Here is a 223955-nt window from a genome sequence, read left to right as displayed (position 1 = left end):
TCCTCTTCAGGTTGTAATCCATTATAGTTGCATGTTGTTAATTAAAATTAAATGTCTTAATACATTTCAGGGGAAATAGCTGCAAAACTGTTTATAGTAGTCTGGTTTTTATTTGAGATTTAGAACAAAGGAAGGGGCTGAGATTAGATCAGCACAACCCAGAAAATTTTAATGGAAATGAGACTCTGGTTTCTTTGCCTTTGCTACCTGCACATGAAAATATTTGAGATTCCTCAGTTGTGTTGGAGAGAAAAAAAACTGAAAGTGGGGTATCATGTTCTAAAACACAACTTCAAGAAAGAATGTAAGATTCCAGAATTCAGCACTTAGCTTGTGGAGGAAGATAATCAAAACCAGCCTGATCGTTAGTTATTCAAGATTCTGTTTTGCTGCTGCCATCTTAAAGAAATTGTGCCTGAATCTAAAATCTTTTCATTTGTAAGTCTTTAACATTTGAGTGAAAGTAAAGTACAAACTTCAAGATGTTACCCATTTATGCCTGTTTTTGAACTGACAGGCATTTTTATCTTGTCAGGAGTTCATAAGCAACCTGACTCCATAATTTATGTTACCTGCGACTCTCTTGGAATGATGGTCACAGTAGCAGTTGCACTACACAGCTCTGACTCCTCATTACTGCGCAGTTGAACACAGAAACTGCTGGAGCTGTGACTGTCGTCTTATGATCATCTCAGAATCTGTTTGAACTTGATGTAGAAGACCCTCCCGAAACGTCCACATAGCTCTCCAGTGTTCAGGTCAACAAGGTTTGCAAATTAACAGCTTAGAAATTCAACACAATTTGTAAGCCATTGACAAAAGTGATAGAGGAGAAATTGTTATACCAAGAACCTTTAGGTTTCTGTGCCAGTCAGCAGCAGGATTCATTTCTGTGCACAGTATAGCGATCTTGCTCTGGCAATTTAAATTTTATTGTATTTCCTTTCAAGCTTTATGTTGCCTTTTGAAGAACTTCATTAAACAATTTAAGAAAGACAAGTGAGCGATTTTAAATGAGTTTTAATACAACTACCCAGTGATGCAATGACAGTATTTCTGTGCACATATGTGCATTATTTTTAATATCCACATTTGCCTGTTAATAAATATACACCAAGTTAGTAGCCACACCGAATTCTATGAACAGTTTACACAATTCTCTTACTATTGTTGGATCTTCAGAAGTTTTTTCTAATTTTTCACTCTTAGAAATAAAGTTGTGATGAATGTCGCTATGCTTAAATGTTTGCATACACCTTCAGTGATTTCTTAGTGGAATTGCCATGTCAAAAGGAGATGGGGTTATAGTCAATTTCCTTTTGGATAACGTACTAATTTCCACACCCAGCAGCAACTTCAATGAGTGTTACCATGTGTGCTGTAAATTGTGACTTCATAGGCTGATTGTCTTACTTAGGAATTTTATATACAAAATCCATGTTTTCATGTTACATGTTCAGTAATTATCTGAGTCTTATGTCACCAGTACAGTACCCTGGTCTCATGGTGCTTATATTCTGTTGTCCATGCAAAATAACAACCATTCTATAGATAGGAGAGAGAAGGTGAGTTTTACTCGAGCCTGGCTGAAGACTAATCCGGGAAGGCAGTTTCCACAAAGGAAGAAAGCATTCCAGAGAATTGTTCATGGTTTTGAGTACAGTCTTAGACCTTTTTAGAACAAAGGATGTACATTAAACACCCAGGATACACGTTCATCAAAGTTTCAAAGAGCTGTTCAGTTCCAAATTAGCAGGTCAATTTATTTTCAGGAGTAACTGATGTGATGTTACCCTGGTGGGTGTAGGAGGGGAAGTATGCATTCTTATCCTAAATGAGTGCATCCTTTTACTTTGAGATATTGTTTAACGTCCTCTTTGATGGTTAAGCAGATGGACAATGTATGTTTGATAGGCCATAAGTCAGGCTTCTTTAGTTGAAGCCGAATCAGTTTCAGTTTTGAACGAGAATAGCTACCCCATACCTCAATATGTGAAAATCTCTTGCCACTATTGTGGGAAGCTGATAGGTAACGGTGTTATATAGCAACAAGTACCAAGGAGAAAAAGGCAGCTGGAAGGTGATGACGGGAGTGGAGGCTTGCTATTTTAAATGGCGTCAGGGAGAGGAGTGTCTGAGAGGGTGTTATTTGAACAAAACCTTGAAGGAGTGAGTCTGTGCATATCTGGGGGTGAGTGTTTCTGGTAAAGGAACAATAAAAATAAACGCTCTGAGACAGTAATGTGTTTGGTTGTATTGTATGCAAGTGAGAAGAGTGTAACTGGAGCCCTGGGAGCAGGGGAGGAGGGTAGTAGATGAGGTCCGGGAGGACGCCGAAGCCAGATGGCAGAGGTCAGTTTTGCACGTAAGTGAAGTAAGGGATCAGTGTAGGGTTATCTGGATGTGTTTCAAGGGAGGAATCAAGATTGGCCACCGTACTGGAATGCGTGGTAGGGGAAGAAATCGAGGATGGCTGAGCAGCTGGAAGGATGGAAATGTTACCTGAAATAGGGGAAATCTGGCATTTGGTTTGAGATGTCCGTGTGGAGAAGTGGAGGAGGCAGTTGGAGTTCAGGGGAGATAACCTGGCTGCAGATGGAAAACTGGGAAGGTAGAAACGGCGCCTCAAGCATGGAGCTCAGTAACATCACCCGAGGCCTAGGAGAAGGGGAGGCGCGAGCTGAAGCTGAAACCTCGACACTGAAGCCTGCAGAAGCAGCAAGTGAGAAGACTGGAAATTGACTTCGCGCTTAACAACAAGGGAGGCCCTGATTTGGGCAGACCTTCTTATGGCTATTGAAGAATCAGAATGAGAGCTATCTGCTCCCTCCCTCCGAGCTGTGAGAGGCCATAGGCTTCCCTTTTCCTCAAGGCTGAGTTAGTAGCTTTGTTTCCTAAGAACTGAATCGTTCAAGAAACGTGGAAGCTTGTGTAGGGGCAACGGGCCAAAGTGGGCTGAGATAAGTGACCCCCTAAATGATTAGCAGCTTGTAGTGTCTACATTTAAAGTTAAAAACCTACGCAGAAAGATTAGCAACAGGTTTTCGTTTGTTACTAGGCAAGGTTCTAGAGTTCATATGAAAAAAGCCAGAGAAATCGTGGGAAGAGGTAGGAATGAGGATGGGACAATCCCAATCTGATACTTTCTTGAGTTTTGGCTGCAGGAATTAAAACTACTGATTCACAAATAGCTCAAAAGAACTAAATCTGGAAACATCTGAATATACATGAAACTAGTAGATGGCGCTTAAATGAGAAAAGACGGATTGCTTAAGTGTTGGGAAAACTGAGTAGATATTTGCAAAAAAGGGCTGGGTTTCTACCTCATTACTGTGTACCAAAATTCTAGATGGCTCTAAAGTAAAAGTACTAACATGAAAACTTAGTTTCTTTTTTTATGTATAATCTTAGTATGGGGAAGGCATTTCTAGGTGTGACACAAACCCCAAAAGTCTTGAAAGAAAAGACTGGTTTAAAAAGCCTAAAAATTCTGCATGACAAAGTAAAAACCTTTCACAGAAAATGGCTAATTTCCTTAGATTTTAAAGAACTCCTTGAAGTCAGTAAGACAATCCAATAGAAAAATAGGCAAAGGATATTAAACGGTTCACAGAAGACTAAATTTTGTTTAGTTTTTAATCAATGTAAACTAAAATAGTTTACCTATGATGGATATGTTTTTAAAGACTTTCAGTCAGTTGAAATTTAACTACACTTTGATTGCCTTCACATTGACAAAGGTCAGACAGGCCTGGTGACAAACGCTTACCTGGGGCATAGGAAGCAGGAATACACACGTTGCTAGCAAGAGTGTAAATAAGTAAAATTGAAGGGCAGTTTAGAAATATCAAAATTATAAGTCTTTTGACCTATAAATCACCCCCTAAGTAATTAACCTATATTGTAGCCCGTAAACAAATGAAAAGATGCTACTTATCTTTTCCTGTTCACTAAATTCACACAAATAGAAAATACCAGTCGCTGCTAAGGATGCACCATAGAGGAGGAGGCTCAGCGACAATGCAGACAGAGGACTGCTGCTTTGGAAACCAGCTACCATTACCCAGTAAAGCTGAACACTTGTATATGCTAAGACTCAGCAGTTCTCCTCGGTATATACCTCAGAATGGCTCCAGATGTGTGCCAGGAAACGTGCAAGAATCTCCACATCAGCATTGTAACCAATAGCAAAACAGAAAAAGGAGCAGCCCTGAGGTCACACAGGATGGATAATTTTTGAAACAGTGCTGAGCAAAAGCAGCCAGTTTCAGTAGAATACCTACAGAGAAACCATTTATATAAAATTCAAAAACAGACTAAAAAGTGCATAAATAGGGATGCGTACATAGTGTGTAATACAAAATTAAGATGGTTACATCTTTGAAGGAGAGCGGAAGGTGCAAGCATGAAGAGTCTGGGTAGTGAGTACATTTTATTGCTCTTCAAGTGGGACATAAATGCCCGCTCATGGAGATTTTGCACGACTTCGTAGCACCAGACGAGACCGATCTGGTAACCATACACTGGCATACCGACCTCCCTTTATTATTTTTTCAGCAAGTTCATCTTTTATAATAAAATAAGAGCTGAATAAAAAAGCAGGCAGGTTTCCAGTAATACTTCAGATGTGCTGGCTCAAGGTCATTTCAGTCCAATATGCTGAGGAACTAAAGATCCCTGAGAGCTTTCATTGTTACACTTCTGAGGTATTCCATAATTTCTACAAGGCAGGTAATACGCACCTATGTGCACATCTCTGGCATCTTTACTGAGAAACTTCTCTAGGCACTTTATCTTTACATTTTCACTTCGAAGGCACATTTTTCCCAGATAGGAAGGTATATTTAAGATGTTGTCATCTTCACACTTGTTTCCTTATCAGAACTGACTTTTCAAAAACTTAACTGGTGTTCCGAGGGCCCCCTTCACATGAGAAGAGGAAGAAATTGATGGTTACTAAGCCTTTCTTCCAGGTACACTAGGATTTTACAAGCATTTCTGTTTGTGTTAAGCCTCATCCTTTCTGTCAATTGTAGGCATGCACGTTTTCTTTAAAGTTCTTAAAACGAACTTTAATTTTCATAAGATCCATCTAGGATTAGCTTAAGCTATACCCAACAATGTAAAAATCAAACTGTTTCCACTAGATGGAGCCATTTACCGAGATTAACCCTGGAATATGAGCATTAGGACAGGATTTCCTAGGGACCCAGGGCACGTACAAACGCCTAGCAGGCAGATTTCCACCTCTGAAGCTCACCTCAATTAACATGACATTTTTACATGAAAATAATCTTGAAAATTCTTTTATTTACAGCAATTTTTAAGTTTCAATGTCATTCTCCCTTAGAACCCAGGGAATCTTCATGATGTTTCCTTGGGTCCAAGTCCATGGTTTACAATCTAGGCAGGACATCTCAGACGTTAACATGCGGATGGGTCACCTGCCAGTGGGATCCTGACTCAGGAGCTCTAGGCGGGGCCTGAGGTGGTGCATCTCACAGTTCCCGGTGAGGCCTTGCTGCTGCTTGGTGGACCTTGCTTTGAGTTCCCCTGTGACATCAAGGATGACAGAGTTAACACGTAAGCTTCACAAGAGGGCAGGGGCTTTGTGTGTTTTGTTTGCTGGAGTGTGTGCAGTGCCCTGAGCATTCCTGCAGCAAAAGCAGATGCTCAGTAAGTCTTTGTTGAATGAGCGAATGAGGTCAGTGTCTAAGTGCCTCGTGTGTATTAACTCACTCAATCTTCCTGACAGCCTCTGAAGTCAGCTCTTATTCTTCCTGTTAATAGAGAAGGAACCTGAAGTCACCTGTAGTGGAACCAAGATTTGAATTCAACAGTTGAACTTAGGCAGGCTCCAGAGCCCAGGCTTTTCACAAAAATACTATACTGCCTTCATTTTTAGGTAACCTGTCACCGGCAAAGAGCGACAGTCCAGACTGACACAGGCGCTTGCCATCCAAAGGCCTGTTGTAAAGTATCTGATACGGTCACGTGTTCCTGACGGATTGTGGGGTTGGCTCTGCCACAACATCGAGTCCCAACGCTGGAGGCATGACTGCACGCTGTCAGCACGCAGGGCATCTCCCCGCTCTCTGAGCTGCCTACAGATTGGGGTGGGAGAGGAACGAGAGTCATTTCAGCTAAGACCCACTCAGCGTTCATGAGGGGACTTTCCCCGTTATTTAATTCAGTTACGTCTTATAGTTTCATCCACCAAAGGAATGAATTGTCATGATCCCAAATTACAGATGATCAATAAAGACAGGCACTCTGCAAGGGCCCCCTGGCGTCCCGCCAAAAGGGTTACTTCGCATCTTGAGTCCTGCAGCCAGGGCTCTGCTGGGCTGGCTCTGGCTTCCTGCTGGGAATGGCTATTCCAGCTATATCATCGTATTAGCAGAAGAAAGTCTTGCCTTACCTTGGTTATTTTTTCTGATCTTCTAGATCACCGTATTCAAATCATCTCCTTCCTCTAGTTCTTTTGGGCCAGATCAAATCTTGACAAGTTTCTGTGTCATCTGCCCCTTCCAGCATCTCACAGCTCACCTTCAACCTTTCTCCTGAGGCTCCTGCCACACTGACCTCGTCATTCCCCCAACACACGAGGTGAGGAAAGCCGCAGGGCTCTGTGCCATCTGTTTCCACGTCTGAGCTGCTCTTCCCTTTCATTCCCGGAGCTGGTTCCTTCTGGTTGTCCGTATCTTCGTTTGACTACCACCTCCCCACAGGGCCCTTTCCTCACCACCCAATGTGACCCACAAGGGGCCTTCTGTCATCGCTCTGTTTTCTTTTTCTGCATCCCACTTGTTTGGTTGTCGTCTCCTGAGCCTCCGCTAATCGTTGCCAGTTTCTCAGTCTTGCCTTGTTTTTCACGACCTCGACAGTTTGGAAGAGCAGTGGTCAGGCGCTGTGTAGGACGCTCCTCAATCTCCAAGCGTCTGGCCTTTTCTCATTTTTAAACTGGCTTATGGGCTTTTTGAAGACTGCTGCGGAGGCGAGGTGTCCTCACGGCCTCGGATCAGGGGATGGGTACGTGAATCCACATGACTTACCCCTCGGAATGGAAACTGGGATCACTCTGTGAAGGTGACATCTGCCAGGTTTCTCTGGAGTAAAGTTACTATTTCCCCTCTCCATGCTCCCTTGTTTGGGAGTGAGTCACTAAGTACAGCCCACACTCAAGAGGAAGGGAATTAAACCTCACCTGCTGGCAGGCGTACACCGACACGCATTATTTGGAGATCCTCTCTACGGAGCTCTAGAAAGTGTCCCTTCTCCCTTATTTATTTGTTTGATCACGTATGTCAGAATTAACTCATGGGTGTCTGTTTTATCCTTTGGGTTATAATCTAACACTACTGCTGTTTTGTTGCTTAGGTGGTTCTGGCTTTGACCATCAGGAGCAGTTTGGGTTGGTTTCTGCATTTGCTTTCATATTTCTATCTTGAGCCCTTCCTTACTTTCTGGCACTGAGTGATGCTCCAGGCTCATCTTGTCCATTCCCTGCCCCAGCCCTAGAATCAGCTGTTTCTCCTAGGAGCCCTGGTTCCTTTGATTGGAGAGTGGCATTTAAAAACCCAGATCTGGGTGCTGCATGCTAACTGCTACTGGGATGTCACTGTTCCTACATCCTCGCAGTGGACAGAACAAGGAAATAAATGTATGTGTGCTAACCTATGTACACCCACATATCCATGCCACCTTCTGTGTGAGTATAAAAAAATACCAGACGAATGTCTCCACCTCTAACCCGTCCCAGCCCTGCCCTGCGTATTTATAACTTCTTTCTCTGGAAGTAATAAACCTGGCTCCAATTATCCTCAGTGTATTTACTTATCTGTTCAACCCTAGCAAACATGTGAAGTAGTTTCAGAATTGCTAACCGTACCACTGAGAAACAAAATTACTAGCGGACAGTGTTTACCTGCAGCCCTTTGTGTCTTTCGCCTCCAGGATCCAGTCAAAACGCCATTTTCCAAAGTTACTTAGGTCAGCTCCTCTCCCCTCACCCCCTTCAGTGGGGTTGTGTCACACGCTCATAACACACACAGGTCACCTGTCTCACCCTGCATTTCACACTTGGCTTCCCACCTCCCCCCACTTCCTCGTTTGTTTTTTAAATCTGCCTACAGTGAAAGTCCTGTGGGTTTTGACCAAGGTGCCAGATCACTTCTCTGCCACCCCAGCACCACACAGAACAATCCAGCACCTGAACCCGCCCCCAGGCAGCCCCTTGGGAGTTGACTGCTCTCTCCCTCTGGCCTTGGCAATCACTCATCTGTTTTCCATCCCTGGGGTTTCTCTTTTTCAATAGCAGCATATAAATGGAATCAGAGCGTATATAGCCTTTGAGTCTGGCTTCTTTCACTGAGCAGAATGCTTTTAAGATTCATCCATGTTGCATGAGTCAACGGCTCATTCCCTTTCGTTGCCAAGCAGCATTCCACCGTATGGATTCGCGTATACCACGGTTTATTTATTCTTTCACTTGTTGAAGAACATCTTGGCTTTTTCCAATTTGGGGAAATTATGAAAAAAGCTGCTGTAAACTTTCACATTCAGGTTTTTGTGTGAACATAAGATATTCACTTGGACAAATATTAACAGGTCAATGTTGTTTTAAAAGTTTTAAGGTGATTTGTTACAGAGAAATAGATACTCTTTTTTCCCCCTGAACCATTTGAGAATAAGTTGTAGGTGCCTCTTTATCCAAAAATACTTCAGCATGTGTGTCCTAAAATATTCTCTTATGTGACCACAGAAAAATGATCAAAATCAGGACTAATTTGCATCCTTATTCAAATTTTACTAGTTGTCCCAATAAGGTCATAACAAAAAAAATTTCCCCTATTACCCTCAGGTGGCATAGCTCTCCTTTTTCTTTAATCTGGTAAGATTCCTCAGTCATTGTCTTTCATGACATTGACTTTTTTGAAGATGATAAACTAGTTATTTTATAGAATGTCCCGCAATTTTGGTTCACCCACTGTTTTCATACTACTAGATTCAGAAATATCAATTTTTGGCAGAAATACTATTATTTCATGAGACACATTATGCCAATTTGTACTGTTATTAGTGATGTCAGCTTTGATCTCTTAGTTAAGGTGATGACTACCACATTTCTCAAATGTAAAGTTACTATTTTCCCCTTTGGAATTAATGAGTATCTTGTGGGCTTATACTTTGAAATTACGCAAATATCCTGTTTCTCATTAAACTTTCACCCATTAGTTTTAGCACTTATTAATTATTCTTGCCTGAGTCAATTGTTACTGTATGGATTGCCAAATTGTGTTTTTCTACATTTTTTAGTTGGCATTCTTTTATAAGGAAAGGCTTTCTTTTTCCACTATTTATTCATTTGAATTAATGTGAATAAATGCATTCAAAAGAATTTTCGCTTTATATATGTGCCAGAATAAAATCTGGTCATATTGAGCATAGGTTTTTCTTTCCTCCTCTCTTCTGCCTCCTTCCTCCCCACCTTCCCGCCTCCACCTGTGGGCTTCAGAACCTCAGCTGGCATTTGCTCACTTCTGAGATGGGTTCAGAGAACTAGAGCAAATAAAAAATCCAATTGGATTTCCGAATAGACTTTGTTTTGACTCCTGGCATCAACTGTGCCTTGGTATCTTGTACCCTGAGGACTAACTCTTATAAGCGTCTACCACTGATTTATCTTGTGCTGATTAGCAGCAGAAAGGGAGAGGGGAAGAACCTTGGTTACTACATATGACATACAAATAACAAGGTGAGGAGGAGACCAGGGGGCTGTGAGAATCCTTTCTTCTTTTCTGCACCCAGTCAGGGCGCTGGTTGACCCGTGTAACATCCTTCTTCCTCTGCTGATTTCAAGCTCTCTTAGTCTCAGCCAGGACCTCAGCCTGTTGGAGTTCTTTACCTGGGAGGTGAACCAAACCTTTTCTAAAGCTATTCTCGGGGTCAGTCAGGATAGTAGACACTGTTGGTGCCCATCCGGATCCTCTTTACCAAGCCAGTCAGCTACCCCTCCCCGAGCTGCGGAAAGGTAGGCTCATGACAGCCCACAGCAGCATTCTTCTCCCAGCCTTGCCCTTGGCCGATGGGTGCTGCCTCCCCTGGCCACCCCTAAGACGTCTGCTCCGACAGAGAATCCACGGGACCAGCCCCACACACCACCACTCCCAGGACCCATGGGGAGTGGGTGTTTCCTCCTCCCACAGCTTTAAGCTCTGTGGATCTAGAGATCTCGTTTCCCAGCGGGGAGATACTTCCGTGGGGACCACAGGAAGACTCTCGCCAAACTTAAAAGCTACTACTCACTTTGGGCTTTTCACGCCAGTAGACCAGTAGGCAAAAAAGCGACTTATCTTCCTGGTAGGCATGATTGGCCCTGATAATCTCAGGTGGTGGTTCAGACCATCCACTGGGGCTTCTTTTGCTACTCTGAGGTGTGTTCATTCCAACGCGGAAGCTGGGAAGAAAATTCCCGGTGGGTTCATGGACCCACGGGGCCTGCCACTTGGTCCATCAATTACTGAGAGAAGTGGATGAAAATCTCACTACTATAGTGGGTTTCCTATTCCCCTTTGTAGTTCCGTCAGTATTTGCTTCAAATACGTTACAGGTAGGTTGTTACGTACGTATAAATGATGAGTCATTATTTCCACGAAATTGATTTTTTATCATTATAATGAAGTAATACATTTAAATTAGTAAGTAAATTAAAATAAATTTGTTTATTGATTATACTAGCTTTCTTTTAGTTTGTCTTCCCTGATGTATAGTTTCCATCTTTCTACCTTTTTCCATGTGTTACTTAAAAAATGGCAATGAAAAGCATAGTTGGATTTACTTTTTAAACCCAGTCTGACAGTTTTTGTCGTTTAACTGGAAGAGTTTAATCCATTTACATGTATTATGAATACAATGCTGTATGGATTTATCTCTACTTTCTATCTGTCTCACAGTGTTCTCTTTCTTTTCTCTTCTCTCTCTCTGACTTTTTCTGGATTGATTAAACTTTTTTCTTCTTCCTTTAATCCCTTTTTTTCTATTAGTTTGAAAGTTATATCCTTTAATTTTATTATTTTATGGTGACCTCAGCTTTTTACCATGCATACCTAGCTTGGTCACCCAATGATGTCTAAAATTCATCAATATCTTTTCCTTTTTCGGAACAATCCCTAGACTCTAGAATATTTTAACTCTGATCACCATTTTCGCTGACTTAAGTGCAATTATTGAAGAATATTTTAGTTCTATGTCTTTTTTTAACTCCATAAAGTATACACTATATTTATTTTATATAGTTGACTTTTGTTTAGATGTATCTGTATACTTACTGTTATCTTTTCGTATCTTGAATCTTCTGTCTAAAGTCGTTCTTTTATATACCTGAAGCACAGACTTCAGAATTTCCTTTAGTAAGAGTGTGTTTGTAATAAACCATATTTCTGCTTGCCTGAAAAAAATCTCTTAATTTTGCTTCCTTGAAAGATATTTTGGCGGGGCAGATAATTCTAGGTTGCTGTTTATTTTCTCTCAGCACACTGAAGATGTTATTCTGCTCTCTTGCTGCTGTGGAAAAGTCTCGTTGCTTGTATTTGGGGGGTGGGTGGTGGGTAGGTGATCTGCCTTTCTCTTTGTTTTCAAGATCTTTTTTTGTCTTCGGTGCATATTTCACCATGATGAATCTGAGTGTGGAAATATTTTAAATTTATCTTACTTGGGATACATTGGACTTGCTAGGTCTGAAGATTAATGTCCATTAATAATTTTTATCCATTTTCCTTTAAAATAGTGAGTCTTTTTTTTTTAATCTCTCATCTACTTCTGGAACTACCATTAAATGTTTGTTAGAATTCAGTCTGTTACGGTGCCGGCTCCATGGCGAGTGGTTAAGTTCTCGAGTTCTGCTTCAGTGGCCCAGGGTTTCACTGGTTCGGATCCTGGGCGTGGACACGGCACCACTCATCAGGCCACGCTGAGGTGGCATCCCACATGCCACAACTAGAATGACCCACAACTAAAGTATACAACTATGTACTGGGGGGATTTGGGGAGAAGAAGAAAAAAAACCCAAGATTTTAGCTCAGGTGCCAATGTTTAAAAAGAAAAGAATTCACTCTGTTATCTATGTCTTTGAATATCCTTTTACTATTTGTATCTCTTTCTCACTGTCTTCAGAGACACTTTCCTTTCTCACTATCTTCCAATCACTAATTCTGTCTTTAGTTATGATTAATCTGCCATTTAATCCTCCCATTGACTTTTAAGTTTCAATTATGAGATTGAACTAAAAGTTTTAATTGATTCTTTTTCAGATCTGGTCATTTTACATAGTATCTAATCCCTTGCTCATTATTTTCAGTCCTTTTTTTCTTTAAACATATGCAGCATAGTTGTTCGTACTCTGTGTCTGATCATTTCAGTGTCTGAATTTGTTGTGTGTCTGATTCCGGTGTCTCTGGTGTCTCTTTCACACATGGTGCCTGGTTTCCTCATGTTTTGTCATTTTTAACTTTGCTTTCATGTTCCTTGGAATTTGATTGTGCAAATTCTCGAGGCGTGGTTGAAATTATGTCCTCCAGAGGGGATGTGTGTTTGCCTCTGCTACTTATTTGGCTTGTAAGCAACCCAGGGCCGCTGAAACAAGTTGTCTTCTTGAGGGTTTTTTTAAGGCAGCAAGAACCCAGGCTACACACTCCCGTAAGTGCAGCTTGTGGCGGTGCGTTCTTCCAGAGCTGTGCCCCTCCCTCCCGTGCGAAGGGCGAGGTCGGCACAGGTCCCTGCTGCCTCGTCTTCGCAGCAGGTTTCGCTCTGACCCACCCTTACCTGGATAAGATTGCCTGTGGGGCCCAGTCATGGTAAAGGTGACATGTTTTAAATCGACAGCAAAATGATGGAAAATTTAATAAACGGCTGTGTGAAAACTTGAAGGAAAGTAAGTTAGATCTCTATATCATGCCTTCAACGAAAATAGATTCTCAAGAGAGGAAAGATTTAAAAGTAAAGATGAAGTCAGGGGGAGATTGTAAATACACTTTTGTATAGTCTTGCTCTCTGGAAGCAACTCAACGATTCGGCAGAGGTTGCGAGGGAGGTCAAATCTCCCCCTCTCCCCCTCACTTGCCCTCGGAGCAAGTCCCCCTGTGAGACTGAAGCTTGGGTTTTATGGAGACAAGTGGGCAACATCCAGGAACGTGTCTATGGCTGCACAACATACCACTCCAAAACCTGTGGCTTAAAACCACCACGACCCTTTGCTTTGCTGCTGAATCTGCAGTTTGCGCAGGGCTTAGGGGGAAGCACAGATCTGCTCCCCATCTCCTCGGCTGGGGTGGCGCGCCTGGGGATTGCAGGATCCACTTTCAAGATGTGCCATTCATATGACTGGCAAGTTGCTTCTGGCTGTTGGCTGGGAGCTCAGGGGAACTGTCCTCCGGCTCTTCGGACCTCTCCATGGGCTGTGGGCTTCTTCACAGCGTGGTGGGTGAGTCTCAACATTCAGCGTCCCAGGAGAACCAGATGGATGTCGCACTGCTTTTCATGGTCTAGCTGCAAAAGTCACATGACACTATGTTCACCTTAGTTACAATCCTGCCCAGACTGAAGGGTAGGAAACACAGACCCCACGTCTCACTGGGAAGACTGTCAAAGTCGCATTACAAGAAGAACATGTGGGTTGAGAGATACTGTTTTGCCCATTTTCAGAAAATACATTTTGTCACAAGGAGACAGGCCTGCTGCAAACCTGCCTCTTTACTGTGGCCTGGCACATAGTCTGCTGAGCCCGCGGATGACCCTGCACGCCTGGGAGGGACCTGGGAACTGCTGCTCTCTGATGGTCTCATGGTGCTTTGGGAGTTTGCCAGCAGGGAGGCAGCCACTAGACAGCTACCCACTCACCTGGCTGAAGCCACCACCACTACTGACCCATCACAACTGGCCCAAGACCTCTGAGGTTCCAGTCCTGCCTCAACCACGTGCTGACTGCTCGACCTTGCTGTGCCTCAGTTTCTTCATCTGTAAACTGAGGATAATAAAAATACCTACTTGAGGAGATAGTCATGAAGATTAGATGAGTTAACTCCCGTAAAGGCTTAGAAGGGTGCCCGCCACACAGTTCACCCAAAGAGGATTCCAGCCCAGGGGCAGACTCACTCTGCCCCGTGCCCACCTGCCCATGTTTCCAGGGTGAAGTAACAGTTGCTCCTGGCCAGAGAGGTCCAAGTAGCATTAACCGAAGAGTCACAGGGAGGAGATCGGAGCCGGCCACCTTCACCTTTCTTCTGAATAAATCTGGGCAGCCCTGTCATGTGGCCGGAGAGAGTGGAAAACGCTCCCCTGGATCCTTCTGCTTCTGGCCACCTCTACCCCATGTCACTAGCTGGTCTCCACCCGCGGGCAGGGCACCTGCTGGGCCGTTTCTTGCTGGCCAGTGTGAATGGCCTCTGTGAACAGGGCAGCATGCTCTCCAGGTGGAGCCCAGCGGGAGGGAGAAGTGACAGTGTCCATCAGCCACCCAGGTTTCCCCAGAACGTTGTCAGCAGCTAGTGGACCTGGGTAGTCAAAACATCATTCAGGACAAGGAGCTGACAAGAAACCACTGGTCTTAGGAAGAGAATTGGCCTCCGAGATGGAAGAGGCATGACTGCTGAGGAAAACACGGAATGAAATAAGAGGAAGACTTCTGCTTTGCCTGTCCTTCTCCAAATCCCACTCAAGTGGCAAAAAAAAGAAAAAGAAATTTAAAGCAGGACAGAAAAATCACAAAGGTGCTTCCAGGAGGCTAATCCTAGTAAGGAATTTTTGAAAAGAAATGGGAATCAACAGACAGAAAAATCTAGCCAAGCAGAAGAACCTAAAACCTTTACAGGGAACAGGGCACTGAGAGCCACACCCTTCAGACCCGACCCCAGTCCGACTCCTGGCGTCGCTCCTGCAGCCGCTGGCCCCGTGGTTCGGCTCCGAGGAGGCCATGGGTGCAGTTTTCTGAAGCGGTCATTCAGCACAGCAGCGCCAGAGCGGCAGTGTGCCCGAGCCAGGCTCTCAGGAGTCTCCGTGCACAGCAATTCCAAACCCGTGCTGGTGTGTGGTCGGCTTGATGGCCGGGGTAGAAGAACTTATGCCACGGAAATCAGCAAATGCTGCAGGTCAAGGCTTCCTTGCTCCACCCCAGCGCTGGCTGCTCCAAGGACGCGAGGATTAGAGCAGACGGACAACGCCCGCAGGGGCAGGGCAGCTCGCGAGAGGAGAAGTTACCTGCAGAGTCTGCCTCTCCCTCCACTATGCCACGAGGCAGATTCCGGCCACCAAAACCCACCTCCCTGCCAGGGAAGCAGGCGTCGTCATCAGCAGTGACGAAATGCATGCCAGCCTTGAATAAAGTTCATTCCAGACCTGCACCTGCAAACAGGAACAGGAAACTCAGAACTGACAAACGTTTTGGGAAAACCAAGAGCATGGAGAGAGCACCAGATTCAACAGGCAGGACCAGCCCATGCTAAAAATACAGTAACGGAAAAGGTTAAACATAGTTAATATCCTCAGAGTTCCTTGAAAGCATATCTCATCCCCCAAAAGACAGCTGCTATGAAACACAACCAGAATTGACGGAAATTTAAAAATATGATTGCTAAACCTAATAGTTGGGCTGAATATGCAATTGATGAGTTGGAAAATTAAGTTAAGAGATTCTTCCAAAATGGTATGCCAAAAAAAGGAAGAAAGAAAAGAAGAAAGGGAGGGACCGAGAGAGAGAGAAAGAAAGAAAGAAAAAGAAAAGAAAGAAAAGTAATGTTAAGATACAGGAAGATGGATATAACTAAAATTATAGGCATAGGACTATGAGAACGAAGGGGTGGAAATTATAAAAAAAAAAAAATAAGAGAAGAGCATTTCCCAGAACTAAAGAGGCACTTGGACTGAAGGGACCTGTTAAATGCCAGGCAGAATTAATGCAAAATTATCTTCTGCAGGGATCCGAGTATTAACATGATAAAAAAGTTAGATCTTTCCTGCCTCTTCTTTCAGAAATCAGCTATAAGTAACAAGAAAAATGAGAAACGGTAATGCCAAGTCCATATCTAATGAAACTGAAAAGCATCTGAAGCTAGAATAGAAAGGACCACCCAAAGTGGCCAAGGTCAAGCAGACTTGCAGGCAAGCATGGAGCCCAGTGCTGCATCTGAGAAAGAGCCCGCAGAACCCATAACTCCAGAGGAAAGTGTGTAGCTTAAGATGAAAATCTATAATCTGTCTTTGGCAACAATGGAATGTAGTTCTGGCGGTGGGAAATTTTCCGGACTCAGTCTGGTATGGAGAAAAAGCTGAGGAAGTAGATTTCAGCAAGAAATATCATAGACTAATCGTATTTTTCAGGAAGCAGCCTGATGTTAAGGAAGGAGGGAGAGAAGGCCTGCGTTGTGACATCGCTTTGGTCTTGACCCTGAGTAGGCTCCCAGAAGGAAACCCAGAGGAACTGACTCACAGCACCCCCTGCCCCCCACTCCCACCCCCCACCCCCTCCATGTGATGAGGAGAGTTTTTGCTGACCGTGCATACGGTCCTGGCAAATCCCACACAAAACTCCAGTAAATAGCTAGTTTGGTCAAGGGGGGAACTCACCTTAGTTAAACTTGAATAAGTAAACTGAAAAAAAAAAAAAAGGGCTCGCATAGGAACTTATTATAATGAGACAAGAAAGAATGTTGAGGGGCCGGCCCTATGGCTGAGTGGTTGGGTTTCCCGGCTCTGCTTCGGAGGCCCAGGGTTTTGCCAGTTTGGATCCTGGGCACTGACATGGCACTGCTCGTCAGGCCATGCTGAGGTGGCGTCCCACATGCCACAACTAGAAGGACCCGCAACTAAAAATATATACAACTATGTACCAGGGGGCTTTGGGGAGAAAAAGAAAAAATAAAAAAATCTTTGGAAAAAAAAAAAAAGGATGAGGAGTTAAAAACCAGGCAAAACAAATGGCAGATGGAGAAATCTTGCCATGGAGCAGACAAAAATTGAGACTAAACAAATTGTCATTAATTAAGTTTTAAAAATGTATCTCTATAAAATTCACCTGTCTAAAACAAGAGCGCAAAGCAGAAATATAAGTAAGTGTTCAGGGAAGATAAGATAAAAACATGAAGATGTGTTTTCCTTCATGTTGATGAAACCCGAGACAGCAGGGCCCAGGGAGAAGAGAAAAGAGAATAAAAAGTATAGATGTGACCGTGACGCTGGAAGCAGCACACAGGAAATAGGCATTGCTGCCAACAGTGAGGGCGTGCACGAGGCACGTTGAAAGAACACAGAAAACGATGAAAATCTTCAAAAGTTAAAAAGGATCAGAGAGGAAAATGATAACCTTGGGAAACAAGGAAAGGAAAATCTATGCTTGATTGGTATCTTTCAGTCTAAACACTGAAATAAGAATTTAAGGTATCGGTCAAGTGAACGTTTAAGAAATATTTAAGATATAATTCAAAAGAATATTCCAGAAATAAAAGACTTACACTGACTGATTGAAGAGACACAGCATATCATTGGCAAAGTCTGTTTGCCAGGTACCCCAGTCTGTCCTCTCCTTCTTCCAGAGTGCGGGGCAAGTGGCTCAAGTCCCTGGATGTCTGTGCGGAGAACAGGGGTCCTCAGACCTCTGTCTTCTTGGAACCCTTTCATTTGGGATCTATCCCAACGGTTTAGCCTATCCTAACAGGGTCACAGAAAAAAATGAATGTGGAACATCTGTAACAAGATATATTGTAATACATTTATTTGCCTTCAAAGAAAAACAAATAACTTTTGGACAAGCAGGTTGAAAAAATGATATAAAAAAGGAAAATCCATTCAGGCTAGCTTCAGACTTCTCCACGGGATATTTGCTGCTAGCAGACAGTAGAACAACCCTATAAAATCGTGGAAGGAAAGTGCGACACAATAACTGTATAAAACTGACACTGGTCAAACGGTTGCTGACATAGAAGAGGCAACAGGAAGACACTTTAGTTCAGTTTTGCTTTGAGCAGACACCTGTCGCCCCTTCGGTGCTGACACTGTGTCCCCGCCAAGCATCCCGTCCGTTTCAGCACCTCTGGTCGCCGCTGTGTCCCCCAACTCCACTTCCACCACCATTTTTTAATGTCTGGGTAAAATGATTCTGATTCATTTCTTTCCTTTTAAAGTTTGTTTACTTTCCAGTTGGTAAAGTTTTAAGTTCAACACACATGTATTTATAGTTTTCTTCTTTTTATGCAAATGGAAATGGACCAAACATTCCGTTGCACCTTGTATTTTCCTACTTATTAATGTGTTGACCGCTGTGCAGTGGTGTGCACTGCGGTGCCCCTCTGTCCTTTGTTCTCCACGCAGCAGCTAGGATGGTGGGCTTTCTAAACCTTAGGTCGTGAGCTTCTCCGCGCAAAGCCCTCTGCTGTCTTCTCAGCAGAGCGACACCTGAAGTTTGGCGGCCCCAGCTGACCCGAGCCTGGCAGTGACCTCATTTCCTGCCACTCCCACCCACTCATGCTGCTCACCCCGCACCAGCCCTGCTGCCGTGCTTTGGGCTCGCCTCTCCTGCCTGCTGCTTCTTCCTCCAGACGCCGCGGGTTCTCTCCATGACTTCATTTGCCAGCTCACACAGGCCTTCTTGGAACGTTCTGTCTGAAGTAGCACCCCTCCGTCACTCTCTGCTCCTCTTAACGATGTTCATAGCTTATGTTCATCGAATTTACTGTATGCCAGGCACTGTTCTAACAGCTCTCCATATTTTCAATCATTTAATCCTCACAACGGCCCTTTGAGGCAGGAGCTATTGTTATCCCCATTTTACAGAGGTGCAAACTGAGGCCCACAAAAGTTCAAGTAACTTCACCAAGGTCATGGAGCTCCTGAGTGTCAGAGCCAGGTCAACTCCAGAGCCATATTCGGTACCGTCTCTCATCTGCTACTTTTAAATACAATGTATATGCCCTTGCCCTGCTTTATTTATTTAATACAACACTTAGCACTGAATATACATCTACTGACATACATCAACTATAGATCTACCTGTTTATTTTATTTTTGCCTATTATTATTCCCACTAACCAGCACTGGGAGTCTAGCCCTGTCGTCAGCCCTGTCTGACAATTGTCATACTGCGGTGACTGCGTGTGGCTGTGATGCTGAAAGCTGAGCCACCAGTATTTCAAATACCAGCAGGGTCACCCGCAGTGGACAGGTCTCTGCGGAGCTTCCAGACTAAGACAGACCAGGAAGGAGGACCTGGCCACCCACTTCCGAAAAAATTGGCCATGAGAGCCCTGTGAATAGCAGCAGAGCGTTGTCTGGTACAGCGCCGGAAGGAGAGAGGATGGCAGAGAAAGACCGGGCAGGGGTCTGCTATGCTGTGCGCTGGAGCGCTAGGAGTCGGAATCCACTGCATGGCACCACCACCAACATCAAATGATTCCTACTGCGTTGTAAGACTTTGGAGGGCAGGATTTACCTGTTTTCTTCACTGCTGTATATCACACATCTAAAGCGGTGCCAACACTGTTGAAGGGTGAATGGGGATCTATACCCGTAGACAAATACATACTTTTTTTCCCATTATGGGAGCCCACAGATAAACTGAAAAGTAGGAGATGATGTGTTTTGAAGAGTGAAGAAAGAAGGACACGTAACACCTGCAAAAAAAAGAAACACAAGAAAGATGCTACAAAGAACAGTACATAACTTTTTATGACAAGATATAAACTAATCTCAAGGCTGGATCAGTGAATATGGAGGAAAAAAGAAATATTAGAGGGATTACTCAAAGGTAATGGTTTAGCAACTTTCTCTTTTTGGAGGAGATATATTTGAAGATAGCTTTAAATAAAGGAAAGAAATGGTTTTAGCTGCCGTGTGGGAAGAAAAAAATACACTTTTTTAGACCTAAATGGAAAAAATAACTAACTAGTGACAGTTTGTTCTTGAAACACTGTAAAAAAAATGTCAGGGCAGGTGTCATCCTGTGGAGTCATGAGGCAGGAACGAAAGTTTACTTCATCCACTTTGGATCCAGCCAGCTGTCTCCCCGCAAAGAGTTGTCAGAATTCTTAAGGATTCGGTAGAGAACACTGCAGTCACGTCTACAGGCTGATCTGGTTGTCTGTTTCTTCTGCCTGTAAAAAGGGACAGGTTTCTAAGACAATGACCAGATGTCCTGTTTAGGGTGGGACAGCCCTAGATTTTGATTAGAATCTGAGGGGTTTTGGGTGTTCTTTTTTTTTTTGGTGAGGAAGATTGGCCCTGAGCTAACATCTGTTGCCAATCCTCCTCTTTTTTTTTTTCCTCACCAAAGCCCCAGTACGTAGTTGTATGTCCTAGTTGTAAATCATTCCAGTTCTTCTACATGAGATGCTGCCACAGCATGGCTTGATGAGTGGTGTGTAGGTCTGTGCCCAGGATCCAAACTGGGGAACTTAACTACTCAGCCATTGTGCCAGCCCCAGAATCTGAGTTTTGGGGCAATTAGATTTCTTGCATGTTTCGGAACTGATGGTGAAGAGAGAAAAGATTTTTTTTAACAGTAACATGTAAATAAACATGCTTGAAATTTTTATGGGGTCCTTATTAGTTAGCATTCATATCCACTTAGAACACTTGACTTAGAGAGACAGTAACCATGGAAGGGACTTCACGGAAAGAACGTGGCAACCGATGGACACCAGACCTGAGTTAGAAAAACAAACCTCACTGTGAGCCCTGGAGGGTGAGTTTAATCTTCACCCGGGGCCCTCATCTTCTTCTGACTTGTTCCGTAGATGAGGCTTCACTTCTCTTCCTTCGTAACACAGTTCATGCCTCTCTTAGCAGTAGTTTACCGCAGGTTAACCACTTACTAGTTGTGTAAACTGGGCAACTTATTCTCCTGGAGCGCATCTTCCCCTCTGTACAAGTGGGATAACAGCAGTGGTGACCCCACAGGGTTGGTGAGAAGACTCAGTGAGATCATACGGAAGAGGTGCTTTTGCCATGCAGAATTAAAATTACACACGCAGTTCTGGTTATTTTTTCCAATGAATGGATTAAGATCCTATTCTACTTATCAGCTGGAAATCTAGAAACACTCTCCTAAAGCTCTGATTTTACTCTGGCCCCCATGTCCTTTCTTCTCCTCAAGCACTGCGTTTCTACAATGATCCCCCCTCCCTTCTCTTTGGCTCACTCGCTCCGGCAGCCAACGTGACCCATCGCTGCCCATCTGAATGCTGCTGCCCTTTCATCTTTCCTTCCCTTCGATGTCTGCCTATGTCCCTGCCCCTTTCACAGCAAGCTTGTTGAACCAGTTGTCTACTCTTGCCTATTGACTTCCCCTTCTCTTTTCAACCCTCTGCAATCAGCTTTATATCTCCACCACTTCAGAGAATCAACCATGCCAAGGCTCCCTCCAGCCTGCTAAATCCAGGGGTCATTTCTCAGTATTTGTCACCCATTGACCAGTTCTTAAAATACTCTCTTGGCTTCAGCGTCTCCCCTTTTCCAGGCCTTTCTTCTGCTTTGCTGCTTTTCATTAATCTCCATTGCTGGCTCATCCACTTCTGACCTCCCTGTGTAGACGTGCCCCAGAGCTCTTTGTTCAGCTCAATAGCCTCTCTCTCTCTCCACGTGGTCTCATCAAGTCTCATCTAAATGTGTTGGTGACCCTCAAATTTATGTCTTCAATCCAACCTCTGTCCTGAGCTCCAAAATCATATAGCCAACTGCCTGACAGACATTTCCACTTGGATTTCCAACAGGCACCTCTAACCTAACATGTGCAAAACGGAGCCCTTGCGTCCCCTTCTCCAAACCAGCTGCTCTCCCTATCTTTTCCATCTCTGTGGCACCATTATATACCTAGCCGCTCGCATGCAACTCCTAGGATCGTCCTTGATTTCTTTCTTCCCTTCACACCCCACAGCCAATCCATTAGCAAATTCTGTCAGCTTTACATTCAAAAATACATCTTGAGCCTGATCACTTCTTACCACTTCCACCACTGTTGCCTGGGTCCTGCCACCATCTTCTCTTGCCAGGACTATTACATCTGTCTTTTGAGTAATTTCCAACTTACTGCCCTCTCTCCAATCCCTTTGCACAGAGCAGTCAATTCGGTCATTTTAAACATAAATCAGATATCTCTGCTGCTTTTCAAACATGCCGTTGTCTTCCTTTGCCACTTAGACAGGGACCCAGCCTCCCTATCCTCGACTTGACTCTGCCTCCTTCTCAGACCTCTTCTCTGGTCTTTTATTTATCACCGCACTCCAGCTACACTGGCCTCCTTCTCATTTATTTAAAATATCAAGCTCACTGCTACCTCTGGACCTCTCTGCAGATGTTTTCATGGCTGTTTCTTTTGGTTCACTCAGGTCTCTGCTCAAATGTCACTTCCTCAGAGAGGCCTTTTTGACCACTCTAGGTAGAGAAGGAGCCCCTCTCCCCACCACGTCTATCTCGACTATACCTCATAGCATGTGTCACTGTCCAAAAGGCTCTCATTCATTTACATCCTTATGGCCTGTCTTCCCACACTGTGTCATGAGAGCAGCTAAATTATTTGTCTCGTTATTATATCCCGTGTTTACAAGAGGGCCCAGCTTAATATAGGTGTTTAATGAACGTCTGTTACATAGATGGATGACTGGGGCTCCCTCCTTCCCCTCAGGTGTTCAAGAAACTCAGGGACTTACTGAAACTATTCGTCTTACTGGTACACTGTGTTACTGCCGAAATCTGGTGCCACTCGGTATGCAGAGGATGCTGGTCCACTGCTGACTCAGATCCTGGGCCAGGCCTCAGTGAGCCTTCGAGGGAGACCAAGCCCACTCCCTCCATTCTGAGCTCAGCAAGGGTGCCTCTTCTCCTGGGCTCCTGCGGTTACGATCCCTAGTGCTCTGTTCTTCCAGTGCCCACACACGGCCACCTCCTGGGGGGTGAGCTGGCCTCAGAAGCACTGAGTTTCAGAAGCTGCTCTGGACTCCACTACCCCATGGACCCCCAAGCTCCTCAGTGAACCTAGGGCAATTTCCTGTCACTTTCCTTGCAAACAAAAAAAAAAAAAAAAAGAAAGAAATACAAATTGAATTTCTTTGAGGTTACCCTTCAGAATGAACACTGATTCATTTATTTTTTCATTTAATAAATTTTTATTGGTCACCAAGTATATGCCAGGTGCTCTTCCAGGCACATTATTTTGTAATGTCATCATCTCTGTTGTCTTCTTCGTCATGAGTCTACGTTACATTGTGAATTCCTTAAGGGCAGAGACAGTCTTTCCACTGTAGTCAAGTGCTCAATAACTGTCTATTGCCCGAATCACCGAAAGAAAGGAGAGAGAGAATGAAGGGCTGAAGGAAGCTTTGGCTCCCTTACATTTATATTCAAACAAAAACAAGGAAGAGTGATTACTCTTTAAATCATACAATGTTATTACCTTAAGTTTTAAATGTTTAATACTTGTCATAATCTCACCATGCTAACACATATACATTTTTCCATGTTTTCTTTTGATTTTGTCCATTGAAGTGCATATTTTTATGTATTTGTCATTTTAATGTATTTTCCATGTCATCTTCTGCCTTTCCACTTAACACCAATGACCAACATTTGGTATGTTTTCACATTATCATCACCTTCGTGCCTTCCTGTAATTTAGGAATTTCTCTTTTCTTATTTTTGAACCCCCGTTGGGCGCCCTTTGGTCACTAGCACTGTAAATCCCCGAACAACCTACCAGGTGTCTTTGTGCTTCTCTGACAGACAGCGAGGTCGGCAAGTCCTCGGGCAAGCATGCCTGGTTGTGGAGGAAGCAATGATGCCCCGTCAGGGAGGAGGCAGGCCCGGTTTCTCAGGAGAGAAGGAAGGAAGGGGCGCCTCGCCAGCAGCGCTGAACCTGGAGCGTGTGGACGGCGTGACTTAGCTCCCCTCTGGGGCTTGATGAGCCTGTTTCTACCTCCTGGCCCTCTGCCTGGGTACCATCTGCAAAGCTTTGGCTTCTCTTTCAGTTTTGCAGGAAGCTTATGCTTTTAATATGCTGCTATCGGGTAGGGGAAAACAGGAGAACAGCGGACTTCAGGGATCTGCCTGTTTCTCTTCTGCCTTTTAACCGAGCTTAGCTTCTTCACCCCTTGTTTTGGTCAAGTGCAAGATGAGCAGAGAGGAGTACTGCTCTGACACAGGACGCCGCCCCCTGAAGAAATCAGCAGGAAACTGGAGAGGTTTATAGGAGCTTCTTCTCTGCCTCTCACCCTGGAAACGTGGAAGTACATTTGCAAAACTATATTGAAAATAAACGAGAGAACGTGTTCCACTTTATGCCAACTCTTTTGGAACAGAACTAGTTTTAAACGAAGTAATGAGGAAATGGCCTTTGTAACTAAATGTTGACTAATGTGCTGTGAACCTAGGCTTGAAAACGGGAAATCAAACTAGGAATGAAAAGGGGGAAGTTCTCTGGGTGCCTTGCCTACAAAACTTGGAGATGAGCCATATTTTGTAAACCAGAGAATTTAGACTCAGTTTATTTTGTGTTAATTTCTCCTCTCTTATTTGCTACCACTTATCAAGTTATGTTTCTGCAGTTCAGGTTGGCTTTGGGCTATAAGGAGTGTGCGTGGGCCAGAGTTAACTGGGACCAACGGCGTTCCCTGGAAGCCAACATGTTGACGGCAGGTATAGAGAGAGATCCTAAAGAGGGAGACGAATCTGGTGGTGGAGGCACCCAAAAGTGAAGGCCAGATTATTTAGGGGCCCCTTCCCAAAAGGAGATCTCCTGTGAGAGCCAATCTTGAATCCTACTATTTCCATTTTATTTTTTTTTAAAGATTGGCACCTGAGCTAACAACTGTTGCCAATCTTCTTTTTCTTTTTTCCTGCTTTTTCCTCCCCAAATCTCCCCAGTACATAGTTGCATATTTTAGTTGTGGGTCCTTCTAGTTGTGGCATGTGGGACGCCACCTCAGCATGGCCTGACGAGCGGTGCCGTGTCCGCGCCCAGGGTCCAAACCGGTGAAACCCTGGGCCGCTGAAGTGGAGCGCACGAACTTAACCACTCGACCTCCGGGCCAGTCCCAATTTTATTTTATTTTTATTCCAAAAGGTAGCTTATCCTTTAGGGAATATACTCAAGCCCAAAAGAATTCTTTTGAAAATATTTAAAAAGTCGTGTGAGAAAATTAAATCAAGCAGAACTGAAATGACGACATTTTACAAGCTCTAAGATGTGGCACCAACGAAGAGCACGAGGAAAGGAGAGCGGCGTTGTCGCATACGCAGAGAGTCAACCCCCGTGGCACATCTGTGATGGGCCCAATCATGCATTCACTCTTTCGCTGGACGTTTCCTAAGTGACCATTAAGCGCCAGGTGTTACAGGCAGCGGTGGAACACGGTTGTCATCCATGTCAGTTTTTCATAATTTCAGAATGTGTCGGATAAGCAAGGGCTAAGCGTGTGGGGCACAAGTGCTCCAAGGCCTATGAGGGAGCGCCCGGCGTGGGGCGTTATCTGTGCTCTGCCAGAGCCCACGTGCCTCCCCGGAAACCGCCCCACGGAGGACAGGAGGCAGATCCCACCAATATTCTTGTTTCACTACACCACCTTGTCTGAAATTTAGTCACCTTAATCACTGTTTACTGTCAAGTCCCACAATTTAAATACCAGGCAATTACAGCATATGGTGTTTTGGCCCTAATGAACCTTGTAAATACCTGGAACACAGAGAATATTTATCTTCACGGCAGGCCTGCCTCTAATGCTTATGGGACCAGAGGTAACAGGAGTACAAAAGGAGGCCAGTGTACCATGGGCAACTATTTGAATACTGTGCTCAATGATCAGCAGCAAAGCCACAAACTGAAGCGCTAAGGGAAGGAAAATCTAGGCCCGACATCACTCTGCTGTACAAACCCCACTTTGTCATGCAAGAATCTATTGCTTTCAAGCTGAGAAGAAGGATGACAAGTTAACTTACGTGTTCCTCTTACCTATTTAAGCGCTTTGCTGCTCAAATCCCACCCGGACTCCAAAGCAGCCTCTGTCTGCCCAGGCCAGCTGTCCCACCCACAGATCCTCACTGCTTCCGGGTTCCACCTTTTGTTTTGAAGACAAAGCACAAGAGACATGAAGAAGTGTTTCCCAGCGGCCGGGACAGTGTTGGTCCAGGGAGAGGGCACTTATGGCTGTGGGTCAGGGTTCAGCATCAGACCAGGAGTGGCCGAGGCCCCCGTGTGTTTTTAATAAATCGATGTATTTGCGGTATGTAAGGTCCTTCAAAGCGTGGGGTCCAGGACAGGGTCCTCTCCTGCCCGGGTCTAAGCGGGTAGAGCTTAGTGATCCCGGGAATTTAATGCCAAGCTCATCTGCAGGGTGATCTAGATGACTGTGTTTTTTTAAGAACTTTTTCAGCATCAAGAAAGATAGGGCGAGACTAACGGCTCGGAGAACCGTAGCAAATTTCGAAGTCTTTCCCCAGAACTGGGTGTGAATGTTATGAAGACTTTTTAAAGGAAAGCGCAAATGCGTCCAAGAGGAGGACGGGGTAGCGCCGTGGGGCCATCACCAGCTCCAAGGACGAGCTGCGGGCCACGTGCGTCCCCTCGCTCAGCGCATCGTGTGACAGCCAATCCCAGGTGTCTCAGCACCGCGCCCGTGCATTTCTGAAAAGAGCCTCTCAGGGAGACACATTCGCAGGCCCAGCATCCGATTCTCCCCGAGTCAACAAACACGTGACAGCAGCATCCACGCGGAGGGCCCTGCGTGGTCCTCCCCCTCGAGGGCGAGAACAGTCTCCCGGGCGGTGCGCGTCAGGGGTCGCCACCCGCGAGCGTGTGACGCGCACGCGCAGGGGCGGCCACACGAAGCCTCCCCGGGGCCGTCGCAGGGCCCGCAGGTCCGGGGCTGCCGCCGGGGGGCACCCCGGCCTCCCCGCGAGGGCGCACGCGCTCCCCCGCCTCCGCTGGGACGAGGCGTGGGACACTTCTTTTTCCAAAATGCGCGAGTTGCTAAGCGAACCGCGGGCCTGTGTGAACGGCCCTGGGAGGCCTCTCCTGCTAAACTGCCGGGCGGGGAGGTTCGCGGTCCGGGGCGCCCGCCCTTCCGGCCCGGACGCCGTCGGGGTTTCGTCCCCGTCGGGGAAGGGCACCCTGCTGACCACGGTCCCAGCGTCGCCCCGGTGGCTCGAGGCGCGCTGGCCCGGGCGGGATGCCCCGGCCCCTCAAGGCGGCGGTGAGCAGGGCTCGGCGCCCCTCAGCCCCGGGCAGCGCCCGCGCCTCCTCACTCCCGACAGAGCGCTCCGCGCCGCCGCGCCCGCGCCGGGACGGAGGAAGCGACGGCGCCCGGGAGGGGCCCGCGGCGCATGCGCGGTCGGGCGCCGCTCGGGCGCCCCGCGGCCGCTAGGTGGCGCATGCGCGCTGGAGGGTGCGGGCCGGTCTCCGGGAGGAAGGCGGCGGCGGCGGCGCGGCGCGGCGCGGGGCGGGGGCGCGGGGGCCGGGCCCGTGTTTACACGGCGGCGGCGGGCGGCGCGGAACCAGGCCAGGCGGCGGCGGCGCGATGGTCATGGCGCATTTCGTGGAGAGTTTCTGGGTAAGACGAGGGCGGGGGAGCCGGCGCGGTCCCTGCGCTGCCCTCGGCCTGCCGCGGCGGCGGCTCGGGGGCGCGGGGGCGCGGGCGTCGGGGACCCGCCCGCCGGGAGCGGGCGCGGGCGCGGGAGCGGCGCGGAGCCGCAGGAAGCGGGCGGCGGGCTGGCGCCGGCCTCGCGGCCCTGTCAGCGCGGCCCCCGCGGGACAAAGCGCCGGGCGGCGGACGCGGGCCCGGGCTGCGGCTGCGGGCGCGCTTGGACGCCGGGCGGCCCGGCCCGGCCCCGGCCCCGCGGAGCCCCCGGCCTCCAGCCCGCGCCGCCCGGCCCGCCGCGGGGCCTGCTCACAAAGCGCGCGGGCGGGGGCCGTGGCGGCGCTCGCGCCGTGACCCCGGGCGGCCCGCCGGGAGGGGCCGGCGCGCTCAGGTGGCCCCGGTGGGGCGCGCGCGTCCGGACGGTCGCATGTACCCGCGGGGCCGCGTCGGCGACCCTTAGGAGGATGGAAGGGGCGGCTTCTCGGCGAACAGGACTGTGTCCTGAACTCTTATTTCTGGGCGTCTCGAGGGTGGACGTGCTTAGTGATCGATCAGTTCATCGTTGTTTGCCTTCAGTAGTCCTTGTTTTCCGCGAGCTGCATGTATCCTAGACCTTAGGGTTTTTTTTTTTTTAACAGCTTTATTGAGGCACCATTCACATACCATACAGTACATCCATTTAACTGGACACTTGAAGGGTTGTTCGTGTTCCTAGAGTTGTGCGGACATGACCACGATCAATTTCAGAACAGTTTCATCCGCTCAGAGAATGCCTGTCCCCATTAGCAGTCGCTCCTCCCTTCCCCTCCCTGAGCCCTGGCAGCTCCTGTCTAGATGTTTGCCTCGACAGATTTGCCTGTTCTGGACGTGTCCTGTAAATGGGGGCGTGTATGTGGTCCTTTGTGACTGGCTTCTTTCGCTTAGCATGTTTCCAGGGTTCATCCTTGATGTGGCTTAATCATCATTAAGCATCAGTGCTTAAATTCCATCTTATGGCCAGATAAGATTCCATTTTATGCATATACCACAGTTTACTCATCCATTCCTCAGCGATGGACATTTGCTTGTTTCTGCTTCTGGGCTATTAGGAATAATGCTGCCGTGAACATTTTTGTACAAGTTGTTGTGAGGACATACGTTTTCATTTCTTTTGGGAATGGAACTGCTGGGTCGAGTCATAACTCTGTTTAACGTTTTGAGGAGCTGCCAGACTGTCTTCCAAAGTGGCCGTGGCATTTTACAGTCTCACCAGCGGTGTCTGAGGGTTCCAGTTCCTCCACGTGTTCAACAGCGCTTGTTATCTGTCTTTTTTATTATAGTGGACGAGTGTGAAGTGTATCTCATTGTGGTTTTGATTTGCATCTCTCTGATGGCTAATGATGTCGAGCGTCTTTTCATGTGCTTGTTGCCCATTTAGATATTTTCCTTGGAAAAATATCTGTTTAAATACATTGCCCGTTTTTGAATTGGGCTATTTGTCTTTTTATTGAGTTGTAAGAGTTCTTCTTATATTCTGGGTACATGTCTCTTATCAGATATACAATTTTGTAAATATTTTCTTGCATTCTGTATGTTATCTTTTTCACTTTCTTGATGGTGTCCTTTGAAGCACAGAAGTTTTAAATTTTGATAAAGTCTTGATTAAGTCTAATATATCTAATTTTCCTATCACTTATGCTTTTGTTGTTGTATCTAAGAAATCTTTCCTAAGCCAAAATCACAAAGATTTCTTCCTGTATTTTCTTCTACGAGTTGGAGAGTTTAGCTCTTACATTTGGGCCTTCTGTGAGCCATTTGAAGTTGATTTTTGTGTATGGTGCAAGGAAGAGCTACACCTTCATTCCTTTGCACGTGGGTATCTAGTTGCCCCAGCACCCTTTGTTGAAAAGGCCTTTCTCTGTTGAATTGTCTTGGCACCCTTGTTGAAAGTCAGTTCACCATAGATACGTGGGTTTATTTCTGGATTTTCATTTGTATTCCACTATCTATCCTTGTGCTAGAACCACACTGTTTTGATTATAGTAGCTGTGTAGTAAGTTTGAAATAGAAAAGTGTGAGCTCTCCAACTTTGTTGTTCCTTTTCGATATGGTTTTGGCTGTTCTGAGTCCCTTGCGTTTCCATATGAATTTTAGGTTTAGCTTATCAATTTTAGACTTTAGTTTTTATGATGGCAATTTATGAAACTTTTATAAGGATCATTTAAAAGTTGACTTTCATAAATGTTTTGCATATTTTTTGATGCCATGAGTGTGTTTTTGAAGTTTGCTAACTTAATTCCAAATTGCACATTAACATTTTTTTTTTTTTTTTAAAGATTTTATTTTTTCCTTTTTCTCCCCAAAGCCCCCCGGTACATAGTTGTGTATTCTTCGTTGTGGGTTCTTCTAGTTGTGGCATGTGGGACGCTGCCTCAGCGTGGTCTGATGAGCAGTGCCATGTCCGCGCCCAGGATTCGAACTAACGAAACACTGGGCCGCTTGCAGCGGAGCGCGCGAACTTAACCACTCGGCCACGGGGCCAGCCCCATGCACATTAACATTTTAAAGTTATCATTTGTTTTCTGTTAATTGAGCTTTGAACATAGCCTTATTTGGTGTTTTTGGCTGTTATGAATAATGCTTATATGAACATTTTAAAAAATTTAATTATTTTATTGAGGTCATATTGGTTTATAACAGTGTGTACCTTTGAGTGTACATTATTATATATCACTTTCTGTATAGACTGCATCGTGCTCACCCCAGTAGTCTAGTTTTTATCTGTCACCATAGGGACATCCGTGATCATCTGTCGCTTTACCCCTTTGCCCTCCCCTGCCATCCCCTTTGCCTTGGGTAACCAGTAATCTGTTCTTATCCATGTGTTTGTTATACGAACATTTTGTATAAGTTTTTGTGCACCCCTTGTTTGTCCCTCTTAATAGAGGAATAGGAATAAATTTGGATATCTGAAATCTAGAGAATCTTAAGTCTTAATTTGTGTTTCAGTCTTGGCCTTCACTTCTGCTACTGAGTGCAAGCGGTTAAAGTAGGCTGCATTTTATTTTACTTCCAAGCCTGGAATTTAGGCTGAAATCTCTAAACTGGAGCTTAAAAATCTCCAAAGGAGGGCTAAATGAACTGGGAAAGTTTAAAAACTAAATACCTTTTGAGAATTTTATAGCTGTCTGTTTAAAACAACTTGGAATTTACATATTTCAGGATCATTTATAAAATAATTTTTTAAAATAGAGAGCTTACAATATTAGTTTCATTTTTCTCCCCTAATATTTAAAGTGGCACTGTCAAAACAAAATAAAACTTGTCAAAGTGAGGTAATGGGAACCTTTAAAGTTCTAGGTTTCTAACCAAACAACCTGTTAATTGTTTTTGTCCCGTACGTATAGAAAGACAAACCTTTTTGTTGTGGCATTTTGTTAGAGGAAAGTTTGAATCATTGAAACTGTCTTCAAGCTCTTTTGAAAGCAGCACATCCTGCCTTTTTCTTTAGAGTTTTTCTTAACTAAAGCTATATGCTACGTTATAAATTCCTTTACTTAATAACTACATTTTGAAGAGGAAAACTATTCAAAACTTCCTACACAACAGGTGTTTTGTTGTTGATAAGTCAGTTTTTGCCACAAAGTATAGTGCCATTGATAATCAAGTAGAAAATGTTTTTCTTTTCTATTAAAATTGGGCAGCAAAAATAATTTTGATAGCAGAAATCCACACCGCTGCTTTAATATATGAAAACAGCTGTTAGCCCTTCAAAAGATTATGTAACTTTAAAAAGCTATTGACAAACATTCCAATGAGGAAGTGTCTGTGTGCTGCTGCTTTCTCAGAGTTGAGCACTAGTTTATAATACTCTTGCCGTCATCTGTGTAAACATAACTTGGCTTTGTATTTTATATAAGTCCAGATTATTTAATTCAGGATTTAAAAAACAATTTTTTTTTAAGAAATAGATTTCATAGATGATAATTATTTAAGGGGACAATATACTTGATTTAAATACCTTATAAATCTCATTTTACGTAATAATCCCAATCTGTGTAAGATCTGAAGCATTCTCCCAAAGACACCAAGTATACTTTAGTGTACATCACGTCATGATGTATATTTGTGCATGATGTGCATTTTTAGTTAGGTGACTTTTTCTAAAGATTATCTCCAGCCAACACATCAGGAATGAATGAACAACAATTATCTTAGGTATTTTTATCCTGAAGTTTTTCCATATTTCTCTTACTGTTTAACCAGTACAGAAGTCTCATTTCATTTGTCTATTGCTTTCACTGGTATTGTCATACTTTACTTTTAAACAAAATTGGAACACTTGGTTGTATATCCAAAATTTGATCTGTCATTACATGGATCAACTGAGAGGATTAAAATGTTTTTTAAAAATCTGGAATTTTTTTTTTTTTGAGGAAGATTAGGCCTGAGCTAACATCTGCCGCCAATCCTCCTCTTTTGGTGAGGAAACTGGCCCTGAGCTAACATCTGTGCCCATCTTCCTCTACTTTATATGTGGGACGCCTACCACAGCATGGCTTGCCATATGGTGCCATGTCCGCACCCGGGATCTGAACCTGCTAACCCTGGGCCGCTGAAGTGGAATGTGCGCATTTAACTGCTGCGTCACCAGCCTGGCCCCTGGAATTGTTATTAATAGGACTTTGGAATGCAAAACATTATATTTTTGCTTGATTAATCTAAATTTGGTATCACAGATGAGAGACTAACAACCATGCCCCCCCCATATTCTTTGGGGTTATTTATCCATAGGAAAATTAAAAAATATGTAGCTTTAGAAAACTAGTTGAGGTGACCATATAAACCTAGAATATAAACTTTCTCTTTATTACTTGCAATTTCCAAATATTGTAGTTTGGGGTACCTGCTTAAAGTATGATCCCTTTGGATTTAAAAAACATGTATGTATGTATATTTTGCAAAATTTACATAGTTCATTATTCAAAAGGTACAAAAGAGAATACAGTAGAAAATCTCCCTCCCTCTCTCCAGCCATCAAGATCTCCCCAAAGGCAATCCCTGTTACCAATTAGTTATGTAACTTTCCAGAGATAATCTATGTATATACAAGCAAATAACATACAGTAAGTTAAAATGTAGAACTGTTAGCCAGTTAGCCACGCCCGGATTGCACGACCGCATTGTATTCAACTGCAGCAAGCTGTGAAAATGCAAACTACAGATTTATCTGTAGTTCAAGTAGACTTGACAGGTAGGTATTATAAAACTAGAGTATTTTCGATGGCACTAAATTTTATAGCGAGGCCCTTTGATTTTTGGAGGGGTGGATTGTTTTGTATTTTGCCTTAATGGTAGGTGAAATTTGAAAATGAGAAATTGACACTGATTTAGTCTGCATAAGTTCAATTCAGGGGAAGGATTTTAGAGCATTGACATGAAAAGGATAAAAATTTGCTGTCTGGGTTCTTTTCTGGCCCTAGACCCTAAATCTCAATGGTCTAATCCTTTCAGAACGACTTCAGTTATTTCGGCAAAAGCATGGGAGAACAGGTGTGCTTGTGTCATCCTGCACATTTGGTTAGCATAAGCCTTTTGGAAGTAGTTTTTTGAGTCATGGCGTATCTCCTGAGATTATCCTGTCTGATTTCATAATTCTAGAACAGTTAACAGAAGCACCCTAATAAATCTATATACAAATATGGTGCTTTGGAGACTTATAAAGGAAAGGGAATGAGGGCTTGGCTTTAAATTTACTTAGTGTGGAAAAATTAAAGAATATTAGAGTTCGAAGAATTTTAGGTGCAATCTGGTCCACAGAGATAATAAGTTGGTCAGATGTGGGGAGAAACAAAACAGCACAGCAGCAGCTGAGACCTGTAATTATTTCTATTGGTAAAGATGCTAGAGAATGTTGCTGGAACCACTGGAGTCAGAGAGGATCACATCAAGAAGTGACTAGTGAACTGTGATGAAGTTGAGGCACGCAGTTCCGTCAGTTCCATTGGGCACATGCTCCTTGATGGAACTGCAGGAGTCAGTTATGGGAGAGATGACAAGCCCATGTCCTTGACTTCAGGGAAGAGAGGAAGGTACGCTATAAGTAAAGTAAGTTGGTGCTGCTGGGGCCTTAAAACTAAGCAGTGTTAGTTTGTAGTTGATTCTAACAACAGCCAGTGAAGATGGTTTTCCTTTTTAATTATAAGCATTATTATGTGATAGGGGAAACACAGAAGAATGCAGAAAAAATAAAAACTATCTAAAGCCGTTTCCTCTGTCCTCTAACATTTTCTTTAGAAACACAAAATTCAAAGTGGTTCTACTATATTGTTTTGTGTCTTGTTATTTTCAGATGATATTACTAGCAAGCATTTTTCTCATACTATTAAGTATTCTTTGAAAATATTTTCCGTGACTCTGTAGGTTTCCATGGAATGGATGGGCCGTAATATTTTTGACCACTCCCCGCTTGGACATTTAGGTTACTTCCAATTTTTGTTTTGCTTTTTCCATTTATGAATTATGAGGACTGGATATTTACATATTAATGTGAACAAGATGCCAGTTTAAGAAGGTAGCCTTCTCTGTTTTTGCAAGCATAGATTGAAGAGTTTTTGAGAAAGCTGGAATTTTTTTTTGTTTTGAAAGTAATGCAAATTGCATTCACTTATAGAATATTACAGAAAATTTGAAAGATAAGAAAAAATGATCTTACAAGTGTTTGTGTCTGCTGTTTTTGTTGACTCCATGTAATACCTATTTAGATGGCTTTAGGGACTTAGCTAAGTGAAAGAGGTGAATCACAACTGAAAAGATGAAAGTTGTCGTTTAAGGGGGAGGAGCGTCTGAGAGGTGAGAGAGATTTTTTAATGTGATTAGATTTATTTCCTTCACTCCACCAACAGGTGTGTTTGAGCGACTTTTGTACCTGCGCCAGGTAGTTCTGACTGTTGAGCACTGCTCATTCAGCGTCCTTCATCACCGTTTTCTGCCTTGGCGATATCTTGCCGGTCGATAGCGCTGCAGAACAGTTTTAGTGATCCTGTGTGGAAATTTCAGTGTGTGAGTAGAACACTGACTGGAAGAGATTGTCACTTGTGGTCGAATGTCCTGTTTACTTGTAGAAAAATGGCTTGCATTTATTTCATCCTGTTCTTTCTAGCGGTTTTCAAGGCCAGAATGGCAGTGGAGGGCTGTGAGTGCGTATTTGTTGAATTGCCATCAAAAGTGTCTAGAATGTTCTCTACCAGAGGGGCCATTCTTCAAAGAAAAAAGATGTCTTCAGAATTAGTGAAATGTTTTAAGCTGTGTTTTTCAGAGAAGGCAGGATAGGGTGAGACTCTTATCAAACACAGGTCAGTGTTGTGTTTTGCAGTGACTCGTCTGAGGTGATCTGAGTGTCAGTAAGACGGAGAGTTAAGGGCCGGTGTGGGAGGTGGGAGTAGTGGTGCTGAGGGGTTTATTCTTGAGGTGGTCTGGAGTTGAGAAGATTAGACATGTTTCTGCTGTTCATGCGGCTGCACCTCCTGACCCTTCTCTTCCCCCTCCAAGTTTTTTTAAAAATTAAAAAGGGTACCAGGTAAAATCAACTTTTTAATTCATAGTGTGATTATCCAATATACACTCTATGTTCTGCCTATTTTCCAACTCTTGGACTCATCGAAAGTGCAGAATATCCAGGGTTTTAATTTTTAGTGTTTAATTTACTGTTGCCTTTCAAAGGTTCTTTGAAGGAGAAGTTTCAAACCATTAACTAAAATCTCTGGGGTTTATAGCTTTGTACTTTTCCATCATTACTTTTTGTGGCTGTTAAAAACCCAGGTATGTTAACAGTTCCATTTTCGTTAAAATAGGAATTTCAGTGCATTGTTAATAGAGACATACACTTTTTTTCTTCAAGTGGAAATATGTTAGATTGTATTTTATATCTATTAAAAAATTTTTTTAAGTATAAAGTTATGTTATAAAATCAACCAGAAAAAGTTGCCTTTGGGTTTGCAAAATAGGTGTGATGACTTATTTAACCTTTCTTTTTTTAACTTTTCTGAGAAAGATTTGCCCTGAGCTAAGATCTGTTGCCAATCTTCCTCTCTTTTTGCTTGAGGAAGATTTTCCCTGAGCTAACATCAGTGCCAGTCGTCCTCCATTATATATGTGGGTTGCTGCCACAGCATGGCTGATGAGTGGTACGTCTGCAACTGGGGTCTGAATATATGAACCTAGGCTGCTGAAGCAGAGTGCACTGAACTTGACCACTACGCCACAGGGCCAGCCCCCCCCCCCCCCAAACTTTTTAATTTGAAATTTCAAGGCTGTCTCTCTTGGAGACTCTACATTAGCTCAGGAGAAAATCTGAACATTTTCAGTGACTTGCTGACCTTACTTATAACTTAATTATCTTTTCAGCCAAATTTCAGTTTAATTGATAATTTAGGTACGAAACAATGTGCATAGTATGATCTCATTTTCATATTAAAAGGCAACATGCTGCTATATGTATGGGAAAAGGAATCTGGACTAAGTAAGACACATCAAACTGTTAACCTGAGTCCTCTTAAAGTCAAGTCCTAAGAGGAGCCAGGAAGTTTGTGTTCTCTTAGAGGACCTGTATGATCTTCCAAGGATGATAAAACTTCTTTTTTGCTACTTCATATTAGGAATTATTACAAAGATTCTTAATACTTGTTTATATTGGATTATAACGTGATTTTATTTTCCCCAGGTCACAGTCAGTGGATGTTCTGTGACAGTGCTACCTCTCTGTAAAGTGCATTGAAATCAGAGAAAGATCCATCTTAGTGCACACCTCCATTGTAGTTGTCCTTCTTGGACCAGTAATGGTGTTAAATAGCTGTTTTTGTCAGTTAATAATGAAAATTTCTCTGTAAGAATTTATTGATTAAAAAGGATAAAAATATTATTTAGTTAACTTTTTTTTTACTTTGAGATGTATTTTACATACCATACAATTCACTCATGTAAAGTGTACAGTTCAGTGGTTTTTGGTAATCTTCACAGATGTGTGCAACCATCATCACAGTCAATTTTATAACATTTTCATCACTTCCAAAAGAAACCCCATGCCTTTTTTCACCTTCCTCACCTCCTCACTCCCCCAAGCAGCCCACTAATCTACTTTCTGTGTGTTCTGGACTTTAATATGAATGGCGTCATATGGTAAGTGGTCTTTTGTGACTGGCTTCTTTCTCTTAGCTCGATGTTTTCAAAGTTCATGCATGTTGTAGCCTGTGTCACTGCTTCATTCCTTTTGTGGTGGAATGATATTCCAGTACATGACTATATCACATTTTGTTTATCAGTTTGTTAGTTGATTGACATTTGGTTGTTTCCACCTTTTGGCTATTTTGAATAATGCTACTATGAACACTTGTGTACAGATTTCTTTGTCTTAACTCTTAAGTGTTAATTAAGCTAATGAATAAATTAGCTGGAAATAAGCTTGTCACAGATGAGTAAATACCTTCTTTTAAAAAATCTAGCTATTTGGGTATGGGTTTCTTTTGTAGAGCAACAATAGTGTTCTAAAATTGATTGTTTTGATGGTTGTACTACTTTGTAAATGTCTTAAAAATTATTGCATTGTACACTTTAAATGAGCAAACTGTGTGGTGTGTGAATTGTATCTCAATAAAATTTTTGTAAAAAAGGAATAGTCTAAAAATTAGAGCAGAAGGAAAAAAAACCTAACCATTGATAATCAGAATTTTTATAAGAAGTTGTAGTATACTTGAGAGAAAATTGCATTTTAAAACTGCTTGTTATGATAGCTTTTAGCTCTATTACTTCTGTATTAAAAACTTGACTTATTATTAATTTTTTTATTAGAAAGTTACTCTATGCTCATTATTGCACTTCCCTAGATAATTTGCTGTGAACAGTTTGCTGTATATGCCTTCAGATTCCTTTTGGATAAGTAGGCAACCTTTTTTTTAGTGAAAATGAAATCTTACTATGTATACTGTTTTGCACCTTGCTTTTTTTTTAAAAAAAAAAAACCTTATAGAAATGTATTTTATATATCATAAAATCTGCCCATTTTAAGTGTACAATTTATTGATTTTTTAATTAACTTTACTGAGTGGTGCAACCATTATCATAAATGAGTTTTAGAACATTTTTGCTCTCCTGTAATTAGATCCCTCGTGTTCGCTGACAGCGCTCTGTTCCATCCTCAGCTCCAGGTAGCCGCTAAGCCACTGTCTTTCTCTGCGGCTTTGCATATTTTGGACATTGTGTGTAAATGGAATCATGCACTGTGAGGCTTGTTGTGTCTGGCTTCCTTCACTTAGCAAAACGTTTGTGAGGTTCATCCCGAAATAGCATGTGTCAGTGTTGGTGTTCCTTTTTATTGCTGAATTATGCCATTTTGTGGATAGACCTCATTTTGTCTGTCCATTCGCCAGTTGGTGGACATTTAGGTTGTCCCCAACATTAGGTTATTTTTGGCTATTATGAATAATTGCATCTTGCTTTTTTCCACTGATAGTATATTTGGGCAGATTTTTTAAATTAGTACTCAAAAATCTGCATTTTTTTTTTTACTGCAGTCTTTTAAAAAACAATGTATTTTGTTGTAGGATATACTGTCATTTACTTAACCAGTAATGTTAATGGATGTTTTTGAGTTGATTGTGGTTTTTCACTATTATCAACAGTACTACAGTGAATTCTCTCTGTGTGTGTTTTGTGGTACAGATTTCTAAAAGTAGAATTGCTGGATCAAAGGGCATGAACATTTACAGTTTTAGTAAAATATTGAAGACTGGAAGACATCTTCAGTTGTAATTCTGTTTGCTAATAAAGGTCTTTTTGTCAAGTTACTTGTATGTTCATGCATGCATTTTTAGCTAGCCAAGGAAGAGCAAGTTCTGCATGCTTGAGATACCAGAATATGTTAAGAAAAGAATTTTTTTTGGTTGAAAATAAAAAATTTGGGGAGGGGGTTGAAAAATAACAGGAACATATCCACTTCAAGGTTTAGGGTGATAAAATGAATATATGATTCAGAGGTATTTCTTGTTATTTTACCTTTCTTTGAGTTAGAAGTGTTTACTGAAAATGTTGGTGGCTACTATAAAAGTTATAGAACCTGCATGGAGTACTTTTAGTAAAAAAGAAGTCCTGGGTAATCTCAGTGATGGCGGAATTGTAATGAGTTATGATAGCCAGTTTCAAGAGTGGTCTCTCCCCATTTCCCCAGAATGTTCAGTGTTCGGTGCAGGTGAAGACGCTGAAGCCGAACGAGTCTAGACCTGAGCTCCAGTGCTCCGTCTCCTACTGTATTTTTTCCGTATGCACGAAATGTGTGTGTTTTGAATACCCTGCCAGCTCTTATCAAGGCTATATAGTAAGTTTTTGACAAGATGACAGTAAAACCTGGGTTCTTTTTTAGACATCTTGACTTTCAAGTCTTTTTAAAAAAATGGTATATGTGTATGTGGATATGTGTGTAGAGTGAGGAGTCATTTGAAGTGCTAAATGATCTGCTTGGTTTGTGTCAAAGTTCACGATCAATAAAGATTTGTGTTATAGGTTTGCAAATTGTTAAAGAATATGGTGCCTACAGTCAGACTTATACTTTTTGACCTCAGTAAGTAAATGAATCCCTAGAATAGGATGAAATGACAAAGGGATTTGTAATCGTGCAGTGTCTTGTTAAGTCATTAGTGTCGTTTGAGGCAGGCTGCTTCTGCACTACATCCTTAAATAGGACGGGCTTTCCTTGTTCTTCCAAGTGAAGACCTGAGGGATGGCGTAGCCAGTACTGTTTCCGAACGTATATTATGTTACTGTCACTATGTTGTATAGTAAACAAAGAAACCTCATTCCCTCCATTGGGAGTTTTAAGTAATATGCTGTTTGGATATCTGAGTTTCCCAAATAAGTCCTTCAAGGACTTCTTAATAAGAACCCAGACTTCTAGATGTAATTTAACCTTTTCTTGATTGCTTAATGTTTACAGTGCTATAACAGTGAAACAAAGTGCTCAGGACCTTGTTGCCGCAGTCACTATATGGTCTCCAAGTTCTAGTCTCCTTTTAAAAAGGTCTAGTCTCCTTTTAAAAAGGTCTAGCTCCTTTTAAAAAAAGACAGGTTTTTGTTCTTCCCCTTGTAAGCTTGATAAATACTATTTCTTCTGTGAGTCTGCGTGCCTGTTTGGCCCTTTACTGCCCACTCATCTGATTTGTCCTTTAAATATGCAGATGCACGTTGGGAACCCAGGTAGCCTGAGCTGTGAGAATTGTGTGCAGGTGAGAACTAGTAGGTGTCAGGTGAGAGCTGTGGGGCGTGAGGGCTTTGGGCTTTGGGTTTTATGGTTTGACGTTTCAGGTTTGGTTTTGTTTCAGTTCGCTTGTTCGAGGTTCCTGTCTGTAGTGGGAGTGGGTGGACAGTCTAATCGTGTGGTTTCTCTCTTATATTCAGATGGAATGGATCTCTCCGAGGGTTCTGGCCCTTCAGGGCTTTGTTTACTGATATGCATGATGATGTTACTCTTGCTTGCTGTAGACTAGTGATAACGGTTACCTCAGACAATATTCTTATGTTGGCTGGAATAAATTTGGGTGAAAAACTCATGGAAAGTAACAAATGAAAGTTAGATAATAAATTTTTTCTTTATCTTAAACGTGAAAAATTGTAGAAGCCAAATGGAAATGTTTGAATTCATAAGAGACTATGATTTTATGTTATATTCTTCTTGATAAGTGAAAATGGATGTTCAAAATACTAAGGATATTGTTTATATTATCTCATTACAAATAAGACATTTTAATTTAATTGTATGTATGGCAGACTAATTAGGTACTTGCTCTGTTTGCTGATGAGTTTTGTTAGGGATCACTTCAATATAACTGGAAGTTCCTATGATATGTTTCCTGTTTTTGGTGAACTGTGGAAAAATAAGGTTTCAGATTACATAACTCTTGCTTACGGTATTGCTTTCTATTTCCAACAGATATATTCAGTTCTTCATTATTTTATGATCACTGAGAAAAACTGCTAACTTTGAAGAGAGTTGTTAGCTTAGTTTAAGAGTCTTACTTCACCTGTGAAATTGATACTTTTAATGTTTCTTTGCTCTGACTTGCTCATTTAGCATTTCTTGGGTTAGACGGCAGGAAAGGTTTTCTAGGATTGGGTAGGGGTCTGGTTCTGTTCTTTCCCATCAGTTAAGGGCTAGTCAATAGACTGTACTGCTTCTCTGTTAAGATTTTACCTCCTTTCTCTCTCCTCAATTGGTTCAAGTTTACTGAAAGACTTATGTTAGTGATCATAAAGTATTTTGTGGTATTCAATGCTTATGTAATTAGTAACATGCTGTCCTGACTCAGAAATCAAGATTGAGTTATTTTACAGCACGGACTTGGAGCTCAGTGATCAGGCTCCCTCACTGCCTGTTAGAGGAATTGAGGTGGGATTTGGTGATGTGCTTAACAGGCCCATGTTTATCTTTTCAAATTAGGCTGTATATTATTCCTTAAAATTTCAGACTTGATTTCATTAATGTACCCTTATGAGTGATACAGTGTGTGTACACGTGTGTGTGAATTTGTGAATTTCATTAGTGTACCCTTATGAGTGATACAGTGTGTGTACATGTGTGTGTGAATTTGTGAATTTCATTAGTGTACCCTTATGAGTGATACAGTGTGTGTACACGTGTGTGTGAATTTGTGAATTTCATTAGTGTACCCTTATGAGTGATTACAGTGTGTGTACACGTGTGTGTGAATTTGTGTATACGTATATATAATGAATTGTAAACTTTGTCAAAGCTTATAGTATTCCTTTGATACAGTTCAAAGGCATACAGTGAGCAACAATGGTTATTCTTAAGTCATTTTGATCTTTTTTTTGTTAAACTAAAAATATTTTTAAATTTTAGGGGGAAAAAAATAGTGGCTTTGATGTCCTTTACCATAATATGAAACATGGACAGATATCAACAAAAGAACTGGCAGATTTTGTAAGAGAAAGGTATGTGTTTTCTTTTTTTATAAATTGATTTAACAATAAAATGATTGTTTATTAGTTGGATTTGGATTGAAGTAGTCAAGTATACTTTTTGAAAGTACACTAGAGGGGCTGGCCCTGTGGTGTAGTGGTTAAGTCTGGTGCACTCTGCTTTAGTGGCCTGGGTTCATGGGTTGGGATCCCGGGTATGGACCTACATCACTTGTCAGCCGTGCTGTGGTGGCAACCCACATACGAAATAGAGGAAGATTGGCACAGATATTAGCTCAGGGCTAATCTTCCTCAAGTGAGAAAAAAAAAAAGAGGAAGATTGGCAATAGATGTTAGCTCAGAGTGAATCTTCCTCACCAAAAAAAAAAAAGTATACTATAAAGTAGTGGTTATCTGTCATCTGCACACTGAGGGCTAAATAGTGGCTCCAGGTGGTGGTGTTGAACTCCTGGTTTGCAAATCACTACTTCAAAATATTATCTACGTATTTTTCATTGGATGTACTAGCAAGGTGATAGAATAGAAAAGTTGACTAATTTTGTAGGATAAAATATTACCATGTCTTTAAACATGTCATTAAGTAAACACAGTAAAATAATTTGGAAAGACTAAGTTTTCTGAACTTGGAGTTTAGTAATATATTATTATAACTTTTATTTTTAAAAAGTCCTAAATATGTATTTTTAAATTCTGCAAATTTATGAAATGTGATGGTTTTTAAGACTCTTAGAATATAATAGTCAATTGAAAAACTATTAAAAATCAGTGCAGTTTGATTTGATTAAAGCTGTTTTGTGGTAACCCCCACTTGGTAATTTTTGTATGACCACATTTAAAATCTTAACCTTGACAATATAGGGATGCTCTCCTTTTAGGGTAGAATATTCTGTTCATTTATTCTTTCTATATTCTGTATCCTGTATCTGCTATGCGCCAGGTACTTGTCTGGATTCTGGGAATATGGTGATAAAGATAAAGCTCCTGCCTTCATGGAGTTACAGGCTGCTAGGAAGTGGGGAACAAGCGGTTTCCTGTAAGACCCATCCTGTCCCGGCTGTCACCTCTCTAACGGAGTTAAGAGGGATCCAGAAGCGCCAGTGCTGCAGAGAAGGCTGTCCCTCACTGGCTTCTGCATCGTCACTGGCAGGAGGAAAGGAGAGGCCCCAGAACTCTGCATTTCCTGGCGTGTCCCCTTGCCTTCCTTCTCCCCTAGTGCTTACGTCACTGCTGTCACTGTCTACCTGAGGCCATCAGGGCAGCTGTCATTATGCTTGTTAGCCTGTTTAGGTCAGTCCCCAGAAGAAGTTCAGGACTCCTGGGTCTCCCTTCTTTGCGCGGAGTCTGAGCCCCTGGTGGCCGTGTGGGCGGTGAGACCACCTGCCTTCTCCTCCCCTCCCCACTTTATTTTCCTTCGTAGCGCTTACAGCTGTCTGATAGGAGTGATAGTTGACTTATTTATTCGAGTGATAGTTGACCTGTTTACTTGTCTCTCTGTCTTGCTGCACCAGAACAGAAACCCCACAGGGCAGGGATTTTTTGGTTTTTGCTTATTGGTCTTTCGCCTGCGCTTGAGATGGTGCTTGGCCCTTAGTAGGCCCTCAGTACAGATTGTTTGATAGAATGAATCTCTAACTTCACTACCCTGATCTGAGCTGTTGTTTGCCTGAACTACAGCAAAAGCTCCTAATTGGTCTGTCTACATTCATTCTTGTTCCCCTGCAGCTTACAGATCAGTTCGTTACCTCCTCTGTTTAAGCCATTTCAAAAGCCTTCCTGTTGCCCTTAAGATTGGTCTGCGTGGTCTGGCCCCACACCACCTTTCAAACTTTAGCTCACACCGGACTCCTCCTTATTCTTTCCTCTCTGGAGATGTTGGCCATTTTTTTTGACAGGCTTCTTCCAGTCCAGGCTTGGTCCGTACTTACTCCTGTCTTCTCCTAGATAAGGCTGCTTATCCTTTAGAGGTCAGCAACGTGGTCTCTTCTCCAGGGATGCATTTCCTAATCTCTGACTACGTCAGAAACACCTATTAGAATCTCTCTCAACATCATGCATCTCTTTGTTGTATTTATAACATTTTGTAATTATTCATTCTTGTTTCTGTTTCTATGTTCCCCTATAAGGGGAACAGTATACAGTATTTTCTTGTATCCTAGTGCCTAGCACAGAGCCTAGCACAATTAGATACTCATATTTCTGTTTTTTTTTTTATGCTTTATCTCCCCAAATCCCCCCTGGTACATAGTTGTATATCTTAGTTTCAGGTCCTTCTAGTTGGGGCATGGGATGCCGCCTCAACGTGACCTGACGAGCAGTGCCATGTCCGCGCCCAGGATCCGAACCAGTGAAATCCTGGGCCGCTGCAGCAGAGAGCGTGAACTTAACCACTTGGCCATGGGGCCAGCCCCGATACTCATATTTCTTGAAGGAATGAATGAGAAAGAAAGAAGAAAAGATAGACACATAAGCATATACTGTGCACTAAGGACTTTGCATACATTATCTCATTTAACTCTCAAAACTCTTAAGTCCCAGGTTATAGATGAGAAAATTGGGGCCCAGAAAGGTTAAACAACTTCCTAATTCAGTCATTCAGACTTTCTTTCTCTCCTCCCCTGCTCCTCACTTCTCTACTCCCCTCCTCCCTCCTCCCTCCCTTCCAACAGCCTTATTGAGGTATAATACATAGAGTATACTGCACATACTTAAAGTGTACAATTTGGTACATCTTGATGTATGCATGCACTCAGGAAACCATGACCACAATCACGATAGTGAACATGTTCATCATCCCCTTGGTAATTTCTCCCTCCTGGTCCTCCTCTGTGCCCCCATCCCTAAGCAACCACGCATGTGCTTCTGACTCTTGTTAGTTTGCATTTTGTAGAATTTTATATAAATGGAATCATACAGGATGTACTCTGTTGTCAGGTGCTTTCACTCATTATAATTATTTTGAGATTGATCCATGTTGTCTCATGTATCAACAATTCATTCCTTTTTACTGTCGAGTAGCATTCTATTTATGGCTATATCACAGTTTGTCCATCATCTGTCAAAGGAAGTTATCCCTATTTTTTGAACTTTGTATTGAGTATATCAGTTTAATCATATAGTAGGTATTCTTTTGTCTGACTCCCTTTACTCAGCACTGTTTGAGAGATTCATTTGTATTGAGTTTAGGATAGTTCATTTACGACACTAATATTAAATTGTATAAATATAGCAACATGTATTTGTCTACTGCTGTTGATGGACATTTGGATTGTTTCCAGTTTTTTACTGTTACAGATAATATTACTTTGAATATTCTTGCACATGTGTCTTGATACACATCTATACATGTTTATGTAAGGTGTATACCCTGGAGTAGAATTGCCAGGTCATAGAGTTTGTGTATGTTCAACTCTAGTGGGCAATGCCAAAGAATTTTCCAAGGTGGTTGCACCAATATACACCACCAGCAGCCTTGATTGAGAGCTCCAGTTGCTCCACGTCCTTATCAACACTTGGTGTTGTCAGGCTTTTAATTTGAGCCATTCTGATAGTAGTACATTGTGACTTTAATTTGCATTTCCCTGATGATTAATGAGGTTGAGCATCCTTTCATATGTTTATCGGTCATTTGCATCTTAATCTTTTATCTATTTTTTCTGACCTCCTCCCCTTTTAAAAACAATAGAAGGAATTCTTTGTGTATTCTGGGTAAAGTCCCTTTGTCAGTTATGTGTTGCAAATTTATAGAAATGCGCTTGATTTTTATATGTTGGCTTTGTGTTCAGAAACCTGGCAATTCTTGCTTATTCTGATAATTTATCTGTAGATTCTTTTGGGTTTTCTCTGTGTATAATAATCTTCTGTAAATGACAGTTTTATCTCTCCCTTTCCAATCCTTATACCTTTTATTTCTTTTTCTCGATGTATTGTACTGGCTAATACCCCCAGTGTAATGCTGAGTAGAAATGGTGATGGTAGGCATCCTTGTCTTGTTCCCAGTTCCACGTTTCATTCTTACAAGTGATATATTTATTCTAGGGTTTTTTCCTATTATTTATCAGATTATGAAAATTCCCTTTTATTTGCTACTTTCTTTTCAGTCATGAACAGATGTTGAATTTGGTCGAATACTTTTTCTGCATCTCTTGAGATATGGTTTTCTTTCCTTTTTTTTCCCCTCCTCTTATTCTGAATTACAGTGGATTTTGAATGTTAGACTAACTTCCTATTCCTGGTATAAACTCAACTCTGTGGAGATGTATTGTCCTTTTTATATATTGGTGGATGAGTTTGCTGCTGTTTTACTTAGGGTTTTTTGCATCTATATTTGTGAGTGAGATTGGTCTGAAATTTTCCTTTCTATAAATGTCCTTATTAGGTTTTGGGATCAAGGTTTGTTGGCCTCATAAAATTAGTTGAGGGGTACACTCTATTTTTGTATTTTCTGGAAAAATTTGTGGATAGTTTCTTCCTTATGTGTTTCATAGAATTTCCTGGTAAAGCCATCTGGGCTTAGAATTATCTGTGTAGGAAGGTTTTAAATTACATATTTAATTTCTTTAATAGTTAGAAGACTATTCATATATTTCATTTCTTCTGTGAGTTTGTTATATTTTTAAGGAATTTTTCCATTTTATCTAAATTTTCAAGTTTATTGGCAAAATTATTCTTAATATCCTTTTCTGAACTTATTTAATATCTGCAGGATCTGTACTCATGTCCCACTTTTCATCTGACATTGGTTATTTGTGCCTTCTCTCTTTTTTTCATGCTCAGTCTTATTTGGCGTTTGTTGGTTTTAATAGTTTTTGCAGAGAACTAACTGTTAGCTTTGTTGATCCTCTCTTTTTGTATATTTATTTTCTATTTTGCTAACTTCTGATCCTTATTTCCTTTGTCTTTGTGTTCACTTTGCTGTTCTTTTTCTAACTTTTTGAGACGGATGCTTAACCTAGTGACTTTCAGCTTTTTTTCTTTTCTGATATATTCGTCTGTAAATTTCTCTCACGTGTTGCTTTTGTTGCACCTCACTAATTTTGAGAAATGGAATTTTCATTAGATTTACTTTAAATATATTTTAAGTTTCATTGTGCTTTCTTCCTTGCCTCCCTGGGTTATTTAGAAGTGTATTTGTTAATTTCCAAATACACGTTGATTTTTAAGGTATGTTTTTGCTATTGATTTCAAGCTTAATTGCATTGTGGTTAGAGGACAGACTTTGTATGATTTCAGTGTTTTGAAATTTGTTGACGCTTGGTTTATGGACCAGGATAGAGTCAATTTTGGTAAATATCTGCGTGTGCCTAAAAAGACTGTATTTTGCATTTGTTGGATATACTGTTCTACATGTATCGGTCATGGTTAAGTTTGTGAATTCTGTTGTTCAACTCTAATATATCCTCACTGTTTTTTTTTTTATCTTGCTCTTTTTATCAGTTCCTGAGAGAGATGTATTGAAAATCTCTCAATGTGAGTTGATTTTTGTCTATTTATCTGTGTAGTTATGTCAGTTTTTGCTTTATACATTTGAGGCCATGTTAGTAGGTGGACGCAGATTTAGGACTGCTGCGTCTTCGGGCGAGTTGAGCTCTCCCTCGTCGTGAAGTGTCCGTCGACGTCTCCAGCAGTGTGTCGCCTTGCAGTCTACCTTGTTGCTGCTGTAGTGTCGTCAGTTTGCTTTTGGTTAGTGTTTGCATGGTCTATGTATTTTTTCTTTTTTGGTGTGTCCTTGTGGTTTAGATTTGCTTCTTTCTTATATTTTTAAGGCCATTTAGACAGTCTTTGTCTTTTAATTGAAGCATTTAGTCCATTGCATTCAGTGTAATTGAAGATATATTTGGGTTCAAATCTGTTGTCTCAGAGGTTGTCAAACTTTTTCTTTGAAAGTCTAGAAAGTAAGTATTTTAGGCTTTGTGTGCCATCTGATCGGTGTTGCAGCTGTTCATCTCTGCTGTTTTAGCACAAAAGTAGCCATGACCAACACGTAAATAAATGGGCCTGGCTGTGTTCTAATAAGATTTTATTTACAAAAACAAGCAACAGGCAAAATTTGTTAATGATGCTATAGTTTGCCAACCCCTTTACTATTTTTGTAATTGTTTATATTTTTTTCTTCCTCTTTCTTGCCTTTTGGCTTTTTTCTTTTTTTTAATCCATTTTCTTTTATTACGTTGGAAGTAATAATCTCCTTTACTATTCTTTTAGTGGTTATCCTGGAGATTATAACATGCTTCCTTGACCTCTTAACTTCTAATAATAATTGGTACTTTCACCTTCTTCCTGAGTTATATGCCTTATATGCCATTTGTGTGTGTGTTTAACTTATTACTATGGAAATTAAAAGTTTTCCGTTTTTAAAAACCTTTTCATTATGGAAATATACACTTATGTGCTATTTTTGTTGTGTATTTCTTTAACTTTTTGTGTGTATGTGTGAGGAAGGTAGGCCCTGAGGTAACATGTGTCGCCAATCTTCCTCTTTTTTTTGCTTGAGGAATATTGTCCCTGAGCTAACATCTGTGCCAGTCTTCCTCTGTTTTATATGTGGGATGCTGCCATAGCATGGCTGATGAACAGTGTGCTAGCTCCATGCCTGGGATCTGAACTCGTGACCCCCAGGCTGCTGAAGCAGAGTGCACAAACTTAACCACCACACCACTGGGTCAGCCGCCTCTCTTTAACTTTTTATTATGGAAAATTTCAAACTTAGTCAAAAAAATAAGGAAAATATTCAAGATTTTATTTTTTCCTTTTTCTCCTCAAAGCCCCCAGGTGCATAGTTGTATATTCTTTGTTGTGGGTCCTTCTAGTTGTGGCATGTGGGACGCTGCCTCAGCGTGGTTTGATGAGCAGTGCCATGTCCGCGCCCAGGATTCGAACCAACGAAACACTGGGCCACCTGCAGTGGAGCACTAACTTAACCGCTCGGCCATGGGGCCAGCCCCAATAAGGAAAATATTATAAACCACCAAGTAGTGAACTATAATAAAGTGTCAACAGTTTTTAATATTTTGCCAGTCTTGTTTAAAGCAGTGGCCTGGCATCAAAGTACTAAGTCCATAGATACTTATGTATGTGTGTATGTATCTCTAACAGCTAAGGACATGAAGAAGAAGAATACTGTTGTTCATCTAACAAAATTAATAATAATTTAAAAAATGTTTTCTAATGTCTAATGCAGCTCATTTGTTCATGTCAGGTTGTTATGTATTTTATTCTTCTATATTCTTGGTATTTTTGTGTAGTCATTATTTAGATTTATTAAATTTATATACTTTTTTTCTGATATTCTGCCCTGGATCATTTTTCTTCTGTGTTTTTTTTTTTTTAAAGATTTTATTTTTCCTTTTTCTCCCCAAAGCCCCCCAGTACATAGTTGTGTGTTCTTCGTTGTGGGTCCTAGTTGTGGCGTGTGGGACGCTGCCTCAGTGTCGTTTGATGAGCAGTGCCATGTCCGCGCCCAGGATTCGAACCAACGAAACACTGGGCCGCCTGCAGCGGAGTGTGCGAACTTAACCACTCGGCCACGGGGCCAGCCCCATTTTTCTTCTGTTTTAAGAACATCTTTTTAATATTTCTTTCGATGTGGATTTGCTGGTGATAAATTCTCAATTTTGTTAGTCTGATCACATTTTTAATTTATTTTTATTTTAAAAACTTTTTATTATGGACCATTTAAACATATATAAAAGTTATACAGAAGTTATGAGCTTAATATAAAGAACTTACATGTTGCAATCACTGAGCTTCAGCACTTTCCAAATCGTGGCTCGTCTTGTTCTGTCTATTCTGTACCACTACTACTGAATTGTTATGAAGCGTATCTCAGCTTCAGAGACATTGTTTCATCTGTTGGCCTTTCAGATGTATCTGTAGAAGATAAGGGCTTTTAAAAAACATAACCACAGTATGTTATCTAATCTAAAAATAGAGTATTAATTCCTTGATATTACCAAATATCCAGTCAGTGCTCAGTTTTCCTTGGTTGTCGCATTAACCCATGCACACACACAGTTGATTTCCTCTCATTAGGATCCCAGCAAGATTATACATTATGTTTGGTTGATATGATTGTTGAGTCTCTTAATCTGTGGATCTCCCTACCCTCTCCTTTTGTTTTTGTTAAAGAAACCAGATTGTTTGTTCTGTAGAGGGTCCCACATCCTGGAATATGCTAATTGCACAGCCATAGTTTTATTTAACGTTTTCCTTTACCCTTGTATTTCCTGTAAATGGACATTCACAGCTAGTAGCTTGATCACATTTAGTTCAGTGTTTTGACGAGAATACTTCATAGGTGGCGTACACTTCCCTCGGAGGCACGTACTGTCTGATTGTGTCTGTTGTGCCGTGCTGGCAGCACCTGATGATCGTCACCTAGATCCATTATTCCGTTGGACGTTCACTGTCAGTTATACTTTTGCTGGGTGTGGAATTCTAGTTGGTAAATTTTTTTTAAAGACTGTTCTTTTAGAGCAGTTTTAGGTTTACAGTGAAATTGAGAGGAAGGTACAGAGATTTCCCATATGCTCCCTGCTCCCACACATGCATAGCCTCCCCCATTGTCAATATCACTCACCAGAATGGTACATTTTTTTTTTTATCAAAGATGAACCTACGTTGACACATCATAATCACCCAAAGTCCATAATTTACCTTGGGGTTCACTCTTGGTGTTGTGTGTTCTTTGGGTTGGACAAACGTATAATGACGTATGTTCATCATAATATCACATTGAGTATTTTCACTGCCCTAAGAATCCTCTGTCCTCTGCCTGTTTATCCACCTGTCCCCCTTCCTTGGTTTTGCCTTTTCCAGAATGTCATATAGTTGGAATTATATAGTATGTGATAGCCTTTTCAGATTGACTTCTTTCACTTAGTAAAATGCATTTAAGGTTCCTCCATGTCTTTTCGTGGCTTGATAGCTCATTTATTTTTAGTGCTGGATAATATTGTCTGGATGTACCACAGTTTATTTATCCATTTACCTACTGAAGGACATCTTGGTTGCTTCCAAGTTTTGGCAGTTATGAATAAAGCTGCTGTAAACATCTGTGTGCAGGTTTTTGTGTGGAAAGTTTTCAGCTCCTTTGGGTAAATAACGAGGAATGCAATTGCTGGATCATACGGTAAGAGTATGCTTAGTTTTATAGGAAACTGCCAGCTGTCTTCCAGAGTGGCTGTATCATTTTTCATTCCCACCAGCAATAAATGAGAGTTCCTGTTGCTCCACATCCTCACCAGCATTTGGTGGTGTCAGTTTTCCAGACTCTAGCCATTCTAATAGGTATGTAGGGGTATCTCATTGTTATAATTTACATTTCCCTGGTGACACAAGAAGTGGAGCATGTTTTCATTTGCTTACTTCCCATCTGTGTATCTTCTTTGGTGGAGTGTCTATTAAGGTTTCTCCCAGTTTGTGGCTTGTCTTCTCATTCTCTTGACATTGTCTTTCACAGAGCAGAAATTTTTAATTTTAATGAAGTCCAGCTTATCAGTTATTTCTTTCATGGGTTTTAAAGGCATTATTATACCCAAGGTCATCTAGGTTTTCTCTTATGTTATCTTCTGGGGGTTTTATAGTTTTGCATTTTACTAGATTTTTAAAAAATTCTTTAAAGATCCTTCAGTTATCTGCTGTTGGAGGTAACATCTAATGGTGGGAAGGGTTTGACTGCGTTTAGGATTTTCTTTTGCCTTTGAATCTCAGCAGTTTTTCCTATGACTTTTCCTCCACTTTTTAAAAATTATTTCCAGCTCTCTACTGAAATTGTTGATTCAATCTGATATCTCCTTGATCATAATATATAAACTCATAAAGTCTAAGATTTGTGTGTTCCCACTGGTTTTGGTTCATCTTGTCTTGTTTCTTTATGTCCTGGTGGTTTTATGAATGTGTATAAGATGTCCATTCAGGATCCAATATCAGGTTTTGAAAAGATATATGGTTTGCACTCCCTTCGAGGGTTTCCCTACTTATGGTTCATCCTTACTCCTTCCATCCTTACTAAAAGGGCATGGATTGCCCATATCCCCACTTTTGGCAGGTCTAGACTCCAGTTTTGTCTCCCTTCCGCTGTGAGGCTGTGAAAAGCTCTTCTCTGCTGCTCAGTTTCAGCTGCCTCTTCTAGATGCCGCAAGGGACAGCCTGCCCTACGTATCTGACTTGCCTCTGGATATCTTTTAGATCTTGGCCTACTGATTCTTAACTGCCCCTGTAGTTCTCTGATGCCTTTATGTTACCCCCGGCCCTGACATTTTCCTAGTTTTCCTCATTGGGAGGTTTTTGTATCAATTTACTAATACTGGAAACTGACTGACTTTTTTCTTGCTATTAAACTTATCCACTGAGATATTAATATTTCTTTTCTGTATGAACTTTTTTTAGATTGTCAAATTAATACCCTTATAGTATGTTAAAAAGATACAGAAAAGGTTAAAGGAGCATAAAAATTCACAGTGCCATCAGTGAGAGGCAGTTACTGTTAATTGCTCCTTTTTGTTGGAGAGCTAATTTTTGTGGGATGGGGTTGCGGAAGGGTTTGGAGATAAGCTTAGTTTGGATATACTGAGTTTGAGGTGATTAAGATATCTGAGTATAGTTTTGCTTGAGGCAGTTATATATTAAACAGATGGTTTGATGCAATAACAGTGTGAGGATCTGAATTTGGACGTTAAAAGCAGAAAGCTAGTTGAACTTGTCCTGGTAAATAGAAGGGCAGTGCTGGTTGGAGACTGTTCCACTGTTAAGGGCAGCACCGATTGAGAAGGGACAGGGGAATGATGGGAGAGGTAGGGTAAAACTGAAGTTTCCTATCGTTAAGAAGGCCTAGACATCCTCATGTTTTGTATTTGTAGGTTATGTGTCTATGGGAAAAATTGTTTTTATTCTGTATTTAATGGCTTTGGTTGATTTTTTTTTAAAGCTTAAAATTCTATATGCTAAATAGTAGTTATATAAAACACAGTTTTTTAATGTGAACAACTTATTTGTTAGTATTTTAGATCTAATCACAAAATAAGCCCTGAAGTTTAGGATCTCAGACTTGGTAATAATTTATATTTAATTTTGTTCAAAAATCGTCTCTTATTCTATTAAATGTGCATAATAATGAAATCATAATGTTGAAGAATAATAAAACTATATTAAGTACACCAAGAAAGTCTTAAATACAGATGACTTTCATACTGAATCAGTTTACAGAGTGAGACAGAATCCCGAGGCCGGCTTCTGTGCTTCCTGTGCAGGTACCGTTCATACTGAAGATGAAGCTGCTTTAGTTCTCTACTAGTTCTTTAGGTAGATGTGCACAAAGGGCGTTTAAAGACGGTTCAGAAATTCGTGACTGCGTACCTGCTTATTTTTAGCATAAATTGAGGTATCTTTTTGTTTTCTACAGCTTTTCTTGTATTTCGATAACTTTGCTATGTGTTTGGTCATTAAACGAGATATTATAATATGGAAATTTGATTTAACAGAGCTACAATAGAAGAGGCGTACTCCAGATCAATGACAAAACTAGCAAAATCTGCAAGCAATTATTCACAACTTGGGTGAGTTAATTTCTTCAAAGAAGTCTTTTTTAATATTTATTTGGGCAGATTCTTGAGAATATTAGGTTCCCATTGAGGATATAATAGTTCATAAATATATATAACGTACTTATTTAAAATGTGTCTATATAGGAATATATTCTTGAGAGAAGATATAATTGAACTTGCTGAATCAGTTCACGCAGTCAAAGCAAGTGAGACTTTTTCCTTTGGATTAAACTCTATAGTCATGCAGTAGGTGTAATTTTGAGATTATAAATGTTACTTGTTATTCATGTTATTCTAGTTTTCTATAAGTTCATTTAACTTCTGTTGAAGAGTGATTTTTAAAAACTCACTTAAAAATGTTTCTTATGGTTTCATATACTATCATTAAATCTTCCTCCTGAAAATTTATGTTGGGGGCCCTCCTGGTGGCACAGCAGTTAAGTTCGCACACTCCGCTTCGGCGGCCTGGGGTTCACCGCTTCAGATCCTGGCTGTGGACCTATGTGCCGCTTATCAGGCCATGCTGTGGTAGGCGTCTCACATATAAACTAGAGGAAGATGGGCACAGATGTTAGCTCAGGGCCAGTCTTCCTCAGCAGAAAGAGGAGGATTGGTGAATGTTGGCTCAGGTCTCCTGTGCCTTGGGACAAAAAAAAAATTTGTGTTGAAGAAATATGTGCTTCAAAAAATGAAAATTATTAATAATATATTTAAAATGAGATGTGCTCATAGCCATAACAGCTCTGGAAAGAATAATTGTATAATTTGAACCATAACAACTCTGGAAGAAAGTACTTAATTTTATTTAATTATCTAAAATTTGGGGAAAGGTTATATTTTAGCTAAGATGTTAAAATAATGTCTAACATTTATAAAGATTTTTACAGTGATATTTAGTAAAAGATTTCTCTGTATCAAGGATTCTGATGAATCTGTGAATCCCCTGAAATACCTTGTAAAATTTTGTGTAGGTATTAATTCGCATTTCTGATAAAGAGAGTCTATACCAGTTACCAGATTCACATGTAGTTCTGTGATCCAAAAAACTGGTTCAGAATGAGTATCTTATGAATCAGTGTTCTCTAGTGTGGTTGAGTGAATTTGAACAGTCTCCCTGCTTTGTGGCCTGGGTGAGAGGAGTCGGAGTCTCAGTTCATCCTTGGGTAGCGATGCTGCCCCTGATGTGAGTGCTGAACCCCGCAGCTGAGAGGACCGTCTGCAGCCCTGTACCCTGGCTGGTGAGGATGGGAGCTGCCGCCTTTCACCCACAGGAGAGTGGGGACTGGCAGTCTATAGCCATTTCTGTGTTTTTCCTCCCAGTTGTCCTCTACTTCTTTCCCCTTCCATTCTGTTGCTCCAACTTCACTCTTTCTTTTTCCACCTCTCTCCTCACTTTTCTGGCAGCCTCCTGTTTCTAAAGCTTTCATGTAGACATGCATCTTCTAGAACATTTCTTCTTTATTTACCGTGGTGGAAGGGCCAGAATGTAGCTGGAATAACGGAAGCTAGCTTTAACCAATTGGCCGTGGTGTTACTGTAGGAAATTCTTCCCTATTCTTAGTTACTTGGTGGGAGATGGAAAAAACATGGATTGAACAGTCTCCCTGCTTTGTGGCCTGGGTGAGAGGAGTCGGAGTCTCAGTTCCTGAGACTGTTTTTCCTGAGAATATAGTTACTGACAGCATTTCTGTCTTTGGAATGTGTGTTTCTCGTAAATAATAGGTGATAGTTTATTTTTGTGTTAGGGTCATCTATTAAGATCATAAAGATTTTAAATATTAATGATTTTGTTTACTGATGCATATTTTAGCAAGAAATTGAATTTTATCTTTCTGTATTTAGTTACATTTAAACATATTTTGGATTTGTCAGTTTTCTTTCTTAGTGCTTATTATACATTAATGCATGTTACCTGACCAAAAAAAGTTGTGTATCAAACCTTAAAAAAATGGAATGCTATTTGAAGTTCCTTAGGGAAACTTACATTTAAGAAATCTATGTTGAATGCCTTTGCAACGTAAAGAATCCTTTGGTCAATAAAGTAAAGGGAGGCTTATCTTATCTGCCTCGTGAAGTGTCAACTGTCACGCATCAGGTTGTGTGAAGTGATGTGCATGTGTTTTGCTGCTGTAATGAGTAGATACTTTTCAGGTGTCTTTTTTTATCTTGAAAATTTCCATCTAACTACTTACCAGATTTAGTGCTGATTAAATTTAAAGTGTTAGGTGAGATCTAATCAGAACAGTCCTATTCCAAGTGTTTTAATGATCTTTCAACTTCTTTATTATTGTGTAAAATAGTGGTTGCCAGGTGGCTTTCCTCCTGGGCAGGAAAAGTAATAACTGGCAGAGAGTACACGTGAGAAGTAACTTCATTCTTTACTCCTGTCTTAGGGGTTGTGCTGCTGCTTGTTTTGTTTTCTAGTAGAAGTTTTATTGTAGAGCAAAACAAGTGGTGTTGAAAATACCTGAGGAGGTAACTAGGAGAGCAGAAAATCAGGTTATCCTTAGGTCATTTTCTACTGACCAAACTAGTTCAAACTAACCGTTGGCATCCTAGGGACTATCCAAAATAGAATAGTGTAGTAATCTTTGGAAGTGCTGGAGCCTGCTGAAAATACTAAATCCTCAATATTGAGAAAAAGTGGTAGAAAGTATCTCATACATCCTGTACCATGTAGTAGAAAGGGACTTTCTTAGTGTTTGTGCAAGTACACTGATAGATAAAATTGTAGTGTCTGAACGAAAGTTTCAGATGACAGCGCGAAAATGATTCTTATGTAATTATTAATGGTGAAGGTACTTAAAAAAATCACGTGCAAATTTGACTTTTGTATTTTTTTTTTAAAGATTGGTACTCTAGCTAACATCTGTTGCCAATCCTCTTCTTCTCCCCAAAGCCCCCCAGTACATAGTTGTATATTCTAGTCATAGGTCCTTCTGGTTGTGCTGTGTGGGACGCCACCTCAGCATGGCCTGATGAGTGGTGCCATGTCTGCATCCAGGATCCAAACCAGCAAAACCCTGGGCCGCCGAAGTGGAGCCCTCGAACTTAACCACTTGGCCACAGGGCCGGCCTCCTGACTTCTGTATATTTAAATTCAGAAGAACTTTTGTCTTTGATGAGGCATTTTAAATGGAGCACTAAATAGTCTCAAATTGGATAAGTTAATTTTTAACAACAAACAGTGATTAGAAAGGATTGTGATACAAGTCTAAATAACCAAATCAACTCAGAAAATAATAGGATATAATTAAGAGAGGGCCACGGCCAGACCCGTGATAAGTAGTTAACTTATTTCTCTGTACCCAAGGTCCAAAAATATTTTGAATAATTAACCAAGGATTAAAAAATCAAGGTCACTCTGTCAGTCATTTCATTTATGATTTATTTTAATTTAATCTTTTCCCTACTTAAAATTGCTGAGTATAACATTATTGTTTCCATTGGTTCTGTCTTGGAACCTTAAACCCTTTTTTCTTTAGTAAATTAGTCTCATGTTTCTTTCCCTTAGGACATTTGCACCAGTGTGGGATGTGTTCAAAACATCTACAGAGAAATTAGCAAATTGTCACTTGGATCTTGTTAGAAAATTACAAGAATTAATAAAAGAAGTTCAGAAATATGGAGAAGAACAAGTAAAATCTCATAAAAAGGTATCAGTTTTTTCTTTCTAAGGGATTGATTGATCAGATATCGAGTGCTTCACAGTTTGGTCATTTTGATGAATCATTTCATACCAAACAGACTAAAGAAGAAGTTGCGGGAACTCTGGAAGCTGTTCAAACCATTCAGACCATTACTCAGGCCCTCCAGAAATCCAAGGAAAGTTACAATGGCAAGTGTGTAGAACAGGAGCGTTTGAGGAAGGAAGGAGCTACGCAAAGAGAAATAGAAAAGGTAACTGCCAGAAAATAACACCCTGTGGCTTCACAGCATTTTCACACTCGAGATTGCACTTCGTCTTCAAGTGCGTGATCTCATTAGGAACGGTCTCATTGAGAATGAGGACACTGTGTCTCTGAGTGTTAGTGGTTTACCTGCGAGAAACAGAAGTTGTAAACTATGTTGTGTATGGCAGTTAGATTAGCAAGTACATCAAAAGGAATGATTTCTTTATGTCAGTGACACATTTGCAAGATATTTTTATAATAAGATAATTGATGAGATTATCTGCTTGATGTAAGATTTAAAAATGAGGTAAAAGGTTTTTTGAAGCAAGACTGTGGCATATTTAGAAAGTCATAGATACTTGAAGATAAGCTTCAAATATATGTTGTGGGTGATTTATTGCTGACTTTGAACACATTTGTGTAGTATTGTGGTAAACCACAACCCTTTCCCCCACTTGAATTTTAATTGAAAGTAGGTTTTTTCCCCCTTTCGAAACAGTTTAACCATTCGCTTGTTTGATGTGGTATATCTCGTTTAGGAATGAGCCATAGGGAGTGATGATTTTGAAAGCTTTGTAAAGTATTTGAAATATCCAGTAAAAAAAGAAAACCAAATTGTAACCATATTACAATTGTAATAATTGTAAAAGTGTACATACATGGGCAAAAACTAGAAGAGAGTATGGAAGAAACAAAACTTGACTGGGGGCCAGCCCCGTGGCTGAGTGGTTAGTTCGCACATTCTATTTCATCGGCCTAAGGTTTGCCAGTTTGGATCCTGGGCGCAGACCTACACACTGCTTGTCAAGCCATGCTGTGGCGGCATCCCACATGGAAGAACGAGAGGGACTTGCAACTAGCACGTACAGCTATGTACTAGAGCTTTGGGGGGAAAAAATAGAAAAAAACAGAGGAAGATTGTCGACAGATGTTAGCTTAGGGCCAATCTTCCTCACCAAAACAAATAAACAAACAGAACAAACATTTGATTGAATTTGAGTAATATATTTCCTTAAATATTTGTGCAATAAATAAAAATTGGGAGTGGAGTGAGAGATGAGGCCCAGTAAGCAACCTCTGTTACAGACACAGCAATTATAAATAAAATTAAAAAAGGGGAAACAAATAAAATAACAGGGTCTAAAAAGAAGAACATTATCTGTGTGAACCAGAAATGGAACAGAAACCCAAAATGGCAGGTAGAGATTGACCATGCAGGCTTGTTGGCTTGCACTCCTCCGTTAGGCAGTGGAACTTGTCTCTTGTGTGATAAAGGGGCCTAGATGTTCCCCACTTGAGATGAAGCACAAGGAGCCCCTCTCAGTCTGTGAAGCTCTAGGTAGGGATGAAAGAAAGCTCTTGGGCTGCTGACTAAGGCTAAAGCTTTATTGGAAGTTCAGGGCTTCGGGACACAATTCTGACCAGGAATCCAGCCAACCTTGGCCTGTAATAAAGAGCTTCTTACTAACATGAATGTAGATTTTTTTTTAACATAGATCTTTGAACCAGTTTTCTTTTGGTAAACTTGAAAACATAAATACTTATGGCTGATATGACATAGTATGCTTCTCATCTTCACTCACAAACCCTTATTTTTATAGAAGTCTCTCATATTTGTGGACTATAAATGTTTGTTATATTTGCTTCATAGGATTTTACTATAAAAATTATGGGGACTTAGAAATACTTCTGGTAGTATATCAGTAAGTTTAAAACTTAAAATTATAATGCTAAGGAAATGAGTAAAATATAGGATTTATTTTATTATCAATAGGTAATCTGTCAAAGCCAGTCTTTATTTATGAGAAGAAATGTATTTATTACTTTTACAGCTTAACTTCCTCATTCAAGAACAAATGCTCCAACTTCCCTTTTAATAATGACTTTACAAAAGTGGTCAAGTATGTTACTACTAGGATATCTAGTTTCTGTAATTGTACTCCAGGAATTTATAGTATTGCTAAGAATATATACTATTTAGAAAGTTGTTTTGACTTGAGTATTACTGTATAGTTGTTTCCTAGGAGAGAGGTTTCTTGCTGTCAAAAAATACAGATATTCTCAATACAATTACGTTCTAAAATTGTCTCTACGTACTTTTATATGATACCCTTAGTTTTCTTTAAATTTGTTTTTATCATTATTTAAAACACCAAATTTTTTTAAAAATTTTATTCGTTTATTACTGAGCACTTCTTTTGTCAGTTTTCCAAGATGCTTTAAGTTGCCGTGTAATTTCCTTAAGATTCTGGCATGTTATTTTTACCTTTGAAGAGTGAGTGAGAGCTGATGTAAAAAATTTAAGTTAGGACTTATAAAAGGTATCTTCTTTTTTCCTTCATGCTTCCAAATAAGAGAAATGAAATTTTACAGTTTCCTGATATTGGAAAGTTTACCCCAGAAGACTTATGTGTTCACAGTTCTGAGTTAGATCTTAAGCTCTGAGATGAAGACAGTAATTTTATAGTCAGAAATGGTGAGCAAGTAAGTTTATATGCCGGGTTGAATGGTTAGACTAAGATTTATTGTGAGAATATTGTGGGAGAAAAAAGAAAGTTGTCAAAATATACTGGTTTAAAAGTTTAAAATCAGCTTTCTACCCCACTTGACTCAGTCAATATTTGAGTACAAACTATTTAGAATTCTAGAGACTGAGCATGGGAGGAGGAAGTGATGCTTTGGAACTGCCCTCCGTCTCTTGAGGTCCTGTAGTTCAAGAGTAACGAGTAGTGTGGGGAAGTCGCTTGTTCGCGTTGCAGAGCTATGTCGTGGCCTCTGTAAGCGGTGGTCGCCCTGCAGGCAGTCTTCCTTTACTTCTGCTCGATTATAAGTTGCTTTTGAGTGAGAAGCCACCACCGGATTGTCCACAACACAGCACGTGTTTACTTAGAAAAATACTCATTATAACAAAATATTATTTGAATTTTTCCTGTTCATTAAAATAATAAAAGATTAAGAGTTTATATTATGTGTAGGCTATAGACTAGGTTCTTGCCTTTTTAAATGATTTATTCAAATTTTTCCTGGGCGACTGTTGGATCATGAAGTGATACTTTGTGGCAATAGTAAATAAATGTTTTAGTTCCCACCATGTGCCGCTCACCATGCCAGATGTGATGAAGGTTATTAAAGGCTAATACATACTATTCTCTTTTGTCTTCAAGAAGCGTCCTTGTTTTTGGGGAGCTAAGAAGTATTGAATAGTGCAGAACAAGAGGGTTAGAGAGAGGTTTTAGTGATGAGTTCATAAGTGGAGTTATCTTATTTTGTACAGAACCTGTAAAAAGAAACAGGAAAGATCCATGAAATAAAATAACTTTTCACAGTATGGACACAATCATTATAGTTATATTTGGGGGGAATTTTCCGTTTGTACGGATTTCCTTTCAAGTTGCAAATATCTCTAGGAGTGATCACAACCTCTGTCTTTATCAATAGCTGACACACAAATTATTAGGCAGCAGAGAAAAGAGTAGGTGTTAGGATGAGGAACAAGCAAAGGAGAAGGAGCTGCCAGTAGGGCTCCATCATTGTGCTAGGCTGTGCCTTTAAAAGTCACTCCGTGGACTGTAGGTTGCTGATTACTCTTGTACAGACAGAAGATTTAGGTAGTTGGAAGAAGACACTAGAGTCTCTCGGTATAAAAAAATCCAAAAGGAAGCCCGGATAACCATGCCATTAAAATTGTTTCTAAAATCAATTTTAGCAGACTTGGTTATCTGGGCTTCCTGTGAAGGTACTTAGCAAACTCTAAATATCCATCTCATCCAATTGTTATGTGTTTGAATAGGGCCATGATGTTAGAGGAAGTATTAGTAACAACAGTATAAAATACTGTCAAATGGCCACACAATGAGAAAAGAGTCAAAAGAAAAATTCATAGGAGCAAACGAGAACATGCTTCTAGGTTTAGCCACTTCCTCTAGGGATGCAGAGCTGGGTACAACTCTTAGACAGCAACATAGAGTGATGTGTGTTTGATGGTGCTCCTTTTAGACATCAGGATAATAGCAGACATCATTTATTTTGTAGGTTTAACTATATGCCAGAACCTGTCTCAAGCATTTTAGATAAATTACATTTAATCACTGCCAAAGCTCTGAAAAATAGGTGGCATTGTTCCCATTATAGGAATGAGAGAACTTGGTAAAACTCAAAGATCAGGTCAAATGGATGGTAAATGGAAGAGCCAGAGTTAAAGTCCAGTTTCTTCTGGCTCCAAAACCAGTTTTCTTTATACTACAGGATAAAGTGTCCTCCTATATTCTTCATTTAAGAAGGCAAGAAAGCACTGAGTGAATGTGTTTAATGTAATATATGCAGTTATATTTTAGAGAGAGTGCAGTGTTTCCTTTTTAGAGAGTAAGACTATGCATGTCTTGCCAATCCCAAACCTCCAGGTAAACCCACCTTTCTGTTTATAATTCTTATTCTTAGGCTCCTGAACGTGGCTGAAGATAATCACGTATTGGTTCTGATTGGCTCTGCGCAAATGCCGTGTTTTCCAGCTTTACTTAGCCCTCAGTGGCTCTTAGCAATGCTTGTGCTCATCTGCTCTTATTTGTTGCATCCTCCGCAAACATCGTATGAAACTTTTTCATTCTCCTGAAGCTCCCAGTCCTGCCCTCCTCTTCTTCACTCTTAGCAGACTCTCTCTTACCTCATCAGGAAGATGGAGCTCTTTGTATCTTGAAATCCTATAGCTTCTCTCTCTTTGATCTTCTTTAAACTCTTATTTATTTATTTATTTATTCTTAAAGATTGGCACCTGACCTAACAACTGCTGCCAATCTTCTTTTTTCATTTCCCTCTGCTTTTTCTCCCCAAATCCCCTCAGTACATAGTTGTATGTTTTAATTGTGTGTCCTTCTAGTTGTGGCATGTGGGACGCCGCCTCAGCATGGCCTGATGAGCGGTGCTATGTCCGTGCCCAGGATCCGAACCAGGGAAACCCTGGACAGCCAAAGCTGAGCGAATGAACATAACCATTCCGCCACGGGGCCGACCCCAAAACTCTTATTTACTTCAACACCCCTCCTTCCGACTTCCTATGTCCAAATTGATCAGTCCTTTGCAAATAGTCATGTTTCTTGATAGCCATGGGTCTGCCCCTACTTACAAGTTACACATAATCTTTCCTGTTCTTGGATGTCTATCTTTCATAGACTTTATCTTTCCTTTTTTGGCTTTGTTACTTTCTACCAGTTTCTAGCTGTGTGTCTATACATTACACTTCTTTTATGAAGTCCTTGAGGACAAGATCCCTATATAATATAATTTATCTTCATATTCATCACTACCTAATATTTAATATATTAAATTTTTATTGAATAACTAATTTTGATAAAACTAGAACTATAATAATGTAACAATTTTGTAAAAATAGAAATCTTGAAAAAATATGCAGTGATTGAAATCAAATTTATAGATTTGCTGGAGCGTAATGGAAACTAAGAAATATCAAGGAAAACTAATCTTCTTGACCGTTGAACCAGCTTTATAGTCATTAATCAGACTTGGAATCTGTATACCTTGTTGTGGGAGGAAGGAAGACAGAGGTGTAGAGAGGAGTGTCAAGCATATTCTGATGGTATTGTCACATTTTTGTTCATTGAATTCTTAGTAACACTGTACCATTATAATGTAATTATATGATCTTACTCTGGGTTATTAAATGAGAATATTTTAACTTTTCAAAGCACATTCCATCAGTTGGAAACACTCAGTGTTTAATTTCTGCATTATTATCTGATTGTAACAAAAAGTATTGCTAAGGAGGACTTGAAAAAAGCTATTAAAGTTTATGTCGTATTGAACTCAACATAGGCCCCATCCCTTAAAATGCATTTAAATTGTTATTTCATGTTAACTTATATTAGGGAAAAAAAAAAAAGATCATTGTGTAGTTCAAAATGTTTCTGTTTTGTTATAGGCAGCTGTTAAATCTAAGAAAGCCACAGATACCTATAAACTCTATGTGGAAAAATATGCATTAGCAAAAGCTGATTTTGAACAGAAAATGACAGAAACAGCTCAGGTTGGTATTTTTCTGGCTTTAAATCTGAAATAAGATATTTGTGTTTACTGATAAAAGTAATTTTTCAGTATTAGAAATGTTGAAATGTGCAGTCTCAGCGTTCTAATAATGCTGTTTTAAAAACTCTTCATCTTGTTTTGGAGATTGAGGACGAAGATGCGATGATTACAGTCTCACAGAGGGTTACTCAGATAGGTCAGCAGGGACTGTTTAAGGAGAACTGGGCAAGAGGAAGACAGTGCTGGCCGTTAGCCTTATGTATGGATTTTGGAATTGACTTCTGCTGAAGGAGAAATCTGGAAATGACTCTGTGCTGGGGGTACAGCAGTTAACAGAAAGTCAAGAATCCCTGCTCTCACAGAACTTCATTTTAGTGAGGGAAGTCAGACAATAAAGAGATGTCTGTCCCTGTAAGCTTGGGGTAAATTATATCCAATTTAATGCTCTTAGAGCCTTAATTAAAGGCCTAGGTTTAACATGGATGCCTTTTATGAATCATACCTAGAACCTCCACCGCCACCCTCTTGTCCTCTTTTCTGGTTTTGTTTTTCTCCTTAGCACCTGTCATCATGTAACATACATGCATTTTTTTTACTGCATCAGGATGGGTTAGGTATGCTGAGGTCACAGAGAACCCCCAGGTCTTAGTGGCTGACAGTAGCAGGCTTTATTGGTTATCCTGGTACTCGTTCCTCGTGGGTTGCCTGAGCTCTTCTACATTGTCGTTGCTCTGGTACTGAAGCTGGCAGAGGACACTCCTCTAGAGCATTGTTCTTAATCATCGTGTCTGAGGGCTGGAAACGTAGTAAAGCACACCAGCACTTCTACCCGTATTTTTTATTGTCTGTCTTCTCCCATTAAAATGTCAGTTCTATGAGAGCAAGAATTTATGCATTTGCTGCTATTTCTCAGCACTTCACAGAGTTCGCAGCTCCCGGAAGGTGCTCAGTCACTGAAGGAGGACTTTAGGAGTCTGACCTTTTGGACTCTAGCGAGTCTTCTCACTTGGAGTGGTGAATGAGTCACCTTTCAGAAACCAACAGGCTTGGGGCTGGCCCAGTTGCTGAGTGGTTAAGCTCGTGCGTTCAGTTTTGGTGGCCCAGGGTCACCAGTTTCAGATCCTGGGCGCGGACATGGCACCACTCATTAGGCCACGCTGAGGCAGCGTCGCACATACCACAACTAGAAGGACCCACAACTGAAATATACAACTATGTACTGGGGGGATTTAGGGAGAAAAAGCAGGGGGAAAAAAAAAGATTGGCAGCAGTTGTTAGCTCAGGTGCCAATCTTTAAAAAAAAAAGAAACTAAAAGGCTTGCATGCTTGCATGCTTGTGTGCAGGTACACATGCATTTGTCTTTACTTACCACGTTGTCAGCATTGTGCTAGATGCTGGATGTATACAATGTCTATATAAATAAGACAAATAGCTCTGTGCTCTAGGTGCACTGTACAGTATAGAGGAGGGAGGCAGACATTGTATATGCTTCAATACAGAGTTCAGTACAAAGTTCAATACAAAGAATTATTACAAGTGTTACAATGGAAAAGAACAGGCTTCCATGAGATAGAATAGTAGGGGTGACCTAATTTGGATTAAGGGGTTGGAAAAGGCCTTTTTGGAGAAGTGACATTTAAAATAGACTTGAAGAATAAGTAAGAGACTTATTCTGGAACAAGAGTGTTTTAGGCATTGGGGATCATGGATGTGAAGACCCAGACGTCTAAAAGAGTTGTCACATTCTAGAAAGTAAAAAATGCTGGCTACAACTGAGTAAGGAGAGATGGTGGTGAGAAGCGAGGTTAAACAGGTAGGCATGGACCAGCCTTTGGTATGGGTTTAGGTTTTCTTCTAAGAGCAGTTGGAAGATGCTGAAGGGTTGTGTGCAGGGATATGACATGATCTGATCTGCATTTTAAAGCATAATTCTGGCAGTTTTGTGAAGAATGGATTATCGTTTGGAAGGCACTACGGTAGGTGAGAAGGATGAGGGCCAGTGTGGTGGTCTTGGAGAAGGAGAAAAGTGAAAGCGTCTGGAGACGGCAGGGGAGTTCTAAGGGAGATGGCGAGCTCTTCCAGGTTTGGGCCTGTAAGTCTGTGGAGAGAGATGAATGGGAAAGACGAGGTGAAGAACTGTTAGTTTGAGGGGTTGGAAGGAGATCAGATGTGTAGTTTTGAACATGTTAATTTTGAGCTGCTTATGCCTAAGTGGAGACATCAGATGGGTGGTTTTGGAGGATCCAAGTAATCTGGGCTGGACATAATGTTCACAGTCCCTTGTCCACAGTTCTGAATTCTAAAAGCTCTGAAAGCCGAGTTTTTTCTATAACTTATTTGGTAGCAAAACTTGGCCTGAGTTGATGTGTGGCTATTTATAGTCTTTATTTATCCTACTTATACTGAATATACTGTTTTCCTTTAGAAATATTGATGTGTTTGATAAACAGATGCCACTGCAGGTCCTGCTGATAGTATTATGAAATATGTGGCAACAACACTATATTATCTTTATTTAAATAATCTAAAATATTTGAATTCCAAAGCAGCTGGTCCCAGAGGTTTTGAATAAAGAATTATGAGCCTGTATAAAATAGGGGCTTGTCAGCACACAGAGCCGTGATGGCATCATCTTTGGGTAGATTGTGGGGAAGAAAGGGCCAAGCTCTGAGAGACTCCTCATTGACAGTTGGTTGAAGAAGAGACACTGAAACCCAAGTAGGAGAAGCCAGAGAAGGAAGAAAACTGGGAAGAGCGATGTCCTGGCAGCTGGGAAGTGACCCTGTTTCAAGGAGGCTTTGGTTAGCCGTGTGCTGAGGCTCCGGCTCCAGCAAGAGGGGCAGCCGGAGCCACTGTAGACTCCACCAAGTGCCCTTCTCTTCTAAATCCTTAGACACACTCGTTTATAAGGCACTTATGGTTGGTTTGTTAATTCTGCATCAAGTAATTACTTTCTATCAATAAAAATGTTTGCCTTTCAATTATTTAATTAAAAAAGCAGGCATTAGAATTTGCTAGTGTCAGGGTTTTTTGTGTGTTTCTATCATGTTATAAAAATATTCTTAAAAAATTTTCAGCACTCATCTTCCCCCTCCTCTCTTTCTGCTTCCACATTACATTTTTTTTTCAAATTGGTCTTTTGTTTATCTTGCCATTTCTAAGATAGGAATGTTAACTTATTGGAGCAGATGTACAGCCATGCTGCTTTTAGTTAAAAGGGGTTGGTGTACCACGCCCGTGTGTGTGCGTTCTCTTCTGTGTTCCTTCTCTGTCTCTGTCACACACACGTGACTGCAGAACAGGTTACCTCTTGTTTCTTAATAGACACTAGACTTTAATTTGGGTTATTTAGAAATGAACAGAATTCTTTTACATCTCCGCTTTCCTTCTGTTCCGGGCCAAGCAGGTTGACCTAATCCCAGTGGGAAAAGGGGGCTGTCAGTCTAGTGAGAATCACATTTGGGTGGCAGGACCTATATTTACTAGTTGGAAAAGAAATTGAGTCTCTGGGGTGAAAGAGGTTAGAATTTACTTGGAGTGTGTGTGATTTAGGTTTTCATTTGGGTTGAGGGTAAGCGTGATTGACATTGTGACCCTCGCTCTGCTCATGCTCTTCGCCACTGTCCCTTAACGACGCTTGAAACCCTTGAAACAAATGGAGATTTTGGTTACTTTAAACGGTTAGATGGCCAGCTGAAGGAAACTGAGATTTGCTTAAGCAGTGCCCTCAGATTAAGGATTTTTAGAATTGGATTGCTTTTATATATCTCTGTTGGCTGACAAAATTGTTTTTTACTAATGTAACAATACATAGGAACACAATGAATTTGAAATTGGGAGGAGGAGAAGTCTTATTTGTTCAAGATAGTTCATTCCTTTATATTCACACACTTGAGGCTCTGTTTCTATTGCTGAACTGCTCTGAACTTAGTAGTCACTAATTTTGAGGAATTGTGATATTTAGCAGTGTTCTGTTGCCAAAAAAATCAACACAGTTTGAAAATTGTATCTGAATCGTACTTTGAGGTTCTATGTGGCTTCATGCTTCAAGATATTTCTTCATAATGAAGGATCTACTCTGTTCAGTGTAGCTGTTTACAAAGGGAATGAAAAGAAGGCATAGTTTTCTTGGAATTAGGGGTCACCCATATGAAATTAGTGGCTGTCTCACCAAGCTTTCCTGGATTTGGGTGTACCTGTCTATCAGAAAATATCTTGTTCATTAAATTGCAGAAATTTAAGCTGAGGATGACTTCTTATAATATGAACATAAAATAGAATTATGCTCCTGCTGAATATTCCTCCTTTCTTAAGAGTAAGTCAATATCTTACGGTATTGGTATTCTCATTGACTTGGCCAAAATTAGTCAAGACAAGCACTCTATTTTAACTCTGCCATTGCTCATGAGTAAAATTGATTTAAGTTTTTGGATTATTGTTGCATTACTGCCAAAACTGTAGTTTTGCCATTAGTGATTTTTTAAAAAAAAGTCCAGACCTTTAACACAAATGTGGATATGATCATTTGGCTTGGTGATTCCTGATCATGTAAGTCAGTGCTGAAGAAAGTTGTACATTAAATATGGGGTGAGGGAATTTAGTTTGATAAATTAACCAGAGGAAAATAACGAGGCGTTTAGGCCTCCGCCTTCGAACTGATTTAATTTGGCAACAAAATGGGTAATCAGGTTTGTGCAGTGGAGATGACAAACGTATTTTGTTTGAAAATGGCTAGTTCAGCATTTCCGAAATCCTGTTTTGAGGAATATTTTTGTTCTGTGGGATATTAATAGATAACTCAGAGAAGAAGAAAAACCAAAAGGGTTGTGCATTCACGGAAAGTTGGGAAACATTGGGTTGCATAGAGTGATACAAGTTATGTTATTTCAGTATTTCTGAGAGTTGTTAATATGTTTATTGTGAAGCCAAGTCTAGCATTGGTTTTCTTCCTCGGGAATAAATATCAACATAACCTGGAAATGTTTTCCAAACAGCGTTCTCTCCGCCCCCACCCCCGTTCCCCAGGTAGTAGTGGATCTGTATTCTCCAGCCCGAAAACCTCCCCAGGGGTCTGATGCAGCCTGCCTTTCCGCAGATTGTTGCTGCGAGCGTGGACAGGCTGTCCCAGCTCCTCTAACCGCAGACGACCTCTTTTGGAGACTGTGCATTAACAGTTCAAGAGTTGGAAAGACATTTTGAGAGTCCATGGGCTAGATTGTAAAGTCTTCGGAAGTAAATTCTAGTTTTTGCTCTACCAACTAATTGTTTTCCAGTTTTGGAAACGCTTCTCCCTTGGCTTTTGTGACACGATTCTCTTTTGGATCTCCTTCTGATTTTCTGATCATGATTATAGATTTTAATTTGTGTGTCTTCAGACTCTGAAAAAGTTCATATTTGCCTGGGAAATGGCATAACAAAAAGTTGTTTTCTCAATGAGTTCAGAATAGATGTTTGTATGTGTGTGTAGATATATTTTTACATATATATAACTTTTTGTATTTGCTACCCAGAAATTTCAAGATATTGAAGAAACTCATCTCATTCACATAAAGGAAATTATAGGATCCCTGTCAAATGCTATAAAGGAAATTCATTTACAAATAGGCCAGGTGAGTGTTTACTTTTGTTGAAACGATTCATGAAAATTTTATGTTCATTTATGACTCTTTAAAAATCCAAAACTAACGTGATACTGAATTATCTTAGATAAAGAGTGTGTATTTACATGTATTAAATATAAAATAAACTGGATTTTTTATTGTTTTGCACCAAAGATAATAATTCAAATTAACTATGCTCAGTCCTCTTTACATTAAAATTCTGAAGTTACCAATTTTTGAATGTTTTTTTTAAAGTTTTACTATTTTCAAATTTAGAATAGCTGCTTCAGTAAGTTATAGAACTTGTGCTTAGAAATTTTCCAAAACTATGAAAGAGGATTAATGGTGACAATTTGGGGTACATTGAAATACAGTAGAGGGCCAGCCCCTGTGGCCTAGTGGTTAAGTTTGGCACGCTCAGCTTCGGTGGCCTGGATTCAGTTCCCCTGGTATGGACCTACACTACTTATCCGTGGCTGTGCTGTGGTGGCAGGTCACATACAAAAAGAGGGAGATTGGCAGCGGATGTTAGCTTAGGGTGGGTCTTCCTTAGCAAAAAGAAAAAGAAATACAGTAAAGAAAGATGAAGTCTATTATTCTTTGTTATTAAAGATCTAAAACTATTGTGATTGTCCATATGAGTTTTATTTATCGTAAGAATTATGTCTCTAAAACACTCAAAGATGCGAACAGGAAACTGCCTGACTTCTAAGGCCATGAGGCCATGTCTTAAGGGGTTCATGTAAGCAGAGGTTGGTACCCACACATCTACTAACACTGTAAGTTAGGTAACAGAGCATATTAGGTAAGTGAAAGTTCTCAAAGGCTCTGGGTCAAAAAATACGTATTTTGGTGTAATGAATTTTAATTGCTTTGTGGAAGTGTTGTCCGAAATACGGATAAGAATATTTATGGGAAAAGCAAAAAATTTATCTTTATCTCATTTTAATAGGTCCATGAAGAATTTATAAATAACATGACTAACACTACAGTTGAAAGCTTGATACAAAAATTTGCTGAGTCAAAAGGCACTGGGAAGGAAAGACCTGGTAAGATGCTAAACTCTGCAAGGGGACATGTTCACATTTCCCTCCAGTAGCAAATGTGTTTGCCTTTAAATTCCAAACTGCATAGTGGAGCTCAGGAGATAGCTAAAAATCTGTGTAAAATCTCTTCGTGTCTCAGGATCAATTAAGATTTTTGTTTTGACATTTAGTGGTTAATAATTTAGTATTACTTAAAATGGTTATTGTAACTTTTACTAAATTCATATATTGCAGTTTCTTTATATTTTCAAAAGTAGAAGTAGCAAGAGAAGGCCTTTTTAATAAGAGAAAAAGTGGGAGAGAATGTTGAGTGCCCAGATCATTGAGGCCAATGGAGAACCTTTCTTAAAACTTAATGTTTTCCTTTTCTCGTTCAAATATGTATTCAACAGATCCGTTTATTGAGTGCTAGCAGTAGTCCAGGCACTGTTTTAGACACTGGGGATATACCAGTGGGAGGATGAACAGCGGGACCCTGGTTCCTGTTGCATGAACAAATGGTTACGGGCGTCCTAAATCTCACTTTCAATCAGCATGTCGTGATATGTCAAATGTCATAAGTAGCCATTCCCTTCTCCTGCTCAGCATTCTTAACAGTCTTCTGGATTTCTTGAATCTATTTATTACTATACCATGTTCTTGCAAGATATTTGTTTCATTCCATAGGTAAAAATAATTCAGTCTAATAAAGAAGTTAAAATATGGGTTTGTAATTCAGGAAAATGGACGAGTGATTTGTAGAGAAGTCTGGGAGCCATTTTTCTTCAGTGCAGTTCACAGAACTAAGGCTTGAAACCTAAATTATATTTACTTCCTTCTCTTCCCACACTTCATTGTTTCAAATCGTATTGATTCAGTTGTTAGTATTTTTCCCTTCAGACCTTTTTGCTGTGCCTTTTCTAACCTACCTGAGTAATTGCGGCAGCAGGTTCCTAGAGACTGGCACCGTGAGATTCCTTCTCTCAGCCGTTTCACGTGTTCCGGCATGTTCGTGCTTTGACTGTACAATTATAAACTTACAACTACTCTACTCGTAAATTCTTGACTTTTTATCATAGACAGAGTGAAGTTTAGACTCTGGACTTTGAGGATGTGGCCCTGACCAGTCTTCAGCCTTACTTTCCGTTATTCCTTTTCTCCTACCCTTCACTGCAGCCGACCTGAACTGCTTGCTCTTTCCCATACATGCCCCTTTTTCCCTTGGTACCTTAGTCGCCCTTATGTCCTTACTCTAGTAGATGCTATATGCCACTCCTTTCTGACCCCACAGCTTCCTATTTGTCGAATGAATAAACTCTGAAAGACCAGGCACGTGTTACTTCCTCCATCAAAAGTGCCGGAGAACTTTAACTATACTTTTTTTTGGAGCACTGTTGCTATTTACCTTAAATTTTAATAATTATACACTTGTGAAAAACAGTTCTGTTTTTGATTATCTGTTTATCCTCTTTATGTGTAAACATACATTTTTGTTGAATGAATGAGCAAATGGGTGTATAGTGGTGAGGTTAGGACGTTTAAGGAGGTTGGAATGGATGGATTTGCTGTTAGAAAAGTCTTGGTGAGGGAATAGTTAATAATTATGGTTAAAGTTTAGTGACCACTGGCTTTGTGTTGTGGACTGTGCCAACCACTTTGCAAGAACACTTTGATCTTCAGCAACTCTTTGAAGTAGTACTGTTATTCCCATTTTACAGATGAGGGAAATGTTGAGAGGTTAAGTGATTTGCCTAAGCTAGTACGTGGCAGAGCTGGGATTAGATTCCAGGAGTCTTGACCTCAAGACCCATGCTCTGGAGAAGTTAGAATAGAACTAAGTAAGTTTACACATATAGGGAGAATGAGATATGTAACTATGTATGAGCTACACATATTTGTGACTATGAGATATATGTGAACCATATGAGATAACTGTATATGGGATATGTAACTACAGAATAGTGTGAAACCCTAAAATTCCTTGTATAGAGATCAAGTTATGAGTGAAGACCAGTTAAGAGAGTAAAAACAATTGGGGAACAAATACAGTTTTTATGTAGAGCATTTAGAAATGTTGATAGAATAAAAGCGAAGATGTATTGGCTGGTTAAAAATGCCTGAGACGGAACTCTGAATAAGATTGGGAAATTATGTCATTAGCAGCATCCTGTTTGTGACATTATGTTGTAGTTTTGCAAAATGTTATCATTGTAGGAAACCGTGCAGAGTATACAAGGGATCTCCCTGTATTTTTTACAATTGTATGTGAATCTGTAATTTTCTCGCAGAATTTCCATTATTTTCTTCTCTGTGGTACAGCACAGTTCTTAGCCCTGCAGTTTTTGTCTGCTCGTCACCAGCACTGAGACCTTTAAGCCTCAGTGCCCTCATCTGTAAAGTGGGTAGAGTAATAGTACCTACCGCATGGGGTTGTTGTGAGGTTGACAAGAGATAATGATAAATGTTATTTTCAAAAATCAATACATTCCTGATTAATAGGTAGCTATTAATGGATATTGTTTCTTTATAAATGTAAGTTTATTGGCCTGAAGATGTACTAAGACATGTAGAAAATTCCTGTAGCTAAATGGTAAGAGGTAAGAGGGGCCAAGAATGGCGATGAATGGGCTTTCCTAGAATTAGGTGACTGTTTCAGGGTGACTGTTGACATTGTATATATAGGTGGCTGACTCTCAGAAAAAAGGGGTCCTGGAACTGACTTAAAAAAAAAAAAAAGTGGTGTGTGGTGGAGTGGAAGGGGTCAGTAGTATTTCTCTCATTGACTTGCTGTGGGTGACTAGTTACAGTTCTTTCATGTATATTTGTCCAGCTTATGGATACCTGAACAAATGAGTCTGGGGGCCCATTGCAGTGATGAAAATGTTGGGTTTCTCAGAAAAATAACGCAGTCATAATTTTGTGTGTGATCGTATGCAATTCGTGGACTTAAAACATTTTGTTTTGTAAGGTGTATTCTAACCCTCAATTGTATGTACTACTGATTGCTGGTAACATTTTATTTCTCCTGTTTTGTAAGGCCCCCTCTGGTGGATGAGTTGCTTCCTAAACTAGTTTTAGTCCTCTGAAATATACATTTCAAAAAGAAAACAGGAGATCCAGTTCTTTAAAAACTTTGTGTACCTGAAAGTTTATTTTTCTTGTGCTGAAAAATGACTCTTTTTTTCTTTAGTCAATTATCTGTTGAAAGATATAACCTCTAAATTTGTCTTTAATTCTTCTGTGTAAATCAAACACTTAGCATTAAAATTTTTTTTCCTATTCATTGAGACTGTTTTATACTACTTATTGTATGTACTGAAAGTTTTTGTCATTACTTTTCTTTATTGAGATATGATTGCTATATCATTGTGTTAGTTTCAGGTGTGCAACATAATAATTTGATATATGCACATACTGCAAAGTGACTACCAAAGGAAGTTTACTTAACCTTCATCCCCACATACAGTCACAATTTTTTTTTCTTGTGGTAAGAACTTTGAAGAACTACTCTCTTTGCAGCTTTCCAATATGTAGTACAGTGCATCTCCAGGACTGACTTACCTTATGATAAGAAGCTTGTAGATTTTGCCCACCTTTGCCTATTTCACTCACCCCACCCCCAGCCGCTCTGGAAACCACCATCTGCTCTTTGTGTCTATGAGTTTGATTTTTTTTGGAGTCAGCATATAAGTGAAGCCATCCAGTATTTGTCTTTCTCTACCTTCTCTCACTTATCATAATGCCTTCAAGCTCCATCCATGTTGTTTCAAATGACGGGATTTCCTTCTTTTTTATGCCGATAACATTTTGTTATATATACACACCACATTTTCGTTATCCGTTCATCTGTCAGTGGACACTAGGTTGTTTCCATGTCTTGACTGTTGGAAATAATGTAGTGAGCATGGGGGGCAGACATCTTTTCAGGATAGTGATTTTGTTTCCTTCAGATAAAGACCCAGAAGTGGAATAGCTGGATCATATGGTAGTTCTATTTTTATTTTTTTGAGGAACTTCCAAAAATTTTTGTCGTTACTTTTTAAGTGTAGTACTGCCTGGCTCTTCTGGAATTTGAGTCACTGTAAGTGGATGCTTTGAATATCAAAGCACCTGTGGTTTGAAAGGATCATGAATAAACAGGTGTTTTCCAATTTTGAATATCTTTTCATGTTCTAATGACATTATCCTATTATTCCTACCATTCTCATGTATTTTAGTTGCCAAAGGAGATTAAAATCCATATTTTTGGAGTTTTCTGTTTTACGGTCTTTCTGCTAATTTTACTGTATGCTATTTATAATTCATAAAAGTAAAGCAAGGTTCCATTTGTAAGAAGCAGGATAAATAACTTAAAATGAAAAGTTTGTAGGCTAGTGTGTAATATGTTTAAATAACAGGTTTTGTTGAAAAACTTATCTGTATTTTCATTATATGGTAATAGAGGTTTATAGCTTCCATTGGAGGACTTCCAGGCACTGTGTTTAAAGATACAAATAGGGGGTTGGCCCCGTGGCCGAGTGGTTAAGTTCGCGCGCTCTGCTGCAGGCGGCCCAGTGTTTCGTTGGTTCGAATCCTGGGCGCGGACATGGCACTGCTCATCAGACCACGCTGAGGCAGCATCCCACATGCCACAACTAGAAGGACCCACAACGAAATATACAACTATGTACCGGGGGGCTTTGGGGAGAAAAATAAAATCTTTAAAAAAAAAAAAAATACACTTAAAAAAAAAAAAATAAATAAAGATACAAATAGAAGAAGCCTGAGAAAGGTAGACATAAAAAACAATCAGCCACAAAGAAAAGGGGGAAAATGCGGTTCCTGTGGTCACACTGCCTGAATGAAATTAATTGATTAGTTTAGATATTTAGAGTATTTTAGCTTCTACATTAGGTATATTATTTTAAAGTATAGGGTAAAGCAAATAATTGAAAAATATAAAATCTTGTGATCTGGGGGCTGGCCCAGTGGCACAGCGGTTAAGTGCACACGTTCTGCTTGAGCGGCCTGGGTTTCGCTGGTTCGGATCCCCGGTGCGGATCCCCGGTGCGGACATGGCACCACTTGGCAAGCCACGCTGTGGTAGGCATCCCACATAGAAAGTAGAGGAAGATGGGCACGGATGTTAGCTCAGGGCTAATCTTCCTCAAAAAAAAAAAAAAAAAAAATCTTGTGATCATCTTTCTAGACCTCTTAAGGATTTAGAATAATGTCAAACCTATACATAGAGCCTCCTACCACTCCACAGTAAAGGTTTTTTAAATCAGAGAAACAAACTCTTGTGTAGAAAGCAAAATTTAAAATAGCTAAGAAGAGCCAAAGATCCACAAACCATACCAGATACACTGAGATTACCTGGTTTTTCTATTGGATACAAGGGAGAGTGACCAGAGGAAGAGGAAAGAACAATGGACGGGAGTAGGAAGAGGATAATGTGGATTAGCATGAATAAGGGAGTAAAAGAGGGGAGCCCTCAAAAAAACAAGAGACAGGCTTGGCCCTGTGATGGAGGCCACCTCACCTCTTGTCCTGGCCACCCAGGGCGGAGGTGCTGATCTCTGCCCTGAGCACATAGATTCCACCTGATAATGATCCTCTTATATCTTCTAGAGCAGGAGTTGGCAAACTGTGGCCAGTGAGCTAAATTTAGCTCTGCCTGTTATTGGGAGGCCTACAAGCAAAGAATGGGTTTATATTTTTAAATGATTGAGGGAAAAAAAATCAAAGGAAGAGTATCATTTTGTGATACATAAAATTATAAAATTCAGATTTCAGTGTCCATAAAAGTTTCTTTGAACACAGCACAGTTCCTTGTTTATGTATAGTCTGTGGCTGCTTTGCACCCGACGGCAGAGGTCAGTTGTTGTAACAGACCTTATGGTCCCTAGAGCCTAAAGTATTTCCTGTCTGACTCTGTAGGACACACTTGCCTACCCTGTGTTGGAGAATACATTTCTTGGGTGGTGTAGTAGTTGCATGTATTTCCCAATCCAGTAGAATTGTGTAACTCGTAACAATACGTAAGCTTTTATTCAAACGCTGATTCTGCTGTTCTTCCTGGGTTCAGAAATCGTTTAATGTGACTTCGTGTGCCAGCTGCATGTGCAGCTTGTCACAGCACAGTAACTGAGCCCCACATTAATAGTCCTAACTTGGGAAGTACACGTTAAACTGTTTTGAGCAGACTTGGTTTAAGGAAAGCTTAGCTCATTAATCTGAAGTAGCCATTAAAAATGTTAAGTGTATAAACACTGGCAACAAAATAGAAGTAAAAAAATAAAGTAAGCTGATTATGGTTTTTATATGTGCATAATAACAAGGACGGGGGTTTAGTTATTCTTGCAGGGTGTGAAAGAAGCTACCTCAAGCCAATTTGAACCTAAAAGGAAATTTATTGGAAAGAAACTGAGGTATCCCAAGGATCCAAAGTCAGGAATCTAGCCGGGCTGCAGTGGGAAACCCAAACCTGCAGGAACGCTGGGAGTCACTTTTCCTTCATTTGAGCTCTGCCTTTCTACGGCTTTACTTTTTTCTTTGCAGGATGGTTTTCTTTGCTTTTCGAGGCACCTGACATAAGGTGACCTCCAAGTAATTTCTCTATATTTTTGCTTCCTCCTTAATTGCAGCCATAGCTCAGAAGTAACCCAGGTTTTTGTCCCTTTCCAAATTTCTAGGAGAAAGAAGCTGGTCCTGGTAATAGGGTCAGGGAGACCAGGTCCTGCAGTGTAAACACAGCTTCTGCACCGTGTGCGAGAAGGGACGTTCCAGAGGAGAGAGGTTACCGTGAGCTGGGTATAGTTGCCCCAAGTTTTATCAGGATCTCGGGGGTGAAGACATGACCGAGTCTCAGGGGAGGGAGGCAGTGTCAGGTCCTGGATGTAGGAGGAGATTATGTTTCAGGGCTAAGCTTCCGTGTTTGGAGAACTGGGTGAAGATTTGGAAGGTTTTATAGTGACTGGAATTTCATGGTTAAAATCCCGTCCTTTGATTTAAGACCATGGTTCCTAAGTTTGCTTCATCACTAGTTCTCAAGCCTTGGGTACATGTGGGAATCATGCCTGGAAATTGTTATCACTGTCCTTTTCATTTCTCTTCTTTTCCTTTTTTTTTTTTTTAGGGTGTGGACAGTGTATTGTCTCAGAAATTCTGATTTCATTGGTCTAGGGTGGGTCCTTGGTACCAAAAAAATGCAGATTCCTGAGCACCAGTCTAGACCTTCCCAATAGGAGACTCTGGGGGTGGAGCCCAGCAGTTTGTGGTTTAATGGGCCCTCCAGGTGACTGATCGTGAGGCTCTGCACTAGGAGATTGAGCCCGGAGTTGGGATTTGGAACTACGGAAGCGAGGCAACTCTACAAGCCCTTTATCAAAATGAATACTCCTGAAGTGAAGTGGCATCCGTGTTGCAGCTTACTTTCAAATGATGTAGCAAGTGAGACAAGAAGACTGTGTGTGCCTATGGGTGTGTGTGGAGAGAGAAAACAAGTATGGCAGAGAAGGTGTTATTGTTACCCTCCATATCCTTCATAAAAATGATAGGACCTAGGTTCAGAAAGAGTGCCTAACTAGTCCAGGATAACCAGCCAGCCAGCACGTGGCAACACCAGAACTTGAGCCTCCATGCCCTTTGCACGTCACCACGAGCTGGAGTTCGTTGCTTTTTTTTGTGTAAGCTTGCCTGATTCATCATCCCAAGCGCCTAGGAATGTGGCTGTGTTGCGTTCCAGAAGCCCAGGAGCAAGCTCCAGAATGCGGTCATTGACTCCCATGGTCATGAGTCACACACACACCTCTCCCTCTCTCCCTCCCTCCTCCTCCTCCCCTCTGTCTGTGTCACACACACACCTCTCTCTCCCTCCTCCTCCTCCCCTGTGTCTGTGTCACACACACACCTCTCCCCCTCCCTCCTCCTCCTGTGTCTGTGTCACACACACACCTCTCTCCCTCCCTCCTCACTCCCTGTCTGTGTCACACACACACCTCTCTCTCCCTCCCTCCTCCTCCCCTGTGTCTGTGTCACACACACACCTCTCTCTCCCTCCCTCCTCCTCCCCTGTGTCTGTGTCACACACACACCTCTCTCTCCCTGCCTCCTCCTTCCCTGTGTCTGTGTCACACACACACCTCTCTCTCCCTGCCTCCTCCTTCCCTGTGTCTGTGTCACACACACACCTCTCTCCCTCCCTCCTCCTTCCCTGTGTCTGTGTCACACACACACCTCTCTCTCCCTCCTCCTCCCCTGTGTCTGTGTCACACACACACCTCTCTTTCCCTCCCTCCCCCTCCCCTGTGTCTGTGTCACACACACACTTCTCTCTCCCTCCCTCCTCCTCCCCTGTGTCTGTGTCACACACACACTTCTCTCTCCCTCCCTCCTCCTCCCCTGTGTCTGTGTCACACACACACTTCTCTCTCCCTCCCTCCTCCTCCCCTGTGTCTGTGTCACACACACACTTCTCTCTCCCTCCCTCCTCCTTCCCTGTGTCTGTGTCACACACACACTTCTCTCTCCCTGCCTCCTCCTTCCCTGTGTCTGTGTCACACACACACCTCTCTCTCCCTGCCTCCTCCTTCCCTGTGTCTGTGTCACACACACACCTCTCTCTCCCTCCCTCCTCCTTCCCTGTGTCTGTGTCACACACACACCTCTCTCTCCCTGCCTCCTCCTTCCCTGTGTCTGTGTCACACACACACCTCTCTCTCCCTCCTTCCTCCTTCCCTGTGTCTGTGTGGTGCTGTGGACCTCCCCATGTGCTGTCATTTTCCCCATTCTTTTTACTAGACTTTGGGGTCTGGGCATGTTTGTATGTTTTATTTTGGCTTCTAATTAGAACCAAGTGGTTTTAGTTGGGCGCATGCAGAAGTATGCTCAATTTGTGTAACCCAGACTTCTTGCTTGAGTTTTGAGGCCAGTCTTATCTTTTCTTTTTTTTGATGAGGAAGACTTGCCCTGAGCTAACATCCATTGCCAATCTTCCCTTTTTTTTTTTTTTTGCTTGAGCAAGATTAGCCCTGAGCTAACATCTGTGACAGTCTTCCTCTGTTTTATATGTGGGTCACTGCCTCAGCATGGCTGACAAGTGGTGTAGGTCTGTGCTCAGGATCCAAACCCATGAACCTGGGCCACCGAAGCAGAGTGTCCCAAACTTAACCACTATGCCACGGGGTCATTGAGGCCAGTTTTGAACTAGACAAGAGTTGCAAATTTGCCGTATTGGTGGCCTGAGATTTAGAATTGATTCCAAAATGATGGAAACCATTAATTAAATATTTTACGTTTTTTTAATGCTGTACCTCATCCCACAGAATACTTGTAGTGATTAAAGATTACTGTTAAATGAATTGTCTTTCTTTTTGTAACATTTGTTAAAACTTTTGATCCAAATTAAATTTGGATGAATTCTTTAGGTTGCTGATCTTGTTTTGGTGCAGTGATTTACTCCTACCTGATGGTTCAGGCATCGTGTATGAGGGTTGTTCTGCTTTGGGTCGTTGGCCTCCTGGAGGTCTGCCTCTGCTCTCTTCTGCCTTTAATTGAAGTCATGATGGCGTTTTTGGAGAATGTGTCAAAGAGCATCAGGAGACAGAGCCACAGTGGGCTTATTTGCTTTCATACAAACTAAATTGCCCTTGTGGCCCAGCATAAAATCTCAGCGCTAAGAGCAGTTATTTATTTTGACAACAGAATTAATTGAGCCTGAAACAGTTGAAATTCCAGTTGTAGCAGACTATTCTTTCTGACTCTCACTCTGGCTTTGGTACTGTCAGAAAAAGTAACTTGTCTTATGATTAAACAGCAGAATGATGGGCAGTGGACTGCATTGGAGGGAGATGCTGAATAAACTTTCTACTGGGGCAGCAGCTCAGAAGTGACATGTACGGAGGGGGTGGGAATGTGCGGCAATGTCTAGCTGAGCGGCCAGCTGGCACTGAGCCAGGCACGCAAGCCTTCCCGTGTGAAGCAGGCGTGGAGCGTCTGCCGTTTGAGAAAATCTTCTTCATGCATGATTTAATGTTTTTAAAGGGTATAATTAGTTTTATTACACCAGAAACTGTTAATATTTCTATCTTTAATAGCAAAGCTTATGTGCAGATGGTACTCAGTTTAAAATCTTTAATATATAGTTAACAATTTGAAAGAACTTGGCATCTTATATTTCAAAAATGTCATTTTGAATATTTTTATTGGACATTTTCCTATTTCAAATGGATTTTAAGAGGATGTTTAGAAAAGATAGAAAAGCAGTCAAGATATGTCTGGTATAAGAAAATGATTTAGTGAGAAAAATGTAGAATTTTGTTTGAGGGACTGATTCTTACAGAGTTAGGGATGGCTTTACTGTTTTCATATGCTATTTACTATTTCATTTACTATTTTCATATATTTACATAATGAAGGCGTCCAAAGATCTTAAAAGCATATGTATCCTATTTGCTAAGATGATGTTATAAAAGTCTTTTTAGATACTATATTTTTAAATATTTATAAATAATTCTTTTTTTTTGGGTATTGGTGTTTTTTTTCCTCTCTAGAATATGCCCACAGCCTGAGTATCGGAGATTCTGTAAATAGCTACTGGGCACAAAATATGTGCTTTGTAGCTGTAGGAGAATTTTTGATTAAGCACATTTCTGGTTGTCTTTTTTTTTGGTAGACCCTTTCTCATATTTATTTGACAGGCAGGTCTCGTCTTTCAAGCTTTATTAGTAAGTGACAAAGCTAATGATACATAATGAGCGCTTGGTAATTCAGGTAGAGAGTTTTCATTCTTCGTAATTTTTTCACCACGTACAAAGTTGCTAGTTATCAAGATGCACACACTAAAATTCTTTGCCTTTGTTGCTCTTTCACTTCTTGTCTCTTTGTAAACTGTTAACGTGGGCCTCTGAAGGCTTCTGAGAGCAAGTTCATTCCACTTTCGTTGAATGAATTCTCAGCTTCTGGATTTGCACAGTGGACTTGAAGTTCTTAAACTTGTAATTCGCCCTTTTTCTGACGTCTTAAGGCTTTTTGGGTGAAAGTGGTGAATATATGTATAATTTTTAGTCATATGTTATATATCATAAGAATGCCCTAGTAAGGGAGATGTTGTTAAATAATTGTGAAATAATCAAATAATTGATTAAATAAATAATTGAAACTTTTATGACTGTTTTATTCTGCTTATCATTAAACGTTAAGAAATTAGAACTGAAGAAGTAAATCTTAGATTTGGGATCCAGAAGAAGGACATTTTAGCCAAAATTTTTTGATGTTCCTACTTTTAAAGAAATCTTTCTTGTTAATCACTGGTTTTCTTTCGTAATGGAAGATGACGAATTTGTATATAGTTATAGTTAATTTTAATGTCTCAGAAGAACTAGTAATAAAATCCTGTCTTATCTACTCTTTACTTCAAGCTCTATTTTTAAATTTCTTGATATGGTAAGTTGTACCAATTACCATTAATACATTAAAAATTATTTCACAAAAATGCTGGACTTGCATAAATTTATATATTATAAAACAGGGCTAAAATGACAATTTAATGAAAGATAATTCTTTGGTCTGATATTTAGCTTTGCATATATTTTAATAGAAGAGTGATTCATGCTTTTGCTGCTTTCTTCACTACCTAAAGAATTTCGTATTTCACTTAAATGAAATATACTGTATTTTATGGCATTTAAGGCTAATATCAGCAGACATGTCATTTCAGGGCTATTTCAATTGTTTTCTAACTGATTTCCATTTTGTCACCTCGCTCTGTGCAGTCTGTCACTGATACCAGTGCTAAATTAATTTTCCTGTAAAACCCGTTGCAGGGGTGTGTGTGTGACCTCTTGGGAAAACTCTTCCCGTTGCCTGCACACTGCAGTTCAGGTTCCTTGACTTGCCATAGAGTTAGAGAGGGCTGGGTTGTCATCCCAGTGTCATCCCTTAGCTAGTATGTCATTAATTCGTTTATTTGTTTAGCGCATATTCATTAAGGACCGATTATTTGCCAGTTCACAGCGGTGAATGAGACAGACAAGGTCCCAAGCTTACGTTCTAGTAGTGTTTACTATATTGGTTCCCTGTCCTTTCCGTGAGACAGCCGAGGATTCAGCAGCTGTCACTAACTTTGCTTATTTTCCATCAACTGTACTGCAGGCCCTTGAAAGCAGAAGCTACGTGTTAGGTCTCTGTGTCTCCAGTTTTGTGGTATCAGATATAAAGGGTTTTCGGTAAATTGTGATCATCATAATAGGCTAGTCTTAATTTTTTTCCACTGTTAGGATTGTTTGATTTTTTAAATTAGTGCTGCTATTTTAATTAACACTATCAGGTAACACTGGAACACAGTTCAAAACAATTACAAAGATGTGTTGTAATCAGATCTGATCTGATTGTTTTCTACCAGCTTTTTCTTCCAATAGCACTTGTTCATACGTATGTATTTTTTAGGCCTCATTGAATTTGAAGAATGTGACCCTGCTAGTGCAGTTGAAGGTAAGTTGACTAGTTGTGATGTGTGGCAACTAGGTAATGTCTTGTGTTTATTGAACAAGTAAAGAGGGGCTGCTCTCCATTGGTGCCAGGATGTCTGTAGAGTGATGTAAAAAATCTGAATGTGGTTTGAAGGCTTGCAGGTACTGATCTTTACCTAACGAATAAATAGTAGGTGTGTCCAAAGGAATATGAGTGTGTTAGAATGTATATTTTAAAAAATTAAATATAACATATGTTTTCGAATATATATCGAGATTTTTCTCCATTGACATTCAGTTTTAAACATTTTAGTGTCATAAATATGAAACTAATCACTACGCATTAATGTGTACGCCTGTTCTACAGTGGATAACATTTCAGGAGCTAATGAGGCTCTCCTTTAATGTTCATATTGCCGTCATTCAGAATGGGTGAGGGTTTTACTTGGAGAAAGGGTCCATCACCCTTCCTGTTTAAATTGACCTTTCCGCAGTATGAAATCCATAGTAGGAAAAATAACTGCTGTTTTTGTCATGTTTTGTATATCTCCCTCTGCGAGCTATGAGAAATAATTTGAAAGCAATCTTCTGTTTTTTCCAAGAGCTGTGTAAAAATTTGGAGAAATGGTTTGCTGTTGTGTGTAAGGTTGTTATTGGAACAGTTAGGAGCTCTGGGGCCTAGACTTTCTATAGGTGCTAGCTGTTTGAGAACAATGGTTATTTGAGTTCTCTGTACTTCAGCTTGCTTTATTGTAAAATGTGAATAATAAATAATACCTACTTTGTGAGAATGAAAATATATTTGATTTAAAAAATATTATAACATGCTATACAAATGTATGGTTCAGGGAGCTAGTTTTGCATGAAAGCAAGTACATTCTCAGATACCTGGATTCGAATCCTGGCTGTAGTATTTACTGGTTCTGTAACACTGACTTAAAAAACCAAAAACAAAACTACCGTTGAGTCTCCTCATCTGTAAGATGAGAAGTTAGCTTAGATATTCTTGAATGCTCGAAGCATAAGCAGCTAAGCTTTAAGTGCTGGGTTCTATCAACAATTAATAGCATGACTGACCTTTAAAAAATAATTTGGGGCCAGCCTGGTGGCATAGTGGTTAAGTTTGTGAGCTCCAATTCCGCAGCCTGGGGTTCACAGGTTTGGATCATGGGTGCGGACCCAGCACTGCTTGTCAAGCCACACTGTGGCAGCATCCCACATAAAATAGACACAGATTGGCACAGATACTAGCTCAGTGACAATCTTCGTCAAGAACAAAGAGGAAGATTGGCAATAGATGTTAGCTCAGGGCCAGTCTTCCTCAACAAAAATACCTAAATAAAAGTTAAACAATTTAAAAAATTAAAAATAATTTGTCATGTAAGAAGAGGAGGAAGAACTGGCATATTAGCAAAACAGATGATATTTGTTCCTCATTTATGGTGGAATTGATTTATAACATTGTTTATGTCAGACATATGGACAAAAGAATACCATAGTATAGTGTTAATGGATCTGTTGTGTTATCTTTTTATTTGGAACAGCACGTTTATATTTTGTGACCCTCTAGACAGGGAAGGTGATTTGACTGACATTTATAACAAAATCTAATACAGTGAATAATGTGCTTTCTTTACGTTTTAAGATGCCTGCACATGCTTCTTGCTTGAGCGGATTTAGGGAAGACAGGAGAAGAAGAGAGAGCGTTGTGGAGCCTTTTGGTGAATAATAGGCTGTGTTACGCTAACATAAGAAACGTCTGAACAGACTGTGACTGTGATTTACGTATTAGAATTTAGCAGTTCATACTTTTATTTCTTTCATCCAGATTTGCTATCCACAGTTATGAGCAAATTATGTGTCAGATATAAGATTCATTCATAAGTTCAGTACGTTTATCAGGAACAGTTATGTTTCTATAACAATATGCATTTATTTTAAGGTATAAAACCAAGGAAAAGAAAGACTTTTGGTTTGCCAGGAATAATTAAAAAGGAAAAGGATGCAGAGTCCGTGTAAGTATATTAAATATTGTTAAAATCTTTTTGGTTGTTGTAAGCAATTAAGAATAAGACTATTGTTTTGAATTCAAAAAGAAAAAATTCTTTTGGAAATAACTCAAAGTGTTTTTATGTCTAAGGTGTGAAAAACACAAACTTTTCTAAATATGTTTGTCAGCTCCTCTGGTTTTAGTTAAAAATATTAACTTTTCAGGGCTGGCCTGGTGGCGTAGTGGTTGGGTTCACACTCTCTGCTTCGGGAGCTTGGTGTTTGCAGGTTTGGATCCTGGGCACAGACCTATACATCGCTCATTGGCCAATGCTGTGGTGGCATCCCACATAAAATAGAGGAAGCTTACCACAGATGTTAGCTCAGGGCCAATCTTCCTCACCAAAAAAAAAAAAATAAATTAACTTTTCATATTATTTTAAAATTTTAAGATGGAAACTTTAGTGTCTTGAAATTGAAACTTTGAAGATACTGTTATTTTATAAAATGATGCATGTGTTTTTTAAAAAATTAAAAATGGAGAGAGAACTAAAAATTCTTCTATGTCTTAATGTGTAAGAAAAATCCATGGTGAACAATTTTGTGAAAATCCTTCTAGACAGTTAAGCATATAGGCACATAGCATACATGTAAATATAAACGGAAAATGTTAAATGGGGGAGAAAATAAGCTGTAACATGTTTTAAACATACCAGGTTGTCATTTTTAGGTGGTGGATGGAGTATAAGTCCAATTTACCTTTTTTAAAAAATAAGGAATTAGTATGCAAAGAATATATAATTAGCACATAAGAAATTCAAGTAGTATTTGCTAAGTGAAGTTTTCTACCTTGGCTACACTTCAGGACTACCTGGGAAATTATAGTGAATACATCTGTGCCAGGCCCCACCTCAGAGCAATTAGACCAGATTCTTGGGGCACAAGGCCCCAGCATAGTTTTTGTTTGTTTTAAGCAGCCTGTGTGATTCCTGATAGCTGCCTGGGGTTGTGAATCATTGAGCTGTGATTAACCAGCGACAAACTGGAATTAAAGGAATCTTTCTTTCTGTAACTACCCAACCCATTTAGACCGAAAAGACGCTAATCAAAAGTCTTGAGTGATTTGTCGACCCAGTAACATTGGCTGAAAATTCATTTAAAGTGGCTACTTCTCTAGCATAATCAGCAGAACTCTCGCGAGATTTAATGTTTTGGTGCGAGCTTATATTTTCTTTTTTCATTGCGGTAACATTGGTTTATAACATTATGTAACCTTCAGGTGTACATCATTATATATTTCGAATTCTGTGTAGATTACATCATGTTCTCCACCCAAAGACTGATTACAGTCCATCACCTCACATGTGCCTAATCACCCTTTTCGCCCTCCCCCCTCCCCCCTCCCCCCTCCCCCCTCCCCCCTCCCCCTCTGGTAACCACCAATCCAATCTCAGTCTGTATGTGATTATTTTTTGTTGTTTTTATCTTCTACTTAGGAATGAGATCATAGGGTATTTGACTTTCTTTCTGTGACTTATTTAACTTAGCATAATACCCAAAGGTCCATCCATGTTGTCACAAATGGCCGGATTTCACCATTTCTTTTGGCTGAGTAGTGTTCCATTGTGTATATACACCACATCTTCTTTATCCATTCGTCTCTTGATGGGCACCTAGGTTGCTTCCAAGTCTTGACTACTGTGAATAATGTTGCAGTGAACATAGGGGTGCATGTATCTTTACGCATTCGTGTTTTCATGTTCTTTGGATAAATACCCAGGAGTGGAATAGCTGGACCATATGGTAGATCTATTCCTAATTTTTTGAGGAACCTCTGTGTTGTTTTCCGTAGTGGCTGCACCAGTTCGCACTCTGATAGGTGCTTATATTTTCAACATGGGAAGAGAACAGTGTGCACTGTGGGTGTGCTTGCCTCCTAGCTCATTATATTCTTATCATCTGAGTTTCTCAGAGTTTCTACCATTCTGAATGTCCCTTTCTTCCCCCTTCAAGTTTTATTTGATTAACAAATTAAGACCAATTGCAAAGCGATTTATATCTATAATTACTGTCTCTTCTGCAAGTGTCTTTTTTGAGCATTTATGAAGAGGATGGAACCTAATCTCTCTTTATAACATTGGAAATACATATTGAAGTCTAAACAATTGATTTGTGAGTAAAATTTTTAACTGTAGCCAATTCATGTGTCAGGAAAGATATTGTAAAGAATAATGGCCTAAAATTAAAATATTTTTATAATGTATGGTTTTCACAGCTGTTTATTCAAGGAGTTTATAATATTTTTTGTATATTCCATGTTTTTAAAATAGTTTTCCACGATCAATAATTTTCCAATGATCACTAGGCTGCTTGGATATTGGAATATTTTTTCCCAAAGAGAAGGCGGAAAACCGATGCTTAAACCTCTGCCCCACGATTGCCTTCTTCCAGCGCTTCCTGGCAGGAAGAATGCTAGGACTCACTTTGCTTGAACTGCCGAGGCTCTTGGCATGCTTCCTCTTCTGGCCTGAAGGCTTTGGGAATGCCAGCAGTCCTGGAAGAGCGGTCCCTCCCAGAGCCTGACCTTCCCCGCCCTTGTCTGCGGCCTCTGCAGCCCACTGTGAAGGCGCCCAGCTGGGTGCTGTGCACAGCCTGGAGAGGTCGGGCTGAAAGCCTTTACACAGCTGTTCGGAACTTGTGCACTTACTTTATATTTAAACTATCTTTTTAGAACAGAAGAAAGAACTGTTCTAACATGTCATTTGATTTGATTCTGTAGAGGGGTTGAGTTTGTTACTATAGTGCATTTTCTGGAACATTTCCTCAGAGTGTGCATAGATTTTTTTGATGTAATATTCCTCATCTACCAATAATGAGGAAGCTGTTTTTCAGAATTTGCGATTGAAAGTGACTCTTAAATGGCTGTAAAGACACACGGGGTTTGCACTTGCCCTTTCTGTCTGGTGCTTCCGTTTGGATTTCGAGTAGTCCTCTCCTCCTCTTTTCATTTTTTCAGTCTGTTGCATCTAATCTTTTAACAAAATTCTTCAATCTTAAGCTTCTTCTGATTTGTGCTCAGTCTTCAAGTAGGTAGAGATTACCTGTTTATCTTATATATTCTCAGTGCTTTTTATTATTGCTCATTTGGCTCTTCAGGTTTACCTCCTGCCTCTTTCCGGTTTATAGTTGGAGTGGCAGATTCTAATAGTATCTGCGTTAACTGTCTCAAGCCAAGGAATGTGTGCCTAATCCAAATGCCTTTACATATGCTCTATAATTTTTGTTTATTAATTTATTTTAGAATGTTTACATACAATTTCTTCTAAGCTTATTCCTCATGACTTCAGTGTCTTTAATTTTATATATTTAGATCTATATTTGGTTAATTGAGAAGGTTGGTTGGTCTTCTTTATATTTTAGTTTTACATTTAGAATAGTAGTTTCTGCTAGTTTATATCCAAATGCATATTTGTGTATCAGTTAAAAGATAAAATACCAGTTCTCAGCTGCGTGTTACATTAAACTAGAAAACTATTGCAGCTGGAAGCCTAACTACTCATTTAACATTTGGAGAAAAGTGGTTTTGACTTCTGTATATATTAGCTTAGGGGAAGTACTTCAGATGAAAGTGAAGTTTTAAAAAAATGTTATTTAAAAATGTTATTTACCAATAATATAAATATATTTTTTTAAGCCAAGCTTTCCTCTTTAGGGGAATTATTTTTTTTTTACTTTCTCTACCTAAAGAATTAAAAGCCACTAGAAATCCTTGCAGGACTGACAGCTTCCTTGATATGATGTGTGTATATTCCATGATATGTGTATATTCATGGAAAAAAAGCACTTTTGAAAGTAGTTTTTAAAATACTTGTGAGCTGTTTGTGTTTTATTTTGTTATGGATTATGGGTACAGGAATACCTTCTTTTGAATTTTAAAATCATTTGATATATTTTAATCTTCATAATTTGATATCTCTAAATATTTTTGTAGAGTTTAAAAGTTATGTTTAAATAAAGGTAAACACTTTCAATATAGTATAATTATGAGATAGTTCTAATAGTTCAAGTATTTGAATATTTCAAATAGTTGAATATTTCTAATACTTTGTTTATTTTCATAGGGAATGCCCTGATGCAGATTCACTTGTAAGTACATTTTACTTTGATATAAGTAATTTAAATAGGCTATTTTCATTAGGAAATGACCAGCATATTTGGGTTGGGTTGTTTACAAATCTTTCTGAGAGAAATACTAACTAGGTTATTGTAAGTTCACTATTAAAATTACTTTACAGATGAGTTTTTGGCTTTATATTGCCAGATACTTTCCTCTTAAATAGAGAGTGGTTCTAACTACCTTTGAAAAGTGGACACATTGCTTTTAAGATTGGAATGGTGCCATATCGTATTGCTTTTTCCTGGGAAATATGCCAGATCTCAGATCTTCATACTCTTAAAATGTGGTGCTCTTACTAACTTATTCTTAGATCTATTAAAATACTACTTTATTTGCCATGTGTTTGAGTTTTAAGAGATTACCATTTTACAAGAAATAGCAACAACCAATGGTTAGTACTTTTCTGTGTGTATTTTGTTTTAAAGAAAATTTGTTTATATTTCTTGTTTGAATCTATTTCTTTCTATATAATTAATGAAGACATAGAGTGGAGCTCCCTGTGGTTATAATGGGAAAGTAGATTTTCCAAATGGTGTGAGTAATGTGTAGACAGACGCCTTTTCAAATTGTCCATTGGACACTTGTCGTGTTGCTAAGTGTAGCAGCGTCGCGCTGTCTGCTTTGCTCATCGTTCTTGTCCGCACAGCTCTTGTTTCTTGCCCCAAAACACCTTGGTCTTTTACAGCATGAAGATGTACCGAAATAAAGAACCGGATATTTGGTGAAACATTGTGTTTTCTGTTACTTAAGTAAAATAAAACTAGTATTTTTGTTTCATATTTCAGCTTTAAAATAGAATATTATGATTTGTTAATAAATTTATAGTGAAAATAAAGTAGACTTCTGATGAACTCTAGGGTTCGAGTCGTCTGGAGCGATGGTGTGCCCCTTGCCGCTTGTCTGCCTGGGTGGCTGGGCTCCTACTGAATGAGAAGGTCACAGATGTGTGCCCTTGGCTTAGTACTCATTGTGCATTTTATTCCTAAATTAATTATTTGTAGTGCTTCTTTGATGGTAGTAACATGGAATAAAATCCTTAATACTTCATGTTTTATTACTTTATATATACTCTCAAGAAAAACATTTTCAATTCTCTCAGTTCATTGATACTGTTCTATAATGATCAGTATTAACCAATTTTTAGTCAGTACTTATCTGGAATTAGAAAAGGGCTTTTAAAGAGGACACAAAATTCTGATGCCATAAGAAATTATTGATAAATTTGTGTAGAAATGAAAAACTTATAAAATTAGAAAAAATATACTATAGAAGGATTTGAATCACTACAGGTAAATTGGCAGAGTGTATTAGCAAGACATGTAACACGGGGCTAATTGCTTTCCTTTGTAAAGTTTTCTATAAAGTAGTATAAAAGCTAAGCAAGCGCCCCAGTAGGAAAAGGAAAACAGGTAATTTTGATTAAAAGAAATAAAAGTAGTGATTAACCGTAAGAAATACTGTTCAAAATAGTAGTCTAATTCTGATACAATTACTATTACACCTATCATGTTGGCAAAAGTTTTGATATACTCATACTGTTGCTAGGAATGTAAATTGGTACCATCTGTCTTCTGGAGACTTGGCAGTGTCTCCTCGAATAAGAAATGTGTGTTCTTTTTGACCCTGCAGTCCTATCGCTAGGGGTTTCCTGTTATGGCTGTCTTTACAAACTTTGTGTATATATATATGTGCTTGATCAAGATCTATGCATATATAGAGGGAGGGGGTAGAGGCAGAGAGAACAAAAAACTGGAAACACTAAAGCATGCATGAAAATGAGGATTGGTTAAATACGTTATTAAACATTCACTTAACAAAGTAGTAATCAGATGTTATAGAATTAAGTTGCTCTGCGTCTGCTGATGTGGAAGGAGCTTGCTAAGTAAAAGCAAGTATCATTTCTTAAGTAATGGTGTTTTGAAAATGTGTGGGTATATGTGTTCCCTTTTTTAAAGAGAATGAGTTACAAGACACTTGACTGTGGTTTCTTGTGGTTTCAAAACAGAACCTGACTTGGACTTTGGGGGTCACAGAGGATTACACTGGTGGTCAGCAGGGATAGCGGGCTTTCATTTTTTTGTTGTTTTATTTATGGCCTGTTATTATTTATTTATGGCCTATTTATGGCCTTTCATTTATGGCTGGTCTTACTAATTACTTAAAATCAGTAGTCTACTTTGGTAGGGAAATTATTGTTCATTTTTTGTTCCTTTTTAAAGTCTATGTAATTTAAAAAAATTATTTTGAGGGACGACATCCTTTGAAGATTGACCAAGGAAGTATGAATTGGTCTTTTCTTTTGGTTTTGACCGATTTCCCCTTTCTGAACAGAGAGATTGAGAAACATTCCAATGACTTGTGAGCTCTATCTTAATATATTTTTTTAAATCACTACCACTACTATCCAGCAAAACTGCCTTTAAGATTGGTGAGTGAAGTTACTTCTCTTTCTTCTTCACACTGCTTTTGTCTTAACACTTTGCTCCAGCATTGTGGGGCCCTAATATAGAAACCATGGATTGAATGGACAAAGGGGTAAACAGGTAACATGTAAGTTTTTATTAGTATCAGGTTTCTGTGAATAGTTGTAGCATTGAAAACTTACTACACTGTTAAATGAAAGTTTTTATTTTCAAATAGTTATCAACGTACAGAAAGTTGTAAAGACGGTATAGAGCAGTCCCGTCTGCCTTTTACCCCACCCATTTCTCCTGTTGGTAACATCTTGCAAAACTACTGTTATACACTGACAGTTAAGATATTGACACTAAGACAGTCAAAACAGAACATGTCCATTACCACAAGGCTCTTTCCCGTTGATTGCCCTTTCATAGCCACTTGCCCTCCATCCTCACCCCTCCTTCACCTCTGGCAACCACTAATCTTGTCTCCATTTCTATAATTTTGACATTTCAAGAATGTTATTTAAGTGGAATCAGACTGTATGTAACCTTTTGAGATTGGCTTTTTTCACTCAGCACAATTCTCTGGAGATTCATCCAGGTGGTTGCGTGTATGAAGAGTTCATTTCTGTTTATTGCTGCGTGGAATTCCGTGGGGTAGATCCATCGGAGTTTGTTTAACCAGTCACCTGTTGTAGGACATCTAGTTGTTTCCAGTTTTGGGCTTTTAGAAATAAGTTGCCTTGCACAATCGTGCACAGATTTTTTGTGGACATAATGTCCATCTCTGAATCTGGCAGTTTTCTTTCTGAACTCTGTTTTTCTGAAGTCTCATAGTAAGACAGTCCACTCTTTTCTTTTAAATTAATGTTTGCATGGTATATTTTTTTCCATTCTTTTACTTTTAGTCTACCTATGTTGTTATATTTGAAGTGGATTTCTGGTAGGTAGCATATAGTTTGGTCATGTGTTGATTTTATTTTATTTACTTTTTATTAAGATTATGATAGTTTACAACCTTGTGAAATTTCAGTTGTACCTATTGTCAGTCGTGTTGTAGGTGCACCACTTCACCCTTTGTGCCCACCCCTCATCCCCCCTTTCCCCTGGTATCCACCAATCAGTTCTCTTTGTCTACATGTTTAACTTCCACCTATGAGTGGAGTCATACAGAGTTCGTCTTTCTCTATCTGGCTTATTTCACTTAACATAATACCCTCAAGGTCCATCCATGTTGTTGTGAATGGGACTATTTTATCCTTTTTTATGGCTGAGTAGTATTCCATTGTATATATATATACCGTTATCTTCTTTATCCAATCATCAGTTGATGGGCACTTAGGTTGCTTCCACGTCTTGGCTATTGTGAATAATGCTGCAACAAACATAGGGGTGCATGGGACTTTTGGAATTGCTGATTTCAAGTTCTTTGGATAGATACCCAGTAGTGGGATCGCTGGGTCATATGGTATTACTATTTTTAATTTTTTGAGAAATCTCCATACTGTTTTCCATAGTGGCTGCACCAGTTTGCATTCCCACCAACAGTGTATGAGGGTTCCTTTTTCTCCACAACCTTTCCAACATTTGTCACTTTTTGTTTTGGTTCCATTTGCCATTCTAACAGGTGTAAGGCGATATCTTAGTGTAGTTTTGATTTGCATTTCCCTGATGATTAGTGATGATGAGCATCTTTTCATGTGTCTATTGGCCATCTGTGTATCTTCTTTGGAGAAATGTCTGTTCATGTCCCCTGCCCATTTTTTGATCAGGTTGTTTGATTTTTTGTTGTTGAGATGTGTGAGTTCTTTATATATCATGGAAGTTAACCCTTCATCAGATATATAACTTGCAAATATTTTTTCCCAGTTAATGGGTTGTTTTATTGTTTCAATCCTGTTTTCCCTTGCCTTGAAGAAGCTCTTTAATCTGATGAAGTCCCATTTGTTTATTCTTTCTGTTGTTTCCCTTGTCTGAGAAGACATAGTGTCTGAAAAGATCCTTTTGATACTAATGTCAAAGAGTGTACTGCCTATATTTTCTTCTAGAAGGCTTATGATTTCAGTTCTAATCTTTAGGTCTTTGATCCATTTTGAGTTTATTTTGGTGAATGGTGAAAAAGAATGGTCAATTTTCATTCTTTTACATGTGGCTGTCCAGTTTTCCCAGCACTATTTGTTAAAGAGACTTTCTTTTCTCCATTATATGCCCTCAGCTCCTTTGTCAAAGATAAGCTGTGCATAGATGTGTGGTTTTATTTCTGGGCTTTCAATTCTGTTCCATTGATCTATGCACCTGTTTTTGTACCAGTACCATGCTGTTTTGATTACTGTAGCTTTGTGGTATGTTTTGAAGTGATGCCTCCAGCTTTGTTCTTTTTTCTCAGGATTGCTTTGGTCATTCGGGGTCTTTTGTTGCCCCATATGAATTTTAGGATTCTTTGTTCTGTTTCTGTAAAGAATGTCATTGGGATTCTGATTGGGATAGCATTGAATCTGTAGATTGCTAAAGGTGGTATGGACATGTTAACTATGTTTATTCTTCCAATCCATGTGCATGGAATGTCTTTCCATCTCTTTATGTCATCATCAGTTTCTTTCAGGAAAGTCTTGTAGTTTTTGTTGTATAGGTCTTTCACTTCCTTGGTTAAATTTATTTTATTCTTTTTGTTGTGATTGTGAATGGGATTGTGTTCTTGAGTTCTTTTTCTGTTAGTTCGTTGTTAGAGTATAGAAATGCTACTGAATTATGTATGTTGATTTTATACCCTACAACTTTGCTGTAGTTGTTGATTATTTCTAATAGTTTTCCAGTGGATTCTTTGGGGTTTTCTATATATATAAGATCATGTCATCTGCAAACAGCAAGAGTTTCGCTTCCTCATTGCCTATTTGGATTCCTTTTATTTTCTTTTTCCTGCCGAATTGCTCTGGCCAAACCCTCCAGCACTATGTTGAATAAGAGTGGTGAGAGTGGACACCCTTGTCTTGCTCCTGTTCTCAAAAGGATGGCTTTCAGTTTTTGCCCACTGAGTATGATGTTGGTTGTGGGTTTGTCATATATGACCTTTATCATGTTGAGGTGCTTTTCTTCTATACCCATTTTATTCAGAGTTTTTATCATAAATGGATACTGTATCTTGTCAAATGCTTTCTCTGCATCTATTGAGATGATCATGTGGTTTTTGTTTCTCCTTTTGCTAATGTAGTGTATCACGTTGATTGACTTGCGGATGTTGAACCATCCCTGTGTCCCTGGTATAAATCCCACTTGGTCATGGTGTATAATCTTTTTGATGTATTGCTGTATTCGGTTTGCCAAAATTTTGTTGAGGGTTTTTGCCTCTATGTTCATCAGTGATATTGGCCTGTAGTTTTCCTTCTTTGTGTTGTCCTTGTCAGGTTTGGGGATCAGGGTGATGTTGGCTTCATTATCATATAATGTGTTAGGGAGTGCTCCATCTTCCTCAATTTTCTGGAATAGTTTGAGAAGGATAGGTATTAAACCTTCTTTGAATGTTTGGTAGAATTCTCCAGAGAAGCTGTCTGGTCCTGGACTTTTATTTTTGGGGAGATTTTTGATTACTGTTTCAATGTCTTTACTTGTGATTTGTCTATTCAGATGCTCTATTTCTTCCTGCTTCAGTTTTGGGAGGTTGAAAGAGTCTAAGAATTTATCCATTTCTTCTAGGTTGTCCAATTTGGTGGCATATAGTTTTTCATAGTATTCTCTTATGATCTTTTGTATTTCTGTGGTATCCGTTGTGATTTCTCCTCTCTCATTTCTAATTTTATTTATTTGATTCTTCTCTCTTTTTTTCTTAGTGAGCCTGGCTAAGGGTTTGTCAATTTTGTTTATTTTTTCAAAGAACCAACTCTTTGTTTCACTGATCCTTTCTGCTGTCTTTTTTGTTTCAATTTCATTTATTTCTGCTCTAATTTTTATTATTTCCCTCCTTCTACTGACTTTGGGCTTTGTTTGTGGTTCTTTTTCTAATTCTGTTAGGTGTCGTTTGAGATTGCTTATGTGAGATTTTTCTTGTTTATTGAGGTGAGCCTGTATTGTAATGAATTTCCCTCTTAGGACCACTTTTCCTGTGTCCCAAATGAGTTGATATGGCGTGTTTTCATTTTCATTTGTCTCCAGATAATATTTGATTTCTTCTTTAATTTCTTCAGTGATCCATTGTTTGTTCAGTAGCATGTTGTTTAGTCTCCACATTTTTGCCCCTTTCCTGGCTTTATTCTTATAGTTGATTTATAGTTTCATAGCATTATGGTCAGAAAAGATGCTTGATATTATTTCAACCCTCTTGTTGAGGCTTGCTTTGTTTCCCAAGATATGGTCTGTCCTTGAGAATGTTCCATGTGCACTTGAGAAGAATGTGTAACCTGCTGTTTTTGGATAGAGTGTTCTATATATATCTCTTAAGTCCATCTGGTCCAGTTTTTCATTTAATTCTGTAATTTCCTTGTTGACTTTCTGTCGGTCATGTGTTTTTTAATCCTTTCTGCCAGTCTCTGTCTTTTGTTATATTTGTATCATTTTATTTAATGTAATTTTTGACGTGTCAGGGCTTGAGTCTGCCATTTTATTTTTTGTTTTCTGTTCATTCTGTTTTTTGTTTTCATTTTCCTGCCTTTAGATTATTTGAACCTTTTTTAGAATTCCATTTTGGTTTATTTATAGAGTTCTTGAGCGTATCACTTTATAGCTTTTCAAATGGTGGCTCTAGTTCACTCTCTAGTGCTTTCAGATAGTTGTTTATGTATTTTGAGCAGCGTTTATAGTTGTAATCTGCAGGAGGTTGATCCAAAAACAGCTTACTCAGTCCTATCTGAAACAGCTCCGTATTTTAAATTATTGCATCATACTGTATAGCATGTTGTAAACAAATTTAAAAGTAGTGTCAGTTGGCAAATCCCAGCTAGAACTTCTAGAAGATCAACCATCTTCTATGTTTGTTTCTGGTATATTCTGGAAATAAAAATAAAGTATTCTAAAAAACTTCTCATTCTGATTTCTAATGAATCCACATTTGACAAAGTTTCTTTGCAAATTAGCAGGCAGGATGTAGAACTCAAAGAAAGTGCTCTACTGCTAGGGTCATAACGACATCACTTGTCAACTTTTTATCTGTGGAATCTGCCCTTTACCCTGTGTTAGATTTTTTACCTCTAGACTCTAATCCAGTCTGTCAATTCACTGCTGACGACATTAGACTGTTCATTCAGCCTGGAAGCTGTGGCCGTGTAAATTCTGCTCTTAGTTCTTCACCTAGTGCTGTGCCTGTCAGATGAGCAATCCTTCATGTTCCTCTTGCTGAGCTTTAGCAAGTGATTGCAGAAGGAACGACACACTTTGCTAGTAGAAGGGTATTGGCTGTCCAATTACAACTGATTTCTTGGTAGTGTTTTTTTCTTTTTAAAACTTTCTATTTGGAAATAACTTCCAACATACAAAAAAATACAAGAATACAATTAGTGCAAAGAACACTTGTGTACCATTAACTCTTACTACATTTGCTTTAACAGTTACATTCTCCCTACATCTGTGCATGTGTTTGTGTGTGTGTGTAATATTTTTTCCTGATCCATTTGAGCATACATTCTATGTATTATGGCCCTTTATCTCTGAATACTTAAGTATGTGTTTCCTAAAAGTAGGAATGTTCCCTTACGTAACCACAAAGACACACAGAGAAGTGTCCTCCCTCCTGTGTCCCTTCTATTCCATTGTCCTCCCTTGTAGGCAGCCAACTTGGTTGTGTTCCGATTTATCCCTCCAGTGTTTTTTTTATATAAAGATAAGCAGATATCTATATGTTTTGAAATTTTCCCTTTTTCGCTTAAAAGATATACTGTAGGTGTTATTTTATACTTGGCTTTTTTCAGTTAGCAGTATCTCCTGGAAGTTACTTGATTATCATCAGTTCACAGAAGCCTTTCTCATCTGTTTTTTTAATAGCTGCATAGTACTCCATTTTGTGTATGTGCCATAATTTATTCAACTATGCTTTAACATGTAGGTACTTTCCACTAATTTTGAGTTATAAATAATCTTTGATGAATAATCTTCTTTCATATGTATTTTTAAATTGTTGGGGGTGTATTTTCGGGGCAAATTCCTAGAAATGGAATTTCTGGGTGGAAGAGATATTGCTAAACTGTCTGTAGGGATTATATTATTTTGTATCATACCAGCAAAGTGCATAAGAGTACATTTTCTCACAGCTTTGCCAACAAAGTGTATTTTCAAGCTTTTGAATTTTTGCCAGTCTCATGGGTAAGAGATGGTATTTTAGTAGAGTTTTAATTTTCTTGGTAGCCTTTTATTTCTCTTTTTCTATATTTTTGATATATACTTCCATTTACTTAAGCTGTCAGTCCTCTGATTTCACCACCTCTCTTCCCCAGACACACACAGTCTTGTGCTTTTATTTCTTCACTTTGAAGACTTGTGAAAATTTGGTTATGCGTGGAATTGCTGGCATTCCTACCCGAACACCTGTTCTCTCCCTCTGTTTCATTTTGCAAGGCTTTTCTCCTTCAGACATCTGAAGCGTGGACTGTGATTTGAAACTAACTAAAACTATGTGATTTTCCCACAGTGTTAGTAATTTTGTTAACCTGTTGATATTTGATAAATGATATAGCCCCTCGGTAATAGTTAAGGCTATTTTGTTAATCTTTAATATATTTGTAGTTGGAGCCATTGTTACAGTAAAGTTCTTTTTTCTTTTTCCCATAGAACATTCCTGATGTAGATGAAGAAGGCTATAGTATAAAACCAGAAGCAAATCAGAATGATATCCTTTTATCATGTGGATATTCTTATGGATTGTGTTGGCATACAGTAGACAGTTAGAACAACATAATTTATTATTTAATAAAGACTGTTCAAATTGTTAATTATAATAAAATGTGACTCCATGTTCTTAATTTGACATGTTTTTATTAATAAAAGTTAGTAGTTATATTTCTCTAAAGTCCCTCTTATCTCTTAAAGGTTTTTGTTCCTTTTTATAAATGTGCAAAAACTGGTTATGCATTAGGGTAATTTAAAAACAATTCTTTAACTGATACTCACATACCAAAGAGAACCATTTCTACTCATCTAGTGATTCTGATTCTGAAGATGAAGAGCCAAAGAAGTACCGGATAGAGATCAAGCCTGTGCACCCAAACAACTCGCATCACGCCGTGGCTTCCTTGGATGAGTTGAAAGTGTCCATAGGAAACATCACACTCTCCCCAGCAGTATCTGTAAGTAAGATGATGAGCATGTTTGTGCTTCTTAGAAGACTTTTTTTTTTAACCTTGTCTGCCTGCATCTGTTTAATTTTAGGAATAATAATAAATGAAACATCACTTAGCAGTAGTTAAGCAGGTTGGATGAGGCAATATTTAGTTTATAATTTTTTTCAGCTTTATTAAAGTATATAGTTTTATAATGTTTATGTAGGCAAGTGAACATGTGAGTTTGGCTTAGTTTTGCTTCCTTTTGAAAGTGTCTTACAAGGAATCGAAAATGTAGAGTATCCACTATTTCTGCCATTTGTTTTATTTTATGTCTCAGGCAGAATTTTGTGAACTGGCATTGTTAATCTTTTCCTCATCTAATGTTAAAGTTTTTCGTCCGTGTTTTTTGACCCTTATGTAAAAGGAAATTCCGTAAAATGATGAGTTTAAAGATTAAGTTATATCTTCGCATTTTTTTGTCTGTCACTACATGTTTGTTTTTCCATACTTTTCATACAAGGAACGGCACAGGTAAGAGTTCTTAGTGATAGTGGTTAATTCCTCAGTTCTAAGATACCGTACTTAATAACTTTTGAGGGAGGAAAAATATATCACCCTAATAGATCTTTTCATTGATGTCATATTCTAAACCCAGAAAAGTTAAACTATGGGAAGAAGCATGTCTTAGAATAACAATGTAGTATATCTGTATATGCTCATCATAATTGATATTAGACCTCTTCTTCTTGATAATGGAGAATAAAAGTTCTCACCATTCTGTACTGTTATTTAATTACATACTTTAAGTATCTATGTATATTTGTTTGGAAAAAAGTTTTTCTCTCAGTCATGTGCTTTTGCAATTTAATTTTGGAACTGTCTTTTCCACCAAAAAGATAGATTTTTGAAGTTAGATTTTATTCTTCCATTATATTTAACATTAAGATTAATGCCAAGATTAAATTATGGGTATATATATGAAATAGGAATTTGTGAAACCATTAAAAATGTTTGTTGTGTAAGAGCAAAGCCAACCTAAAAATATGTATGTAAATAAATAAAAGCCTAGAGGAGTATATACCGAATGTTAAGCATCTATTTCTGGGTAGTGAAATCCTCGATGGTTTTAAATTTTCTCCTTTGTGCTCTTCTCTCTTTTCTTTTTTCTTTTTTCTTTTTTTTAATGAGAAAGGTTGGTCCTGAGCTAACATTTGTTGCCAGTCTTCCTCTTTTTTGCTTGAGGAAGATTGTCCCTGAGCTAACATCTGTGCCAATCTTCCTCTATATTATGTGGGACACCTCCATAGTGTGGCTTGATGAGTGGTGCTAGGTCTGCGTCCGTGATCCGAACTGGCAAACCCTGGGTTGCCAAAGCGGAGTGTGCAAACTTAACCACTACGCCACTGGGCCAGCCCTTCTCTTTTCTATTTTTTAAAAAACAGTGAACATGTATTAATTTCATACTCAGAAAATAAATAATACTTTGCAAAAATTTAGTAGTTAATATTGAGTTTGGAAGGAGGATATTGTGAGTATATTTCATTGCCCAGTTTGCTTATCTAGCTTAAGTGTGTTTTCCCTCAACAATGTATGTGTTTTAAGATGTATAGATTTTAGGTATGATTCAGAAGAGAATAGACAAATTATTAGAGCAGGAAAATACGATATTTTTAAATTCTAAAATGAACACTGTGTCTTTCTTTTTCCTTCCATGTACTGCTAGAGACACAGCCCAGTAAGTGCAATATTTTATATTTTTACCTATTGACTTTATAAAATCATTGTAATATTTGAACATTCATTTTCAAAATATTTATGTTAAATTTTTAAAATAACAAGTTACAGTATTTTGCTGTAGATATCATTGAATGTTAAAGGTACATGCCTTATATTTTCACTATAAAACAAAAACTACTGAAAGTTTTTTCTATATATCTTTCTATGTAAATATAGTTTACAATTGAGCCGATATACTAAAAACAACTTAAAATTAGGTTCCCAGTATTAACGTTTTACCAAATATTTCATTAACAAATTAAATTATTTGTTTAATGGCACTGAGTTTTTGCATTTCTGTTTTAGGTGCAGATGAATCGGAATTCGTCTAGTAAGTTTGACATTTAAATTGGTTATTTTATGTCTATTAAAATCTATCAGGCAATTTGCTAAGCTTGTAGCCTTACATATGCAGTTACAAAAATAACTGTTTTTTTCTCATCATGAGCCTTGACAACAGACTAGAAAAGATACTTACTTTAAACAGGAGACAACTTATCTATATTATTTCTTTTAGTGTTGAGATATACCTTAAACTTAAATACATGGCTACAACATTTTTCAGAAGTCAACAAAGCCAAAGCGTAGCTTCTGATTAAGGATGTTCAACTGGCATAACTCTGCCTCATGAGCTGGAAGGCATTTATAAGATGAGTAAGCTTTAGCTTTACCTATGTGTAAGTCATATCATGATTGCAGTTTCTATTATATGGCTTTTAGTATAGTAACTTTACTAAAAACATTTTTGGAACGCTAACATCTTTTGTAGACTCGTGCAAATAACAAGGGTTGTGGGAAAAAGAGTTGAGGCAGTCAACTCAAAAGCTGTGCAGTTTTACAAACATGACGCTTGATAAAAACTGTAACATGCATCCTAATACAATTCTAACACAATTAAAAAGACTTATTAAATTTATAATAAATACCAAACTAAAAGTAGGACTTTATTTTTTGAGTTCCTTGATGATAAGGGATGTGTAGAAAATGAGGATAAAAGGGAGAAATTGAGTTATGGAGGTGAGGGCAAAATATGGAAAGATGGAGTGCAGTAAGCACTTTGAGGCAAAACAAATGGCCAAACTGAGCCCAATGGTAGAATGTGGCGTGAATGGGCATCGCGTACAGTGTGGTATTCCTCACGCTCTGCTGCAGTTACCCATGTTGATGTCTTTTGTGTTCGTCAGCTATTGCTTGGTGATGCAAAACCTTAAGGTCCAGGGAGAATTGCTCATGAAGCAACATGACTTTTGCATCGCCGATGCTATGCTCCTGTGTTAGTTGCTTATGAAATGATTCACATTGCAGTGCGAAAGGTAGCAATACAGCTGCCTTCTCAAGAAGGAGGCTGCTGCTTTAGGTTGTTGTCAAAATTCTACCTGTTCAGAATAGGACATTCTTCAAGAGTCCATGACTATTTCTGGTCAATATAACAGTCACTAATAATATTCTTAGAACTTGAAAAATGCTTTCATGATTCATCAGTTAAAATTCTTGAGTAATACTTTCAGAAGTATTTAAACATTTTTTCTAATTTTTACAGTTGCAGCCCATATTTTCTCTTCTGAACAGCAGTTTTATTTTAATGAATATTATAGTTTGGTTGACTTATGTCATTTCTTACCAAAGATTTACCAGAAATTCAGCTATTTTAATATTCTTAAGCTGATAGAAAGCTTGTTAAAGGCTTATTTTTTTCTTCATAATTGTTTAAATTATATTTATGTTATTCCAGGAGTTTTAAATTGTTCATAGTAATGAGCTGTGTGTGTCATGTTTCTCCTTACATTAAAAAGTTTCTCAGATTATGAATTTTTTAATAATGTTTCAATTTTTTAATCAGGTGAAGAGTTAACAAAATCAAAGCCGTCTGCTGCATCCAATGAGTAAGTTTCACATTAACATTTTTTTACAATAGATTTTATTTTTTTAGAGCCTTTTTAGGTTCGTAGCAAAATTGAGTGAAAGTGTTTGCATTTATTCTCTGCCTCTACATAATTCCCAGCCTCCCCCACCATCACAGCCTCCCACGTGTTGCAATTGATGAACCTCTGTTGACACATCAGTGTCACTCAGAGTCCGTGGTTTACATCAGGGCTCACTCTCGGTGTGATACTTAGATACTAGAAGTTTTGACAAATGGATGATGACAGGTGTTCACTAATACCATAGTTTCACTGCCCTAAAAATCCTCTGTCCTCCATCTGGTCATCCTTTTCTCCCCACTGCATTCAAATTTTAAGTATCCTTTTGGCCTTTTCTCTAGAGAGTTTTATCATCTCTGCAGTTTCAATTTCAATAGAGTGTTGTTAATCATCCTATTTTCTAAGCTGTGAAACACCATGTGGAATTTTTGGTTGTTTTAAATTATTTCTCATTTGACAATAATTCTTTTTATAATAAATTTTTAAAAATCCATTTAACTGTTTAGCCTTTCTTGCCTCACTGCTTCTAAATAAATGATAGCATCCCAAGTACGTATGTGTCTGTATTTCAGCCAGTTATTTTCATGGAAATTTGCTCACTTTTTCCTTCAGTTTTTGCTGGGACCTTGTAAAATAAACCGTATACTTCATGAGCTTCCTAATGAGGAAGTCTCTCAATTAAGTTGTGTCAACCTTAAAAATAAAACAGCCAGTTATTCTACCAGAAAAACGAGTTTATTTAGGAATAGCCAAGGAATTGCAGTTCAGGGTGTGCATGCTATGGTGGACCACAGACAAATCCAACAAACAAGGGAGACAACCATTAGTTTATAGAGAAAAAGGAGGCAACTGGGAGGGTTTGTTTTGAATGAAAGTACGTTGGAGAAAAGCAAGAGTTCAGGGTGGTGATGGTTTCTCACTGGCTGAGTTGCTGGGGTCGGCAGTTTCTGTTTGCGATACAATGCACATTTCTTCCTGTAACTGACAATTTTTTTCCTATTGACCACTTTTCTTGAGATCTGTAATTGACTATCTTCCCTTCAACTGACCTCCAGTAGTACTGCATGGAAGCACCCCCTTCTGGCCTCCTAACTCCATTTTAAATGAGGTTTCCCTTTACTAATTTTTCATATTTTCTCCTTTTGATCAAGATCTTTCTCCTAAAGCATCACTGGTCAAGAGTTAGGTTCTCTGTGCGTAGTGCTTTTGTCCCTTGGTGCCAGGAAGGACCTTTCCTGGTTGTCATGTACCATGTTGAAGGGAAAAATGCATAGTGGTTGGAAACCGTTTAGGCCACATTTGAGTAACAAGGAAGGCAAAGAAGGAGAGCTCTCAGGTGCCTCTTATTCAGAATCTGTAGTCGTCCGAGGTTGTAAGCATCAGAAATCATTTCAGATTGTTGTGTTAACATCCCCTTATTAGGTATGTTATGGTTGTAAAAGTTCAATCGGCAATAGGTACGGAGTTTAACAACGAGTACACAAAGCAGGAATGAAGAACAATACAACAAGCCCAATCTGTATGATAGTTCCACATGAGGAACCCAGACCTCAGGGTGGCCACCTGAATAAATCAGAAGACAGTGGGTTATTGGGGGGAATTGGTGTCGACCAACGTGCTTGCTCTCTAATTCCAGGTAGTTGGATCTCTCCTTGCCCAGAGGTGTTTACCCTGTGCAGTATGAGGTGGTCGTTACCGTAGGGATCTAGAACTGCCCTGGCCAACGAGTGAAGTGACCATTGTTGGGTCACAACTGCTTTGGCTATGGAATCGGCCATCTCTTTTAGTGTTAGGGAGAGATACTAATCGTTTGTTCACTGCACTTACTCTGATTGTGGAAAGAAAGCTCTCCCTGCAGAGGCAAACCCAGAATCGTGCATGCCTCCTGGAAGTTCTTGTCTGAGGCGAGGAGAAGAATTTAGTGAGACTGGCCAATGAGAGGCTTCTGACTGGTTATGCAGGGAGAACGGGGTGGTGAATATGACAAGGGCACCCTGTCCTCATACTCTCCAGCTGTCAAGGCAATGAGATACCCAAGCATAAAGGCTATTGTCAGATCCTCCATGTACGTCACCAGGACTGTACATAAGGCTCCTGCATAAGTAACGTACCTCTGACTCATTCACTGGCATAGAGGCATTAGCACCATTTAACCAAGGCTCAGACATTGTGGTGTTACGTATTGAGAGGTTGCCTAAATATATGGATATATATCAACAAGTGTACAAATGATCCAATTTACATTGGTCGCTCTACAGAATTCATCATATAAACATTCATAAGATGTCTTTCTCTCCCAAGGTTGGGTTGAATTAAAGCAAGGAGCTAAATTAGTCAGGTTTAGTACCCTGACTTTATAAAATGGGCCTGCAGAACAATTTAAACATACAATGGCATCTGGAATTCCAGTGACATTACTTAGAGAGTGACCAAGGGGTCTTTATTGTCCTGAACAGATCAAGGTTTCTGATGGCAAATGCAGCAAACAGAGAGGTTTACTCCTTTTGCTCGGGATTGGGAAATATGGACAAAGGCATTATCCTTCCACAGCAGGGAGGGAGGAAACAGTGAGATAGAGCAATGAAAGAAAAGTGTGCAGGCCTGGTCCAGACATCCTGGGAAAGCTGTCTGCCTCAGATGTCAGCTGCTTCTCTTCCTAGTCAATTTGATTTGGAGGTCTCCAGCATTTGTATAGGACTAGATGTCAGGTGGAGCCTTCTTGAGCTGTGAGATGTGTACCCAAGGCATGAGTCCTTATAGGTTGGCTGCCATCTGGGTAGTGAGGAGGGCCCAGTATAGGCCCTTCCAAGGAGATTTCAAGGGCAGTAAAAATGGGAATTATTAGTTTAGAGTATCATAGAAATTTAAGGAAAACTAGAAGAATTTGGGATCCAGTCCAGCTTATAGGTATGTAACAAAACCTTAAAGACAGTTAATAGGACTAGAATTTAATATCTACAAAGGTGCAAACATAATTTCTCTCTCCACAATTACCCCCATTTTTACTAAAGATAATCATAGTAAAACTAGTTTTTTTGTATTAAACTTGGCCTGATTATATAAATGCAGCAAAAATAGTGGGTGACCATATAAGCTCTTTTTTAAGATTGTTCTCCTGAAACCTTGTAAGCAAGCAGTTCCTTAGAGCTGTCTGATCATTTCTGAGACTGTGTTATCTTTTTTGAATATGACATCTAGTCAAAGCCTTGGTAACATAGCCAGCATTTCCTGTTATGTTCTGTTACAAGGAGAACAGACCTTCAGTGAACCCATGCAAATACGTATTTTGTCATGAAAAGAATACTTAAGAGTTTCTGAATTCTGGAGGGATCAGGTAGAGAGAAAAAGATAAATGTTCAACCCTTTTTGCAAAGATACAACTTACCAAATTGCTGTAAGTTATAGATAGCTTAGAGAAGAGAAAAAGGGGTTCTGTACATCTGGAAAAACAAAATATTAAAGCAATCAGTCTTTCATTTGAGTTCCAGAGACTCCCATCCATTTCAGTTATGTTCTTAAAGTTATTAAAACTTGTATTCCAGAGTACTTGTGAAAATCTTTTCCATGACTTTCTCTGAAAATGAAACATATTTTGTAAAAGCATTACAGTAAAACAGTAACTGTCTATAACTGGTGAAATACTTTTTTTTTAAAAAAAAGGCAATGCATAAATGCAACTGACAGGAAAATTTGGGTATTTTTGTGACATATATTTTAGATAGTAATTAGAATTACAGGTAATAACATTATATTGGGACATATTATTAGATATTTAGGAATTTTATACAATTTCCAGAACACTTTTTAGTCACATTCACCCATACAGTATAACCTAAAAAAGGCTTATTATTGCTTATTCAACCATGCTTCTCGTGTAATTTGACAAATAAGCCATTAGTATAACATCTCTCTTTTTATAAGAAGAGGGAACAAATCCTTTGAGATGTCCCAGTTGCTGTCTCGAAAATCCCAAAGTTATATCCAGGTCAAAAAGACTTCATTTAGAATTTGAATATTTTGGGAAGCCTGTGAAAAATATCAAAAGGTTTGGACAGTTGACCCAATAGGATCACAGATCATTATGAAATAATACTTAAGTATCTATTTGACCAAAGTAAAACGAAAAGGTTTCAAAGGCAAATACAAAAGATGACATGGTTGTAAGCAAAACTTACGTCTTTAATACTAAGAAGACTCAGTTCTCATACGTAATTAAAGACCTGATAGAAACAACCCAGGAAATTAAGAAAGAAAACCTTGTCCTTTCAATACAAAAGAAAGCCAAATTTTAATTTCGCATCAGCTTGTTTTGGTATTAAAACTCATTTTAATAAATTCATTTTAATCTTAGCCAACTTGACCACACGTTAAAATTTCTTTCCCAATATTCCTTTCCACACACCTTCTATACTTTCTTTTTACATTTAGATTTTGTCCTATGTTTTCCTCTTTCCCATTCCAAAATAAGCAGCCTCTCTTTAGGACAAAATTACTTTCTTTTCCCTCAACAAAATGCATTTCCGTTCCTCATACCTTCTTTTATCAAAACACACATCCTACTTTTTTTGCATATGCAGGTGTTTCCTGTATTAATACATATATTGATTAGCATTCTTAGCGCTGGGTCTGGCCCAGTGGTGCAGCAGTTAAGTTCACACATTCTACTTTGGTGGCCTGGGGTTCCTCGATTCAGATCCCAGGTGCAGACCTATGCACTGCTTGGCAAGCCATGCTGTGGCAGGCGTCCCATGTATAAAGTAGAGGAAGATGGGCCCAGATGTTAGCTTAGGGCCAATCTTCTGGGGTAAAAAGAGGAGGATTGGCAGCAGATGTTAGCTCAGGGCTAATCTTCCTCAAAAAAAAAAAAAAGGAATTCTTAACCCTTAGAATCTTTAATTCCTAATGAAAAACTAAGAAGTAAGACATTGTGAACTATATTAGCATATTGCAGCTTGGCAGACTTACCTTTTATAAATTTCTAGAAACGTACCCTTTTTCATAGAAAATTCCTGTGTGTGGCAGAAAACATGTTTACTAATAGAGCAGATATTTTTAGTTTCTCTGCAATAGGAAGCCAAAAGTAGATAAACATATGTTCAGTAATTAATCGTATTCGGAATAAATTAGATATTCATTGACCATCTATTATTTTAATTTAACAGTGTAAATTTTGATCTTATTTACATTTATTTAAATTATCATCAATTATAGGAAGAATCGTATACTGCATCCAAACAGAAATGGACGACCTGAGCAACTCAGCCAATGAGAAACCGTCACCACCCCGAACTCTTGCTTTTCTCCAATGGACTTTTGTTCAAAACAACCCCTCCCAATTTCCTCCTTTTTCTCTAAAAACTAACGTTCCTCTCCCTTGTTTACTGGATTTGCCTGTAGGAAGGTTTCCCTCAAAACGTTAGATGATTGGGATCCCGTTTCTGAAATTTCCTCTGAAAACTGAAGAAAGTTGCTAGAGTCCTAGCCCTGATTTCTGAAGGACTCTAAAAGCAAAAGAAAGTTGCTGGATTCCCAGCCCTGATGCCAAAAGGACTCTGGAAACCAAAGACAACTTCTGGATTTTCAGGAAACCTGAACCCCAAAAGAGACTGTGTTCCCTTCAGAAAATAGCTGAGTACTCACTAAGGACAGTGCCTTGAACCTAGAGGACGTAGTCCCTCCCCCGAGAGGACACAGCCTCTCCTGATCCCAAATAAAGTTTGAGAGCTCAGAAGGCAAAGGGAGGGAGAGCTCAAATTCCAAGAGGAGACTGACCAAACCGAAAGCAGGCGGCCATTCACAGAGTGGTGAGCACCAGGGGCTCCGTGCGAGTACCCTGCTGAGTTCTGGGAGCTGTCTCCTCTTGGGGGGTCTTCTCCTTCATATCCCACTTTCTGACATCATATATGTCAACCTTAAAAAATAAAACAGCCAGTATTTTACCAGCAAAACAAGTTTATTCGGGAATAGCCAAAGAATTGCAATTCAGGATATGCGTGACGGACCGTAGGCAAATCCAGCAAACAAGGGAGAGGAATGTTAGTTTTTAGAGAAAAAGGAGGAAATTGGGAGGGGTTGTTTTGAACAAAAGTCCACTGGAGAAAAGCAAGAGTTCAGGGTGGTGATGGTTTCTCATTGGCTGAGTTGCTCAGGTCGTCCATTTCTGTTTGGGATGCAGTATATGATTCTTCCTATAATTGATGATTCTTTCCTGTCGATGGCTTCTTTTGAGGTCTGTAATTGGCTGTCTTCCTGTTGATGTCTTCTTTCTGTTGGGGTCTGTAATTGATTATCTTTTCTTGTAATTGACCTTGAGTGGTACTGTGAGGGAGCTCCCCTTCTGGCCTCCTGACTCCACTTTTAATGTTTTTTTTATTTTCGCACTTGCAAAAGGAGAGGGCTAGAGGACACGTTGCCAGCTCTTCTTAAATAGAAAAAAAATATTTTAAGACAATGTTGCATGGGTCCTTCTTCACTTGTGTATCTATCAGTAAGAATACTTTCTTTTTATGTTTTTTTGCATAAGTAAAAGTAGGCTTAATTAAATGGATAGCTTAAAATGGTTTGATACTTTTGAAGCGAGGCACTAATTGAGCACAGTGGTGGTATTCATTTGATTTAGCATTTTTAAAGATACATTGTTTAGTGCTTTTAGGAATTATTTATGCAAATACAATTCTGGGCTTTATCATACAAGGTGTAGTGTGCTTCCATGTAGGTGCATGTTGAGATACTAGGTATGTGCTTATAGATAATTGTAACATTTTCATTATAGCGGGCCTGTTTCCTAAGATTTTTTAAAAATAATGGCAGCTTGATACATTAAAATATTTTAATGGGTATTTTCTTTTTTTTAATACCTTAAATATATACAATTTTTATTTGCCAACCATACCTCAATAAAGCTGAAAAAAAAGAGGTGATGACAAAGGTCAGATGCTTCAGGATCCTCGAGTTAGGCATCTTAAAAGGGGTGACTGGAATGAAAGAGAAAGTCAAAGAAAGAGCCAGGAATTGAATCCTGAGAGCGACCAGTCCAGTAGATTCCCAGGGGTCTGGGGGGGGAAACCTTTGGTTATGCAGCATGTTGAGTTTTTTGAAACTAGAATATTGATGCTCCTGATGATTTTGTCCATAGTCTTGGTTCTCTCCTATAAAAAGGCGTGTATGATCCAGACTTTCTTCAGACCACCTCAGAGGCCCAGGCAGTGGGTTGCCCAGAGAGGAATTCCACCCACGTGTGATAGACCACAGTGATCACGCCTTTAAAGTCTGTATCAGGTCATTGGGCTAGAGCCACCATTCTGTACTTGAGAAGTACTTTTTAAAAAATCCTTTACCCTTCTTCTTCATCTTTGAAAGGAAGTATGGCCTTATGAAATTTCTACCTGATTTCATATCAGAAAATTAAGACATTTTCTGTCCAAGACTGGGTGCCAAGTCAATCAGTAGACTTGACACTGTTGTAGAATTAAGTAGCTGTGTGTCCTTAGGCAGCTCATTTAGACTCTCCGTGTTGCTTTTCTTCATATGTAAAGCTGAAATCATTATTTGCATTCTGACAGCCCCTAAGCTTGCTAGAGTATGTCACAGTGCAGTCAGTGGGGGTAAATTTTCCCTACTCTCCCCTGCCAGCTTCAGATAATGTTATTGTAGGTTCTTATAGCAATTAATAAATACTTGTTTATTAAATGTTGTTTCTTAACATATTCCATTGATAGACTATCCAACTTTTTAATCATATATTGAGCTGTTATAATTCTGTGAAATAAAAATAAATGACTAGATTTTATACTAATAAAATATTCCTTTGTTAAAATCCTTATTTTTAAAATGTCATGGCAGGAAAGGGACCAGTGATTTACTGGCTTGGGACCCCCTGTTTGGACCATCTCTTGATGCCTCTTCAGCTTCACTGACTTCATCATCATCAGGTAAAATATATATGTGTATATTTTTAAATTTTTAAAGTGAGGAATATAGTAGTTACTTTTTTTCTAGTTGATTTATTCATCAGTTGTATGTAGTACTTAATGATCAAAATTTTTTTAACTTGTCCTCTTGATTATATTGCCAGATAAAAGTTTTATACTGGTTTTGTTAACTTACATTAACACTTTTTTTTCATTTATATATTTATTTCTTGGCATCTTTTTCATATCAATGTCTAAATAATTCTTATTGTTTACAGATAATTCAACCACATAGATGTGCATTAATGTTACCAGTCCTTTCTTGATGAACGTTCTGGTTGCGTGTAACTTTGTAGGATTATGAACATCCATGGATGCAATGAAGTTTGTGCACACCTCATAATCTCCTCATAAAGATTTATTAGTACAAGATTTATGAGTCACAAGATATGCCCATTGATACTTATTGCCAAACTGCTTTCCAGAAAGGCCTTAAGCGCTTCCCAAGGAATGTATGAAAGAACTTGAATGCTTTTTTAGTTATTGTTTTTGCAAGAATATGTTTCTCTTTTCTTTAAAATATAAAAATCCCATTAGCCAACCCTCAAAGCAGGAATCAAAAATGCGTATTTAATAAAACCACTGCTTTTTCAAAGCAAGAAGATAAAATCTCTGTAAGTTGGTCTTCACCCTCCTCTGGGGCTTCAGAAATGCCGTCGGTATTTGGAGCTGAGGGAGCGCTGGAATAGTGGGGCGAGAACTGGAATTGCTCGAGTTCCTGCCCTTGGGCTCTGCTGGGAGCTGCGCACATTCGTTCAGTTTCTCCTCACTGCCTGCTGCAGGAAGTCCTTGTTATTGCCCTGTTTTCTCGATGAAGAAAGGAAAGCTTGAGAGGATCAGAAACTTGTCGAAGATCGTACAACCAGGAAAGGAGTGCAGGTTCAAACCTAGATCTTACTAGTCCTAAAATCTTTGTTCCATTCACACCCTCTGTGGCACATTAACAAAACAATAAACGTGTTGAAACATTTTATTATTAGTAATAAAATAAACACTAGGATATAAAGTTAGACTGTGGAGAAAACTAGTATTTTAAACAATTATAAGTGACTTTTCAGCAGCCTTAGCCTGAAACAGCTTGGAATTCTGCAGGGAAGGTCATCTGTCCCTGATGCTCGTAAGACAGTGAGAAGCGCCAGCGGGTAGTTGAGTGTCTTCTGAAGGCATTCCAGCCTTTCTCAGTGGGCATTTGCTACTGTTTAGTTCAATAAAACTAAGCTTACCAATAGATAAAGAAAGTAGTTGTATAGGAAGAACCGAAGTTGTTGTTAAGGTCTCTTTTTTGTTTAGTAAAAAAGTCAGAATGGTGTTTTGTTTTTAGAATGAAGAGGGTCCTAAGTAGTGTTTTTTATTTTGTTAATATTCTTTTATGAATTATTTTCTTAAATCTTTAATAAAAATTTTCACATCATATCACAGAGGCTTTAAATTATATAGACGTTTCTTTATAACTCTGCCCTTTCTTTCCTGCTGTTTTCTTTAGCATAATCTCTCTCTTTTCAAAAAAGATTCTTCCTCTTGCTACCTGTCTAAGGAATGTTTTGCCCATATCGCTTCCAATTTCAGGTAGAAAATGTATTTTCTAATTCATTGGTCATTTGGTGTTTAATAGCTTGGAAATGATAAAACATTTATTAACGTTTTCCTATTTTTTAAAAAAATTGATTTTGCTATGCATTTTCAAACCTTTCTAGCTAGTCTGAAAAATGTCATAAATTATTTTGCCCTTTAAAGCATGTTAGTGATGTTGAAGAGAGATAATTATTCTGTTAGACAGTAATTTTTGTCTTTGCTTGAACAGAATATAATTATTGACCAAACTGATGGATACGTTATCGTGATCTCCTGTTTTGTAAGCCTCTCCCTAAGTGAAATTGTAAAATGGACATTTTCTCTTAAATTTTCTTCCATCTCTCTGTGTAATGCACTTCTCCCTCATCTTAACGGCTACTCAAGCACCCATTTTCACATTTTAGCAAGGCCCAGGTTGTCAGATGATTCCCTGTTCTCGTTTGTCCCTTTCACCATTTTCGTCCATTAGTGGCCTCCTTTCAGCTAAAGCAGTCTGAGAAAGTGGCTCCAGCCGTTCCGTTAACAACTGATATGTTAACCCTTCCAGTGTTGTTAGATGTTTAAAAAGGGTGCTCAGAACTTGGTACACAAGCAGTTTCAGTTGCCTCTTCTACCGTGTAGACTATAAACAGACGTTTCTATACAGATATTTAAATTTTAATATAAATAGCTCATCCCTCCCTCCTCTTTGGTAAGTGCTGGTCTGGACCGTTTCTTCTCTGCCTGTGGATTAGTTGAGCACTTGTGCTCTGCACAACAGTCCCTGGAGTTAACTTTTGAAAAATATTAGGCTGGTTTCTAATATTAACTCCAAAACTGATTTAGTCTCTCCTACTTCCCCTGACAGTTTTAAGTTTTATCACTAGCCACTCAGGCACTTTGTTGAGTAACACATGCACACAGCTCTGTCACTTTGACACCTTGTCAAATCTTTTTAGACTTTTACTAGCTGTTAGAGTTACTTTTTGCTCTTCTGGGAAACAGGAATAATGCTGACTTTATATATTTCTGGACCTTCACTTTTACTCATATGCATTGTAAGTTTCTTATGCTTATACTTGTTTTCCTCATTTAATATAAAGTTTGAGCTCATGCTCTTGTTCCATGTATTATTAAATTTTTCTAGTTTTGAGTAATTAAAATAACATTAAACTAAAGCAAGGTAACCATTTGGCTGCATAGATTTATATTTTAGTTCTAGACTTGTCCTCTTGCTTCTAGTTTTCAGTTGCTTTCCTGTCCTTCAGCTGACCTTCAAGAGCAGAATAGGGACTCTGCTTTCTCTCCTACTGATTTGCCTGGATGTATAATTGAATCTTTCCTTGAAACCAGGTCAGATTCTAGGTCTAGAAAGCCTGCCACCAGTCTCTTCCACCTGCCCTCTGTAACAGCACCACCAGAGAGCACACATTTCCTTGTGCTTCGTGGTTGCACAGTCAGTAGGTTTCCCCTGCTGATGAACTTGTTACCATTGCTCACTGGATAGAGCTCAGAAGGCATTCCAGAGATTTTATTGTAAAGCTCAAAATACCTTTGGGTTTCCTGATGCTTTGGATGAGAAATCTGCCAACGGCTGCTTCTCTGAGGATCGCAGTGACCTTTCCCATGTTACATGTCCTGAAAAATGATGACCGAAGAAGCTAACAGTGCTGCTGATTTCCTTCTGGGTCTTCCTCGTTACTTCTGGAGGCCAGAACAGGCTCTGCCTTGGTTCAGATAACGCATGGCGTGGGAAGCATGCGTTGTCTTCCTCTCAGGTAGTGTCAGAGGGCAGATCTAGATTAGCTCTCATCTTCTCTGCTTTTGTACTTTACAGGTCACTTCATATTTCTTGAAATACTATATCTAGCAGACATTTCTTAGAAGCGAGCTCTACCTCTACTATCACCACAAATGAAAACACAATTAAGACACTTAAGCATGTAAACAATCATAGTAATCTCCTTCAGAGGCTTCGAGAAGCAGTACCTAATTGGCATATACAATAGATTCATTTATAATTTATAAATGTGTTCATTTATACTTAGTACATTCATTTATAAGCAGTGGTGTTAAGTATTGTTGTTAGCTTTCCTCAAAAAGCAAATTTTGATTATTTAAAGGAGCTGAACTTAACAGGTCTGTCAGGCTTGGTCTGAGTCAGTCTTAAATACCGTTTGGACAAGCCACGTGATGGATAACGAAGCTTCAGGTGTAAATGTCTCTACTGTGTTAACTCTCTTGCCAGCTTAAAATGACTTGTCTTGGTTAGTGCTGGTTTCGTTGGTAGTGGACCTTTCTTTAAAGTACATGTGTCCTAGCCCAGGGAAGTGTGATGGCCCTCCAGCTGGTGCACATTTCTTCTGGTGGACAGCTTAAAGTAGGAGGGCAGCGTGAGAGGACTGGTGCTGACTGGAAGAAGGCAGCAGCCTTACGATCTACATTTGATTTATTATCAGCTTTTTATAGTTTTCTTGAAGCAATCTGAACTGTGCTTGCATCTTTTATCCCTTCATATGATACACTTTCTAAATGGTTCCAAGCCCCCACACATTTGTTTTCACGCCTGCCTTTTCCTTAGGTCTCTTCCTACCACCTCTGTGCTCTTTCCTCTCATGCCTCCGTTCCTCCATTGCAGACCAGCGGTCCTCAGCCTTCCTGTCCGTTTCCCCATGTATATACTTAGGCCCATTCATATGTTTTTAACTTTACCTGTCTGTGATGTAGAGAACTTACTGAAATATATTTCTTCCCATCCATATTATATTCTTCAGTCTGAATTGTAGCCCCATCTTTTAGAATGGACCAAAGGGATTTGAAAGTCATTTTAATTAGTTAATTTAAAGATGATTTAAACATATTTACTTCCATTCTTCACTCTTGCTTTGATTATGCTAACACATTTGTAACCTTTGATGATGTACACTTGAATTTCATTCATTAATTTCTACCACGAAGAGAGTTATTTTTATTAGGCATCCTGAGGTTAGTATTTCTGATTTTAAAAATTGTAAAATTTGCAAATGGCGTTGAAAAACAGTGAGCACTGAATTTTTACAGGATTTAGGAAAAGTTAAGATATTATTTTCTATACTCACCAAAAATTAATTATAGTGATTTGGGGAAATTATTTTAGTAAACTAATAAGATATTTTTAATACTTTAAATTATCACAAAAAAATGTTACAGTGTGGTTCAACTTAAAAGTTAAATTACAAGTTTAATTAAGGTGTTTTATTTCGAGTTCATGTTATTATTCTGAAGATGTTGCTGCAAATGTGTTGGTCTTGCATTACTGTCTGTAAAGTAGATGTATTGGCAATAAACTGAAGATCTTGGCCTTAAATTGGTTTATTCTCACTGGATAATTTGTCAGATTTAATTTTTTATACGTATAAATAATTAAAACAAGAATGCAATTTGTATTCTGTGTGTCAGTTTTATTGAAAAGTTAATGATTTTTTTCAGGAATGTTATTGGTAGCTTTGAAAAAAGCATACCTGATAGATTCTCAGTATTTCAACAAATATCTATAATCACATTTTAAAAAACCTCCTGAGAAATGAGCTTTGAATCGTAACAGTTCCTCCAATGTCTTTATGTAAGGATTGCTGCACACTAATGATTTTCTTCACGTTCTCTTTCTCGCCCAGCAGCCAGGCCCACAACTCCTCTTTCTGTAGGCACCATTGTCCCGCCTCCAAGGCCTGCGTCCAGACCAAAGCTTACTGCAGGCAAACTCAGCGGCATTAATGAAATAGTATGTACTCAGGTGGTGGTGTTTTTAAATTGTAACTGTTTTGATTTAAGATGCAAATGGTATTTTTCTGTATGCCCCTTTACAGTTAAATGTTGCCGTTTTCTGCGCGTGTCTTCAGAGTATAGAAAAGTTTCCCAACGACATGTCCGTCCCTCCCTGTATCATCTGAGGGTTCGGACCTGTGTAGCAAGACGTGGTGCAGGAGGAAAGAGGCTTGCTAAGAAAGTTGCCACGTTATAAAGATACCATTCAGTACCCATTGTTTAAAATTAAGAAGCAGTTTTCATATAATTCTGCTTAAAGTCAAACCTTAAGGGAGAGGTGATGGCCTGTCCTTCAGCCGTACAAGTATGCTGCCGGGAGAGTCCTGGAGGGCATCCGCTCCAGCCTTCTTTACGTTTACTTGAGGAAACTGGCATCCACATCACTTAGTTGACTTGTAAAAAGGACATGATTGCTTAAGAAAAAAAGAGAGAGGAAAGGCATTGGTGTTCACAAGTTGTCGAATAATAGAAGAAAATGCACGGGTCCTGTTGGAGTGAGGCTGTGCCACCCAGGCTCCTCGCCTCCGGTTCACTGGGCTGTGCTTCAGCGCCACACTGACTGCCAGCAGTAAGTTTCTAGCAGTCGAGTTGGATCTTCTCTTTCCCCTGATAAGACGTCTCCAGCGGTTCCCCGTAATCCATGTGGTTGAACTTTTAAGCTAAAGGTACAAGGCTCTTAATGAAGTTGCCTCAGCAGCCTGCATTACCAGACTGACTGTCCACCTTTCTCCTCTTTGCACCCTGGGTTCCAGCCACTCGAAACTGTCCACAGACACATCGTGCTCTTTCATCCATGTCTTCTTATTGTTCTCCCTCAGTTTTCTGTGTAGGAAACTGTGCTCTTTCTTTATGACCCAGCTAAATGCACTACTGTGGCAAAGCCCTCTGTGGTCATGACTGCCCCAGGGTTTAATCCTTCTCTTCCTTACACCCATAAACTCTGCTCAGATTTCTCTTAGTGCACAAGGCACATTGTACATAGTTTTTTTGTGTGTGTTCTCCCCAGACTATGCTTTAGCCTTTTTCATATCCATAATACTTTGTATACTGCCTGCCACATGGTACATAGTTATGGAGTGTTTCATCAATGAGTGAAGAGGCTTGAACACCAGGTGTTGAAATGGTGCCGTCTTTCTTTCACCCCCGTCCCAATGAGCAGGCTTAATAGAGGTGGAAGGACAGACTGACAAGCTGCCAAGGGGATGGTTATTACTTAAGCAATGTAAAAATTTCCGCATCTTAATAACATGAATTTTTTCCTGATTACAAAAGCAGTGCATGATCATGTTGTAAAATTTGGAAAATAGAAAAAGCTGAAAATAAAAATTCTTCTATATTTAACCACCCAGAGATAACCACTGTTAATATTTTTATACATATCCTTTCATTGCTTTTTGAACGCATACACATTTATCCAGAGGCAGTAAAATATGGTTCTTAAAAGCACGAGCTTAGCCACTAATCACCTGAGCAACATTAGGTGAGTTATTTATTCGGAGTTTCAGTTTTCTTCTGGGTAAAACGGGCTTATGATAATAGGTTGTGAGACTTAGATGAGCTAATATATGTGCAACACTTAGAGGAGTGTCAAGTGCAATTGCTCAGAAAGTTACTGTCAGCGGCATGTGTATGTTTTTACATACAAGGTCATACCTTACATATTTTTTATTGTTCACTTGAAAATATTTTGGGAATGTGTTTTTATATCATGAATTATTCCATAGTTTTCGAACTTCTTTAAAATGGTAGAATCCTTTCCCAAATAATTTTCAGTTGTAAGTCTACTAAGTACGTAAAAGTGGGACTTACATAGTTGAATGCTTCGCATCACCCTTCACTCCCCGCCCTAGCCTTGAGCCTTTCTAGAAACCGTCCTCTGAGGGCCTCAGGGAGCACCGCTTGACGTGGCTGCAGAGCGTAAATGCTCTGTCTTCTACATCACTGTCAGCATTACATTTCCAGAAGTTTTTAGAAATTTGACTGACATTTCGTTTATTTCCAAGTTTTCATCATAAACAATGTCTTAATGAGTATCCTTATGTTTACTTCTTTGCAGATGTTATTTCCTTAGTAAAATAAAAAAAGTTTTAAAAGTGAAATCCAAGAACTAAATGGTATGCACATTTTTAAGACTCTTGATGATTATTGCTATATTGCCCATCAGAAAGGGTATGCGGATTTGAATTCTCTCCATCTGTACATTGGAGTGTCCTTGTCCTTGCATGCTTGGATGTGCATTTTTCTAGAGAGCGTTCGCTTCTTAGGGTCTGTAATACATCCTCCCCAACTCCTACAGAGAGCCCCTCATTGTTCTAGCGCAGTGATTCTCAGTGTGGTCCCGAGACCAGCAGCATTAGCATCACCTGGAACCTTGGTAGAAAGGCCATTTCTCTGGCTCCAACCCAGACAAACCAGAAATTCTGGAGAGTGGCCCAGCAGTTGTGTTTTAACAGGGCTTCCAAGTGGTTCTGATGCATGCGAATATTTGAGAACCACTGTTTTTAAGCAGTGCTGCCCAATAGAAATACAATGCAAGCAACCTATATAATTTTAAATTTTCTAGTAGCCACGTTAAAAAAGTAAAAAGAGTGATATTAATATATTTTATTTGACTCAGTATATAAAAATATCATTTTAACATGTAGTCAATATAAAAATTATGGAGAGTTTACAATCTTTGTGTGTGTGTGTGTGCTAAGTCTTTAAAATCCACTGCATATTTTACACCAACAGCTCATCTCAGATTTGAACTAGCTACATTTCAAGTGCCAGTGGCTACTGTATTGGACAGTACCATTCTAAAATAAAAGAAAACCACTTGAGAAAAGAGCTTTTTGCCTTTTCCTAAAAAAAAATTCCTAAAAAAGTTTCCTAAAATTTACATTGTACATTGTAAAAATGGCCACATATTACTGGTCACGAGGCCATGTTGCCACAGGAGAAGTGTCCCCCACACTAGTTGATAAGACTTTTGCAAGCTTGTGAGTTCCTGATGAGCTGTTGCATGCAGTATTTGTTTGGCTCAGGTTCTGCACCACCTTGATCTGTATACATACACAGCTGCAGTTTTACCCCTTGCTGTATTTTTTCAACCTACTTTCCATAATAATGAGTTATCAAAAAAACGTTCTCTGGACCTGAATAGTTTAAAAATAGTTAATTGGGGTGAGGGGGCAGGGGTTTACTAATTGTAAAACACCCTGGGCAGTATAATCTTAACTTTTATAGAAGTATATATCTGTAAATTTATATTCCTGCTGTGAGGTTGACTGATTTTAGTGTACAGATGCTTATGGAGTTTTGTTTGCCGTTTGTTTTTCATGTCTCTGAAGTAACTGAGGACAGGAACAGTGTCATTCTTGTTCACTGCTTCGTATCTCATCCCTAACCCGTGGCCTGACACATAGTAGGCACTAAATAAATATTGCATTCACTTAATACTTTAATAAGCAGGGAAAGGTTATTTTTAATTAAACAAAATATGCCTTATTTTAAAAAGTGAAACACCTCAAGAAGTATTGCTAATGTATTATTGGAACAGTTAGGAGTTTGGAAGGGAAAAAAAAATCCATCCACCAGGGTAAAAGATGAATGAATTGGAATTATCTTTTTTTGTATTTATGTTTAACTAGAAGAGTGTGAAAAGAGTAGAATTAAGATTTTCTCAAATCTCTGTATGGGGCAGACTTTCTCAATGAGGAAACATTACAAGGGATTGTAAAGGAAAATGTGGACAGATTTCTAAACACCAAAAGTAGAGGGGTCACAGTACTTAGGGAGAAAATATTTTCAGCAAATAAAACAAGAAGTTAGTGAAAGCTCATGTGGTAGAGCCCTGCCAGGACTAGATCAGACACAGCTAATTCAGACAGCTCCTAAAAGGGAACGCCACTTTTGTTTTTGTCTGTCAAATTAGCTAAAAGGTTTTAAAAGTTATTGTTTTCGCTTCTTCTAAGACTCATCTGTTCCTTGCTGTCAAGGGTGCAGAGCAGTGTTCTCCACTGTAGGCCTAGGGGGAAAGGAGTAACCCTTGGGGGAAGCAGTCTGGCAGTATGCATGAAAAGCCTTCATACTGTTTAATGATTTAACTTCTGAGGATCTGTCTTAAGCATACTTTCTGAAGCACAGAAAACGTTTTATGAGTTTTCTCTTGACAGCATTATTTTAAAATATCCTTTTCAGTGCTTAATATATTCTTGAAAATGATTTGACCTATGGCATCTAGTTGTTATAAGAAACACAATAAGTAAGTTTGGTTTAGTATATTAAAATTAATCTTAGCTGATATCTAAAACTCTTTTCTGATAATGGAGTTGTTGCCCTAGCGTTTTGGTAAGTAACTTTTTGTTTCCAAGCCTAGGCCATTCAGCCCACCTGCAGCTTCCAGTACCAGCCCGCCTCCTGCCGCCCCGCTAGCCCGGGCAGAAAGCTCTTCCTCCATCTCCTCTGCGGCTTCCCTGAGTGCTGCCAACACTCCAACAGTGGGTGAGTGCTCGTCGTCCAGGACGCGTGAAAGTTCCAGCCAGGGTATCATCGGGCTGAATGTTGTGGTGTTGAGTTTTTTAATGGGCTGGTAAAGAATTTAACTGTAGAAATTTTGGTTTTCTGGAAACACACCTGGCATCAAACTAGCCACATTTTCCTTTATCTTTCAAAGTCTGTATTATCTGAATAAGGGGATTTTAACCATGGTTAGCATTGTTAAAAATGCAAATGTATAAACCGCTGACCAGTGTAAGTATTTGACCAAAGTATAATGCAGTTCTTTCTATTGTGAGCTGATAGTTGCATTCCTAAGAAAATTTGTTTTGAAAACAGTTGATTCAAAGAAAGAAAGGGGTTTTGTGCTTGCAACGTATTATTTTTTTCTACAAAAATTTAAAGCACAAAGACTTAAAAGTAGATATTAGGGCCTAGCTGTATAAACCTAAACCTCACCAAACTAATCCAGTATTTTATTACATCTAGATTTTGCTCAAGAGTTTTTTCTGTCATCGCCTTTATCCAGTTCTTCCTACACATTCTTATTACTTTTCTGACCCAACAATAATAAACAAAGCACAAAGCCACTTGAGCAAAACACCTGTGTTTTGGGAACAGCAATTTCTCATGGTTGTAACTGCCATCATTGCTGCCATTCCTAAGTAGTAATGAGTGTGTTGTTGATGATGCAAATCTCTGATGTGCGCTCACTGAGATCATTCCGCAGTGCTCAGTGTGTGCTCCTTGGCCCTGCAGCATCTGTCTGTATCACTTGGGGACTTAATAGAAATGCAAACCTTTTACATCAGAAGCTCTGGCAGTGGGGTTAGCAGTCTTAGAAGTTTGGATGCATGGTGAGTTTGAGAATCACAGCTTTCATTCAGCTGATTTAATTATGTCAAATTTGATTTGTTAAAACTCACACAGGAGAGTTGTGTGTGTGGCCATTTTAAAAATGGCATAAGTAATATAACCTAAAATGAGATAAAAAATGATTTGATTTCTAAATGTCTGAATGTGATGGTTCTGTGTCTTTTTTTTTTTTTTTTTTTTGCTGAGGAAGATTCACACTGAGCTAACATCTGTTCATCTGTTGCCAATCTTCCTCTTTTTGCTTGAGGAAGATTTGCCCTGAGCTAATATCTGTGCCATTCTTCCTCTATTTTGTATGTGGGATGCCACCACAGCACGGCTGCTGATGAGTGGTGTAGGTCTACGCCCAGGGTCTGAACTCAGGCCAGTGAAACAGAGCTTGCCAAACTTAACTCCTAGGCCATGGGGCCAGCCCCAGGCATCTTATTTTATATATCTTTGTGAACAAAGCATTTTTCCCATCTTTTAACTTTATGTAAACAGAATATATCAATAAGTTTGTCTTTTTGTTTGCTATAATGAGCACTTTATTCTTATATTTTGTTTGTAGTGTATATGTGGTTTTGTTAATTGTTGATTCTGCAGAATCCATATTTTAGTAATAAAAAATAGATGGGTCCTATCAGAAATCAGGCAGGTGGTCTGGGTAACCAAAATTAGCATCAGTTCTTTTCCATTATCTTGTGATGGAAACTAATTTTGATTGAGTTGGTACGTATTTGTTTTTGGTTTGAGCCAAGACTGGCAATAGGAGAGCCACAAGTAGATGAGAATGATGATGCAGACAGGATTTTGTTCAACAAAGGTTCTTTCAATTCACCTAGGGGGCCCTGCCCCATGGCTGAGTGGTTAAGTTCGTGCGCTCTGCTTTGGTGGTCCAGGGTTTCGCCCGTTTGGATCCTGGGCATGGACATGGCACAGCTCGTCAAGTCCTGCTGAGGTGGCGTCCCACGTAGCACAACTAGAACATACAACTACGTACCGGGGGACTTTGGGGGAAAAGAAGTTTGGAAACAGATGTTAGCTCAGGTGCCAATCTTTAAAAAAAAAAAATTCACCTAGAAAGTCCTTTCTTTACTATGATGCTTATTCAGCTGTTTAGATTTAAGTTTTTGATTCTTCTTGTTTCTTGAAAATATTTTCTTTTCCTGCAATATTTTGTTTTATTTAAATATGATAGAAGATGATAATTTGATTGGGACACTCTCTGACATTGAAAAGCACTGTGAGACTTCACAAGGTATCGTATCAAAAGGGAATGTATGTGTTGACTAATGATCCTAAAGCATATCTAAAATACTTGATCTATTTTTCCTTTTCCAGCAATGTATGGTGTCTCAGAAATCAAGAATAACTCTAAGGTTTAACTGTCTCAATTTTGTACTAATTATGTCCAGTTGCTGTATAGGATTCATTGATATCAAATCCTCAATTATAAAAACATACAATATTTGGATTATCTTTCATCTCCCTCTTCTTCTCTCCTCAACATTAAGAAATATCAATAAATCTTATCTCTAAAGCTATCAGAACCAGAAAAAAAGTGATTAGAGAAGTAGAAAGAATATGTCAGTTAAAAAAAATTGTAGTATCTAAACTACCAGAGCAAAGGTTGCTTTGTGAAAACCGTGCATCTTGTGAGCTGAGATGAGAGGCGCAGAGGCCGGGAAGGGCTGGGAGTGCACCTCTGCTTTCACTCCTGAGCCCTAAGGCATTCCAGAGAATAGCCATTGACTGGACAGGAGGGCGCCCCACCTTACTTCAACTTTGTAAGCTTTCTGCGTTTGCAGAACATACAGTTGTTTAAATATGGAACAATTAAACCAATATTGGAGTGCATGCTATCCTTATAAAGAACACAAGGAATTTTTTATTTTTAAAAACTGATTTATTTTGTATAGTTTAAACGTAGACTTCTGTAGAGATTTAAGTACATATTTCTTATGTCAGACATGTTTTTAAAGAGTGCATGTGCAATATGATCTTGAACAGAGAACAAAAATAGAAAATACAGAAGGGGATATGCCAAAATGTTAAGTGGATTTTGAGGTTTTCCCCTACTTTCCAGTACTTTTATTTGCCAATATTTCAATAATGGGCATAACAATTTACAAGGGAACTGTTTCAAGAATTCTCATTTTATATACCCAAATTGGATAATTGAAAAGAATAACTTTGTAGGTTTCTTTTGATTTTTAATGTCAAATCAGTAGCAGACACAGTACCTATCCATTTGTGTGCATTATATAAGGGAAAACATTAATTTCACATTCAAGAGACTCTAATTTCTTTTAATAAAAAATTATTACAGCCTCATCTTTCTCTGAAAATGTGCTTTCCTGAATTTCCTGAACTAGTGACCCTCTAGTTTAGAACAATATATTTTTTTAAAAGTTGATTAAACTAATTTAGATTTACAGTGAAGTTTTCCCAGTGCACAACATGTATTTGCACAATTGTAATGAGTGAATTTATTCTAAGTCTGCTTTTTTCACTTAACATTTTCTTACTCAAATCTCTAAAACTACTGTGTCTTGATCAGGCTCTTATCTTTCACTTCTCTCTCTCGCCTGATCCAAAGTTGAATCCCTGCCAGCAGTCTCGGGTCCACCCTGTGTTCAGAATGATCTTACTAAATGAAAAATGTAGTCATGTTTCTCTTGAACATTTTCAGCAGTTTTTAGTGACAAAAGGGTAAAATTAAAGGTCCTTCATGCCTGATTTGGGTTGTAAACACTTCTCCAGACACATCTTCATGTCCTTTCATCATTCCAGCCCATCCTTCACCCACAAAGTATGCTTTCACTTTGCAAAACTACTTGTGGTTCAAAAAGACACCATTTTTTTATGGCTCCTTAGCAAAGTGTGTGGCACATATTAGTATTTAGTAAGTAGTAGCTATTTTGATTTTGTGAATAAATTTTTATATTATTGAGTTCTTTATTTTCATGTAAAATTTTAAATTGTCTTATTGAGGGGATTGCTTTTCTCAGTGGCCTAAAAGCAGCAGTTCTTGTTTCCATGTATTTTTAATCACTGAGCTATTTCTCTAACTATGAAGAACCTTCGAGATCAAAATTCCTTCCAAATCTTCAATACCACAAAATCTTCTTGGTCTCTAAAGCTAACAAAAGATCTGTATCACTATTTGTAGGATCTCAGTGTAGTAGTGAGGCAGAGAAGGCCGGAATTGTCAGAATTAATACTCCAGGTACCTCAAAAGTAGCTCAGTCTTTCACTGTAGGTAATCCATCTGAAATAAAAATATTGATGGCTATGAACATAGTGTAGCACTTATATAACAAAAGCATACATTCAAATTTCAGAGATTTTTATATGTTGACCTACATTATTCATTTTTTTCCTTTAAAAACACTGACCTTTATATGATTTGACTCTAAAGGTGTCTTATCTAAGTGAACTTTATGTCAGGAATGTTATAAAAAAATAACGTTATTAGTCATTTATTGAGGCAAGGGAGTGTGGGAAAATGATACTAGCATCAGACAAGGGGAGGTAAGAGAGTTACCATAATAATAATGACACCTTCCACTGCTCCATTAGCAATAGCCAACAGATGGAGACAGCTTAAATACAAAAATCTACCTTGATGCCCCACAGTGTGCGATTGGTAGAGTCTGAAAGAATTTAGTATCTGGATGGTGTTGAAGCCGTGTTTTAGTAATTTTACCTCTTCAGGTGAAAGGCTTTTTCCTTCTGACATTTCTTAACCCAACCCTTTGTGGCGTTCCATTTTAAAGAAAAATCAGTGTGACGTGTTTTCCTGATGTTGAATCTGTCCTTTTTATTATGTTCCAATATGACTTATGCTCCATTTCTTAACCTCCAGACTTATACTTGGGGCATCATTGAAACCAGTAATAGAGTCATTTGTGACAAGCTAACATTGTGAATCCACCTGCCTTGGTATTAAATAAATGTCTTTCTGTAGGATTTAACAAATGAATTGTATGTATTCTAGGTGTGTCACGAGGTCCCAGCCCTGTCAGCCTTGGAAGTCAGGACACCTTACCCGTGGCAGTCGCCCTTACAGAGTCTGTGAATGCCTACTTCAAAGGAGCAGATCCCACCAAGTTAGTTTTAAAAAGATACACGTGTGTGTGGGTGTGTGTGTGGGTGTGTGTGAGTTATGTGGGGAGAGGGGGCTTAGTGGTAAATTTTAAGTTCTATTTTGATTCTGTGTAGATTAGAGTTTTCTCTTATTTGTTTACCTGCTTTTTGCTATCAAATATAGTCATTTTGGAATTGGCTTTCAGAGCAGTAGTGATGGGTGTTTCCCGGTTTATTTGCTTTCTTGTTTAGGCTTTATGACCATTATGCCACATCTGCTGTTCGATGTATCTGTGGAGCAGGATGATGGCAGCTGACCTAGATGAGGACAGGACTCTGAGTCTTGGCCTGCTGTATACTTGGCTGAAAGAGTGGTGTTTGCCAGGGAGACCTAGGATGCATGTTAAAATGCAAGACTTTGGAGGATTAGTTTAATCTCCTTCTTTTAAGAAAATGATATTTGGGTGAATGGCCACTCCTACTTTTCATGCGTAACATTATTCACTCAACATATGTTCATTCATCAAATATTGGAGCACTTACTGTATGTGAGACTGTTAGAAGCTTGCGTTATCATGAGAGAAACAGTTTATTAGTTTATTCCTTTTTCTCTGGAGAGAACTTTGTTTACTAAAGTATCCTCGGCACTTATAACAGAGTCTTACACATAGCAAGTGCTCAAATATTTGATGAATGAATGTATATTGAATGAATAATGTTATGCATGAAAAGTCGGGGTATTAATATAGCTGTGAAGGAAAATAAGCCAAGGTAAGTGGATAGAGAATTACAGTAGAGGGCTACTGTTTTAGATGGAATGATCAGAGAAAACCTCCTTGAGGTTAATTGGAGCAGATATTTGTGAGACGTTGAGGCGTAAGCCATGTACATAGCTGAGGGAAGAACATTCCAGCGAGAGTAAGGGACTGAGGCAGAGGCAAGCTTGGTATATTCAGAAAAAGGCCGAGAGTAGCATGTTGCTGAGTGGGAGTGAGCAAGGAGGAAATCAGCCAAAGGCAAATCCACAGAGGGGCCGGGTCAGGTTGCATGTTGGAGACCACGGTAAGGAGTTTCGAGTTTATTTTGAGGGAGGTGAGAAACCAGTGAGCAGAGGAGCAAAGAGGCTCCTTATGTTTTGAAGCAGCACTCTGGCTGCTGTATGGAGAAGAAATTGGAAGGGGCAAGAGTAGATGCAGAGAGAGAGGGTTAACCACAAGTCCAGGTGAGAGATGGTGGCTTGTGTAAGGGTGTCAGCAGAGAAGATGGTGAGCAGTCATGAGATGCTGAATGTATTCTGAAGCAGAGTTGTCAGGATTTGCTGGGGGAGTGGATTGCTGAGTTTGAAGTACTTATTAAGACAACTTAGTGGAGATGTTGAGTTGATACTTGAGTACGTGATTCTGGAGTTCAGAGCATAGGTCCAGGCTAGAGATAAAATATTTAGTAGCTGTTAATTTGTATATAATACTTAAAGCCAGGAGCCTTAGGGAGTAGAGAAGAGACCGGGTGCGAACTAAGTCCTCCCCCCACGTTTAGAAGCAGGAAGATGAGAATGATGCAGCGGAGGAGTTTGAGACCGCAGACAGCGGGCGGCGAGGAGAGAACCAGTAGAGCAGTGTCCCAGAGACGGAGCGAGACTGCTGACAGGTCAGGAAGGTCGGCCCTGGACAGATGCAGAGGCCATCGGTCCTCCTCCACAGTGCAGTGTCGGGAGGAAAGCCTGACTGGAGGGGTTCAGGCAGGAGATGCTGCAAGTGTAGACAAGTGTATCTGGAGAGGGCAGATGCAGACAACTCTTTCAGGATGTTTTGCTCTAAGTGGAAGCAGAGAAATGGAGTGGTAGCGGAGAGAGGTGGTAGAATCAGAGAAGGGCTTTATTAATTTTAGTTTTTGTGGTTTTAAAGATAAAACACATTTCAGCATGTCTGTATGCTAAGGGGAAAAGATGCAGTGTTTACGGAAAATATTGAACCGCAGGAAAGAGAGGGGACAGTTGCACGAGTGAAGTCCTTCCATGTGTGAGAGAAGATGAGCCTCAGTGCAGAAGTGATAGGCTGATCGTCTGTTCACACACAGCAGGGATGGCAGAGGGGTGGACGCAGCGTCGGGTAAATAGGAGTTCAGTAGTGAGAGTAGGAAGAAGTTCTTTTCTGATTTTAAAGTAAAGCCATGGGCTGTGAGTTGGGGGAGGGAATATTGCAGGTTAGAGGAGAAAGGAGAAGGTACGGAGAGAGCTAGGGAATGGAGTCGAATTGCCAGGTAACACTGAGGGCCCAGTGGAAGGTTTCAGCCGCGTGGCGATATAGTTCTCTAGTCACATTCAGCTGTATAGATATAGGTGGGGGGCTGGATTTAGCCAAGACCGTGTTTTGCCATCCAGGCACAGGCAAGTGAAAGAGGAGCACGGGAGGGTTCGTGTAGTAGACTGTATGTAATGATGGGCCAGGAAACCCCAAGAGGAGGAAAGGAGGATGCAAAGGAATGAGTGAAGGTTGGCGACAAAGTGGTAGGAACAATGAATTGTGCAGGTTTTTATGATGTTGGGGGATTGTCGGAGATGCAGTACTAGACAGAATGAGTTGGAAAAATAGGAAGGGGCAATTAGATGAGAGGAGTGGGGAGTCTGAAATTGAGGTTATGGAGGGGCTGCAGCATGGCCAGGGTGGGCTGAAAGACAGGATCGCTGGCAGTAAGGGGCTGCAGAACTGGGTGACCACAGTATTGAAAGGATTATCTGTGTGGATGTTGAAATCACTCAAAATTGTGATAGTAGTCGTGCCGAGACAGACTGACAGTGACTAAAACTTTCAGGAAATGAAAGGGAGTGTTAGAGGTGACTTGAAAGGGATTGATTGGGTAGTGAGTAGTAGTCTGATGGTACGCATTCCAAAAGAAGCAAGTGGCGTTTTAGGAAGGAAGAAAGTTTCAGGAAGGGAGAAGGATTGTAGAATTGGAAGAGGCAATGAGGGGCAAAGACAACATCTACCACTGCCACCATCAGGCCCAGGACTTTGTGGAGTTTGGAGGGAAGAAATACCTACAGCTGGGGACAGTGGTACTAGGGAAGCAGTGACCTTACAGCACAGCCAGGGGATGGGTTCAGCAAACAGATGGAGGACCATTATCAGTGTGCTTGCATTTGTGTTGGGAGTTTAATTCTAAGAAAAGATGATGCTAGATGAGGAGGCCCTTTCACATAGAATCATGTTTTATAATTAAATTGAAAAAATAAAGCATCCATAATTATGATAAAAGATTTTTATGTGTGTGTGTGTGCATGCATGTGTATATATAAAGTCCTTTTTAAACCAAATATGCTCTAAATGGAGATGAAAGCACCTTATTTAAACCATTTAAATTTTTCAAAATCCCCTCTTTCAGGTGTATTGTGAAGATCACTGGTGACATGACAATATCGTTTCCAAGTGGAGTTATCAAAGTCTTCACTGGCAATCCGTCTCCCGCCGTGCTGTGCTTCAGGATGAAAAACACCGGCAGACTGGAGCAAATTCTTCCAAACGCACAGCTTGTGTTCAGGTTTGTGTACTTCTGTTTTGAAGGTGAAATTTCTTAAGAAATTTTTCTTTCTTTGAAGCAATAATATTTCAATTTGAAGACAATACCAAAGCTAGCTATTGTGATTAAACAGCCTTGTGCTGTCTTGTTTTGTTTTGGGTCGTGGTCATAGTTTTTGTTGAGTCCTTCTCTGCTCTCCATCTTCTCATCTTTCAGACAAGTTCTGCTACGTTCCATTCTTTATCCCCTAACTTTTGTTTTCCCTCATCCCACCTTTTGGTTCATTTCTGCTAGTCTTTCTCAGGTCACCAAATTACTACCCAGTGGCAAATGATAAAGATAAGTTAATAAAATAACAAAAATATTTCTTATACATACAGTGATCCATCACAGTGTGATTCTAACACAAAAGATTTTTGGATGAACATGCAAGCTGTTACTATCTACCTCAAGAAGCTTTCAGAGCAAAATCCAGCTGCTTCTTATTATAATGTAGATGTGTTAAAGTATCAGGTGAGTGTCGCATCATTGTAAAACTCCTAAATTAAAATATTAACAAATAGAATCTCACAGATTATTAAATGAATGTCGTGGCCAAATGAGGTTCATTCCAGAAATGCAAGGATATTTCAAAATCAGAAAATCTGTTAAGCCTATGGAGACTGTGACCAATTTGATCAAATTAATCATCTATTCCTAATTAAAATACTATTTAAATATAAATACGTGAATGTGTCCTTAACCTGAAAAGACCAGCAGCAATTCCTAAATAATAATGCAATTCCTAAAGCAATCAATTAAAATAAGGAATGGTAGACACCCATTATTTCTGTTAATGTGTAAGATTTTTCTGTATGTGTTAGTACAGTTAGACTAGAGAATAAGAGGTAGTAAATATTGGGAAGGGACCAAGATTATCATTATTTACAGGGGATATTCATAGTCCTAGAAAACTCGAGAATTGATTGAAAAACTATTTGATATAGGAGAATTTAGTAAAGTGGTCAGTTTAAAAACTAATACAAAAATTAATAGCTTTCGAAACACCTAGTTAGGGTAACTAATGGACGAGAATTTCACAATAAAAAAACTAATTAGAATTGGAGAGGTGGTCTAAGATGGCGACGTAAGAAGACACTGACTTGCGGCCTCCCACGGATGTACCGAGTCTACAGCAACGTGCGGAACAGTTCCTTCTGAAAAAAACCCAAAGCTAGCTGAACAGCTCCTTCACGTCAATAAATGGGGACAGGGCCACATGAAGGTGGGGAGGAGAGGCTGAGACATGGTCTTGCTGTGAACCCCACCCCTAGTGTGTGACCCACAGTCGGGAGGAAACTCACAAACCCAGAGTTTCTCCCTGAGGAGCAAAGTGTGCATACCCCACATCAGGCACCTCAGCTTTTAAGACCTGCACCTGAGAGATGAGCCTCCAAAAGATGGGGCTTTGAAAACCAACAGGGCTCATGTTGATGAGATTCAAAGGGCTATAGTGATCTGAGATACAGCTCTTGAGGGCTTGCGCACAGATTCACCCCAGGGCTCTGCGCAGAAGCAGCCGTTTGGAAAGTGCCAGACTTCATGTGAAAGAGAGTCATTTGCTAACCTTAAAGCATCAACTTGAGTGGCCAGGCCTGTGGGATTCTCTCACGGATAGAGGGCTGGCAGGCACCACTTTATCACTCTCCCTCTACTTTGCTGAAGCCGGCAGATGCCATATATTTTCTTTTTCTTTTTTGCTCTATGCTTTTTTTTTTTTTTTAACCTCTAGACTTGTTATTTTCCTGGCGGATGCCATCTTTACCCTCCAACCCATGGGTGCCATCTTTGTGCGCTCCCTCTACCTTGCTAAAGCTGGCAGGTGCCATCCTTTTTTTTTTTTTTTTTTTTACTCTAGACCTTTTTGTTTTCTTCCTTAGTAGGTTCCATCCTCTAGCTCTCCCTCTGCCATGCCCGTGTCTCCTAGAGGGGAGCTTTTACACCCATCTGCTGCCCTGGGTTTTGCTGCTGTAGCCCAAGGGACACCCCTTGATCACCTGGCTCTGGAGGCCAGGGAGGTCTTGCATTCCTGGGTCCCATGGGACTGTGACGATGGGAGAGAGAGATCTTGGCAGGCAGCCACCCCCCGGGCATTGCACAGAGAGAATGAAACACCCCACATTCACTTGTCCTGGAGCTTCACCCTGAGGGCAGGCTCCAGGTCAGGCACACGTGTAGGGGCTATGGAGGTGCTCCCAGGGAACAGAAGCTGGGGACACCATCTTTGCGTTCTCCCTCTGCCTCACTCCAGCTTGCTGGTGTCTCCCAGAAAGGAGCTTATACACTCAGCTGGAGCCCCAATTTTTGTGACTGTCACCCAGGAGACACCTCCAGATCACCTGGTCTGGTGGCCCTCAGGGCTTACACTTGCAGTGCCACAGGACTGTATAGTTTGCATACTTCAAAAGCTACTGCCTGAGGGGGCCAGCCTGGTAGCACAGTGGTTAAGTTCACATGTTCTGCTTCGGTGGCCTGGGGTTGGCTGGGTCTGACCCCGGGTGCAGACATGGCACTGCTCGTCAAGCCATGCTGTGGCAGGCGTCCCACATATAAAGTAGAGGAAGGTGGGCACGGATGTGAGCTCAGGGCCAGTCTTCCTCAGCAAAAGAGGAGGACTAGTGACAGATGTTAGCTCAGGGCTGATCTTCCTTTAAAAAAAAAAACTGCTGCCTGAGGTTCTGGCTTCCAATCAGCCTGCATTGAGGTGCTCACTGAGATCCTCCCCCTTGGGACACTGACAGGTCTTTGCACACCCTCAACTACTGTGAGCCACTAAAAATAAAAGAGGCTGCTTGAACAATCACAAAGGTTTGAGAGATAGCCAAGAGCTAGGGCAGGGTTGAACAATAAGGTTCATCTCCTACGTGAGGCTACCCCTTCAAGACTAGGAGGGGTGGCTGTTTCACCGAATGCCTAGGCACCAACAGAGTCAAAGCAAAATGAGGAAACAGGAATATGTTCCAAACAAAAGGACAAGTGAAAACCTCAGAAAAAACTAATGATAACAGAGATAAGTGATTTACCTGATAAAAAGTTCAAAATAATAGTCATAAAGATGCTCACTGGACTTGGGAGAGGAATAAATGACACAGTGAGAATTTCAATGAAGAAATAAAGCATAAGAAAGTACCAAACGGGAATCACAGAGCTGAAGAATACAGTAACTGAATTGAAGATACACTATGCTGTGGGCTTCAACAGCAGACTAGATCAAGCAGAGGAAAGGATCAGGGAGCTCAGAGAGGGCAGAGGAACTCACCCACTCAGAGCAGCAAAAAGAGAAAATAATTTTAAAATGTGAAGACAGCTTTAGGGACTTATGGGACAAGACCAGGTAGACTAACATTCACATCAGGTCCCAGAAGAAGGAGAGAGAGAGTGGGGCAGAAAATTTATTTGAAGAAATAAAAGCTGAAAACATCCCTAACCTGGGGAAGGAAACAGGCATCCAGATCCAGGAAACACAGAGAGTTCCAAATAAGGTGAACCCAAGGAGACTCACACAAAGACTTATAATTAAAATTTTGAAAGTTAAAAAGACAGAATCTTAAAAGCAGCGAGAGAAAAACAACTTGTTACGTACAAGAGAACCCCATAAGACTATCAGCAGATTTTCCAAGAGAAATTTGCAGGCCTGGAGGGAGTGGCACAATACATTCAAAGTGCAGAAAGATAAAAACTTCCAACCGAGAATCCTCCATCCAGCAAAGTGAAGGAGAGAGAAAGGATTTTCCAGACAAGCAGAAGCTGAAGGAGTTCTTGAACATTAAAGCAGACTTACAAGAAATGTTAGAGTGACTTCTGTAAGCTGAAAAAAGGCACTAATTAGGAATAAGGAAGCAAATGAAAGTATAAATTCCACTAGTAAAGGTAAATATATAATAAAGGTAGTATGATGGTCAAAAGACAAAAATAGTAAAAATAACTACAACTACAATAATTAAGGGCTGCACGGATAAAAAGATGTGAAAAGTGACATCAAAAACATAAGACGTGATGGAGGAGAAAAAATGTAGAGCTTTAGAATGTGTACAAATTTAAGTTATTATCAACTTAAAATGACTGTTATATATATAGGTTGTTATAGGTAAGCCTCTTGATAACCACAAAGCAAAAACCTGTAGTAGATACATAAAAGATAGTGAGAAGGGAATCTAAGCATTCCACTAAAGAAAGTCATCAAACCACAAGAGGAGAGAGCAAGAGGAGAAGAAGGAAAAAGAGGACTACAAAACAGCCAGAAGACAGGCAACAAAATGGCAGGAAGTATGTACCTGTCAGTAATTACTTTAAATGTAAATGGACTAAATTCTCCAATCAAAAGACACAGAGCGGCTGAATGGATAAAAAATCCAAGACCCAAATAGATGGTGCCTACAAGAGACTCCCTTCAGGTGTAAGGACACACAGACTGAAAGTAAAGGGATGAAAAAAGATGTTCCATGCAAATGGAAGCCAAAAGAAAGCTGGGCTAGTGATAGTTCTATCAGACAAAAAAGACTAAAACAAAGACTGTAATAAGAGACAAGGGCATTACATAAGGATAAAGGGGTCCATCCAATGAAAGGAGTTAACATTTGTAAATATTTACACACCCAACATAGGAGCACCTAAATATTTAAGCATATATTAACGGGGAGAAGTAGACAACAATTCAGTAATAGAGGAGTTTAATAACCCACTTTCCTCAATGGATAGATCATCCAGACAGAAGTCAGTAAGGGTACATTGGCCCTAAACAACTCATTAGACCTGATGGACTTAACAGATAGATACAGAACATTCCATCCAAAAGCAGAAGAATACACATTTTTCTCAAGTGCACATGCAACATTATCCAGGATAGATCATATGTTAGGCTGCAAAACAAATCTTAATAAATTTAAGAAGACTGAAATCATATCAAGCATCTTTTCTGACCACAATGACTATGAAACTAGAAATCAATTGCAAGAAGAATTCCAAAGAATTCAAAAATATGTGGAGATTGAACATGTTACTGGACAACCAGTGGGTCAGGAAGGAAATCAAAAGAAATTTAAAAAATACCTTGAGACAAATGAAAATGGAAATACAACATGCCAAAATTTATGGAATGCAGCAGAAGCAGTTCTAACAGGGAAGTTTATAGTGATAATTGCCTAAGTCAAGAACCAGAAATCTCAGATAAACAACCTAACTTTATACCTCAGGGAACTAAAATGTGAAGAACAAACGAAGCCCAAAGTTAATGAAAGGAACTAAGGAAGATCAGAGCAGAAATAAATGAAATAGAGACAAACAGACTGGAAAAGATCCATCGAACTAGGAGCTGGTTCTTTGAAAAGATAAACAAAATTGACAAACCCTTAGCTAGACTGCCAAGAAAAAAAGGGCTCAAATAAGTAAAATCAGAAATGAAAAAGGACATTAGAACTGATAGCACAAAAATACAATGGATGATAAGAGACTAGTATGAACAATTATATGCTAACAAATTGGACAACCTCAAAGAAACGGATAAATTCTTAGAAACATACAACCTTCCATGACTGAATCATGAAGTTATAGAAAATCTGAAGAGACAGATTACTAGTAAGGAGATTGAATCACTAATCAAAAACCTCCCCACAAACAAAAGTCCCAGACTAGACGGCTTCACTGGTGAATTCTACCAAACATACAAAGAAGAGTTAGTATAATCCTTCTTGAACTCTTCCAGAAATAGAAGGGGAGGAAACACTCCAAACTCATTTTCCTAGGCCTGCATTACCTGATCCCAAACCAGACAGAGACACTGCAGGAAAATTACAGGCCAGTATCCCTGGGGAACATACATGCACAAATCCTCAACGAAATATTAGCAAACCAAATTCAACAATACATTGAAAAGACCGTATACAATGATCAAGTGGGATTTACTCCAGGCATACAAGGATGGTTCAGTATCTGCAAATCGATCAACATGATACATCACGTTAACAAAATGGATAAAAATTATATGTTCATCTCAATAGATGCAGAAAAAGCATTGGACAGAATTCAACATCTGTTTATGATAAAAAAAAAAAGGAGCATTCAAGGCAACATGGGAATGATGAATTTTTCAGTAAAGTGGTATTTGGGCAACAAGCTAGAGATTTGGGAAAAAATCAAGCTGAATCTCTAACTCATGCCTTTAACGAAAATAAAATCAGCATGTATCAAATGTTTAATAATAAGTGAAACCATAAAGATAATAAGATAAATCATGGGTGAATATATGTATATCTCTGGGTATAAATGCATGTGTGTGTATATATATAATATTTATTATATATTTTAATCCTGAAATGTGGAAGACCTAAGTGTGATACAAAACCCAGAAGCCATGCAATAAGTGACATATTTGATGCAAAAATAAAATTTATGTGTGTGTGTATAAAATATTTGGTTAAAATAAAGCCTTAAGCAGAAGCATTATCTCATCGGAGGGAAAAGTATTTGTAATGCAGTCGGCCCTCAGTATCCATGAGTTCCTCATCTTGAGATGCAGCCAAGCCTGGACTGAAAGACCTGATTTTTGCAACTGTACTGAACGTTTGCAGACTTTTTTGTCATTATTCCTTAGACAATACAGTATAACTATTTACATAACTTCTACATTGTATTAGGTATTATAAGTAATCTAGAGATGATTTAAGGTATACAGGAGGATGTGTGTAGGTCAGATGCAAATACTATGCCATTTTATATAAGAGACTGGAGAGTCTGCAGATTTTGGTATCTGTAGGGGTTTCTGGAACCTGGACCAAAAGGGTTACTCTGAAGAGCCCTTCTGAATTAGTAAGTAAAAGGTGAATAACTCCACAGAGAGATAACTTACAGAAAGATGCTGTAAGTTGGTAGTATTCAGAGCAATGACCATTAAGACGACAGAGAGCTGTCAGTTTTAGCCCATCAGATTGGCAAACATGAAAAAGATTGCTCTAAGAGAGGTGTGACCACTTGTTAATAGGAGTACAAATTAATAGAACCTCTTAGAAGGCAGTTCTATTAAATTGTTGAAAAGATAACCTTTAATTCAGCAGTTCCACTTCCAGAAATCTGTTCTTCAGAAATCACACAAATGGCCAAAAAAAAGTCAGGTACAGGGGTCGGCCCTGTTGCCGAGTGGTTAAGTTCGCACTCTGCTTCAGTGGCCCAGGGTTTCGCCAGTTCAGATCCTGGGTACGGACCTAGTGCTGCTCATCAGGCCATGCTGACGTGGCATCCCACATGCCACAACTAGAAGGACCCACAACTGAAACATATAACTGTACTGAAGGCTTTGGGGAGAAAGGAAGAAAAGAAAAACATTGGCAACAGATGTTAGCTCAGGTTCCAATCTTTAAAAAAAAAAATGCCAGGTACAAAGGGTATTTGCTGCAGCCTTGTTTGGAAACCACCTAAGTACACATGCACAGAGGTGGCGGCTGACTGAATGAATCATTGTAGCCTTTAAAAAGAAGGAGGAGGAGTCGTGTTTGCATGCCCAAGAAGTCTGGAAGGATGGGCACCATGATGTTAACAGTGGGGAGTAAGAAGGCCAAGGGATAAATTTTGTATTTCATATACTTCTGTATTTAAATTTTTAATAGGGTAATTGTATTAAAATGGCTTATGTTTCTAGGGAATAAATACTTTGAAAAGCAAAAAACTACTGCCGCTTTATTTAGCTTAAAGTTTATTCTAAGTATTTATTGTCATTCATTCAACAAAAGTTTATTATTCAGTCCTTGCTAATTGCTAGGAATAGCGTGGGGAGACAGACAGTAAATACAAGTAAACAATCCTGTTTGCTGTGGTGTGGAGAAGTGAAAAACGGTGTAGGGTAAGGTAAGGAACATTGAAAGTGCAGTTTTCAATGTACATTTAAACAGGGTGATCAGGGTAGGTCTCATTGGAAAGCAGTCACTTGAGCAAGGAACTAAAGAAGTGGAAGGAATTGCACCATTTATTGTGGGTCATGTGATTAAAAGTAAGCATTTGAGGTTGGAAGTATTCTAATTCCAGGCTTGCAGAGCTGCATGGTGGCCCATCTTTTTCTGATTTAAATCTAAATTCTCGTAACCCATAAAGAATCTTAGAATTCTGTGTTGAATGCTGAGAGGCGTTCAAACGTTCTGTGCATAAACGAGAATCACCTGATAGCATGCTGATTTCTGGGCCCTGTACCTAAGATGTTGAAACAGATTTTCTGCATTTGGAGCCAGGGCAATGCACATTTTAAGCAAACACCGCAGGAGTTTTGATGTAGGTAGTCCCAGGTCCACACTTTGAGAGTGACTCTTAACTCCTTTGAGATGAACCTGCTTTACTCTGCCTAGCAACAGACAACTCCCTCCGTTAGTTTTGATTCTGTGAGCTCTTGTGTTGAAGTGTGCATATAATTACCATGACTTGTTTACTTTTCAGGCCAAAGACAATTGTTTGGGTTTTTTTCTCTTTAAAGGTATCATCAAATGGTATTCAGTCCACTCCTCTAAATCTTGCAACGTATTGGAAATGTAGTGCTGGCACCACAGATCTGAGAGTGGATTATAAGTACAACCCAGAAGCCATGGTGGCCCCCAGCGTGCTCTCCAACATTCAGGTGGTGGTCCCAGTGGATGGAGGAGTCACGAACATGCAGTCCCTTCCCCCTGCAGTATGGTAAGTTAAGTAGATTTCTTCATTCCTGCTAAATTTCTGTTGCAACCTCCAACTTTTAGAACCTGAGTTCTGAGAGTTTTCTTCGAAGTTTGAAAAGCTTTAGTCCATTTTCCTGTAGAAACCGTTCTGAAAGATGCTGTTCATTTTACTAGTCAAGCCACAGTAGCCTCAGTGCAGCATAAAGAAAACTAGTTTTGTTGTCACCACCCAGACTTCAATGATTCAATACAACTTTACCCTTAAGCAAGTTGTGTAAGCTCTCTAAGCGTTATTTTTTTTCAATTTAAAAATAGATAATTGTTTTACAGGGTGAAATATAGCATCTAGCCTATCTATAGGAACACCTTTCTGGTTAGTATTTAGTGGTATTAATTACTCCCATCTCTTAACTACCTCTCTTGTTCCCTCCGTGAATATCAGTAGACAGTCTGACCACTGTGTGTTTGTGTCACTGTTTAATAATAGAAGTGTGTTCTCCTTGAGTAACAAAGGTACTGAGCCACCTGTACGTTGTTTTCCTTTCTCTGACCAGTAGAAACGAGAATTACGTAATTTGGTAAACTTCCGTTTATTGAGAAAGATAGAGCATTGTGGTTGTTTATATCACACGCACATTTTCACCAGATGATGCTGCTGAAAGTGAAGTTAGCACTGTAGTTGTTGTAGTGAAATACGTCAGATGCGTTTGTTTACTGAGCGCCCATCCACGGGTAAGGTGCTCCACTGGACTCTTCATCTGAAGATACCTGTTTTTTTATAGGAATGCAGAACAGATGAAAGCCTTTTGGAAGCTGTCTGGTATTTCCGAAAAATCAGACAATGGAGGTAAGCCTGTGTATGCTTTTTTGTTTATAATGTGATATCACTGAAAATGGATTTCTTAAGCATGATTTTGGAAAATTTTCTCCTGGAATTTCATGCCTTCAGTTCTAGAATTGACCACTAGGTGGAAGTTAATACCTTAAATGAGAGTGGACCAGTTGAGATTGAAACACATTTTTTCCCCTCTAGATTGAAGATGGTTTCTCTTAAGAAAAAAAATTTGTTTTGCTGTAACTTTACAAATATTATGTAAATGCTTCTTATGCTCACATGCTAACATTAAGAGAAAATACCTAATAAAGTAATTTAAAGAGGCAGAACCATCTATCCCAGCTAGGTAACCTGATAACTAATTGAAATTGATTTAACATACTCCAGCTCATTCTGTTAATGGGGTACTCCTGGCCTCCCAGACAACATGTAGAAGCTTCCAATATTTAAAAAGCCCTCTTGTCTACTCCGTCTTCCTAAGAAAACCTTTCCTGGTCATTTCCCCTTATTACAACTAACCATCTCCAGCCTTCAATTCTGGGATGATAATTTTCGGGAGAAGCAAGTTCATTGCCTCCTCCCACCAGATCTGCACCAGTTTGTGTTCACAGTGCAAAGTCTCTGCTAGCTTATCCCTCCTCCTCTCTCTCCTAACGTAGTTTAGAATGTAATTCCCAGGACAGACAAGTCTGCAGTTTTAATTATTTGCATTTTCTCTGACTCAAAGGAGAATTCTTCTGTCCTCTTTTGAATGCCTAAATTAACCTTCAGTAACTTTTCCTATTAAGTAGGTTTGTTGGCTTTTAAAGTTTCGCTCAGCTTTTTCTTTTTGGACATTTTAAACATAATGTGATCCAAACATAAAACACATCAGTAGGTTTTCTCGTGGGAGTTTCTGCGTACGGACCAGGAACAGGTCTGTACGATCTGTTCACCTAGGCCTGCCCTGCCGAGCCGCCCTTTCACAAGAGACCACGTGTCGGGTGAAACAGCCAGGCCAACTGGCAGCACTTGGTTGCTGTTTGGTATTTAGAAGTTGCCTGTTTTTAGGTGGCCAACTGTACTGACTGTTACTCCAGCTTTATGGTTTTTGGGGGTACAAAACTGAAATGCCTAGTTGAAACTAGAAGTTAACCAGAAATCCTACTTGGGTTGAGGGCTTACAGCAGTTAGCAAGGGAGAGAGGATGTATTTTTCTCCCTATTTAATGAAACATAACTGTTGTAAATACTTACCAAGAAGGGAATTTGTTCTCTCAAGAATAGGACTCAGATTTTCTAACCAGATGTTTTAATGGTTTCCCTCTGCTGTTCAGGTATCAGAGTGTCTGTGTGAGGAAATGGAAAAATCTTATAAACGTGCTTCTGATTTGGTTAGTCAGCCTTTAAAGAGAAATATCCAGATTAGAATACTGTAAAATAGAAATCTGTTTCTGTTCTGGCTTTATGCCCGGAAGAGGGATGGGAGTAATTCTAAGCTTAAGGATTGCGAAGGCGGCTGCTCTTGGCCTGCGTTGGAGCTTCCACAGAATTGTAGTGCGCGTCAAGACTTGGGAGTTTAAGGAGGGCCTGCACTGGTTAAGAATTGGCAGCTGTCCACCTTCCCAGCGGATCTCTGCCGCCAGGCACAGTAGTCTCGGATGGGTCAGTGTTACAGTGCCTTCTTCCAGATGTCTCTCTGTGGTGGTGACTTCTGTGCAGGGACTCATAGAATGCCACTCCTGCTGCTCAGCATTTCTGTCTGCTTTCCCCAGCCAGCAACCCGGGGCCTCCTAGATGCTGCCTCCTCTCTCACCTCTTGATTCCAAGGCCTATATGTCCTTCATACGCATCTCTGTCTTTCCTTTCCCTAAGCCTCATCCAGATCCCCATTTCCAGTCACTGGAGTCCTGACTGTGGTGTTGATGTTCAGTTGGTTTCCGTGCTTTGCATTCTACTCATCCCTCCCCTTCTGAGATGCTAGTCTGTAACGTTTCTGTCTTCTGTATCTTTGGTGGCTCCCTGTGTCTTACCATGGCAGGTGAAGAGATGCAGAGCTTCTTCCTTGCTGCCACTCTCCTCCGCTCGTGTCCCACGCTCCGCTCTTCTGCTATAGATGCCGTTCCCTTAATGCATCATTCTCTCAGGCTTCCCAGCCTGTCCCGCAGCTCCCCTGCCTGAAACACACCATCAGCCCCACCGCCATTTTACGTGCTGTCATGCCCATAGCTCCTGAGAGCCCTTGTACAGCATTTATCACATTCCTTGTAGTTATTGGGTTCCCTCTTTCTGCCATGCCCTTAGACTGAGGTTTATTGAATAAGTGGTTACATGAAAAGAAAGCACCTCAGAAATGTGTTTGGCATGATGTTAGACCAGTCAAACTGTAAAAAGAGAATAGAAAATAGTACTGTTGACACCGGTCTTCCTGACCTTCTCTGTCTCTCCGCCCTACCTCTGCCACCGTGATGTGGCACTAGCAGCATTTCCTTCTGACTTATTCTTACCCATCTCCCTCCAGGCGTCCCTCCACCTGCCCTCAATGACCTCCTCTTCCTCTTTCAATGCACTTCAGCATGCAAATGGCATAGGAATCTCAGTAGTAAACACCTCTGAAGATTTCTATTAAGTCGAGGAGAAGCATGGATTGAGGTTATTTACTGAAGGAATATTCAGATGTCTGAATAAAGTCTGATTTGGAAACAGGACAGTGTCCATTTACTGTACACATTTCATGAATTTGGCATAGGACTGATATAGTTTAACTTACTTGATGACTTGATTTTTCAGTGTGAAATGTATGTTACCCCTTATCAATGCTTTATTCTTTTCCTTGTAGGCTCTGGGTCCCTCAGAGCAAAGTTCGATCTTTCAGAAGGACCCAGTAAACCCACAACCCTTGCGGTGCAGTTCCTCAGCGAGGGGAGCACCCTCTCAGGAGTGGACGTCGAGCTCGCAGGCACTGGCTACAGGCTTTCCTTAGTCAAGAAGCGGTTTGCCACCGGTAAGTTGCGAGATTTCAGGCATTTTAATGTACATGGGAAACATTCTTATTCCAGCAGTGGGTTACTGAGCAGCTGTCAAGCCGTTTACAGTCTGAAGGCATGGAGACTTTGTCTTTGACCTTTGGTACAAGGTGCCTGCAAGTGAGTGGACCCATGCTCCGGTAGCTGAGCACCGTGACCTGAGGCTAATGGATTCTACACAGCCGACGGGAACGGGGTTCTGGCCTGTCACCGCAGTGACGACGTCCTCCTCTGAGTTGGTCTGAGTTGTAACTGGGAAGGTCTGCTTGCTGTCTTTCAGGGCGCTACCTGGCGGACTGTTGACAGGCCTGGGAAGGCGGTCGGCTCGAGGGAGGAGTGCAAACCTGCCATTCTGCGTTCTCTGTTCTTTCCGAACGCTCTTCTACCTTGTCTGATGCTTTGAGACTTTCGAGATATTCGAGAGCTGACCACACGCTTTAAGTTGCACTTTTGAAGTGAGTCATCGAAAGAGACAGCGCTGCACCAGTTTTCAGCGCTGTCAGTGATGAGCTGCAATATTCGGGAAGCACATTTATTCAGATTCTCAGTAAAATGAAGTTTTCCTAGGCTCAAATTTTAAATTATCTTCAGTGTCTATGTTGTCTGTGTTGACAGAAGGGTTATAGTGTAATGTCAGGCCTAAACTGTCTGGAGAGCAAGCACAAAGTAATTTACTTTCCATAAATTTCTAGTCAGAGATGGCTTTGAAATTTCATAAGTTTGATATTGAATGGATACAAACACCGTGAATTCCGAGTTTTGGATAATGTTAATTTAGAACACTCAGTCAAATTGAGTGATGTGCCATAAAGCAATCAGACCAGAGTTGAGGTGTATGCAGAACATCTATAATTTGATTCTCATATAAACATATTAATAAAGTGTTATAAATGGTGTTTTATATGATTTTTTTAACCCTCAAGTGCAATGTGTTTTAAAATAAGCTTGCAAAAGACAGCAGAAAGAGTTACTTCTGCGGTTAGTTAACTTTATAGAAGTTGTGATTGTTTTCATGAATTAATGCTGTAGATTAATTTATTTTTATATGGGTTACATAATATGTGCCTTTTAAAACAATAACAAAAACCGAAAATGTGCCTATCCAGTTTGTGAGCATTAACGCGCCTCACTTTTTCCTCACAATCTGGATCTTCTATTCAGAATCTTATGGTGGTCAAGCATTTTTACAAAATATTTTGCAATTTTTGTAAATACCTTTGGTTGCAATTGAGAAGAAAATTCAGAATAACTAAAGGATAATCTATATTTAAGAACTCTGGCTCACTTCTTTAGTGATACACTGTAGCCACTAGAAAGAGAAATATACCTAATGGCATATGTTTACAGGGAAAAAAGTTACCTTCAGATATTCCGCCTTAACCTCATCAGAAGTATGTAAATCTTAACACAAATTCTGAAAAACTGTAATGGTAAGTTGATGACTGGTATTTTAACCCTCAATGTCACATTTCCCTTCACTCTGTTTATCATTGGAAATTTACACATTTATTTACTGATTGTGTTGTGAGCATGAATTTTGTAGTATTTTGTGAGGAACATAATTTAGAAAAGATTAGTTTTAGCATTAGAGAGAGAAGTGCTGCCTTTTTTTTCATTTCAATGATTGGAAAAATTACCAGTTTGTATGTTTTTATTCTTGTTTAATTGCCACCTGCTAAAAATAGGGAAATCATTTGAAGTGATGGATTGGGCTAAGCATTTCTTAAACTACTAATATTAAATAGTAAAAAGTCTAACTTAAAGCAAATCCTGATTAATTGAAGGAATTAAATATTTTGGACAAAGCTTCATAATTTACAAACGGGAATTTTATTTATAGGGATAAGTACCAATGTCCTGCATTTTGCATAGAAATGATAAATTGTGTTATATATGATAATATAAAACCACTAATTGTTCTGTTAAGCTTTACAGAAAATAAAACCCCTACTACTAGACATTTGTGTAACATCCTGACATACTAAACACAGCAGAAAATCTACTCGTTAGCAATATATATAACACGGTATGTGCTTTCTTTTATATATTCACTGTTAGCCCAATTCTAAGTTTAAATTTGACTAAAGCAACACAAGACAATTTGCTAAAATATTCATCTTTACTAGATAGTGAGCAAAATTAGAATCTCTGACTCTTCCATTGTGTTCTTTCAAGCGGAGTTCCAGTCCCTCGCTGGCACCCTAACTGTAACGGCTTTGCGGTCAAACTGCTTCTGCCAGGCAGTTGATACTTCGTTATTGGGATTCAGACACCGTAAACTCACCGTTTGTTTTTAATCAAGTATTTACCTAAAAATGTACAAATTAGTGAAATGGTTAAACTTCTGCACTTTCTTAATTACCACAGTCTTCATACCAAGTGTTGATACATAAATTTGTATTGGGTGCAGGTTACAATTTTGAAGCCATATGAGTTTATATTGATTTTTTTCATTTAAAATCCACTAATGGTGTAAAAAAGACCAGTAGATTTTCAATGGGAAATGTATTTAGCAAGCTGGTTCTTGCTTATGTATAGTGATAAACTTTGTAGCTGCCTCTTTAACCAAGAATTTGTAAACACAGAACTCTAACAAATGTGAGTTTTTAAGAATTGTTATTTACTACTTTGAGTTGTAATTAGAACAATGCAAATCTATCTTACAAAATTTTGTAAATATTTTTGATTTTTTCATAAAATGTAAATTTTACGTAAGAGTTGTGCCCTTAATAAACATGTAATATATAATTTATCAGTTGGTGTCTGTGTCTCTGTTCTCCTCTGTGTCGTAGGTGTTAGGACAAGGCAGGCTGGGTGGGAAGTGAGTAATTGGTTTTGAACTTTGCATCAGCATTTGGACAGGCATGCAGATTGATCTGTTATTTAGTTTTAATTGATCATATAGGAAAAGTTCATTTGAAGTTTAACCCCAAAATGTAAACATCATTTAACAAGGGATTATTATTATTTTTTTTTTTTTAAAGATTTTATTTTTTCCCTTTTTCTCCCCAAAGCCCCCCAGTACATAGTTGTATATTCTTCGTTGTGGGTTCTTCTAGTTGTGGCATGTGGGACGCTGCCTCAGCGTGGTTTGATGAGCAGTGCCATGTCCGCGCCCAGGATTCGAACCAACGAAACACTGGGCCGCCTGCAGCGGAGCGCGCGAACTTAACCACTTGGCCACTGGGCCAGCCCCAAGGGATTATTTTTATATGTTTCTAAATATACTTAAATTGATGTTAAGCTTTAGCAAAGACTTTCCTCCTGACCGGTTGCTTAGGAACACAATCATACACAGTTTTAAAACCAGGCTCTTCCGAAGAGGTAATCAGGAACATCCAGCCTCTCAAAAACCAGTGGATTTAGAAAGGACCAGAAAGAGAAAGTAGAAAAAGTATTGAAAATTTTGCTAAAAGGAGCAGTTTAGTTAATCTGGGTCAGGACTGGGGGATGTGTGCAAAGAGCAGGGAGCACTGATGCCATTCATGCCATGCACTCATCTTCTTTCCTTCATTATCCTCTTTTTCTCCTCCCTGCCACTCGACTCTGTTAGAGTGGTGGTGCTAGCTGCTGGAGTAAACAGCCCCAAGACCTCAGGAGCTCGGCACTGTGAAATACTAAGCTGCTTACGTCACAGTCCTGAGGAGGCTGGAGGAGGCGCTCTGCTCCATACAGTGATTCAGGGACCCAGGCCTCTTCCATTTTGTGATTCTCCCCAAATCCTCTCCATTTGGCCAGCACATGAGAAAAGAGAAAATGGGAGTTTTTTTATGAGCCAGGCCCAGAATTGGCATCCTCACTTCTGCTCTCATTCTGTTAGCCAGAACTTGATCTGTGATTCCAATTAACTGCAACGAAAGGTGAGAAGTATAATTTGGTTGTGTGCCTAGGAGGAGAAGAAAATGGCTTTGATAAACAGTAGTCCTGCCACATATCCCACCCTTCTCCATTTTGTTAACTTTTCCACACTCCTAAATGTGCATTTAATGGCGTGGGTGGCTCTCAGTACTAAAGGTTTGTTCCATCATCTCTTGCCATATGTAAATATTTTATCCCTATTTTAAAACATGATTTCCATACTTCCTCTAATAATCTATAACTCAAAACCCATTGCTTATGTTTATTTAGCATGCAACGTTTTATCTGTAGGTAATGTTTTTAACTGCAAGTAATAGAAAACAAAACCAAGACTGGTTTAAACAAACAGGTTTTTTTTTCCCATCACAAAGTCTGCAAATGTGTTTGTTGCTGGCATTGGTCAGAACAAGTGCTTCTCCCAGCGTTTTCCTTATGGTCGCGGTGCGGCTGCTGCAGCTCTAGACTGCATGTTTGCATCCAAAGCTGGGAGAAGGGGCAGTTGCAGGTGTGTCTGTCCTTTTTGTCAGGAAAGTAAAAGCTTTTCCAGAAACGTCCAGCACATTTCTGCTTACATTCTGTTGGGCAGAATTGTGTAAGAGGCAGAGAAAGCAAGTAGCCTTTGTATTCAAAGTGGGTGAAGGAGAAGGGGTGGGGGACGGCTGAAGGTGACAGCTGACAGATCAGCCGCGGAATTTCCGACTGGTACAGGCATATTTCCAATCACATCTTTAGCCTGTCCCCATCAACTTTATCTTTTTTTTTTTTTTTTTAACAATTTGAAGTCAGCAGTAAGCAGAGATGAACTTGAAAGTATTCTACTTTTTTATCATTAGGAAGTGAATCAGTATAACCTTCCTAGAGAACCTTTGGAATCCAAAGCCTTCAGAAAAAACATATATTGTTTAAACTAATAATTCATCACTTTTGGGAATTTGTCCTCAGAAAATAATGAGGCAAATAAGCAAAGCTGTGTACACAAAGATGTTTGTTCCAACATTATTTATAACATGGAAAAATTGGGAGGATTGGTTAAATGAGTTAACTCTATATAGAGAAATGCTATATAGGTGTTAAAAATAATCATGAAGATTTATAGTCATTGATAGGGAAATCCCGCTGTGATATTGTTAGAGGGTAAAAATAATACACTATTTTTTAAGTGCATATGTCTAGAGCAAAGATCTTTGCAAAAATACGTATCAACTTGTAAGCTCTGGGTGATGAGATTTTTGCTTTCCACAAAATGTCTAAATTTTTTTTTTTTATAATGAGTAAGTATTACATTTATAATAAAAACCCTCTCTTTTGAAAAATCGTTTTAGAAAGAGTGCAAGTTGGATTTATGTTGACGTGAACAATGTACCGGGACCCCTTTCGGTAGGGGCCTCCTAGCATGGTTGTTGCCCCAGCCCTCCGCGGGGTCCTGCCAGTGGAGCACTGTTCATCCCTTTGTTCTGTATTGCTTATTAATGTTTGGAAATAGATTTCTGCTCTACTGTTTTTTTCTTGGTCTCAAAGCTAAAGGCCCTGCTTTCTTCTGCCTAAGTGAAAACAGGATCAATTATTTATTCTGCCCAAATTAATCTCTTAAGTGTGATTCAAAAAAGGGACAGAGGAAATGTCTAAGTATGAATGGTGTGGTTAAGGTTGTCTCCTGGGTAGCTTTTGGCAAAATTAAGAGCCTTTTTAAAGTTCGGAAACTTAATGTTATCACTTTAAAAAATTAGGCGGTGTATTAGCTCTAATCTTTTCTATCCTAATTCCAGCAATTATCCCAGTACTTCATCCATCAAAGCAACCAAGCATATATTCCAGCCCCGGAGCCAGCACTTATTCTGACTCCTGGCAGCAGGCCTGCTAACAGTCAGCTGAGTGGTGGACGGCCAGGTGGACACCCAGTTAGCGTCGTTGGCCAACTCGCCTCAGTCGTACAGTTTCTTCTTAGCCTTGCACTTACGCCATTCACAGGCTTCATTGGAAAGGATCTTCTAAAATGAAGTCTTTGTAGTATATTTATTACTCTAGTCTTGTAAACCAGAAAAGAAGAAAAACCTTCTCCCTAGGGCATCAGGGAAGAAGCCCCAGCTCTGCCATCAGCACCCAAAGCTGAAATTCTGCTTCAAGTATTTATTCCCTGAAAGCTGCATGTGAACCGTGAAACATGTCGTGTGCTATGTCAGTATTAGAAACATTCTAGACTATTCCGTTGCTATGTACTTCGTGCATTAAATAACCTACCCCTCTACAATGTATTATTACATATATCCTTATTGCACACAATACATGCTATATATAATCATACGTTAATTATTTACCCTGGGAATATAAGCAAGTACATCAAACTATGGTTATTACATAATAAATAGACTGGTATATCATACGTAAAATTCTCTTCCAAATGATTATTCATAAAACTGATAGATATTGATATTATGTAGAATGTTACTAATTGTACAAATCCCATTAAGTTGATTCGACTCTAGTCACCATGCTTATCACAACTGACAACTTTCCTTAATCACCAAGCTGCAAGAAGTCAGCAACCTATCCACAAACGTGCCGCTCTTCTTGCTCTGGGCCCATAATTTGGGGGTTGTTAGAACTGAGCTATATCTGGTGTCGGTTCAGACTTTAGGGCCATCGCACCTAAAAATCCCACATTCGTTCCTCTTCTTCACTTTTTTTTCTTCTCCCCAAAGCCCTCCAGTACATAGCTGTATACTCGAGTTGTAGGTCCCTCTGGTTCTGCTATGTGGGACGCCACCTCAGCATGGCCTGACGAGCAATGCTGGGTCCGTGCCCAGGATCCAAACCATGAAACCCTGGGCTGCCAAAGCAGAGCGCACGAATTTAACCACTCGGCCACAAGGCAGGCCCCTCTTTCCTCTTAAATAAAACATCTTGATGGACTAATGACTATCAGCCCATGCTCACACATACCTGTGGTGTCATACATTTGGTAATTTTTTTAATTTGGAGGGATGCTATGACTCAGCTATGGCCATCCGAGGGCTTAACACAATCAACTTGTAGCTGAGCTTATATTGAATGTTATTTACCAACATCCACAACCATAATGTGTTATTTAGTCAGTGTTTACAGGACATACGAGAATTTTACACACGCACATATGTTGATCAAATAAAAATTAGCTTAGCAACCCCCCCTCATTCCCCCTCATGGCCTGTAGACCTTAAACTGTATATATTTACTATCTTGCCAAACCCCCAAAAGAAGATTAAAATATAACAGTACATAAAAGCCTACTTTCCCCTATTCAATAATATCTAAATCGCAAATTAAACTAAGATGTATTTTAGCAAAGGTCCTTAATTAAATGAAAATTTCAAACACCAAAAATTTAATTTTTTAAGTCTATGGACTAGAAAAATTTACTCCCCGGTAGTTAAAAATACTTCCACCAATATTAGCATGCCCTTTAAATTCATGAAATTTCAATGGACAGGGAGCCGCCTAGATTGGACTTGTTAATGTAGCTTAATAATTAAAGCAAGACCCGAAAATGTCTAGATGAGTTTATCAACTCCATAAACACATAGATTTGGTCCCAGCCTTTCTATTAATTCTTAAGTTGCACTTGCCAGGATCAGCACCCCTGCGAGAATGCTCTCTGAATCACCAAGGATTACAAAGAGCAGGTGTCAAGGACACCAACATGTAGCCCAGGACGCCCTGCCTCACCGCATCCCCATGGGGAACACCAGTGATGAAAATGAAGCCATAAACGAAAGCTGGACTAAGTTACACCAACTTACCAGGGTTGGTAAATTTTGTACCAGCCACCAAGGTCATACTATTAACCCTAATTAATAAAAGTTCTGGTGTAAAGCATGTTAAAGATACTCGCATGATAAAGTTAAATTTTAATTAGGCTGTAAAACGCTACAGCTAAAATAAAAATAAACTACGAAAGTGACTTTAATATTCCTGATTATACGATGGCTAAGACCCAAACTGGGATTTGATACCCCACTCACTGTTCTTAGCCCTAAACCCAAATTCTTACTACAGCAACGTTCGCCAGAGCACGACTACCAACAGCCTAAAACTCAAAGGACTTGGTGGGGCTTTACATCCTTCTAGAAGAGCACGTTCTCTAATCGATAAAGCCCGACAGACCTCACCAACCCTTGCTAACACAGCCTGTGCACCGCTATCTCCAGCAAGGCCCAAGAAGGAAGCACAGTCGAGCTCTAATATACGTAAATTAAATAAAACATTCATTTACAAATAGAAGTATGGGAGGTAGAAATTTTGACATCACAGAGACAGTACTGTAAGGCAATGATGAAAGAAGGATTAAAAGTATTAAATAGCAACGTTTACCCCTTTACCTTTTGCACAATGATTTAACTAGAACCATTTAACCCAGACGACTCACGTTAAACACCCCGAAATCAGGCGAGCTCGCTGCGAACGTTTCTAAAGAACAAACTCCTCTAGGCAGCGCGGTAACGGGGTGTGCAGGGAGCGGAGGAAAGCTGCCCGCGCCGGTGACAGCTAGTGTCCAGAGCAGAATTTTAGCTCAAACGGACGTTTACCTAAAACATCACAATTTTAACGTAAATTAAATATTAATCTAAAGAGGGGCAGCTCTTTAGATCCAGGATACGACCGTCCTTAGAGAGTAAGTATTAATAATATCACACTCAGCCTAAAAGCAGCCGCCAAGTAACGAAGTGTCGAGCTCAACAATAGACTGATGGTAATCCAGTCAGAAAACTCACTCCTAGCTCAATGCTGGACCAACCTATTAATTCATGGAAGCCATACTGTTAATATGAGTGACAAGATAGATTTCTCCTCTCAGCTTGTATCAGATGGACAATCACGGATCATTAACAATAAAATAATCTAATACTTATGCATTAAATTGTTAACACAGGTATACACTTAAGGAGAGATTTTAAAAACTAAAAGGAACTCTGTACACACAAACCCCGCCTGTTTACCAAAAGCACCAACATTTCTAGTATTAGAGGCACTGCCTGCCCAGTGACAGATGTCTAAGGGCCGTGGTGACCTGATGTGCAAAGGTAGCATCATCACTTGTCCTCCAAGTAAGGACTTGTGTGAACAGCCATACACGGGTTTTACTGTCTTCCTCTTAGAGAAATTAACCTTCCCGTGAAGTGGCGGGAACGACAGCATAAGATGAGAAGACTCTGTGGAGCTTTAATGGATTAGTCCAAAAAAACCCGCAAGTTAACCAAATAGACGGATAACAAAACTTTAAACGGGCTAACAATTGTGGTTGGGTTGACCTTGGAGAAAAAAAGAAGTGATTACAATCTAGGCCAGCCAGTCAAAAAGATTGTATCACTTATTTATCCAAAAACTTGCTCAATGGAACAAGTTACCTGGGATGACAGCACCATCCTTTTCTGGAGTCCATATCGACAACAAGGCTGACGACCCTGATTGCTCGCTGTAGCATTCCTTACACTAATCCAACAACAAGTCCTAGGCCTCATACAACGCTGTAAAGGACCAAACATCGTTGGCCTGTTCTAACCCACTGCTGATGCCGTCAAGCTACTCATTAAAGGACCATTCTGACTGTTAACATCATCAATATCTATATTTATTGCTGTACCATCCTAGCCCTCACTTTGGCCTTAACAATATGAATTCCATTTCCCATAGCATATCCACTAGTCAACATAAACCTAAGCATGCTGTTTACATTAGCCAGATCAGGGCTTACCGTATACTCGATTCTCTGGTCAGATTTGAACCTCAAATTCAAAATATTCATTGATTGGGGCCCTACAAGCAGTAGTAACTGAAGGAACACAGCAATCCTTCTATTATTCCTTTTAATAAATGGATCATGTACACTCTCAACATTAATCACCACTCAAGAACATTCATGAATAATTTTTCCATCTTGACCACAAGCCATAATATGATTTATCTCAACCCTAAGGGAAACCACTGAGCTCCACTTGACCTAACAGAAGGGGGTTCAGAACTGGTTTCTGGCTTCACCGTTGAGTATGCAGCAGGCTCACTTGCTCTGTTCCTCCCAGCAGAATGTGCCAACACTGTTACAACAAATATTTTTTACAACAATCCTATTCCTAGGAGCATGTCACAACCGCTATATACCAGAACTATGCTCAATCAATTCCATTATCAAAACCCTTTTACTAACCATTTTTTACCTATGCATTGGAGCATCCTATCCATGATTCCAATATAACCAACTTACACATCTTCTATGAAAAAATTTCCTACCACTAACACTAGCCCTTTGCATATGCCACTTATCATTACCCATCATTGTATCAAGCATCTCACCACAAACATAAGAAATACATCTGACAAAAGAGTTACTTTGTTCGAGTGAATTATAGAGGTTTAAATCCTCTTTTTCTAGACTTATAGGGATTGAACCTACCCCTAAGAATTCAAAAATCTCCATGCTACCACATTACACCATATTCTGTAGTGAGGTCGGCTAAATAAGCCATTGGGCCCATGCCCTGAAAATGCTGGTTGATGTCCTTCCTGGACTCATAACTCCTCGTATTTTTATTATCATCTTACTGTCATTTCAGGAACTACATTTGTTATAATAAACTCACACTGATTAATAATCTGAATCAGCTTCAAAATAAATATATTAGCTATTATGCCAGTTTTAATAAAACGAAATTCACCCATGAGGCATGGAAGCGTCCACTGAAAGCATCCACGTGAGCCATGGCATCTATACTCCTCGCAATAGCTGTTATTGTTAATCTAGCATATTCCGGCCAATGAACAATTATAAAAGTTTTACCCCAACAGCATCCGTTATCATAACAACAGCCCTCATCCTAAAACTTGGCCTTTCCCCACGCCACTTTTGAGGCCCCAAAGTCACACAAGGTATTCCAGTAACATCTGTCCTAATTCTTTTAACTTGACAGAAACTTGCACCACCATCAATTTTATATCAATTTCATCCTCCATTAATCTAAACATGCTACTAGTTATAGCTATTTTATCAATCATACAAGGAGGATGAGGAGGATTCAACCACATGCAACCACAAAAAATCATGGCCCATTCCTCAATTGGTCACATAGGTTGAACAACAGCTGTAATTTAAAATCCAACTAGAATAATCCTACATTTATTAATTTACATTGTGACACCACTTGCGACACATAGTCTTCCTATGTAATTCATCCACCACAGCACTTCACCTTCTTATAAATGAGAGAAACACCCTTAATTGCTATATTTATTCTACTATGTTCTCATTAGGAGGCTTCCCACCACTTTCAGGAGTTTTACCTAAATTAATAACTACTCAAGAAATAACAAAAAATAACATTATTTTACCAACATTAATAGCTATCATAGCATGATTCAATCTATATTTCTATGTACAATTAACCTCCACGTCACTAATCATGCTCCCATCAATAAGTAACATGAAAATAAAATAACTTGAAAACATGAAATGAATAATACTTTTACCACTGCTAATTGTGATATCAACATTACTCCTTCCCCTAACACCAATATTATCAGTTCTGGACTAGGAATTTAGGTTAGCACAGACCAAGACCCTTCACGGCCCCAAGCAAATATTATTCACTTAATTCCTGAAGATAAGGATTGCAAGAATTTGTCACATCAACTGAATGCAAATCAAACACATTTATTAAGCTTAGTCCTTACTAGACTGGTGGGCTTTCATCCCACGAAATTTGAGTAAACTGCTCAACACCCTAGTCAAGTGGCTTCAATGTACCTCTCCCTCCGTTTAGGGGAGAAAGGCAGGAGGAGGCCAGGCCAAACTGAAGCTTCTTCTTTACCTTACAATTTAATATGTTATTCACCACAGGGCCTCACCACTATGTCTCTCTCAATAAGTGAGATATTAGTAAAAATTACATAACTTTGTCAAAGTTAAATTGTAGGTTCGAACTCCTTCTCTCACTGTGGCACGTCTGTGCCAACTAGGCTGACACGATGCAACATCACCTCTTACAGAAGAACTTTCCATCTGCATGGTCATACACCAATAATTGTTTTCCTGACTAGTTCTTTAGTCCTTTGCATCATTTCACTTAATATTTACAAAAGTAACTCACACAAGTACAAATGACGCATAGGAAGTGGAAACAGTTCCAACTATTTGACCTGCTATTATTCTGTTTTAATCACTCTACCTCATTACAAGTTTTTTATATAATAGACAAAATTAATAATCCCTCCCTAACTGTAAAAACTATAGATCACCAATGATATTGAAGCTGTAAACACACAGACTTCAAAGGTCTAAATTTCAATTCCTACATAATTCCTACATGGATCTAAGGCCAGGAGACCTTCAAGTACCAGAAGTTGGCAGCCGGGCAGTAATGCCTATAGAAAGAACCGTCTGGGGGCCGGCCCAGTGGCGCAGCGGTTAAGTGCGCACGTTCTGCTTTGGCGGCCTGGGTTCACCGGTTCAGATCCCGGGTGTGGACGTGGCACCGCTTGGCAAGCCATGCTGTGGTAGGCGTCCCACGTATAAAGTAGAGGAAGATGGGCACGGATGTTAGCTCAGGGCCAGTCTTCCTCAGTAAAAGGAGGAGGATTGGCAGCAGTTAACTCAGGGCTAATCTTCCTCAAAAAAAAAAAAAAAAGAAAGAACTGTCCGAATGCTAATTTTGTCCGGAGACGTCCTCCACTCACAAGCTGCCCCTCTTTAGGCCTAAAGACATACGCCATTCCAGGGCCCTTAGTCGACCCTGATGTCGACATGACCAGGCTGAAGCTGTGTTTAGAAATTTGCGAGTCAGATCCTAGCTTCACGCCTATTGTCCTCGAACGAGCTCCGTTAAAATGAAAAGTTCCACTTTCATCGCATTTATGGTTTGCTCTCACTTAGTATTCTTGAACTCGAAATCGCTTTAGTTCAAGCTTACGTATTTACACTTCTGGGAGGCCTTTACTCACATGTTAATACCTAAGGAGCCACCGAACTCACGCCCGTCACCTAGTGAGGCCTAGTCCCTGCCCACGTACGGGAGCCCTGCGTCCACAAGGGGTCCTGGCGCTCTTCCCACTGGCAGACCCGCCTTGAGGGCAAAAGGTGAGCTGCCTCCTTCCACCAACCCACTTTCAAAGGACTTGACCCCATTCCCAGGCCCCCCTTTGCCCAAGAAAAGCACAGAGCTCCCAGGGCTCTGGGAGGAGGGTGGGCGAGCACCCCCAGCCGCGGACAGCCCTGCCGGGAGAGGGCTCCGGAGGGACCTTTAAAAGAAGGCCCCTCCTTGCTCGTGTAAAGTTGACGTGTAAAATTTCCATCATAAATTTAAATAGAATGGAGCTGTATTCATGTCACGTTGTAAACACGGACATTTAAAAATAACACATACCTCACTTTTAAAGATGCCTAATGGGGTATAAATACATCAGCAGGTTGACACTCACTGTTAACACGTCTGTAATTTACTCTAAAATTCTGCAGCCTGCGTGTGCTATCGTGTGTGTGCTACTTAGTGTAAACCATAAGCCGGTCGGCTGGGACATCAGGACGACAGAGTTTGGGAAGTCAGCTAAGTTCGGAAAGGCCACGGCGGGGGGCCTTCCCCAGCTGCGTCTGCTGTCCTCATCTCAGTCGGTACTTGGGCTCTGCGCGTCCAGGAGAAGAGGACCTGCGGCCTCCGGACCGTCGCGTCACCGTGAGGAGGCTGTGGGGAGGCGCCAGCCTTCCGCTGCTCCGGACATCTTTGTAGGGGCTGCAAGTAACCTGAGAGCAGTCTGTGACCGAGCGGGTCTGGCTTAGTTCATGACATAACCATAATCTATTTTTAAAAATTAGCCAGCTTTTCTTTAGTAGTAATACATTTTACATGTTTTTCGTTATTGTATTGTTATTTTCATTTCCATACCTTACCTCCCCACAGAATTTTACCCCAATGTAATATTTGTATGCAGGAGCCTTTCTTAGTAATCACTTTATCAAATTTCTTTGAGATAAATATATTTTGCTTTGAAAGAAAATATGCATTACACTACCTTTTTTAGTTCCCTATAAACATGAGTATTAAAATTGTTTGGGATTGAACTATCAGTACAATTATTATTATCACTAATTGATCAAACACGAATGTACTATAAAAATTGGTACTCACTAAATGCAAAAGCAAACGATTACTAGAAATTCATCCATTAATGCACCGGATGAGGGCTATCAGCGGATCACTTATCGAGAGAATGAGAGCTCTGTTCCTGGTTTTCACTGTGATGGATGTAAGTATTCACACTCCTTGTTCATGTAAATAAGTAGAAGCAAAGAGAGGAACTTGAATTACTTCCAAGTTTTTTGCCAAAAATCACAAAATGATTTCTTCATAAATTATTTCTAGTGCTCTATCAGCGGATCTTGTGTCCTCCTTCCAAGCTGGTTGACTTGCAGGATGTGTGGCCCAGTCCTTTAGAACTGACTCGACCCCACGACTTAGAATTGCCCCTTTGAGCCTCCGAGGCCTTTAGTCCAGTGAAAGGAACTGACAGAATCAGTGGGAGAGGGGTCAGCCCCCAGGAGGCGCGCCCGGGCAGATCGGCCTAGGCAAGAGCGCTGGGGAGGTGAGGGCGGGGAAATTGGTTCGTGAAAGGACCCAGGCCCCGTGCCCTTGGGAAGTCCTCAGGGTCCCACACCCTGGTTTGAAGACTGGTGGTATTTTGCTCCATATTGAATCTGACAGACTTTGGGGGAGGGGTCTGTGCTGCAAATAATTAGGGGCGCGGTCCAGAGGGAGAGAATTTGAGCTGCGTACAAAAGGGCCCCGCTGTGGCCCCTGAGGGACCACAGACAGGGGAGGGCCCCAGTTTTCCGTGGCCAGTGAACTAAGAATGATTTGTACACTTTAAATGGTTGAAAAAAAATTTTTTTAAAGATTTTATTTTTTCTTTTTCTCCCAAAGCCCCCCAGTACATAGTTGTGTATTTTTAGTTGTGGGTCCTTCTCATTGTGGCATGTGGGAAGTCACCTCAGCATGGCCTGATGAGTGGTGCCATGTCGGTACCCAGGATCTGAACCCGTGAAACCCTGGGCCGCCGAAGCAGAGCGCGAACTTAACCACTCGGCCACGGGGCCGGCCCCTGAAAAAATTTTTAAAAGAAGAATATTTGGTGAAAAGTATATGGCATTTCAATTTCAGTGTCCACAGTAGCGTTTTATTGGAGGCAGCCACGTTCATCTGTCTATACGCTGTCTGTGTCTAAGTTGGCATTCCTGCCATGGCAGCAGAGTCGGCAAGTCACGACAGACCAGATGGCCTGCAGAGCCTAAATATTTACTATCTGGCCCTTTGCAGACAGTTCACCAACTGTATTTTAAGTGTTTGAAGGGCGGGAGAATATGCCTCCCCAAAATGTGCCACTCTGGCATATTGATTATTTTGAGCTGCAGGCACTTTAGAAAAAGCCAATGCAGACAGAGGCCGTCTCTGAACTCCGCTGACCGCCTGGAGACGGATGGTCCAAAAGGAACTCGATTGTCACCGATCCCCTCCCTGGGAGTTCCATCAACCAGAGGAGGTGGACCATCCCAGGAGAGGAGTCGACACCACACCCGAACTCATTGGTCACAAACCATTGCACCTCCTGTCTGTTCTCCTAAGGGCCCCCTTTCGTCTTTCCAACAATGACTCCTGCTCCCCTGAAAGGCCGCCATTGCGCCCTTACCAGTTCAGACGGTATTTAAGCCTGAACTCTAGGCCAAGCTGGGAGCTCCTCATTTTCCCTGGGGATCTCCCACGTATCCATGAGGTATCCATGTTGGTAACCTTCTTCTGTTTTCCTCTTGCAAATGTGTTTTTTATTCCCAGGCCTCAGGCAAGAACTCAGAAGGGGGAGGGAAATGGTCCTCCCTCCCCTACACATCACTGACGGAGGGAGGTGACGCAGACAGGCTTCCGGCAAGAAACATCTGGAGCCCTCAAGGGAGAGCTCCTCACAAGGGAGGGGAGCCTAGAACAGGGGCTGGGGTCCAACGTCAGGGCAAAGTCACTGTGAAGGGGGAACTGGCTTTGCCACAGAGGAGGCAAAGATTGAAGCCCCTGACTAGGGCCAGAGCTGTGATGCTCTTGGAACCAAGCGCTTGAGAGCAAATTACAAGGATATAACCCGGGGACCCCAAGCCAAGGGCATGACAGGTGGGGCGGCCTTGGCCAAGGGTTTCCCCCAGGTGTCTTCCCTTGAAGAACGGCGCCGACCAGGCAGGGATCTGGGCCATCAGGGGCGTCACCAGAGCCGAGGAAAGGGCTCCCTGGGCTTTGGGCCAGCTGCTGAAATAGTCGTGTGGAAAGCGACTCTAGGAGCAAAATGGGGTTGGGTGGGCAGGCGTTGCTGAGGGCCTTTGGCTTGGTGACACTGATTTATGCAGAGAGCAGTGGGTCCTAGAGTTGTGTCTGTCACCAGCTGCAGAGATTCAGGCTCGGGAAAGTGAGCAAAGGCAGAATTGCCAGATGGGTGTGATGAAAAGACAGAGGCTTGGAAATTCACGGGGTCAGAAAGAGTGCTGCTGAACTGACACCGCAGCATGTAAACAGCACAAGAAAGACGTGAAGAAAAGAGGAGAGGGCGGACGGAGCCAGCCAAGGGTCTGGTTGGGAGCAAAGCACAGCTGTAGCAGGACTGGTTGGACAAGTAAGATGGAAGGATGTGCTCCAACGCCTGCTTTTGCAGGAGATGTTTCAGGTCATCCCTGGTCCAGCGTGAGCTGGTGGGAGGGGTCAGCTGAGATGGACACGAGGGGAAGGACTTGGAGAGGAGAAGGCCGATGTGGGCTGGGTCATCCACGGGAGGCTGAAGCATCCAGGATCAAGGCAGCATTTGAAATGGAAAAGACCTGAGCGCCAGGTGCCAAAACCCGAGCCGGACGACGGGACACCTGGGAGGCTGGGGACGACAGCGACAGGAAGGGCAGAGGGTGACACAGTGGTTTAAGCAGGTGGGGGAGCAGTGGTCTCAAGGGACAATAAGTCACTACACTTGTGATAAGTGCCCTGAATGAAAAATATCAGGTCCTCTGAAAACAATGGGGGTTCGGGAGTCGGAGCCGATTTAGATCAGGGGTCTCTCTGGGGAAACAACAGTTAATTGGAGAATTAACGAATGAATGGGAGTTTGTTAGCTTGCCCTTGAATGACTCAAAACTGACACTGAAAAATAGCCATAGCTGCCTCCTGTGCACAAGGACAAAGGACGCTGTGGCAGTGCTGCAGGCTGGCCGGGAGAGGAGACCAGCAGGGGCTTCAAGTCCAGCCCGGCCACTTGCTGTGGGAGAGGTAGGAACCGCTCGCCCTCTCTGTGCATCTGCAACTCAGGCTCAGCAGTACTCGCCTCATAGGCTTGCCGTGAAATGCAAATGAGTTAGACGTGTGTACATCACCAAAAACACAGAGTAGGTTTGATGCAGGTGTTAGCTGTTGTCATTATTTAGAAGAAAACACTTCTCTTGGAATTGCATCCAAGCACAAATGACAGTAGGTCTTTCTCTCTGTATTCATTTAATCCTTTCAATAACTCTGTGAGGTCGGTTAACAAAAAAAAAACCTAAAGAGCAATTTTCTTTTCCTTCTTCCTGAATCAACACCGCCTCAAGCTTTGGCTTTACCTGTGTTCTCTGGCTGTGACAAGGAACCTTTTGTTGAAATCCGGGGTGTTCAGGAGGTGGCTTCCTGCTAAACTGCCTTTAATTGATCAGATGCCCAGCTCTCAGGTGTTCGGTTTCTGATTCCTTCACTTTCTGGGCCAGCAGTTGCTACGGGAGAAGCTGAGGGTTCAAGCGTGTGAGATGATGACCAACGCCCCTGGGGGAGGCTGCACCCTGCCCGCCGGACGTCAGCCAGGTGCTGGGGTCCCCACCTCTAGCACCTCAGCATTCGACCCAGGTGTCTGGGTCAGACCATTTGGAGAGCCATCTCCCGGTGTCTCAGACAGGTTTCTACGTCTGATCCTAAAATAGCCAAGTTTCCTGAATGGATGATGGCCAAAGGATTCCCCACCCCGCACGTTACCAACGAGCTGAACGAGGCAGGAAATACCGTCAGCTTCTCCTTCTCTTTCTCATGTACTTTCCTATTGATTTCACCTGGCTATATTTTCGGAGCACTGTAAGATGATCTGAATCCTTTCTGGCACCGTCAGTGGCAACCAGGAAGTGGAGGGCCAGAACCAAGGGCGTGGTGGACCCAGGAGCGGTCAGGCAGGTGGAGCCTGAGCCCTGGCCACTGACCGGCTCCGGGGAGCACCCTCGCAGGGTCCCCACATCTCCTTCCAGGGATTTCAGGAGCAGCAAGTTGCCTTCCAGAAGCTTTGGTGGCTGCAGATGGTGGTGGGGCTGAGTCAGAACAACAGGGCAGATGACAGGGTGACCACTTGGGTGGCTAGTTCTTGAGATCATGTGACGCGCACCTATGAGGAGTCACAGAGACAACTGGAAACGTGCCACAGGGAGGCGCTGAGCTGGTGGGGCTCAAAGCACTGCAAACTGAGGACTGAAGTCAACAGAACTCACTTTGCTCTCCCTGAGCATCCTGATCCCCCTCCTCCCTCTTTCTCCATGGGTTTGTCAGATCAGCCTTCCTGAAGCTGTGGGGAAGGAAGCACAGATAGAAGACGAGGTGGCCAGCCAGAGGTACATTTACTGCTGGCTCGCCACGTGCCAGACACTTACTCTTCAAGTCTTCCTTTAGGGGGCTCGGCCACATGGCCAAGTGGTTAAGTTCTTGAGCTCTGCTTTGGTGGCCTGGGGCTCCCTGGTTTGGACCCAGCACCGCTCCTCAAGCCATGCTGTGGTGGCGTCCCACATAGAAGAACTAGAATGACCTACAACCAGGATATACAACATGTACTGGGGCTTTGGGGAGAAAAATTTTAAAAAAGACCTCCTTTGAGGTGGGTTTGGTTATTCCCAAATCATAGACAAGGACACAAAGGCACAGGAAGGTTGTTTATTTGTCGAAGGTCACACAGCTAGCAAGTGGCAAAGCCAAGATCTACACTCAGATTAGACTCATCCCCTCTTTACATTCTGGGGAGAAATAATTCATTCTTTGGGACCTAGTCAATGGTAGCTGTTTTTTGTTTTATAAAGATTGGCCCTGAGCTAACATCTATTGCTAATCTTTTTTTCCCTTCTTCTTCTTCTCCCCAGGGCCCCCAGTACATAGTTGTATATTCTAGTGGTAGGTCCTTCTGGTTGTGCTATGTGGGATGCCACCTCAGCATGGCCTGATGAGCAGCGCTAGGTCTGAACCAGGGAAACCCCGGGCCGCTGAAGGGGTGTGCACGAGCTTAACCACTTGGCCATGGGGCGAGCCCCAGGGGTAGGTGTTTGGTGCCAACACGAGATGCCAGGCGACCACGACATTTCCATAAAACTCTTACTGTCAACACGCTGGGCTCCTCTGGCCCCTTGCCAGATGCTGCCGCCCCCCTTGAAGTGGTCTCTTCCCTCGGCACCTGGGAGGCCTCTGCCAAGAGACTCCCTCTCGCTCTCGCTGAAACACCTCCTTGCATTCCACCCCCTGGCTCCAGCCCCAGCAGAGCTGTTATCAACCACTTCAAATCAACAGCCCCATCTCAGGCAATAAAATGACTCTGCGAAAGATTAGTCCTTGCACCGGGGGTCAGCTAAGGGGCCAAATCTAAGCCCTCAGCTCAAGTTTGCCAAATCACTCAACCTCATGCAGGACATATCTCTCAGCCTCTGGGTCTAAGTCCAGCGTAGGGGTGGGGGAGGAGGAGAATGCCCCCGGGATCTTGGCCTCCGTTGACGCAGTGCCCTCTGCAGGGTTAGGCAGCTGCATGGGGCCCAGCTGCGTTCAGAGGCATCGCTGGGGTCCTAGGAGTATTTGCTGAAACGTGGACCTCAGACCTAGCACTGGAGAGCAAATTCCTGTACACCATCCCCAGCGGGGTCTCAGGAACCGTCAGGAACTGGAAGAGAGGAGTGCACGCTTCTGGGTGCTAAAGGTAGTTTGAGGCAGAACCAGAGAGAAGCTGAACGAGAAAAGAGAAACTAGAAGCTGGCAGACCCGATGGACTGTCTTTCTGAATCTTGTGAAGTCTGAAAAATGACAATACTGAGTTCTGCAAGCCAATCCATGCCACTTGCCCTGAGCTGCTTCTGCTGGGTGGCAGTGCCCTGGGGCCTCTGCGGCCAGTGTGGCCTGTCTCCTGGGAGCAATGGGTACTGGTTCCTTAGGGCACAGAGCAGCAGAAGCTCCTGCACCAGCACTCATCCCGCCAGCTGTGCTGGCTGCCCTGGGCCTCTGCAAACTCCTGAAATCCCCAGCTTGGCTAGCACCTGTCTGCCCCCTGCTCGGTGCCTGCTCGGAGCCAGCAGTGGCACCAGCTGTGACCAGGCAGGTGTAGCCACATGTGCATGTGTAAACCCTTCCAGAGCAGGGCTGGCTTTCTTGATTTTGTAACAAACCTCGCTGACAAACCGCAGGAAAGTATTCCTCCCAGAATTCCTGAACTCCAGGCCTCTATATCCCACTGGCCATCTCAAAGGTAACATGCCCCAAATTCAGCCCTAAAGCTTCCCCTCGAGCTTGTCTTGCCCCAGCCTTCCCATCTCAGCCAACGCCAGAACCATCCTTCCAGTTCCTCTGGCCAAAAACCTCGGAGTCAAAACCCACATCCCGTCCATGGAAAGCCCTGTTGACTCCATCTTGAAGATACATGCGGAATCCAATAGCTGGCATCACCTCCCAACACCAGCCATGGTCACCTCTCTCCTGGGTTCCTCTAACAGCCTCCTGAATGGCCGCCTCGCTCCCACCCTCCCTCCTCCACAGGCTGGGCTCACTCAGAAGCCACTGTTTTCTTTTTAAACATAAGTCAGATCACATCTCTCGCAGCTAAAAACCCTCTGAGGTAATTCGTTATGCAACAGTTGATAATCTCACTTCCTCATTGCCTCCAGTTTCGCTGCAATGTCACCTAGCTTCTCAGAGATACCTGCCTGAACTACCCAACTGAGGCTGGCGCTCCCGGCACTCTCCAGTCCCCTTCTGTGACTCCTGAATATTTTCCACGGCACGTACTGCCTTCTAATACCCGTCTAATTGACCTTTCTTTCCTCTTTCTCCTTCTCATTAAAATGTAAGTTCCCCGAGGGCACAGGATGCTGTGTTTTGTTTGTTGGCACATGTCCAGCACCCAATAACTGTCTGCCGAGTGAATAAAGGAACGCATTCCTCGGCTTTGCCCTCTGTGTTCACTTCCTGAATCCAAGGTGCCTCCACTTTTTTTAAAGCTTGCTCTGATGCTATTTTTCTAAGGATTCAGTCTGGGCTGATCTTTTTTCACTAGCACACAGGTTGGAAAAGGCCACTTGGTTTTAGACAGCTAAGAGGCCGTCCGGCCTCCCTCCTAAGAACAGGTCTGTTACAAAGACCAGCACCTGTGAGGCTGGTGGGGACGTCTTTCATACTTGACCGATGATTGGTTTCCAAGGAGTTTAATTTAGTCAAACAGGCTCCAAAAGACACAAACAGTCCAAGCAGCAGGTTTCCCAAGTGGAAGCTAATCTGATTGTCCTTGGTGCCAGGACATTCGAGCCTGTCATGTGTGGCCACCCCACAGTCATGTGGCACCAGGGAGGCAGCTGGATCAACAGACCCCTTGCAGGTCTGCACACGACACAGCCAGAGACTGAGTGTCAAGCAAGGGAGAAGGAAAGAATGAGGAGGGGAGAGACATGGAAACCCTTTTGTGCAAGAAGGAGTTGCTAGCAGGCCCGTGTAGAGGGGGCGATTCTCCGGGGGCTGCCTTCCTAGAAAGCCCGGTGCCCGCTCCTGTCATGCAGTCACCCTGCTGGTTATCTGCTTGTTAGGCAGGTGCACTTTGAGGCCCTCCCAGAAGGTGGCATATCCTGACACTCTGACCAGGATATCTCCTCCTGGACACAGATTGCAGCAATGTCCTTGGGATAACAACATCTGTATTGTTATAACAATTAAAAAGCCATGTCATAAAAAACCATTTTCTGAGCTCATGGTGTTGTGTGTCCTCTGGGTGACAAGTGTACCCAGAACGAACAATAAACAGTACATCTAGTTCTGGCCTTTGCTCCACATTAACCAGCTGTGGGGTCATTTCACGTCTTTGGCCTTCAGTTTCCTCAACGGAAAAATGACTGTTTTAGCTCCGCTCCCCCCTTCTGTCTCCAACCTTCTCTGCGTCGCTGCAGACGCACAGTGAAGGCCCACAGGCTGTGGGCAAAGCAGGTACCAGGACCGGGCACAGAGCAAGGTCAGGATATTCATTCATTATGGTAACAACCAGGGGTCCTTCTTCAGGGACTGCAGAGAGGCGCAGAGGCCAGGGCACCCTGGCTGTGAAAAAGCCCACATTTGGCCACTTGGGGGCCAGTGCAAATTCCAATGGCAGGAACCGGGCCAGGCTGCCTCCCTGATGAAGCCCTCTCCCACCCACCCCAGCCCTCAGAGCCCGGCTACCCACCCCTCCCTCTTTGCCTCCCTCTGACGCCTTTAAGACTCCTTCCCACCTCTGGTCCTAAGCTGAGCCGAACCCATTGTTGACCCTCAGTGAGAAGGACTGGGAACAACTTGCTGTGTCACCCACACAAAGCGCACGCTCTTTAGAAAACGGTAACGCAACTGGCACTAACTCTTGACTGCGTTTCAGGTAAAGTGGACAGGAAGCCAGGGAGAAGCACGGGTGCGGAGGTCCCCAGGACTCACAGCGCTTCTGCGCCTGGGCTGAGCCCTTGACTCACCTTCCACAGCGCCCTGACCTCTGGCCTGGAAACTGGCACGGTTGGATCTGTGTCCCTGGTCACCGGGCAGGTGACAAATAGCACAGGATTAGCAAACCCATCCCGAAACTCTGGGTTCAAGGGCAGGGAAAGTAACCAGTTTAATTCGGCAAGTCCTTAGCAAAAGGGAACGGGACGGGGGGTCGGGGGGGGGGGGTGGTTCTACCGCACAGGAGGGCTGTGAGCATCCGTGTGGGTGCGCAAGGGACACAGCTGACCCGCCCGGTCGGCACAGGGCCCGCTTCATTCTGGGGCGAGGCCCCCCTGTCCCCGTCTCAGGTCCTTGTGGACCGCGCGCATCTGTGACCCGGCGGCTCCATAACCTGTTTGTTGGGGAGGCGCCGGCAGGGACTTGCTCCAGTGACCCCGGCCGATGGCTCTGGAGCGGCAGGAGGGCCACCGGGCCAAGGGTGGACGCGTCCCAGACCGCGCGGCGGCCGACGTGCGGCAGCGGGGGCGCGGGGCCCACGTCCGGAGAGGGGCGCAGGCGCTTCCCCTTCTCACCCGCCCCCAATTCTGGGCCCTCGGCTCAAGGGACCCGGCTCCCTGCCCGCCGCCCGGTTCTCGGCCGGCCAGCGCGTAGTCCCCGCGGCCGGAGCGCAATCCCCCGGCCGCCCCCGGGGCCCCGTCCCCCGAGGTCTCGCGCGCACCGGCCCGCCCTGCGCCCCGAGGCCGACCCTGCCCTGCACTCCCCGAGGGGCCAGCCCCCTGCGGCGGCAGCTCCCCCGGGCCGCCCCGCCCGGCCGCCGCCCTCGCGGCACCGCCCCTTCTGTCAATACGGGCGGAGCCGCGCCCGGGCCCCGCCGCGCAGGTGGGAGCGTGCGGTGAGGGCCGGCGCCGCGGAGGCCGCGCGGAGGTGGAGGCGGAGGCCGCGCCCAGGCCGGGCCGGGGCCGGGCTGCCCGCCGAGCCGACCCCGAGGCCGCAGCGGCTCCCGGACACGGCGGGCGCAGCGCGCGCAGGGCGAGCGCAGGTGAGCTGCCGGCCTCCCCGCAACCCCAACGCCAGCCGCCTCTCTAAGGTCCCTCCGCCTGGGTCCCCGGAAGCGCCAGGGGCGCGGACGTGGTGAGATGCTGCGGAAAGGGCCTCTCAAACTGACAGTGTTGGGGAGGCGGGTTCGGCTTTCGGGAAATTACGTGTGGGTTGGTATTTGGAAAAGGTTTAATTTTCTATTCGTGTGGATGTCCGTGTGTCCGTTTGTGAGTGGATCCGTGAGGAAGACAGACGGACTCACCGACTGGGCACAGACACAGACGCTCCGTGCTCAGTCGGCTAGCCCGTGGAAAAGAAGCTGCAAATCCCATTTTGGCTTCTCTTTGCTTTGCTAGTATTGGGGAACTTGTCTTAAGACGTTTGAAGCCTTGTGACTCACTTCAAAGTCGAAGGTACCAGGCGTACAGTGAACACCTGGTAGGACCCTGTAGCAGAGAACCACCCGAATCTCCAGAACCTGCAAAGGAGGTTGTGCAATTCAAAAAGATTCCTTTTTAGGTCGTGCAGCACCTCCTTTAAGACTTTTCTCAACTGAGTTGCATCTTCATAAGTACAGTTTGTGCAAATTTAAAATGAAAACTTACTTCCCTCCTACGTTTCCCTGTTTCTTTAACTTCCTTCTGCCTCTATGGTACTTTTTCCTGGAGAAGCGCTTCCTGGTATAAGGCCAGCTGTTTGCTCTCTTTCCCTACTGGGTCATGATTTGGGTTTGTCAAGACGTCCTTGGCCTTAGAGCCTCAGTCTTAAGCTCCGTCATGTGACCATGGATGCGAGTGGCACAGATTATTTCGCAAGTTTTCTTTCCCCGAGCAAGTGAAAATGGTCTTCACGCTTGGGTTGTCTTTTCGAGTGCCTCAACTGGAAGGGTCCTGTGACGTGTCCTGTCCATGAGAAGGAGACAAGGGAAGCAGGTCATGAAGTGGGCCTGCGGGTTGGGACCACTCTTCACCGAGGGCTTGGCGCCCATCGTGGGCCCCTCGGAGCACGGGGCTGGGTGAGTGTGTGGAAGGCACTTTCCCACTTGGTTTCACGTATGCTTTTCTTCCAAAGTCAAGTTCTGTTGCTGTTTACTGCTTTTAACTGGTGATGTTATCTGCTGCTTATTTCTAACTGAGCCTGAACCTCTTGTGGAAGTGGCTCGTCCTGCAGAGGGCGAGTGAGAGGCCATCTGCCCACCTTGGAGACAGACTCCACCTAACCTGGTGTGCCAGCCCCCCCAGGTCATCCCAGGCCGCAGGCGGGCAGCCCCAGAGTGTGCCTGTTTGAGAACTCAACAATCACATTTTGGGAGAATTAGCTTAAAATCCACCAAACCCACTTTGTTCCTGAACCCCCTTCGCATTCAATTGAAACCACTGAACTTGGGTCTCCTGCTCAGGGAGCCTTAGGATAAAGCAGAGAATGGAAAGTTGCCACAGTCTAAAGCAGGAAATGGAAAGTTCATTACTGAACGAAAATTTACCGACTTGGAAATGCTCAGAGCAGCTGTGATGAAACGTGGAACGTCCGTAAATCAGAAATAATCCCGACGGTCCTTCCCGCACTCGCCATTGTTTTTATCTTGGGGAAGTGAGTGTGTAAGACTCATAACAGGAAAAGCCACACCCAGCTACTTTTGTTGTATGAGTTTTGTTTTTTAAAAGATACTCTTGGGTGCATGGTAATTGCATTCCCTCTTCTCGAATGTCTTCATAAAATTATGTACGGAGAAGTTTCTCAATGCCAGTTCTCCTGACTCATAAACCAGCTGACTGTTCTGCAGGGTATCAGCTGCAGAAAGTTGTGTCCTGTGATTTCATCCTGGGGGTACTTCTGAGACAGCCAGCAGAAGCGCAGGGCTGGTCCGGGGCACGTGTGCCCACTTTGATTTGGTGTTGGTGTGTTTGCAGAGCTGTCGAAGCCTTTGGAGGGCAGGAAACGCATCTCATCCCGCCGTGAGGAGGCGCCTCTCCTGGCCATGTCTCCCACAGCCGCTGCTGAGCCAGACCGGGTCCAGCGAGACAGGCACGTCAGCAAGCTCATTTTCTTCCTTTCTGTCTTTGGCGCCGTCTTGTTGTGCGTGGGAGTCCTGCTCTCCATCTTTGGGTTCCAGGCATGCCAGTACGAGGCCCTCCCAGACTGCAGCAGGGTGCTGAAGGTGGCCGGGCCGACGTGTGCTGCGGTGGGGCTGGGGGCTGTGGTCCTGGCCCGCTCCCGGGCACAGCTGCAGCTCCGTGAGTGGCGGCAGCGAGGGGAGAGGGCGGACCCCGACCGAGCCTTCATCTGTGGACAGAGCCGCCAGTTTGCCCAGTACCTCATCTTTGGGTTTCTGTTCTTGACGAGTGGCATGCTTGTCAGCACCCTGGGCATTTGGGTCCCTGGATGCAGCTCAGACTGGGTGCCGGAACAGCTGAACAAGACCCAGACTGCCGACGTGGAGCCCCAGATCTGTGGCTTCCTGCCCCTGCAGATCATGGGACCCTTGATTGTACTTGTGGGATTGTGTTTCTTCGTGGTTGCCCATGTCAAGAAGAGAAACAACTTGAATGTGGGCCAGGATGCCTCCGAATGTGAAGAGAGACAGACCCCGCACACGGAGCCCGTCCAGGTCACTGTAGGTGGGTGGCTATCCTCCCTGTGTTTGCTGGTATCACAGCAGCTGTTGCATCAAGGTCTCACCGCGTTGCCCTCGGGTCTGGCCTGGATTCTCCTTCTCTCTGTGTCTCTGTCTCTGTCTCTCTCTTGCACACACACACACACACACACACACACACACACACAGGCACACATACCTGGTGCCGCTGCTGTGGGAAACCCCATAGGAATCCTTGTACACATTATCCCCTCCAGCAATTCCTTATTATTTAGCAAAAGCATGGGACATTAAGTTGTGACCTTGACTAAGGTCACAGAGCAAATTAAGAGGAAAGTGAGAGGAACTGTGAGGATAGCCTGGGGAGCCTCCTGTCACCTGAGGGCCCTGCCAGGTGGCTCTGTTTCCCCAGTTATCCTCATACTGAAAACTTCTGGTATTGGACACGTGGGTTCTTGTCCCTGGCTGTCGCTGGCCGCTGTTCTTGGCAGGTCCTTCCCCTCTCTTGGCCTTATCTTATCTGCCTATAAGACGAGGATTTCACTTCTAAGATTCCTTCCAGCACTAACATTCTGGGATTCTGGGTCTGTCCCAAGTCCCCCAGTCTGCTACATTTTGAGGGGGACTTGTGCACTGTTTTCCACTTTGTTCTTCGTTTTCTGTAACTCCATCTTTGGCTTTGGGGTTGGGCCAAAGTTTGGAAGCAGTGGCCCAGGTGAAGATGACATGTGACAGCATCTGTCACTTCTTTCCCCCCGGAAGGCCTAGAAATTGCTTTGGGGTCCTCTGGGTTCTGCAGAATTGCCAAGTTACCATTTCCCAGAGTCAGCCCCCGACAGCACACTGGCTGCTTTGGCCTCCACCTCATATGACCAAAGGAAAACCCCAAGGAATACTGTGGGGCCAACATCAGGACGGAGCCCCCTGGAGTCACCGCACCCCAGCACCAGCACCCCTTCTCCCTGCTGTCCCCTGATTCCAGCCACCAGGAGGGAGGCCCAGCCCCAAAGATGCCCTGATGGTAAACCCAAAAGGCATGCTTGAAATGCTCCCGAGTAATGGAAGACGACGAGCATCTCATGAGATCATTGACTGTACCCCACCGTGTTCCCTGAAGGGACTGAAAACATCTATCATGTTGGGGAGCTCTTTTGTCACATAACCACACTGCTCATTTTTGCAAATCAACGCAAGTGAGGCGTTTCTCCTGTTTGGGGCTGTCCGCCAGGGCAGCAGGACTCACTGGGGGCTGCGGTCCTGGTGTGGCACTGGCCTCGGAGAGGGAGGGCAAGTGGGTTTACAGACAGTCCTCTTGTTGAGTCAGGGTTGCAGCTTCCAGCTTGCTTATTTGTGCTCTTATATACTTATGGTGCCAGCACGAGTTGTACTTATGCATCAGTGATGCTGACACATAGACAGGGGCTATTCTTGGGCCAAACTCCCATCCAAGTGCCGAAACCCGTGCTCTCCAAGGGCCTGTTGTGTGAATTCCTTCATGCCTACAACAACCCACTTAGGAGGCACTCTTAGTATTTTCATGTTAAAGATGACGAAACTGAGGCACAGGGATATCAAATCACCTGCCCAACGACACAGACTAGCAAGCGGCAGAGCCAGGATCCAGGCCCGGGCGGTGGGCGCGTGTATACCATGGCCCTCGCACAGCACCCTCCCCAGATCACGGGGCCGTTGTTCTGTTTCTGCTCGTTTCATCCTTCACCAGGTGTGGTGTGTGGTGGTTATGTGACAGAAGGGCTCCCCAACATGGTAGATGTGCCCAGTTTCGGGGAACATGGTGGGGTACAGTCAATGCTCTCGTGAGACGCTCGTCGTCTTCCATTAGTCGGGAGCATTTCAAGGATGCCCTTTGGGTTTACCGTCAGGGCATCTTTGGGGCGGGCCTCCCTCCTGGTGGCTGGAATCGGGGGCAGCAGGGAGCAGGGGTGCTGGTGCTGGGGTGCGGTGACACCAGGTCACCGTCCTGGTGTTGGCCCCACAGTTTTCCTGACGGTTCCCACTGAGCTCTTTAAGTCCCATCAAAGCTCTGAAAACCTGGCACCCTGACTCCTTGTTTTTCTCTCTTTATATAATATTATAGGATAGGGTTTAAATTTTTGGAAATCATGCCTTTTGGTGCAATTGATAAGACTGAAGACATTGTCTGTCAGTGGTCAGCTCTGCCTTACGAGGGAATTGGGGTGAGGAGAGGTAGTTCTCAGCTAAATCCCAGAATTCAGCTGATCCCAGAATGGAAGACCCCACCCACCAAGAACAGATAACCCAAGACACCTGCTGTCGCATGGTGGGCACAACTGGTGTTGGACCCTGGATACACAAGCAGGGGCATGAGACAGCCCTCCCTCGGTGGGGGGGGCGTGCTGTCAATCACAGAGACTTCCAGTCCTGCAGGACACAGCGAAAGAGAGCCCCAAGGGCGATGGAGCCTCCTTCTGGGGAGAGCAGGTGGCAAGGTTGGGAGGGCTGGGGCTGGTGGGCAGAAGGGTGGTCTCTCTGATCCCTAGTGACTTGGATCAGTGTGTATTTAGAGTGAACACTCGACCTCCTTTATCTGACCTACGAAGACCTTCTGAAAAAATTAGAACCATTGGGCTCCCTCAGGTTTAGGTTGGCGGTGTCTATTTCCAGCTCTAATCGCCATCTCCTTGCAGAAGGAGATGTGGGTCAGTGCATTCTGAGGGGCACGGTTACCTCCGGGGAGCTGAGCGAGGCACCGAGGTGCAGAGTGGAGCCCCTGGCCAGACTGCCAGCTCCGAGTGTTGCCTCAGAGCTGCGAGGAAGTGCCATGTGCTGGTGCAGTGGGAGGAGAGCCCTCCGTGGGCTTGTCCCGGCTGGGAGAGTTGGTGCTGTTGTCACCTCCGTGGGCTTGTCCCGGCTGGGAGAGTTGGTGCTGTTGTCACCTCCGTGGGCTTGTCCCGGCTGGGAGAGTTGGTGCTGTTGTCACCTCCGTGGACATGTCCCGGCTGGGAGAGTTGGTGCTGTTGTCACCTCTGTGGGCTTGTCCCGGCTGGGAGAGTTGGTGCTGTTGTCACCTCCGTGGGCATGTCCCGGCTGGGAGAGTTGGTGCTGTTGTCACCTCCGCACACAAGTCCTTCTGCCCATGCTCCAAGGCAGGCACGCGGACGGCCTGCAATTTACCGATGTGGCAGCTGAGGCCTAGGGGTTTAAGTAACTTGTTCACGACCACGCTGGGTTGTTAACTGGCAAAGGGAAGCCCTGTAGCTTTAAAGAATCTGGTACCTGCCTGGGCGAGCATCAGAGTTGCCGCTGGTGCCCACCGATCCCCTCCCTGCAGGTGCTCTCTCCTCCATTTTTCCTGAGTTGGCATTCCGTGCTGCCCACTCATCAGAGGCTGCCCCCAGCCTCTATGTAGAGGGGGTGCTGCCACTTGTCTAGAATGTTCTGGGCAACTCATGTGATGCATTTTGTATTGAGATCAGAGTACAAACTGGAGCTTGCATCTGCTCCCTAGTTTCTCCCCAAATCACAGGGATGTGTTCTGGATTGAACAGTAGCAACAGAAATGCAAAAACAAGCTTTTCTTGGAGTTTGACTTTCTTTTGTAAAGCTTGGGTGAACTGTTGGCAGATGAAAGACTCTACAGGGCAGAACCCACAGCTCTGGCAGCGGCCGACGGGCTATAGCTTATTGTCGTTTGTTCAGAGGCTGAAACTGCAGTTGAGGAACGAGGCACTTTATCCACCAGCTGGCTTTTGATGAATTAAAATCGTCAGCCGAAAACAAGGAAAGCTTCCTGCAGTAGACACCCCAGGCGGTGCAGGGACACCGTTAGCAAACGTTTCACCAAAATGCTTTAGCTCAGACTTGCTGTGAAATATAGGCCCACATTTTAAAATATTGTGGTCAAATATATATAACATACAATTTACCATTTAAACCATTTTTAAGTGAACAGTGGCAAAGTACATTCACAGTATTGTGCAGCCATCACCACTATCAATTTCTAGAAGTTTCTCATCATCCCAGACAGAACTCTGCACCCACAACACGCTCGCTCCAGCTCGCCTCGGCCCCAGCCCCTGTAAACCTCTGCTCTTTCTTTCTCTGCAAATGCCCATGTTTTAATTCTGGAGTCAGCACAGGTGTTTTGACCTTTTGTCCCGATGTGTCAAATATATAACTAATTTATTTTGCTCTTGCTAATCTGCTTACGTTTATTGCTCATCTGTCTTTGCTGAAATCCTGTGTCTTCTCAGGTGATGCTGTGATCATATTCCCGCCCCCTCCGCCACCGTACTTTCCTCAGTCAGCTTCTGCAGGAACGCCAAGTCCAGGGGCTGACGGTTCGCTTCCCCGTGAAAACCCACCTTCGTACTACAGTATTTTTCACCGCGGGTAAGGCTTCCCGTCCGAACCCGGGCATAGGCATGTCCGACCTTTTAGGCTGGTGCCTGGATGCAGGACAAACTGGCTTTCAGCTGCAGCCCAAGAGTAAACGTCCGAGCGTGAGGGCCTTTCTTGCTGACGTTATGTCAGAATTATTGCCTTGATATCAGCAGGATCTTTCAGGACACTGGGCAGCACAGAGCTGATAATCCTGACTGGAACTGTGGGCAAGCCCGGGGCCCAGCAGGGGTGAACCTTGAACCATTCCGCGCTTGCTGTGGGAGGCCTTGCTGCTCTGGGTCGTGGGGAGTGGGGTCCCGGGGACCTCCAGCGGGTACAGAGGGGCCCCAGGTCTCATGGAGGCACCTAGGTGACTGGCTGAACTCAGCCTGCACCCTGACCCGCCCCAGCTGGGCTTCTCCCCTTGATATTAGGTTGTTCCCTGGGCCTCAGAGCCTTCTCAGATTGATTGAAGACAAACAGAAGTTTCACACTCCCTTCCCCATGCTCCCACGTGCCACAGACTAGGAGGCGTCCCTGGGGTCAGATTAAACGACATAAATCAAAGGTTTTTCCTTCAGGCAGAGGGCCGCGGGGGGAGGTTTCGGAGGCCAAGCAATGGCCTGCAAGCAGCACCCAGCACAGTTCAGACGGAGAAGGGCTGGAGGTGGCCTGACTCTTGCAAACAGGCCTGAGGTGACAGGAACCTGGAACTCTGGTACTTAGAAAGGGAGAGTGTGGGAGGGCATCTGGAATGGAGGATGACAGTGAGGAGGAGCAGAAACCATGGGTCCAGGGTGAGTGACAGGGGCAGTGGACTCCCCTGACTGAGGAGCTGGGACCCGGCTTGCTGCAAGCAGGAAGAAGACGGTGAGCTGGCTTGCGGTGTATCGCGAGGCGTGGGCCTTTGAGGTGACTGGGTGGGCCAGGACCTGGGAGAGAGGTGCGTGCTGGAGATAGAACTTCAGAGAGGCTGCTGAAACAGGAGGGCAGTGAGTCAAAGGCTTGTCGCGAATCCACAGGAGGGGAGGGTGTGGTAGGAGGAGTTCTGGGAAGGGCCATGGAGGAGCAGGGCTGCAAGAGGCTCTAGGCCCTTCCCAAGTGGGAGACCAGGGACGTGAGGGAAGGATTGCTGGAAAATGTCACAGGGCTGAGTGGAGGGGTGGGCAGGATTCAGCCAGAGTCGACTTTCGAGACATTGAGACATGTGCATTTTTTAATTAATTAATTTATTTTGCTGAGGAAGATTCGTCCTGAGCTAACATCCGCTGCCAATCTTCCTCTTTTTGTATGTGAGCCACCACCACAGCATGGCCACAGACAGATGAGTAGTGTAGGTCCATGCCTGGGAAGCAAACCCGGGCCCCAAAGTGGACTGCACCAAACTTAACCATTAGGCCACAGGGGCTGGCCCGGGACACGTGCATTCTTGAAAGCAGTGCAGCAGGCCCCGGGAGACACAGGGAGCACACTGGGGTGGGCGCTGCCTTACCTGGCCGTTCACGGTTTAATGCACCTGTTCTTCTTGTGCTTCCGACGGGGTGGTGAGCTGGAGGTCCGACCAGAGCTGAATGTAGGGATTGCCCTGGCTGCACGAAGGGGAGGTTAGGGTCTGGACATTTGTAGAATTCTGTTCGCAGATCTGTACTTTTCTCCCAAGACGAACCTCCCCAAGCCCCAAAACAAACATCTGTTAACTTAAAAAGCAACTCCTGCTTCTGCTCCCGTGTCTCATGTGCGCCGGGGCCTGGCGTCACCCCTGTAATTCCCACAGCACTCAGGAGGCAGAAGGCGTCACCGTCCCCTCTGCAGATGAGGGGACCGAGGCCCAGAGGGGTTGATCACTGGCCCAAGATCACACGGCTAGAAAGCAGCAGAGCGGAAATTCAGGCTCTGATCCGCCTGTGCTGGAGCCACTCCATCAGCCTTCCTGCCTCCCTTCCAGTTCTTGGCTTAATGACTTAATGTTCTATTTGAGAAGTCTGTCTGCCTTACGTTAGCTGTCTCAGGAGACGAAATAGCAGAGAACAGTCCCTGTGTGTGTGCCTTTTGGACGGCATCATGTGTTTGCAGTCCGTGTCTTTTCAGTGAAAAGCGAAATGACAGCAGGAGTGAGGCCGTCTTCACGTGACGATCACTCTAAGGAAAGGAAGGAAGAGAGACAAGTCTGTAAAAAAACCGCATCTGGAGGAAATCCTCCTGACAGCCTTGCAAATGCTCGTCAATGCTTACGATTAAACATTTGGAAAGGACCCTGTACTTAGGGCGTGTAACTGCCTCCCTCTCTCCCATTCATGTTCTCTCTCTTTCTTCTCAGCAGGACCCCGGCTCCCCAGGGCCAAGGTGCGGCCTCGGAGGGAGATTGTGAACCTGTCTATGCTATTTCTGGGACCACCTTATCCTCTGAGATCCCACACGCTCCACATCTCTCATCTGAATCGCCGCCCAGATACGAAGAGAAAGAAACTGCTACAGCTGCATCCTTGTTTCCATCTTCTGAGCCTTCCCCGCCGTGACCTGCGGGCCCAAGCTCAATTTTATATAGAATTGTTCACTTTTTTATTTAACTTGTTTTCTAATAAAAATTGCAATAGCATCAGCCGTGTTCTGATTTCCGTGGTACAGCATCAGCATCAGGAACCCCCCCTCCTGATTAAGCGGTCAGTGCTTCAGACCACGGGAGAGGCAAAGTGCCTCCAGCCGGGGACACTTGAGCTCATTCTCTCATTGAGACCTGCTCCTCCAGGAGGTCCATGGATCAACAAACAAAGTCTCAGAGAAGCTAATTAACTTATTCAAGGTCACATTGCTTCTAAACGGTGAGGCTGGGTTTTGAACCCATCTAGCTGGTTTCTGAAAGCCAGGCGCACGTCTCTAGCTTGTGCTGTCAAAGGCCAACCAGAAACAGCTGTTAATGTTTAGCTCGGTCCATCCCGTTTCTAGTGTTAATTGCTTCTGGGGCAGAGAAACCAGATTGTTCTCCTAATTTCTTTATTCTTCTCTTACCTCCCCCTCTCCTCTTCGTCTTTTCTTTCTCTCATTTTGAAGGAGCTAACCAGGGTAATCACGTCATTTACGCTGGGGAGCTACAGCATGCTTTGTCCTGGAGGCTCCTTATGGTCAAGTGCCACTTCTGGAGAAGACATTTCTTGGGGTGCTTTGGTAACTAGATTCCCCCGGAGAGGCCCAGGAGGGACGTGCCTCTCTGCGTGGTAACGGACCGGACCAAACGGTCTGGACCACCTTGTTCTTATACGGCTATTGCTGAGCAAAAGCGTTTGTACAGTTAGGCACCATAATAAACACGTACTTAATTCTAGATATAAACCTCAAGAAATAACCACAAAGGATTAGCAGTTCTACCTGGGAGAAACGGATTTTTAGAATATGAAATCTACAGTAACAGCGTTTTTGGTGACGCACTTGATGTAGCAAAAATGTGAACTTTTTATGTCTCTTACATGACCCACAATCCCCATAAAAATCAACATTATCGGCATTTAAGTGCCTGAAAGCAGAGCCTGAGGGCATGAATGTTCCAGTCGTTTCCCTGGAGTCCGGACCGATTTCATGGGAATGCCACTGCAATAAATCAGGGGGGCAGTCTGTGCCAGCAGTGCCCGTCTACCTCTGCGCCTGACTTTTATTGGACTGAACTGCTCTTAAAATTCGCCTTTCTTTCCTGGAAGGTTAATGATTCACATTTTGAAATGAGATCCGAGGGCAGATTATCACCACTTCCTTCTGTGTTATTTGTTTAAAATGATTAAGCTGAACCTTCTAGGTAGAATTAGTTTTAAACATTTATGAGTTGTATATAATCAAGAACCTTTTTAATGGCTTAAAGTTGGGGTTGGTAAGTGGGTATTTTACTTTTATAGCTAATAAAAACGAGGCGAGAAATGCTCGGCTGCAAGTCTGACCCCTGGTTCGGGAGGTCGCTTCTCTCCATCAGTCTCTGTGGCATTCAGCAAAGTGCGGACTGAAGAAGCCGCACACAGAGGGGCCCGAGGTTTGCAAATGCTTTTACAGGACTGACATGCCAGGCAGCAGAGCCGGACCGGTCATTTTGTCCCTGGATGATGCATCCTTTGCCCATCAAGTTCTAGCAAAGGATGACAGCCTCTGGAAACCCACCTGGTGCACCTGCTTGGTTTTTCTTTTTCATTTTTCTTGTTTCTTTATGTATGTTAACATTTTTTAAAAGTTTATAACATAAAATTAAGCACTGTAAGGTGAACAATTCAGTGGCATTTAGTACATTCACAATGTTGTACAGCGCCGTCTCTACCTAATTCCAAAATACCTCTGTCATCCCCAGATAGAACTTCACCCCATTAAGCAGCCACGCCCCATCCCTCCCGCCCCACAGCACCAGTCTGCTTCTCTCTCTACAGATTCACCTTTTCTGGGCATTTCATGTAAGTGGTATCACACAAGAAGTGACCTTTTATGTCTGCCTTCTTTCATTTAGCACGATATTTTCGAGATTCAGCCACATTGTCCCATGTATCAGTACTCCATTCCTCTTCACAGCTGAGTAATATTCCCTTGAATGTCTATGCCACAGTTTGTTTATTCATTCATCTCTGATAGACATGTGCATTGTATTCGCCCTTCGGCTGTTGTGAATAGTGCAGCCGTGAACATTCGTGTATGAGTGTTGTTGGATTACCTGTTTCCAGCTCTTTCAGAAACACACCTAGGAATGGAATTGCTGGGTCATGTGCTAACTTCGTATTTAAGCTTTGGAGGAACTGAAAACTTTTCCACAGAGGCTGCACCATTTTACATTCCCACCAGCAATGTGTGAGCATTCCAATTCTTCCACCTCCTCACCAACGCTCGTTATTTTCTGGTTTTTATCGTTATTACTATAGCCGTCCCAGTTAGTATGAAGTGGTATCCCATTATGGTTTTGATTTGAATTTCCTTAATGACTAATAATGTTGAGCATCTTTTCATGAGCATTTCTTGCTTTTGTATATCAAACATTATCATCAGTAACATAAGAAATCTTACTCCAGATTTTCCTCCCATGGCATTGGGAGGTGTGATGCCCCACCCTGCGGAAAATAGTGATGAGGTCCCAAAATTCCCATGGGACTACCTGTGCAAGGAGGGTTGTGCCACCATGCTGCCTCTACACTATGAAAACCCCTTCTTGTGAGTTCTCTTTCCTCCCCTGGGGTCAGTTAAGGGGACTAACCCAATCAACTAGTTCTGAGACTAAGGCAATTGTTGATAGATAAGGTCTTTTTGGTATTTCTTTAGTTTACAAGCTAAGGAGGAATGGGGCAGGGGACAGGAAGCAGGTTTTCAGAGGATGGGGGTGGAGGATGGCAAGTATGCGCTCACCCAGTTTCCACCTGAGAGGTTGGAGTTGGGTGGGGAGAGGGGCAGAAGGAGTGAAGGTGGCTTCTGTGACATCCTCGTGTGATGTGACTGTTGGCTTTCTGATACGGTTGCTGTGCAGAGGACGGAGCCCACGTGAGTGACGGGTCTCCCCTGCAGAGGCTCATCATGCCAGGGCGGGTCGGAGGAAAGGAATGGGTTCAGAGGTAGGAAGTAAACCTCGGAAAATGGCCTTAGGCCGGCAGAAGGGAACCGGTAGTCTGGCTGGATCTGTGAGGATCCACGATGATAAGAACCATGATAATTGTTGAAAGCTAAATTCCTGAGTCCCATTCCAGAGGGGCCAGTGAATCAAATCTCCAGGGGCATGATGTCCCCACTGCCTGTGGGGGCAATAAAGGGCAACACCTTGTGGGCTAGCCCTGTGACTTCTGGGCTTTCTGGAGAGTCCTGTTTACACATCCTAGCCTGTGCTAAGGGTCCTTGAGGGACAGGATGTGGGTTCACAGTCGGCCCCCAGTGTTGACAGGGGCTTCACACGGCCTCCCTGTACCAGCCTTCTGGGCAGCTCTGTCGGTGATCCATGAGAGAGCCCCAAGGGAGTGGGGAAACCAAGTCAGGGTCGTGTCACCTGCCCTGTCCTCTTTCACGTGGGGAATCCTCCTGTATCTCCAGACTGGGGGACCTTGGACTCATTTACTAAGGAAGGCCTGGTTTTATTTCTGCTTCTTTGTGTTGGAAGAACTTAAGACTGCTGTGTGTCTACAACGGGGAGCATCAATGACATTTGTCAGGATGAGGCAGAGTGGAGGAAAATGTTATTGAATTAAAATGGAAAATGCTGGAGATTGTCCAAGAGGGGAGTGTGTGTGGGGGGGTGCCCTTGCCGTCTGGCTGAGCTGGGGCCAGTGCTGGCAGTGCAGTCTGACTTCATCCCCTCCCTCCCCAAGGGGGCAGGGTGACAGTGGCCGATGAGGGAGGGAGGTGGGCATCGCTTCAACGACTCCGCAGTCCCTGTGTCTTCCCAGAGGCTGCTCGGGGCTGAAGGGGCCGGAAGCTGGGCAGGTGGGTTGGTGAGGACGGGGGTGGATGAGCCACCGCTGCCGTGTGTGCCAAACCACTCGTGGGACATCTCCTCGAAGGCCTTGATCGAGCGAGGGAACCCACGCACTGGTTCTAGGCGGGCCAAATGGTTTATTTGGTGGGTTTTGGCACAAGGGCATTTTGAACCTCCTTTTCTGTGAACTATCTGTTTATATTGCCCATTATTTACTGAGTTGTAGTCTGATTTTTTAAAAAAATTAACCCAAATCTTTCTCTTGCAAGCAAAGTCCCCTTTCACTTGTACCTGCCAGGGAGGTGTAAAATATAAGATCAAACCAACAAGGAAACACCACGATACCATACTTTCTCCCTCACCCCCAAACTCATTCTAAACCCAAAGTATTGGTGATCCCTTAAATTTTTACCTTTCTTTATAGCTCTATTGAGTTCATAGCTCTATTGAGTTGACTGGAGTATTTTGTCACTAAAGCGTTATTTTACTGTTTTTCAAAATCACAGTCAGTTTTGTGAGAACACATGTTAATGGAATGAAAGTGGCCATTTCCACAGTTGTATGTGCTGTTGGCTCTCCATCAAGAAAGCTGTTCCCCAGCCAGAAGTGGGGCTGCCCAGCTGCCCTACATTCAGACAGAAGTCTCAGAAGAACATTCTATGGGTAAGGGAGGGGCCGTGGAGTCATCTCCCAGCATCGTTCTCCCAGCAGTTAGACACCCCGACTCCTGGTTCTTTGGTGGCCTGGTGTAGGTTTCCACCTGGGGATTTCACCGTGAGGTCAGCAGCAGTGTGTGAAACAGGAAAGCAGGCAGAACACCGATGGTGTCATTCTCAAGCTGGCCACCTCAAATGGAGCGGCAGATGGGGCTGACTGTCACCCTCCCAGGAGTGGTCTTAAAACTACATGCGAAGACCCCGTATTAGTTACCTATTGCTCCTAACAAACTACCCCCAAATGAAGAGCTTAAACAGAAAACAAGCATATATTATTTCCCATGTGTCTGTGGGTCAGGAACTCAGGAGCAGCTCAGCTCAATTGTTCTGGCTTACGGTCTCCCAAGAGGTTGCCACTGTAGGGGAGGAAGACATTTCCTCTATCCTCTCTGGGTTCTTCTGGCCGGAGAACGAATTAAATTCACATCAGACAGAACAACAGGAGAAAATTAAACAAAGCTTTATCTAAAATTTGAGGACCATGGCCCGGGCCTTTTCTTCCCGAAGGAAGAAGAGGCACCGAAGAAGTGGGGTACACAAAGTGGTTATATACCCCCAAACAGGATGTTTCACATAGGATTGAAATGTCCTTTTACAATAGTCGTGAGACTGCTCTGTCGGCACGGTGATTGATGGAAACAGCAGGTAGATCTGCTGTCTCAGTGAACACAGCAGCGTGGCAGGTCTGCTGTCTTGAGCTGGGTGGTCACAGGTGAGCTGGGTGGTCAAAGGTGAGTGCAGCAATCAGTTCCTAGCCTAAGGAAAGATGCTTATCCTTAAGGAAATGCCAATGTGGGGGGAAAGTTGCACCTTTATCTCAAGGGCATTTGTTCTTGCCATAGCAAATGTTTTAAAGCAGATACGCAATGCATGCTCAACAGCCAGTCAGGCCCTTTTGGAAAAAAGCAAAGTCAGGCCAAAGTAGGTTTATACCAAATGGCTTCCTCACGTACTCCAATATATCCTATTGCTTGCCATTTCTATTTGTCAATGTATACATGGGAGAGGCTCAGGCAAGCCGGAGCAACTTGCCAAAATGGCCAAAACCACCACCCCAAACATCATATCCAGCTAAAGACAAAGGAGGATGTTGGGGGTGGGGAGAGTCAGTTACAGGAGGTTACCGGACAAGCACAATAAACAGACGCGGATTTAAGTCCTTGCCTTCCACGTTGATTAAGAGTTTCTAGAGATAAGGTCATCTCCCCTTCTTCCTGGTACAGAGAGGGAGATATCTGTACAGATAGAGATTTCCTTTACAATGTAAATGTCTCTTACAAAGGGTAAGTAAATTCTACTTTTCAGTTGCTTTCCTATCTGCAAAGTAACCAGCCGCAAATAATCATCATGCCAAAGAGACATATCTTGGGGTGGCCAATTCCAGGCCCCGACACCACCAAGATGTGAGCCAGGGCCGCGGTCCTCTGGCTTGACTTGACGGGGCTGGGGAGCCCACTCCCAAGGTGGTCACTTCCAAGGCTGGCTGGTTGATTCCGGCTGTTGGCAGGAGGACTCCGTTTCTTTCCATAGGGACAGTCATAGACTGCTGAGTGTCTTCACAACACAAAGCCTGGCTTCCTGCAGAGCAAGAGGTTGAAGAGAGAGTGAGGGGAAGCCGAGGTGCTTCTGAGGGTCTAGTCTTGAAGTCACACATCGTTGTTTCCACCACATTCTATTTGTTAGAAGCCAGTCACTAAGCCTGGCCCACACTCAAGGGGAGAGGAATTAACTTCTTCTTTTCGAAGGGACGTGTCTCAAAGAGCTTGCGGACATATTTTAAAATCACCACAGGCCCTGAAGCCAGGACGCTTTTTCTCTTAGACCTGAAGGGCTGCCTGAGCCCTGGCTCGGAGGCGTCTTCCCTTCTGGGAGACCCAGTGGTCAATCGGAGGAGGATGCCGCCTCCTCCCAGCTGGATGGCTTCCCCCTTAGGACTTGACTTTCATGACACCTGCTTCCCTTTGACCTGCTGTAAAAATGGAACTGGTGAAAATGCAGATTTCTTGGACCTCACCAACAGCCTCGATTTCATTGTGCCTGAGGGGCTGGTGAGCCTGTGTTTTCAAAACTCTTTCAGATAAAGTCAGCCCTTTCGACTTGGCAGAAAAGATAGAGTGAGGCCCTTGCATTTCTAGCTCTGGGCTTTTCTGTCCCCCTTACAGTCCCGCCCCCCACCCTCCCCCCTACCAGAGGGCAGGTTGGACCACATCGCTGCATCCCTCAGGGCACTCAGCACCACATGTGGCAGAGGGAGAGCGCATCCTGGATGCCTGGTGGACGGATGGTGGATGGATGAGCGAGTGAAGGAAGCCATCCGTGTTGAAGCGCAGGCGCACTGACTCTGATGGTGCTTTTTCAAAAGTTGATATTCCCAACACTACAAGACATTATTCTCGCCAACCAATATTCAACCTGACTCTCCTGAAGCCTCTTGATCTACCTAACAGTTTACAGAAAACACAAGGGATGAAGGAATACATTACAAAATATCTTGAGAAAGTGCTAGATGAATCTAGAAATTGGGGAATTCAATAAGATGACTGGCTCGGACTCTTGAAAGCGTCTCTGTCGTGGGGGAGAAACGGGCAGAAGTGCTGTCCCAGATCAGGGTTGCCAACCCATGACCCGAAGGTCAGTTGTCTGTTTTTGTAAAGAAAATTTTATTGGCATGCAGTTATGGTTATCAGCTTACGTATCGTCAATGGCTGTTTCTGTGCTGCAGTGACGCGGTTGAGTGATTACAACCGAAACAGTGTGGCCTGCAAACCTAAAATATTTACTATCTTGTCCTTTCAGAAAAAGTTTGCTGACCCCTGTTCTAAATTAAAAGAGACCAATGACTTCTGCTTCCGTCGATGGCAGAGTAAGTAGCACTGGCTAGCCATTCTGCCAGACACAATTAGAACAGGGACAGAATCTAAGTAATTGTTCTCAGACGTGAACTAATTTGCAGCCCAGGCCTGGACTCTCTGAGAGAACGGAAACCAACAAGGGGAGCCTTAAGATCATCCGGGCTTTTTACCAGAGGCACCTGCTGGATCCCAACCCAGGGAGGGGACGCAGACAGAATGCAGGGGTCTCACTGAGCCGGCGAGACTGACACTGGAGTGTGGGGAGGCTGCGGCAGCTGGCATTTGCAGGGCAGAGCATTTTAGAGGAAGAAACTACGTGAGAAAAAGTTCTAGGCCACGGGGTTTCCTTTGAGTCTTTGCCTAAACACTCAGGTGTGCGTGTGTAGGGGAGACACCACAAGTTTGCTCAAAAACAACTCTCCGGGAAAGAACCGTCACCAGGGAGGTGGAATAAACAACTCCTGGGGTTCACGCAGCGCGGGGAGGTGCCTGAGCCTGACCAACCAGAGTGGAAGGGCCGCGGTGAACGCTGAGGGCCTTAAACAGCCTAGGGAAGGCCTTGCCTCGGAGTGGGGCTAAGCTAGATGCACTGGACCTGCCGCAACAAAGCTTAGCAATGAGTCTTGCAAGAATCAAGTTACTCCACATATAAACGAACTGCCTGTGAAAACAAAACGCAACCATCTTTAAAGGAAGAGAACGTGGGTGCCTTTGACTTTTGATTCCAAGTTTACTGAGGATTTTTTTCATGAATGGATTTTGCATTTTGTAGAATGCTTTTCTGCATCTATTAACCTTAGCTAGTATCATACTTTTTACTAAAAGACTGAATATTTCCCCTTAAGATCAGAGACAAGGAAGGATGTTTTCTTTCAGGATTTCTATTCAACATTTTGCTGTGGTCCTGGCCAGTGAAAAAAGGCAAGAAAAAAAAGCATACATATTGGAAAAGAAGAAATAAAACATGCTTGCAAGCATAGAAAATCCTAAGGATTCTACAAAAAAGCTACTAAGACCACAACATGAATCTAACAAGGATGCAGAATATAAGGTCAACATACAGAAATCAGTTGTACGTCTGTACTCAGCACACACAACTGGAAAATGAAATGCTATTTACAATATCAAAAAATTGAAGTTTTCAGATAAATTTATATATACATATAAGTATATATATGTATATGAACTGTGTACCAAAATCTACAAAACACTGTAGAAAGAAATTAAACAGGCTCCAAATGAATGGACAGATTTACCACGTTCCTAAATTGGAAGAAGCAATATTGTAAAAAGGTCAGTTCTCCCTAACAGATTTATAGATCCCAATCAAAATCTCAACAGGCATTTTTTTTTTTTTTAAAGATTTTATTTTTCCTTTTTCTCCTCAAAGCCCCCAGGTGCATAGTTGTATATTCTTTGTTGTGGGTCCTTCTAGTTGTGGCATGTGGGACGCTGCCTCAGCGTGGCTTGATGAGCAGTGCCATGTCCACGCCCAGGATTCGAACCAATGAAACACTGGGCCGCTTGCAACGGAGTGCGCGAACTTAACCACTCGGCCACGGGGCCAGCCCCTCAACAGGCATTTTTAAAAAATAGAAAATAAGAAGCTTATTATCAAATTTATATGAAAATGTAAAGGACCAGAAGACTCAAAATAATTTTGGAAAGGAAAAACAAATCTGGAGGACTCACACACTGATTTCAAGACCTGCTATGAAACCATAGTGATCAGGACATCGTGACACCGACGTAGGACAGACAATGGACTGGAACAGAGTCCGGAAGAAGACCCGTAACTACAGTCAATCGGCTTTTTTTTTTACAAAGGTGCCAAGGTAATTCAATAGCAAAAATAATCCTGTCAACAAATGATTCTGGTACACCTGGATATACGTATGAAGAAACTCTGAACTCCTATCTTACACTGCACATAAAATTAACTCTAAATGGATTATAGGCCTATAATGTAAAAGCTAAAACTACAAAACTTCTAGAGTAAAACATAAGAGAAAGTCTTTCTAACCCTGGGGTAGGCAAGGATTTCTTAGATAGGATACAAAAAAGCGCCAACTTAAAAGAAAATATTGATAAGTTGGACTTCATCAAAATTAAACATTTCTGCTCTTCAAATGACACCGTTAAGAAAACGAAAAGTCAAGTCACCGACTGGAGAAAACATTTGTAATACATAAACCTGGCAAAGGACTCATATGTATGTCAATAAGAATAAGACAACCCAATTTTTGAAAGGGCAAATATTTGAAGAGACACACCATAAAACGAGCAATAAGCCTATGAAAAGATGTACAACATGTCTAGTTATCAGGGACGTGCAAATTAAAACCACACCGAGACACCACGACACACCCCATAAAATGGCAAAAAAGTTAAAAGATTGATAATGTTAAGCATTGGTGAGGAGAGAGAAACTAGAACTCTCACGTATTCCTGGTAAGTGTGTAAAATGTTCTAAACTCTTTGGAAAACAATTTGGCAGTTTCTTACAAAGTTAAACATAGACTTGCTGTGTGATCCAGCAATTCCACTGCTAGATTTTTACCCAAGAGAAATGAAAACACATGTCCACAGAAAGAGTTGTATGTGAATGTTCATAGTAGCTTTAATCATAATAGCTTAAAACTGGAAATAATCCAGACGTTCATCAAGGGGTGAATGGATAAACAAACTGGTACGTTCGTATGACCGGATATTAGTCAGAAATCAAAAGGAACAAGCTACTCATATATGCAACAACATGGATGAATCTCAGAAATATTATGCTGAGCAAAAGAAGCCAGACACAAAAGAATGTAAAGTATATTACTGGCTTTATGAAGTTCCTGACCAGGCAAAGCTGTCTATAGGGTAAAAATCAGAGCAGTGTTGGCCTGGGGCAGAGGGTGAAGAGGTGATTTGTTGCAAAAGTCGCAGGAGGAACATATTCTATGTTTTGATTGGGGTGGTTGTTGTAAGGGTGTATATATATTTTAAAACATCAGACGGTGCACTTAAAATAAATGCATTAAGAATTTAATGTTGTTTCCACTTCAGTAAAAAATAATTAGACTAAAGAGAAATAATAAACAAATGCAATGTGTGCATCCCAATTGGATCCTGATTTGGTGAATACAGAGCTATCAAAAATATTCCCAGGATGACGGGGAGATTTTGAATGTGCGCTGGCTGTTAGACAATATTGTGGAGTGGCTGCTAATCTGTTAGGTGTGATAATGCGATGGTGGTTGGGCAGAAGCAGGTCCCTATTCTTAGGAGATGCAGGCTCGAGTATTTAGAACTAAAATGTCGTGATGTCTGCAACATACTTTCAATGGTTTAATAAGAACAAAAATAAGTACACAAATACACAGAGAGAGCTGAAACAAATCCGGCAGACGTTAGCAACTGTTGAAGATGATGGAAGTGTAGGCTTTCACTGTCCTTTCAACTTTCCCACATCTCCCACCGACTTTCTGTAATAATAGCAATAATAACTGGGGGGAGAGGTTACTGTTGAGGTGCTACGGCTTAGCCCAAAGTCTGCAAATTCTGCCTCAGAAGAGGACACTTGTAATGACGTGACTAGAGTCATGATTTTCTCCAAACTCTTCCAAGTGCTGGTTTGGAACAGAATCCCGGGACAAAGAGCATTGCCAGCACCTGGCAGCCACTCTGGGCCTTCTGCTTCCTCTGCTGCTTGTCGCCGGGCAGGGAGGGTCTCAAAACACGTGTCAGGAACAGCAGGGCCACTCCTTTGCTGCCCTTGGTGGGAGGGAGGGAAAAGGTTAACTAGTTACCCACCCCGCACCTTGTTGACCCGTCCTCTGAGCCCGCCCAGGGGGCTCCCGGCTGATCTGCCAGCTGAGCTGAAAGTCTCAGAGCAAAGGCCCAGGTGGCCGTTTGCTCAAAGGGAAACCAGGTTTACAGGACACCTTGCAAAGGCTACACACACCTTGCGAGAGGTTTCGTTTTTGCATAAAATGGTCCCCCTCAGACCTCAAACTCACTGATACCCTGAGACACTGCCCAGAACCTTGGGCGGGTGAGGCTTTGGAGATGATGAGGGAAGGGCAAGAAATCCAGAAGGCCTTCCTTAGGGAAGTGCACCTTTAGCAAGTAAGAGGCAGAGCCAGTGGAGGGAGGGGGAGGAGGAGAGGAGATCCAATGACCTGTCGTGAATTACAGAAGCTTCCCAAGATTCTGGGCTGAGAAAGACGCAGGGACAGGTCTGCTCATGGGCTTGGGGATCAGGTCCAGGGTGATTTCCTGGGGAGCACGGAGGGCTTGGGGATGCACAGGACAGGAGGAAGTGGAGGCACAGGGTGTGAACGCATTTTCACAAAGTTTGGTTCAATACTGTGACGGCTGTGGGAGAGGACGTGAGGCACCGAAAGGAGGAAGCTTTCTGGTGTCCGGAAACCGGAGTGTGCCAGAGACTGTGCGGAGAGGCTGGGAGGGAGGAGACAGGACGGTTCAGAGAGCAAGAGGAGGGCTGAGATCATCACCCAGGTGGGAGGCAGGTTAGCGAGAAGAGACGCCTCTGAGATGGAGGCAAGGACAGGGGGCAAAGATATGGGGGTGTTTTGAAGTCCTGGGTAAGATGCCAGCAGACCCGGCCAGTTTGTCTACTACACACTCTACTTTCACATCTTTAGAGATACGAGGGACCGTAGTTAATAATACTGTATTGCAAGTTTGGAAGTCACTAAGAGAGTAGATCTTAAAAGTTCTCATCACAAGGAGAAGAAATTGTAACTGTGTGTGGGGACAGATATTAACTAGACTTACTGTGGCGATCATTTTGTAATATATACAAATATGGCATCATTATGTTGTCTACCTGAAACTAATATAATGTTCTATGTTAATTATATTTCAACTAAAAAAATAACCAAAGAACAGAGAACTGAAAGCTCATTTTATGTGGAGATTAGATCTAGGCGTACTGCTAACCGTAGTTAATTCAGGGAGAAAGTCACAAGGGAGGGGGGTACAGACATGGACGGATGTATGGGCGGCCTGAGATGATAAGGAAGGTCAAGCCATGGAGTGGCTGAAAGGCGTGGAAAAAGTGGCAAAGCAGAGAGAGATACAAAGAACAAATCAGATAAAAACCCACCAAGAGATGGATAGCCAGGTCACGCACACAGACGCCTTTGTGGGAAAGCAGACTCGGAGGGCCCCTGGGAGGAATCATTGACTTTCACAGGCTGACACCCGCTTTAGGGTCTTTTTAGTTGACCGCCACTCCCTTCTTGCGTGTGTACGGAAAAGGCACGTGGCCTGTGGCCATAGAGCCAGCCCGGTACTCCAGTGCCACCCGTCTGCTCTAACTTGACTCAGATCCGTCTCCTTAGAGGAGACTGGCAGAGCAGGTAGATCAGATTTTGCTTTGCACACTCCTGTGGGCAAAGCATCGTCTTAGAGCCCATATAGATATCAAAATGATGGAACAGGCTCATCCCCGAGGGGAGCCGTTGGGGGAGGCTGCGAGGTGGGCGCAGCAGAGGCTGCTCGAGGGGCTGTGGCCGGCGCTCAAGGGCCCTGTCCTGGCTGCATGGTTTGGGGCGCAGAGCTGGTGACGACCTGCAGACAGGTTTGAAAGTAGATGCTAGACTGGCTTCTCCTGCCCGAAGATGGAGCTGATTTAAGGCTGAAGAGGCCAGCAGGGGCTCTTGTCATTCTCGTGGCCATTTACCATTAGCCGGTCCCTGTGGTGGCCGCCACAGGGAACACTAACTGGTTTTGTTATCAATATTTGGGGCTGTAACAGGACTTCCTCCCAGAAATACACAAATAAGGGAAATAATGTTGCTTTCTGAGAGTTAAACCTAAAAAACATCAACCCGACACATGTTGGATGGAACAGAGAGAAGCAAATTTGCCAAAGGAGCCTAGGTGTGCCAGAGAACATAGTGAGCATCCCCAGGAGTGTGTGGCTTTTACGTGCTCTTCCCTCTGTCGGGATGCCCTTCTCTGCAATCCTCTAGCTGCCTAAATGCCGCCTCCCCGTGTCCCTTTCTTTCCTGATCCTCGCAGTCAGAATCAACCCCTCCTTTCTCTACGCTCTGAAAGCATGTAACTTTGCTGTGGTTTGTATTTGATTCTGTCTTGGAGCAGAGTTTGTGGTTACATGTAAGTCCTCCGTCCTCCGTCATAAACTCCTGACCGCACGAACCAGGTCTTACCCAGTGCTCTCTGCATACCATGTGTGGTCAATAAATGTTGTCAAATGAAAGACTGAGTGAATGAATGAATGCGGGATAAGCCCTTCACTCTGCGTGGAAAGGTCTGGAAGCCAGTCTCAGCACAGCGGATTACTAGACAGAATGCACTCTCATTAGCAGCCAATCACAAAAAGTCACACATGGATTTCAATCCATGGTGCACAGTTAGTATTTACTTTCCCCAGGAGAAGTCTGTCCTGGGTGGGCTCCCTAGAAACAGCCTCGGATGGGGGCTCCCATGCATGTGACATATTGAGGAAGTGCTCTCAGGAGAGGAGTGGGGAGAAAGAAAATGGGGTGCAGGCGGTGCTAAGGCTGCCGTCTCAGCTGGAGACCTGCATCCGCCTGACCCCACAGAGCACTGGAGCGAGAACTGCGCCACTGAGCTGGTTCTCCATGGAGCAGGGAGCCTGGCCCCTTGTACCCCACGTCAGCTTGACTTTGCTTGGGGTTCCCTCAGGGAGGGTGGGACCCTCTGGGAGAGGTGCCACCCCCCACCAGGCCCAGGGCAGTTCTCCGACTGGGAACGGCTGTGAGCCCTTATAGCCCACATTCCTGGCAGCCAGAGGGTGGTGTACGGCTCGGTGAGGGTAATCAGGCTGGGCCCTGCAGTCCACTCAGAGTTCATCTCCGATGAGCCCCAAGTTCCCCTCCCCTGGTCTCCCGCCCTCTTCTCTTTCTCCTCCTCAGCCAGCACTGCAGGGTCTGGTTCTATCTAGCTGGTACCATGACCTGTGCCACCTAAGAGCCACGGGAATTCATGCAGCTGGTGGTCACTGATGGCTCAGGCCACGTTCTGTGGAGAGGCACACCCACAGAGAAACAAACCTTCCATCCCCTGTGACTGTTCATCTTTTGCAGTGTGACCTTGAAGTGTCCTTCAGCCGGAAGATCCCCTCCCACCAGCGGCAAAGAAGAGAGAAGTGCGGGGGACAGAGGACCCCAGTAGCCTGTCGCTGCCCCCTGCGTGCAGACGCCGGCCTAGGACTTGCAGACTCTGGCCTAGGACTTCCCTGCCTGGGAAAGGGGAGGTCACCCCTGCAGCCGTGTGACCCTACTTAGGGCTCAGGCAGAGCTGCTGTAACAACCAGGCCCCAACATGGTCGTTGAGCAAGACAGATGTGTATTTTTCTCTCACAAAATGGCCTGGAGCTGGCATCTGAGGGCTGGAGAGGTGGCTCTGCTCCATGAGCTTGTCCAGGGTCCAGGGTCTAGGGCCCAGGAATGAGAGCCAGGCTCTACTGTTGTCAATCTGCAGCTTTGTTGCAGTTTGCCATGGCTCCCCAGCTCTCGCCAGCGTGTCTGCACTGCAGCCAGAGGAGGGGAAAGAGCCAGAGGGGCCCATGTGTTTTATTTATGTATTTGTTTGTTCCTTCCTTCATTCATTCATATGGTGGTAAAATCCAGATAACATAAAACTTACCATTTTGACCTTTTTTTTTTTTTGGTGAGGAAGATTGGCCCTGAGCTAACATCTGTTACCAATCTTTTTGCTTGAGGAAGACTGTCGCTGAACTAACATCTGTGCCAATCTTCCTCTATTTTGTATGTAGGACGCCAACACGGTATGGCCTGATGAGCAGTGTATAGGTCTGCACCCGGGATCTTAACCCGCAGACCCTGAGCTGCTGAAGCAGAGCACACAAACTTAACCACCACGCCACCAGGCTGGCCTCCCATTTTGACCACTTTTAAGTGTACAGTTCTGTGGCATTAAGTACATTCACACTGTTGTGCCACCATCACCACCATCCGTCCACAGAACTTTGCCCATCTCTTTTACGGGCATGATCCAGAGGTGGTGTATATCGCTTCCGCTCACTTCCTGTGGGGCAGAAATTAGTCACATGGCCACATTGAGCTGGAAGGGAGATTGGCATTAAATGTCTTCTCTACCCAGACAATTATGTGCCCAGCTGAAATGCAAAACTTCCTTCTCCTAGCCCACTCTACCTTCCACCCTCCCGGAGGTTCTGCTCCGTTGTCCGTTCGCACAGCCTTGTTTGGTCTATGGCTGCATGGTCTGTGTGTGTCTGCAGGCTCAGGGCTGGCTGCCTGGGGCTCTGGTGCCTGGAAGTCACAGAATGCAGCTGCTGTGAATTGCTGGGGGTGGGCCATGCGTGAGAACTCAGCACGTGCTGATGTGTCCCCGCAAGGTCGGGTCTAGATCAATTCCTGCAAATAAAAATAATTTTCTTTAACTTATTTGAAATGCTTCCATATATAAAAGAATGTTTTTGTGAATCATTTGGTAAAATAACGAATTCATTTTAAGCGATTGGCCACTCCTTAATCTGTCTTTCACGTCAGTATGGAGTCGTACTCCTGGCTTGGGGTGGGGCTGCTTTCTATGGGTGTGGAATTAAGGAAGGCCCTGGCCGGTCACTTCCAGCTTAGGGTCCTCATGCAGTTTTCATCAAATGCTGACTGGAGCTCGAGGAGAGGAGGGCTGAGGCAGCCGGGGCTGGCCAGGCATTGGTCTCTCTCTTTGTGTGGTCTCAGGACCTCTCCGTGTGGTTCCTCCCTGTGGAACAGCTCGGGCTCCCTCACAGCGTGGCTGCCCTGGGCGGTCAGACAGCTCGCATGGAGCAGCAAGGGCTCCAGTGAACAATGTGGAAGCTGTGTTTGATGACCTAGCTTTGGAGGTCACATAGTGTCCCGTCCACCCTACTCTATGAGATGGTCACAAAAGCCCACGCATTCCAAGGGTAGGGGTCGTAGACCCCACCTCTCAATGAGAGTGGTGTTAAAGTTACAGTGTAAGAAGAAAACGAGAGCTGGGAAATGCCATGGCGGCTTTCTTTGGGAAAAACAATCGACTTCCCCATCTTTGTCTGATGAAGAGCTTCGTGAGCTCCAGAAGCTGCGAGGTGGGAATCAGCAAGCCACTCTCGTGTTTCCCAACTTGAAATCTCTGTGTGTGCTGGGTTTTACTTATTTCTTTTTAATTTGGGAGACAAGCAGCACTGGTCTGGAGAGAACTAGTTTTAAAACAAAAGGGAAGAGTCATCTGCTGTAGCTTCTCCTTGGCAATGCACGCAGAAGCAGCAGCAACAGCAAACAGAAGCATCTGGAAAGACTCTGCAAACATCTGAAATTGGCCATGGTGGTTTTTAAGGAAGAAGCTACTGAAAGGCAGTTTTCCTGAAATATAATTGGTGTCTTCTGCTTGTTCAGTCTCTGCTCTTATGTTTTGTTTCATGTAACCAATATGGCAGCTCCTCGGCGCTCCTCACCCTCTGTCTATCTCCTGGCTCTTCCATTTCAGCCAACGGCCTCAGTCTTTCAGTTTCCCGGTTTCTAACTGAGAATCTGATTGCCCATGCTGTAGTTTTGGACCTGGCCACACAGGTCACAAGTCACTTCCTGCTGGGGTGATCAACTGTCCTAGTCGGCTCAGGAATTTTCCAGTTTTACCACTGAAAGGCTTATGCCCTTGGAAGCCCCTCGGGACCAAGCAAACCACGATGGTTGTCCGCCCTTCACCGTCTCTGTGGAAGGGCCTCCCTTGGACGAGATGCCCACCTCAAGAGGAGGAGGGCTGGCTCACCCAGGGTCCAGCGGGGCCGCTGTCTTTCAGCTTCGCGGGGTGGCTTCTCTGAGGAGGGGAATGGGTGAGCACCGATGATCAACTGCTCTAGTTAAAGCCATACCTGGATGAATGACTCCTCAGAGAGGAAGGAATCGAGGCGTTGCAAGTACGTGGGCGGCAGTTTGATGTAGTAGGAGGAGCAGAGAAGTCGGAGTCCACATACGTGGTTTCTGCCATTGAGGGGCACTCAAACCCCGGAGCCAAAGAATTCATCCTTCTGAGCCTCAGTTTCTCCATTCGTAAAATGAAAGGATTAGACTAGCGCTTGTTTCTTTTTATTACTTTTGTACTAGAACTTCATTCTAGAGGGTGGAGTTACCCATACTCCTCAAGACATGGTCTGCTACCGTCATCACCAGAGCGAGTTTCTCCCCTCGCCTCCTCCCCCTTTGTCCGTTCCTGCTTCCTCCATCCCCAGCACTCATTAACCCCTCCTCCTCCAATAGGCGACCACAGCAACGTGAACGATATTTGTCCTTGAGTAAGCCTATCGTTTTATAAGACGGGAGTATTGTTTGGTGTACGTATTTTTGATTTGCACACATTATATTGTGCTATAGACTTCATTTTATTCCTAACTTTTTTTGCTCATTACCATTTAAAAAATGTCTCCAGGTGCTGGCTTTGCGCTCTGAGGCTCCTTCCGTGGTGACATTTTTTGAACATTGTTTAGCATTGCAAGAATGCTCTGTTATCCAGAGTTCTAGTTAAGTGGAGTCGAATTGTTGGTGGAGTGACAGAGGGGAGAAGAAAGTATCTTTAATCACTCCGAAGTTCTACAACTCTGGTCTGCACGAGGGGGACCAAACGGATTAATATGTCGAGCACGGCAGCGGGGAATAAATGAAGCGTTGGACGGCAAGAGCAGTTACGAGTGCATCTTTGGGCCTCTCACTCTCTGAACGATGAGGCCTCTCAAACACCTCCCAGGTCTGCAGTCCTACGAGCTCTTGCTGGAGGAGCTCACCTTCTGCATGAAGCTGGGGACATTTCCCAGGGGAGGCAGGAAGAAGAGTTCCCGGACTCTGGCTCATACTTCGCGGGGCACAGGAAAACATAGCAGCTGCTTCAGACCTGAGCCAGAGATGGACCTCAGGTGGCGCACGTATCTGCAAGCTCTAACTGCCTCCCCCCCAGCCTCCTGCCCAGATTGTTCCTGTGGTCACCAGCGGCTATTAGCAGAGCAGCGTTTGGCTCTCTTGGCGGCATCCAGGCCAAGGGAACCGTGTGGTGCCTGGGAAGGGGCTGCGGATGCGGAGCAGCTGTGGGGTCAGCCCCTCCTGTCCCGCCTGCCCGCCCCTGGGAGTGTGGATTCCACTGCAGGCAGCAGCCGTTCACGCTGGGTGGCCTCCGCCTTCCCTCCCACGTCAGCACGCCCTGGAGAACCCCCCAGAAGGCTGGGGAGAACACAGCTGCCCTTGGAGGAGTCGGCCCTTCTGAAGGGCTTCTCTTCTCGCCTGTGTTTCTGGCTCAATAAGATCCTAACCTCCGTTCAGGCCCTCAGTGAGCTCTGGCAGGCCCTCTCGCAGCTTGACTGTGGAGACGCGTGAAGTCAGGGTGGGTGTGGGGTGGGGGGGCCTTCATGTTCCCCTGAATGACACGCTTTCTCGCCTGCACTTTACACAGAGCCACATCTTGACTCTCAGGCCTTTGTTTGAACAAACAAAAACAACAACAAAATGCAAGAAACAAAAATAAACGGACACACACACAGAGCAAAGGACTACAGTTTCCTGCCCCACTTTCTCCATCTCGGCCCATCCTGCCTTGAGATATGTGGTTCCCACCTTGTGTTTTTCAAGCTTCCCGGAGGAGGAGACAGATGCAGCCAGAGGATGAGGCACGCTCTTCCCCTGCTGTCTCCCTCTGCAGCGATGGGACTGAAGTCAGCCCTAAGAATCGGAGAAGGTTCACCCTGGCCTTCAGGCCTAGTAGCACTGATCCAGAACTCGCAACACCTTCAGGGCCTCCTGACGAGGGCCTGGCACCCCAGCCCTACCAGGGACCCAGCTCCTCAGGTACCCACAGGGAAGTTTAAAGAAATGTAGCAAGAACAGATCATCGTAGCTGATGGGTGCTGAGCTTGCTATGCCCACTGCTCTCTCCGTACCATCTCCGTTGATCCTCATTCCCCTATGAAGTGGGTGCTTTTATTAGTCTCTTTATAAATGAGGAAACTGAGCCTCAGAGAGTCTGAGCAGCTGACCCAGTTACTCAGCTAGTAGTTGGTGGAGCTAGGATTTGATTGCAGAAAAGCCCAGAGCCCACGCTCTTAGCCATTACGTGTGCGTGAGCTCACACACATGCACACACACGGAGACGGTGTTCACATGTACACTTTGTTTATACAGTGTCATCATTTTTATAATATTCACAGAATCATAGGCTGTCGGCAGTGGACATCACCTTAGAGATGACCTTTCTGACTGCTCCCCTACTTTTGATTTCCACAGGAAGGAAGGTGGGGACTTACCTTAGAGAAACAGTTCCCAGCTAAGCAGCATCAGAAGCCCCTGGTTAAAACACAGGTGCCTGGACCCACCCCAGAGCATCTAATGCAGCAGGTCAGGGCTGGGCCCCAAATCCACATTTCCGACAGGGTCTCAGGGGCTGCTGTGGCTGCGGGCCCCGGGACCGCACTGTGAGAACCACTGCATGAGAGTAAGCTGGATGCATGAAAGCCCATAAGACCCTCTGCAGCGTGGCACTTACACTTTCTTAGCAATGTTGGTGAAGCCTGGACAAACACAGCCCCAGTCATTTTTCTCTGAGTTGCTGGTTCTCAGTAATTCTCTTTGGCTCCCAGCAACAGAGCCAGAACGTGGTAGGCAGAATTCTAAAAATGCACAACCCCCTAAAAGGATTCCGCCTCCCTTATCCCCCCAGAGCCTGTGCTGAGATATCGCTCCTCTGAGTGTCTTGCGTTAGACGGCACAGTTGCCCTAACAGAAGGATTGTCTGGGTGACTAGAGTTTAATCACATGGGCCCTCAAAAGCAGAGAACTTTTTATGGCTGTCGCAGCAGAAGAATAAGGCGGACGGAGAAGGCAGAATGGGAAGTCAGCGAGGTTTGATGATGGAGAACGCCTCAAGTCCCCAGCTGTTTTGACACTGGGGAGGCCCACAAGAGAAGGCGTGCCGGTGGCTGCTGGAGGCAGCAGGACACCCCTGCGAGAAGACGGGCTCTCGGGCCTACGTCTGCATAGCCTGAGGTCTGCCAACAGCCGGAGCCTTGAGCCGGGCTCAAGAACGCGGGCGGGTCACTGGTCAGCAAGCACGTGCCCTTCATGGAAGAGCAGTTTGAGAACAGTTTAGGAAAACACACTGTGCTGCCGCTCTGCTGCTCGGTCAGATAACGTACTTTCCCCTTTCTGAGATTAATCATCTGTGAAACCGAGGCACTGTCCCTCGCTAGAATATCAGGGAGCTCAAGAAGCAGGATGGCATGAACGCACAGAAGCCATACAGCAACCATCCCTTTCCAAATAGTCGTGTTATTCTTGTAACAAAGTAAAATATGTGGGGTTGGTTTTGATTTTGAAAATGACCATCGCCTGGCTATGATAGTGCAGCTATGATTCAACCACCCTGCCTTTTTATTGTAAGAGGGGAACATAAACATCTGCCGCCGTAGTCAGACACAATTCAGGCAAATAAGACAGGTTAGCAGTAGATAATTCCTACTGGTGAGATTGCTCTCAAATCTGCCCCCTCCGACTGACTCATAGACACCTGACATGCCTTTAGGTGCAGGTTCATCTCTCAGGGTTGAGGTTCCACGTCTGTTCCACCCTGGGCCCTTACTGGCCATTGATCCTCTTGCTGCAAGTCTTTGTGGGGGTCCGGCCCGGTAGCCTATGTGGCCTTGCTCAAGTTCCCTGCCTTCTGAAAGCACAGAGTGGTCCGGGCCTGGCTTTTGACCCCTGGCTGCCCCTCTCCACGACGGCTGGCTTCTTTCGCTGCTCTAGCTAGCGACCAGGCGTGTCATGGAGGAAGTGCCTGCCCTGTGTGGGACGCTAGGACCGGTCTAGCTCCTGGATTTCTGGGCAGGGTCAGGACCTGTGCATTCCGACCCCATTTTCCTCTCACAGAAGCTGGAGGCAGAGTTGAACCCATGGACTACTGTCCTCAAGAACCCAGTCACGCCCTCCAGCCCTGGTCTGATTTTGTTGACACTCTCCTGATCGTGGGGTGATGGTGGCCACGGACAGGGTCCTACAGTGCAGAGCAGGGCATCCAGACCCCTTCCTCCTACTCTCTCTTTTCTGCCCCAGGCCCCTCTACTGAGCCCCTGATCCCACAACGTGCTAGGGGTAGGCAAGACCACACGGTGTCATTTCTACCCAAATGTTTAGGAAGAAATACTTTTGGAAATAATTTTGGAAAACTTGAAGGGTTTTGAGTCACATATTTGAAAGCAAAACTACCAGACTGCCGTTTTTCCATGTGGTCTGAGCTCACGGCTTTGTCTTGTTTTATTTGGCTTTTTATGTGCTTTGAGTGGTTGAAATATTTGGTGCTTTTTATTATCAGAGAACCTGGTAATATTTTGTCCGTGGTCAAATCAACGTGCATGTGGCCCACATGGCTTTGAAAACAGACGATACTGCGGGATCATGGCCTGAGCAACTAGATTTTTGAAAGATGAATTTGTCACTTTACCAAACTTTCTTAAAAAGGCATTTTTATCACACACACACACACACACACACACACACACACACAGCTTCCACAGAGCAATGGACTCCCCCACAATGTGTTCAATCAGATGTTCTGTTAACAAATACACGACTGCGTTGAGTTTCACTCCGCACGGATTCCTCTGATAAGCTCTGAAAACTCTATTTTCGCGGATTTAGTGTCACTTTTCATTTGTCTCTTTGAATCATAATCATTTCAAAATTACAATTTTTAACTAGGAATGTGAATCGATGGTTAAAAATGGGGAGTTTGATGTGTTAGTCTGAAAAACAGTGAAAATACTCAGGAAAGTCAGGAAAATTCAGGACTTGACATTATTAATGACTGTGACAGTGTTGCCGCCATCGAGAACTTGCCAGTAGATAAGGATGAGGTTACTAACCAACCATAAGTGAATGAGTATACAAACGTGGCTGATGTAAAATCTTGGGACACACTTGGATGTCCACATGGACAAAAATTCAAGCAGCATCACAGACTACACAGGAACAGTCAGCATCCCTCTGTGGAAGACTGTGTTTCCCGAGAGTGGCAATAACATCTCCGATCCCACTTGTTCTCCTGCTCTCGCATCTCGGCCCACAGAGAGGAAGAGTCTAACTCTCTCTTTTGCATCTGGGTTGGCTCAGGGATGTGCTGGAGCAGGAGAATGGAATGGAAGTGACATTCTGAGGCTTCCAAAGCTTGGTCCTAAGGTACCGAGCGGCTTCCACCTGGGACTCTGGGATCACTCGCTCTTAGGAAATTCCCTCTCGAAACCCAGTTGCCATGCTGGGAGAAATCCCATGGACAGACCACAGGTAGGAGCTCTGGTGGACGGCCCCGGCTGGGCTCCAAGCAACAGCCAGCACTGCTCTCAGCCGTGTGAGTGATGCATCTTAGACATCCAACTGAGTTGGGCTTACAGACGGCTGCAACCCTAGCCCAGCAAAACTCAGTCAATCTACAGCATTGTGTTTTAAGGAACAAAGTTTTGTGGTGGTTTGTTACATAGCAACAGATAACTGAAACACCTCCCAGTCCTCTTTCTCAATTTATTACGTATGCTTTCCCTGATATTTTATGCATATACATTCAATGACAAGTATACCTCTCTCCCCTTGCAAAATGTAGCATAGTGAATATGCTATTCATGTTGCTTTTTTTCAATCAACCACACATCGTAAAGATCCCACACCTGTCCGTATAGACCTGCCTTGCTTTTTAACAGTGTACCCCATCGTTTGACACCACAGCTTATTATCCAGTCCGCTATTCATGGACGTTTATGGATATTTTTGTTACTACAGACAGTGATTTGTTGTCTATTCTGCTAGAATACTCTTTTATGCAGATGTCTAAAATACGTAAGTAGGTTACATTCCTAGAAGAAGATATTTGTGTCTTCTTCAATTCAGTTGTATGTGCGTTTTAAACTTTAATAGATGTTGCCAAATTGCTCCCCTCCAGAAAAAGAAGTCATACCGAGTTATACTCTCACTAGTCAGATTTAAAGGTGTTTGTTTTTCCACACTCTTGCCACGACAGCGCATTACCAAAGTTTAAAAAATTGTTTACTCTGGGTTCTTATTCAGATTATGGATTTTATTATTGCTATTAAATTATTGTTTATTATCAGCAAAAAATGAACTTAATCCTCGATATCTTTTGGATATCTTGATATATCTTGTTTGAGAAACTCCCAGCTATAATTACATCAATCATTTTTGTCAGAATATTAAAAATAAATCGTGTGGATTTGAGAAGGATGACACGATCTATTGTGTAAAAAGGGAGTTGAAGAATAATAAAGTTTAATGTTGTTCCATTTCTATGGAATGTGTCAGCATGTTTTTAAAAAAACCAGAAGTCTGGAAGTATGTACACGAAGCGCTAATAAGCAGCAAGTTCCACCCTAGTTATAAACCACAGTGAGACCAGCGAGCAAACGCTGCCCGGCGTTTCCACAGAGGCCAGTGTCATGACTGCTGCAGAGTGGCTCTGCTCTCCAGACATGGCCGAAAAAAATCTAGGTTAAAAGAAGCAGCCAAACCAAAGGGGGCTCTTATCAAAAGATACATTTTAATGTGCTAAAAAACCATATTTGAACAATTAGTGAGAGACTGAGGTTGCCTTTTAACATTTGCTAAAAGCACGGCCATGGACGATTTAGCAGCCCTTTGATCTATATAGTGTGTAGGATCCATAAAGATCCAGGTTGATGTGCTGAGCAATTAATTTGCTAAATGACCAGTTCACCAACCTTAGCTGTTTCCTTTAAGTGTTTAGTGGGAGTTAACTAGTTTTCATTTGTTGTTGTAACTGCATCTTAAGGAAAGTCATTTGTCTCTGATTGTTAGATCCATATCTGCTACAAGTGGAGACGCAGGGCAGAGCGAGGGAGCCCGAAGGGAGCCAGCTCCCCATTGTAAGTCTGTGAGGACATGCCTCGTTCATCAGATGAGAACTGGTACTGAAATTTTCAGTAAGGTGGGGTCCTGAGAAATCTCCGGCAGCCACTGCATTCTTTGACACCACCACCTCAAAGAATTTGCCTCTGAATTTTCTTATTTACAGGAATTAAATAGAAGTTTTGTTTAAAAAGGACATACTGTATTGAATATACATGGTTTCAACAAATTTAAAATGAATGACTAATAACTGTGAAAACTTAGCCAGATTTTCTGAACTCAGAGTTGAACTATTATTTTTATTCATTGAAGAAGCAATGTCCCCCAGTACAAAGGGTCAAATTCTGGATGACACGAATGAATGAATTGCTCACCTTAATGACAAAGGGCTCACAAGGTTGGCTTAGTAAACAAATATTGTTCAAGTTTCAATGCTAAATATTCTTGATCAACAACTGTAGGGAAAACTGGATGTTTTTTATTGTACAAGATGTCACTACAATACCAGTGAAATTTGGAAGCTGAGGGAAGAGACTTCCTTGATCACAGAGAATATAACCCGTTTGAGACAGTTTACTTATACTGATAAAAATTTCAAGGAGAGAGTAGAGAAAGAATTGATTCTTATAAATTGATAGAAAAAAATCCTTTGCCAGATCAGTTACCGCATACCAGGTGCTAGGGGTTTTGCCTATTTGCTCCAGTTAAGATCTACACCTAGGGGCTGGCCCCATGGCTGCTGCGGCGGCCCAGGGTTTCACCAGTTTGGATCCTGGGCGTGGACATGGCACCGCTCGTCAAGCCATCCTGAGACGGCGTCCCACATGCAACAACTAGAAGGACCCACAACTAAAAATACACAACTATGTACTGGAGGGATTTGGGGAGAAAAAGCAAAAAAAAAAAAAAAAAAAGATTGGTAACAGTTGTTAGCTCAGGTGCCAATCTTTTTTTTTTTTTAAAAAAGATCTCCATTCAGAACATCAGCTACAATTGAAATCACCACCTGATAATTTTATGATAATAGAGTGGTCTCCAAGATTTATCTGCCTTCTTTACAGGCCAAATAAGTGAGTTAACTAGGGATGTGACAAATATCACCGCACTGTATCTTTCAAGTTTTTGATATTGACACTAATCTCTGCAATTCCCCCAGAAGAGTGGCATTGCTTTCGTTTTTCTGTCTTGATAAGGAAGGACTTCTACTTGGCTCTCCTACCACAGAAGCCCTCACTCCACAGGTCAGGGGGTCCATGCGGGCATTTGCTGGTAGCCAAGTATGTCTATTCTGACTTAACTTTCAGGAACTCAGGACATAAATACATGGTGGGTTCCTAGACCTACCGGCCCCACTGCCATTGATACAAGACAAAATTCCATTTACCACCTGACGGCCATAAGTGCCCCACTTTGACTTATGGGCCACAGAGGCATTTTGGGTCCCCAGGAATGAGTGCCAATTCAGAGTCAATGTACATCAGTCCCCAAAAGGTTTGGGCAAATGTCTGTATGTCCTTCGAGGAATACTTGGAGCAAGACTTAAAGAACATGTTTGTGGAAGTGTTGCAGGATTCTGTCTCGAGGTGAGCCAACCTCCTCTTTGGTCAAGGAGCTCCAGGTCTGTGAACAGCTTAGGTGTGAAAACTTGATAAGAAGCCTTGACTCTCCATTGTGATAACAGGAGTTACGTTTTTGGTCACTAGATCTGGGGTTTTTCTTATTACTTAATTCAAGTAACATTTTAGTAGGCTGCTCATCTATTTCATTCCTAGGGACACTACGATCAATTAGCCATAACCAAAGATTCTCGTGGGTCAAAACATTCTGATTACCATCCTTCATGCCTGTTGCCCGTTATGATAAATGCACTCATCTTTCTCTGGCTATTAAGTACTTTCCCTTGGCCTTATAAGTCTGGAATTTCCACATCATCCCCATTAAAATCAAGGAGCCTCCCTCATTGACATCATCTCTTGATATCACACCTGGCCTATGGAAGATAGCCATCAGAAAGCTTCAAGGTTACTGATGCTCTACGCACTAGTGTATTTCTCAGCACCATAGTGAAGGGATTAAGGGATGGGAAATAGGCATGCAAGTCAGTCATGAAAAATCCACTCCAACATCTCCATCTCCCAAAGACTTTGAATTCCTCTGCATTACACCAGAGACAGTCTGATATCTCACCCTCATTGAACAGAGGCCACTGCAGAATCCACGTTTCAATCAGCCAACCAAGTACACGATTAAGGTTGCTTCCAGCTATACAAATTAATGCCTTACATCCAGATTATCTGGTTAAGCGCACGTATATCAAAATTTGCTGATCCAATGTTAAATTCCATTCTCCATGGTGTAACATCCTTAGGGTTAATTTCTACACATATTCCCCAGGTTTCTGCTGATATAAATTTTTAAAATCTTATATTTCTTCTGGAAAGTAAGCTATTTTCTCCTGAGTTAGACCCTTGCATTATTCCCCTAGAGTATGCTGAAATCTGACCCAAATATGTCTAAAGGCAACAAGGGGGTTGGCATGAATTTTGAGAACAGGCATCAGGTGAAGTTATTATAGTATCTTCAAGCAAAATAAGTGGGAGAGTGGCTTCTGCTAACAAGAGTGGCTCAGAGTGACTCGGAGACTCAAGATTCTCAGCTTCATCTGAGTCCACGTGGGTGTCACCATTCCAAGTCTCGGGATCCCAATCCTTCACAATCAACCCCCTAACTTTCATGTTAGATACTTGATGGGGCTGTGAATTAATCTATTGTTGTAATTATGTAAACTGTATATTTAAATTTGGTGTTTGATTATTAGTGAGGTTGGCCCTGCAGACACTAGAAAGAAGAGATTCTTTCAGGGCCACCATAGAAGCTCTTTGGTTTTCTGACCATTACTTGAGCTGAGAGTTTAAAGACTTGAGCTGGTCACTTTTCTTTTTGTAAGTGTTCACCCCCATCCAACAATCCTGAGTCTATCATCACTATCACCATGGTTAACTGTAGCAGCCGCTTGGTCCCCAAGGCACTTGCTTCACTGGGCACTTCCTCATAGCCTACCACTGGTGGTATTTGGACTAATTGTGATGTTACTGCATGTCATGCATTAAAATATCCCTTTTTTTTTATTGACAAGGAGCTCAGCACTGTTTTTGAAGCCAAGAATATGGTCAAACCAACTCCAGAATCCCATCTTTGAAGGTCTGTTTTCTAACCCCACTGTTAATACTACATATCAGTCAGGCTCCAGTTAGGGAAACAAACCATCCCAGTTATTTTAATAGAGAGGACTTAATATAGGAAATTCGTTAAACAGGTATTGGAGGACTGAAAAGGCAAAAAGGGAACACGGAGGTAACTCAGAGCTCGTAAATGCAGGTTGAGGGACAAAGGGAAGAGGGAGTTATATTAGAATGTACAAGCTTGGAGAAGGGACCCCACAGGCACAGTCAGGCTGGTTCTGGGGGTGGGGTGGGGCGTGGGGGAAACCTGGAAATTGGAGCTAACTGTTCCTGCAAGGATGACCTGCTGCTGGAGTGACACTGACACCAACAGCAAGCAAAACAGGAAATAGTCATTGCTTTCTCCTTCCTCTCACCTGGCAATCTCCCTCTAGTGCCTCCTATTGGCAGAGCCTAACATGGAGCCACCTGGCAAAGGACAAACATACTTGGCAGAATCTCAGCCAAAGCAGAATGCCAGGGTGGGTTTGGGGCTGAGTCACAATAGCTTAATAAGCAGCATTTTTCAAGTCTGTTTTTTTTTTTTTTTTTTTACTGTAACCTGGTTATTAAATGGATGAAATGGTACCACATATATTAAATATCTAGAATTGTACCTGGTTCATAGTAAGTGTTCAATAAATCTTAACTTTTTTCCCCTGACATCAATTGAGATGAGCATGTGGAATTTTTCCCTTCATTCTGCTAATGTGGTGTATTACACTGATTGATTTTTGTATGTTGAACCATCCTTGCCTTCCAGGAGTAAATCCCACTTGGTCATGGTGTAGAATTCTTTTAATAGACTGTTGAATTTTGTTTGTTAGCTTTCTTTTTTTATTTTTTAATTTCTATTCACGATATAGACAGAATTTGAGCTTTTGGAGGGAAGGCTGAGTCAAGGTGACCTTAAAAGTATAACTGGAGGATTTCCTGACCTGTCTGCTCTGAAAGCCAGGCTGGTTTTGCATTCAGGGGCTGTTTACAGGAAGCTGTTCTCTCTTTGCTGCTCTCTCAGTGTGCCCAGTTATTCTCTTAATTGCAAGCAGATGTAGCCAGAGACCAATGGGAAATGTAAACTGAGTGATTTAAAACAATTTTGAGAGCCTGGCTTTTTCTAAATGTCAGGGACTGTTTTGACTGTTATCTCAGGGGTTAGAGCCTGAAAAGAATGTCAGGCCAGCTGACCAGGACTTTTATGGTTAACAAGAAGAGCTGGTCCCCCTGGATCCTTGCTCTAGTTCAGTGGGAAAGGGCAGAGCACTCCTACTGCAGCGCCACTGCACCCTTGCAGCTCAAGGGCACATCCAGGAAGACACCTGCTTGCTTTCCCATCTGTTTGGCAGTGAAGTTGGAGATTAAAAGCCTTGTCCTGTAGCAGGGAAGGGCATTTTGGTGGGGAAAAAAGGCTCCTGGCCTCCCCGGAGCACTTGGGATTAACTTGGCTTACAGTTTCCAAACAGCCCCATTGATAAGAGTTGCCTCGCATTTACTATCCCTTGGAAGTTTTGCTTCTGTTGGTTGAGTTTGGGACTCAGACTTCGCCTTTTTAAAGTGGCTGGGTGATTTTTATCATCAGGGAAGTTGGGAAGCCCTGCCCGGGGAAAGAGGGCGACTCCTTTCCTGGACGTTCTATGCAATGCTGCAAGAGGGAGCTGATGGAATATTAACCACTGTAGAGAGACCGCTGTTTGGATAGGTCTGTCTAGGAAGGGCAGAGGGCTGAAGGAACCATCCTGCGGAGGAGGAAACTCACAGGGCTGTTTTGAAGTTCTGTAGTTATGAATGGCAGATAACGTCATTGAAGATCAAGCTTTCTTCTGTAAATCAGCTTGGGTTTGGTTGCAAAACGCAGCAGGCTTGAAGATGCAACTGTTCACACCTTGGAAACCAGGCACTGCGCTGCCCTCCCAGGGGGTGGGAAGAGTCTGAAGTGCATGTTCCAGAGACGTCAGGCCATTCCTGCTGCTCATTCAACCTCTGCCAACGATGCAGCACGTGGAAATGTTTCCTCTGCTGTCTTCCCTCTCCCACAGCTGCAGTTATTCCCCAAATGCTGAAAGCAAAAGGCACCTGGGGCAGGCCAGAAAAGAGCAGGACCTCGGCGTTTTCATAAGTGAGACTTAGGAAAGTTTAAGTGTCATCACAACTGGAGATTCCCAAAGTGGGCAGGGATACACAGACAGTATGAAATAGGCGTCTGCCTGTTGCTAATGAGCTGACCCAGTAGGAAAACTGGGTTAGGTTCCTGAGCGGATGGTGGACACACCAGGCCCCCCGCGCTGCTCGAGGCCATGGAGGTCACTCGGCCGTTTCTACAATCTTGGCTTCGGGAGGAGGCAAACAGGGCCTTGAGTGTCTAGAAAAGCGCCTCCTAGCACATAAGACGGGCTCAATAAACACTTTTTGAATGAGTGAATGAATGAATGTGAGTGAGAGAGACAGCTTGTTGCTGAATTGCAAAACAGAGACCTTCAATTATTGACAATATATGAGAAAACTTCAGGCCTCGTTTCTTAGACCTTTGTTCTTCTAAACAAAGTTTAGCCCTCTGCCTGTTATACTCTGTTAACCACAGAAGCCCAAAGTTCTTCCATAGCTAATCGGAGCCCGATTCCTTTGCTCTGCTCTTAGGAGCTCTCAGTCCCCTTCCCCTCCAAGAAGCGGGTGATGGTGTGCAGAACGATGGAGCAGAGCAGCAGACGCTTGGAAGACTTCCCTCTCAACGTGTTCTCTCTCACGCCTTACACACCCAGCACCGCCGACATCCAGGTGTCCGATGACGACAAGGCAGGGGCCACGCTGCTCTTCTCGGGCATCTTCCTGGGTCTGGTGGGAATCACGTTCACCGTCATGGGCTGGATCAAGTACCAAGGTGTCTCCCACTTTGAATGGACCCAGCTCCTTGGGCCCATCCTACTCTCAGTCGGGGTGACGTTCATCCTGATTGCCGTGTGCAAGTTCAAAATGCTTTCCTGCCAGTTGTGCAAAGAAAGTGAGGAAAGGGTCCTGGATGCGGAGCAGACGGCCGGAGGGCAATCCTTTGTTTTCACTGGTATCAACCAACCCATCACCTTCCATGGGGCCACCGTGGTGCAATATATCCCTCCTCCTTATGGCTCTCAGGAGCCCATTGGGATGAACACCACCTACCTGCAGCCAGTGGTGAACCCCTGCAGTCTCATACCATCTGGAGGGGCGGTGGCCACCATGCCGAGCCCTCCTCAGTACTACACCATCTACCCTCCAGAGAACGCCGCCTTTGTTGATGACCAGGACTACCTTTCCTTCATGGATGGTGGAAATGACAGGTATGGTGTGTGTAGTGGGGATGAACCCCTTCCAGCTGTCACAGTCACGGTCTATGGCTGTGTCTGTTCTGTAAGGAAGATGGGGGGAGAATGCGAGTCTCTGTGTACCTGTTTCCAGGATGGTGGAGTCGGTTCTGAGTGGGGCTGTGGGTTGAAATGCATCTGTGCTTTCTGCTTGCATTTCAGGTCCAGCCCTGATGCTGAGCAGCTAGAAGAGACACAGCTGGGAGATGTGGACTCTGCCACCTTCTCTCCTCCCTCCTATGAGGAAATATACTCTCTCTCTCGTTAGAGACTGTGATGCCCGGGGAACAACACTGACTGAGTCATGGCTGCTGACGACTGCAGTGTACTCTGCGCTGACCTTCAGAAGTTAGACAGCCCAGCAGCCCAGACAGCCTGACAGACACCATGCAGCGTGGGGGAGGAGGAAGTGGGAAGTGAAATGTCTCAGGTTAGTAAAAATTAGGCTGGGACGAGGAAATTCCCTTCCAGTACAGCTGGAATCCCCTTCACGAGGTCAGGGAGCAGGCATTTCACCTGTTTTCCCACCGTGCGCCTCTTCGCTACCAGAAGGCACTGTGTCTCAATTGTAACTCCAGCAGCCAAGGGAGGAATGACATTGCTGTGACCTTGGGAGTTTCTGTCTAGTGGGAGTAGGGGCTGGGAAGGAAGGAGGGAAGAGAAAACAGGCTCAACGGGAGATGTTCTCGGCCCCCAGAGAAGAGTCACATGTCCCAAACAGCCGGGTTGCCACCCTGTGTCCCTTGAGGACGCTAAGTATCCTAAAGGCTGCAAAAAAAATACATAACATGAAATAAAGAATGTCTCCTTTTAGACCAGTATTGGATAGCTGGCGAAACCGCACAATATAAACAATAACAGGGGAATGATGTCAATAAATCTTAAGTTATCCCTGGGTCACAGTGACTCTGGGGCTGCTGGTGTTCTCCTTGGCAAGGCTGAAGCTTGACGCGTCTGCCCCAGGCTGGCATCTGCGCTGGGCACAAACCACCCAGCCCAGCGGCCGACAGAACACGGGGTTTCCCTTCGCACCTGCGGAGGAGCTCTGTTGAATTAGATGAAATAGAGCTGCCGTGTCGACACCTGGAAGATCACAAATCATGGAAGCAATCTGTGTGGGCCAAGACAAGCTCAGCTTCTTTATGAAAAACTTCAGTGCCCTTAAGCTTCCTGCATCTGGACTGTGTCGTAAACAACCAGAGCAGACTCACAGACGTTAGGAGAGACAGGTTAAACCATCAGGTTCTAAAAGAAAATATTTTCCTTAGGCTACAAAGGTAAGGCCGCTCAAGGTAAGGGGGGCTCATTCCAAAGGAAGGCAGGATGGAGCAAGCCTTTGACGTTGGTACCATGTCTGTATATGGAGCGATTTCTGCTACTTCTTTATCAGAAGCATCTAGTTTTCCAAGGATATGATTAAAATAAGCTTGGTATATTACTGTTGCGATTTATATTACGTCTTACGGAAAAAACATTTTAAAACAAGAATTCTTTTTAGTGTTTGATGATAGAAGGTGATGGAAAAATACCATTCAGTTTAGAGAAACTAGCTTTAATACTCAATGTATTCACGAAACACTGGATTCCTAGCTGAGGGCCGTGGGTTCTGGGGAGGACGTTTGGTGACAGGAACACGGCCGAGCATGCCTATGGGCAGTGACTCTGGAGGCTGCATGCCTGCCCTCCCACCCGCTCCCTCCTCATCCTCACCCACCCCATGGCCTTACATTCCTGGCTTGGGGTTACAGGAGCATCAAGGGTCGCTCACATTGGAAAGAGATGTTAGGAAAGGGCGTCCTAGTGTGGAAGCTGAGCGGATAGGACAGCCGATTTGTCTTGGTGATGCCAGGAGTCCCATAGGCAGGGAGTGGCCTTGGGGAGTTTTCAGGCAGCAGAGTCATTTGGCACCAACCGTCCCTGTTCCAAGACAGAAAGTGCTACCACGCAGGTAATTGATGCTTCCGAAAACAGTGTGTCACAGCTAGTGGCTGAAGGTGGGAGGCCGGCCCACAAGTCAGGGGGTCCGAAGATGGGAATTTGTTCATTCATTAACACATATTAAGTATCCACTGTGTCAGGACCCGGGCCAGCAGGTGGGGATATGACAGTGAGAAACCAAACCAGCAGGAGAGCAGACGTGGCCCTGCCCTCACGGAGCTTCAGTCTAGCTGGGGAGACAGATCCTCATCAATTATTCTCTGATGCCAGTGAGGGGGCCGGGGATTTGGATGAGTCTGGAGGGTCCCGAGGGCCATTGCCCTGAGTAACCCCAGGGAGCACTGTTCACTCGGATGGCCAGGCGCCCGGTGTCTCTGGACCTCTGAAGACTGTCCTGGGAGCTGAGGGAACAGAAGCTGATACCTAGATCAAGGGGAGGCGGCAGACACCTGGCCAGTCCCCGAGTGGGAGGCGGTGTCAGGAGGCAGCCCGGAGGCTGCCAACCTCATTTCAGTGCTGCCTCAGCCCTCAGACACAGCTGCCTTCCCACACCCAGGAAATACACCCTGCCCTCTTGCTTGGGACAACCCCATGATGCTCTCTTTTTCTCTTTATTTGGGGGTTGCAGGGGCCAGCATGACGGGAAGCCCCCCGAGTGGCTCTTGGACTCTGACACCAGGTCTTTACTTGGTCCCTTGACCAGCAAGGACACATTCCTGGCAGAGTTTCTGGTTTGTCGTGTGGCTATGTGCCTTTCATCATTCTCTCTCCAGTATCCTATGGGGTGAAGGGAGCACTGTGACCTGGGGATAGTTAATGGGAGTCTATCTGGCCCTGGCTGTGTGCTCCACGCTGAGGTTATCCGTGTGAGAAGTGGTCCTGGCTTGGGGCACATGCTTTAAGGTTCAGTGTCCAGTCTGGAACCTGAGGGGCCTTGTCCGCCTCGTCAAATGCTTCAGTCTGGCTCTGCAGAGCAGCTGCAAAGCCACTGAGCAGTTTTAATGAGGAGGCAGCTGCCATCTGATTCTGGATTCTTACTGGTAGGACAAGACCCAGAAATACATTGGGTGTAATATTTACACCCAATGTGCTGTGCTGGCAGAGCCCAGGTCTAAGTGACCAGGACACCAGAAGACACCCCTCTCTTCTTCCCTCAGCCTTTGGTAGGGCACTGTGGGTGGGCATGCTTTGGCGATCTAGATAGAATTCAAAGTGAGGCTAAAAGGTCTTGTTAATCAATGGAGACAGGTTTCTTAAGAACTTAACATTATCTGGAAACATCTCCTGGGAGCCCATATGGCGTGGGCTAGAGAGACGGATGACAACGGATGATCTGATGGGGCAGGAAAGGAATCAACCAGGCTTGGGAAATGAGGCCCAGCCGCCAAGGGGAAGAAGCAGTCACAAAGCAATTCTTCTTTTTTCTCCCCTTGGGCAAACAGAGGGCCGAGGTCTTGTGCAACTGGGTCTGCATTACTCTCTTCCGCGGAAGTCCGTGGGGGCTCTGAGAGAGGTGGAGTGCCTCCGAGAGATGGCAGCTTTTCTCTTATGCTCCACTGAGCCAGGCTCCAGTCTAAGTTTCAAATGCACCAGTGGCTCTCTGCCACAAAACCAGCCCTTTAAATGTCCTCCCCACTCTTTTGGGGAGAGGGGTACAGTATAAAAATAAAGCCTCTTGCTTGTGAAGAGCTGGCTGTGGGCGTCTGGTTCCAGCTTCCACCTCGGGGGCTTGTCATTGGCCTCCTTTACTGTCAGTCAGATCTCAGGGGGAGGGTTTGCTGAAGCCCCAGACCCCCTCGACAGTTGGCGTTTCTCCCCAAACAGTAGCTGCTCACTGTAATCATGGGGTAGATGCCTTCTTACCAACCTAGAGAAGAGAGGTTCCTGCATGCATCATGGAGGCCGGCGAGGCCCGGTTCTCAGTCGTGACCACCTGTCACAACCGGGGCGCTGTCTGCAGAGGCCGCAGCTCACGCCACTCCACAGGCACCAAAGGCCCCTGCCAGAGCCCTCTCCAGGACTGACACTCGGTTCCTGTCGAATAACAAATATGAAATGAATAGAAGTATCCTTCACACAATAAAGGACCATTCTAGCTCAACTTAGCTGTTTTGTTGTTTTCTACATTATGAAAAATTTCAAACAAATACAAGAGTAGAGAGAATAGTGTATATGAAACCCCATGCAGCCATCACCCAGCCACATCTCACGACCAATCTTGTTTCATTCACACCCACAATTCCCCAACTGGATTTTTATTATTTCTTCAGAGTTCTTCACCTTTTTATTTTATTTTTTAAAGGCTTTTTTTCTTTTTTTTTATTGAGATATAACTGACATGCAACATTATATGAGTTTCAGGTGTACAACATAATGATTCGATATTTGTATAACCCAACTGGATTTTTTTTTTTTTTTTTTTTTTAAAGATTTTATTTTTCTCCCCAAAGCCCCCCGGTACATAGTTGTATATTTCGTTGTGGGTCCTTCTAGTTGTGGCATGTGGGACGCTGCCTCAGCGTGGTCTGACGAGCAGTGCCATGTCTGCGCCCAGGATTCGAACCAACGAAACACTGGGCCACCTGCAGCAGAGCGCGCGAACTTAACCACTCGGCCACGGGGCCAGCCCCCCAACTGGATTTTTAAAAAGCAAATCCAAACCATCAAATCATTTTATCCTAAAATATTTCATTGTGTATCTTTAAAAGATAAAGATTCAAAAAAAAATACACCACCATTATTACACCCCCCACATTTACAATACTTCCTTAACGTCATCAAATATTTAGTCAGTGTTTACTTTCCCCAATTTTCTCTATTTATTTTTACCTCTTGGTTTTATTTGAATCAAGATCCAAAAGAGATTAGCTTTTTGCGAAATGCATTCTAAATTTCTAGCTATGTTATACTATATTTTGGGAGGCAGATGGTTGGCAAACTATTCGTGGTAGCAGATTCATATTTACTAAATTTCAGTTTCCAAGCAAAAGTGTTTTTCAAGATTTTTCACTTCATACCTCCTTCTCTGCCAGTTCCCTGAAACTCTAGTCCTCCACTGGAATTAGAACCTTATTTTTTCTACTTTTAGCATATTATTAGAGATTTTCTAGACATAGGCTTAGGAAAAAAACATACATAAAAGGAAAAAGAGAGCTTTAAGTGAGTGTTTAGTTGAGAAACAGCCGCTGCAGAACAGTTTTAAGAGTATCAGAAAACTCCGACAACCTTTAGCATTTTTGGCTTGGTCAGCAAAACTTTCTGGAAAAAAATGTTCTTTCCTTCAGAGACCATAAAAACTCCTTTGAGCCTTTCAGCAGTGAAAACCAGTCTCCTCTCGAAGAAACAAAGCGCAGGGCCTCTTGCTCTGCATTAAAATATGGTCTGGCACAATTTATCTCGCACAGGCTACGGACTGCGGGCCTCTCACCAGTGAGTTCTCAGCTCTCCTCAAATTAAAAACGAATATATTTTCTGGACGTGCCTACAATTCTTCCTTTAAAAGTGGATGTGTACGTGTGTGTGTGTGTGCGTGCATGCACGTGTGTGCACCTACAGTCTCTTATTATACGATGTGATTTATGGATTTCTTGCCCACTTAGTACTTGTAAATCATCGAGAGTTTTATGTCCCGAACAGTCAGCAGTTGGTTATAAAATCAACGGAGGGCTATACTAAATAAACCTTTGCTGGACTGCTCTTAAGAATTGATGACAAATCAGAAAGTGAGGACAACGCCGTGGGAGTGAGTCTTACCACCTCGGGGACGCCACGAAGGTCTCAGATAGGGGAACTCTATTTGTCTTGAGCTTTTAAGAAGATTAATAACCAGATAAACTGAGAAGGAAATCAGTTCTCTAGGTTCCAGAAGTTTTCTTATAACAAAGAAGTTGTCCTCCGGCACCAAACCTCCACGTGTGTAAATCATAGAGCAAATCCGTGTGCTGGAGTCTGTGCTCACACTCGAGGGGCCGAAGACAAGGCTCACGTAAGGAGACAGAGCTTTTCCTGTTCAAATACTCCCATCCTTTCATTTAAAAGAATAAATTTTTTAAAAAGGAGATATGTGTGTGCGTGTAATCCTTTTCTTCAATATATAGCCTCTCTCTTGAAGATGCATAGAATCATCAATAACCATTTCTGGAGCAGAGGATACGAGACATCTTCTTCACTTTACTCCACGCTAATTAATGATTTTTTTTTTTGCCGTGTTTATATATCACCTGATCATAAAGTTACTTTTAGACTAGAGGAAGAAGAGAAGGAAATGGTCTTTCTCCACATACTTTTACTATTAACATCATCTTCTTGAGGCCTGGAGTAAATAATTTTCATTGCCACTGCTGCTTATCTACGTAACGGATAAACACACATGATCCGTGGATACAGATGTATGAATACAGACGTCTCTGTGGACACAAACTCACCGCATTATGAGCAACAATTTTACCGCGACACACACACGCAAGGTCTCTGGGGGAGAGAAGCGAGCTCCCTTCGTGTGAGTGAAAGACGTTTCACATACAATATATGTTGTTGCTAAAGTCCTCTGCTGGCTGGTGTCCGACGCCAGGTAAACACTGACCAACGTCCAGGTCGCAGCAGCACAGTCATGAGTCAGCTTCCACACGGATCTTTCCTGGATAGTTTTCTCAACCCGGCCTCCACCTCCACTCCTGGAAGAGCTTCACTTACTGAAGAGCCACCAGCCTTGTCCCTCCAGAAGTGAAACAGAGTGACCCAGCGCCCTGACTCCTCCTCAGAAGGAGCTCCAGGGACTGCCCTGGCGTCCTCTCACTCCAGGTGGGCGTGGGGGGAACCACCGCGGCCCCTGCCCCTTTCCCACCTGCCCTGCCCGCTGTGGGCCCGGCTCCTCCTCCTGGGACCCCAGGGCTGTGGGATCCCACTGCAGCTGGGAGGAGGCCCTGATCCCTCAGCAGTCTGCACAGGACCCCAAAAATATGCTTGGAGTGTTCCAGAAGGCAAATAGATGGTGACAGGGAAACAAGAAGCTCCATTTACAAATCACCACAGGGGACAGGTGTAGACTGAGTGTGTCTGTGCCTCGTTAGAGCCCCGCCAAGGCCACAGGGGCCCCCCTTCGGGCGCCCTCCTGGTCCCTGTGCTCAAGTGACACGGGACTGACTTCCCAGTTTCCTCTGTGGTCCTCGAAGGTCTGTGGCGGGAGCACCACAGTTATTCAGACTTGGGTACTCGTTATTCAGACATTTTCTTAGAACTGACTTCAAGGGAAATAACTGACAGTGTCTGTTACCAATGATATATTCAACCTTTCGAGTGAAAATTAGAATTTTGAAAACTTACATTTGTCATCGTGAGTGTGACAATTTCTCCAAAAGTGGACTTTTGTTTTGAGATCAGAAGTGATATTTAAAAATGTGACTTTTATACACCTGAAACTAATGTAATGTTATATGTCAATTATATCTAAATTTTAAAAATGTGGTTTTTAAAAGATTATATAATGAAACGTGTCAACATTTGAAAAGTTTGCATAACTCAGTGAACAAATCTTGTCCACATGACCACTATGCGGTTTTACAAAATCAAGCACAGGTGAAAAATGCATTCAGTGTGCAAGATAGACCAGTGGATTTTAAGGTAAAGGGTACAAAATATTCACTGGTATGATTTCAGATTCCACATTGCAACCAGCCTTTAAGAAACTACTGCGTGAGTTTTGGCGTAGAAGAATATCTGAATAATATAATAATATCTGAAAAGCTTTTAAAATACCTCTATATTTTCCAACTACATATCTGTGTGAAGCCAGATTCTGTTCATATAATTCAACCGAAACAGCAGATTAAATGCAGAAGCAGATATGAGACTCTGGCTGTGTTCTGTTAAGTCGGATATTAAAGAACTTTGCAAATGGAAAACAATACCAGTTTTGGGGGGTTTTTTTGCTTTGGAAAAATATATGTTATTTCACTTGTACAGGGTTTACAATTGTAATTTTTATTTCTATTTTAAAATTTTTTGAAGGTCTTAAAGCTGTTTTATTTTTTCCCAGCTTTATTGAGGTATAATTGACAAATCAAATTGTAAGATATTTAAAGTGTGCAGTATGATGATCCAATATACATATTGTAATTTTAAAAAATTAATATTTATCTTTTTTGGGTTTTAATTCTAATATGGCAAATACTAATAGATATTACTCACATAAACAAAAGCTCTTTTTTTCCTCAAGAAATTTTAAGGGAATAAAGGGTTCCTAAGACCCAAAATATTGAGAACTGCCCTCCTATATTATTGGAGGTGGGTGGCAATGTGCCCAATTAAAATTCTACATTTCCCAGCCTCCTTTGCTGCTAAGTTTGGCCACGTGATTAAGTTCTGGCTAATTGGATGTAAGCAGAAGTTGTTGGAGGGGTCTTTCTGAAAGGCTATCTGGAGCATAGATAGATGGGGGAATTCCTTTTTTGACTTTCTGCCTTTCCTCATTCTTGAGGAGTACAACTTGTATGTGATTGCAGAAACCCCAGCAGCCACCTTGGACCATGAGGTGACTATGAGGATGAAGGATGGAGGCTTCTTGTTACAAAGATGGAGCACAAATGACTGATGCTGCCCGACTGTCTACTCCAGATTTCTTTTAAATGAAAGAGAAACAAACTTTCAAATCTTGTTTACGCCGCTATTATATTGATGTTTCTATTACCCGTAGTGGAGCCTAATTCTGTTTCCTTTAAGTGTGACCACGTGCCAAGCCCAGCCACAAAGGATGCAGCTTGATGTGGATTATATGATTATTTCGTATGTGTGTCTAAGATGGGGTTTTATTTCCACGTCAACCGCTGCCTTAATGCATGACACTGAGAAATATTTCCCTTCAGGGCTGGCCTTATAGGCACTCAGAAATCCATTCAGCCCTGAGCAACAAACACCGAGGAGCCCATCCTCTTGGCAGGCAGTGAGCCAGGCACTGGCCGTGCGTGTCCTCAGAGCCCTTGAGGTCTGTGGAGAGAATCGCCTCCCTCCAAGGCCAGCACTGCCCTCCCAGCTCTGCTGCGGGCCCCACACCAGGAGAACAGACTACTCTCAGTGTGGAGAGGGCAGCGATGGCTTGTCACTCAGTGGGTATTTCTGGGGCAGGACTTAAAATTCTCTTGGGTAAATTTCATTGTCGCCCACTCTCATTGGACCAGAATGGCCCAAATAAACAAAGAGGTCTCCCTCTCCCCTCTTTTTCATTTTGATGGGTTGACACATCTCATTTCCCTGATTAGCCATGTCTGTCGGTGAGCGCTCTCTGCTGCCACACATCCATATAGTAACTGGCTGGATTCGAAAGTATAGTTGTAGGAGGCCAACCAACCCTGTCCGTGGAACCACCTGCAACTAGAATCCTCTGGGCTGCAGTAACTTTCTGTGGAAACTCAAGCAGTCTCTTCTCTCCTGTTACACAAAGTCCGTTGCCGTTTACTGGGGCACCAGAGGTCGGGGGTGAATGGAGGAAAGATGCACAAAAGCCTGCTCACAAAGGCTGGCAGGTTCCAGAAGGGGCAGCGTCTTTGGGGTAAGTAAATCTCTCCCAGGTTCCTTGGGTTTCGGGTGGATTCAGGCCGGACCTGACCACTGCACAGCCTGCTGAGGATTACACGTGATAATATTGTCGGTAGGAATGGCAAACTCTTCAGAACGGTCGTTATTAACTCGTGCTCGCCTGACAGGGAAAGCAGGTTCAAGTAAAAGCATAGGCTGAATTAGAACACTGGCTCTGCCACTTATTAGCTGGGTGACTTTAGGCAAGTTGCTTAACCTTGCGAAGCACAAGAAATAGTTATGTACATTTTTTCACATAATGCTGTTCACTCTAGCAGATGGGCTAATGTGCAAAAATATGCCAACAGAGTTTGAGAAATGACTATTCTATTAATTTTACCCTACCATAGTCTACCATTTAGGATTGGATTTGTGATCAGGTAACTAAAAACACCAAATAACTTTAAGATAAGTTTATTTCTGTCTCACATTTAAAAGCGCAGAGGTAGGTAGTACAGGGCTGATCCCTCTGTCATTAGTGGCCCAGACTCCTCCCTCTCTGCCGTCTTCACTCAGTACCTGGCTTTCTTCTTCAAAGTCATCTCTTGGCCCAAGATGGCTGCTGAAGCTCCAGTGTTGTGTCTACATCCTAGAAGGTAGAAGGAAGGAGAAAAAGAAAAGAAAAAAGGGCACACCTCACACGTGATTCAACTCTCTTAAAGAAAACCTTCCTGGACATTCCAGTCATACTTCCACTTCCACCTTATCGACCAGAATTTGGTGCTGTGACCATACTGAGCTGCAAAGGAGTCTGGGAAATGCAGTTGTTTTTTGTTACTGTTGTTCTGTTACAAGGGCAAAAGAGTAGAAGACATATTGAGTAAGCAACTGGCAGGCTCTTCTGTACCTGATGCTCTCTCTCTTATTTCAGTCTAGATTCAAATACCTGCGCAGGAATTTGGGACTTTTCAGAAAATGTTTGTTTTGAATCCCTCTGATGAACCAAAAATATTAACTTTGAAATGCCAAGTGTAAATTCACAGGCCAGATGCAAGGTTTCAGCCAGAGAAGCTTGTCTAGTAATTCTGGCATGACAGATGTACTCGTGAGCAGGGGAGCGTCCGTGAGCTACAGAGCATCCGAGTCATAAAACAGGCGAGCTTTTGACTGAACCATGACATCAAGGACTTGCTTGTGTCACATATTTGTCTCACGTCTCTGGGTTTTTTGTGTGATTCTTGGTCCCCCCCATCTTCCCATTTGAAAGACATCAGTTGTTACGGAAATGGCGACATTGAATTCATAGGGCAGGATGTAATGATATTGACATATGCAAAACAAAGTAAGTTCATTCCAGAAGCTGTGATGTAATAAGCTCAAATTGCGCCGAGTTTAACTTGCTCCCTGAGTCTGGGGCAGGGGCGGGGGAGAGTGAGGGAAGCCAGACACCTCCGGGAGCTGCCGTAACTTCTTTGGGGCATTAGAGCAATATTTAGTGCAATTAAGTTGCTAATTCAGTAAAAACTGCGCAGTTCCCTTGCGGCCTAAGAGAGTAAAATGCAGCTGCTACCGGCTGATTTATAACCAGGGGATGACCTAGGCACCAGGGGAAACGAGCCAGATTCTTCCGAGGGCCTAAATCACTCTCTCAGCCAGGCGATCGAAACACTACGCTCACCCTGGGCAGAGCACCAGAGCTGGACTGCCTCCAAACCAGGCCTGAAACCTTCCCCCTCTCCAGCAGGATCGGGCCCCTCCTCCGTCATCCCTCAGAAGGATGCAGGAAGTGTAAGAGAGCATTCTGAGGCTCAGGGCTCGGTACCCACACTCTCCTCAACCTCAGTCCCAGCCCGAGGGGAAATAGGCTCAAAGGGCAGAGAAGTATGTGTTCAGTCTGCGATCTCTCCTCCCAGAGAGTCAGGTCTCTGAAGAGCACGTGTGGGGGCGAGCAGGGCCAAAGTGAAGGGCTGGCAGCTGTTCCCCACACGTCCGCGGTGGACGCCGTTCGTTCACAGCATCCTTCAGTCCACTGGTGCTCAAACATGGCTGCATATGAGAATCACCTGGGCAGCTTGAAAAATCCGAGTGCCCAGGCCACACCTCGGGCCAATTGCATCAGACTCTGGAGGAGGGACCAAAACATCAATAACGTTAAAATCTCCCGAGTCATTCCCATGTGCAGCCAAGTTTAAGAACCACAGTCTGACTCACACAGACTTTGAAGTGAATGGCGCTCCCTGCAGCTGTGCTGGGCACAGTGGGCACAGACATATGTCACAGCCCTGGGGGGGAGCAAAGAAGCAAAGAGGTGACAGAGGACAGGAGGCAGACGGGCGCGCCTTCCAGAAAGAAAATAACTCGAAAGGAGATCTAAATTCGGGCCTCAGACCAGCAGCCTGTGAGTGGGGTGAAAATTAAGGCACTGTATGATTCGGGGTTCCTGAATGGCTTACGTGATCCCAAACTCCACTTTTAATCTGCCCCAGTTCCTCAGCTCCGGTTCCTGGAAATTTCCTAAGACATGTATTTCATGTAATTAGAACAGCAGCCCGCTCGAGTATCACTTCAGAGTTTGCGAAGCACCTGCCACGGCCGTCGTCCTCACCGAGTTGCACAACTCAAAATGGCTCAGGCCCGGGCCCTTTTCATTTTCTTCTTTGAGTTTCCAATTCCTACGGAAAGACTTGGAGGATGGAGTTTGAGGTGCAATCAGCATTTGTCATGCAGCCTTATCCTGGCTAAACTTCACCTTCCAGCTGAGACCCCAGGTCAAATGGCCCTGGGACCCCCCTGACCTCCTAGGCCCAGCATTCGGCACCAGGGAAACAGTGATATGTGGTGGACCGTGAGCACAGGTGTGTGATGCTGGGTCACGCCACACTGGGAGGCCACAGAAGAAGGTTCTGGGTGCTGAAAGGGAGACTGTGGCCCCAGAGAAAGATGGCACGTCTGTGCTTACGTAGTTGTAAATTCGGCTGAGGGCTCTTCTGGCCGCAGTTTGCCCTCAGTCTTGACAAAGGCCATGGTCAAACAGGCTCCCTGACAGTCCTGTGAGCCTGCGTGCAGGCCCAGCTCACTGCCCTGCTGCTGGGGGACCTCATGCTCCCCTGCAGTCACCATCTCTGGCCCGCACGCAGTAGAGCACAGCGGGCAAGAGGACTCGGACCCTCACCTGCTGAGTGACTCGAGCAGGTCCCTGAAAACTGCATGCCTCTGCCTCCTTACCCGTCAGGTAGAATAGTCTGGGCCTCTTCACCGTGCTGGGAGGCTCGGCTCTCAGCACTGGCCTGGAGCCCTGGGAGAGCTCTGTTCTGTAGCTGGTGGCAGTGGCGTTCTCGCACAGGCTCCAGTCCGGTCCATGACCTCACGGCCTTCACCAGTGAAAACTAGCAGAGGGAGCCTGACCCCCCCTGGTTCCCCCAGCCGCATCTGATGGGCCCTCTGTCACTGGGCCACGATGTGTGTTTCCTGGATCTTCATGGGTAACAAACACTTTTAGCAGAATGCATTTGAACTCGAAGGTTCTGGTTCCATCTTTTTCTTTAAGGACATAAAATGGTCTTTAAGAAAGTAGGTTCTGGAGTCTGAATGGGCTTATCTCTCTCCATGGTTCTGTTATGATCGTTGGCAAGTTTGGGCCCTCCCTAAGGCTCAGATTCGACATCTGTGAGACGGAAGTAACGCTATTATTGGTGCCAGAAGGTTTATCGGGAGAATTGAGGGATACAAAGCCTGGGACATCCTGAGCACCTGATGAAAAGGGGCTGACATTCCTGGGCTGTCCTGTGCGCATCTCCTCTCCCCAGGATCCAGGTCTAAAGGCTCTCTCTTGGCCCCCTGGCTCCCCATGGCAGCTTCTGCCAACTTCAGGTCTGCTCAACTCCTAGGACCCCCAGACAGCCCCATTTTCCAGGAGTTTCTATCCAAAGTGTCCCCCACCTGATAGAAATTCCTTGTCTCCAAAAGAGCTCTTGCTTCCTGGAGCAACAACCACTCAGGGAAGCAGTCCCACCCTTGGCCACTTATCTCAGCGTGCCCCGTCAGGTCCCCTCCCTTCTCCCCGTGGCTCCTGTGGGCAGGCATGTTCTGTCTCGGCATCTGTTCTAAGATATTCATGCTATTTAAAATGGACGCTTTCTCCCAAAAGTGCCAGACGGCTCCCCCAAAAACACAGGGCTTGGGAGGGGGACCTGATCAAACCGGCGATTTCTCAATCTAATAATAACTTACACCCTATGAAATAAACTCTTCTGTGTTTGTTCGAGGCCCTGAGCCCCACCCACATCAATTTGACATCACTGTTTCCATAGCAAATAATAGTCTTCAAATGGAAGAAAGCAGGAGCTAAAAGCCCCACAAAACGCAGCCAAACGAGACAAACATGTTCCTTACACAATGGACACAATGGCGTGGTGTGGCCGCAAGCCTGGTTCTGTTCCAGATGACTTCCGCCTCCCAACCCGGGGTTCCTCCACTAGCGAGGACTGAGGAAGACTTCTAACTAAGAAAACAATACACCACGGCCTCACGTGTCCTGTGGGAGCATTTATTTGTATAGAGACATGACTCGCACATTAAAAGTTAAGACTTATTAATGCAGTCCCGGCATCTGGAGCACATGTTAACTCTCAGCATTTCAAAGTAAGGATTTGGACTTCAGTTCTCTACTGAATTCATGCAAGACCCTGCAGTTCCTGCTCCCGTCCACTGTCTGTAGCCCTCCTTTAGCATTCAGGAAGGGTTCTTGCCGTGGCTGCCTACACTTACACGTTTAGGTGATGGATGTGAGCACCTTAAGGGCCGGGGCCCCATCTGACAACAGTTACCTTGAGTTCCCAGAATCCAGCACAGGGTCTCACGCACAGAGGTAGGTGTTCATGTTTACTGATGAACAGGATGATGTCATACCGCCCAGAGAGAAGGAAATCCAGATGACAGGTACTATCTGAAGACATTTAAGGGCATTTTGCTCCTGGAGGTCTGAGAGGACATTAACTCATCCGCAGCCTCACATCTCAATTGTGGTCCATGGACCAGCAAGGGGACATCACCTGGCGCTTGTTAGAAATGCAGAATCTCAGGCTCCAGCCCAGACCTCCTGAGTGAGAACCTGCATTTTAACAAGAAACCCAGGCCACTCGGACGCATGTGAAAGTTTGAGAGGCCCCGTGGGTCCACACCACCTTCATGTGGATGGTTGAGAGCAGTGTTCAAATGAGGTTCTCAGAGGGGTGTGTGTGAGAGAGAGAGAGAGAGAGAAAGCGAGAGAGAGAGAGGGGAGCCAAAAATAATAGCTAGCATTTACTGAGCGCTCACAGAGCCTAGGAGTGGGCACTATCATTGTTCCATTTTCCTAGCTGGCAAGTTGTGGAGACGGAGGCCGACCCACAGAGCTCATCCTCAGAAACCGCCGTGCCGTTGACACCAGGAGCTGTGGGGGTCTAGCAGAGGTCGCCATTCCAGTAAGACCCTGGAAGATTCTAACCGACAGTCAGGTAGTAGCTTTGTCCGTGGGGCGTTCACACATCGACAGGACTTAGGGCAGCCTTTATGCCTCACCCTTTAAAAAACTTACACGAGTAATACACGCTCACTGCAGAACAATCAGAAAATACAGACAAGCAAAAAGAAGGTAAAAACCACCCTATCATGACAACACAGTTAACATTTTAATAAATATTCTTCTGTAATCACTCTATGAATATGTATGAGTGCCTGTATGCATATGCGTATATCCATACACGCCTTTAACAAAAAAGGAATCATGGTATCCATACTATTTTGTGACTTTTGCTATTTTAAAATACCTATAGAATTTTAGATTTCTCCAGCCCTCACCTTTTCTTCTTCTCTGCACCTGTTTTAATTTCCACCCATCCTTAAGGGCTTAGCTCAAAGTCCACCTCCTCCAAGGAGCCTCCCCTGATCACCCAGCCCCTGGGTGCCTGTGACACTCAGCTGACACTGCCAGCCTGGCCACCTCTGCCTGTGTGTCAGCATAACCCTCATTCCAGGGCCACGCCAGCTCAGAACAGGGTGTGTACAATATTCACAGGACACTGATCTTGGCTTCCAGCTCCTGCCCGGGGTAATGCTGCAGCCACAGCAAGTGCCGTCCTCTGGGTTTCAGGGCTCTCTGGGGTGCCTCATGCCTGTGTGCCCCAGCTACCATCTGTGCTGACCCAGTGTGGCTGCTCCTGCTCCCCACGCCTACCTGACCACTGTGTGAACCTGCTCTCTCCTGGCCGTGCCAATGCTCTGCTGCCCACGGGCTGCATCAGAATGAACAAACGAGATTGCCAATATCCTCCTGTTTTTGACCTACATCGACGGCAGTTTCACGAGGTTCATGCCAATACTTCCTCTCTTGCATTGGATGTGACAGTCCTCTGTTTAGGTCTGACAGGTGTTCCGCTTACCTGGAGGAAAGCCTCTTACACTACATTATTAGGGCACGAAGCTGAGCAGGTTTCCCTCAAGCTGCTGGTGGACCAGGTCTTTCACTGAACCTGGTCTCTTTCAGGTGATGGTACCTTCTCCGCAGAGGCTGCCCCAGTGCCCTTGGATGGACTGCACCAGCAGACAATCTGAGTGACCTGCACTGGGCGGTGCTCAGAATGGTCCCTCTTCACTGACCGCTCATGTGTTCCTGGCCTGGCTTGGCCACCACAGGGGGAACCCATCCTTATCTGTCCACTGCCTGGGAGGCTCAGGGTGCCAGCATTTCCCTGCTGCTTGGGAGCTGTCTCTCCTGTGAGGCTGCGGCCCCCTCCTCACTCATGTCCAAATAGCCCATGTTCCTCAGTGATGTCAGCTCTGCCCTTTCTCTGGGGTCTTTGTACCTGGTCTCCTCTCTCCACAGCTTGCTGGGTAGTGTACTTGGGATCAGACTGGCTGGCTCAGCCGGGTTTTGAATTCTGGCTCCAACACTTGCCAGCTTGGGTCAATTTCTTTGGCCTCTTGGTGCCTCATTGGGCTCATCTGTTAAAAGGAAACAAGGGTGCCTGCTTCATTGGGTAGCTTGAGGGTTAAAAAATCACCTGTGAGAGACGCTCAGAGCAGTGCTTGGAACACAGAAAGCACTTCATAAAAGATTGCTGGAAGGTACCCCCACCACTTCTCCCCTCGCAGCACTTTGCTTGGGGCCTGAATGCACACCTGGCGAGTGATTAACAGTCCCTGTAGGAAAGCAGGCATGGTTTCCGTGTTCATCACAGAGGGACGACTGCAGCGAGGGAGGGCGATGGGTCACAGCACAGAGGAGTCTGTATCAGAGGGAGGCTGCGCCCCTTCTCTAGCTCCTGGTCACACCAAACCCTGCATCCCCAGGTGCATTTCCGCCCAGTGCCCACATACACTCAGATACCTGCAGGAAGCTTCTGGAAACCTCAGACTGGAGCAGCATGAATTTCAGAACCTTGGAAGAAAGTGTCCTCGCTCCACAAAGGAGTCATTTTAAGCCCCAAGAATGTGGGAGCGAACTGTAGGGACATCATAACTGTCAGGATCTGAGAGCTTCAGAAGCAGATTATTCAGCTCCAAATATATAAAAGGCTCCAGATTGGTGAAAAACGTCTGAAGATTTGTGCAAATGAAAGGCCGAGAACAAGAGAGGCCTCTGTGAGGGAAATGTTCCAGCTGTAGTCACCAGCAGCCCCTTCCAGGGAGCTGGCCAGACCTGGAGCCAGCCCACATGTCACAGTTCAAGGCTCCCTGGCACTTTGGAGCCCTCTCCATCGAAATCCACCCCAAAATGGGCCCAGAGCAGCTTCGCTTTCATCTCTGATACCCCTGCTAGGCGCCACCATGGTTTTCATTTTTAGTTTCATAACAATACATATTAAGTTTATATTCAGCTCTGTTTTCATGTAAGAGGCATGTGCAACTGACCCCTTTGGCGAACGAGCATTCCAGAAACACAACAACATGAACAAACACGAGGTCGTCGAGATGTAGGTCGTGGGGCAGTGGGCTTGACCAGTGGTGAGCGTTCTCAGGAACGGCTCCAGCTGTCTCAGGGTGGATCCTCCTAAAGACGGAAGGCTCTTGAAACTTCTGCCACCTGGGGGTGCAGCAGGCACGCATTTTTGCAAGACTGGCTATGTAATTTGCACATAAGTGCAAAATGAAAACGTGGGGCTCCTTGTTCAAAAACTGTTAAGATTTTCCGGATGGGGACAGCAGAGCACGAAACCAGCATGGGCTCTTCTAAGCGTGATCCTCTGAGTGACTGCACAGTCTCATGCCCATGGAGTTGGCCCTGCATTTTGGACCACACCATCAAACTCAAAGAACGTCACATTCCTTTATTTCTCCAAAATAACATTTAGCCTCCAAAAAATTCGGGTGCTCCCTCTCCCAATCCTTAGAGATTACAAGAAACCTGGACCCACATGGCACTCAACAACCGCAGGGGGTGGGAAGGGAAGCCACTCCTTGGGCCCTGGTGGTCTCCCTCTTTACCCTGTTCCTTTGGTTACGTGAAGCCACAGCTGACCCGTGCATGACCATCTGTCTTCGGGGCACTCCCAGGGGCTCGGACAGGCCCTCATAGCCCTCGTCCACACTGACCACAGACTAGGCAGCCACTAGTCAGCCAATCTCTGCCTCCCCCTGGCTCCTGACCCTCCATTCCCTTCCCCAAGATGAGAGAAATCAGAACTCGCTCAGGGTCTGGCCGCTTCCACCCACTCAAGGCATGTCCCTTCACCTCCCTCTGAGAGGTTTCCAGATTAACCCCCACAGAGGGCCTCGGGGAAGATGCAGCTGCCCTGTATTTCCAGAGTTGGGAGAAGGCAAAGCGGATGCCTATCTCAGTGGGGCAGGGTTTTGGGAGTCTCGCCCCTGTAGGCTTCACCAAGGTTATAGTGAGACCTGGACCTCAGACCTTCTGGGTCTTCAAATCCCCTTCACCCTTTGCATCCACAGAGGACTGGGGGAGCCCCGAGGGAGACGACTGGTGGGCGAGGAGGTGGAGGAAATGAAGTGGAGTAAGTGGATGACCTTACTGAATTCTGACTCCATTGCCTTCTGTTGCTGTGACCTTAATTTCCCCATCTGCACAATGGGCAGCAGCACCCGACTCCCAGGACGGTTGACAAGGAAATCAGACAGAGCATATAGCTCGCCCTTCGACACTGTTAGTTATCTCCTCCCTTCCCTTCCTCTCATCTTCTAACCTCGAAGCAACTCCAAGCCAAAGGAAACTAGGGGAGTTTTATAGATTTGGAAAACTATCTCAAGGTGTTCATACCAGACTGTTGAGTGAAGAGGCAGCATGAACTAGCATCTCCTGACGCCATTCTGTAACGTTGCACACGCATCCATTTCCATCAGTAACGTTTGGAAGGATATTCACCAAAATGTTCTTGGTGATTTTCTTTAGATGGCAGGATTTCAGGTGATTATTATCTTATTCTTTGTACCTTTAAGAAATGTTTTGATTTTTTTTATGATGAAAGTGTCTCTTTTTAAAAAAACTTAAAGCTTAAAAATGTTGTAAAACACAACCATCTAGGATAAGCGTGGTTAGTTTAGAAGATTCTCTACAAGTGAAATGCAGAACACTGTCTCTATTAGGACACAGCGCAAAGATGGGAGTGTAAAATGTAAGCTCTAAAAATAGCTACCCCCAGTCTAACCTGGTCCGGCCTCTCCCAAGAGTCATTTGGCAAATGTCAAGCAGAACTGAAAGTCCATATTCCCTGTGACCCAACACTTCTCTCTCCTGTTATAGTCTCTAGAAGAATCCTCACGCATGCACACGAAGAGGCGATTGTAAATATTGGTAAGAAACTGGAGACAAGGCAAATGTGCACTGTCCTCGTCCCTTCGGGCTGCAATCACAAAAATACCTTAAACCGGGTGGCTTATAAACAACAGACATTTATTTCCCACAGTCAGAGGTTGGGATGTGGTGTCTGGAGAGAGCAGACATTTCACATATGATCACAGGTTCCTGCCCAATGGGAGGAGTCCTTTTAAATGAGAATAGACATAAATGTATCATTATGTTGCTATTATTCTTTAAAAGTGGTCATATGTAGCTTTGTCCAAACATGGGAAATGGGAT

At 42.7% G+C, this 223955-nt stretch overlaps 3 protein-coding genes across 11 annotated transcripts; all 3 read left to right on the top strand.

The window, feature by feature from the left end:
* Positions 1-27419: 27419 nt before the first annotated feature.
* On the top strand, positions 27420-143148 carry FCHO2 (FCH and mu domain containing endocytic adaptor 2). Of its 6 annotated transcripts, none has more exons than XM_070517964.1 (26): positions 27420-27578; positions 41491-41582; positions 53048-53122; positions 56625-56766; positions 56858-57010; positions 62936-63040; positions 68551-68649; positions 69593-69689; positions 82092-82136; positions 84057-84129; positions 88225-88249; positions 97433-97493; positions 97775-97947; positions 99647-99658; positions 100006-100030; positions 101540-101582; positions 109464-109552; positions 114796-114902; positions 119302-119431; positions 124284-124395; positions 127754-127909; positions 128269-128401; positions 136380-136579; positions 137340-137404; positions 140210-140374; positions 140677-143148. In XM_070517964.1, exons 1-26 carry the CDS (start codon positions 27546-27548, stop codon positions 140697-140699), a joined length of 2433 nt encoding a protein of 810 aa, XP_070374065.1. In that variant the 5' UTR covers positions 27420-27545; the 3' UTR covers positions 140700-143148. The 6 variants fall into 6 exon arrangements, with proteins under 6 accessions (XP_070374065.1, XP_070374066.1, XP_070374061.1 ...); XM_070517965.1 differs by lacking the exon at positions 27420-27578 and adding an exon at positions 34490-34646; XM_070517960.1 differs by lacking the exon at positions 27420-27578 and adding an exon at positions 38722-38952.
* A 20753-nt stretch (positions 143149-163901) lies between these two features.
* Positions 163902-173589, top strand: TMEM171 (transmembrane protein 171). 4 transcript variants are annotated; one of them, XM_014851872.3, is made up of 4 exons: positions 163902-164036; positions 165946-166653; positions 170864-171002; positions 173314-173589. In XM_014851872.3, exons 2-4 carry the CDS (start codon positions 166014-166016, stop codon positions 173507-173509), a joined length of 975 nt encoding a protein of 324 aa, XP_014707358.1. In that variant the 5' UTR covers positions 163902-164036; positions 165946-166013; the 3' UTR covers positions 173510-173589. The 4 variants fall into 4 exon arrangements, with proteins under 4 accessions (XP_014707358.1, XP_014707356.1, XP_014707357.1 ...); XM_014851870.3 differs by having other exon boundaries at positions 173311-173589; XM_014851871.3 differs by having other exon boundaries at positions 163968-164128; positions 173311-173589.
* Positions 173590-203630: 30041 nt separating this feature from the next.
* On the top strand, positions 203631-205249 carry TMEM174 (transmembrane protein 174). Its single transcript, XM_014851874.3, has 2 exons — positions 203631-204412; positions 204599-205249. The coding sequence occupies exons 1-2, from the start codon at positions 203772-203774 to the stop codon at positions 204702-204704; spliced, it is 747 nt and encodes a 248-aa protein (XP_014707360.2). The 5' UTR covers positions 203631-203771; the 3' UTR covers positions 204705-205249.
* Positions 205250-223955: the final 18706 nt, after the last annotated feature.

The sequence above is a fragment of the Equus asinus genome, chromosome 9 (assembly GCF_041296235.1).
Source record: "Equus asinus isolate D_3611 breed Donkey chromosome 9, EquAss-T2T_v2, whole genome shotgun sequence".
In the NCBI taxonomy this organism is placed as follows: Eukaryota; Metazoa; Chordata; class Mammalia; order Perissodactyla; family Equidae; genus Equus; species Equus asinus.
The sequence above is the reverse complement of the archived record's forward strand: the minus strand, read 5'-3'. Positions and strand labels throughout refer to the sequence as shown.

Bases quoted from the DNA above. Each gene is read 5' to 3' on its own strand.
- FCHO2 (XM_070517960.1), top strand. From the start codon at position 38,764: ATGATAGCCAGTTTCAAGAGTGGTCTCTCCCCATTTCCCCAGAATGTT. The intron at 57,011-62,935 runs GTAACTGCCAGA...GTTTTGTTATAG, and splicing joins CGCAAAGAGAAATAGAAAAG to GCAGCTGTTAAATCTAAGAA. The intron at 140,375-140,676 runs GTAAGTTGCGAG...GCTGTCTTTCAG, and splicing joins CAAGAAGCGGTTTGCCACCG to GGCGCTACCTGGCGGACTGT.
- TMEM171 (XM_014851870.3), top strand. From the start codon at position 166,014: ATGTCTCCCACAGCCGCTGCTGAGCCAGACCGGGTCCAGCGAGACAGG. The intron at 166,654-170,863 runs GTGGGTGGCTAT...GTGTCTTCTCAG, and splicing joins GCCCGTCCAGGTCACTGTAG to GTGATGCTGTGATCATATTC. The intron at 171,003-173,310 runs GTAAGGCTTCCC...CTTTCTTCTCAG, and splicing joins TACAGTATTTTTCACCGCGG to CAGGACCCCGGCTCCCCAGG.
- TMEM174 (XM_014851874.3), top strand. From the start codon at position 203,772: ATGGTGTGCAGAACGATGGAGCAGAGCAGCAGACGCTTGGAAGACTTC. The intron at 204,413-204,598 runs GTATGGTGTGTG...CTTGCATTTCAG, and splicing joins ATGGATGGTGGAAATGACAG to GTCCAGCCCTGATGCTGAGC.